Source organism: Saccopteryx bilineata, chromosome 3, assembly GCF_036850765.1.
Source record: "Saccopteryx bilineata isolate mSacBil1 chromosome 3, mSacBil1_pri_phased_curated, whole genome shotgun sequence".
In the NCBI taxonomy this organism is placed as follows: Eukaryota; Metazoa; Chordata; class Mammalia; order Chiroptera; family Emballonuridae; genus Saccopteryx; species Saccopteryx bilineata.
In genome coordinates this window covers 87,013,848-87,264,545 of record NC_089492.1, presented here as the reverse complement: position 1 = coordinate 87,264,545, position 250,698 = coordinate 87,013,848, and the positions used below count along the sequence as shown (strand labels likewise).

The following is a 250,698-nucleotide window of genomic DNA, read 5'->3' as shown; positions in this document are numbered from 1 at the left end:
AATACTTATAAGATAGGGTACTACAATGAATATGGTAGATACCCTTTTCATTACTTAATGGTAACCACCCTTAAAAAAACCACCACACTCTTCAATAAATGGTGCTGGGAAAACTGGAAAGCCACATGCAAAAGAATGAAACTGGACTACAGTTTGTCCCCCTGTACTAAAATTAACTCAAAATGGATCAAAGATCTAAACATAAGACCTGAAACAATTAAGTACATAGAAGAAGACATAGGTACTCAACTCATGGACCTGGGTTTTAAAGAGCATTTTATGAATTTGACTCCAATGGCAAGAGAAGTGAAGGCAAAAATTAATGAATGGGACTACATCAGACTAAGAAGTTTTTGCTCAGCAAGAGAAACTGATAACAAAATAAACAGAAAGCCAACTAAATGGGAAATGATATTTTCAAACAACAGCTCAGATAAGGGCCTAATATCCAAAATATACAAAGAACTCATAAAACTCAACAACAAACAAACAAACAATCCAATAAAAAAATGGGAAGAGGATATGAACAGACACTTCTCCCAGGAAGAAATACAAATGGCCAACAGATATATGAAAAGATGCTCATCTTCTTTAGCTATTAGAGAAATGCAAATCAAAACAGCAATGAGATACCACCTCACACCTGTTCGATTACCTATTATTAGCAAGACAGGTAATAGCAAATGTTGGAGAGGCTGTGGAGAAAAAGGAACCCTCATACACTGTTGGTGGGAATGTAAAGTAGTACAACCATTATGGAAGAAAGTATGGTGGTTCCTCAAAAAACTGCAAATAGAACTACCTTATGACCCAGCAATCCCTCTACTGGGTATATACCCCAAAAACTCAGAAACATTGATACGTAAAGACACATGCAGCCCCATGTTTATTGCAGCATTGTTCACAGTGGCCAGGACATGGAAACAACCAAAAAGCCCGTCAATAGATGACTGGATAAAGAAGATGTGGCACATATACACTATGGAATACTACTCAGCCATAAGAAATGATGACATCGGAACATTTACAGCAAAATGGTGGGATCTAGATAACATGATACGAAGCGAAATAAGTAAATCAGAAAAAACCAGGAACTGCATTATTCCATACGTAGGTGGGACATAAAAGTGAAACTAAGAGACATTGATAAGAGTGTGGTGGTTACGGGGGGGAGGGGGGAATGGGAGAGGGAAAGGGGGAGGGGGAGGGGCACAAAGAAAACAAGATAGAAGGTGACAGAGGACAATCTGACTTTGGGTGACGGGTATGCATCATAATTGAACGACAAGATACCCTGGTCTTGTTATCTTTGAATATATGTATCCTGATTTATTGATGTCATCCCATTAAAAAAATAAAATTATTTAAAAAAAAAAAAAAAAAAACCACCACAAAAACACTTGACTTAAAAAAGGTAGCAACAGAGGAAAGAAGTATGGAACACAAACAAACAAAAACAAATGATAGAAAAACAAAAGAGAAGAATCAAACTAGATACAAAACTAACAGAAAGCAATTTATAAAATGGCAATAGGGAACTCACAAGTATCAATAATTACACTAAATGTAAACGGATTAAACTCACCAATAAAAAGGCACAGAGTAGCAGAATGGATTAAAAAAGAAAATCCAACTGTATGCTGCCTACAAGAAACTCATCTAAGTAACAAGGATAAAAACAAATTCAAAGTGAAAGGCTGGAAAACAATACTCCAAGCAAATAACATCCAAAAAAAAGCAGGTGTAGCAATACTCATATCTAATAATGCTGACTACAAGACAGGAAAAGTACTCAGAGACAAAAATGGTCATTTCATAATGATTAAGGGGAAGTTGAATCAAGAAGACATAACAATTCTTAATATATATGCACCAAACCAAGGAGCACCAAAATATATAAGACAGCTACTTATTGACCTTAAAACAAAAACTAACAAAAATACAATCATACTTGGAGACCTCAATACACTGCTGACGGCTCTAGATCGGTCATCCAAACAGAGAATCAATAAAGATATAGTGGCCTTAAACGAAATACTAGAAAACCTGGATATGATAGACATCTACAGGACATTTCATCCCAAAGTGACTGAGTATACATTTTTCTCCAGTGTACATGGATCATTCTCAAGAATCGACCATATGTTGGGCCACAAAGACAATATCAGCAAATTTAGAAAAATTGAAATTGTACCAAGCATATTTTCTGATCATAAAGCCTTGAAACTAGAATTCAACTGCAAAAAAGAGGGGGAAAAACCCATAAAAATGTGGAAACTAAACAACATACTTCTAAAAAATGAATGGGTCAAAGAAGAAATAAGTGCAGAGATCAAAAGATATATACAGACAAATGAAAATGAAAATACGACATATCAGAATCTCTGGGATACAGCAAAAGCAGTGATAAGAGGGAAGTTCATATCACTTCAGGCATATATGAACAAACAAGAGAGAGCCCAAGTGAACCACTTAACTTCACACCTTAAGGAACTAGAAAAAGAAGAACAAAGACAACCCAAAACCAGCCGAAGAAAGGAGATAATAAAAATCAGAGCAGAAATAAATGAAATAGAGAACAGAAAAACTATAGAAAAAATTAATAGAACAAGGAGCTGGTTCTTTGAAAAGATCAACAAAATTGACAAACCTTTGGCAAGACTTACCAAGGAAAAAAGAGAAAGAACTCATATAAACAAAATCCAAAATGAAAGAGGAGAAATCACCATGGACACCGTAGATATACAAAGAATTATTGTAGAACACTATGAAAAACTTTATGCCACTAAATTCAACAACCTAGAAGAAATGGATAAATTCCTAGAAAAATACAACCTTCCTAGACTGAGTCAAGAAGAAGCAGAAAGCCTAAACAGACCTATCAGTAGAGAAGAAATAGAAAAAACCATTAAAAACCTCCCCAAAAATAAAAGTCCAGGCCCTGACGGCTATACCAGCGAATTTTATCAAACATTCAAAGAAGACTTGGTTCCTATTCTACTCAAAGTCTTCCAAAAAATTGAAGAAGAAGCAATACTTCCAAACACATTTTATGAGGCCAACATAATCCTCATACCAAAACCAGGCAAGGATGGCACAAAAAAAGAAAACTACAGACCAATATCTCTAATGAATACAGATGCTAAAATACTAAACAAAATACTAGCAAATCGAATACAACAACATATTAAAAAAATAATACATCATGATCAAGTGGGATTCATCCCAGAATCTCAAGGATGGTTCAACATACGTAAAACGGTTAATGTAATACACCATATCAACAAAACAAAGAACAAAAACCACATGATCTTATCAATAGACGCAGAAAAGGCTTTCGATAAAATACAACACAATTTTATGTTTAAGACTCTCAACAAAATGGGTATAGAAGGAAAATATCTCAACATGATAAAGGCCATATATGATAAACCATCAGCTAACATCATATTAAATGGCACTAAACTGAAGGCTTTCCCCCTTAAATCAGGAACAAGACAGGGTTGTCCACTGTCTCCACTCTTATTTAATGTGGTACTAGAGGTTCTAGCCAGAGCAATCAGACAAGACAAAGAAATAAAAGGCATCCATATCGGAAAAGAAGAAGTAAAGGTATCACTTTTTGCAGATGATATGATCCTATACATCGAAAACCCCAAAGAATCCACAAAAAGACTACTAGAAACAATAAGCCAATACAGTAAGGTCGCAGGATACAAAATTAACATACAGAAGTCAATAGCCTTTCTATATGCCAACAATGAAACAACTGAGAAGGAACTCAAAAGAATAATCCCCTTCACAATTGCAACAAAAAAAATAAAATACTTAGGAATAAACATAACAAAGAATGTAAAGGACTTATATAATGAAAACTATAAACCATTGTTAAGGGAAATCGAAAAAGATATAATGAGATGGAAGAATATACCTTGTTCTTGGCTAGGAAGAATAAATATAATCAAGATGGCTATATTACCCAAAGCAATATACAAATTTAATGCAATTCCCATCAAACTTCCAATGACATTTTTTAAAGAAATAGAGCAAAAAATCATCAGATTTATATGGAACTATAAAAAACCCTGAATAGCCAAAGCAATCCTAAAGAAAAAGAATGAAGCTGGGGGCATTACAATACCTGACTTCAAACTCTATTATAGCGCCACGACAATCAAAACAGCATGGTATTGGCAGAAAAATAGACACTCAGACCAATGGAACAGAATAGAAAGTCCAGAAATAAAACCACATATATATAGTCAAATAATTTTTGATAAAGGGGCCAACAACACACAATGGAGAAAAGAAAGCCTCTTCAATAAATGGTGCTGGGAAAACTGGAAAGCCACATGCAAAAGAATAAAACTGGACTACAGCCTGTCCCCGTGTACTAAAATTAATTCAAAATGGATCAAAGACCTAAATATAAGACCTGAAACAATAAAGTACATAGAAGAAGACATAGGTACTAAAATCATGGACCTGGGTTTTAAAGAACATTTTATGAATTTGACTCCAATGGCAAGAGAAGTGAAGGCAAAAATTAATGAATGGGACTACATCAGAATTAAAAGTTTTTGCTCAGCAAGAGAAACTGATATCAAAATAAACAGAAAGCCAACTATATGGGAACTGATATTTTCAAACAACAGCTCAGATAAGGGCCTAATATCCAAAATTTACAAAGAACTCATAAAACTCAACAACAAACAAACAAACAATCCAATAAAAAAATGGGAAGAGGATATGAACAGACACTTCTCCCAGGAAGAGATACAAATGGCCAACAGATATATGAAAAGATGCTCAGCTTCATTAGCTATTAGAGAAATGCAAGTCAAAACTGCAATGAGATACCACCTCACTCCTGTTCGATTAGCTGTTATTAGCAAGTCAGGTAATAGCAAATGTTGGAGAGGCTGTGGAGAAAAAGGAACCCTCATACACTGTTGGTGGGACTGTAAAGTAGTACAACCATTATGGAGGAAAGTATGGTGGTTCCTCAAAAAACTGCAAATAGAACTACCTTATGACCCAGCAATCCCTCTACTGGGTATATACCCCAAAACCTCAGAAACATTGATACGTGAAGACACATGTAGCCCCATGTTCATTGCAGCATTGTTCACAGTGGCCAGGACATGGAAACAACCAAAAAGCCCATCAATAGATGACTGGATAAAGAAGATGTGGCACATATACACTATGGAATACTACTCAGCCATAAGAAATGATGACATCAGATCATTTACAGCAAAATGGTGGGATCTTGATAACATGATACGAAGCGAAATAAGTAAATCAGAAAAAAACAAGAACTGTATTATTCCATACGTAGGTGGAACATAAAAATGAGACTAAGAGACATGGACAAGAGTGTGGTGGTTACCAAGGGTGGGGGGGGAAGGAGGACATGGGAGGGAGGGAGGGAGAGAGTTAGGGGGAGGGGGAGGGGCACAGAGAACTAGATAGAGGGTGACAGAGGACAATCTGACTTTGGGTGGTGGGTATGCAACATAATTGAACGACAAGATAACCTGGACTTGTTATCTTTGAATATATGTATCCTGATTTATTGATGTCACCCCATTAAAAAAATAAAATTATTAAAAAAAAAAAGAAACTATTAAACCTAAATCTAGTCAAGCCTTAAGATCTGTGCATTTCCACATCATAGCCACTGAGTTACATGTGGCCCTTTAATGTAAATTAATAAATGAAGATGAAATAAAATTTAAAATTCATTCCCTCAGCCCCACTTACTACATTTTAAGGGCTCAATGCTCATGTATGGCTTGTGACTACCACACTGGACATCACAGAACATTTCCATTATCACAAAATGTTCTGTTGGATAGTACTGTGCTACAACATCTAGGTTATAGAAAATACAGGGCATAGGAGGAATGCATTAAACCTACAAAAGGGAAATGATCAAACCCAGCATGTGTGACACAGGAAAAGGTCACAACTAGCAGCTTTTCCAAATCAAGAATCCCAGTCCGGGTTAAGAAGAAATTTACACAAAGCAAGGCTGGCACCTAGTGGTTGTTTAATTATATTAACACTGTCCTTTTAACCCCAAAAAGTAACAGGAGCATTTGTACAGGCCTGCGAAGGGTGAGTGAAAGTAATGATAATGCCCTGACTCTGCGTGTACCCACTGAGCTCAGCAACTCAGAGCCGGAGCCTGAGCAACACACATGTGTGAGCTGCACTCCACGCACAGAATGACCGGTGAGAGTGAAAGGATTTGGGGACACCTGAGAAAAATGTGCCATAGGCTCTCCATTTATCAAAACACTTTGGTGCGCCCTGGCTGGCTCTCTCAGCGGCTAGAGCATCATCCTGGTGCACCAAGGTCGCAGGTTCAATCCCCGGTAAGGGCACATAGAAGAAGCAAGCAATGAGTGCACAACTAAATGGAATATCTAAGTGGAAGAATGAGTTGATATTTCTCCTGCTCTCTCTCCCACCCTCACCTCACCTCTCGAATCAATAGGAAAAAACCAAAAAAAAATCATTTTGGTGTCTTAAAACTAGATAAGTTTCCCACACTTAACTGAATTAAGGACCTCAGTTCTGAGCGTTTTGAGTTGCAAGTTTCTAGAACACCCCTGTTAAGCATCTATTAGCCACTCACTTTAATTGCCCCTGCTTCCTACAAGGCCCAGTCCAGTATTCTCATGTCCTCAAATCTGATTGCTGGCTGGAAATAAAGCGATCTCCCCTTTCTCGTGGCTTGCACAGCACTTCACTTGTAAAAGTAAATGGCATTTACTTCATCCTACCTTGTATTCTGATTACTTATTTGACTATATCTCCCTCCTCACCTCTATCCCTGTATATGAGTGCCATCGTCTCAATCCTGGGGACACTTCTGTGTCAAATGCAATCAACAGTGTGCAAAGCACTGAGGACCCAGGTGTGAGAAAAAAGCCAAAAAAATATCCCTCCCCATTTAAGAGACTCCCACCTCTACACCCCCAGTCCTGCCCCATCTTATTGAACTCAAATCCTCAATTAACACACAAAACCATTCACTCAGGAGGTAAGAGCTTGCTAAATATTATGTGTCTTACCTACTTTGCCTAAGTGGGTTGTTCAGCTATACACACTATTAAAGGACCGACTAGATCACTACTTCCAGTGTGATTGCCCCAGCTGGAATGGGCAGAAGCAAGAGCCGCTGATTCCCAATTTTAAAAAAATAAATAAATAAAGTCATCATCATATGATATTTCTATCAAATGAGAAAAGTGAATTTTAATGTTATACTAATCCATGATAAAATCAATTCTCTTCATCTATTGGTTTAACTCAAGCTCCATCAAAATTCCCATTGGATTTTCTTTTACCTTGGGGGTTTCCCTGGGGTTTGTGAGTCAGTTGGGGTGGGAACCAGAACCTGTCCCCTACCCAGCTCTCCAGAGGACCCTGACGCAGCTTGAGAGAACTGAGGTAGCTCTACGGTACTGACCCGGAAAGTCCTCCAAGATATAGTGGGTAATAAAAGTAGCAGAATTCTACATTCAGTATGACACCATTTGTGTGAGAAGAAAGAAACTGCTTGTTTTCTAAGAGCACATCTGTATATATACAGATGCACAGAAAGAGATTTACAGACATCCCAACTCTTACACTAACAGTGGCTCCCTTGGCCTGTGACCACTGCAGGGAGGAGGGGTGATCAGAGGAGAGGTGGTGGCCAAAGTTAGCTTAGCCTTATATGTAATGTGTTCATCTTTTTTAAAAAAAAGAATGCATTTCTATATTTACTTGCCTAGTTAAGGTCTATTTTTAAATGGGGTACCTAATGAAATTCACAGGCAGAAAGGAGAACAGAGGTTGCCAGAGGCTGAGGGGAGGGGGAGGGGGAGTTAGCATTTAATGGGGACAGACTTTCGAGTCGAGGAGGTAAAACAGTTATGGAACTGGTGGTGGCTGCACAACAATGTGAATATACTTAATGCCCTGAACCGAAAACTTAAAAAGTGGTTGAAATGGTAAATTTTTATTATTTTTAGTATAATATTTTACCACAATTTTAAAAATTAAAAAAGTTTTTTTGAAATGCTTAAGCTGTCTGTGAGGTCGACTCCAGCTCAGTTCACAATGATCCTGCCCTCTCCACAGGAGTAAACTCGCAGAAGTCACCAGTGCAGCGTAACCCCAGCCCAAGCATGGGCAACTGCACGTAGGGGACACAGTCTCTCCGGGGAATGGGCCATTTGAACAAACTAGGGCTCCCAGCAGGTAACACAGGACCCACTCAGAAAAAGTACCTCTGACGTTTCACAGACTTCTCACAAAGGTGTGAGTGGCATCCAGCAGTCGAGCAGGGGTGTGAGGCCTTCTGGGGCCAATCAGAATAGACAGCAGCCACGGAAGAGCAAACCGGTCTGTGGTTCCTGGACTCCCACTAGAGTTAGGGCAGAGGGAGACAGCAGAGGTCACAAGGGCAATAAACATGCTCATCTACGCCCCTCCCACCCTCCAGTCTCTTGCCGGGACCAGCCATTGGCTGATCCCAACCAGAAGCCAGGCAAGGGGCCCAGGCTGACACACTGTGTAACATTCAATCAAGCTCCTGGAAGGGATGGAGAAGCGTGGAGCACGGGTTGGAGAGGCAGAGAATACAGCCTTCCCACCAGTCAACAAGTGGCTGGACTACAGGACGGGAATGCCACGGGAGGAATGACAGGGAGGACCATGAGGTGGCAGGGGACAGCGACCACACAGAGGCCCTAATGGTTCTTTCTCTCACCTACTTGTAATCCCTTCCTGTTTTCTTCTGTACTGATATTTTTCAAAATTACATTTTGTTTACACTGCCTCTAGTAAGGTGTTGTTTCTTACAATCAAAGAATCTTTACTTAATAATATGGGAGAATAAAGAGGCAAAGGCATATTAGGGAAAATATGTCAGAGTTATAAAGATACCGATGATAAAAATGAACTAGAAAGCTGTAACATTTGAAACTAACGTTGCAGGAAGAGAGATTGGTGGCCTAGAATGGATAGCACCGAAACACACCTCCTGTCTGGCTAAGCAAGCCCGTCTCTGGGGTCACGTGTCTTGGTCTGCTCAGGCTGCTGGAACAAGTGGGGTGGCCTAGACAGCAAACATCTATCTCTCACAGTTGTGAAGGCTGAGAAGTCCAAGATCAAGGTGGCTGCGGATCTTGTGCCTGGGAGAGCCTGCTTCCTGGTTTGCACTGGACGTCTTCTCAGCGCCTCCCACACTGCGGAGCAGAGGGACCAAGCTCTCCTGTCTCTTACAATCGCGACAATCCCGTCATGCGGGCTCCACCCTCAGGATTTACTTACCTCCCAAACACCCCATCTTCAAGCACCATCACATTGGGAATTAGGGTTTTGATGTATGAATTTGGGCAAGACACAAATTCAGTCCACAGCAAACAGCATTTAACAGTGTGGAGGAAACTGGTGGACAGGGGGTGGGGGAGGGGGGGAGAGGAAGCCTAAATTAGAGCCTCACCTCCCTGATAAACGGGAGAATTCCACATGGATTAGAGCAGCAGCTTCAAACGTCCTGCCCACAGACACACCCTTCCACTGTCCTGCCCCTCTGAAACAATTACCCTTAACTACATGCGATGCACTGGCATTTCCCACATTAATTACCTTCTCTTTTATTTCATAATCAATGCATTAATAAATCATAACCAGTTACAGGAGAGGGAAATTTTCTAAAAAATTAAAGATGTAAAATGACTAAAACAAAATACAAGGAATATCTTCCAAGAGGGAAGTTTTTTAAACTTAAAAATATAAAACATATAGCCGTAGCCTGACCAGGCGGTGGCACAGTGGATACAATGTTAGACTGGGATGTGGAGGACCCAGGTTCGAGACCCGAGGTTGCCAGCTTGAGCGTGGGCTCATCTGGTTTGAGTAAAGTTCACCAGCTTGGACCCAGGGTTGCTGGCTTGAGCAAGGGGTTACTCGGTCTGCTGTGGCCCCATGGTCAGGACACATATGAGAAAGCAATCAATGAACAACTAAGGTGTCGAAACAAAAAACTAATGATTGATGCTTCTCATCCCTTTCCGTTCCTGTCTGTCTGTCCCTATCTATCCCTCTTTCTGACTCTTTCTCTCTCTTTCTGTAAAAAATAAAAGTAAGTAAGAAAACTATAAAGAAAAATAGTATCATAAAAAAATGAAAAGACAAATCGGGGGAAATATTTGCTGCATATGTTTGGCATGGGGTGAATACATAAATAGTCTTTACAGGTAAATAGGACAATCCCTTTAAACATGGACAAGGACCTGAACTTGCAATGCTCCAAAGAAATAAAAATGGTGATGAAAAGAACAGGTGAACTGAGACTCATGACGAAATGGAAAACACAAGCACTGTTTGTGGAGCTTAAAATCAATACAATCACCTGACCAGGCGGTGGCGCAGTGGATAGAGCGTCGGACTGGGATGCGGAGGGCCCAGGTTCGAGACCCAGAGCTCATCTGGCTTGAGCAAAAAGCTCACCAGCTTGGGGTTGCTGGCTCAAGCAAGGGGTCACTCGGTCTGCTGTAGCCCTACGGTCAAGGCACATATGAGAAAGCAATCAGTGAACAATTAAGGTGTCGCAAAGAAAAACTGATGATTGATGCTTCTCATCTCTCTGTTTCTTTCTAACTATCCCTATCTATCCCTCTCTCTGACTCTCTCTCCGTCTCTGTAAAAATAAATAAATAAATAAATAAAAAATCTTTCTGGGAAAGAATTTCAGGAAATTTCTTAAATTTGAGAGAATATTCTTATATTTTATTAGGTAACATTACTCCTAGGACTGTGTCATAAGGAAACATTTTTAAAAATATAAATGAAATGTGTCTGACCTGTGGTGGTGCAGTAGATAAAGTGCCGACCTTGAACACTGAGGTCGCTGATTCAAAACCCCAGGTTTGCCTGGTCAAGGCACATGCAGGAAGCAACTACTATGAGTTGATGCTTCCTGCTCCTCCCCTCAACTCTCTCTCTCTCCTCTCTCTAAAATCAATAAATAAAATTTAAATGTGTGTGTATATAAAATGTAAGAATGTTCACTGTAGCATTACTTATAACAAAATAATAGGAGACTGTTTTGTGTAACACAGTGGAATACTAATAGCCACAAACATCATTACTTCAAAGGCTAGTTAACTATAATATAATATGACAAAAGATAAAATATACCATTGCAATTTCATAAGAAAAATGTGTGTGCACTCATGCAAAGAGAAAAAAGATTAAAAGGAGACACATCAAAACATTTTGCAAATGGTTATCTGTTAATATGATTTTATGTCCCTTCTTTATGCTTTTTGGTATTTTCCAAAATTTACTCAATGAACAAACATCTTTACTCTTAAAGCAACAGATTAAAAAATAAAGAAAAGGAAAATGATTTAAGTTATCTTTCACCTGTGGAAAAGGACCATTTACCCATAAGGCTCTGTTTCAATTTCTTCAAGTGTTGCACTTGTTCGCCATTCTCTTTCCGTGCTGAAAAAATGTCTAATAATTAATGGTTCTGTAAACAATCCCTTTGCCTGGTGCTACACATTAGTTGGTGTTCAGTGAACCACATTGTCCCATTTGATTCTTACAGTATTCTTTTGAAAGACATTAGTTATTCTCCTCTTATGAACCAAAAACAAACAAACAAACAAAAAAATCAAGGTGTGGACCGAGAATTGGAGCTTCTGGCCCAAAATTTGGTCTCTCCTCAACTGATGGTATCTATGTTCACCCTCTTGCAGTTCCTGGAACTAATCCTATCACAAAAATAAGAGACTTGGCCAGGCCCTGGCCGGTTGGCTCAGCAGTAGAGCATCGGCCCGGCTTATGGAAGTCCCAGGTTCAATTCCCAGCCAGGGCACACAGAAGAAGCGCCCATCTGCTTCTCTCATTGCAAATAAATATGTCATTTAAATACCCATTTCTCTGGGAAGCCTGGTTAATGATTCTATTTAAAACTGCATCAACTCTAGAAACAAGGACAAAATTATGTTTCTGAACTTGCAGTTTTGGCGCAGTTCATCATGGCCACACAGGCCCAGCTGAGCAGCTGCCACGTTATCTCCTGACTTCAGTGACTGCAGGCCAGGCAACCACACCCTCTCACTTCTTCCAAACTAGAAAAAATCAAATTACAACAGGGCCAAGGGCAAGCCCACAACAAAACGCTCCCTATTTCCATTAGGAAATCCTTGATAACTTTAGCATCCAAGAAGTATAGTACCCCCCACCCCTCCTTTGGGCCATTATTACCTAGAAAGAACATGCCAGGCAATTTTTAAAGTGGTATATTTTCACCTTTTGCATGTTTTTGATATTCCTCACCTCCTAAAGTGTGATTTATAGTAATCCTGCTTTTCCCAGAATTATTTCCTTATTAAAAATTACACAGAAATGGCCTGACCTGTGGTGGCGCAGTGGATAAAGCGTCGACCTGGAAATGCTGAGGTCGCCGGTTCGAAACCCTGGACTTGCCTGGTCAAGGCACATATGGGAGTTGATACTTCTAGCTCCTCCTCCCCTTCTCTCTCTGTCTCTCCTTTCTCTCTCCCTGTCTCTCCCTCTCCTCTCTGAAAAAATGAATAAATAAATAAAAAAATGTAAAAAAAAAAAAATTACACAGAAATGTATGTGAAACCCATTACAGCACTAATGAGTACAGTCAAGTTTTCCCACTCACTGCCAGCCCTCTACAGAAGGGTGGCACCATCTAATCCATGCTTTCTCTGTTTCCTACTTGAATGATGCCTGCTAAGCCATTGTCACTGCTGGGCCTCTCATTTAGCCAGTTCTGTGAACCAGTGTACAATCTAGATGCATGGTTCAGCAGGATGGACAGTGTTGAGATGCCACGAAGGTGAACCCTACACTAGATTCAAACAACAAATTTTACATGGAAGTTGCCCTCAAACAAATGGTCACATGCAGGGCCTCACAAAAACCATTGAAGCTGAGGTGATTCACCAGTTGTCTAAAGTACAGCGGGAAGCAACCTCGGCTGAGGAATGTCATGAATTCAGATTCAATTCCTCCTACCTCTTTCTTCTCCGTGCCGCTTAGGATTTCTCCTTTCACTCCACTGATGGAGCTCAGACCTAGGTGCTCTTCCTGTGCAAACTCTCTCTCTTGGGAAGCTCACTCAGTCTTGTGTTGACTGTCACTTAACAGGACACCACCAAATCCCTCCCAAGAAACTGGGCATGTGTCTGCATTCCTAATAGATAAAACTCAACCTGCCCAAACCTGACCTCCCTTCCCAAACACACTCCAACCGCAGCATCCTGCAGGTGTTGCAGCAAAACAACACTTGGGAGTCATATCCTTGACCCCCTTTTTCTCACACCTCATGGGAAAACCCACTAGCTTTAAATTTGAAACAATCCCAGAAACCACTTGTCACCAACTCCATTACAACCTCCCAGGTCTAAGTCGCCATCACCTCTCAGTCTCCCTTTCTCCCTCTTTATCATATTGGTCTCCTGTTTCAACACATCAGATGTGCTGGCCACAGGGCCTTTGCTCATGCTGTCTCCTGTGCCCAGAACACTTTTCCCCAGATACGAAGCTAACTTCCACATCTCCTCTCCCTCATCTGTACTCAAATCTTGTCTTCTCAGCAAACCCTGCCCTGATCATTTACCCACAATTCTGCCTTCACTTACTCATTCCAACTCTCAGTTTCCCTACAACACCCCCCCCCCGCCCCGCAAACAGTCACCACCTTTTAATATACAATATTAAATTTAATTATTCTTCATACATTGTTTATTGACTATATCTCTCTGGTAGAGTACCAGCTTCTCGGGCCAGTTATATTTTTTGTTGTTGTTCAGTGATGTATATACCAAGCAACTAAATAATTCCTGGCACAGAGCAGGAAGTATTTGTTAAATGAATGAATGTACTGTTAAGAACTCCCACAGGACTATAACATCCTTACCACATATGGCAACAACGGACCCAGTGTCCTCACTGTAAGATGCCACCCATCCTGATGCCAAACATCGCTCTGCATGAAGGCTTCAAGTCCCAAACCTAAAGCCTCAACATCTACTTACATCAAAACATACTACAGAAAACTTATTCTTACAAATTAACCTCAAGTACCACCACCTATTTAGTATTCTTGCCAAAAACATTTTAACCAGAATCTAATAAAACTGACAAATCCAGATAAGACATTCTGCAACACAGCTTAATTTGTTGACTCATTTAAAGATCAAAATCATGCAACACATCACACATGGCAATACCAGTGCAGTATCACAACCAAATACAATGCGTGATCCTTGATGTGCTCATGAATGGTTAATTTTTCAAAATCAAAAGTTGCAAAGAAAAATTAATCTCACAACAGACACCACCACACACACACAACTTTTATCGTCTAGATTAGGAGTGGAACACAGTGAGATGCCTTATAATAAACCTAATTTAACTCTGGATTTGTCTGAACTAAAAAGTGATTAAGCAATAACCACAGCTGTAGTCCTTTGCTTCTTCAGTCAGTCAGGTGCAGGGAAACCTGACGCTCAGACCTCAGAGAGGAACTCCAAGAGCCTATGCGCCCTGGTTAAGATCACCATAGCCTGGGGCCGTGCAGGCGCAACACCAAGTGACTGCTTCCAGGAGCAACCACCAGATTACAGCCCAGTTCTTGGTTCTTTCACTTCAGTACAGAGTGTAGGTTGTCCAAATGGCACCAAAAGCACTCACCTGTCCATGCTAGTGAAGACTACTTTTTATAAACCTTTATACCACGAGCCCAAGCACATGGCCGTTTCTCTACATATACCACAAGACAAGCAATGGATAAAGATATTTATTCACTTTACAAAGAGAATGGTATTAAATTCCCATAAACAGCTCCATTTATAGACAAATATAACTGTACATTATAACAGCAGCTGGCTCAAACTTACTTTCCCAAGATGCTTATATGTGGCTCCTGCTCTATTAGCTGAGCACAGAAACCTGTTCTGCCCCTGGTGTTAAAAGCCCCTCATAGATAACAGTTCTGTGTTGTATATATTCACAGGCGGGAAAATACACCTGTCTCCCCAGCCCTTCCCTAGAGTTGAGCTTCCACCTGCTTGTTCCCTAGAGAGCACTGAACAATACTGGATTGTTCTTTAAAAAAAAAAAAAATTACTGATAATTTGAAAAGGCTTTTGTAGTACACCAAAATACCTCGTTATACATACATAAAAAGTCTTGAGTCAGATTTATTATTTTAAAGGTAAACAAATACCCTAACATTGCCAAGAGTGGGTAATGGAAAGGAAGAAAAACATTAAATTACTGAATTATAAAAATATTTTCTTTGGAAAAAAACTCCAAGAAGGTTATCATTAATATCTAAAACCAAAGAGAAAATAAACAATTGTTCTTTGATCCATTAGTAATTTAAATAAAAACGAAAACCTCTTTAAAAGCAGCTATAACTCAATTTTTTAAAAAGTTGCACTTCTAAATCTATACACTAATGATTCTTTATAGGCAACCTGCAGTCAAGAAAAATCCTTACTATGGTAAACTCTTTAGTTTTTTAATTACCATAATTTTTGGTGTTTTTAAAAAATATTTCACATGACAGCTCAAAAAATAAGTGGTGGTTTTAGGGAATCACTCCAAATATCCAATCTGACTCAATCAGATCACCACAGTTAGACAAGCTAGGGACAACGGTGATTTTATTTTTTAATCACAATCATTTTTATTTTCATTATTCCTTCATTATTTTATAAAAATGTACCAAATTAAAACTTTTTTCCACTAGTGCTGCTTCATATCTGGATTTGATGAAAGCTACCAACCTGAGATAAGAGCTGACTCCTTCACAAAGTCCAGTTCTTGAACCCTATATGGGAAATGTCTCTTCACTGGTGTCAATCCTGGGCATAACCAAGTCATACTAGGATATTATATTATAAAAAATATACCATATATTGGACACTCATGTCAGTACATTGCAGAAAAGGTCTATTTACTGTGTAAAGTTTATTAACATCTGAATGAAACACTTATTTACACAGTGAAGTCTGGGGTGCTCAGGACAGTGAGGTGTCTTGGGAGCCACCATTAGGAATTTAGAAATGTGCAACGGTCCTCGGCACCCTGCACAGAGACAACCGTCCCAGGACAACGCGCGGCACTGGGTGAGATGAGCCAGAGCTGACACAGTTCGATTGGCTTGTTGTTCTGTCTTCATTCTTCTTCGCTTTCGTTCTCAGGATCTAAATCAGAATCTCCATTTAATTCTTTTTCACTTGCCACATCTCTGTCCTCACCAATTTCTTCATCTTTTTCTTCCTCCTCCTCATCTTCCTCTGCATTCTCTTCATCAACATCCTCTTCTTTTTCACTTTCCTTCTCTTCCTCATCTTCATCCCAATTATCCTGGTAGAAATTAAGCAAGGACAGCACTCATGAGTCATTTTCTCACAGAGCACAAGGTTGTAAAAGCAGATTTAAATACCAACACACAAGTTACTCACATCAGAATCTTTATCTATTTCATCATCAGACTCCTCTTCAGAAGATTCTGTAAAGGGAGAAAAACAGTCTTTATTTTTGTAATCAAAGCAGAGGGCAGAGCCATAAAAAAAATAAAATCAGGTACCTGAATTTACTTTCAGAATGTTACATTCAACTATCATCTATGTAAGAAGTAACACTAACATTCTTATCTACATAAAAGTACATTGTGTATTATTCCATCAAGATCTCATTGAGCAGGATGAAGAACCAAAAAATTCTAACAGAATCCTATCTTAAAAAGGAAAGCTGGGCCCTGGCCAGTAGGCTCAGTGGATAGAGTGTAGGCCCAGTGGGCAGACATCCTGGGTTTGATCCCTGGTCAGGGCACACATAAGAAGCAATCATTTGCTTCTCTCTCTCCTCTCCTGCAGCCAGTGGCTCGACTGGTTCAAGCATCGGCCCTGGGCGCTGAGGATAGCTTGGCTGATTTGAACATCAGCCCCAGAAAGGGGTTGCCAGGTGGATCCCGGGCACATGCAGGAGTCTATCTTATGTCCTCTCACTTATGAATAAATGAATGATGAATGAATAACTTTTTAAAAAGCAAAGCCAAGGATATAAAAAGAGAATCCTTGTATACTGTGGATGGGATATAAACTGATGCAGCCACTATAAAAAAGTCTACAGATTAAATTAAAAATAGAACTATATCATATGATTCATCAATTCTACTGAGTATATGCTGAAGGAACCAAAACCAGGATCTCAAAGAGGTATCTACACCCATGTTCACGGCAGCATTATTTATGACAGCCAAAGTACGGAAACAACTCAAGTGTCCACAATAAATAAGAAAATGTGGCATATATATCCAAAGGAACAGCTATATATAGAAAAAGAAAAACAAAAAAACAAATCCTGCCATTTGTGACATCACAGATGGACCTTGAGGGCACTATGCTAAGTGAAGTCAGATTAAAAAAAAAAAAGATAAATTCTGTATGATCTCACTTATATGTGGAATCTAAAATAACCAAACTCACAAAGAACAGACTCTAATGGTTGACAGAAGAGGGGGTGGTGTGTGGAAGAAATGTGTAAAGGTCAAAAGGTACAAATTTCTGCCTGGCCAGACGGTGGCGCAGTGGATAGAGCCTTGAACTGGGACGCAAAAGACCCAGGTTAGTAACCCCAAGGTTGCCGACTTGAGCACAGGCTCATCAGCTTGAGCGCAGGGTTACCAGGTTGGCACTGGATCATAGACATGACCCTATGGTCACTGGCTTGATCCCAAAGGTGGCTGGCTTGAGCAAGTGGTCACTAGTTCTACTGTAGCCCCTTGGTCAAGGACATATGAGAAAGCAATCAATGAACAACTAAGGAGCTGCCATGAAGAACTAACTGATGCTTCTCATCTTTCTCCCTTCTGGTCTGTCTGCTCCATCTATCTTTCTGTTGTCACACACACACAAAGGTACAGATTTCCACTATCAGTCATAGTCTGCTATATACCATAGGCATATATATACCACATGGCACGCATTTATGTCCTTCAGTTATATTTTATAATTCACAAAGGTTTTGTTTCACTTTTTCGATGTTTTTCTAGGCATTTCATACTTCTCTAATTGCTCTGAATGAGGTCTTTTTTCTAATATGTTTTCTGACTGGGACATATTTTAGTGGAGATACAGTATACTGCTGAAGCAAAATAATACTATGATTCCTTTTTTGCTGATCTTGGTATCCAGTAAATCCAACTCTTCACTTATCTCAGTACGTGTGTGACTAGGCTCTGCTGTGACTTCCATGTAAGGAGAATAGTGCAAAGTTCAGCGTCCAGAATTCATTTCTTTCACACAGTACTAGGCAAGACATCAGAAGCAATAAAAGGCACATTATTGTCTTATCATGACTTTCTGAAAATGCTTCTAAACTTTGTTTAATGTACATTAAGGGAGTTCCTTTAAATTCTTAGGTTCCTTATCAAATAATGAGATACATTCAATTTTATTGAATTTCCTTTTAAAATAATACAGTGGTACCTTGACACACGAGCACTTTAAATCACAAGCGATTTGAGACAAGCAGTCACTCGCGGGATTTTTTAAGTCATGAGCAAATATTTGAATCATGAGCTTTCGCCACCCTTCACTAGATTTGGCACACGAGCAAACTGAGTCACGAGCTCAGCCATGAAACGAATTAAACTCGTGTGTCAGGTACCACTATATAGTGTTCCCTGTTAATCTATTAATATGGTCACTATATTAACAGATTTCTTGATAGTAAATCACCTTACAATCTTTAAATAAATTCTATCTGGTAATAACTTAATTACTTAAGCATGTCCATAATTTGCTACTTAGAATATTTGAGCATGGTCTAAAATGTTATTTTCTTCACCATCTTTGTCTGGTTTGAACTCAGAGAAAGACTAACTTGTATATGGCAAAATCAACTTGAAAGATAAAACTCATGCACAAAACCTCTGCATGTGATTTCTTGTCAGGGAATATGATTTTTAAAATATTTTTTTATTGATTTGAGAGAAAGTGAGAGAAACATCAACTTGTTGTTTCACTCATTTACGTCTTCATTGGTTGACTCTTGTATGTGCCCCAATGAGGGGCCAAACCCACAACCCTGGTATATCTGGATGACACTCTAACCAACTGAGCCATCCGGCGAGGGGAGGTAAAGTTTTGAATAAGTCACTTTTAAAGCTATTGGCTTATTCAGAATTTCTATTATTTTTAAGTCCATTTTGGCCATTGATGTTTCCTAACAAATTACCTATATCATCTGGTATTTTAATATACTGGCATCAAATTTGTTCAGTATTCTTCTATTTAAATCTCTTCCACACTAATGCCCTTTTAAATTACTATTATTGTGTTTGTGCCTTTTCCTACTTAATCATACTTTTGCAACAGACTTGGCATTTCTTAGAGAAGATGTGCCAAAGCATGATCTTATTCACACTGATTTTTTTTAATTTATTGCTTTTAGAGAGAGGAAGGGAAAGAAAGAGAGATGGACAGAAACATCAATCTGTTTCTGTATGTGTCCTGACCAGGGATCAAACCCACAACCCTAACGTATCAGGACAATGCCCTAACCAACTGAGCTATCGGCCAGGGCTCATACTGATGATTTTATAAAATAAGATAATAGAACGCAGTCAATGTGAAAAAGTAAACCTTCCAATTGAAGACCCTACCCTAGACACCCCCTCCCCAAGCTTTACCTTCTTCATACACCAATTTTGCCTTCTGTTCAGGGCAAGTCATTCCCTTTGTTTTGTCTGAGGCTGTAACCTGAAAGATAATAAAATGAAGTAGTGTTTAAGTTTACCTCACATGTCACAACCCAACCTTCTGAACAGTAAACTCAACCTCAACTACCATAATGGATGACCTCAATACAACATAGGTCAAATACAGGGCAAAAACCAAATTCATCAACTACACTAGGGAAAGAATTACTCTGTAAAAGCTGAGAAACGTTTTAAAAAGGGAATCAGAATGTCTTCCGGTGCCAAAATTCTTTCACTATTTAAGTTCCCTATAATAATACCACAATCATCCTAACTATATCAACAATGAAATACGAGAACCTCTGAGTAAAGTTGAAATAGGCACAACTAAGTTTACTCTCTGTCAAATACTTAACATTTCCCAGTTCAAGACTGCATCTAGATTTACCAATTTCTCACTGAAGCAGGAAGCTTTCAGTGTTCAGGCAAATGATCCTCATTCCTCTCTCCATTCCTACCACATCCATAGGTTCCAGCACAAAATACCTGAATGTACTCACTTGTGTGACTAGAAGGATAAGCTTTCCATGAAGGTGGGAGAGTTTCTGAAAAGTTTTTACTCTGCTTTCCATTAATTGGTATAGTGTTCCCAGCTGGGGAACCAGATCAGGCAACTAAAGGGAAAAAAACATTAACACTATTACAACACAATGTAGATGACAAACGTACAAAGCAAGCTCGTCTGCGCCTGAGGATTCAGCCGCTGCTCCACAGCCATCTGCTTGAATTCCAGTGGCCATGGCTGCTGGGATGTAGCCTAGCAACACCTCCAACTTTCAGGGGCTTTTAATCCTAATGGCAAAACGTAACACATTTAAAAAAATAATGACACAAGATGAGGAGAAACTGCAAGGTAGGACAAAGTGCAGGGTGAGACAGCTTCATACTCATCACACCAATTCAGAGATGGTCAACAGAAAGGAGACACTAAATAAAAAAAACCCTACCACATCTCTCAGGAATAAAGGGGTAGAGGGCTAAAGGGGGCTTCCCTTTGAAACTCACAGCCTGGTGATGTCATCTACCTCATCCAGAAGGCCCCAGCAGGCTGGAAGAAGCCTTTCACAACTTCCAGAGACCAGGACAGAGTGAGAATTACAAAGCGGACTTAACAGTATTTCAAACATACTGTTAATTTTGTCCCTCCAGGACTACAGAAAAAAATAATTCTCTCTTTGCCCTTAATTAGCTTTACCTGCCCTCCTATCCCTGACACTGTAGCGTAAATAAAAGTTATTTCATTCAAATGTTTAACTTTAAACAGTAAATATACACGCCTGACCAGGCGGTGACGCAGTGGATAGAGCGTCGGACTGGGATGCGAAGGATCCAGGTTCGAGACCCAAGGTCGCCAGCTTGAGCGTGGGCTCATCCGGTTTGAGCAAAAAAAAGCTCACCGGCTTGGACCCAAGGTTGCTGGCTCCAGCAAGGGGTTACTCGGCCTGCTGAAGGCCCGTGGTCAAGGCACATATGAGAAAGCAATCAATGAACAACTAAGAAGTCGCAACGAGAAACTAATGATTGATGCTTCTCATCTCTCTCCGTTCCTGTCTGTCTGTCCCTGTCTATCTCTGCCTCTGTAAAAAAAATTAAAAAAATAAAAAAAAATAAAAACAGTAAATATACACAAAAATGACTAAGTTCCAGGAAGATGAGGATCAGAGTGCCTTGCACATTACCAAAGCCCTGGTGCATAATCGTCCTTGGTTTAGAAAAGGTCCTTAAAGGTATCTAGTTATGAAGGCAGAAATAACAAAAAGGTGAGGGAAAAGCACTATTTTCTGAGGAGAGAAATTGTCTGTCGGGGGCTATCAGTCCTTCCTAGACCAAACTTCTTTTGTTTGCTTTGTTACAACCTTGATGTTACACAACAGCTACTCCAGTTGTTTAGCTATACCTTAAGAGCTGATTCCAGAAGGGATCCTACTACAAGGCCTCCTAGGGCTCTTTTCACTTCTAAGCAAGTAACAGGTCCCCAAATGACTGTTGTCCTGTTTATCAGCCAGAGTTCCAAGACATGATGCTTCCAGACCATCACCAGGCTACTCGCCACTCTTCCTCCCAAGGTTCCTACAGGCAGGGACACCCAGCAGCCATTCTCCCTGTCTCTCGTTTCTTTCCCCTACTCTAACATCCTGGCAGAGTTCTCTGTGGACAAACGAAAAACAAACTGCTGACTTCAAAGCAGCTAACCCACTAGTTTTCCCTATTTCAGACTGCCGAGGGCAGAGGAGCCTGAGACAAAGAACCAGGGTGTGACCAGGCCGAAGTGGGTGAAGCTGTGTTAAAAAAAAAAAAAAAGAAGCGCTGGCCCTGGCCAGTTGGCTCAGTGGTAGAGTGTCAGCCTGGCGTGCAGAAGTCCCGGGTTCGATTCCCCGCCAGGGCACACAGGAGAAGCACCCATCTGCTTCTCTACCCCTCCCCCTCTCCTTCCTCTCTGTCTCTCTCTTCCCCTCCCGCAGCCGAGGCTCCACTGGAACAAAGATGGCCCGGGCGCTGGGGATGGCTCTGTGGCCTCTGCCTCAGGTGCTAGAGTGGCTCTGGCTGCAACAGAGAATCGCCCCCTGGTTGGCGTGCCGGGTGGATCCCGGTCGGGCACATGCAGGAGTCTGTCTGACTGTCTCTCCCCATTTCCAGCTTCAGAAAAATACAAAAAAAAAAAAAAAAAAGAAGTGCTATAATTAAAAGAGCAATTAAAAATTTACTTAAACTATCCACTATACCTTTAAAAAACCTATTGTAGAGTGCCAAATAATCCAATAAAAGAAAAATTCCTCTACCTTAAAATACAACTGATTTGATGCTACGGCAAAAAACCCAACTCATACTGTGACATGCCCCATTCTTTCTGGGCTGCTGTAAGATGTTACGTTCCCTCTCTTCCATCTGTCCAGATAACCAAGAGCAAAAGACAACCCCAGAGAAATGCCACATGCTGAATGCTTAATTTATGTCATTTTAATCACAAGCCACCCTTTATCCTCCTGGGACAAGGTAAGGCTGACATGTCAGCACAAATACAAAACTTTAAAAATGTGCTACGTTTTTAAGAGGAAAGGGCAAAGACAAACAATGTAAAGATAATTTTGCTGAACTGGTTATGATATAGAAAAACGCCTGGCCTGGCCAGGCAGTGGCGCAGTGGATAGAGTGTTGGACTGGGATGCCAAGGACCCCGGTTCGAGACCCCAAGGTCGCCAGCTTGAGCATGGGCTGATCTGGTTTGAGCAAAGCTCACCAGCTTGGACCCAAGGTCACTGGCTTGAGCAAGGGGCTACTCGGTCTGCTGAAGGCCCACAGTCAAGGCACTATGAGAAAGCAATCAATGAACAACTAAGATGTTGCAACGCGCAACGAAAAACTAATGATTGATGCTTCTCATCTCTCCATTCCTGTCTGTCTGTCCCTGTCTATCCCTTTCTCTGACTCACTCTCTATCTCTGTAAAAAAAAAAAAAATCTGAAGGTTAAAATGTCAACATATAACTTTTTCCAAGTTCTCTATAAACATGTTATTTTTAAATCCAGGGGACAAAAAAAAACAAAAAACACCGATTTATAAAGGGCAACAACAGTGACATGATGACCCTGCACTAGGGAAAAATAAAATCTAGAAGCAGCACTGAGGGCAGAAGGAAAGATGGACAGAGGGTGGTTCTGTTAAGCCAGCATTTACAACCCTTATCAAAGCCTGACTCTTCAGCAATGGTAGCTGGAGACTTACTGTGGACAGGTAGGATGCATGGACTGTTAACACGCATTTGAGCCACTGAACCATCAAAACAGCACTGAAATATGAGGGAAAATCCAAGTAAATGAATGCACACTAATTCAAAGTTAAATAGAACTAAGTTATAAAATTAGAAAAACTCAGGCGAAGTAAAGATGTACAAACTGTGCTGAGAAAATGACTATCACAAATAAACCACTGTGAATTTGACAGGCCTTACATACTTTCACTGAACATTTCAATCTGTGTAACACTCATCTGGGGGGGGGGGGGGGAAGTAAGGTAGACTGGAAAACAGGAAAAAACTCCTTTCCTCAAATTTAAGACTAAAACTCGAGCTTTACTTCACAATTAACTGCCACCAGGGCACTAACTTAGGCTCAACTGACTTTGCATTTTATATTCACAATGTTTCAGCCTGTCACCTACTCATCATAGGTACAAACAGCAAATGATTTCCACACCAATATTAGAAGACAAATATAGACCAAAAATGTGGAAGCGGGGCCCAATTAATGAATTCTTTCACTTTCCTTTGTGGAACCTGTCAGGAAATAACGTAGTAAAGAAAAACTATATATTGTCGACACTGATAATACTATGCTAACTAAAGCTAGGGCAGGAGTCCCCAAACTACAACCCGTGGGTCACATGTGGCCCCGAGGCCATTTATCCGGCCCCTGCCGTACTTCTGGAAGGGACACCTCTTTCATTGGTGGTCAGTGAGAGGAGCACAGGATGAGGACACAAAGCGCGGAGTCACTCACATACAGTACTACTTCCGGTGACGCGGAACGCACGCGTCACAGCACTTGTTACGGCTAGCAGTGACAAATATGGAACCGGACATTGACCATCTCATTAGCCAAAGGCAGGCCCATAGTTCCCATTGAAATACTGGTCAGTTTGTTGATTTAAATTTACTTGTTCTTTATTTTAAATATTGTATTTGTTCTCATTTTTTTTACTTTAAAATAAGATATGTGCAGTGTGCATAGGGATTTGTTCATAGTTTTTTTTTATAGTCCGGCCCTCCAACGGTCTGAGGGACAGTGAACTGGCCCCCTGTGTAAAAAGTTTGGGGACTCCTGGCTTAGGGCCTCTGAAATAACAACTTCCTATTTAAATATTTAATCAGCAAATTATTAACAAAAAGACCCAGAAAATTCAATCTTTTGTAACATACTGCCTTACAGTGTCTTAGCTAACAGAGATGGGGCAAATTCCAAATAGCAATTTTACATATGATTAGGACCAAATCCTTAAATAAGACTGATTCATTAAATGGCCAGATAATAAAACTAAACCTACACAGGAGTTTTCTAAAAGAAAGAAGAAAAACTATAATAAAATCCTAGGAATAAAGAATCTTTCAACTTAAAATGTAGAGAGAGCAACAGCTGATACTTTAAAGAGTTTTATTAGTCAGAATTTGGGGCTACTATTACATCATTTCATGTTGTCAGACATTGCTGTTTTTAATAATTATTTTTAAAATAGTTATAAAATCAAAGCAATTTAAGTCACCTAAACATCTTACCTGTTCGGGTGTCCTTGCAATCTCTTTGTAAGCTGAGAAGAAGAAAAACACAGTATTAGCAACAGCCCTTCAGAGACACAGTCCATCTCCATCAATTCCCGTGATACACGCTCCCACAAAAACAAAGGAACAGAGTGACTGTAGAAAATCATTATTCCTAAATTTCCGAATTCCTAAATGTACAACCAATATAACAAAGTCTGGAAATAAATCCCCACAATAAGAATAATTACCTGATAAAGATCTAGGCTAGGAATTACAGGACTGTCCAGAATAGGCAAACCCACAGGGACAGAAAGTCAGTCTGTCAGTCTGAGATATCAGAACAGGGGGTACGGGAGAATAGGGGATGTCCAATGGCACAGGATTTCTTTCTGGTGTGACAACTGTACAACCTATGAATACCCTAAAAACCACTGAACTATATGTTTTTAAAGGGTGAAATTTATGAGTTGTAAATTATATCTCAATAAAAAAATACACAGAAAAAAATCTAGGCCAGGCAAATACTGTCTGAGTAAATCATCTTTTTTTTGTATTTTTTTTTTTCTGAAGCTGGAAACAGGGAGAGACAGACTCCTGCATGCGCCCTACCGGGATCCACCCGGCACGCCCACCAGGGGGCGACGCTCTGCCCACCAGGGGGCGATGCTCTGCCCCTCGGGGGTGATGCTCTGCCTCGACCAGAGCCACTCTAGCGCCTGGGGCAGAGGCCAAGGAGCCATCCCCAGCGCCCGGGCCATCTTTGCTCCAATGGAGCCTCGGCTGCGGGAGGGGAAGAGAAAGACAGAGAGGAAGGGGGGGGTGGAGAAGCAAATGGGCGCTTCTCCTATGTGCCCTGGCCGGGAATCGAACCCGGGTCCCCCGCACGCCAGGCCGACGCTCTACCGCTGAGCCAACCGGCCAGGGCCCTGAGTAGATCTTTTACCTATCATCCTGAGTGAATACCCTGCTTGCCTTTGTTATGCAAACCCATTTCTCTAAATACTGGATTTAGTCTTACACTCCTAGCATGAGAACCTTCAAATGAACACAGCACTCAGTTACCTCTTGCAACAATGGAATAACAGCGTGCAGGGGCATCCTTAACACAGTCCTCCTTATTGTGTTTACATTCCTAGTTTGAAGTACTTTCTGTGAGAAAATAAAACAAATATGAAGATAAGCATATTCAGCAGCTACAAACACTACAGAAAAATCTGTCAGGAAAATAATTTTAAAAGCCAAGCAGTAGACTAACAACTGAATCTTAGCAAATAAAGGTTGAGGGGACTGAATGAAGAATGTGGTTATCTTACAGCTATCAGAAAAGTAGTCTTCGGTTTCAGGACATTTACTTCAATAAACAGGTTTCTTCCCTACAGATTCTAAACTTTTATGAACTAATTTTTTATATAAAACAGAAAAAAACACCTCTGCACATTAAAGTACAGATATATACCACTTTAGAAATGTGCCCAAACCTTTGTTTTATGATATGATAGCTAGCTACATCCACATACAAGTGAGCAAAACATACTAAAATCATACATGGAAAGCAATAAATATTTTAAAAGCGTCAACTTTTTTACAAAATGTTAAGCCACTTGAATGATCATTAGTGAGAGCTGAAGCTAAACCCGGTAAGGGTGCACCAATGAGAGAAACCTGTCCCCACCACAGGGCTCAGAAGCAGCAGGTATGTCTGTCCTGCTCCCGGCAGGACCCTTCCCTCCCATTCTCCCAACCCCAGACGCTTCACCTTTAAGGGAGGTTGAGAAGTCAGTCTTTTCAGGTCTCAAAATCCTGATCCCCTCTTCCTCTTGAATACTTTTAGACTCTTTCTCACAAAAGGCTGACTCCTAAAGCAACTTCCCTAGTGGCTGCTGCATGCTGTGTTTTGGTGGCATGTTGTTATAAAGGTCATGCTCAGGGACTGAACAGCAGAAATACCAAAGGACAAGACACAGAACGTTCATTTTCAACCTTAAAACAGTCCAAACATAGCCTTTCAGAATTCCCTATGGATTTTATTTGCTTATACTAGTATCTTTATATCAAAACCATCAAGTACTATTTAAAACCTATCACTGGCATAATTGGCTCCTTATGAAAAAGAAACTTTTTTGTACACAGTCACTGGGGAACTGAGAGATAGACTGTCCTGATTTAATAGTCCCACTTAACTTATCATTTTCATTTCCAAAAATCAGAATACAAGACTCAAAGCAAAGTATGCTTATCAGAATTTTAACAATAATTCAGAAGGCACCTGATGCCTTCCGAATAATTCAGAAACTAAACATTTCTAAAATCACCTCATTATAAACATCACTTATCACAAAATTCTAATAATGTACAACTATAATAATGTTCCCTGTAACATTCTCTCTAAATTACCTCAAATTACTTTTCAAGATACAATATGCTTGCCTGACCAGGCGGTGGCACAGTGGATAGAGCGTGGACCTGGGACGCAGAGGACCCAGGTTTGAAACCTCAAGGTTGCCGGCTTGAGCATGGGCTCATCAGCCTGCGCACAGGGTCACTGGCTTGAGCAAGGCACATATGAGAAAGTAATCAACAAATAATGAAGAGCCGCAACAAAGAATTGATGCTTCTCATCTCTCTCCCTTCTTGTCTACCTGTCCCTATCTGTCCCTCTCTCTGTATCTCTCACTCTGTATCTGTCACAAAAAATAAACTTTTAAAAATTTTTATTAAAAAAAAGATACAATATGTTTTTGTTAAGCTTAAGCCCTCAAGTTTCATAGGATGTTCACCAAAACACCAGGCATCACAGTCTTAAATAGCCAAGTAGGGTACTAGCACTTCAGGTCAAAACCTATCCTCTTGAACCTTGTTGCTAGCCAAAAACTTGGGTAAAAATGATGCAGGAATGATGGTTTGAAAAATAAGTCTCTGAAATCCTCTACTGTTCTAAATGTAAAGTAATCACAAAAGTCGTTATTCAAACGGGAATGCTTCCGAGAATGAAAGGCGTTACTATACATAGATAATCACATCAACATAAGAGGTGAGAACCACAACTGTCACCGGCAAACAAGAGTACCTGTGGCCTAGAAGTTACTCCAAACTGTGAGGCAGAAGAATTTTTAACAAGCTCTCAGATAATTCTTATGCCCACTAAAGACAGAGGCTCTGCTATCAATTTTTTAATTTGAAATAAGCAAATAAGTTATCTCAAACCAAGCAAAATAATAGTGAACAGAGGAGTTAGCATTAATTTCTGCCAAGAATATATTTAAAGAAACAACTCTATAAACCACAGTCACAACAAGAATATTGACAATGGGTTTCTTCTTTTATAGTTTTACATTATAACTGATGTGTAATAAACAGTATATATTTAAAGTGTACTATTTGGTCAGTCTGATACAAACATTTACACAGGAAATAAACACTAAGGTAAACACTCTATCACCCTCAAGTTTTCTCGGGCCCCTTTATATTTTATCTCTTTCCACCTGCACCCCCAGGCAACCAATAAACCACACATGGCTCTGTAGTTTCTAGAATCAGTGTATAAACAAAACCATATAATATGTACTTTTTTGGTCTGGTTTCTTTCTAACAGCCTAAGTCTGAGATTCATCCATGTCAAAGAATCAATAATTTATTTTTTATACTGCTAAATAAACAACCTGCTTATCCATTCATACGTTGAGGGACATGTCGGTTCTTTCCCATTTCTGGCTATTACAAATAAAGTGTTATGACCATTCACATGCAAATCTTCGTAGGATTCTTCTGGTAAATACCAGAAGTAGAATGGCTGGGTCTTAGGGTGGATGTATCCTTAACTTTTTTTTTTTTTTTTCTGAAGCTGGAAACGGGGAGAGGCAGTCAGACAGACTCCCGCATGCGCCCCACCGGGATCCACCCAGCACGCCCACTAGGGGCGATGCTCTACCCACCAGGGGGCGTCGCTCTGCCACGACCAGAGCCACTCTAGCGCCTGGGGCAGAGGCCAAGGAGCCATCCCCAGCGCCCGGGCCATCTTTGCTCCAATGGAGCCTTGGCTGCGGGAGGGGGAGAGAGAGACAGAGAGGAAGGGGGGGGGGGGGGTGGAGAAGCAAATGGGCGTTTCTCCTATGTGCCCTGGCCGGGAATCGAACCCGGGTCCCCCGCACGCCAGGCCGACGCTCTACCGCTGAGCCAACCGGCCAGGGCCTGTATCTTTAACTTTTAAGAAACTGCCAAACGGTTCTCCACAGTAGTTGTACCATATTACATTCCCACCAGCAAGATGAGTTCTGGCACTCCACATCCTTCGCAACAGATGGTACTGTATTGTCTTTTAAATTCTAATTGATCTGAGGTGGGTAGGTAATGTTATCTATCTCGTGATCTTAATTTGTATGTGAGGATTAATGGTGTATAATAACTTTACATGCACTTACTACCCTCAGGAATTCTTTTGTTAAGTATCTGTTCACATCTTTACCTGTTTCCTGAGTTGAGTCTCATTGAGTTTAGAGTTCTTGACATACTCTAGATATAAATTCCCAGTCAGATAGGAGTTGCATTTTTCCCAGCCTGTGGTTTGCCTTTTCATGCTCTTAACAGTGTCATTTCAAGAGGAAGTATTTAATTTTCTTAAGTCCAAATGACCAATTTTTCCTTTAGCATTTCATGCTTTTTTACAATGAAGCTCTTCTCCACTCAAGTTCGCATACATTTTGTCCTGTTTTCTTCTAGAAGTTTTGTAGGCTTTCGTTTTAGATTTATGTCTAGGAGCTATTTTGCGATGACTTTTGTGTAAGGTATTAGGTAAAAGTTGAGGTGTATTTTTTCCATGTGGATATTCAGTTGGTTCAGCACTAGTTAAGGAAAAAGACTTACTTTCTCCACTGACTCAGCTCAGTGCCTTTGCTACTAACCAGCTGAGCATGCCATGTTAAACTACAATCTACCTTCCAAAATATATACACTCACAAACTATTTCAAAAGTAATTTTACCTTTCTAGACATGCTGGTCTTCCCCTCCCGTTTTGCAAAATCACCTTAGACACAAATATAAGGTATTCCTATTTAAATAAAAATATAAATGAAAAAGAAACTACTCACAGGTTACATATCAGAGCCCCATCTACATGAAGTGGCAATGCAATGTCACTGAGTCTCTAAAAATAAATGCATTTAGCAAATGTACAGTGCTTTAAACTGATGAGGTAGTGCTTAAATCTAATTTTTTACACTTAAATTATCTCTACAGACCAATGTCAAATTCTGGAATTTAAGAAAACCTAATTAAGTAACTTCATACAAGCAGTCACCAACTTACAAACACAGAAATCATAAATGCCTCCCTTTATACAAGGTTTCTAGTGTTTTTACCTCTACATACTTCACAACAGAACCCCCAACCCTCTTGACTTTCCCCCAAACCTCCTACCCATTGCCAAGGTTCCACCTCACTGCCCCCTCTCACGGCCGGGGGGAAATAAGTTTCTGGAATCCAGAGTAAAAACTCAGGAACGCATTTCCCTACAGAAAAAAATATAAATTGTGATCTAGAATGCTGAGTATTATAATTCAGGTACATTATGTTTACAAAGGCTTTTGTGAACTAAAGCCTAAGAATCTAATAATAATTCTGAACAATATTTCTATGAGAAAATGCATTCCAGGTTCAAAATAATACCACCCCTTTGTAGGTTAGTGACTGTCTGTATAATGCTACCAGATGATATACATTTGACTAAACTCACAAAATATTAAATTCAAAATGGTTATATAAAATATTTACTCTTTGAATGTGCTATGTCATTTTTTTTCTAAGAAATATTAAACCATCTTAATTCATTTAAAAACTGCTAGAATACTTACATTTAGCATTTCAAGATCATTACTTTCTAAAGCCTGTGCCAGAAGAACGGGGAAGCTATTAGTCTGTGGGAGGTCAGCCTTTCCTTTGTTTGATTCTATATTCAGTGCTCCTAGGCGTTCTTCAATGCTAACCTGCAGAAGAGAGATGGCCTATTAGTGTTAAACCAAACAAGGCCTAAAGGACTTCGGTTAAATATACTTTGTGCTTATGTCTCAACAGACAAAAAGCACAGACTGATTCACACCTATTCAAGTCCACAGACTCACTACCATAAAGCCAATGTTGGAGACAAGTGTGTATTATCTGTGATTCAAATTTCTAGAGCTTACTGGGGGGGAAAAAAACTGCACAAGAAGCCGTGACTTTAAAACCTAACTCATAAAAATCCCTCTATAATGAAGATTCAAAAAAGGCAATGATCTGGAGTCTGATTGTTGTAACACGGGAAAAGATCTATTTTTACAGAAGCTTCCCCTTCCAAAACTATTCCTTGCCATCACCCTCAAATCTGCAAAAGCAAACAAATACTTTTAAGTACATGAAGACAGTTATGCTTTCAAAACAATTGTTAAATTATCTTCCGATTTTTCTGTCAGTTCCAGAGGGTGATTCATTTTCTGTAAAATGCTACACTAAACCAAATTTCCTTGATAAATATCTAAAGTTTAAATGTAAATAAGCATTATTAAATATGCAATACAAAAACTTAACTGTAGAGAACTGATCCCTTATTAAATCAAGTCTAACTAAATCAAAATATAATGTTCTACAACGACAGCAAAGCGAAGAGATGCTTTGGTAAAGCCTCTTGTTTGGGTTATCTGAACTTATGAAAGACATAATAAAGACAGAAGGAAATTAAAAGGTTGGTTGTAGGCCAAGCTAATGAAAGCTGGCATATTACTCTTAAATACAGATATCACATTATTGGAAATAGCTTTTATGAATAGCAATGTTGTCCCCAAACTCAACTCAACAAAATAAGACATTTATCAAGTAAAGAAACAATCTTACTCTAGTGATAAAAGTTAAAATGCTAGAATGCTGAGATAACAGTGACACATGCAAACAGATGATGAAAAAGAGAATTCCACACAGAAAAGTACAACAACCACAGGCGTGTTTGGGGAGTTGAGAAAAAAATCAAGTTTATGGGCACTTCAAAGAAGTTATAACAACTACCACTTTTAAAGCCAACTAGCACTAAACCAGCCAGGAGTGCTCAGACAGCCAAGAGAAGAGGCATCACGGGAACTCAGCAACATGCGAAACCCAATGAACATCATCATGGCAAGTCCTGGCTTCATCCAGTCAATTGTGCAGTCTAGCTAACTTAGCAGGTGGCCAAAACTGCGCTCTCATTAGTTAATAAGAGTGTTGTCTTCTCTAATAACAGTGGCTTTGAAAATAAGCCACTTACTAACTTTGTAAGTCTTACAAAGGTCCCAGTCTGGAATTTCAGAACCTACACTGCTGGGGATGACAAGGGGAATAGCAGCAGTCGTTTCTGAAGTTTCAACTCCCAAGTAAGTAATCTTACATTTCAAAATCAAAAATGGTCAGAGTGCTTGTATTACCTCATTTCCCCCTAATTTTCTCTTGTTCTCTACTTCTTTAGTCTGTGACGGAGTGGGCTTGATGGCTGCTTGATGACCAGGTATCCCAGGCACCAGAATTTTTGCTTCAGAATTCATCACTGGTGTTCTCACCTGTTAACCAGGAATAGCAGGGGTGACAGGAAGTTATGCCGTGGTCCTGGCTCTGTCCCCAATGAGAAAACTGACAGCTTTTAAAAGGTTTTTATCCTGGAAAACTTAATATAACTAAATATGATATGAATTAAAGATAAATTTTAAATGAATGTTGGCAACTAAGTTTTAAAATCTGTACATTTAATGACTGCCAGTAACTGACCTTTGCCAGAAATGCTCAGACAGCCAAGAGAAGGGTGTCATCTCTGAAACTCAGCCAGAAGCGAAACCATATGGATGTCATCATAGCATGTCTTGCTTTTCCTTTTCTCATTAAACTTTCAAACATGATACCCACATGTAGATACCACATCACATTCAAAATAAAGCATCATGGGCCCTGGCAGGTTGGCTCGGGGATAGAGTGTCACCCATGTATGGATGTCCTGGGTTCAATTCCTGGTCAGGGCACACAGGAGAAGCAACCATCTGCTTCTCTCTCTTACCTCCCTCTTTCCCTCCCACAGCCAGTGGCTCGATTGGCTCAAGCATAGACCCCAGCTGCCGAGGACAGCTCAGCTGGTCCAAGCATTGGCCTAAGGCACTAAGAACAGCTCAGCTGATTCAAGTATTGGCCCCAGACAGGGGTTGCTGGGTGGATCCCAGTTGTGACACCTGAAAGAGTCTATCTCCTTTCCTCTCACTTAAAAAAATAAAGCATCATGATGATGCTCTTATATATGGTATTAAATTCCAGCCCCATACTGATAAGTTTGATATTGATATTTATTCAATGATCATGCATGGGGGGGCAGGAAGAACTCAATCCAAGATCTTCAATGTCTATTCATCTCACTTATTCACTCAACAAATCAAGAGCACAGAAATGAATACTTTTATACTCTTGATATCTAAAACCTAATTCCACACAATTTATTAAGAACACAAAGAGAATGTTAAAAAATCTAAACATAGTATCAATCGTTCAATTCATTCATTCAATTCATTCACTCAAACAATTCAATTCATTCAAATCTTTTCTCCACTCCTAGTATGAAATGCACTCACCTTTGTTATAGCTGTTTCTACTTTTGGAGCCCAGCAGTTTGAAATATCTCTTACTAAACACATATGAGGTTCTTTGGAATTTAAAGCCTGTAAATATAATTTGGGGGTGAGAAAGTATGGTGAGAGGGGAAGAGAGAATAAAGCAATTGGGAATAAGAATAAAAACAAATGCTACTTGTATGTTTTTATGAAAACACAGAAAAATATGAACAGCTTCCACACAGAACTGTGGACCGCTGAGACTACACCCAGACCGACGGCACCGAGGAAATGGGTAAACTCTGGAGATACAGGCATTATGTTTCTTCGGTTATAAACTGCTCCAATTCTTCACATATATAGTTTTTAAAGATCAACAAATTTTTTTACAATGTGACAGATATTAAAAAAAAAAAAGTTTATCACCCTTATAAAGAATTAACCTGTGCTAAAAAAGAATGGTCCTACTCTAAAATTTCCTACTGTGAACCTTTCCACAGTGAGTCAAAGACAGCACTGGTGACTAACAAAATGCGAAGTCGGCTCTCTGGACATGGGATTAAACAAGGGAAAGTCACATGCAGCCAAGTCCCATGTGCCCATAAAGCTTTAAAGTTGTATGTAATTCTTTATGCCCCTATACTCAATCAGTCTCTGAAGGACACAAAACAGGAAACAATGACTGCATCTGGACAGGAAGTTAGCAAGGTCTGCATGTGGCAAGGAAACTTACATTTACAGCTTAACGATTTACTTTTTTAAAACCAAAATCATGCAATAAATTTTTAAAAAGTATTTTTAAATTAATTCAACAAGAGCTTAGTTGAACATGTAATATATCCGTCTCTCTGAAGGCCTTACTGAATCAATGTATCATACATGCCAGCTTTAGAAATAATCTGTTAGACATGCTCATAAGCTTTAGAAATAATCTATTAGACATGCTCATAAGCTTTAGAAATAATCTATTGGACATGCTCATAATACCTCACCAAAAGTCTCCAGAGAAACTTTTGTAGTCAAAGAAATCAAATCATGCACCGACCATTACATTTCCACTCAGAAAGTTGAATGGGTGCTACCACAAAGGGCTCTTTTATACTAAGATTTATCTTTTGAGTGTTGGGCAAAATTCACCCACATCTGTGTTCATCAAAACGGTAGCCACTAGGAATGCGTAGCTACATGTGGCTACTGAGCACTTCAAATGTGCCTAGTCCAAACTGAGATATGCCTTTAAGTGAAAAATATACACCAGATTTCAAAGACATAGTATGCCAAATGAAGAAGGAGCAGGAATCAAACATCTCAAATGTTTCATACGGACTAAGCATGAAAATATTTTGTATATGCTGATTAAGTAAAATTATAGTGTTCTCAGAAATTTAAAAATGAAAACACAGAAAGGTTCGTCAGAGGAAATACATAACTATTTTGGAACTATTTCAATAAGCAGACCAATCATTTTAAAATTATTCTTTTCCAAGACATGCGGACATAGCTTTACTCCAGAGTAGCATCTACGTACCACTCGTTCAATGGTGGGCTGAAACCAATTGCCATATACAAGCAACAAGGACATTTTGTCTGAGCAAAAACCAGCTGCTAGAATAGGGATGGGTTTTGGTGTTGATTTCTTGCCTTTACCAGGTGCCGCTATCTGAATTGTGCAGTTTGAAGTCAAAGGCTTTTTGCAGTATCTAGAAGTTTAAAAAAATAAATAAATATAAATTGTTTGAAATAACAACATCTCATACTAATTCTTTGAAGTTGGCATGAAATGTTACTTTCCTTTGGCCTTCACACCACCATCAGGGTCCCCAAACCACTAATATTCCTGTCAGGACTTTATCTGTCCCCACCATAGTCAACATTCAAGACCTTTGTCCGGCCCCATTTGCCCTCCTGTCCCATGTCGTCAACTCCATAAGAGGCCCCCAAGCTCCCAAGGGCTCTCACACCACCCTGAGCTTCAGTCCTAAATGCCCATACATGCCCTAATCAGCCCCAACTTTAATCGTGCCCAACCACTAAGAGCCTCACCCTGACTTCAGCAACGTAGCTTCAGGCACAAAATACAACCGACAAAATAATGGCAGCAATGTCTAGTCTAAGAGCTCTCTCATCACCTGCTTGCTCGACGCCAGTGCGCTGCAGCCCTCCCAAGTTGTAGCTGTTACCCCCCCCCCAATACCCTCTGTGCCAGGGGCCTAGGACATGACTTAACATGCAGGTTGTCCTTTTAACACTCTGAGACAAAGAGTTGCTCTCCCTCCTTCACCTCTAAAACCTCTGAAAACGTCGTCACCAGATAGCAGCTCCTCTCCTCCCACTGTCACCCAATGCCCGTTGGGTCACTCCCCACACTTCTTAAAAGGCATTAGTGGCTCGCTGTAAACTGTACAGTACTATTCCTGAGGAATTCCCTTCTTTGTGGCTTCCATATCCAGCATGCAGGTCGATGATCCTTCTGACACCCTGTCCTCTCAGTTCCTTAACCTTCCCACCTCCAACAACTCTGCCCTCCACTCTGTCTTAGCCCCTCACTGCACACACCACGGACATCATATCCCCAATAAATGCACACCCTCCCTAATCTCAACTGCAAGCAGCCCACTCTCTCTCTTTCCAGTTCACCCCTCTCCTAGTACCCTGACTGCAAAACCAAAACCATCTCTATCCAGGATTTCTGGCCTCTGCTTTGGCTTTTCCCCTCTATGGTTTATTCTCAACACATCAGACAGAATGACTTAGAAACTTAATGTCTCAAAACTTAGGTCAAACCCCATCTATCCTCTGCTTAAAATCCTTCAATGGCTTGCTTACTATCTATCGCCTTAGTCCTTGCCATGGCCTACAACTTCTAAGCCCTCAATTCTATATTTCGCATACACTATGACTATGTAAATTATGTAAATATAGGTCCTAGTCATTAACAGTTACCTCTAGAAAGCAGAACTCAATGGAGGGAGACTTGGGATTTTTAACTGTCTATGTATCCTGAATGTTTTAAAATAAGTGTATACTGCTTTCACAAATAGTTTATATTTAAATAAATTACCATACTAAGATTATTAAAGGAAAAGATTATCAACTGGCCTTAAAAAGTTCAAACTTTAAATATTTTAGTTTTGGGGGGCCACATATGGTCTCTGTTGGGTTTGGTCTCCAGCCCACAACTTACTGACCCTCACTCTACATACAACTACTATACATCCTACCAGCAACATACTCCTCTGTCCACCAAAACACTAGCATCACCACACTTCACTGATCCACGTATGTGCAAAAGGGTAGTACTATCATGGTTAGAAATGAAGTCTTCACCAAACTCTTCATATAAACCACTTTCTCTTAAAATTTGTCATTAGAACTACCAATGTTTAGTAAGTGTGTATCATAAAAAGCCAGTCTCCTCACCACAAATATGAAGAAATGATCCCTAATGCCAAAATCTTGAGCCTTTACTAGGAATTTATGTAGTTGTATGAATAAAGAGTTAGGAATGCTTTGGGAGAACTGTATGGTATGTGAATTATACCTCATTAAAGCTATTTATAAAAATAGGAATTAAGGATACTTTCAAAACAATCTAAATGAAAATACAATGCAAAGAATATTGAAGTGGTAGTATAAAGAAGTAACAAGGCCCTGGCCGGTTGGGTCAGTGGTAGAGCGTCGGCCTGGCGTGCAGGAATCCCAGGTTCAATTCCCGGCCAGGGCACACAGGAGAAGCGCCCATCTGCTTCTCCACCCTTTCCCTTCTCCTTCCTCTCTGTCTCTCTCTTCCCCTCCCGCAGCCAAGGCTCCAGTGGAGCAAAGTTGACCTGGGTGCTGAGGATGGCTCTGTGGCCTCTGCCTCAGGCACTGGAATGGCTCTGGTTGCGACAGAGCAACACCCCGGAGGGGCAGAGCATCGCCCTCTGGTGGGCGTGCTGGGTGGATCCCAGTCGGGCGCATGTAGGAGTCTGTATGACTGCCTCCCCGGGAAAAAAAAAAAAAAAAAAAAAAAAAAAGGAAGTAACAAATCAGGGAAGGAAAATAAATTTGACTTAAACTTCTAACTTACCCATTTAATATGTGTTCAAAAAGATGAACTTGACCATCTCTGCAAACAACAGCTAACTTGACAGGCTAAAATAAAAACGCAGCTAATTAATGGGCAATACATTTCGTCTACTCTAGTGAACAATTACTTTTATAATATACTTAAGAAACTTCAACTCCTCGCCCCAACCCATTATATAACCAGATAAAAAGTTAGAAAAGCAAGGATGGTCCTGGCCAGATAGCTCAGTTGGTTAGAGCATGGGCTCAAAGCACAGAGGCTGCCGGTTTCATCTCTGTTCGGGGCACATACAGAAACAGATTGATGATCCTCTCTCTCTCTCCTCCCTCTCCTCTCTAGCTAAATTAAATAAATGAAAATTTAAAAAGAAAGAAAGAAAGAAAGAAAGAAAGAAAGAAAGAAAGAAAGAAAGAAAGAAAGAAAGGCAAGGATGCACAGTTGTTGCGTTTAAAAATAATAATGTCTTCAAAACAACAGCTCAAGTTGTTGTCACCAAGCTTCTAAATAAAAGTTTTTAGGCCAAGAAGATAACAGCCAAGGAGACTGCAGCTTGGAGTTAGATAAGCAAAGTCACTACCAGGTGCAGAAGTCTGTGAGAGCACTGAGGATGCTGAAAACACCGCTGCACCCTGTGCCTCCCCCCCCAGAAGAGCTGACCACAGTGACCTAATGGCTATTACTTCGCAGTGTAAGGAGATGTGTGTTCTACTTCACTCTTCTTCCTTTATGTCCCATTTCCCGAACGATTACACCATCAAAACTTCAATTTTAAAAATATTTGTGAAATCCAAAAACAAATTCTCAAAAATTGAGCCATTTACCTCTTCTTTATTTTCTGACAAAGTCAAGTCAATGTAGACAGGTTCATCTGTCACTGTGAAAGACATCACTGCATTTTTTTCTTTGTTTTCTGATCGGACCTGCCTAGATAACAAAACCAACAATACAGATTTAAAAGGTGCTCACAAAATAAATAAATAAATAAATAAATAAATAAATAAATAAATCACAGCATTAGGTTCAAAATAGTTTTTCATCTTTTAAAAGCTATTAAGGTGACTAAAGATCAAAATAAGAGAAACATGTATCTCTTACTATAAAAATGGATGTATGGGAAAAGAGAAATCATTAGTGCATTTCTAACAGATTTAAACAAAGTAACATTCTCTATTCTCTTCCATTAATCTGTTCCACTAGCTTGACTGATGCCAATACCATACTATTCTGATTACTGGAGCTTGACAAGTCCTAAAATCAGACAATGAGTCCTCCTACATTTTTCTTCCTTTTCAAATTTGTTTTGGTATCTACGACCTTTGTATTTCCATTTGAATTTTAAAACCAGATTGTCAATTTCTACAAGAGTCTGCTGGAATTTTGACTAAGTTTGCACTGAATCTGTAGATTAATTTGAGAATTAACATCATAGCAATACCAAGAAAAAAATACAGCCCTGGCCAGATAGCTCAGTTGGTTAGAGCTTTGTCTGGAATCACATAAAGGTTGCATGTTCAATCTCCAGTTAGGGCACACACAAGGAACAGATGGATGGATGTTTCTGTCTCTCCTGCTTCCTCTCTCTCTAAAACTAATAAATATAAATTTTTTAAAAAGAGAAAAATTTGCCTGACCAGGCAGTGGCACAGAGGATAGAGTGTCAGACTGGGATGTGGAGGACCCAGGTTCGAAACCCCAAGGTAGCCAGCTTGAGAGCGGGCTCATCTGGTTTGAGCAAGGCTCACCAGATTGAGCCCAAAGTCTCTGGCTTGAGCAAAAAGGGTCACTCAGTCTGCTGTAGCCTCCCAGTCAAGGAACATATGAGAAAGCAATAAATGAACTAAGGTGCCACAACAAAGAATTGATGCTTCTCATCTCTCTCCCTTCCTGTCTGTCCCTATATGTCCCTCTCTCTGTCACACACACACAAAAAATAAAAATTTCAGAAATGCACATGATCCTCATTTGTTGAGTCCTTATTTGAGACCTCACCTGTTTGCTAAACTTTATTTATAATCCTGAAAATCAGCATTTATGGAACTTCGTTGGTCTTTAACAGGTATGCACACAGGCAATGAAAAAATAGGAGTTACCCAACATTCAAGGTTAAACAAGGCTATGCTCAACCTTCTTATTTCAGCTCTCATACTGTAAGTATCCCTTTTGTGGTCTAGTTAGTGCTATGTTTTTCACATTTACGCTTTTTGTTGGTGATTTTACTGTTTATGGCCCAAGAGTAGTAACGAAGTATTATTGTCTAATGAGCAAAAAATGGTGTGATATGCATTATGGAGAAAATGTCTGTGTTAGGTAAACTCTATTCTGACATGAGGCAATCAACAATAACATTACATACAGGCATTTCTCAGAGACACTGAGAGTTCAGTTCCAGACCACCCCAATAAAGCAAGCTGTATGTCAGGGGTCTCTAAACTACGGCCCGCGGGCCGCATGCGGCCCCCTGAAGCCATTTATCCGGCCCCCACCACACTTCCGGAAGGGGCACCTCTTTCATTGGTGTTCAATATCTACATCCTGTGCTCCTGGAGTACTGTATGTGGCGGCAGCGGCGCCACAAAGTGCGGCGGCGCTTACGTACAGTACTACTTCCGGAGACGCATGCATCACGGCTCCTGAAGCACATCGTATCACTTGTTACGGCTAGCAGTGACAAATATGGAAATGGGCATTGACCATCTCATTAGCCAAAAGCAGGCCCATAGTTCCCATTGAAATACTGGTCAGTTTGTTGATTTAAATTTACATGTTCTTTATTTTAAATATTGTATTTGTTCCTGTTTTGTTTTTTTATTTTAAAATAAGATATGTGCAGTGTGCATAAGGATTTGTTCATAGTTTTTTTTTATAGTCTGGCCCTCCAACGGTCTGAGGGACAGTGAACTTGGCCCCCTGTGTAAAAAGTTTGGGAACCCTTGCTGTATGTAATCTTTTGCTAGTGAAAGTTTCAATTTGTTAAAAATACGCAGCAGTCCTGGCCGGTTGGCTCAGCGGTAGAGCGTCGGCCTGGCGTGCGGGAGACCCGGGTTCGATTCCCGGCCAGGGCACATAGGAGAAGCACCCATTTGCTCTCTGTCTCTCTCTTCCCCTCCCGCAGCCAAGGCTCCATTGGAGCAAAGATGGCCCGGGCGCTGGGGATGGCTCCTTGGCCTCTGCCCCAGGCGCTAGAGTGGCTCTGGTCGCGGCAGAGCATCGCCCCCTGGTGGGCAGAGCGTCGCCCCTGGTGGGTGTGCCGGGTGGATCCCGGTCAGGTGCATGTTGGAGTCTGTCTGACTGTCTCTCCCCGTTTCCAGCTTCAGAAAAATACAAAAACAAAAACAAAAACAAAAAAAACCTCCGCAGCATTTGAAGTTCAATAAAGCACAGCACAATAAAATAAAGTGTGCCTTGTGTGTGTATGTGTGTATAAAATAAGGTATCTTTAAACAGAAACACACATAAAACAAGATTATAGATTGGTCAGGTGACAAAAATGTTGTGACCATAGAGGCTTGCAGAAACTTAAACCTGTATTTCCCCTAACAGTAACCATTCAGTATCACTAAATCAGTGCTCAAGAATTTCATACAATTAAAGTAAATAATCAGAATCAACTATAGTTTTATATACGTGTATACAGTAGTACCTTGATATACGAGCAGACCAACATACAATTTTTTTAAGATATGAGCTGTGACTCATATCTTGTTCGAGATCCAAGCGAAATTCCAAGATACGAGTCGTGATTCAGGAAGCTGCCGCTACTTGGCGCGTTGGCGCACGGGTCCAGTATTGGCAGCACAGCACCAGTATCTCCTTCTTTCTCATTTGTTACCTGCAGAATCAAGTTGAATCTTGTGCGCTGTACTCATTCTTGCATCATTTTTGCATTTTTTACTAACTTTTTTTGTGTGCTATCATGGGGCCGAAGAAAGTGAGTGTAAAGGCTAGTGGTAAGAAGAAGAGAATCATGTCGATAGAAGTAAAGCAAGAAATAACAAAAAAACACGAGCGTGGTGTAGGAGTGATGGAACTGGCAAGGCTGTACGACCGCAATACAACCACAATTTGTACCATCCTTAAAAGGATGCCATCAAAAGCGCAAATCCAGCAAAAGAACTAAAATTCTGTCCCAATTAAGGACAAATATCCATGAAGAAATGGAGAAGCTTCTGCTGGTGTGGGTGAAAGAGAAAGAGCTGGCAGGATATACAGTGACGGAGACTGTAATATGCAAAAAGGCACATATTATTTAGGCAACTTGAAGAAGAACGAAACCATGAACCTCAAAAGAGGCAGCAGAGATACGTTTAAGGCAAGTCACAGCTGGTTTGAAAATTTCAAGAAGAGATCTGGCATCCACTCGGTGGTGAGGCATGGTGAAGCTGCGAGTGCTGATGTTAAGGCAGCTGAGGAGTACATCGCACATTTTGCTGTGCTTATCACAAAGGAAGGCTACATCCCCCAACAAGTGTTCAAACTGTGACGAAACAGGATTGTTTGGGGGAAAAAATGCCCCAGAGGACTTTCATCACCGCAGGCCATAAAGCCATGAAGGACTGTCTGATCCTTGCATTGTGTGCAAATGCTAGCGGTGACTGTAAAGCCACTGCTAGTATATCATTTTGAAAATCCTCAAGCCTTGGCCCTGGCTGGTTGGCTCAGCGGTAGAGCGTCGGCCTAGCGTGCGGAGGACCCGGGTTCGATTCCCGGCCAGGGCACACAGGAGAAGCGCCCATTTGCTTCTCCACCCCTCCGCCGAGCTTTCCTCTCTGTCTCTCTCTTCCCCTCCCGCAGCCAAGGCTCCATTGGAGCAAAGATGGCCCGGGCGCTGGGGATGGCTCCTTGGCCTCTGCCCCAGGCGCTAGAGTGGCTCTGGTCGCAACATGGCGACGCCCAGGATGGGCAGAGCATCGCCCCCTGGTGGGCAGAGCATCGCCCCTGGTGGGCGTGCCGGGTGGATCCCGGTTGGGCGCATGCGGGAGTCTGTCTGACTGTCTCTCCCTGTTTCCAGCTTCAGAAAAAAAAAAAAAAAAAGAAAATCCTCAAGCCTTTAAGACTCACAAGATTCTTAAAAATTGCAGGTTATGTGGCATGCCAATGCTAAGGCATGGGTTATGCGGCAGTTTTTATTGAATGGGTAAGTCTCGTTTTTGGTCCTGCAGTGAAGAAATATCTTCAAGAAAATAAACTCCCGATGAAAGCATTACTAATCCTTGAAAATGCTCCAGCCCACCCACCTGTTCTTGAAGATGACATTCTCGATGAGTTCAAATTCGTGAAAGTCCTCTACCTCCCACCCAACACGGCTTCAATCGTGCAACCTATGGATCAGCAGGTCATTTCCAACTTCAAAAAGCTTTACACAAAGCATTTGTTCCACCACTGCTTTGAGGTGACTGAGAATACAAATCTAACCGTTCGAGAGTTCTGGAAAGATCACTACAACATCATATGTTTACTCATTATTGACTTGGCATGGCAAGAAGTTACAAGAACCTTTAACTCGGCATAAAAAAAGTTATGGCCTGATGTTGTAGACAGGGACTTCAAAGGATTCGAACCAGAGACCAAGACCGAGGTAGAAGCGTTGGAGGAGATTGTGTCTCTCAGAAAGTCGATGGGTCTGGAGATAGATGAGGGTGACATAAATGAGCTCGTCAAGGAACATAAGGAGAAACTCTCAACTGAGTTGAAGGAGCTACAGATGAGGCAACATACGGAGCTTCTGCAAGAGATTAGTAGTGAGGAGGAGGTAGAGTCGGAGGAAGTGATTTCTACAAGTGAAATTAAAGACATGCCGGCAATGTGGGAGAAGCTTTCAAGTTTCACTGAAAAGAAACACCCAGAAAAAGTTTCAACTGGTAGTGCCTCAGCACTTTTTAATGACACTTGTTTGTTACATTTCTGTAACATTTTAAAAGGCAGGCAAAAGCAAACCTCTTTGGATAGATTTTTATTCAAAAGTCCTGCAAGTGAAAGTGCCGACAGTGCAGCCAAAAAGGCAAAAACAGGTGATGATTAAATGAAAAATACGTAATGTTAAGTTTAAAGTTAAGAAAGTGCACTTGTTTTACAATTAAGTTTTTGTGGTTTTATTTTAAGTAAAGAAAGTACAGTTTTATTTTTTTTCAAGTAAAGAAAATGCAGTTTTAGTTTACATTTAGTGTTAATAAAGTGTAGTTTTAGTTTATGTGTCTACAGTGCATGCCTTCCTCCCTCCCTCCTCCTCGGCCATTCACCTCTGTTAGCTGCACTCGTCTGTCTCCAAGGTAAGAATACAGTACTAAATAACACTTTTTTCTTTTATTTCATATATTTTGTTATGCACTGGTAAAGTATACATGTGTGTTTCTTAATTAAAAACATGTCTTTTTTCATAAATTAGAATGGTCTGGGGTTGTTGCACAGGGCTGGAACGAATTAAATCTATTTCAGTTATTTTAAATGGGAGAAATCTGTTTGATATACGAGTTGACTGACTTACAAGCTTGGTTACAGAACTAATTAAACTCGTATCTCAATGTACCACTGTATATGCAAAACTAACTCAATGGAGAGTCTTTTCAACAAGAGGTACGGACCACTGGATATCCATAATGCAAAAACATGAACATCAATCTAGTCCTCACACCATATATACATATTAATTTAAAACCGATCACAAAACAAAATGTAAGACTTAGAACTAAAAAACTGCCAGGAGAAAGTCATTCTGACCTTGGGTTAAGCAAAGATTTTAGCTTTTTGGCATTACTAATTTCTTATGTAAGTGCAGAAATCTATAGAACAAAAATCATTCCAACAGACACTCCTCAACTATCAGACACAGAATTGAAAACCAATGTAATTTGCCTGACCTATGGTGGTGCAGTGGATCAAGGGTTGACCTGGAACACCAAGGTCGCTGGTTTGAAATTCCAAGCTTGGCTGGTCAAGGCACATACAAGAAGCAACTACTACGAGTTGATGCTTCCCGCTCCCTCCCCTTCTCTCTAAAATCAACAAATAATATTTAAAATTTTCTTTTTAATTTGATTTTATAGACGTATAAGAGAGGGGACCGAGGAACAAGAAGTATCAACTCATAGCTGTTTCACTTTAGTTGTTCACTGATTGCTTGTCATATGTGCCTTGACCAGACAAGCTCAAGGGCTTTGAACCAGCAATCTCAGAATTCTAAGTCAACGCTTTATGCACTGTGCCACCACAGGCCAGGCAATAAATAATCTTTTTAAAAAAAGAAAAAGAAAAGAAAGAAAATTGCCTGACCAGGAGGTGGCACAGTGGATAGAGCCTCAGACTGGGATGTGGAGGACCCAGGTTCGAGACACCCAAGGTTGCCAGCTTGAACACGGGCTCATCTGGTTTGAGCAAAGCTCACCAGCTTGGACCCAAGGTCACTGGTTTGAGCAAGGGGTTACTCGGTCTGCTGAAGGCTCGCGGTCAAGGTGTCCCAATGAAAAACTGATGATTGATGCTTCTCATCTCTCTATTCCTGACTGTCCCTACCTAACCCTCTCTCTGACTCTCTGTCTCTGTAAAAATAATAAAATAAAAAAGACTAATGTAATCTGCTTGAGAGACATGAGGACTATAGCTTAGCTGCACTGAAGAAGAACAGAGTGGCCTCCTGAACCCTTCCCCACACAACAACTTAAGTAATACATATTTTGACGAATCCCACTTTATCCGAGTACTTTGGTATAAATTCATAGTAACTCTATATGGTCAAGAGCAAGGGTCCCCAAACTATGGCCCGTGGGCCGCATGTGGCCCCCTGAGGCCATTTATCCGGTCACCACCACACTTCCAGAAGGGGCACCTCTTTCATTGGTGGTGAGAGGAGCATAGTTCCCATTGAAATACTGGTCAGTTTGTTGATTTAAATTTACTTGTTCTTTATTTTAAATATTGTATTTGTTCCCGTTTTGTTTTTTTTACTTTAAAATAAGATATGTGCAATGTGCATAGGGATTTGTTCATAGTTTTTTTTTTTATAGTCCAGCCCTCCAACAGTCTGAGGGACAGTAAACTGGCCCCAGTGTAAAAACAGGAACCCCTGGTCAAGAGAATGCTCACCTAACTGATTACTAGGATGAAAAACTATTTTTTTTAATGTTTATTTTGTCCACAAACAGGTTAAAAGTTAACTTTACCATCAGATAACATCATAAAACCCAAGATATTTCTTAAATTTAAAAACTTTTGATGGTCCTTTAATACAAAATTTTTACTTTTAAAAGTAGCTTCAAAAACACAGATAAGCCCTGGCCAGTTGGCTCAGTGTAGAGCGTCAACCCAGTGTGTGCAAGTACCAGGTTCAATTTCTAGTTGGAGCATACAAGAAAGGTGACCATCTGCTTCTCCACCTCTCTCCCCCCTCCCCCCTCTTCTCGTCCTGCAGCCATGGCTTGGTTGATTTGAGTGCATTGGCCCTGGGCACTGAGGATGGCTCTGTGAAGCCTCCTCCTCAGGTGCTAAAAATAGCTTGGTTGCAAACATCGGCCCCAGATAGGGATTGCTGGGAGGATCCTGGTCAGGACGCATGTGGAAGACTATCTCCCCTCCTCTCATTTAGAAACAAAAATTTTAAAAAAACCCACAGCCAAGTAGTGTGGTTTTATTATAGAATGTTTACGGTCTTACTTATATAATGAAAATGTGTTTAAGATGTGTTAACCAAATAACATGTACAGTGGTACCTTGAGTTATGAATTTAATTCGTTCTGTAACCAAGCTCGTTAAGTGAATCAACTCGTATATCAAACTGCTGATACTTGACCCGTGTGCCACTGTGCCAACTAATGGCAGCTTCTGAATCATGACTTATATCTCGAAATTTCGCTCGGATCTCAGAAAAAAATATGGAACGAGTCACAGCTCATATCTTAAAAAATTCGTATGTTGGTCTGTTCGTATCTCAAGGTACCACTGTGTGTGTGTGTGTATGTGTATGTGTGTGTGAAGTTAAAAGTATGTAAAATTTCAGCCACATTTTAGAACCCTGTTTAACAATATTGCAAACTTTCTTGTAGGCAGAGAGCTTACCACATAGAGTTGACTTTCTTTTCTTTCTTTTTTTTTTGTAGCCTGGGGAGTAAATGAACAGAACAATGCTTTCTATCCAATTACCTTTCCTCGTTTGGGTTTCAGTGTCCCAAAGCTTAATTAACAGAACAGGGAAGCTGCCCTGAACTCAACTCAACATGTTAGAGATGACGACTTGTTTTCTATTTGATTTTAAAAGCCATGTTAATAAACAACATACAAAACCCAAGATTTCCAGTTTTCTGCACTCTTTATTCACTTTTTCAAGTAACCTATTTTTGTTGCATAAGCTGAATGTTAACTATTCATGGAATAGCAAAAATTACTATTCAATAAAGAACTGTGACTGAGACTGTAAATGCCAGTTACATTATTTCCAGTATTGTTAGTTATATTTAAATGTCCTTTATAATAAAGTACACTTTTATATAATTATAATAACAATTTAAAAAACACAGCTAAAGGAATGTAATGTCTCCAGTATGCCATCACCAAGTAGACATTACTATACTAACCCAGCAGTCATCTTTCAACAAAATCAGAGATTTTCCTGAATTCTTTTTTAAAAAGTTATTCCCACAATACCTCTAAACAAGCATGGAGGAAGTTCCATTATACAATGCTCTTAAATTGTTCTGATGTAGATGTGTTTAAGGCAGGCTGAATTCTTCATTATAACTCAATACAAACCTAAGACTAAATAAAATAAAGCAAGTCTGATATCCATCATTTATATTAACCATACAAGCTGTGACAGATTCTTTCAAGGCAAAGTTACGTCCCAAATCCAAAAGATTACATACCAGACATTAAGTAACCGGTCATGTACGGCTCCAGATAAAAAATAAAGACCTGTAATTCCATCAAAGGGTTGGCTCTCATTAGGAGGTCTGATAGTAGTGAACATAAGTGATGAAACTGGCGTTGCATGTCCCGTGAAGTGCTAAAAAAGTTACACCAGATTTAGAAAGATGGATAAAAAGCACTAGAAAAAGTTAAGTGTCTGTATGTATCATAAAATATCTATCCTATGCCTGAAATCAGAGATCCAGATTAAAGGTAACAAATTTAATTCTAAGCAATTTAGTTATTTGTGCTACTGTATTTCCCCCACGGATAAGACGCACCCTTTTCCGAAAAATTTGGGGTCTATAAACTGGGTGTGTCTTATACAGTGGTTGTGGCATTTCAAATGCCCTAGATAGAACTGAGGACAAGGCAATACATGAAGATAGTGATTCGTCATTAGACACAGATGAGGACAAGCTAATGGATGGGAGTTTTGACAGCGAGTTGTATGAATTTTATAATGAATAAAACTTAAGTTCAACAACTATGTAATACACTTTTTTTTTATTTTGGGCCCCAAAATTAAGGTGTGTTTTATACATGGAGAAACGGTATATTCTCCTTAAAAATTCCATCTGAGGGTGAGTGGGGGGAGTTAGAAGATGGTAAAGGGGTGGATAAATGGTGATGGAAGCAGACTTGACTTGGGGTGCTAAACACACAATATACAGATGATGTATTGTAGAATTGTACACCTGAAACCTATATAATTTTATTAACCAATGTCACCCCACTAAATTCAATTTAAAAAAAGTCCATCAGAAAATAATGAAAATTAAGATGTTCCTTTTAACTCCCATGACCATATCTGCACCCCACAATCTACATTCCTTCCATTTCTGAGTTAAAGATTCACATAACGCTACCCATTTACAAAGTGGTGATGGGTGCTCAGACACAGCCAAGGAATTGTAGGTCTTCATTTCACTCTCAGTGAGTTGAAACCACACCTTTAAGGTATCATCACAGCACCAAAGTTCCATAACCCCTACTCTAATACTAAATCACTGTTAAATACTGTAAGTGGACCAAATGCTGGCTGCAAGCTAGAAATCAAAACCACTAAAATCATTACAAAGTAGAGTAAAAGAGTTTTAATGCAAATTCCACTTGTTTTATTCCTTTTTCCAATGCATGTGAAGGGGACATGTATAACCTACTTATTCTATTTAACATCAACAAACCAGATTTGGAAGCAAACTTTTTGTCTATTAATTCTACTATTTGATATGCTTGAAAATAAAGAACCTGTGTTCTTATAACAGCATCCCATGGCTCAGACCTCTGCATTTCTCCATATTTACTCTAGATGACTATTATGCTTAAAACTAATTGGTTGCACTCACTCTGTAGACTTCTTTGGTCTCCAAAACCCATAGTTTGATTGTTCGACCAGCTGAAAGCAACATCTTTCCATCTGGGCTGATACACAGGGAACTGACACTGCTGTTGTCACCTTTCCATTTGCTGTATTGAGAACAGAAACAAAAATATCTGAATAGGGAGAAAACTTTATTCAAATAAAAAACATAACAAAAAACAAATCAGGCATTAAATATACCACTTAAGGTTCTATGCCAAATTGTATTCCCTGAAAACTTGTGTCAGGTAACTAACCTTGAACATATCATTAAGGTAAACCCTCCCGATAGGATAGGTTAAGAGGTAACAGGAAATGGTTAAGAGTTGTAAACTGTATAGTTGTAAGCTGAATAGTAAGCTGCATCCTGTGATCCTCGAGGTGGATTTTGTTGATAGCCAGGAAATTACCATGCTGGCTGGACCTCTACAAGTCTATCCTATTGGCACATGGTACCTACATGCTCTGGAGGGCTGGCTTTTAATTTGCATAATATAAACAAGTCCTCAAACTATAGTCCAAAAATATTTCATCCCAAATCCACACAGATGAACCCCATCTGATAGGGTAAAAAAAATTAGGCGTAGATGATCCCTTTTTAATACTTCAAATACGATTAGCAGCATGAGTCTTTGCAGTTTGTTGCACACAATAATACTATATAGACAACACGGAGCTTAGCTAGTCACTTATAAATCACAAAGTAACAGTAGCAATCTTATTACCAAAAGAGATTAACTCTAAAGTGGAAGAACATGTACTGCTCTGCCAATCACATTTTTCAAATTACTCATTTGAAAAAAAACTTAAGACTCCTAACTGGTACTAAAACACAAAATTACAGATTTAAAATATGTGATAAAAATATACATAGGAAAACAGTTTATATTCCTGGGGTTTGGAAAGGCTTTCCAAAGCAATTACAGACCAGAAACCAGAAAGGAAAAAAAATGACCTGATTTATTAAATAAAATATCTGTACCACAAAATAAGTGATAAAAATAAAAGTAAAAGGCTAGCAAAAAATATCAAAGATAGATACTATAGACAGAAGCTATAGTATAGTATGTATGAGAATGTATTAGAATAGCTCATTACATTCAAGAAATAGCACCTTGAGGTCAAGAAAAAGAACTCAAAATAGACAAATGATATAAACAGGCAATTCACAGAATACAAATTGTCCATAAACATGGAAACATTCAACCTTGCTAGTAATGAAGGAAAAGCGCAACAACCGTACGAGAACTTTTCCTTCACCCTCATCAGTTCTTAACGTTTTTGACAACTTCTCATGAATTCCCACAGCTTCCACACTCACTTATATTCATTAGTCAGCATCTATTCACTGAATTGATACATAAGTAAAAAGACAGACATGATCCTCACCCTGACAAGCTTCCTGATTCAGCACTGAACGTCCCCAATTCAGCACTGAAAATGCCAGCAGACCTACCACCATGGCGATATCCTCTACCACCTCCCCCATTAAAAGTTCTGCAATCAGGCCCTGGCCGGTTGGCTCAGTGGTCGAGCATCGGCCTGGCGTGTGGGGGACCTGGGTTCGATTCCCGGCCAGGGCACATAGGAGAAGCGCCCATTTGCTTCTCCATCCCCCCCCTTCCTCTCTGTCTCTTGCTTCCCCTCCCGCAGCCGAGGCTCCATTGGAGCAAAGATGGCCCGGGCGCTGGGGATGGCTCCTTGGCCTCTGCCCCAGGTGCTAGAGTGGCTCTGGTCGTGGCAGAGCGACGCCCCGGAGGGGCAGAGCATTGCCCCCTGGTGGGCAGAGTGTCGCCCCTGGTGGGCGTGCCGGGTGGATCCCGGTCGGGTGCATGCGGGAGTCTGTCTGTCTCTCCCCGTTTCCAACTTCAGAAAAAAAAAAAAATACAAAAAAAAAAAAAAAAGTTCTGCAATCAAAGTGTAACCCTCCTACAGCAGCATCACCTGACAATTTGTTAGAATTACAGACTTCCTGGCCCCAGCCTAGACCTACACCAAATCAGATCTGCACGTACAAGTACTATACATGCACAGTAGAACTTGAGAAGCGCTAGATCAGAATAGCTGGTGGCGCAGTGGATAGAGCGTCAGACTGGGATGTGGAGGACCCAGGTTCAAGACCCCGAGGTCACCAGCCTGAGCAAGGGGTTACTCAGTCTGCTGTAGCCCCACGGTCAAGGCACATATGAGAAAGCAATTAATGAACAACTAAGGTGTCACAATGAAAAACTAATGATTGATGCTTCTCATCTCTCTCCATTCCTGTCCTATCTATCCCTCTCTCTGACTCTCTCTCTCTGTCTCTGTAAAAAAAAAAAAAAAAAAAAGATTCTACTCTGGGAACCGTGACTGGTTCTATACGAACAGCCCCACACATTCTGACGTCTGAAGACCTTCCAATCACTCTACAAATAAAGCCCAAGCATTAAGCCACACAGTCTTTCCAATCAGATTTTTGTTTCATTTTCAATAGCAACAGGCAGCCAGAGACCAAAATCAAAAAACAATCAAAACATATCCTCAACAGGGAGCTAATGTAAGGAACAAAAGAAATCAACTTTATATCCTATAACTAATGTCTTTAGGGTTAGAATATATATTACTCAAAAAGAAAATGATGCAACAAAAATACACAAGAGAGCAAAAAATAGCTCCATAAGTTAAAACCATGGTAAGAAAAATTGAAAAATTCAATAGAAGATTTCAAAGATTTAAAACAAAATTTTTTTTTAAAAAATCCCCAGGTAATAGAAGAAACAGACAAAAGAGAAAAAAAGGTAAGAGAAAAGCCTGACCAGGCAGTGGCGCAGTAGATGGAGCGTCAACCTGGGACGCTGAGGATGCTGGTTCAAAACCCTGAAGCTGCCAGCTTGAGCACAGTCTCATAGACAATGACCCCACGGTAGCTGGCTTGAAGCCCAAGCTCACTGGGCTACAGGCATGTAAGAGAAGTAATCAATGAACTAAGGTGCCGCAACTATGAGTTGATGCTTCTCACCTCTCTCCCTTCCTCTCTCTCTCAAAAATAAATAAATAAGATTTAAAAAGTACAAAACTTAAAGGATTACTTCAGGAGATGCAACATCTAAACAGTGAGTACTGAAGAAAGATTAAAAGAAAAAAGAGGGGATGAACATAGTATAAGAAAATGAAGAAGCCTGACCAGGCGGTGGCACAGGGGATAGAGTGTCAGACTGGGATGTGGAGGACCCAGGTTCAAGACCCCAAGGTCACCAGCTTGAGTGTGGGCTCATCTGGTTTGAACAAAGCTCACCAGCTTGGACCCAAGGTCGCTGGCTTGAGCAAGGGGTTACTCCGTCTGCTGAAGGCCCACGGTCGAGGCACATATGAGAAAACGATCAATGAACAACTAAGGTGTTGCAACGAAAAACTGATGATTGATGCTTCTCATCTCTCTCCGTTCCTGTCTGTCTGTCCCTATCTATCCCTCTCATTGACTCATCTCTCTCTCTCTGTAAAAAAAAAGAAGAAGAAGAAGAATTTCCAGGCCAAATGTTCCCCTCAAATGCCAATACAATTCCTTGATTACCAAAAAATAATTTTTTTTTAAAAATAAAATTCTCAGGATATTTTAAAGTACTAAGGATACTTAATAATGAAAGCTATAAAACCAATGAATCAATGCTTCAAAATACTGAGGGAAAATGATTTCCAACCCAAAATTATATATATACCCTCAAACTATGAGTCAACTGTGAGGCTAGAATAAAAGACTTTAATGTACAAACAAAACCGTATTAAATTTACCATCCATGCACCCTTTAGCTCAGGAAACTAACATCTGTGTGCTTCACCAAAAGGAAGGAGCAAACCAACAGTGAAAAATGGAATTTAGGAAATAAAAACTACATCTGACCAGAGAATTTTCAAGATGATGGAGAAAGGAAATCCCGGGACAATCACTTGCTCAGCACACCCTGGGAGAAGGCAGAAGTCCTCCAAGAAATAATTGTAATTAGAAGAAAACCTCCAAGAAATAATAAAACTGATGTGTCTAAAAATAACTGAGAATAAAGACTACTAGAGGAGTCAGAATGAAATGAAACATATATAGTATATACAAACCTTAGCAAATGAACACGACCTCTGAACTAGCTCCTTCCCATATATTCTGGACATTGCTGACAGATTACTTTTCCCCAAAGCATTTACTTGTTTACTGTATTTCAAAGATACTGCCCTTGCCTGACCAGGCAGTGGCGCAGTGGATAGAGCGTCAGACTGGGAAGACATGGAGGACCCAGGTTCAAGACCCTGAGGTCGCCAGTTTGAGCGCGGGCTCATCTGATTTGAGCAAAAGCTCACCAGCTTGGACCCAAGATCGCTGGCTTGAGCAAGGGGTTACTCGGTCTGCTGAAGGCCCGCGGTTAAGGCACATATGAGAAAGCAATCAATGAACAACTAAGATGTCACAACGATAAACTAATGATTGATGCTTCTCATTTCTCTCCATTCCTGTCTGTCTGTCCCTATCTATCCTCTCTCTGACTATCTGTGTCTGGGAAAAAGAAAAAAAAAAAAAAAGATTAAAAAAACAAAAGAAAGACACTGTCCTTCACTGGCTCTCTCCTACTTACCAGATAGCTGTGATTTTTAACTCTTACATTTAAGGCCAGACTCCTTAAGATCCTTAGGTCCCCCTATCTTCTACCAACAGTATTCTAGTATGCCCCTACCTCTACACATCACTCCACTCAGTCCTAAGCAAATTTTTTACTTTCCTTTCTCCTAGCCTTTGCCACTTCCCTGCCTTCCTTTCCCCACCTTGGAAAGGATTCTCCCTCCCTCTTCCATCCAAACCTTACCTATCTTCAAAAGCCAACAGAAATCCCTTCCCTTCTATCAGGCCTTCCCAACACTACCTTACTCATGTAACCAGTAATCTATGACATCTCTTGTACCATTATTTAACTTTTATGTATTAAAATCCTGCATGCACAATTTGATTAAAAGTTCCTTGAGAACACTGTCAACATCCTCCAGTATGTCCACTATAAAATTTTACTTATAGCAAGAATAGTCTTGATTTGTCAGATTCTAATGCATTTTTAAACAGTAACCAAGATACCCCTTCAATCCCATACAACCATCAATGTGACTCACCACTTTACTTTGCATATCTGTGTATTCCATTCCACAATATGTTTATCATCTGAACAACTATACAAACAGCCATTGTCTTGATGCCACTGTATGCAATTGACTCTGCTGTCATGTCCACCGCTCTATAGATTAAAAATAAAAAAATTAAAAGGGAAAAAAGAAACACACCACATCGGATATGATAATATGCACCCTGGAATCATTACTTAACAGTTAACTAAAATGGTAGGTTTTATTTACCCTAATTTAAAAAAAGCTACATCGATCCATTTCCAACATCAAAATGAGATAAATCAGCTATAACTTCATCAAATGTTAACGTTCCCTTCTATGCTGGAAAAACCTACTTCTACACACTAAACTAAAGGATACTAATCCTAAATGCCACGAGCTTTTGACAGGAATGCCGGCACAAAGAATAGTATTTCATAAAGCATGACACTCACTGCAGACAATGGCAAAAAGTTTGTGACACTTGAGCGACCTAGTTGAGTCACTTGAGTCATATTCTAAAGAGCTTAAAATCAACATTTAAGGCAAAAATCATGTCCAGTCAAAACTATCACTGAAAATCTTGTGTTATAGATCATACTGTATTGATACTTTAAAGATCCTCAGCATAGCAAGATCATCACTCATTCAGAGGCACAGGATTAAAAACTCAAAAATTTTCACCTATTAAATTAGTGTTTTAATGGGAATATTCAAAGTTGGCAATAACACTACCAAAATACTGGTACCATCCTTCCGTTGCTGATATAAGTAAAACAGGAAAACTCTTCCATTAAGTTTTTTTTTATTATTAAGTGAGAGGCAGGGAGGCAGAGAGAGACTCCAACATGCATCCAGACCAGGATCAACCCAGCAAGCCCTGTACCAGGCAATACTCTGCCCATCTGGGGCCACTGCTCCATTGCTCAGCAACTAAGCTATTTTAGTGCCTGAGGTAAAGCCATCCTCAGCACCCAGGGCCAACTTGCTCAAACCATTTGAGCCATGGCTGTGGGAGTGGAAGGGGGAGGTGGTTGCTTCTCCTATGTGCCCTGACCAGGAATCTAACCTGGGACTTCCACATGCTAGGCTGTCTACTGCTGAGCAAACTGGCCAGGGACCTAATAAGTATTTTTATACTATGTGGAAAACACCTTAACACTCAAGGCCTTTGACTCATTAACTGCAGGTTAGTAATTCTGGGAAACCATGCATGTTTTGAAAAAAAATTCTTTAACAACAACCAAATAAAAACTAGAAACCACCAAAATAGTCAGTAATAGTAAAATCACTAAGGGACTATCCAGTGTAATGGTATTTTAGACAGTCATTAAAAATGTTTGTAGCCCTGGCCGGTTGGCTCAGTGGCAGAGCGTCGGCCTGGCTTGCAGAAGTCCCGGGTTCGATTCCCGGCCAGGGCACATAGGAGAAGCGCCCATCTGCTTCTCTCCCCCTCCCCCTCTCCTTCCTCTCTCTCTCTTCCCCTCCCGCAGCCGAGGCTCCATTGGAGCAAAGATGGCCCAGGCACTGGGGACGGCTCCTTGGCCTCTGCCCCAGGCACTAGAGTGGCTCTGGTAGCAACAGAGTGACGCCCCGGAGGGGCAGAGCATCGCCCCCTAGTGGGCATGCCAGTGGATCCCGGTCAGGCACATGCGGGAGTCTAACTGTCTCTCCCCGTTTCCAGCTTCAGAAAAATACCAAAAAAAAAAAGTTTGTAACTACATCTAGACAAATATAACTTTATATACAGTAACGTAATAGAAAATATCAGAATACAAAACAGATGAACAGACAGAACCCACATGTACTTTTTAAATACAGTGTATCCTTAAAGTCATGGTCCCCTCTGGTCTCCTAAAGATAAAGTCTGTGGTGCCCCAAAGATAGGAAGGCAGTTTTGTCCTTCCTTTGCCTTGTCTATTCCTCCCCTGAGGTAACAGGTTCAGAAGGCCTGGCTGTTGGAAGGGGGAGGGGATATGGCTAGGGAATGAGATACTTGGAAAGAAGAAAAAAACACATCTTGATACACACACACACATATACATATACACACATATACATATACATACACACACACACACACACACACATATGTATATATACAGTGTGTCCGTAAAGTCATGGTGCACTTTTGACCGGTCACAGGAAAGCAACAAAAGATGATAGAAATGTAAAATCTGCACCAAATAAAAGGAAAACCCTCCCAGTTTCTGTAGGGTGATGTGGCAGCATGTGCACATGCGCAGATGATGACGTAACACCATGTATACAGCGGAGCAGCCCACAGCCATGCCAGTCAAGATGTGGACGGTACAGAGGGAAGTTCAGTGTGTTCTGTGGCTCGCTAAATTCAAATCCATGACCAAAGTGCAACGTGAATATTGGCACGTTTATAATGAAGCGCCACCACATAGGAATAACATTACTCGGTGGGATAAGCAGTTGAAGGAAACCGGCAGTTTGGTGGAGAAACCCTGTTCTGGTAGGCCGTCAGTCAGTGACGAGTCTGTAGAGGCTATACGGGATAGCTAGCTACCTAAGGAGCCCTAAAAAATCTGTGCGTGAGCCCACATTGAACTGCACTGAATAGGTATGAAACTGGGAGAGTTTTCCTTTTATTTGGTGCAGATTTCACATTTCTGTCATCTTTTGTTGCTTTCGTGTGACCGGTCAAAAGTGCACCATGACTTTACAGACACACTGTATATACTGAAAACAAAGAAATACACAACTATTAAACAGAGGATCTTTCAGTGATAGATTTAGGAATATATTTTTTTCCTTTTCAACATTATGTAGTTCCAAATTATCTACAGGTAGACAATACTTAAAAGGGAAAATATTGTTTCATTTATATCTACAGAAAGCATTCCTATAAACAGAGAGGAGAAGTTTAGTAAACTTCAAAATACATTACAATATATACCAGGCGTCCCCAAACTACGGCCCCGCAGGCCGCAATTTGGCCCCCTAAGGCCATTTATCCAGCTCCCGCCGCACTTCCAGAAGGGGCAACTCTCTCATTGGTGGTCAGTGAGAGGAACAAATTATGTCAGTTAAGTAACTATCTTGCAGAGCCAAAGCCTCACTACTCTCTGCTCTGCAGTGCTGGAGCTGGGACCTGCTTCCCTCAGCTCTACCAGGAAGGAGTGCCAGAGGGAGACAAGGCTGGAGAAGCAGCAAGGGGCTTACTCCCTTCTATCTCCCAGTTTGCATCATGCCCCTGCTTCTTCACCCTAGCAGTGGCAATCTTTTTAGCAGTGGCTGAACACAATTTTTCCAGCACGTGAAGAACCAGTTTTATCACTTCCTTTCAGACACCACCAGTCAGGTGGAGCTTTCCTCAGAATTCTGGGCCCCAAGCCCATAGGGCCAACTCTTGCTGAAGAGACAGCAGCCCCTGCTCCTCAAAGGTCTGAGTTTCAGCAGTAATTCCAACCACCTTTTCTGTTATCTAGCCCTAGAGAAGGTAGGATCCTTCCTGCAGTTGTTATTGTGACACTTAGATTTCTTTTTACCCTTTCTTATTTTCAATCTGGTCAACAATTCTTCACATTCCAATCTATAATAAGTACTGTTATCTATCAGAGCTATTATCAAATATTACTGTTCAGAATTTTAAATGGGGAAGGGGCAGAGAAGTGGCCCCAAAGTGCAGATCCAATAGCATATCCTGAAGTTTTGTTTTTATTTAATAAATCTCTAATATACCAATTCCCCTGTCATATCTCTTTTATATAAAACACACACATACTTACTGTTAATTTACTGTGTAATTCTCCTTTTACTGTGCTGTATAATAAAATACTGCCAACTGCTGTACCAAGAGCCAACAAGTCAATTTGGTTACTTGTTTCTATATGTTCTGATTTTCTTTTTTTCCTTTGGGGACTTTCCTAAAAATAAAAGAAAAAGTGTTTATTTTGTATTTCAAATACATTGAAACATCATCAAAGCATAAATGCAAGTGCCCAATAGCCCACAAATGAGGCATGACTGCTACTAAGGGATCCTTACTTTAAAAAAAAAAAAAAAAAAGAAAAAAGGAAAGTAGGATTCCCTTTTTCTATTTGGGGGAGGGGGGAATCACTCTAAAAGGAGAGCTCATAACTGTCATCCCCATCTCCTACCTCTCTGGAAGGAAGGCGTCAAATAGGACAACTTGGTATGCTCTTGGGATTCTCTTAACAGACTCAGTGCTCCATTCCCAAGCAAAGAGATGACAGACCCATACACAAGCAGCCAACAGTTCCCCCTTTTCCTGTCATCTTTTCTTTCATTCTAGCTTTGTTTTTAGGAAAAGGGACACAAATGTTTTTATATTTATAAAATGTATTTACTCCAATTTCAGTCAAAAAGTAGCTGTAGCTAACAGTGCGGCACATAGCACATACTAGCTATGTCGCTCTAGTGTCTGATTAAGTGCTAGTCTGAAAGTTCCATGCTGTCTTGGTGATTCCAAGGCCTGAAGAAGCACAAGTTTAAATCTAGTATCAAATGCCACAAGACTTTCATTTATGTTAAAAATGATGATGAGCCTGACCTGTGGTGGCGCAGTGGATAAAGCGTCGACCTGGAAATGCTGAGGTCGCTGGTTCGAAACCCTGGGCTTGCCTGGTCAAGGCACATATGGGAGTTGATGCTTCCAGCTCCTTCCCCCCTTCTCTCTCTCTGTCTCTCCTCTCTCTCTCTCTGTCTCTCCCTCTCTCTCTAAAATGAATAAATAAATAATTTTAAAAAAATCTTTAAAAAAAAAAAATGATGATGACTGCTCTTGTCTGTACATCATAAAGACAATCCATGATCCCAACTTCAGAGACTATGTATCAATTTATAATGCTGAAAAATTATAATTTCAGAATTTACCTTACATGTTTATAATTTTTAAATTAAAGCTTGCTAGCCTATATTTTAGCATAAAGCAGCTCTGAGAAATCTCTTCTTCAAATACCATAGGAAAGGACACATTTTCTTAATAGTGTAAGGTTTGCTCTACAATACAAAAAAGCAGTCCAGGATAATGTACCTACATTCATAAACCCAAAACAGAGTTACAATTAAAAGCAAAGGAAAAAATCTGAAAATCTCTTCAGCAATCTTTGATTTGTTGGCGGCACTGAAACATTAGCACAAGGATTGTCCTAGATCCCAGCTTAGTTAAATGAATTTCTAAAGCCACCTCTGAATGATCCCAGAAAGCAAATGCAAGTTTCTATATAAGGTTATAAACACAAACACCTATTTCAGGGAAGGACAATGGAGAAAAGTACACCAACATATTACTACTTAATCAGGAAACTCTTTGAAAGGTTCTAGAAATTATTTCTTCTGCTTTTGATTTTTCCAAATTAAAAGTATCTGCAGTTCATAACATGTGGAAGACAGGCTGGTCCAAATACGTACAGTATATTTTTCTGCAGATCTGAATTTGCATTTAAGAGCAAAAAAATTTTGAGTCATGGCCGGGTAGCTCAGCTATTTAGAGCATCATCCCTATTATATGCCAACCAAGGTTGCGGGTTCAATCCCTGGTCAGGGCATATATGAGACTCAACCAAAGAATGCATAAATAAGTGAACAAATCAATGCTTTTTTTCCTCCCTCTCTAAAATCAATTAAAAAACAAATAAAAGCAAAGAAATTTTAGAAATTAAACATTAACATATTCAAAGCCCTAGCTTCCCTATCAGCAAACTGTATATTTAGGAGAAGCAGGCATAGTGAACATGTAGGAGGAGTATTCACAGAATCAATGCCCCATGTTGAAGATTACTGATCTAAACCTAAATAATAATCCAACAAATTAATCTCAGAGAACTGCTGGCTCAGGTATGCTTTCTCAGAGCCGGGTGACCTTTTTTAAAAAAATAACTCCCCATTCAGCAGGATGAACATGTCCAAACATGTAACACATCAACTAGTTAAGTTTAAATAGCCAACGTGTATTTTAGTAAACTCTAATATTCTACGTATTACTCCACTATTAATATACTGCTCACAAAAATTAGGGGATATTTCAAAATTAATATGAAGCTATAAAATATCCTCTAATTTTTGTGAGCAGTGTATTTTCTTTTCTTTTCTTTTTTTTTTTTTTTTGTATTTTTCTGAAGTTGGAAACGGGGAGGCAGTCAGACAGACTCCCACATGCGCCCAACCGGGATCCACCCGACACGCTCACCAGGGGGCAATGCTCTGCCCATCTGGGGCACCACTCTGTTGCAACCAGAGCCATTCTAGCGCCTGAGGCAGAGGCCATGGAGCCATCCTCAGCACCCGGGCCAACTTTGCTCCAGTGGAGCCTTGGCTGCAGGAGGGGAAGAGAGAGACAGAGAGGAAGGAGAGGGGGAGGGGTGGAGAAGCAGATGGGCGCTTCTCCTGTGTGCCCAGGCCGGAAATCGAACCCGGGACTCCTGCACGCCAGGCCAACGCTCTACCACTGAGCCAACCAGCCAGGGCCTTGAGCAGTGTATTTCTGAAAACAACAGTTCAGTGCTGATGATTACAGATTATGACAGATCTTTTTTAGCATTTTCTATCTGAACCTGATAGTCCTGTGATGAGAAGCTTCAATGACGCCAGAGAGGAGTAAATCAACATAAAACAACTCTCTGGCATTTAAAAGCACCCACAATTTGCCTCCAAACCACCATTTCCAACCTTAATTTCAATTCTATCCTTACATTACACTCCCTAATCACAAATAACTTTGCCGTTCTGCCTTTGCTTTTCCCTGCACTTGGGAGGGGCCTTTTCCCACTCAACCCCAATTTCCACTTGCTATCCATGCTTCAAGGTCCACCTCAAATATCATCTCTCCACAAAACCCTCTTCCTTCCCTTAAGGCACAAGTCATCCTCTGCTGTACACTGCAGACACAGTATTCCCTGCATTGTCTCTACTTCTTCCTTGACACCTTACTAGTGGTCTGCAAACTCATTAGTCAACAGAGGCAAATAACAACAGTGCAACGACTGAAATTTCTTTTGAGCGCCAAATTTTTAAAACTTAAACTATACAGGTGGGTACATACCTCATTGAGGTAGCACCCACACGTGGTCTTTTGTGGAAGAGCCACACTCAAGGGACCAAAGAACCACATGTGGCTCGCAAACCACGGTTTGCTGACCACTGCCTTGAGTCACACTGTTTTGCTTCCTCCGACGTGCTTAGCACAATGTCATGTACACATAAACTCTACGTGTAAATGTATAAAGTAATGGAAAGGGTAGGCTAAAATTTAGCTCATATATGTATTTGTGACTGGAAAATCTGAGTTCCTGGAGGTACCAGGAGTAAAGACCAAAAGGATATGATTTTTTGGACTGGAGTCTTTCTCATTATGAAGGTGCAACTGAGCTAAGCAATAAACACCAATACAGCACCATCTGAAGAAAGCTTATCAGCATTTGATCCAGAAGACAGTAAGAAGGCTGAGGGAGTCTGCCTGGCACATGTGCATAATTTATAAAAGCCAGGCATAGTACAGATGTGGTGAAGACAGAGAGAAACAGCAAGTCCCAGTAATGAGAAGTCTGAATTTGGAGAGCCAATACATACTCATAAGAACTTCTGTATACATAACTGAAAGAAGTTTCACCAAAAAACTTATTCTTTGCCATGCAAAATACACTGATATTGTCCTATGCCATTACAACCCATAAATCCATTTCATAATCCACTAATCAAAACTTATTTTTGAAAAATACTGACCTCTAGACACTGAAAATTATGCCAGTTTCTAGTTTCATTCTGGAATTAAGACTCCTATGCCATTTTTTGAACTTTGTCACTTACTCTGGCAAATGTTTCATAGATAGCAATCAACAAAATGTGTGCATTTTATATATAACTACACACAGTATTTTTATCAAAAACAAGTTCTAATACACAGGAATGCCTATTTCTGCCAATGTTATCTACTTGGCAAAATTTACCTTCTTCAAAGTTTAAATACTGGAGAGACCTTACGATAGAGCCTTGTCGGTAGTCAAGAACTGGCCCTAGAGCCAGGTGTATCCCTGCCAGGGTGCATGTGGGAGACTGCCTCACTATCTCCCCTCCTCTCACTTAAAAAAAAAAAAAAATATATATATATATATATATATATAGAGAGAGAGAGAGAGAGAGAGAGAGAACGCGCGTGCGCGCGCACTGTACAGAAACACAACTAGATTATACTACATCTCTTAGGGCAGTGGTCCCCAAACCCCGGGGCCACGGATCGTTACCGGTTCGTGGGCCATTTGGTACTGGTCCGCAGAGAAAGAATAAATAACTTACATTATTTCCGTTTTATTTATATTTAAGTCTGAATGATGTTTTATTTTTAAAAAATGACCAGATATCCTCTGTTACATCCATCTAAGACTCACTCTTGACGTTTGTCTCGATCATGTGATACATTTTCAGTCCCACCCTAAAGGCCTGTCTGTGAAAATATTTTGACATTAAATCAGTCCGTGGCCCAAAAAAGGTTGGGGACCACTGTCTTAGGGGAGAGGAGTGGGGATAATCAGCTCAGATTTGTCCCCAGAAGCATCCTTAATGCTACTATGCTTGCCCAGTCCTATGCCTGAAATGTCACGTGTTTCATTCAATGAGAGATAAGCTGTGTGGGTGTGCTGTGAGTGACAGCAAAACAGCAACTGTGATAGCCAATAGTAGAGAAGCTATGCTTCTCCAGGGCTCTACAGCAGTTAGGGAAGAAAAAGGAGAAAAGTTTGAGAGATTTAAAAGTGAAATGACAATAGCAGAGTCAGTTCCTAGGTGGCTCAGCCACTTACTGTGTGGCTTTGGCATCTCATATAACCTCTTAGCCTCAGTTTACACACCTAAACTGAAGGACCTCAAACAGCATCCATCTAATCCACCAATCTGTGTCCCCGTACTTTTCTTGTTATCAGTAGAGGTCCTCTTCACCCAGGCTCTATCAACCGAATGGAAATGCTCAGCTATATAATATGTGCAAAATCCCTTTAAAAACTATTGTGGCATAAATGCAAATTATTAGAATCATTCTGTGACTGAGAACAAGAAGCAACAGTACAGTTTTTCTAAACATTTTATATACTGTTTTAACTCCTGTTACCCAAGAAAAACCGCACCAACTCATCATTTTTTTTCTCCACTGATAATAGCACTAAATACTGTCCTCTGGTGAACTGTCAGTTACTGACACAGAGAATACTCTCACAAACTGATTTACATTGAGGAGTAGCAGTAACCGACAGATGAGCCCATATGAAACACTCAGTGATTCATTCCATAACAACCACCATTTATTGAGCACTTACTACATGCCATGCCATCCTACTCAGTCATAGTATATAGACTCTAGTGGTCACTACTACTTTATTAGTTATTAAGGTTTTCGTGAAGTCATTTAAACTTGCTTAGTTCTGACTGTTTTTTAAAATGTAGTAATTTCAGGGCATTTCAGAGAGTTGTGTGGTTAAAATGAGAGAATACAGGCAAAAAGATACAGAAACCTATAAAAACTTTTTAATATAACCCAACTTTCATTTTTCAATGAGGCCCCCAAAATTAAAGTGACCTGCTCAATGTGACAAAACCAAGTTTGAGTGGAGTCCTGGTTATGAAACCAAATCCAGATATTTTCCTATTGTATCCAAGTGTTATATTCAATCCAAAAGTATGACTTTTAACAGGAAATTTAAGACTAGACAAATGTTTTATTCTTGAGGCATACAATGTGGTTACAAGTCAACAGAAAACCAAAGTGAGCAAAAAAATTTTGCCAGCCTAATATTAACTATTTGTTGCAGATAACAGAGAACTGAGCTTTAAATACCTGAGTTCTAGTCCAGGTTCAGTTTTTGGCATTTGATAAGTCGCTTAATTTTCTAAAGCCTCAGTTTCTTCTTCCCAAACAAGGCAAAAAGTTAGTCTTGACCTTGCAAGACTAACCATACAAATATGAAACATTACTAATGGTAACAAAACTTGTAGCATTTACATACCAAGAACTATTCTAAATGCTTTACACATTACTAAATGTTAACCTTCACAACTACTCTATGAGGTGGATACTGTTATCCCTATTTTACAAATGGGGAAAAAAGAGGCAAAATTACTTCTAAGAAGCCAAGCTTAGATTCAAAGGTAGGCAGTATAGCTTAAGTGCAGGTCCCACGTACGTGTCAGAGCCGATTTAGCCAAGTGGCTCAGCAGGGAATGGCATTTTACCTGATACGGATCCCTAACAGTGAAAAGCCTTCCCAAATTCGGCAGTGTCCTATCTAAAACAAATTTCATCTGGACTCATACTTAAGCTAAACCACTTCACTTTAGTCCATATCCTGACGCAGACTTTAGAATCAGGAGAAAGAGGGTGTTAAAGGGAAGTCGAGCCTATGTTAAAAATAAAAAAGCAAGAGGATTCAAACGTCTGAGAATGGAAACGAGCCTGGAAGAGCTAGGAGAGAGAGTCTTACGTCCAGTATGTGGAAGACAACACGTGGTGAACCGGCACCCAAAAGTGGGGGTGTACCGCAGCAAGGAAATAAGACTTGTTGATTCCAAACGCCCAGGGCAAATCCGATGAGTGGGTAGTAAGTGGATCGTTGATGAGTAGTGTAGCCCTGAGGTGGTACTCTGTCAAAAACCAGAACATTTCTTCTGATCTCATTCTGTTAAGCGAGGCCCTACACTACAGCCTCCGGGTGGCCGGGGCCTCGGCGAACATGGCGGTCTCGGCAACAACGGAGCTAGGGGCAAAGACGGCATGAATAACGCTGGTAGGGCTCCAGCCACCGCCCGTCGGATCGGACCGAGACCTCACTCGCTGCCCTCTGGACAAGCCACGCACCGCACTGACGGGGTGGGCCCACTCCGCGCCGCCGCACTCCGTGCCTCCTAGCCCCGGGCCTCCGAGGGCCATACGGGATGCCGGGCCACGCACCGTCGGGCCGGGGAGCGCCAGAGCCGAGCCGGGCGGGCGCCAACCCCCCCACCGTCCCGCTTGCTTTACCTTGGCCTGCAACCGTGCTGGCGCCCAGGCCAGGCAGGTGCAGGTACCGCTGAGGTGCGCGGAAGGCACGTACTCCTGGTGCAGCCGGTTGCTGCCTGTCTCCCACACTCGCAAGTGACCGTCAGCAGACGCCAAAGCAAAGTAGGCCTGACTCTGCGGGGAGAAGGCGCAGGGAATTCCGGCGGGAGTCAGGGGGTCGGCAACTCCGCCGCCACCCGCCGCCATTGCTGCCCTGGCTCCGCGGACAGCCACGTGTTCGCCCATGCGCAGGCGCACCGGCCAGGGGCGGGGCTTGGAGGGAGGAAGTGGGGCGGAGGGAGTATAGAGAGCCCAGGGAGTGGCTCTTCGGCACGCAAGGATGGTTGGGCGGGCCCAACCTGTAGACGGTGGCCCGCTAAGCCCAATGCGGACTTGTACTGGGAGACCGGACAGGTGGCGTTACTTGGCTGTGCACTGCAGCTTAGGGCCCATTCCTTAAAAAAAAAAAAAGGGAGACAGAGCGAAAAGAAAGAAACAAAAAAGGTGGTTTTGGCTGGCTTTTTTGCTTGTTTGTTTTTCAAACTGGTTATTTTCCGTCAGTCTTATTTCCCTTCTGTTTTAAGAGTTTGTAGAACAGCTTAGGATAACTCAGTAGTTGTCCCTATGTATTCAGTGGCCTGAGCAATGGGGGCTGCAGACCAGTCTTCAGGCTGAACTCTCCAATCTTCAGTGGGAAACTGCTGAATAGACATAGAGGGCACCAGCAGGCCTTCAGGCCAGTCTGTGACCCCAGTATGAACTGCAGTGAACTTGGAAGCTGGAGCAGTCCATTCACCCTGAAATTCCTCCTTTTCCTTTTCAATCTCTTCAGGATCTCTGTAGAAGTAGAGATCAGGCATAACCTCCAATGGTCGTTTACCCTGCCGTGAGAGATGGCATGGGAGATGATGTCATGCATGCACAGAACTTCCCCGGCCAACATCCACCATATCAGACCCACTGAGTGAGTCTCCTTGTTGTTGCAAGGGCTGGCAATGTCCACATAGCGCAGAGGAGAGTCTGTGGTAGGCAGGTTAACACAGAGCAGTGGTAGGCAGGCTGACGGTAAGATGCCTCTGTTAGCTAGCAGACAGCTCTGGGATCGGTAAGCACCAGAAGTCTCACCTCATGGAAAGCTGCCTGGATCTGGTTAGTGAAGGTTACAGAAGCTAAGTGGCCAGCAAAAGGAGTGGCTCCAGTGGCAACAGCAAACTTCAGCACAGCTCACTGGCCAGTTTTCCTGGACTGGACACTGATATCAGCAGGGTTTTCTTTTTTTTTTTTTCCTAGAGGGGTATTGAATGACAACAATGGCACAAGCTGCCAGTAGAAGCTTCTCCCAGGTTCTTTATAGATTTATGATGTAGATTGAGGTAGTCAACCTTTTTATACCTACGGCCCACTTTTGTATCTCTATTAGTAGTAAAATTTTCTAAATGCCCACCGGTTCCAGAGTAATGGTGATCTATAAAGTAGGAAAGTAACTTTGCTTTATAAAATTTATAAAGCAGAGTTACAGCAAGTTAAAGCATATAATAATAATTACTTACCAAGTACTTTATGTTGGATTTTCGCTGTCTGGCAGAATAAATCTTTATAAAACAACTTACTATAGTTAAATCTATCTTTTTATTTATACTTTGATTGCTCCACTACCGCCCACCATGAAAGCTGGAACGCCCACTAGTGGGCGGTAGGGACCAGGTTAACACTACCACTGATGTAGAAGTAGATGCTATCACTTTCTGTTTTGTTGATGTACTATTACATTTGGAAATCAAGGCTGAAGCTACCTAAATGGGTTCCTGCTGCAAGGAATTTGAGGATATTTTCCTCCTTCATTTGCAGGACACTGAAGTCTCCAGACATTGTAAAAGTTGTCCTTTCAGTTATGTGGGAACCAAGAACAACACCATATGGGCCTTTCACAAAGTAGCACAGAAAGCTGTTTTCTTTTTAATAACATAATTGAACAAATGTTTTAAAGAAATATTCACTTAAACTGCATGATTGTAACAATTGTTTCCATTTTTGCCTACCCACTGCCAATCTCTAATCATGTATACACATAACAATTTATTCAATCATAACAGTGTAAAAGTATTCCCTCTTATTTCATCAAGATTTACCCTGTTACTACATCAAGTAGAAAAATTTTAATGTCTCCACAATATTTCACCAAACCTATGCATTCTGATTCAAGAAATGTCAAATACTGTTCAGCCCACGCAGAGCTTATCGCCTAACAAGAAAGACAAAAAAAAGCACCCTTGCCTGACCTGTGGTGGCACAGTGGATAAAGCGTCAACCTGGAAATGCCGAGGTCGCCGGTTCGAAACCCTGGGCTTGCCTGGTCAAGGCACATATGGGAGTTGATGCTTCCAACTCCTCCCCCCTTCTCTCCCTCTCTCTCTTTCTCTCTCTCTCTCTCTCTCTCTCTCTTCTGTCTCTCTCTTTCCCTCTCTCTCTCTCCTCTCTAAAAATGAATAAATAAAATAAAAAAATTAAAAACAAAACACCACCCTCACAGGTATAGGAAGGCTCTGAAGCTTTTAAAATTAGGAAATGGGTTATCCAGCTAGGGTTTAATTTTTATTATCTTTTTTTTTTAGAGAGAAGAGACAGAAAAGGAGAGAGAAAGGGGAGAGGGAAGGGAAATATTTGTTGTTCCACTCAGTCGTGCTTTTTTGGGTTGCTTTCCATGTGTCCCCTCACCAGGGATTGAACTCGCAACCTGTCTTTATCCACTTTCAAGTCATAGTCACGAACTTTATGTGGGACATCAGTGCTGCTATCTTATCAATTAATTATCCCTTAATCCATTCATTCTTCCACTCTCCTAGACATTAATTCATCTCATCTCAAACCTCCTTCAGCCTTGCTCTCAGTGGATGACTGCTTGTTTCCTGAGAAAGCAGAAGCAATCACAAAGAACTTCCGTAAACTCCCAGCACCAGAGACTCTACCCACCTCTGCTCTATCTTTTACGGTACTAAGGATGACTTGTCTATGCTCACCCTGGTGGGTAGCTCAGTTGGTTAGAGTGCCTCCCAATACGACAAGGTTGCAGGGCACGTACAAGAATCAACCTATGAATGCATAAATACTGTCATATTCTGAGGTACAGAGCCTTAGATTTCAACACATGAATGTTGGAGAGATGAAACTAAGCCTTTAATAACCCCCCCTTTTTTTTTTCATTTTTCCGAAGCTGGAAACGGGGAGGCAGTCAAACAGACTCCCGCATGCACTCGACCGGGATCCACCCGGCATGCCCACCAGGGGGCGATGCCCTGCCCCTCTGGGGTGTCGCTCTGTTGCATCCAGAGCCATTCTAGCGCCTGAGGCAGAGGCCACAGAGCCATCCCCAGCGCCCGGGCCATCTTTGCTCCAATGGAGCCTCGCTGCAGGAGGGGAAGAGAGAGACAGAGAGGAAGGAGAGGGGGAGGGCCGGAGAAGCAAATGGGCGCCTCTCCTGTGTGTCCTGGCGGGAATTGAACCTGGGACTCCTGCACACCAGGCTGACGCTCCAGCGCTGAGCCAACCGGCCAGGGCCAATAACCCCCTTTTGAGATACTTTTAGTTTGGGGGAGGGTAAAATACTTAGTTAACTACATGTTGTATTTTAATTATTAAAACCCGTTATGTTGCCTGACCAGGCGGTGGCACAGGGGATAGAGCGTGGGACTGGGACAAGGAAGGACCCAGGTTCGAGACCCCGAGCTCGCCAGCTTGAGCGCGGGTTCATCTGGTGTGAGCAAAAAAAGCTCACCAGCTTGGACCCAAGGTCGCTGACTCAAGCAAGGGCTTACTCAGTCTGCTGAAGGCCCGCAGTCAAGGCACATATGAGAAAGCAATCAATGAACAACTAAGGTGTTGCAATGAAAAACTGATGATTGATGCTTCTCATCTCTTTCTGTTCCTGTCTGTCCCCGTCTATCCCTCTCTCTGACTCTCGCTGTCTCTGAAATAAAATAAAAAAATAAAAAAACACGTTATGATAAGCACAAAATAAATACTATCACTGTAATCTCTGCACTGGGGGCGAGCATCCAGTGGTCAGAGTGGGGTCAAAAGGGACTTGGGCCTGACCAGGCAGTGGCGCAGTGGATAGAGCGTCGGACTGGGATGCGGAAGACCCAGGTTCAAGACCCCGAGGTCACCAGCTTGAGCGTGGGCTCATCTGGTTTGAGCAAAAGCTCACCAGCTTGAACCCAAGGTCGCTGGCTCCAAGGGGTTACTTGGTCTGCTGAAGGCCCGCGGTCAAGGCACATGAGAAAGCAATGAACAACTAAGGTGTTGCAACGCACAGGGAAAAACTAATGATTGATGCTTCTCATCTCTCTCCGTTCCTGCCTGTCCCTGTCTATCCCTATCTCTGACTCACTCTCTGTCTCTGTAAAAAAAAAAAAAAAAAAAAAAAAGGGACTTGGTAGGGCTGGGGGGAATGTCGTGGTCAGGTGGGAAAGCAGCTCAAGTCAGCGGGTAGCCCGTCTAACCACCATCTGTCAAACGCAGCTCTGGGCCAGTTCTACTTATACATCTTGGGAGTGACCTAGAGAAAGAAGTTCCTGTTCTGATTACTACACAGGCTAACCCTGGTACAGGGCTCAATTCACACAACGCTTTCACAGGCTTTGCCTCTCTTAATCCTCCTCGGGCGAGGCTGGTGGAAACTTGTCAATGGTCAATTGTTCAGTCTGTCCATATTCCAAAGAAGAAAATGTACCCTAGGTGGGCTCCGGACACATCCCTGGGACAGTTACCGAGCAGGGGTTTCGTGCCTCCGCGGACCCACTGACCCGGAGCCAGCGTTTCTCCGCTTCCGGACGCAGGCGCAGTTACCGAGCTCTTTTCCGGCAGAAACTCCCGAGCTCCCAAACGGCTGCGTCGGTGCGTCAGACAGCGAGAGGCGGGGCCTCGCCCGGACTTACGTCTCTTGCTTGCGACGGCGCCTGCGCGAGTCAGCATGCTACTAGCAGGCTGCCGTGTTCCGGTCTTGCTACGGTTACGGCATCTCAGGAAGTTGCCGTTCCTGCGCGGCCTTAGACGAGATCCCTTCGAGAGAGCTGGACCACTGTGTTGTAAGCCCTCGCAAAGAGACACACGAGATGGAGAGGGACAGTACAAGGCGGCACCGAAGAAAGTCCCTGGCGCAGAGTCGCCTCCACCATCTGTCCCTCCGAGCGTCGGGGACATTGGGATCAGTTGTCTTTCGTCACTGGAAAGCCTCAGACTGCCGACGCCTCGAGAGGAGTCACCCCCTCGAGAGAGCGAGGACTCGAGTGGAGACCAGGAACAGTCCGATCTTACACATCGGGGATCAGGGGCTCCTTCACTGGCTGCCCTGGTCGAGGAACTTAACATCTCCTCTTCCTGGTCAACTTCCAGAGCGGAGCCCTTTCGGGCTGGGGAGCTGATTTTAGCTGAGACTGGGAAGAGAGAAACACAATTTAAAAAATTATTTAGGTTGAGCAACGCCGGACTCTTAAATAGTAGTTGGGGGGCCGTCCCGTTCAGCGATATCGTGGGGAAGTTCCCTGGCCAGATACTAAGGAGCTCCTCTGGTAAGCACTTCATGCTGAAGAGGCCGGCATTGGAAGACTATGTATTACTGATGAAAAGAGGTCCTGCCATAACATATCCAAAGGTAACGCGATGCGAGTTAGGTGCATATTGGTTCCAGGAAGAGCAAAATAGATGTGAAACTACAGATTTGATTCACATACTTAAAGCGCATCACAAACGTTTCAGATTTTTATCGTTCTTAGCCTTAAAAAAAAAAAAATCAATGGATATGACTTTTACATTAATTTTAGGAGGAAACAGCCAGATTTTTTTTTTTAATTAAATTGACTTTACAGAGAAAGAGAGAGAGAGAGACCGATTTGTTGTTCCACTTCATGCATTCATTGGTTGACTCCTGAATGTTCCCTGACCTGGGATCAACCTACAATCATGGTTAGTTGGGATGCTGCTTTCTAACTAACTAAGCTACCGTACTGTATAGAAATAGCCAGATTTTAATTTTGATTTGAGAGTTTCGATTTTTTTATCTGTACACTGAAGAGACTATTTATTGTAATATAGAGAGTTATGGGGACCCACTAGGCACATAGTAAGTACTAATGTTTGTTCCTCATAACTCTTTAAATTTTTTATTTATTGATTTTAGAGAGAGGGAAGAAGAGAGAGAGAGAGAAACATCAATTTGTTCCACTTATTTATGCATTCATCAGTTGATTCTTGTATATATTCCCTGACCCAGGATGGAACTTCCAACATGGGTGTATAGGAACCATGAGCCAGGGATGTTCCTTATAACTCTTAAGTTTGCAAGTTCCGCACTCAGCATGTTGAACTCTTTTGGGGACATTTTTTAAGTATCATTATGGTGACTTAAAAATATATATATTTAGCCTGACCAGGCTGTGGCGCAGTGGATAGAGTGTCAGACTAGGATGTGGAGGACCCAGATTCGAGACCCGAGGTTGCCAGCTTGAGTGCGGGCTCACCTGGTTTGAACGAGGCTCACCAGCTTGAGCCCAAGGTCACTGGCTCGAGCAAGGGGTCACTCGGTCTGCTGGAGCCCCCCAGTCAAGGCACATATGAGAAATCAATCAATGAACAACTAAGGAGCCGCAACGAAGAATTGATGTTTCTCATCTCTCTCCCTTCCTGTCTGTCTGTCTGTCCCTATCTGTCTGTCTCTCTCTCTCTGCCACAAATAAATAAATAAATAAAGATTGATTGATTGTATTTTAGAGAGAGTGGAAGGGAGAGAAAGAGAGACAGAAACATCAGTCTGTTTATGTGCCCAGACCCTGGATTGAACCCGCACACAAACTTAGTGTATCAAATGATGCTCTAACCAACCGAACTCTCTGACCTGGGCCATTATAGTTATATTTTAATCATATTTAATTTAAGAAGGAATGTTACTAGAGGTATATGTTATCAACAGTGGATATAGTCCTATGGTTTCCCTTTTTTTATTCTGATCAAATAAGATAGTGTATGAAAGCAGTTTGCATACGGTAAAGTTTCAATAATAGCTATTATCCATGATATTCTTGTTAACAAAGCCATTCTTCAATTATAGCATTTAGTAGTTAGGTCTTCCTGTCTTCCTAATTCAAAATAACTGTCATTTCATGCAGACATTATGTAATAATTTCTTATCTGATCATCCTGCCTCTTAAATTTTCTCTGCTCTAGTACATTCTGTATTCCCTTCAGGTTAATTTTCATAAAAAGCTATTTATATTACCTTGGTGCCATGTCCTAGTTACTTAACCAGGTCAAATGCTTTAGCCTGCCTGGCACTTAAGTCTCTCCTTACCTCTTCTCCTGAGATGGGAAAATTGTGTTTACCTCCGTTTTATTCAAAGCTTTTTCTACCTTGTGATTGTTTCCTTAAATTTGCCACTGTGTCTTTAAAATAGGACAGTCTATTGATTTCTCTTTTTTCTGAGTTCCTATGGTGCTTATTGTCTATTATTTCAATATTATACTGCTTTATTTGCTAATTGATTTCCAAATCTTATATTTTATTAAGTAAAATTTAAACTCTTGTTGTCAGGCCAGGTTTTAATTGTTTTTCTTTCACTTTTTTCTTCTCCAAGTCCAACACAGTTTTTGTTAAGAATACTGTAGGTGCTTAGCATGTATTTATTGGTTGCTGTGTTTAAATCATAGGATATAAATATGATGCTGTTGATGATGAATATTCACCCAGGTGATACTGTTTTGGAAGCTGGCTCAGGCTCTGGTGGAATGAGCTTATTTTTGTCCAGAGCAGGTAAGAGATTGGGATAAACAAGCTGAATTTAGATAACAAAGAAAACATTCAATCTGCCCATAACAAAGTTAAATAGATAAAGATGTTTTAGAAAATAGTCACATAACCTTGGGATATAGAGAATTCTCTTTGAAATCAACTATAAGCAACTAAAGTTCCTTTCCACTTTGTACATTTTTCTAATCTCTTTCTAACTTATATTTTCTATGTTTTCTCTTGCTTTCTTCATGATTTTTAATGCTTTTACCTTTAAAAAAATATTAAACTTTTTATTGGAGCATAACATAGCTACAGAAAAGTGCACAGATCAAAGTATATATCTCAATGGATTTTTATATAGTGGTCTTCTTCATGTAGTTATTAACTAGGCCAAAATAAGGAATGTTAATGCAGCACAGAAATCCCCCCATGTCCCCTCCAGTCCTTATCCTACCCAGTGGTAACCATTATTCTGACTTTTGTCATTATTGATAAATTTTGCCTGTTTTAAACCTTATGGAAAAGAATCACACAGTATGTACTCTTTTGAGTCTGGCTACTTTCATTCAACATTCTGTTTGTGAAGTCAGCCTTTGTGTCTTCTAGTACCTTATTTTCCTATGTATAAGACGCTCCAATGTTTTGGCCTGAAATTTGGGGAAAAAAATGTATTATATAAAGTTATTGAACTCAAGTTTTATTCATCATAAATTTCATACAACTCCTCATCACTGTCAAAACTCCCCTCCATTAGTTTGTCCTCATCTATGCCTGATGACGAATCACTGTCTTCAACAATGAGTGCAAATACAAGCATGAAAAAGTGGGAAATGCAAGTAAAAAAATCTACAACCCCTGTATTAAACGCACCCAGTTTTTAGACCCCAAATTTTTCGAAAAATGGTATGTCTTATGCATGGGGGAGTATGGTAGTTCTTTCATTCTAGTTGCTTTATAGTTATTCCATATTATAAATTAATCACAGTTTATCCATTCCATTCTTGATGGGCATTTGAAATGAATATTATGAATAGTACTGCTCTGAACATACTTATACTTGTCTTTTGGTGCATATATGTACATATTTTTATTAATAATAGTGCCAGATATGTTCTCAGTGTGAGAGAGAAGGAGGAGGGCTGTTATACTAGTATGAGTAAAGAAGTATCATTGGTATTATAAATTAATCATCATACTAAGTTAAAACTAGTTCATGAAGAACTTCCCTGTCTTTAAGAAAATCTGTACAAATTATCAGTTGGTAAAAGTACTGTCTGAAGGGAACACCTGATCAAAAAAGAGGTATATGGTAAATATAAATACCTGTTCATGGTCCCACCACTAATTTTGGGTTACTGTTGTCCTAGTTGATTATTTTTCCCTATGACCACTTAATTTCTCTGAGTGTCAGGTTGCTTTCTGGCTGCAACCCTGACAGGAAAAGTGACAGGAAGGGAAAGTGTTTCTCTTCCTCGACTAATAATAGAGTCCTAAACAGTGACAGAACTCTCTCTGGGCAGTTTTATTAAATCACTTATATTGTTCTTTATTAATGCATTCTTTTTTTTCTTTTATTTAGAAATTAAATTTAATGGGGTAACATTGATCAGTAAGAGTACATAGGTTTCAGGTGAACATCTCCGTGGCATTTGAACTGTTGAGTGTGTTGTGTTCCCATCACCCAAAGTCAACTCATTTTCTGTCTCCATATATTTGTAAACACCCCCCTCCCTTTTTTTAAGAGCAAGTGACAAACAGGGACAGACAGAAAGGAAGAGAGATGAGAAGCATCAACTCAGTGGCAGCATCTTAGTTGTTCATTGATTGCTTTTTCATATGTGTCTTTACTGGGGTCTGCAGCTGAGTCAGTGACCCCTTGTCCAAGCTAGCAGCTTTTGGACTCAAGCCAATGACCTCAGGATTTTGAACCTGGGTCCTCAGCATCCTAGGCTGATGCTCTATCCACTGCACCACTGCCTGGTCAGGCTGTCACCCTCACCTTACTTTTTTAAACTAATAAATTTCTAGAGCATTTGTAGGTGTGTATGGGTTAGTTTTAAGATTACTGGTAGAATATGCTACATTAAACTTAAACCTTTGTTCTTGGACCTAATGCCATTATATACAAACAGAATCCAGCTTATACCAGTCAGGAAATTCATTCCTTCTGTTTGAATCTTTCCTATGCATAATTAAAGGTAGTCATTTCTTCACAATCCATGACAGATTCCTAAAATGCATTTGACAAAGTGAATTTATAAAAATTTGTGCCACAAGAGGAGTGCACATATTTCTAATATCTATAGTACTGGCAGAGGGTCATGGCACAAATAATTGTAAAATATGAGTGATTAAAAAATTATTGCTATTTACCTTTGGGATGGATTTTTTTTTCATAATTTTATTTTCCAATTGTTTGTCTTATGCTACTATTAACATTAATTTTTATCCCTTGAGAATATGACTTGCAGCTGGATTTACATTTCAAAAACATCTTGGGGCCTGACCTGTGGTGGCGCAGTGGATAAAGCATCTACCTGGAAATGCTGAGATCGCCAGTTCAAAACCCTGGGCTTGCCTGGTCAAGGCACATATGGGAGTTGATGCTTCCAGCTCCTCCCCCCTCCTCTCTCTCTGTCTCTCTCTCCTCTCTCTCCCTCTGTTTCTCCTCTCTAATAATGAATAAATTAATTAATTAATTAAGAAAAAAACCTTTAAAAAAAAAATCTTGGAATTTAAACTTTTCATTAGTAAACTACAGACTGATTAATCTGGGACAGCCTCCAAATGATAGCAAATCACCTCAGACAGAGGTGGGTGGAAAATTAATCGCCTTGTTAAAATGCAGTAGTCTTCTGTGAAACAGCAGTATTACTTTGCTAAACAATTTGAAAGTTCTTCAGGCACTCACAAAAATACAAATATCTAAAAAATATAAAAGGCCTAACCTCATGCATAACAAAAGAAATACAAATTAAAGCTATAATGATAAACTAGATTTAGTTTTTAGATGGACACAGATAAAATGTTTGAGAGAGAGCATGGAGAAATTGGCACTAATACATTGTTGGTAGAGTATAAATTGGTATCGTTCTTATGAAGGACAATTTGGTAATAATCTTTAAAATAAAAAATTCACATACCCCTTGAGCTAGCAATTTCATGTTTAAGACTTTATTTTATGGATATATTGATATTGGCTCATGTGTACAAAAATTTGGGCATAATAATTTTCATTGCAATATTGTTTGTAATAGCTTCAGACTAAGTGTTTATCAGTAGGTGATTGCTTAAATAAACCATGGCATGGCCATACAACAGAATATAATAGCTGGTAAAAAGAATGTAGTAGATTGTTAATCATTGAAACAGCACTTGTAAATAAAAAGGTACAGGACATAATACATCACAATGCGTGTTGAAAACAAAGAAAGGTACTTGTCCACTTGTATAGGCACCAACTATCTTGAGAAGGGTAAATAACTTGTAATATGGTTAACTGAAAAGGGAGATTGATTGGGCATCTGGGATGGGATGGAGACTTTTGTAACTGAAACATTTGAATTATTTTTTCACATCCTTAAAATATTTTTTCACAATAAATTTTTATATTTTTTTATGAACTGATTAATACTATGAAATATCATAAATTATTTTTTTAAGTTGGATCACAAGGACAAGTCATAAGTTTTGAAATACGAAAAGACCACCATGAATTGGCTAAGAAGAATTACAAACAGTGGTGTGATTCATGGAATATTAGTCATGTAGAAAAGTGGCCAAACAATGTGGATTTTATTCATAAAGATATTTCAGGAGCAACTGAAGACATAAAATCTTTAACATTTGATGCGGTAAGTTTTTAGAGTGGTTCTTATGATATTATCTAATACTGAGTATAAAAAAAACAAAGGATCACACTTGTATGGGATCCTTGTTTTGGGATCTTGTTTTGTATGGAAGAGGGTCCTCATTATTTGCCCCATTTCTGTATCTGGCGTGGGAGATACCTTTTCCTTCAATGTCATGGTGGGATTTAGAGCAGAGAGACTTACTGAACCAGTTGCCAAAGTTGTTAATAAATATGGGGTAGTGACCAAGGAGGAGGAGTTGAGAATCATAAACTTTAGCATTTCTAGGATAAATTGGAAAAAGCATTGAGCATACTGAGCGCAGCACCTGACCCCATGTGAGACTGGGGGAATAAATAGCCTCCATTTGGGAGGAAACAGGCAAGAAGCATCTTCAGACAGTTAAAGTCAGGATGTAGAGGAGTGTTGATTAATGATATTGAGGACAGAGGCAGTTACCATGAACAAAGTTCCAGCAAGTGGAGAAGAGGAATTTGTGAAAAAGAGGAGCAGTGGTAGGCTGAGTGAGGGGAGAAGCTGAATAGTATGAAGATAAAAGGTTAGATGAGGCCTGGCCTGTGGTGGCTCAGTGGAAATAGCATTGACCTGGAAGACTGAGGTTCCCAGTTCGAAACCCTGGGTTTGCCTGGTCAAGGCACATATGGGAGATGATGCTTCCTGCTCCTTCCCCCATTCTCTCTCTCTCTCTCTCTCTCTCTCTCTCTCTCTCTCTCTCTCAAAATAAATAAATAAAAATATTTATAAAAAAAAAAGTTGACCAGAGAATGACATTTTAAGCTGTGACTATTGAGGATGGAGATGTGGGATTAGAGGTATTAGTTGGCTTCAAAGTTTCAGAATTCTAGTATAAATTGCTTTATCCTTGATAATGCCATTATCAACTCACAGCTTGACACTATGGACTGAGATGTAGGTAAAGAGTCTTCTCTGCTTTTTTTAATTGGCTGTTGGAAGGTTGGGTTATTTTAGGACAGGGGTCAGGAACCTTTTTGGCTGAGAGAACCATTAACGCCACATATTTTAAAATGTAATTCTGTGAGAGCCATACAACGACCCATGTACGTTACACATTATCCAATAAAAATTTGGTGTTGTCCCGGAGGACAGCTGTGATTGGCTCCAGCCACCTGCAACCATGAACATGAGCAGTAGGAAATGAATGGATTGTAGTACATGAGAATGTTTTATATTTTTAACTTTTTTTTTTTTTTAAGATTTGTCTGCGAGCCAGATGCAGCCATCAAAAGAGCCACATCTGGCTCACGAGTCATAGATTCCCAATCCCTGTTTTAGGGCCTTTATAAGGGAACCTAGGTGAGAAATGAAGTAAAGTTCAAAGAGGAAAGTAATAATTTTTATCAGTACTGGTTCTTTATCTAAAGCCTGTAGTTTTAGTGGCACAGCTCTCTAGGACAAAGACCACAGTTCTTTTTCTTATCCTTCTTTGGCTTGCATATTATAGCTTAAGGATAAAAATTTAAAAAAAAGGGAATTGATTTACCTTGACCATCCATAGGAATGTCACAGAGACCTGGGAGGTTAATTGGTCATCAGAATTTTGCTTGATGAGCATGAAGCACAACAGGGTTTTAACATCCTTGAAACTTTGTAGACACCTGCTGAACTATCCCTGACCTAAAGGAAAGAATACTCCTCACTAGAGCTGTTCAGTTGACTCTCTCTTGAATAATAGTGCCAGATGAATACTATGAGAGAATATAAGAGTAGAAGAGCTGTCAGCTGCTGGGAAGAACTTATATACTATTAGGGGCAAAGAATTATAGTTGGTGTTCACAAATGAATCATAATACAGAACTATTAAGTTAAAGCTAGATCCTGAGGAATTTTCCTTTCATTAAGAAAACCTATTAATTGTCAGTTGGTACTTGAAAGTAGTACTTGACCAAAAATTAAGAGGTGTAGATTAAACATAAAAGTCATATTCCCATCACTTGAACTTCCTGGGCCGTCACACTTGCAATCCATTCATCTCTAGGTTAATGTAGTTCTGGTACTGTCATTCTCCTGCTGAAAAACCAATTAGGAACTTTTTATTCACAGTCTTATAGCACCCCTCAGAATCTAATCTCAGCCTTCCTTTCTTCCCTATCCCGGTAAATCAATAAAAAATGTGTTAAACCACAAAGACAAAGAGAGCAGAAAAAGAGAAAATGGCTAATAAAAGATTTTTAACAGATTTTAACAAATATTGGAAACACCTGACCATCAGAAGAGGAATGGACACACTGGAATACTAACAATAGTATTATTTAACATAGTGAAGTAACTGTACTGTATCTACATCAATTTCAAAGACATGGTGTTTAGTGAAAAAAGCATTATAAATATGTAGGGAATGGCCACATGTATATAAAATTTTAAACTAAAAACATGTATTTATAGTTACATACACATGTAAAAGTATAACGTTATTTGGGAACATTACCAACTTTGGGACAATGATTATCTCTGAGGAGAGAAAAGGAGAGGCAGAAGAGGGGAATAGTTTTGGAGTCTATTCAACCTGGTTCTCAGGCTCTTAATAGCCAATATGACCTTGGGTAAGTTACTTAATCTTTGTCTGCTTCAGTCACCTTATTTATTAAACAGAAATAATACTAATTATATTAGTACCTATTTCATACAGTTGTTGAGGACTCAATGAGATAATTCATGTAAAGTATGTAGAACAGTATCTAGTATACATTAAACATTAAAATAAATATTAGTGCCTGACCACTGGTGGCACAGTGGATAGAGCATCTGCCTAGGATGCTGAGGTCCTAGGTTTGAAACGCTGAGGTTGCTGGCTTTAGCACAGGCTCGTCAACTTGAGTGCAGGATCACCAGCTTGAGCCCAAGATCACTGGCTTGAGCAAGGGGTTGCTGGCTTGGCTGGAGACCTCCAGTCAAGGCATATATGAGAAGCAATTGATGAACAACTAAAGTGCCACAACTATGAGTTGATACTTATCTCTATCCCTTTCTGTCTCTCTCTTGAAAGTAAATGAATAGATAAATAAATATTAGCTATGATCTTCTTCATTATTTCTCAACTGTTTAAATTCTACTTTTCCTTTAAAGCAGGGGTCCCCAAACTGCGGGCCGCATGCGGCCCCCTGAGGCCATTTATCCAGCCCCTACCGCACTTCCGGAAGGGGCACCTCTTTCATTGGTGGTCAGTGAGAGGAGCACATTGACCATCCCATTAGCCAAAAGCAGGCCCATAGTTCCCACTGAAATACTGGTCAGTTTGTTGATTTAAATTTACTTGTTCTTTATTTTAAACATTGTATTTGTTCCCATTTTGTTTTTTTTACTTTAAAATAAGATATGTGCAGTGTGCATAGGGATTTGTTCATAGTTTTTTTTATAGTCCGGCCCTCCAACAGTCTGAGGGACAGTGAACTGGCCCCCTGTGTTAAAAAGTTTGGGGACCCCTGCTTTAAAGCTTAATAATGGTCATTTCCTCCATGGACTATACCTTAATCATCTAGTTGGAGGTTATCATCTTCTGAATTAGTGAACCACCTTGTTTCTTAATTCAACAAGCATTTATTAAAGACCTATGTGTCATGCACTATGCCAAGAAATAAAGTAAATTATATATTCAAACTAACTTTCACTCTAGAAGATAGACATAGTAACAATTATTAGAAAGACTCAGACGCATGAAACACCATGGCTGTAGAGTTGGGTATAATGAGGTGATGCTGCAGATGCAGTCACAAGGGATTAAAAATGAATGTGTTTATGTATATCAAGTTAGGGTCTGTGGACATTATCTTGTAGATAACGGGAAACTACTAATGAGTTTTGAATCAGTAGTTAGGTAGTAGAATGTTAGATTCTTGATTTAAAATAATTCTGGTGGAAGAATGGCAGATGTGAGTCTATACAGAAAGCTATTATAATGTTTCAACAAGGTATGAGGTCCTGAACTAAGGCATTAACAGTAGATGACTTGGAGAAATACTTAAGAGGTAGATCTGTGGGACTGGATCATTTTAATTCAAACAGAAGCATAAAACTCCACAGATTCTCAAAGGAGAACTCAAGGTTAAGAAAATGACTCCCAAGTTTCTGGTTTGAATTACTGGATGAATAGTTAACAGCTGAGAACAGAACATTCAAGGATGGTAGATTTCTTGGGTATCTGAATTTTGGTCTTTGTCAATAATAGAGTAGAACTATAGTCAGAGAAACCTACTTAGGTTTATCATGTTACTCTGACTCAGTCACTGAGATCTTTACTTGGATATCTAATAGAAAACTTAAACTCATGTCAAAACCTGAATTCTTGATTATTTCTCCCCAAGCTTGCTCCTCCCATAGTCTTCATCATTTTCCTTATTAGTAAATGACACCTCCATTCTTTCACTGGTTTAAGCTAAAAACATTGGATTCATTGTGGCTCCTGTGTTTCTCTCATCTCACAGCCAATCCTATATTTGGCTCTTACACTTTCAAGATTTATATCACTTCTCATCATATCTAGTGCTGTTAGCTATTACAAACCATCATTATCTTTTCTTGCCCTCTGTCTTTTCTACATACAGTTTTTAAAAGTAAGTCATAATGTACTTGATGCCACTAAAATTTACAAATTTTGTTATATTTTACCATGGAAAAACTTTTTAAAAAGGCAGATTATATCATTCTTAAAACTCTCCAGTGTTTTTTTCTCTTCCTGAGTATAGCTAAAGCTCATAAGATTCTACATAATCTGTCCCTTTCCCACTCACACCACACCCCCACCGCTTCAGAACTCAGCTCCTCATGGTCAATTAATATTTGACAAAGGAGGCAAGAATATACAATGGAGTGCCCTGGCCAGATAGCTCGGTTGGTTAGAGCATCATCCCGAAGTGCAAAGGTTTCTGGTTCCATCCCCAGTCAGGGCAAGTACAAAAATAGATTGATGTTCTAGTCTCTCTCACTCTCTCCCTTCCTCTCTCACTAAAATCAATAAATGCAGGAGAATCTCAGATGTCTATCAGAGGAATATTTTTGCTGATTTGTCTCCTCAGCCTAGTGAAATACAGGAAAAATTAAAAATTGGGACTACATCAAAATAGAAAGCTTTTTCACAGCAAAAGACACCATTAACAAAATAAAAAGACAACCCACTGTATGGGAGAACATATTCACCAATACATCTAAGGGGTTAATAACCAAAATTTATAAAGAACTTATAAAACTCAATACTAGAAGACAATCCAATTTAAAAAATGGGCAAAGGGCCTGAAGAGACTCTCCAAAGAGGACATACAGATGGCCAATAGGCATATGAAAAAATGTCACTAATCAGAGAAATGCAAATTAAAACCACAATGACATATCAGCTCACACCTGCCAGAATGGCTTTCATTAATAGTAAATCAACAAGTGCTAGCAAGGGTGTGGAGAAAAGGGAACCCCCCCTGCACTGCTGGTGGGAATGCAGACTGGTGCAGCCACTGTGGAAAACAATACAGAATTTTCTCAAAAAGTTAAAAATAGTACTGCCTTATGAATTAGCTATCCCACTTCTAGGAATATATCCTGAAATTCTGAAAACACTAATTCAGGAGAAGATAAGCACTCCCATGTTCACACTACAAAGATCTAGAAACAGCCCAAGTGTCCATCAGTGGATGGATAAAAAAAAAAAAGCTGTGCCTGACCTGTGGTGGCGCAGTGGATAAAGCGTCGACCTGGAAATGCTGAGGTCGCCGGTTCGAAACCCTAGGCTTGCCTGGTCAAGGCACATATGGGAGTTGATGCTTCCAGCTCCTCCACCCCTTCTCTCTGTCTCTCCTCTCTCTCCCTCTCCTCTCTAAAATGAATAAATAAATAAAAAGATTCTAAAAAAAAATAGTGTTAGAGAAAAATTAAAAAAAAAAGCTGTGATACATTTACACAAGGGAATATTATGCAGCCATAAAAAGGAAGAAAAATCTTACCTTTTGCAACAGCATGGATGGAGCTGGAGATTATTATGCTAAGTGAAATAAGCCAGGCAGGGAAAGACAAATACCATATGATCTCACATATATGTGAAATCTAGTGAACACAATATATTGAGGAACAGAGGCAGGGTCAGGGAACAGATGGACAGCTGTCAGAGGGAAAGGGGAAGAGGGGACTGGATCAAAGAAGGTGAAGGGACTAACCAAAAACATATACATAACATACATACAGACAACAGGGTAGCAATAGCCAGAGTGAAAAGGGGGAAGTAATGGGGGTGGAAAGAGATGTTGCTTGGGGCAGGGGGACATGATAAGGGGTGTAGATGGTGTTATATTGAGTGGGACACTTGAAATCACAATAAATTTAAATAAATAAAAAACTCATTTCTTACCATTTCCCCATCTCTGCAACCACAGTGGTCTTCTGAGACTCACAAGTATCATACAACTTCAGAGCATTTGTATTTTCTGGTCTCTAAAGCACTTTCCCCTTAAATTTCCACAGGGTAAACTTAATCATTTTCTTCAAGTCTCTTCGGTGACCAGCCTACATATAAAATAGCACTTTCTTTTCCTGCCCTGTCACTCTAATCCTTATATTCTGTTTTATATTTCTATAGGTCTTCATGTCACTCACCGTCTGACATATGTTTATTGGATATTTAATGTCTGTCCCTTGGTTAGAATTTAAGTTCCCATGAAACAAAATAGTATGTCAGCTCCTGTATATCCTTACCACTTGGCACATGGAAGGTGCTCAAAAAGAGTTGGTGAATAAATAATGATGTTTCTTGACTCAGTACTATTTTTAAAAAAAACAATAGGATAACATAATTTAGTAAATATATTGATGTGCCAACTACTCTAAGCTGTCTGGAATTATCTTTCAATTAATAGTTGCTGTATTTTCTATTTCGTATTTGTTTTCTTTTTGGAAAATTTTACTCACTGTTTTTATTTGACATAATCTTTCGTTAGTACAGCCTTGTATTCTACAATTGAATGAAGAATAAAGAAATAAAGGGCATGCTCTCCCTCCCAGAAGCATGACCGAGCCTTTCCTTTCCCTTTTTTCTCCCCTACCAAGGTGGTTACCTTTCTTTGCCTCTCTCTCTCTCTTAAACTCCAAGGGCCCTTCTTTTGCTTCTGTAACTTGTTTCCTGAGTCTACACAGCCCAGCTCACTCACTTCTACTACTTCTGTAACTTTTTAAGTAAACTTTCTCATAAAAAAAAATAATAAGGGGCATGATTCTTACATTTCAGAATCTCTAAATATTTGGAACTTTTCTTTTGGATATAAAAAATATTTGAGATGTAAATTCTATTGCCAAAAGCTCAGTTAAAACATTGAAATGTGTGTGTGTGTGTATGTATAATATATAGCTAGAGAAAGATTCCTGGATTACTGGTATTGCCCAGTGCAAGACATGCCATTCCAGTTTTTATGTAGTCAAGTATTCAAGTACTGTGACAAACTGTATAATAATCAATCTTTCAGGGAGCAGTAAAATCACAGTAGTACTATATTCTAAAAAATGAAATACTTTCAGGCATTTGCTTTCCAAAAGTGTATCATTTTACCATGATAAAGAAAACCTATGTTTTGTTTAAACAGAACTCAGTCTGATTCTCTTTTTTCCCCCACAGGTAGCTTTGGATATGTTGAATCCTCAAGTTGCTTTGCCTGTTTTATACCCGAATCTTAAACATGGTGGCATATGTGCTGTATATCTAGCAAAGTGAGTGATGTGGCTATTACTTGTGATTTTAAACATGTCCATTTTGTAACTGAGTTAGATATATACATCATCTCGTAAAACTTAGGAAAACAACATATGTCCCAAATAATTTATATTGCTGTTTAAATCATTGTTACATAAATTGGAATATAAGATGCATATTTTTTCTGGCAATTTAGAAGAAAAGTTTTAAAAGTGTAAAGTGAAAAATAATGTTGAATTATGTTCTCTATATTTTTTACTTAGTATTCTGTGAAATTGCTTATTATGTGCCCTAACTCACATTTTTACTTTTCCCCCTTCATTTAACAATGGCATATATATATATATATGGATAAGATGTATAGTAAACTTAAAGTTGTTTTATTCGAAATTTAAAGTACATTTTTACTTTTCTGAAAGCATCACACAGGTTATTGAACTTTTAGATGGAATTCGCATCTCTGAACTAACTCTGTCATGTGAAAAGATAAGCGAAGTCATTGTCAGAGATTGGTTGGTTTGCCTTGCAAAACAGAAAAATGGAATTTTAGCTCGAAAAGTAGAACCTGAAATCAATGTTGATTTACAATTACATTCTCAAAAGAAAAATAGAATTGAAGGTGAGATTTTTCAAGAGGATGACCATGGTGAGGTTGTTTTATTTTATGCATGTGTTTGCCATAATAAGTGGAGAATGGGTTCCTGAGTGTATTGACCAATACATTATAAAAAATATTTCTCAAGTGATATTTTTTTGTATCTAAATTGAAATGTAGTATTTATGCTATTAACTTAAAATCTGTAAGGGAAAGAATAATGACTTTGCATGCCTTTTGTGTAAAGCTCTGATACCTTTGAAGAACTTAACCTTCTTATAGTATTCATATTTTACTTGTGACAAGAAGATTGGCTTGTGAAATATATATATATATACATACACACACACACACACACTAAAATTTTTTTAAATCTAAATCACTGATTATTACTGAAGGGAAAATTTTTTTTTTTTAACAGAGACAGAGAGAGAGTCAGAGAGAGGGATAGATAGAGACAGACAGACAGGAAGGGAGAGAGATGAGAAGCATCAATCATTAGTTTTTTGTTGCGACACCTTAGTTCATTGATTGCTTTCTCATATGTGTCTTGACTGTGGGGCTGCAGCAGACCAAGTAACCCCTTGCTCGAGCCAGTGACCTTGGGTCCAAGCTGATGAGTTTTGCTCAAACCAGATGAGCCCACACTTAAGCTGGTGACCTCGGGGTCTCAAACCTGGTCCTCCGCATCCCAGTCCGATGCTCTATCCATTGCGCCACCGCCTGGTCAGGCTGAAGGGAAATAATTTCATAGGACCTGCTATGAAAATAACTAACATTGGCTAGTTATGCTGCTAGAATTCTCTAAATTTAGGTTCTTTTTGTATATACACATTATTTAGGCCATGAACAAGTTTTCAGATATCCCCTGATTTATGATATGGTTCTATCTATTTAGTTATAAAAACCAGATTTAAGTTTATCATGTAATCCTTGACAAATTGTTTCTGTAAGATAACTGTCATAGAAGTTCTAAAAAAATGCTAAAAAAACACGTGAAAGAAAAATTTCGAGTGCCTGACCTGTGGTGGAGCAGTGGATAAAGCGTTGACCTGGAATGCTGAGGTTGCTGGTTCAAAACCCTGTGCTTGCCTGGTCCTGGCATATACGAGAAGTAACTACAAGCTGATGCATCCTGCTCTGCCCCCATTCATTGCCCTTTTCTCTCTCTCCTCTCTCTAAAATCAATAAATATTTTTTTAAAAGAAAAAGAAAAACTTACAGTAAAGGGACATTAATTTGTATTTTGACAGTTTGAAATATTTGAACAAGTTACAACATATTTTATGTAGCTTACAATATATATTTTGTTAACAGAAGAATCACATTCTGATTTTCCATATGGATCATTTCCCTACATTGCTAGACCTATACACTGGCAAACAGGTCATACAGGTGAGTATGTTTTCAGGCAATATTAAGTGGTATTTTCTTTTTAATTATTATAATAACCTTACTTTTTCTTCCCTTAAATTAGCTTTTCTTGTCAAGTTGAGGAAGTACAAACTACAGTTTAACTGAGAACTTCAGATAACAACTGATTTGAAGACGGAAAAGTATCAAAATAGAACTTTATATTGCAAATCATTACTTACATAGATTGGTATTTTTAACCATTACTATCATTTGTATAACTTTTACATATCATTTTAAAACATAACAAAAGATAAAGATAAATGTGTAACATTTCAAAACTGCTTAAATGTCCCATTTTGACACTTGTCTTGTAATTAGTTTGGCATATTGTAGTTAATGATTTCAGGTTGGTTTAGTTAAGCCATCTCATTCTTCACTTCCTGTAAACCACTCCATAGACTTGTCTTTCTTCATGTAATTAGTTTTCTTTTCTTTGTTTGGTTGATGGTCATTAGCTACTGAAATAAAATATGCATTTTATGATAAATTTTATGTATCTGTATTTTAAATACGTACATATTTTAATGGCTTGTATTTTAAATTACAGAGTAGTCTGGGTTATAGTAAATAATGGGGAAAACTGATAAGAATGATAAAATCACCTTAAACTTGTAACAAAATATGTAACAATTTCTTGCATCACTTTTATCCTTCACAGAATCATTTTAACCAGCTTGAAATAACATCAGAATTCTTCTGTTATTACCTAAATCAAGTGCTTAAATTTATAAATATACTTTATAAATATGGATTAATTAGGACAAAGCCTTATTATTCATAAGCACCAGTTATTTAGCATTAACCTTGTGTCCTTGCCTGACCAGGAGGTGGTACAGTGGATCGGGGACCCAGGTTCGAGACCCTGAGGTCGCCAGCTTGAGTGTGGGCTCATATGGTTTGAGCAAAAGCTCACTAGCCTGGACCCAAGGTCGCTGGCTTGAGCAAGGGGTTACTTGGTCTGCTGAAGGCCCATGGTCAAGGCACATATGAGAAAGCAATCAATGAATAACTAAGGTGTCGCAATGTGCAATGAAAAACTAATGATTGCTGCTTTTCATCTCTCCGTTCCTGTCTGTCTGTCCCTGTCTATCCCTCTCTCTGACTCTCTCTGTCTCTGTAAAAAAAATAATAATAAAAAAATTAACCATGTGTCCTTAACATTGTTTTAAGTACTTTATAGTTTATTCATTTAGTATGTGTAGCTCTTTTTTTTTTGTATTTTTCCGAAGCCAGAAACAGGAAGGCAGTCAGACAGACTCCCGCATGCACCCGACCGGGATCCACCCGGCACGCCCACCAGGGGGCGATTCTCTGCCCATCTGGGGCATAGTGCTGTTGCAACCAGAGCCATTCTAGCACCTGAGGCAGAGGCCACAGAGCCATCCTCAGCACCCAGGCAAACTTTGCTCCAATGGAGCCTCGGCTGCAGGAGGGGAAGAGAGAGACAGAGAGGAAGGAGAGGGGGAGGGGTGGAGAAGCAGATGGGCGCTTCTCCTGTGTGCCCTGGCCGGGAATTGAACCCAGGACTCCTGCACGCCAGGCCAACACTCTACCACTGTGCCAACTGGCCAGGGCCTGTGTAGCTCATTTTTAAGGTTACCCATCTTTTACAGACAAACAAAGGTTTAGAGTGGTTAGGTTGTTTAAACAGATATTTTAAAGTAGTCATTCTTGGGAGGATTAATGCTATTCCTGGATTTATCCCTTGTGCTGGAACTATATATTTAAAATTATATATATTTTTTAAATAACATTTCACATAGTTTTAACTATGTGGAGAATGTTAACCTAAAATCTCTGCCTTTATAGCCTTTACAGTCTATGGTAGAACTAATTATTAAGCACATAAATATAAAACTAAAATTGTTATATATGCTCCAAAGAAGTATAGGGTACTGTAATAGGAGTTTTGCTCTGGTTAAGTGATTACCTGTGAAGTGACAACTGAACTGAGACCTGAATTAACTACAACAGAGAAAATGAGAAGAAAAAAAAGGCCAGTGATACTGGGGTTGAGTGAAAGGGACTGGAAAGATAGGTAGGGTCAGGCCATACAGGACCTTGTAGACCTGTGAAGGAGTTTGTCTATCCTAAGAATGGGGTGCCATTGAAGGATTTCATGAAGGGATAACATACTTAGATCTGTGTTTTGAAAAATACCACTCTGGCTGCATTTGGAGGACTAATTGAATTGTAAGTAGAGTATTTGGGTATTATATTTCTGTATTATGATAATATTCTAAGTGTATGATTCTGAGTATATTATGATGATATATGAGTATAAATATTCTGAACACTCATATAATAATAATGGCTTTATAGTTTTCATAACATTTCCAGATATATAGAAGCTCTAGCATACATTTTTAAATTCCATCATGAATACTCACTTTTTTGTACTTCTATTTAACTGGCAGTGCAATTCTGTCCATTTATTCTGAGTGCAGGCCTAATTGTACTACTTGGAGAAGGTGCTGGCTTAAGAGTCAAGAAAAGTTGTGCCTTCACTCCCATTTCATATTAAATAGTTTCTGTTCAGTACACTGTGCTCAGTAGAGGCTGAATTGAATAAGACCTAAGTGTCCATTCTAATTTTAAGTTGAACTGAAAACCAAACTACATATGCAAATAAACAATTTATTTATACAGTTACTCAAAGTCCAACTTAAGCCCTTTCTCCATCTCCACATTGAACACTTGACCATGTTTACAGTCTGGCTTATAGGACAGATACCTTCTTCTAAAGTTAGCTTTCTGTGTTCGTGTCTGGCTCTCATTTACCATACTGTGAGCTCCTAGATATTTGTGAATGACATACAACTGTCTTCCCAGTGCCTTCCAGAGGCCCTGTCTTTTCTATCCATTAAATGGTCAATAAAAGTTTGTTGATGGTTTGGTTTGTTTTGGTTTTTTTACAGAGACAGAGAGAGGGATAGACAGGAACGGAGAGAGATGAGAAGCATCAATCATTAGTTTTTCGTTGTGACACCTAGTTGTTCATTGATTGCTTTCTCATATGTGTCTTGACCACAGGCCTTCAGCAGACCGAGTAACCCCTTGCTCGAGCCAGTGACCTTGGGTCCAAGCTGGTGAGCTTTGCTCAAACCAGATGAGCCCGCGCTCAAGCTGGCAACCTCAGGGTCTCGAACCTGGGTCCTCCGCATCCCAGTCCGACGCTCTATCCACTGCACCACCTCCTGGTCAGGCAGTTTGCTGATGGTTTTAGGCCTACAATGCATCATGTATTGTTTCATCTGTTGCCTTGGCTGTTGCCGAGGAAATTTTAAGTGTTCAGCTTTTGGACTGTGGAAGACTTTATGTTTGAACTTTATACTTCAGAGGCAATAGGGAACTTCTGAAGGTTCCATGGTTGTGTAAAAGATAATTATGTTGTGTAAAAGATAATTAGCCTGTTAGTGGTATCTATGAGTATTTAAAAGAAGGAAAAAACTGTTAAATCCAAAAGTTCATAGTAATAGTATATACAACTATGAGATGATTGGTAGTAATAAACAATTATAAGGCAAGGTAAATGAGCAGATGGAAAAAAAAAATTGTGATGGAAGAACCAGATAAGCCAGTAATTTATTGGATATAGTGAGAGAGAAGCTATATATTTTTAAACTTATATCCCCTCTTCAGAAGCCCTTTCCCTTCTCTGGGTAAAACTGGACTCAGTCAATGGCTAGCTCATATACTTCCTCTGAAAAGCCTTTACCAAGTCTCTCACCCCACAGAATTAGTTCTGGAAACTTGTGGTCCTAAATATTGATCATATAATTAGCATTGCCCTTACCACATAATTTATAAGCCTGGTTATGCCTTCATTAGGTGTAAGGATTTTAAACCTGGATGACTAGAATAGTGGTGACAAAAATAAGTAAGTTCAGAGAAGGATTTATTTTTGAGGAAAAATTATTTGGTTTTAGATTATATAACCGTATGTCCCATACCTGCCTTCGGAACCCAGGACTAAGGTTTGGTAATTGCTTTTTTCCCTTGGCTTTACTTTAAAAGCTGAGGAGTCCTTAAGTAATACATAATAATATATGTCCATGTTTCAGATAGACTACCCTAGGTGCCATAGCCTTAAGACAGCATAAGGTAAAGAGAATGTACAGTGAACTCTTGAACAATGTGGGGGCTAGGGGCACCAACCCCCCATGTGGTTAAAAAAAATCTGTGTATTACTTTTGATTTCCCAAAAACTTAACTACAGTTGGCTCTTTGTATCTGTAGGTTTTGCACCCTTAATTCAACTGTGGATTTAAAAGTCTTTTCAGTCTGGGGTTGGGAATCGGTGGATGCAGAGGGCCGACTGTACTAATTGTCTACTGTTGACTGGAAACCTTACCAATAAAGCCAATTAACACATTTTATATATTATAATGTATTATATACTGCATTATTAAAGTAAGCTAAAGGAAAGAAAATGTTTAAGAAAAGCATAAGGAAAATACACTTACTGTATTTGTTCAAAGAAAAAGCCATATATAAATGGACCTGTGCAATTCAAACCTGTGTTGGTTAAGTGTCAACTATAATAGTTTAGTTAGTATAAAAATGGACAGTGTATTCAGATAGAACTGGGTTCCCATCTTGCTGTTTTAGTTGTTGATGTGTTTACCTTGCAACTGTGACTTTTCTGAGTTTGCTTCCTCATCAGGAAAGTGAGTGTCATAATGCCCCTTAAAGATTTGGCGGGGGGTGGGGGGCAGATCAGGTGTTAAATGAGACTACCTTTATAAAATGCCTAGTACATGATTGGGATTGTGATGTATCTAAATTTGTAAAGAATGCCTCATCTATACCCCACCAGCCTTGTCAAAATGAAAAATATTTTGTTCTTAAGACGTATTATAAACATGTTTATGTAAAACTTGGTTTTTGAACATTTTGTTTTGAGGAAATAATTTTAAAGGTAGGAAAATATATTTTACCTGAAAAGTGAGAAGTTGCTTGTGTTTGAAAGAAATATGGAAGCATTGGTAACCATCTATTGCTAAGTTTTAGCATAAAAGCCTGGAGCAGAGCACCAGTTCTTTGTGTCTCTCCTAGAGAATGCTGAATTGAATTTTCTGCAACTGCATATTGTTAGGTGATTCTAACCACCTTCATGTGGATGGGAGGAAGAAAATATTGCTAGCAGAGGTCACTGAGGAGAATCAGCAGCTGCTGAGGCAGTGAGAGGCTTAACACTGCTGCTGATAATACTGTGTCACCCTTAAATCAACCTCCCCTCTCTGCCCTCCCTTCAAATAGCTCCCTCCCCCCAAATAGCTCACCCCCTCATAAAGCCTATTGAGGGAAAATGAATGTAAATGTTTAAGTATATGATCAATCATTTTTCTTTGTATTGCATACCCTCTGTCATCTTAAAACAAAGAGTCTTACATTTCTTACTGAGTTAATACTCTGACTAAAAGAGCTGACGAGTAAATACCCTTCCTGTGTATCCTAACCCGGGGCTTCAGGGCTTTCATCAGGTGAAAGCACAGCTCCATTACAACTCCCCGAAAGGCAAGTGCCACACTTTTCACACACAATCCCTATAAGACCTGTTTTCTACCCACTAAAGCAAGCTGACTGGCAGAACCCTATTCTCTGGGTGCACGCTGATTTCCTGTTGAGATATCAAAGGCTAAAATACAGTGTTACTACTCTTGATTGCTACAGGACCTCATTTGAATAAAATATGCTTCTCTTCTGCTTTCTGTAAATATCTGTTCAAATTGTGGTTGTGATTTTCTCCCAATTTACTTCATATAACCTTTCATCAGGGACTTGGTTTTTAATACTTTTACCGCTTCCTTTGTTGTAAGTAGTCTGCAGAAGACTTGTGTGGCAAGTTATTTTTACCACAAGTCAGGATTTCATCAAAGGGGGCAAGAAAGCGTAATTGTTAGGAATTCAATCTCTAGTCTAGAGTCAGACCTGGATTCAAATGTCGCTCCACCTCGGGCAAATTATTTAACCTCTCTAAGCCTCGGGTTCTTTATCTGCAAAGTGAAGATAACAGTATTTACTTTAGGGTTGGCTGTGAATATTAAATAATATGATGTAAAATGCTTAACACATTCTCTGGAATTTACATTTTAAATATCTAGTAAATCTCACCTATTACAAAGATCAAAGAGTAGGTAAAAGGAGTTTGGAGAGGGGAGGAATACTACAAGGAAATTCTTAATTTTATTTACCCAATGGTAGACCTTATTTACCTTCAAATATGAGTGAAGCAATAAAAATTATGCTTGGAGATGTTCCAAGGAAATAGACTACATATTCTGCCAGCCAAATTTGTGTAGTGATTACTATGGCCAGGAAATGAAACAGTGACTGAGACATGACCCCTACCTTCTTCAAGAGTCTTAAAAGTCTAGTTTCCCTTTAAGTAAAACTTTAGTGGCCACTGTTAATCTTGTAAGGATGTGGTAAAAGTACATAGGTGAAATTCTAAAATAATGTGGGTCTTATAGAGTTAGAAAGACCATAAGAAATCTATCAGTCCTGTTTTCACATGGATGAAAATTTGGAAAAAGGCTTTATGAGAAGTAAAACGGGTAAGGTGGAGGGGGGTAAACAGGGACAAATATATGGTGACAAAAAATGATTTGACTGAGTGATGGGGCATATAATACAATCAACTGTTCAAATGTTATAAAAATGTTTACCCAAAAACTATGTACTCTTATTGATCATTGTCATCCCATTAAATTTAATTTCTAAATAATAAAAAAAGAAGTAACATGGGTTACTGCTAGTAGATTATTTCTGGTTCTGTTTCAAATTGAGAAATATCAGAGAAATACTATACCTTTATAAGTATAATTTAAATAAAAATTGTGATTTGATTAAAAGTACTTCAAGTTTATAATATTATTTTCTAATATAATATACTATTGTTAAACCACTTAAAATCACAACAAAAATGAAGTTTGCATCAACCAATGAATGCATAGATGGTTCCCTCTCCCTCTCTCCCTCTCTCCCTCCCCAAGGTTAATAAGTAAAAAATGATAATAAAGTGAAATATGAAAAAAAATGGTACTTATACCATGTCATGATTTAAAATCAGGTTTTCAGATACTAAATAATGACATGGGGAAATGCTTTATGATAAGTGAAAAAAAAGCAGGCCTACATATAGTATGGTTCTAATTTTTTTTAATAAAAAGTGCATAAAGCTATAGTAATGAAAATGGTATGGCATTAGCATAAAAACAGACGCATAGATAAATACAACAGAATAGAGAGCCCAGAAATAAACCCATATCTATGACCAATTAATTTACAACAAAGGAATCAAGAATATATGTAAAATTGGGAAAGGATAATGGTGTTGGAAACACTGCAAAAGAATAAAATGGACCTCTATCTTACACCATGCACAAAAATCTAGTAAAAGACATAAATGTAAGATCTGAAACCGTAAAACTCAGAAGAAAACAGGAGGTTAACTCCTTGGTTTACGTCTTAGTAATGGTTTTGCACCCAAATCATAAGCAAAAAAAAGTGGTGGGGGAGAGGTGGGCACAAAAATAGACATCAAACTAAAAAGCTTACAGCAAAGGAAACTCAATAGAGTGAAGAGGCAACCTATGGAATGGGAGGAAATACTTAAAATTTTTATAGCTGATAAGGGGTTAGTATTCAAAAAATATATATAAAGAATTCATACTACTCAATAGGAAAAAAATCCAACTTTAAAATGCACAGAGGAAATGAACATTTTTTAAAAGACATGCAGGTGGCCTACAGGTACATGAAAAAGTGTTCAACATCACTAATTAGCAGGGCAATGCAAATCATAACCACAATGAAATTGTTGACACCTTTTAGAATGGTTATTATAAAAAAGACAGGAAATAATAGCAGGCTGACAGCTGTCAGTGGGGAGGTTGGGGAACTGGGTGGTAGAGATTGAGTAGAAAAGAAAAGAGAAAAAACTCACGGACACAGAAAACTGGTGTTTATGGGGGTTGGGGGTAGGTAGAGGAGGGTATAGGGGGGACATAGGGTGATGGAGACTTGGGGTGGTGAACATAATACAGTGTAGAGATGATGTGTTGTAGAACTGTACACTCAAAACCTGTATAATATTTTAACCAGTGTCACCCCAATAAATTTCAATAAAAAGGGGGAAAAACTAACCAGGAAAAAAAAAAGGAAGGAATATGTTGGTGAGGATGTGGTAGTAATGTAAATTGGTACAACCACTATGGAAAGCCGTATGGAGGTTCCCCAAAAAATTAAAAATAGAACTACCATATGATCCAGCAATATCACTTCTGGGTATTTATCTGAAGGAAACAAAATCTTGAAGAGACATCTGCATCCCTATGCTTATTGCTACATTATTTATAATAGACAAGACGTGGAAACAACCTAAGTGCCTATCGACAGATGAACAGATAAAGAAAATGTGGCATATGTATACAATGGAATATCATTCACCCATAAAAAAGGAAATCCTGCCATTTTTGACATGGATGGACCCCAAGGGCATGACACTAAGTGAAATAAGTTAGAGAAAAAATAAACACTGTGATCTCATTTATGTGTGGAATCTAAAAAAAAAAAAAAACCCTAAACAAAACAAATAGAACTTATAGAGTACCTATTGGTGTTTTGGGGGGGGGGTTGGGCAAAAATGGATGAAGGTGGTCAAAAGGTACAAACTTCTAGTTACAAGGTAAGTCTTAGGAATGTAATGTTCAGCATGGTGACTACAGTTAACGATACTGAATTGTATATTTGGAAATTGCTAAAAGAATAGATCTTCAAAGTTCTCATCACAAGAAAAAAAAACTAACTATGTGGTAATGAATGTTAACTTATTGTGATAATCATTCTGCAATAAATATATACATATATCAAATCATGTTGTACACCTAAAACTAATACAATGTTATATCAAGTATATCTTAATTTTTAAAAAGTGTAGAAGAAAAAGAAGGGGAAGACAAAAGATTTATGCATTTCCCTTTCATCCTTATAGCATTGTACTATTAAACTTTTAAAATTAAAAAAAATGTGTAGAAGAAAACAATAGTTAATCACTGATAAAACTAGATGAGATTACAAATAAATTTATTATTTTAAAACTTCTCTTGAATAAAGCAAACATTTCAAATGCTCTTAAAATACTGAGATTCGTGGTGATTAGGTTTTACTTTAGCATAAATTACATTTAAAATATTTTAATTTAGGTAAGCTACCATAAAAACAGTAGTAAGACAAAAAGTAACTAGAAAGGGGAAATTTTTCAATACTAATTTAACTCATATTGTTGTATCTGTTATTATGTTTCTCTGACTATAGGTCAATAACTAACTTGGATTTATTAAGAACTTGCATAAGTCTAATTCTGACATGTCACTAAGTCATACCTTGAGAATAGCTATAAACTTGAGGAGGATCAACTCTTATGCTCCTTGAGGATGAGTCGTGTGATTCCTGAGAATTTTTTTCCATCACCTCTGTTGTATTGCTGGATGAAGATGATGACGAAGACAATCCCAGTCTAACATATCTTCCTTTTTTACCACAGAGTGAACAATCTGCAGGTGTGGCACTAGGTCCCCGGGGCAGTTGAACTTCATCTCTGTTGTAGTTTCTAACAGCTCCACTGTGATGCACAGAGCGTTCTCGTTGCCATATATAATGGGTTGGAGCAATGGCCATAACCTATAGTGGAAAGCTTTCTTTTAGAATTTTAATAAGTTTTTTTTTAATTTAGTAATATTAAGTACAAAAATTATAACTCAAGAACAGCTAATTCTAAAACTAGATTTAAAAATCTAAGTTACTGATGTTGGGGGGGGAGCATCTTCAGGTAATGGCAGTATTAACCTATGTGATTCATTGCTTGGATCCTTAAGACAATAATTGAAAGTAAATTATTTCACATAGAACTGAAGCATACTTTCAGGTTTTTCAGTTCTGAATATTTTAAGTTTAGGAAAGACAATACAGTTATCCCAAAGAATTATTAACTTTGGAATATACTGGGCTGAAAATAGTATGCTTGAGATTCCAACTATGTATGCTGACTAATATTAAAATGTTTGCAGTTATGGTAAGGGATATGGTAAAAACACAGCTAAGTTACTTAACCTTTCTGTTTCTTAGTTTCCTCATCTGTAACATGAAGAGAGCATGTCCATTTTAGAGGGTTGTCACAAGGATTACATAAATTATTTATAAAGCACTTAGGATTCCTCACTATATGTCAGGCATTGTTGTCTAGGGTTAGATAATACTGCCTTTAGAGTCAGCATAGTCTTAGTTTCTTATCCTGGCTCTGCCATTTGCTAGCTGTGTGATACGGTGCAAGTTACTTAACTTTTCCGAGGCTCAGTTTCTTTTTTTTTTTTCTTTTATTATTATTATTATTTTTTTTTTTTTTTGTATTTTTCTGAAGTTGGAAACGGGGAGGCAGTCAGACAGACTCCCGCATGCGCCTGACCAGGATCCACCTGGCACGCCCACCAGGGGGCGATGCTCTGCCCATCTGGGGCATCGCTGTGTTGCAACTAGAGCCATTCTAGCGCCTGAGGCAGAGGCCATAGAGCCATCCTCAGTGCCCGGGCCAACTTTGCTCCACTGGAGCCTTGGCTGCGGGAGGGGAAGAGAGAGAGAGGAAGGAGAGGGCGGAGGGGTGGAGAAGCAGATGGGCGCTTCTCCTGTGTGCCCAGGCCGGGAATCGAACCCAGGACTCCTGCACGCCAGGCCAACGCTCTACCACTGAGCCAACCGGCCAGGGCCTCAATTTCTTTATATCTAAAATGGGGATACTATCTGTCTCATAGGATTGTTCTAAGGGTTAGATATGTGTAAAATCTGTATCACATAATAAGCAATTGGCAAATGATAGCTATTTAAGCAGTCAAGCTAGGGAAGTGTACCTACATGCTGATCTCATGATGTCTAAAACTCCTAAGCAGAATGTTAGAATGTTACTTCTAACCAAAAATGTTTAGTTGTACTTATCAGTGACCCAAAGTAAATGAAAATTGTAGAATTTAAGAGTTAGTGCCCTATTAATTGTCTAGACCAGTGATTTTCAAACTCTTGTGAGGAGCCCTATGGTTTCACAGACTATATTCGAGGGTTGCTAGGAGGTACTAAGGGAAATAGAGCAGGTAGAGAAGCTCAATTTTGGGGATTGTGTGTAAAATTTTATTTGGAAAAAGAAGGCTTGGACTATTAAAAATGAAAACCTTAAAACCCCCAGATTAAGACTAGTAAATACCCTTAGAATGTGGGATTACTGTAGCCTTCCCCAAGATAATGGTATAAAGAATGTTAGCTAGAGATACAATAAAAACAAAGTAAAGACTCTGCCCTCTTGGAATTTATACTGCTCACAAAAATTAGGGGATATTTTATCACTTCATATTTATTCTGAAATATCCCCTAATTTTTTGTGAGCAGTATATATTCAAGTAGGGGGAAATAGACATTAGCAAGCTTAATAAATAAAACAGTATGTTATATGGTGGCTAAATCCTATGAAAAAAAACAGGAAAAGGAATAATAGTGGGAGGTACTATTTGCTATTTGAATGGCTTTATTGAAATATAACTCAAATACCATACAGTTCACCCATTTAAAGTGTAATTTAATGGCTTTTAGTATATTCCTAGTTGCACAACCATTACCATAGCCAATTTTAGAACATCACCATTCCATAAAGAAAGTAGTCACACCTCATTCTTCCCTCAGCTCCTGGCAACCACTAATTTTTATTTTATTATTTTTTAGCAAGAGACAGAGACAGGAAGGGTGAGAGATGAGAAGCATCAACTCATAGTTGAGGCACTTTAATTGTTAATTGATTGCTTTCTCATATGTGCCTTGACTGGGGTGGGGGGCTCTAGCTGAGCCAGTGACCCCTTGCTTAAACCAATAAACTTGGGCTCAAGCCAGTGACCTTGGGCTTCAAGTCAGCAACCTTTGGGCTCAAGCCAGCAAGCATGGGATCACATCAATGTTCCTACACTTGAGCCAGTGACCCTACGCTCACATTGGGTGAGCCCATGCTCAAGCTGTATGAGCCCACACTCAAGCCAGAGACCTCCAAGTTTCAAACCTGGGTCTTCAGCATCCCAGGTTGACACTATCCACTGTGCCACCATCTGGTCAGGCTTTTTCAATTTGTCTATTCCAGACAGTTTACATAAACAGAATAATAAAATGTGTAGTCCTTTGTGACTGGCTTCTTTTACTTAGCATAACATTTTGTTTCATCCATGTTGTAGCATGTATCAGTACCACATTCCTTTTCATTGCCAAGTAATATATCAGTGTATAGATATATCATATTTTGTTTATTAATTAGCTGTTGGACATTTGGATGTTTCTACTTTTGACTATTATAAATAATGCTGTGAACATTCATATACAAGTTTTTTGTGGACACAGTTTTCACTTAACTATATAACTAGGAGTGGAATTGCTGGGTCATTGGAACTATATTCTTACCAACATTTGTAATTATCTGTCTTTTTATGATAGCCATCCTAGTTGGGTATGAAGTGGCATCCTCTGATGGTTTTGATTTTGCATTTTTCTGGTGGCTAATGATGTTGAGCTTTTTTGCCCATCTGTATATCTTCTTTGGAGAACTGCCTGTTCAGATCCTTTGCACATTTTAAAATTGTATTTTCTTTTTATTATTGAATTAAGAGCTCTTTATATAGTCTAGATACAAGTCCCTTATCAGAGAGATGATGTACAAAAAATTTCTCTCTTTTTGTGGGTTGTCTTCACTTTCTTGATGATGTCCTTTGTTGGATTAGTTTTCAACTTTAATGGTGTCCACTTCGTCTATATTTTCTTCATTTTTTTGTCTATACTTTCTTTTGTTGCTTGTGCTTTTGGTATTGTCTCTAAGAAAACTAATCCAAGGTTATGAAGAATTTCCCCTATGTTTTAAGAGTTTTATAGTTTTTAGTTCTTACATTTAAATCTTTGATCCATTTTGAGCCTTGTCAAATTTCAATTGAACATAAATGTAAGAGTTTATTTCTAGACTCTTCTATTTCTTCCATTGAGTGAGATAGTACTCAATATAGGGTGTTAAGGGAATATTTCTCTGAGGTGACATTTAAGCAGTCCTGAATGAAATGAAGAAGTGAAACATACTAATATCTAGGGGGAAAGCATTCCAGCTAATGGGAGTGGCAAATACAAAGACCCTGAAGTGGGAAGGAGGTTGGTGAGGAGTAGGCAAGGATGGGAAATGAAGTCTAAGAAATGAGGAGAGTTGACAGACTATGTAGAGCCAGGAAAAAAAACTTTGCCTTTTACTCTGTGTGAGATGGGAGGCCTTGAGGCTTCTGAGTAGAGGAGTAATGATTTCACTTAACTTCTAAAGATTTTACTCTGGCTGCTGTACGAAGAATAGACTATAGGGAAGAAAGGTTATAAGAAAGACTATTTGAAAGGTTACGGCAATAATCAAGGCAATAGATGATAATCCAAGTAGGTCTTAGTGGTGGAGAAGGTGAGAAATGGCAGGAAGCTGGATTTTATTTTAAGATATGGATTCAAGAAAAAGAAAAATCTAGGCTGACAGTTTTTTGGCCTGAACAACTAGAAGGATGAAGTTACCATTTATTAATGTGGAAGATTGTAGGAGGATCAGGTGTAGATGTGTATGTGGGGGAATCAAAAATTCAATTTATAGCATGTTAAGTTTGAGAAATCTGGAATATAAATAGGAAATGTGATATGGGATCTGAAATTAGTGGAGAGATCTGTTAGTTCTCCATGTTGAATCCTGAGACTAACCTTTACTGTAAATCCCATTATAATACTGAGTTTACAGCTGTCTGAAACTTTTTAGTCTTTTACACACAACCACCATTAAGTCACTCTATTATCTGGTTCTTTAATAATCTCGTGTCAGCAACTGTGGAATTCCAGCTCCACTAGTGTAAATTAACATTGTTGCAATTTAAAAGATACTAGTCCTTGCATTTTAGGAATAGGTGGGTTAGTCTGCCATGAGGTAATTATTGCCTGTCCTGGCCTCTTGCTTCTGCTGCTCCCTCCATAATCTCAGCTGAGTATTCCATGGGGCTTGAAGTGTTTACTTAGAAAAAGTTAGATTGTATGCCCTGGCCGTTTGGCTCAGTGGTAGAGTGTCGGCCTGGCGTGCAGAAGTCCTGGGTTCGATTCCCGGCCAGGGCACACAGGAGAAGCGCCCATCTGCTTCTCCGCCCCTCCCCCTCTCCTTCCTCTCTGTCTCTCTCTTCCCCTCCCGCAGCCAAGGCTCCATTGGAGCAAAGATGGCCCGGGCACTGGGGATGGCTCCTTGGCCTCTGCCCCAGGCGCTAGAGTGGCTCTGGTTGTGACAGAGCGACGCCCCGGAGGGGCAGAGCATCGCCCCCTGGTGGGCAGAGCTTCGCCCCTGGTGGGATCCACCCGGTTGGGTGCATGCGGGAGTCTGTCTGACTGTCTCTCCCCGTTTCCAGCTTCAGAGAAATACAAAAAATAAAAATAAAATAAAATAAAATAAAGGAAAAAGTTAGATTGTCATCTGACTGGTGGTGGTGCAGTGAATAGAGAGAGCATTGACCTGGGACACTGAGGTCTCAGGTTTAAAACCCCAAGGTCGCCAGCTTGAGTGCAGTCTTGCCAGCTTTGAGTGTGGGATTGCCTGCTTGAGCATGGGAAGCATCAACATGATCCCATGGTCACTGGCTTGAAGCCCAAGGTCGCTGGCTTAAGCAAGGGGTCACTGGCTCAGCTGGAGCCTCACCCCCCCTCCCTGGTCCAGGCACATATGAAAAATAATCCATCAACAATTAAAGTGCTGTAACTACAAGTTAATTCTATTCACCTCTCTCCCACCCTGTTGCGCTCACTTTCTCTCTCTCTCTCTCTCTCTCTCTCTCTCAAAAAAAAAAAAAAAAGAGAGATTGTTCAAATAAGGTCTTGCTTGGATTATCACCTCTAAGGGTTGCAACAGGTGCACAAAAAATAGTAATATAGGACTCTTTTAATGCCCTGTGATTGGATTAAATCATTGAAATCCTTTAATTAATGAAAATTCCTTAAATTATGGGAGCCTTATACACCCAATTTTTCATATTTTTCTATAGACTTTAACCTTGTCAAGACTTGGCCCACTGTATAGTTTTCTAAGTTATCTCTGAATCCTTGCATTTTCCCCAACATTCAACAACCCTCCTAATTTAATCTACAAATATGTGCATACTTGCTATACTTTATCTCATTAATAAATATAATTAACATGGTTAGTTCTGGACAGTTTTGTGACACACTCCTGAAGTTCTCCGCAGGTTTGACACTAATCCATCATCTCTTTTGTTTATAGCATTATCTAGCTTGCCTTTATCAAACTTTTCTAAACAAGTACTGGCTTACAATGAGTGATCACTGCCTTAATTTCACTTTCTACCCTAGAATTTTTCTTTAGTTTAAAACATTAATTTTCTTCTTCATTGAAAACCAGAACATTTTAATAACCAATCTTTGTTTGGCCTGTCGTGGCATAGTGGATAGAGTGTTGACCTGGAATGCTGTGGTGAGGTCACCAGTTCAAAACCCTGGGCTTGATCAATCAAGGCATATACAACAATCAGTGAACAACTAAAGTGATGCTACTTCTCGTCTCCCCTCTCTACCTTCTCTGTAAAGTCAATAAATAAAATATTTAAAAAAATAAAATAACCAGTCTTTTAAATTTTAGTGTCTTTCTGCTTTATCTTAAATAAAATCTAGCATCAAGGAAACTTTATGCATTCTATGTGAAAAAAGGTATGGTTTTTAAACATTTAAATTTATATAAATTTTATATTATGTAATTCACATTTCAATCTTGGGGACTTCAGATTTCATAAACTTTATTTAATGAAAATTATTACTCAACTCCAGTGACATTACCATAAGGGTTTTTGAAACATGCACAGTTCTTTTTCAATATATTGATGTCTTTTTAGATAAGAGAAACACACTAAAATAAAAATACTACAGAAGCAGGCTGCTCTGAAAAACTGAAATGACAAGTTAAAATTCTTGTGATATAAAATTAAAACATCCACACTGCAATACTCAAGTTGTATCCAGGTAACAACCAAGGTTAACAGTCTAGTCTTATATATAGAAAAAAATAAAATTTTAGAAGCACATGAAAAAAGAAAAGGAAAATGATATGAACACAAGACAGATTATAAATATAAAGTATTTTAAAATCTTACCTCCTCACAGCATCGCCTGCTTACAATAGCCCGATAGTCAATTCTATCCCAGAGTTGGTCCCTTAACTTTAAGAAATTAGGAAACAATTTTCTCCAGTTTTTCCCTAAAGCCCATGGAAAAATTTCATATTTGGATTCTTCTTCATCTTCTTCAACTGTATTGGCCAAATACCTAACAAAGAAGACAACAACTCAAAAAAAAAAGAAATAGGTAAAGGACAGAAATGGGCAGATAAATAAAATACCAATCACTATAAACACATAAAAAATGTTCAACCTCACTCATATTAAAGAAATAATAGATCAAAAATAGTAATTTTACCTTAATGAGTTCTGAATATCTGTGTATTCCTATAAATCTTGAGTTTTGGTTTTGGGATGCAGTTACTTAGAAACAGTCTGACCCTTTCAGGTCTGGATTTTATGATTTGTTAGGTAGATCTGGAGCAATGTTCAATCTGCGGCTAATTTTTCCCTACTAGTGAGGCAAGACCTTCCTAAATACTGTACTTAATATCCTGTGAATATGAGTTTTTTCAGTCTGGCTGGTGGGAACACACTATTTCCAGCCCTAGGTAAATGTCAGGCACTGTTTCCCCAATCCTTTCTTCTGTTCTCTCACCACTATCAGGTAGTTTACTTATACACAAAAGGAAATCGGTATCCTGCCAAATGCTTGAAAGGGATCAGGCATACACAGAAGCAGGAAAACACAACCCATAATGAGAGTAATCAATCAAAACTGATACACATGGTAGAACAGTCGAGAACATTAAAACAGTTATAACTATTCCAGAGGTTCAAAAAGTTAAGACACACTTCTAGAGATGAAAACTATGTGTACAATGAAAAATACACTTAGTAAAATTAGTAACAGACTAAATGCTGCAGAAAATTTGTATATTGAAGACATAAGCTATCCAAAATTAAACTCGCAGAGAAAATTAAGCAAAAGTAATAAAAAGAGCATCAATGAGCCATGAGACAACTCAAGTAGCCTAATAAAGGTGAAACTGGAGACCCTACAAGGTAGCAGGGGAACAGAAATAAACACTTGAAGACACAAATGGTTAAAAAAAATTTTAATTTGATGAAAATTATAAATCCACAAAGAAGCTCCGTGAAGCCTAGAGCACGAAGATACACCATAATCAGATTATAAAACCAGTAATAAACAGAAAATCTTAAGCAGCCAGAGTAAAAAAGGTAACACAGGAATAAACAACAATTTCCCATTGGAAAAAATACAAGCCCCATATATGACTTTTTAAGAAAAATGGGCAACTTACAACAACAAAAAAATTACAAAAATACATACAGCACCACGAGCAGAAACAGATCCTGAAGTCTTAAGATACTGGAATTAGTAGGGAAGAAGGGAGGGGAGGGAAGAAGGGAGGGGAGGAAGGGAGGAAGGGAGGAAGGGAGGAAGGGAGGAAGGGAGGAAGGGAGGAAGGGAGGAAGGAAGGAAGGAAGCCTGACCAGGCGGTGGTGTAGTGGATAGAGCATCAGACTGAGATGCAGAGGACCCAGGTTCGAGACCCTAAGGTCGCCAGCTTGAGCCCAAGGTCACTGGCTTGAGCAAGGGGTCACTCGGTCGGCTGTAGCCCCTGGGTCAAGGCACATATGATAAATCAATCAATGGACAACTAAGGAGCCCCAACGAAGATTTAATGTTTCTCATCTCTCTTCCTTCCTATCTTTCTATCCCAGGGGTCCCCAAACTACGGCCCCATGGGTTGCATGTGGCCCCCTGAGGCCATTTATCTGGCCCCCACTGCACTTCCGGAAGGGGCACCTCTTTCATTGGTGGTCAGTGAGAGGAGCATAGTTCCCATTGAAATACTGGTCAGTTTGTTGATTTAAATTTACTTGTTCTTTATTTTAAATATTGTATTAGTTCCTTTTTTTTTTTTTTTTTTTTTTGGATTTTTCTGAAGCTGGAAACGGGGAGAGACAGTCAGACAGACTCCCACATATGCCCGACCGGGATCCACCCGGCACGCCCACCAGGGGTGACGCTCTGCCCACCAGGGGGCGATGCTCTGCCCCTCTGAGGCGTCACTCTGCCGCGACCAGAGCCACTCTAGCACCTGGGGCAGAGGCCAAGGAGCCATCCCCAGCGCCCGGGCCATCTTTGCTCCAATGGAGCCTTGGCTGCAGGAGGGGAAGAGAGAGACAGAGAGGAAGGGGGGGGCGGTGGAGAAGCAAATGGGCACCTCTCCTATGTGCCCTGGCCGGGAATCAAACCCGGGTTCCCCACACGCCAGGCCGACGCTCTACCGCTGAGCCAACCGGCCAGGGCCTCCATTTTTTTTAACTTTAAAATAAGAATATGTGCAGTGTGCATAGGTATTTGTTCATAGTTTTTCTTATAATCCGGCCCTCCAATGGTCTGAGGGAGAGTGAACTGGCCCCGTGTAAAAAGTTTGGGGACCCCTGCTTTATCCCTATCTGTCCCTCTTTCTGACTCGCTCTGTCTCTGTCACAAACAAACAAACAAACAAACAAACAAACAAACAAACAAGAGAGGCCTTAAAGCAGTCCAAAAAGAAGATAAATGATCCTAAGTGGAACGTTTGAAATAAAAGAAGGAATAGGAAGCAAAGATATAAATACGTGCAAAAATTTAAATGTTGAATGTATAAAAAAAATAAAACTTTTTGGACATCAGACAGAACTATAGAATAACAAAATAAGAGAATATAAATTGAGGAAGGGGATGATTGGAGTTAAAATGCTCAAAGTTGTATGATTAAAAAATAACTAGAATAAATATAGACTGCATAATTTCTAAATAAGTAGAGGCAAAAAATGATGTCAAAAATAAAAATTTTACGAGAAGACAAGATGGCGCTGGAGTAGGCAGACGTACCAACATCCACCTCCCAGAACCAAAGTGGATTACAAGCTAATTTTAAGAACTATCATCTGGTAAAACCAACTTTGTACTAAACTAAGAGGACTCTTCAACCAAGGAACACTGAAGAAGCCACACTGAGACTGGTAGGAAAAGTGGAAACGCGGAGAGGGCTGCCCAGCTCCCCGGAGCTAACAGCAGCTGGGAGAGACTCGGGTGGCGAGAAGTGAGTTTAGCAGAGAGGGGAGGGTCCTGAATCCCAGGAACAAAGCCCCAGCCTGCAGCCCCAGAGCCCAGAAGAGGCGTAAGGACAGTATTTAGCTGGAAACAGGTCAGGATACTGTTTATGAGAAAGAGACTGATTTCTCAGACCCAGGATTCTTCTTAAAGGGACCGCGCAGAACACCTCTCTCACAACCACTCACCCAGGGCTTCAGGGGACGGGGAGAGAGGAGAATACTGGAGTAGCAGGAAGAGAGTGTAATCTAGGAGGCACAGGGAGAAACACTTTGGGAGACAGCCACCCTAACCCCTGGGATGAGTCACTCCCCAAATCTGAAGTGAATATTTTCCCGGGAAACAGCAATACCAGCAAAGGGAAGCAGGACACCAACCAAACAAGCTCTCCCACGGCACTCAGAGCAGAGTCGCTTAGCAGGAGGAAGCTTTCAGGTCTACAGTAGTGAGTGTTAGGGTATGAGCTGCAGCACCTGCACCCCACACAGCTGAGGACTCGCTGGAGGGCGGGCGGCAGCGGGAGGCAGAGGCGCAGTTCTATCGGCAGGGGTGGAAGCCTGCTGGCCACCACTGGACTCATGTGTGAGCTCAGTCTTGCCTGGCTGGGGAGGAGTAGGTGTGCAAAAGTGGTCAAGCCCAGCCGTGGGCAGCCTGTAATCCAGCCTGCAGGAGAAGGGTGGGAACCCCGGAAGGGGTGGAGACCAGCCCTTGAGCAAGGGCATAGGAGCACAGCCTTGCCCTGCCCGTGGAACCGAGGCTTGTGGCCTGACTTGGTAGCCGACTTCTCCCGTGGGGGTGGAGCCAAAAGCCCAGAACAGACAGAGTTCTGCTACTGAGCTGAGCACGGGCACGCAGTCCTGCCGGCCCGTAGAGCCAAGGCTAGCAGCCGTTCCATGAACAGGCTCTTCCTGCAAGGGTGGGGCGAAAGCCCGGAAACAGGCAGAGACCCACAGCTGAGCAAAGGTGCTCACCACTGCCCTCAAGGCCAAGCATAACGCCACCCACAGAGTGGGGCAAAGGCCAAGGCCACCAAGGCTTGTGCACCTGAGCACGTGATCACAGCCACTCCTGTGAAGGAGAGGTGGAAACCACAGCAACAGCCCCTGTGGGCAGGCAACGGCAATGCTCAAATCCAAAGAAACAGAAGAGGGGGTGGCAGGCCTGCAGACAGACCATACCTAGGGAACAGAGGCCATACCCAGTGGATTCCAGTGGCCAAAACTTTCCTTTACACAGAGAAAATGCGAAGGCAGAGAAATGCAACACAAATGAACCAAGAGAAATCCCCAGAAAAGGACCTAAATGAATCAGATATAACAAAATTACCAGATGTAGAGTTTAAAATAATGATTGTTAGGATGCTCAAAGATATTAGAACAACAATAGACGGTCATTACAAATACCTAAATAAAGAGATAGCAAACATAAAAAAGGACATTGAAGTAATAAAAAAGAATCAGTCAGAAATGACAAATACAATATCTGAAATAAAGAACACAATGAAAGGAATTAAAAGCAGGATGGATGAAGCAGAGAATCGAATCAGTGAGTTAGAGGACATGATAAATAAAGGCATGGAAGCAGAGCAGAAAAAAGAAAAGAGACTCAAAAGGTCTGAGGAAACTCTAAGAGAGCTCTGTGACAACATGAAGAGAAATAACATCTGCATCATAGGGGTTCCTGAAGAAGAGAAAGAACAAGGGATAGAGACTGTTCAAGCATATCATAGCTGAAAATTTCCCTCAATTAAGGCAGGAAAACATCTCACATGTTCAGGAAGCACAGAGGAGAAACCCAAAGAAATCAACACCAAGACACATCATAATTAAAATACCAAAGCTAAGTGATAAAGAGAAAATATTAAAAGCTGCTAGAGAAAAGAAGACTATCACCTACAAAGGAGCCCCCATAAGGATGACTTCTGACTTCTCAACAGAAACACTTGAGGCCAGAAGGGAATGGCAAGAAATATTCAAAGTAATGGAGAAAAAGAATATAGCAAAAGAGGAATACAGTTTTAAAGAATAAAATGGCAATAAACAATTATATATCAATAATAACCTTAAATGTAAATGGATTAAATGATCCAATCAAAAGACATAGGGTAGCTGCGTGGATAAGAAAACAGGACCCATACATATGCTGTCTACAAGAGACACACCTTAGATCAAAAGATGCACATAGACTAAAGATAAAAGGATGGAAAAAAAATATTTCACGCAAATGGAAATGAAAAAAAGCTGGGGTAGCAATACTTATATCAGACAAATTGGACTTTAAAACAAAGACTATAGTTAGAGATAAAGAAGGTCACTACATAATGATAAAGGGAGCAATCCAACAGGAAGATATAACCGTTTTAAATATCTACACACCTAATATAGGAGCACCTAAATATATAAAGCAGACTTTGATGGATTTAAAGGGTGAGATCAACAGCAATACTATAATAGTAGGGGATTTCAATACCCCATTAACATCATTAGATAGATCCTCAAGAGGGAAAACTCACAAAGAAACAGCAGACTTAAAGGACATATTAGATCAACTCGATTGAATAGATATCTTCAGAACCTTTCACCCTAAAACAGCAGAATATACATTCTTTTCAAGTGCTCATGGTACATTCTCTAGAATAGTCCTCATGTTAGGGCACAAAAGTGGTCTCAACAAATTTAAGAAGATTGAAATCATATTGAGCCCTTTCTCTGATCACAATGGCATTAAACTAGAAATCAATCAGAACAGAAAAACTGAAAAATACTCAAACACTTGGAAACTAAATAGCATGTTATTAAATAATGAATGGGTAAACAATGAGATCAAAGAAGAAATTTAAAAATTCCTAGAAACAAATGATAATGAGCATACATCAACTCAAAATTTATGGGACACAGCAAAAGCAGTCCTGAGAGGGAAGTTTATAGCATTACAGGCATACCTCAAGAAGCTAGAAAAAGCTCAAACAAACAACTTGACTCTACATCTAAAAGAACTAGAAAAAGAACAGCAAGTAAAGCCCAGAGCTAGTAGAAGGAAGGAAATAATAAAGATCAGAGCAGAAATAAATGCCATAGAGGCTAAAGAAACAATACAGAGGATCAGTGAAACCAGGAGCTGGTTCTTTGAAAAGGTAAACAAGATCGATGAACCTTTAACCAGACTCACCAAGAAAAAATGAGAGAGGACTTAAATAAATAAAATTAGAAACGAGAGTGGAGAAATAATGACTGACACAACAGAAATACAAAATATTGTAAGAAAATACTATGAAGAACTGTACGCCAAAAAAACTAGACAATCTAGATGAAATGGACAAATTCCTTGAAACATATAATCTTCCAAAAATTAATCTGGAAGAATCAGAAAACCTAAACAGACCAATTACAACAAATGAGATTGAAACAGTTATCAAAAAACTCCCAAAAAAGAAAAGTCCTGGGCCTGATGGTGTCACAAGTGAATTCTACCAAATATTCAAAGAAGAACTAACGCCTATCCTTCTCAAAATATTTCAAAAAATTCAAGAGGAAGGAAGACTTCCAAGCTCCTTTTATGAGGCGAGCATAATTCTGATTCCAAAACCAGGCAAAGGCAACACAAAGAAAGAAAATTATAGGCCAATATCCCTGATGAATTTAGATGCAAAAATCCTCAACAAAATTTTAGCAAACTGGATCCAGCAATATATGAAAAAAATCATACACCATGATCAAGTGGGATTTATTCTGGGGAGGCAAGGCTGGTACAATATTCGCAAATCAATAAATGTGATTCATCACATAAACAAAAGGAAGGAGAAAAACCACATGATCATTTCAATAGATGCAGAAAAAGCATTTGATAAAATCCAGCACCCATTCATGATCAAAACTCTCAGCAAAGTGGGAATACAGGGAACATACCTCAACATGATAAAGGCCATCTATGACAAACCCAGAGCCAATATCATACTCAATGGGCAAAAATTAAAAGCAATCCCCTTAAGATCAGGAACAAGGCAGGGGTGCCCCCTTTCACCACTCTTATTCAACATAGTTCTGGAAGTCCTAGCCACAGCAATCAGACAAGAAAAAGAAATACAAGGCATCCAAATTGGAAAAGAAGAAGTAAAACTATCATTATTTGCAGATGATATGATATTGTATATAGAAAACCCTAAAGTCGCAGTCAAAAAACTACTGGACCTGATAAATGAATTCAGCAAGGTGGCAGGATATAAAATCAATACTCAGAAATCAGAGACATTTTTATACACTAACAATGAACTGTCAGAAAGAGAAATTAAGGAAGCAATCCCCTTTATCATTGCAACCAAAAAAATAAAGTACCTAGGAATAAATTTAACCAGGGAGATTAAAGACTTGTACTCAGAAAATTATAAAACATTGATAAAAGAAATCAGGGAAGATACAAACAAGTGGAGGCATACACCATGCCCATGGTTAGGAAGAATAAACATCATTAAAATGTCTATATTACGCAAAGCAATTTATAAATTCAATGCAATACCGATTAAAATACCAATGACTTACTTCAAAGACAATGACATATTCCAATGACAAATACCAATGACATATTCCAAAAATTTATATGGAACCAAAAAAGAAAACCACAAATAGCCTCAGCAATCTTGAAAAGGAAGAATAAAGTGGGAGGTATCACACTTCCAGATATCAGTTATATTATAAGGCCATTGTACTCAAAACAGCCTGGTACTGGCATAAGAACAGGCATATACATCAATGGAACAGACTGAGAACCCAGAAATAAACCCACACTTTTATGAACAACTGATATTTGACGAAGGAGGTAAGAGCATACATTGGAGTAAAGACAGCCTCTTCAACAAATGGTGTTGGAAAATTGGACAGCTACCTGCAAAAAAATGAAACTAGACCACCAACTTACACCATTCACAAAAATAAACTCAAAATGGATAAAAGACTTAAATGTAAGCCGTAAAACCATAAGCATCTTAGAAGAAAACATAGGCAGTAAGCTCTCTGACATCTCTTGCAGCAATATATTTGCCAATCTGTCTTCACAGGCAAGTGAAATAAAAGACAGGATAAACAAATGGGACTTTATCAAACTAAAAAGCTTCTGCACAGCTAAAGACAATAAGAACAGAATAAAAAGACAAACTACACAATGGGAGAATATATTTGACAATGCGTCTGATAAGGGGTTAATAACCAAAATTTATAAAGAACTTGTAAAACTTAATACCAGGAAGACAAACAATCCAATCCAAAAATGGGCAAAAGAAATGAATAGACACTTCTCCAAAGAGGACATACAGATGGCCAATAGGCATATGAAAAATGCTCAACATCACTAATCATTAGAGAAATGCAAATTAAAACCACAATGAGATATCACCTCACACCAGTCAGAATGGTGCTCATCAATAAAACAACACAGAATAAGTGCTGGCAAGGATGTGGAGAAAAGGGAACCCTCTTGCACTGCTGGTGGGAATGCAGACTGGTGCAGCCACTGTGGAAAACAGTATGGAGATTCCTCAAGAAATTAAAAATCAAACTGCCTTTTGACCCAGCTATACCACTGTTAGGAATACACCCCAAGAACACCATAGCACCGTTTGAAAAGAAGAAATGCACCCCCATGTTTATGACAGCATTGTTCACAACAGCAAAGCTCTGGAAACAGCCCAAGTGTCCGTGAGAGGACAAATGGATTAAAAAGCTGTGGTCTATATATACTATGGAATACTACTCAGCCATAAGAAATGATGACATCGGATCATTTACAATAACATGGATGGACCTTGATAACATTATACTGAGCGAAATAATAAGAAAAAACTAAGAACTATATGATTCCATACATAGGTGGGACATAAAAATGAGACTCAGAGACATGGACAACAGTGTTGGGATTACAGGGTGGGGGGGAGGAGTGGGAGGGGGTTGGGGAAGAGGAGGGGCACAAAGAAAACCACTTAGAAGGTGACAGAAGACAATTTTATCAATGTCACTCCATTAAAATTAATCAAAAAAAAAAAAAGAATTTGTCTCACGGCTAAATCAGGCAGTTAGAAGAATGGTATAAGGATGCTAATTCTGCTTCTCAGGCTGTATCTTGCAAAAGGGGCCCCAAGAAAATTGGTGATTTGGCTCCTCTGATTTTACCAATTGAATTTAAAAAAATAGGTCAGGAATGCCCTGAAATGGAACTAACAATATATGAGCATAAATTTAAAGGACTTTTAGATACTGGAGCTGATGTATCTGTTATTGCTAAGCTACATTGGCCTCCTTCCTGGCCCACTCATGCAGCAGCCACAGAATTACAAGGTATAGGGCAGATAAATCCCCTCAACAGAGTTCTAGTTTTCTGCATTGGGAAGATTAAGAAGGTCATTCTGGACTTTTTAAGCCTTATGTGCTCCCTGGATGGCCAGTTAATTTGTGGGGTAGAGATGTTTTGAAAAATATGGGAGCATTGCTTGTCGGTCCTAATGGTTTAGTCAGTACTCAGATGCTTGATCGGGGATTTTTGCCCACCAAGGGACTAGGGAAAGAACAGTGAGGAATTCTCACTCCCATAGAAGTGGCACCCAATACCAGAAGGTGTGGATTAGGATACCAAAATTTAGCATAGGGACCTTGGTAGCTCCTGCTACCTCAATAATGCATTGTGCAGACCCAATTATTTGGAAATCAGATAATCCTATATGGGTAGACCAATGGCCTTTTTCTCAGGAGAAACTTAGGGCAGTTGCTCAATTGGTACAAGAGCAGCTACAGCTTGGGCACATTGAACCATCTAATAGCCCATGGAATACACTTCCATATTTTGATCTTGTTGCCTCCTGGATTATCAAGGGTCATAGGTGACCCTTACAGCTTATAGGTTTTGAGCCTCAAAATTATTGTTGTTCCTTTTTTCAAAGGATCAATAACAATGGCTCTGGGAAACTTCCACTAAATGGCAAATTGCTCTTGCAAATCAATGGACAACTTTATATTGAAACTGTCAACTTAAAATCAGCTCAAAGTCTAGAATTATATGCCATTATCATGGCTTTTCAGCATTTGCCATATTCCCCCTTTAATCTATATACAGACAGTAAATATTTACTTATGGTGTTTCCACTATAAAGACTGCTGTCTCAAGAACAAATGCTGATGAACTATTTCAGCAGTTCCTCTTTCTTCAAAGACTTGTATGTCAACATAGAGCTCCATGTTTTATAGGACATACTTGAGCTCACTTCATGCTCCCTGGAGCTTTAGCACAAGGGAATGCTCTTGTTGATCAAGCTACCCAAAAGAAAATTATTTGGAGCAACCATGACAGATTGAGCAATTCAGTTTCATACTATTCATCACCAGAACGCTGCAGCCCTGTGTAAACTTTTCAACTTTCTTGGGAACCAGCACGGCAGATTGGGAAATCCTGTCCAAGGGGTCCTATACTACAATCTGTCCCTTCATTTGGAGTTAACCCTCAAGGACCCCTACCAGGACAACTTTGGCAAATGGATGTTACTCATATACCTTCATTTGGTAAACAGTCCTATGTCCACGTTACAGTGGATACATATTCCGGATTTATAATAACCTCTGTCAGAACAGGAGAGGCTGTTAAGCATGTGATAGCTCATTGTCTGTATGCATTGTTCTATTATTGGATTTCCTAAACTGATTAAACTGACAATGCTCCTGCATATGGAGCAAAAGCATTTACTGTATTTTGTCAAACCTTTTGAATTATGTGTATTTCTTACAATCTTTAAAGTCAAGGTATTATTAAAGTGTACCCAGAAACTTTTTTAAGGTCAATTTAAAAAAATTTAAAAGGGGGGAGTCATATCCTGGAACTCCTACGGGTCTACCATATCATGCTTTTTACTTAAAAATTTTTAAATTTCTTTTGAATACTGATGAACAGGAGACACCAAATCTTTTTCTCCTGCAAACTTCTACCTTCTTTTATTTGATCCAGCTAACACTGTTTTGTCTTTTTCCAAATAGCTCCAGATATATGGAAAAGATTTATATAGGTGGATGGGGATCCTCAAACCCCTCAGCGAGATCTTCTGAGCATGGCTTTTAAAATACCAAGAGGCAGAAAAAGCCCAATAGAGATCAGGTGAACTACCAGCTTTTAGGATACGCCCTTAAAGGCTCCAACGCCCCAAAGGAGTCTCATAGGATGCCATCTGGGTCCTGCTTCAATAGTGGAAAGGAAGGTCATTGAGCTAGAGCCTGCCAAGCTTACATGCCTCTGCTGTGAGGAAACAGGGACACTGGAAGGTAGGCTTCCCCCTCGTTCCTCTAAGGGAGGGTTCAGTCTCTTCCAGCCCTGCTCCAGCCACCTATGACCTAACCTTGCCAAGAATGCTGGGGTTTGCCACTGAAGGCTGAAGGTGCCCAGGGCCGTCGGCCCCATCTACGACACTGTGGACAAGCCTAGGGTATTTCTTCCAAGAAGCAGGTAAACTGATCTCATTTGCACAAGGGCCACTTAACTATGTCTTGCCTGAATAGTCCGGTTTTTTATTCTTCCCTCAAAGATCTCTGTTGTGGGTGTTGATAGTCCTATTTTCTGCTGCTTTAATATATAGTGTTTCCTTTATCCCTCCTACCTCAATGTCCCACTCATATTTCAGGCTAGGACCTACTCCTAATTTAGAGCTCTCTTTTCCCCTTTTTCCAACTTCTATTATGAATCTACCTTTGCCACCCTTAGTGTATCCCAAGGTTCTCTTTACCATGCCACAGTCGCAGAGCTCCAGGGAAAAGCAACCTGGTCTCATCTCTCCAGGCAGAGGAGAACAGAAGCTCCATATCCACACATGCTGCAGATGGCTTTTCCAGTCTACCTGAATCATTACCAGCTAGAAGCAGCAGTCATTGGGACTTGGATGTGAGCTGCAAAGTATAGAATTGTGACAACAATTCTAGTGCCATGCGGATTTTTCCTGGATGTGGACTTTTCCTGGACTACTACTCCTTGTGACAGCTCCTAACAGACTGAACTGGGGTTGGGTTGCATTTTTCAGGGATTTGGCATGGTGATGGTGCCAACTTGGACTTGGTGAACATGTTAAGGACACTACTCTTTTATGGATTCTTGCTGTATTGGCCAAGAGTTTGCTTAAAGGCTTTAATCACTGTAAAAAAAAAATAGAAGACTGGATAAAGAAGATGTGGCACATATACACTAGGGTATGATACTCAGCCATAAGAAATGATGACATCGGATCATTTACAACAAAATGGTGGGATCTTGATAACATTATACGGAGTGAAATAAGTAAATCAGAAAAAAACAAGAACTGCAGGATTCTATACATTGGTGGGACATAAAAACGAGACTAAGAGACATAGACAAGAGTGTGGTGGTTATGGGGGGGTGGGGGAGAGGGGCAGGGGGAGGGGCACAAAGAAAACTAGATAAAAGGTGACGGAGGACAATCTGACTTTGGGTGATGGGTATGCAACATAATTGAATGACAAGATAACCTGGACATGTTTTCTTTGAATATATATACCCTGATTTATTGATGTCACCCCATTAAAATTAATAAAAAGTTATTAAAAAATAAAAATAAAAAATTTAAAAATCTCAACAATAATAAAAGATTAAAATGGAAGGAAAAGAAGAAATGAAAAAAAGAGGGAGACATATAGAAAGTACATAACAAGATGGTAGAAAAAAATCCAAATATATAATCAACAATATTATACTGCAGTGAAAATGAACTATAGCTACACAAACCATGTGTTCTTTTGTATGCATTTCAAATTAAAAAAATTTTAAGGTACAGTTCTATTCATGTAATATACACATTGGTTCATGTATAGAAAATTATTTCCAGATAGATACATATGAAACAGTTAATTGTCCTTGAGGAGGGAGGCCAAGGCCTTGAGATAGGAGGAAGACTTACTTTTCTTTTTTTTTTTTTTCATTTTTCTGAAGCTGGAAACAGGGAGAGACAGTCAGACAGACTCCCACATGCGCCCGACCGGGATCCACCCAGCACGCCCACCAGGGGCGACGCTCTGCCCACCAGGGGGCGATGCTCTGCCCATCCTGGGTGTCGCCATGTTGCGACCAGAGCCACTCTAGCGCCTGAGGCAGAGGCCACAGAGCCATCCCCAGCGCCCGGGCCATCTTTGCTCCAATGGAGCCTTGGCTGCGGGAGGGGAAGAGAGAGACAGAGAGGAAAGCGCGGCGGAGGGGTGGAGAAGTAAATGGGTGCTTCTCCTGTGTGCCCTGGCCGGGAATCGAACCCGGGTCCTCCGCACGCTAGGCTGACGCTCTACCGCTGAGCCAACCGGCCAGGGTGGAAGACTTACTTTTAATTATATATTCTCATGTACCTTTTAAAACCATATGCACATTCATATTTAGTTACATTAATAAAAAATGAGTACCAACATTATTTCTTTCCTTAAAATAACTTTACATGTTTTAATATTACCTTATTATAAAGCACCTCATTGCTAAACCCATTCATTATATGAGTCAAGTCCTCTCCTCTATAAAGGCAGCCATGGCTTGATTGACTTGAGCACGCTGGCCCCAGGCACTGAGGATGGCTGTGGAGACTCTGCCTTAGGCACTATTGGTTGTGAGCATGGGCCCCAGATGGGCAAAGCATTGGCTTCAGATGGCGGTTGCTGGGTGGATCCTGGTTGGGATGCATGTGGGAGTCTATCTCCCCTTCTCTCAAATTAGAGAGAGAGAGAGAGAGAGAGAGAGTGTGTGTGTGTGTGTGTGTGTGTGTCTTAATTTACAGTGATTCTAGCAGAATTTTGACCTAGGGATTGGAAAGCCATGTTATTAAAAACATTTACCAGATCACAAAGCTAGTATAAATGGTCTAAAGTCAGTGGAAGAATTGAAAAACAATATGCCTTGGTCAAAGTATTGTGTGTTAAGTAAAACAATGAGTAGATATTATAGGTATCAGATATGATTAACTCCTATATTATGGGCAGAAATCCATACTGAGCATGTCCACATGTGGAACTTTTTCCACAAGCTGTTCAATGTAAAGGGGCAACAAGGATAATGATTTTTATGATATATTAACCGAAAATTTCAAAGAAAATATTCTGGCTTAAAAAGAAACAACTAAGTCCAAAAGAGGAGAATTTGGGACAATTTATATGGAAGATTCTGAAAATGTAAAAGGTACAATCAAATTCAAGTAGAACACTAAATAATAAATCTTAGGCATAAAGCAAGATAAGATCAGTGAAAACATAAAATATCCTAGTGAAATAAAAACTGTATAGCTTTTATAAAGAAAGTCTCTTCAAAGATACCAGGTTTTAAACAGCCTGTTTTAGATAGAAGTACCATATATATTATAAATAACTACCACAAAAAACACTTAGGAGAAAGCATACTTACAGAGCAATAAAGAAATTCATCCTGGTATGCTCATTTATAGTAAATTTAGCCCTCTTGAAATAAACGAAGGTCATAGCCAAAAGATACTATAGGCAAAAAAGTTAAAAGTTAATATTAATGTTTTGCTTAATGCTTTAAAATAGTTACCTTTAAGATGAATAATGAGCTAAAACAATAAAGCATTATATTTACTATAGAATTATCTATTTGAGTCCTTATTTTTTGGTTTCCTATAATCCATGGGAACAGTGAGAAATAATTCTTGACCATTTTTCATGATTAAGATTATATGAACTCCTGAATTTTATTTCCAATACATCTTTTTGAGAGATAGAAGGACAGACAGGGACAGACAGGAAGGGAGAGAGATGAGAAGCATCAACTTGTTGCCGTACTTTAGTTGTTCATTAATTGCTTTTTCATGTGTCTTGATGGGGTGGGAGGGAGGAGCTCCAGCTGAGCCAGTGACCTTCTGCTCAAGCCCGCAACCTTGGGCTTCAAACCAGCAACCTTTGGGTTCAAACCATCAACCCTGTGCTCCAGCTGGTGAGCCCGCACTCAAGCCAGCAAACTTGAGGTTTTGAACCTGGGTCCTCAGCATCCCAGGTCGATGCTCTATCCTGCGCCAATGCCTGGTCAGGCTTGCCAATATTTTTGAACTAAAAACCAAATTTTTGCCCTGGCCGGTTGGCTCAGCGGTAGAGCGTCAGCCTAGCGTGCGGAGGACCCGGGTTCGATTCCCGGCCAGGGCACACAGGAGAAGCGCCCATTTGCTTCTCCACCCCTCTGCCACGCTTTCCTCTCTGTCTCTCTCTTCCCCTCCCGCAGCCGAGGCTCCATTGGAGCAAAGATGGCCCGGGCGCTGGGGATGGCTCTGTGGCCTCTGCCTCAGGCGCTAGAGTGGCTCTGGTCGCAATATGGCGACGCCCAGGATGGGCAGAGCATCACCCCCTGGTGGGCAGAGCGTCGCCCCTGGTGGGCGTGCCGGGTGGATCCCGGTCGGGCGCATGCGGGAGTCTATCTGACTGTCTCTCCCTGTTTCCAGCTTCAGAAAAATGGAAAAAAAAAAAAAAAAACAAAAAAAACAAAACAAATTTTTTCTATCTTAAATTTCAAAACTATAGAGAAGTTGAAATAATCATAAGATGAAGAAACATATATCCTTCACCTAGATTCACTAATTGTTACTAGGTTGCCACAGTGGCTTGATGTATGTATATATACAAATGGTTTCTCCTGAATGCTTTTAGTTACAGACATCCATATTCATTTTTTAACATAGTTTTAAAAAATAACTCCTTATTAAAAATTAGAATATGGGCATGACCAAGCGGTGGCGCAGTGAATAGAATGTCGGACTGGGATGTGGAGGACCCAGGTTTGAAACCCCGAGGTCACCTGCTTGAGTGTGGGCTCATCCAGCTTGAGCGTGAGGTTTCTAGCTTGAGCTCAAAGTCGCTGGCTTGAGCAAGGGGACACTTGCTCTGCTGTAGCCCCCCAGTCAAGGCACATATGAGAAAGCAATCAATGAACTGATGTGCCACAATGAAGAATTGATGCTTCTCATCTCCCTCCATCCCTGCTTGTCTGTCCCTCTCTCTGACTGTCTCTGTCACACACACACAAAAAAGTTAGAATATGGCTTTATCTCCATTAAAAAAAGTTCTAAATTATTAAAAAGATACATGTCTAGCCTGGTATGCGGCACCATGCCAAGTTCTGGCTATTTAACTTAAAAACAAGTTGCTATAATATCGATGAATTAGATTCCCTCTCATAAAATGCCTATTCATCGTACCTTCACAGATTGGCCATAAAGGAGATTCCAAGTCTTAATGTAATTTTTAGTAGAGAACTCTGGAAATCATGTTGAAATATAGTGCTCCCAACTACTTTAATTATTGTAATGCACTTAAAATCATAAAGTTTAAAACTATACCACATAATGCCTGACCTGTGGTAGAGCAGTAAATGGAGTGTCACCCTGGAATGCTGAGGTCACTGGTTCAAGGCCCTGGGATGTGAGAGTTAACTACTGCAAGTTGACATTTCCTGCTCTTCCCCTACTCTCTAAAACTCAATAAAAAATACTTTTTAAAAACTATGCCACATGAACTATATATTTGATATTAAGGCAGTACTGTTTATTAAAGTGTTAGTGACATTGTGATTATGTTTAAAAAGATATCTTTTAGAGATACATCTTGAAATATTTACGGGTAAAATATTAGAATGTCTAGAACTTTATTTTGGGGAGAGGAATTAGAAGAAACAATAATGGCCTATAGCCTGACCAGTGGTAGCACAGTGAATAAAGTGTACATCCGGGATATTGAGGTTCCAGGTTCAAGCCCTGAGGTCGCCAGCTCAAGCACAGGCTCACCAGCTTGAATGTGGGGTCACTGGCTTGAGCATGGGATCACAGACATGATCGTATGGTTGCTGGCTTGAACCCAAAGGTTGCTGGCTTGAAGTCCAAGGTTGCTGGCTTGATCAAGGGGTCATTGGCTCAACTGGAGTCCCCCAGTCAATGCAAGTATGAGAAGCAATCAAGGAACTAAAGTGCTACAATTGTCTGTCTGTCTCTGTCTCTCTTGCTAAAAAAAAGAATGGTCGACAGTTTATTGTTATAATGAGACAGGCACATGGAGGGTCTTTGTTTTCATCTCTACCCTAAGTTGTGTATGGTTGAAATTTTCTGAAATTAAATTTCCAAATTCTGTCGTTTGGTATATTAAATGTGATGTGAAATCATACTAAATTTTCTGATATGATTACCTGGTTGAAGATGGCATTTACAAAGCTGAAATTGTAACTCTTCAGCTAAATCTAATAGAAACATCTTGGAACATTATGGAAGTTAGCATAAATTTTTTAAAAATGAAACTTGATGTTAAAGAACATAAGCTAATTTTACTCTACAAGATTACTGAGATTTGTTTCTATCAAAATTATGAACAAAATATTAAAATATTAACAGACTGCCTTAGTGGAATAAATCTCAGAATATTCTTTCTCCAGTCTGAAAAAAGGTGGTAATTCTGATCAAAATATATTAAATCGATACTGATTCTTGTTTTCAATCAAAGAGATAGTCTTAGGTCTTTTACATCTAACCAATAATACTTTACAATTTCCCAAAATATAGAATGAATCTAGAGTATATACTAATTTCAAAAAAAATTAATGTATAAGGATTCCACTTTGAAGGAGCAATGCAGGTTATTTCTTTTCCTAAACTTAACCAGGAGGATAGAAAATTCTTATAAGATTTCATTAAAGTTCTGATGGTCTGGTAATATAAAGCTGATTAATGATTATACTGTTACCAAATTTACCTTGTCTGCAATTTTACAGCAGCAATCCATCCACAAGAAATCTTGAATTAAATCATCATCTACAACAAAAGATAGCTATGACTTGTCTTTTAAAGGTAGCATATTTCCTTTTGAAGAATTTCTATATAAGGAGATTGGTTTATTTACCATTGCAAGCACTATACAAAAAGTTACTGCTTTATTCTTTGGTTTACCATATGATTTGCCTCAATATATAGTTCAAGCCCTGGCTGGTTGGCTCAGCGGATAGAGCATTGGCCCAGCATACAGATATCCCAGGTTTGATTCCTGGTCAGGGCACACATGAAAAGCAACCACCTGCGTCTCTTGCCCTCTCTCTCCCCTTTCCTCTCTCTCTTCCCCTCTCGCAGCCAGTGGCTTAATTGGTTCGAGCATCAGCCTAGGGAGCTAAGGATAGAGTGGTTGGTTCCAGCATTGGGCCAAGACAGGAGTTACCAGGAGCACATGCAGGAGTCTATCTCCCCTCCTCTCAAAAACAAAAAAGTTTGTTATTGAATATCCCAATAGCTCTTTCAGTCTTTAAAAAATAATGACTTAATGGATACTCTGTTTTCTAAATATTTTATTCAATATTTTTTTCTAAATGCTTTCTCCTTTCTCGTCACAGGGTGTTTTCAGTTTTGGATTCTTCTTTCTTCCTATTTATGTCTGTCCAATTATCTATTATCTAAATACACATGAAAATGTCTATGTAAAGAAGATTCATAATTAATTATTTATAATTAACATTTAATTTTGGAGAAACTAAGTATTAAGACAAAAAAATCAACAAAGAAATGCTGTTAAAAAAAAAAGAATAACATCCAAGAAGGTTAAAAGGACTTATTTCAATTTTATAAGGCTAAAATGTAGAGTTTTTAAAAATATTGGTTTGTTGCAGAATATAATCTGAGAAAAATGTTTTTTCCATTTCCCCCTTTCATTTTAAGTTAAATAACAAAGCATAACTTTTTTATATTAATTTTTACAACCTAGCAATATCTACCATATTTTCCCATGTATAAGACACACAATTTTTCAAAAAATGTGGGGTCTAAAAACTGGGGGTGTCTTATACAGATTTGGAGATTTTTTTACTTGCATTTACTGCTTTTTCACACTTGTTCTTGCGCTCATTGTTGTTGATAAATAAAACAAGTTCAATAACTTTATGTAATACATTTTGTTTCAAATTTCAAGCCCCAAAATTAAGGTACGTCTTATACATAGAAGCATCTTATACATGGGGAAATATGGTATGTAGTCAAATACATAAAAAATTCCAAGAGTAAGTACTGACTTTCTGAGAATAATTCATTTGTCTTGTTAATTCCATTTTTATTTCTTAAATTACCTAAAAGGTAGTCAGGGACTTTCTCTTATATCTCATTATCAGTTATAATTAATAATAATAATAATAGATTTGTGCTCTACTTTTAATAGAGAGGCAAACTTGTATTAACAGCACTGGGAATATCCTGATAGTTCAACATTTTCCTACTTATATTAGTTATATTTTTTTTAACTAATTTTGCTTGTCTTTAACTTTTAACCAGCTTGTTCTCATTGTTTTAAAAAAAATTTCTGTCCTCTAAGCAGAGCATATACTCTTATTCTCAACTCTGTCCTCCTACACACATCTGCCTTTCTCTATAAACAACAAAGCTTATTACCTCTACCTACAGGCTGTGGAATCTACTTGACTTCATTTCTGAAATATTTACTAGACTCTGTCTATCCTATCCTTTCTTCTGTCTACCGTACTACCTCTACTTCATAACAAAACCAAAACTAAACAAAACCCCTTTCTTTGTCGGCCAGTAGAAGTACTCTAAGAAAGTTTCTTTTTGATGATTTTAAAAACATTTATCATCAAAGTAGCACTCACTGTCTTATGATACAAACTATATGAACATGATTAAGTCTAGTTTATTTTTAACAATATTCCCCAGATATAATACTGAAACTTCTCTAAGTTGACTGACTACCTTCCCAGTTTACTCCGTTATAGCACTGAAAGTCTTGGGAAAACCCTGAAACCGGCTCAGTTCGCTTGGCTGAGATTTTATGCAGTTTTTTTTTGTTGTTTTCACTTGAGGTCATAGAAAACTCATGCTATGAATTTGAATTGCCCAGAGTTTACATTTGACACTTAGACTTTAAATTTCTAATCCAAAAGTTTCAAAACAAAACACAATATTTATAAAAAGAAGTAAAATAAAAATAGATTTGGTTGAAAATGAGAAATCTGCTAGGAAATAATAGCATCCTTTTTGATTATTATGAAAATAAAATACCTAGATCTTTACATTCTCTAATTTTTAAGTACTCTCTAATTACCACTATTACAATATTTTAAACCTACCAAATAATTTAAAGAAAGCAGTCATTTCCTGACGCTGTATAACCAGACAGGGTCCTTTGGGGCGTTTAGATTTGTTGCTATTCTGAGCATTTTTTTCAGATGTTGGCCAACTATCTTTAAAAATAGGACGTTTCAGGTTAATAGGTTTTTTATGCTGATATGATCTATTTGACCCAGATTTTACATGAACAGTGACAGTAGGTGGTGTCTGACAACATAGCTGATTATGCCTCATTTTGGCTTCCCAAGATTCCTGTAAAAATAAAACATACAATTATTTATCACATTCTTACTCATTTCTATGTAAAAACCACTAATTGGATGACACCACCAGATGCAGTCATGTGAAATGTTATTGAACTTGCTACTAAAATGTTGTGACAATGACTTACATGTGAAAGCACTTTTAGAAGTCAGTACTAAAAAATGTTGTGTTTTCTTTGGGTATCTGATGTATCTCCTTCTCCCAAGAAATTAGATCCTGTATACCATTTTCCTTTAACTACTGGAGAACTCAAAGCCAAATTTGAAAGTTAACTATAGAAACAATGCTAAGTTTATAATCTATTTGTGATATTCTTTTTTCCTGGTAATTTTTATTCTGCTTGTATTGACATAATTTATCATATGGTTGTTATATGCCACTTTTTTTTACAGAACAAGGTAAACTATTTCTAGAACTAAATTATAATCAATATTAAGCATTATATTAAAAAGCAACCCCCCCAAAAAATGTATTTTCCTTGATATGTAATAAAATTTGCTTATTCAATAGCATTTATTGGAAAGTTGAAAATAATTCCAGCAAAGAGATGTATAGTGTGTGTACTTTGAGGGATTCTCATAAATTGATCCCTTCATATTTAAACTTGAGTGCATGAGCATGCTATTTGAGTGGCTGATTTTAAGTGTACATGAATGTACGTGCTATAATCTAATAAAATTTGAAACAAAGTTAATCCATCCATATTTAACAATATGCATAATCACTACCATGTTTGGTGATAATTAGTTCATATATCACTACAGTTGTTATTACTTTCATGGTCAAAGCATTTATAAGGTAATAAGAAATGGAAGTAAAAATAGACAAAGCAGAAAACTACTCAAGACCCTAATGAGAACCTCTGAATCCATAACTCACAGTGACCCAAAAGCAGCCATACCTCCCTTAGTGTTCAAGGAGTTAGGTACAGATTCTCCTTCCTGATCCTCAGAAACTTCCCTGCTGAAGGAAGGTATGGAAAATAAGATTGGATTTAGTTGGCTAGATCAGCATTCTTCAATATGTGAGCCACTGCCTGACCAGGTGGTGGCTCAGGGGATAAAGCATCGGACTGGGATGCAGAAGACCCAGGTTCAAGACCCCGAGGTCACCAGCTTGAGCGTGGGCTCATCGGGTTTGAGCAAAAAAGCTCACCAGCTTGGACCCAAGGTCACTGGCTTGAGCAAGGGGTTACTGGGTCTGCTGAAGGCCCACGGTCAAGGCACATATGAGAAATCAATCAAAGAACAACTAAGGTGTTGCAACAAAAAACTGATGATTGATGCTTGTCATCTCTCTCCGTTCCTGTCTGTCCCTATCTATCCCTCTCTCTGACTCTCTCTGTTTCTGTAAAAGAAATTAAAAAAATAAAAATATGTGAGCCAAATATATAATTTATATTTTTAATGCCAACTTAAAAAGTACAAATAAACATGTTAATTTAATGTTAGGTACCCTAGTATATAAAAAATGCCATTTTTAACATGTAATCAATATAAAAATTGAGATATTCTGCATTCTTTTTTAAATACTAAGTCTAAAATATGGTATTTATTTATAAATTCAGATATTAAATTTCCAAGTTAAACTGAAATGTAGTCCTACCCAAACAATAAAGTAGTATGTAAGGAAAAAATATTTCCCGCTCCTTCAATATTTAATTTTAAATTAAATAAAAGTAAAAACTCTATTCTTCCATTGCACTAGCCACATTTCAAGAGTTCAATAGCTACATGTGCCTACTGGCTACTATATAGATTATGAAGAACTAGGTTGAGGAAATTATATTCAATTGATTCTATAATTGCTTCTTTCCTCTCTCCCCATCTTTCTTCCTAGATCCCAAGGTCCAATCAAATTGAAGGCAATTATGAAAGCAGGACTGCTACAGACTCCATAGAAAAAGAATGGGTGGTAAATTAAGCCAAGTAGCTCAGCTGGTTAGGGCATCCATCCCAACATGCCAAGGTTTCAGGTTTGATCCCATGATCAGGGCACATACAAGAATCAACCAATGAATGCATAAGTAAGAGGAACAACAAATAGATGTTTCTTTCTCTCCCTTCCTCTCTAAAATCAATCAATAAATAATCAAAAAAGTAATTATAAAAAATTAAGCCTTGATATTTGTGTAAGAACTTTCTGCTCTTTCCTACTCACATCATTTGAGAGACAGCTGGAGGCCTCATCTGCATCTTTTCTTTTTTTTTTTAAGTTTAAGAGCAGCCTTACAATCCAGCTGAACAATACTATACAGTCAGACTTTTCAAACAGGGGCTAAGCTCAGGAATGGAATGTACCAGAATATAGAATAAATGCAGCATATCTCTTAGGAGGCAAGTTTTACTCAGTGTTAAGTAACTTAGTGTTGTTAAAACAACCATGGATTTATCATGCAATAAAATGCAAATTTTCTATCAATCTAAAAGATAAACAATTATCATGCTTACAGTTTTACACTATGCCACTAAATCCTGATGTATGTGTTGGGATACTTTATATAAAATTTGAGAAAATAGAGAGAGAAGGAAATGTCTCAAATTCCCCAAATAGATTAAAAAAAAATTTTTTTTTACATGACAGAGAGTCAGAGAGGGAGATAGATAGGGACCGACAGACAGGAACTGAGAGAGATGAGAAGCATCAATCATCAGTTTTTCGTTGGAACACTTTAGTTGTTCATTGATTGCTTTCTCATATGTGCCTTGACCCAGGGGCTACAGCCTACAGAGTGACCCCTTGCTCAAGCCAGCAACCTTGGCCTCAAGCCGGTGAGCATTACTCAAACCTGATGAGCCCGCGCTCAAGCTGGCAACCTCGGGGTCTTGAACCTGGGTCCTCCACATCCCAGTCCGACGCTCTATCCACTGCACCACCGCCTGGTCAGGCCAAATAGATTTTTACTGAGGTTAATAAGCAAACATTGGCAGGAAAGTTATGAAGAAGCTGCTTAAGGAGAGAAGCTATCAATGCTACATTGTTGGATAAATTTCTAAAAGCTACCTTGAGGTAGCATTTAATTTTGTTCTTCATTTAGATACACTAAGAGAATGAGGTTCTGATAAGCATGCAAGAGGAAAAAAAAATAAATTAAGATACAGGCCACTTCTGGAAAGAAAAAGAGATAGGAAGGAAGAGGAACTAGGAAAAACTATGCTCATACAGCAAAAATAGTGAGTTTTTATATGGACTCCACCAACATGAAAAAAAATCATACCAGAATTCATATTCAAATAGAATGTCTGAGGATTTTTTTATTTGCTGGTGGGGGGAAAAGAGACAACAGCTAACCTATCAGCATCTAAATAATTTTTTTTTAATTTTTTATTTATTTATTCATTTTAGAGAGGAGAGGGAGAGACAGAGGAGAGACAGAGAGAGAGAAGGGGGGGGAGGAGCTGGAAGCATCAACTCCCATATGTGCCTTGACCAGGCAAGCCCAGGGTTTTGAACCGGCGACCTCAGCATTTCCAGGTCGATGCTTTATCCACTGCGCCACCACAGGTCAGGCAGCATCTAAATAATTTACTCTCTCTGCAGATAATATAAAGGGATGGTGTGGCGTTGCACAGAATCATACAATAGACATAGTAGTTTGGAGGTTCATCTGCCTATATGAAAAAAATCTAATAGCAATATCCACTGGCAATTTAGGCAGACAGGTAAGTCTTAACTGTAGGCTTACCATAAGCACTTAATATGTGCCAGACACAATTCTAAAAGTTTTGCATGCATTATCTCATTTAATTCTCAAAAATAATACCCTTATTTTCTAGATTAGAAGTTTGAGGCTTAGAGAAGTTAAGAAATTTGCCCATGGCCACATAATTAGTGAATGATAGAGCTAAGACTTGAATTCAATACTGTCTGACACCAAAGCCCCATATTTTCTAATCATTAAAAAACTGTTTTAAAGACTTAATGAAATCATGTGTAAAACAGCTGACACATAAACAGTCCAATGTTACTTACTGGTCACCATGCCAGAAAAACACAAATCCAGCTATAAGATTACATTTTATAAAAATTTAATTCTAGCATTTGCAGTGTAAATGTACACAAATTACGACTTAGTGGTTAAATAAGCCATTGCTGTCGGGAAGAAAGATGTACTTACCACCTTTTTGCTAAAATAAAATTACTCTTAAAAAGAATCCTTATTGAGCCTTGGCCAGATAACTTGACCTGTTAGAGCAGGGGTCGGGAACCTATGATGAGCCAGATGTGGCTCTTTTGATGGCTGCATCTGGCTCGCAGACAAATCTTTAATAAAAATAATAATGTTAAAAATATAAAACATTCTCATGTATTACAATCCATTCATTTCCTACTGCTCATGTTCATAGTTGTGGGTGGCTGGAGCCAATCACAGCTGTCCTCCGGGACAACACCAAATTTTTATTGGATAATGCATAATGTACACGGGTCGTTGTATGGCTCTCACAGAATTACATTTTAAAATATGTGGCGTTCATGGCTCTCTCAGCCGAACAGGTTCCCGATCCCTGTGTTAGAGCATCACTCCAAAGCACAGAGGTTGACCATTCGATTTCTAGTCAGGGCACACGCAGGAACAGATCAGTGTTCCTGTCTCCCCTCACCCTCCACCTCACCCCCTTCCTCTCTCAAAAAATATCAATAGATTTTTTTAAAAAGAATTCTTATTAAAATAACTATAGCATTTGTCTCTATTATAACCACAGAATCTAATTATTGAAAAACAATATAGCAATTTTAGGAAAAGTACAGTGTTCTGGCAAAATTGCTGGAAGCTTTGCTGAGGCTATTATCAAATCTCCACAATTTTCATGTTTAAACTTTTCTAATATATATATAATCTAATGGTTACAAAATACTTTCAGCCTCAGTGAAGTGCTAGATTTCACAGTGTTTGCAAAATTCCATGGCATAACTGTTTTAATAAGTTCAAATATGATTAGAAATTCAACCCATTAGTGAATAAAGCAATATACTTCAATGAAGTCATGGGTAGGAATAAATGGAAACGGAACTGCACAGAATTAAAGGAGTGATGTGCTAGAAAATGATGTGCAGGAGGCATAATTATGCCTTCCTCCCCTTCTTAAAATGTGGCAATTACCCTGGCCAGATAGTTCAGTTGGTTAAAACATCCTCCCGAAATGCAGAAGTTGCTGGTTCAATCCCTGGTCAGGGCACATACAGGAACAAATCAATGTTCCTGTCCTCTCACACGAAATAAATTAAAGAAGAAAAAGAAAGAGAGAAAAACAAAGCCTGACCTGTGGTGACGCAGTGGACAGAGCATAGACCTGGACTGCCGAGGTCACTGGTTTGAGACCACAGGCTTGCTTGGTCAGGGCACATATGAGAAGCAACTACAAATTGATGTTTCCTGCTCCTTCTTCCCCTTTTCTCTCATTCCCTCTTTTTCTTTCTCCTCTCTAAAATCAATAAAATATTTTTTTAAATTTTATTTATTGATTTTTTTATTTTTTATTATTTTTTAATTTTTTTAGAGAGAGAGAGAGAAAGGAGGGGAGGAGCAGGAAGCATCAACTCCCATATGTGCCTTGACCAGGCAAGCCCAGGGTTTCGAACCGGCGACCTCAGCATTCCCGGTTGACGCTCTATCCAGTGCGCCACCACAGGTCAGGGTCAATAAAATCTTTAAAAAAATAAAATGTGGCAATGATTAGAAGGAAGAAAACACAGCAGCTAGAAGGGACACTAGTCAAATGAGGGGTTTTCTTTTTAAAGACAGGATTCTTCAGTGTGCCCGCAGGCAGAAGGGCGGAGCTGACAGTGTCAACAGTGGAGAACAGACCCGCGTTCAGCCCGAATTCCGTCCCTAGCTCCCCGGCCGCAGGCTCTCTACCTCCTCCCGCGGGCCCCTCACTCCCTGCACTGAGATAGCAAAGGCATCTGTCTGTGCGCGCGCACCTTTTTTTAACCTGGTACATGGTAAGTATTCAATAAAAATGAGCTACCGTCAGGCACTGATACTGCTGTTGAGAATACATATTTCGTCGGGTTCAGGGGGAAGGGAGCGAGGCGTGGACAAGGCCCGACCCGGGGCTGCGCGCTGACCCAAACCTACCCCGAGCAGCACCGGTACCTGCTGTTCAGAAGGGTGTCTTCCCGTCGCCTAGGACAGGCAGCCAGCTCTCACTTCAACTAATGAAAATTAATTTAGATGTTACAAAAGTTTATTGGTAACCAGATTATAGATTATTTTCTCATATTAGAAAGGAAATTTGTGACCAGACAGGATCTCACTCTTAACATAGCACGGGTTTAACAGGTCTTTAGAAGTTTCTGGGTTTTTTTTATTTGAACCTAGCTGGCTCCTAGGGGCACTGAAAACGTAAGGGAAGTATTTTGCAAATTTTGAAAAGTGAGTGAAAGGCGGAGAACTGCCACCCGGCCGGCCAGACGCGGGACTTCCGGGCCCGACACCACGCCCGCCTCAGGGAACGAGGCGGCGGGCGGCGCAGGCCCCTCCCCGCGGGGACCGGCCCACCCCGTCGCCGAGGAGGCCGGCCCCGTCCCGCGGGAGGCGGTGGCTGGGCGCGGCTCTCCCGTCCCCGCCCCCCCTCCCCGCGGGGACCGGCCCGCCCCGTCGCCGAGGAGGCCGGCCCCGTCCCGCGGGAGGCGGTGGCTGGGCGCGGCTCTCCCGTCCCCGCCCCCCCTCCCCGCGGGGACCGGCCCGCCCCGTCGCCGAGGAGGCCGGCCCCGTCCCGCGGGAGGCGGTGGCTGGGCGCGGCTCTCCCATCCCCGCCCCCCCCACCCGCGCGGCGGCCGCGAGCTCCCCGGCCCGCCCGCCGACGCACCGCCCCGGTCCCCTTCGTGACAAGCGGGGCTCGCGGCCGCCGGCTACCCCGCGCCCCAGCTGCCGGCCGCCCGAGCCGGCTGCGCGCCCCGCCCCCGGCTCCCAGGCCCAGGCCGCGGAGCGGGAAGGCCGTGTGGTCGGTGCCGCGAAGCCACCAGGGGTGCTCACAGAGACTCCGCCGCCACCTCGCACAGGTGGACACGGTGAGAGGGGAGGGAGGGAGGAAAGGACCAGGCACAACCGCCGGTGAAGCCCTAAGGTACCTACGAAAACCTGAGGCTGGTGATAGGGGCCGGGCGGACGGGAGGCCTCCCCTACACGCCCCCCAGGCCTGAGACGGTTGTTCGCAGGTCGCTTCTCCTTCGAACTACCCGCTCCGTGCCCTCCCGCCAATTGAGAGCGAGGCCAGCGCGGGCCAATCAGCGGAGATACCGCCGGGGCGGGGGCGGGGCCGGCCGGAGGGTGCACGTGCCGTGCGCCGCGAGTCCCTTCTACCGTTATCCTGCCTCGCTTACCAAACAGGCAAAGGGAAGACGCAACCCTCCTCCTGCCTTATTTACCCCATTTCCCTTGGACTCTTATGAAAGTCTGGCTTATATGCAAGCCATTTATCTTCTTGCCGGCTAGATGGAGAGGCCTTGATAAGTTAATTATATTAACAAACCACTTAAACTACTAAAATGTGTGCATACTGTGGTTCTCTGATAAGGGGATAATGTTTTCCTTTCGCCAAATCCGTTCTAAATTGTCAATTCTTCTTCTATAGAAGCCTTTCCTTTTTGGCCTCTACCCTTAGCCAGGTGCCTAGGATGTAGCAGGTGCTCAGTGTCAAAGGAATACATAAAAGAATTCTTCACAGCTTTTTAATTTTTTTTCTGACATCCTTGCTTTTTGCCTTCTACCTAATACAGCAATTTTCAACCAGTGTGCCACAATACTTTTTAAAATTTGCATTACCTATTTAGTCACGAGCACTGACCTCCTTTCCTGTAGATTGCCAAAAGAAAAAAAAACAAAACAGCCAACACAATAGCTGTCCAACGTGAATCAAAATTATACCTTATCAACTGGCAAAAAAATACATTTCTAGGTGTCATATTATTGTAGTAATTAGTTTACGTGTGCCATGAGATGAAAAAGGTTGAAAATAGCTGACCTAATGGATAACCTGCCCCCCTCTTATCCCTCACTAACATATAGCCTTTTCCACATTGCTACAGTCTTGCTAAATATTTTTTAACTGCAAAATACTCTACAACCGGTGGACCAAATTTAAGGGATCAAAATGTTACACTGTATCTAAATGCCACTTGTTGAATAAACATTATAAGGAGCACAAGAATGAAACTTTACATGGATACTTACATGGAATCAGTTTGTCTTATTTAACTCTTGTTCATTTTGTAAGGTACGCTGTCACTTCAAAATTCTTTTAACCATTTTTTAGAAGTTTAAAGAAATTATGTAACACTGGAATCTAATAAAAAGGGACATATTATTTCTAAGTAAATGCCAATGGAATAGTAAGGCTAACATGTCTTCTGAAGTGCAGCTTCGATTCAGGGTTGGATCCACAAGGAAGAGGAGTGGATTACGTCAGGGTAGCAAAAGCAAAATAAGCTCGACTATCTCTTTTCTCTAGACACTTTTGTTTACTATTTGAGAGGTGGGGAGGCAGAGACAGACTCCCACATGCAGCCAGACCAGGATCCTCCCGGCAAGCCCACTACGAGGTGATGATCGGCCCATCTAGGGCGGCTGCTCAGGAACAGTCATTTTAGTGCCTGATGTTGAAGCCATGGAAATATCTTCAGCACCTGGGGCCAACTTGCTCAAACCGCTTGAGTCATGGTTATGGGAGAGGGAGAGAGGAGGGGGAGGGGAGGAACAGAAGATGGTTGCTTCTTCTGTGTGCCCTGACTGGGAATCAAACCTGGGACTTCCACGCCAGCACTCTACCCCTCAGCCAACAGGCCAGGGCCTTTAAACACATTCTTAACACAAATATGGGAAAGAATGTTGAAGTCAAAAGTTATGGTTGCCAGGGAGATAAAGGAATGTATCTGAACTTATAAATGAAGATACAGTATACTGCAGTTCCTTGGTCCAGTATGATACACTTTTATATTCTTAGGGAACACATCCCACAATGTTCCTGGCTTTCCCTCAGATGAACTCTCGAGAGGTTCATGTATTGCTCACAGAATTTAGGGGATCAGGGAATGTTCAGATATTCCAGTACTTTCAGTGTTTTGTATAGTGCATTTTCACCAATGAAATAGAAGTTGGGTTTTACATCTAATTTGCATAATCAAACAACTTTCTTTGACTTGTTTGCTTTTCTGATGTTCTTGTTTAATAAAAACCAAATGCTTTTTTTTTTAAATTTTTTTTTAAACTTTATTTTATTTAATTTAAAAAAAATTTTTTTTAATTTATTTATTTTAGAGAGGAGCGAGAGAGACAGAGAGAGAGAGAGAGAGAGTAGAGGGGGAGGAGCTGGAAGCATCAACTCCCATATGTGCCTTGACCAGGCAAGCCCAGGGTTTCGAACCGGCGACCTCAGCATTTCCAGGTCGACGCTTTATCCACTGCGCCACCACAGGTCACCAAATGCTTTTTTTAATCGCTTCATATTCATTTTGAAGTATCCTCTAATTTTTGTGAGCAGTATATATATATTTATACACACACACCTTTGAACACTTCCAATTAGCCACCTTTATAAGCTTCAAAATTCTTCTTCCCGGGCCTGACCTGTGGTGGCGCAGTGGATAAAGCGTCGACCTGGAAATGCTGAGGTCGCTGGTTCGAAACCCTGGGCTTGCCTGGTCAAGGCACATATGGGAGTTGAAGCTTCCAGCTCCTCCCCCCTGTCTGTCTCTCCTCTCTCTCTCTCTGACTCTCTCTCTCTCCTCTCTAAAATGAATAAATAATTAAAAAAAAAAATTAAAAAAAAAAATTCTTCTTCCCGGTATTTGATTCCACATTTTGTACAAACATCTTGCTGGTCATGATTAAAATTTGTCCATGGGCAAAATTAAAACAATAAATGTTAAAGCTTCAAATCCAAGGAGTCCACTGTAGTACAGAATTAAAACAAATTGACCCTAATAATCCATGTGATCCATCACATTATCAGTTATCTAGTGTGGTTTAATGATTTTGAATGTCATGACATTTGGACTATAGATAATTTAAATATAGAAAATTATTAAAAATCAGAAAGGAAGGACAATATAAATTAGTGACACTAGAATTACAGGCTATTTGTCTCCTAAGAAATGAATTTTTATTTAAGTAGCACTATTACCATATATTTTTAGTAAACACATTTTATGAAAAGAAGCTGTTAAAAGTGGTTTTAAGACTGCTCGAATATTTAAACATGATAAATTTCCATTATTTAAAATTTAGTGGCCAATATTAATTTGCTTAATTAGTGACTATTTTTATATAATCAGTATTGACCAGGGTAAATTATTGTAAAACTCCAGTAAGTAGGATCTAAATTACTGTTTTGATTAATACTGAAATTAATTTAAAACTGCCCTGTTTCTTGCCAAAGGTTTATTTTCTAGATCTGCTTCACGAAGACTACTAAGTGTACATCTAAAATTCTATTAGAAATTGCTCAATTTATACTCCAGTTAGGAAGGTATTTAGCTTATATTAGATAAAAGCCTGTGTGACTTAACCTATCATATGCAGTACATGAACACCTTCAGAAAAGGATCAATTCAATATACATTCAAGATACTGAAATCTATTTGAATAAAAATGTGTCTAATCTATTGGAATAAAATCTGTCACTGTAAAGGGGAAAAAGGAGAATAAAATAACCAGTCAGTCTTCATATCAATTAGACAACTTTACTAAATGAGAAAACTACATTTAAAATGTGCTTTAAAACAAAATGGAATTAGAAAAAAAAAGACATATGCATTTGAAAGAACGTTGCACTGTGCTGAAAATCAAATCTCTTGCAGTAATACAATACATCAATTCATAAAATTTAAGTTAACAGAATTCTCATTTTAAAAGACAATATTAAGGTCAAGAATTTCACATCTATGGTAGCACACATAGGGCATTATAAATATGATGTCCATCCTTATGAAGCTTACAAATTTGACAATGCTCAATAAAAGCTTTTAGAATCACATCCAAAAGTATTGCATCTAAAATCACAAATCTGTGTCCTCTAAGTTCTCCTTGTAAAATCTTTGTTCACTTTCTATTCTTCCCATTTGTTAGTACTAACCCCTTAAAAAAAGAAGGAACAGAAAAAGAAGTGCTGCAAAAAACGCTTGATCATGTACAGAAATTATTGCTACTATAGCTCACTACAAAGCATGTCTATATATCATATGAACTTTGATCATGAAAAATCAGAATAAAATTCTTCAGTGACATAAGCCTTACAATCGTATACAACATTCACATGGCAATATTAGACAGTTAAGCACCCAATATCTGTAGTTGACAGAATGTCCCGCTGACCAGCATTCATTTAAATACGTCCTTCGTACAGAGGGAGGGAAAAAGAGATAGTGTCAGCTTTCCAAGGCTTGTCAAAAAAAGATTCTCATGTTTTGTGGTACTAAACACAAACAAAAATGACAACAAAAAACCCAAAAACAAAACTGATGCAGGTGAGACTGTTACCAGAAAGTTAAGCATGCCAAAAGGTGTTTCGTGCGAATTAAAACCTAAAACCAAAGTACCACATAACCACATTACCAACTAGGTGGGTAATACTATGAGCCTTATCTTAAAGTTAAATGAAATGCTACTGCACAATAGAGCATCAATAAGTTAAAAATTAGAGTGCGCAAATCCAAATCTGTGGCAATTTCTGCATGAAGCAAAATATTCACTATCAGCTGTAAAGTGTGCCCAAACTGTTTGATTAAATCACTGGATTGGACAGTTTGCATACTTTTAAAATATCAATCTCTAAAATTTCTTTTTACAGTAATGAGGCATAAGTTTTCTTAGTAAGATCAAACAGGTACTTAAGTAAATAAGCAAGAGAAAATAATAGTTGGTGAATGTCTTTAAAGCTCGTCCACATTTCACTTTTAAAAATGTTTAGGGGAAAAGTTTAAACTATTTGCCATTCTAGCAAAAACAAACAAAACATAACAAAACAAGCCCAAAATAATGAAACAACCAAGCAACACTAAGACCACATTACACAGATGGATCATCATGCTTTCATCTGGTTTAACTATCACATCTAGTTTAACTGGGATGCTTTTCAACTTTAAAAACTGTGATAAGTGAAGATGTAACTTTAATGGGTAATTTTGAATTTGGATTTAACTTTGTTGAATATTGTAACAGAGTATATACTTATTACAATACAGTGTAGCACATCTTTCTATTAGAAAAAATTTTAAGTTCCTTTACCCGTCTCCTTAAGTTAAAGGTGTGACATCATAAAGGGTGTCAAATGGCTGGATGGTTTTACAGTGCACACTTATATATTATGAAGTATGTCCTTAACAAATCTGAAGGTTCCGTTGCACAGTTCCGTTCTTCACCTTTTCTTCGGTGGATTAGCTGTTCGAGGTGGAGTGACGGGACGTCCTGAATTCAGTCCACCGTACTGGTACTTAGCTTTCTTTTCAGATGGCTTCAATATCTTAAAGTAAACAATTTATGAACACTGTTATTCTTTCAAGTGTAGTATGATAAAGAAAAAGTATTATTACAGCAGTGGTTTTCTTTTCTTTTAAATAAATGGCATAAACTGTAAAAGTGCAATAAAAATGTAGAAAATTCCACAAACATTTCTCACCTTTAAAGAGTGTACAAACATCTGAGTAAGTGCTACTATTTGTCATTCCACTGATAATTTTGTAACAAAGGCTTGAGTAGGAGAATCCTATCAACTACTCAATCCTTAGATTTAAGCATAAAAAAAAACCCAAAAACTTTTTTCAAATTAGTGTATCTTGGTAGTGAGGAAAAAAACTCTAGTCTTAAGAGTCAAAAAGACCTAGGTTCTCAGCATAATTCTGCCACTAGTTAAGAGGGTAACGAGTCACAAACTAGTCAGACCTTAATTTTTTATGGTAAATAGATTTTTTTTAATTAGAAAAAAAGCAACAGCCTTACTTGAGGAGCCTGAGATCCTGCTCCCCAACACTTGTCATCAATTTGGTTCAAGTAAACTCATAAAAATTCTCAAAGAAAAACAAAACAAAAACCAGCTTTATTTTTATATATTATACATCATAAAATTTGCCCACTTAAAATGTACAAGGTCAATGATCTTTAGTATATATATTACAGAGTTGTACAACCAGTGCTAATAATTTTAGGATATTTTTGTCACCCTAAAAAGACACTTTGTTCCCATCCCCATTTCCACTTTCCATTCCCCTAAACCCTCAGCTCTTGACTGATTTGTCTTTTCTGGCTCTTTCACATAAATGGAGTCATACAATATGTGGTATTCTGTGACTGGCTTGTTTTTGAGGTTCATGCAAGTTGTAGCATGTATCAGTACTTCATTACTTTTAGTTGTGAAACATTATACCATTTTGTGGATATTCCACATTTTGTTAATTCATTCTTTAGTTGGATATTTGGGTTATTTCTATCCTTTAGCTATTAAATAATGTTCCTATAAATATGCATATACATGTAATTGAGTCCCTATTTTTAATTCTTTTGGGTATATACCTAGGATTAGAATTGCTAGATCATACAGAAACTCTCTGTTTTTCAAAGCAGCTGTACCATTTTACATTTCCACCATCAATGTACGTTTCTCCTATAAATGTACGAAGGCTCCAATTTCTCCATATCCTGACCAATACTTGTTACTCTTTTTTAGATTATATTTATGCTGTGGGTATAGAGCTTTAACCTAATTAATTATAAATAGAAAATTTCACATTTACACAAAAACAATGTACATTTATTATTTCTTAGAACTATGCAAAGCATCATAATGCATCACTAAAAAAAATAATTAATTCATCCACCAAGATGAGGCCTGGTTACTATCTTTAAATTTTAAGTGAGAAGTCAAACATTATACAGTTACAAATAGTATAATAAAAAAAGAAAGAGATGGTCTACATTTAAGAAGAGAGTGTGGCCTGACCAGGTGATGGCGCAGTGGATAGAGCGTCGGACTGGGATGTGGAAGGACCCAGGTTCGAGACCCCGAGGTCGCCAGCTTGAGGCGGGCTCATCTGGCTTGAGCAAAGAGCTCACCAGCTTGGACCCAAGGTCACTGGCTCCAGCAGTGGGTTACTAGGTCTGCTGAAGGCCCACGGTCAAGGCACATGTGAGAAAGCAATCAATGAACAACTAAGAGGTCGCAATGCGCAACGAGAAACTGATGATTGATGCTTCTCATCTCTCTCCGTTCCTGTCTGTCTGTCCCTGTCTATCTCTGCCTATGTAAAAAAAAAAAAAAAAAAAAAGAAGAGAGTGTGTGCATTTTAGGGATATAAAATAACCTTTGCAAGAACAAGATACCAAGAATGATTTTTTTTTTTTGGGGGGGTATTTTTCTGAAGCTGGAAACGGGGAGAGACAGTCAGACTCCCCGTATGCGCCCGACCGGGATCTACCCGGCACGCCCACCAGGGGCGACGCTCTGCCCCTCCGGGGCGTCGCTCTGCCGCACCAGAGCCACTCTAGCGCCTGGGGCAGAGGCCAAGGAGCCATCCCCAGCGCCCGGGCCATCTTTGCTCCAATGGAGCCTTGGCTGCGGGAGGGGAAGAGAGAGACAGAGAGGAAGGGGGGGGGGGGGTGGAGAAGCAAATGGGCGCTTCTCCTGTGTGCCCTGGCCGGGAATCAAACCCGGGTCCTCCGCACGCCAGCCGACGCTCTACTGCTGAGCCAACCGGCCAGGGCCTCAAGAATGATTTTAAGCAGCACAACAAAGCCAGAGTTTATAGCTTTTTAAAAATGTACATGTTTCTATACTTATAAATGGGTACTTGAAGATTCACTGGCAAGTTTTTTTCATCTGAGTTTATAATTCTTTCTCCTCAATGTCTCTTCCACCTATTCATCTTGTAAAAGAAAACAAAATCTAAATTACTCATTGAATTCAGATTCCTTTAGTAGGCAAGTCACTATCCAAGGAGTCATACAGGAATTTAACAATTTAAAAATTTGCATTCAGAAGGACTGATTCACCCTGGACGGTTGGCTCAGCGGTAGAGTGTTGACCTGGTGTGTGGAAGTCCTGGGTTCGATTCCCGGTCAGGACACACAGAAGCGCCCATCTGCTTCTCCACCCTTCCCCCTCTCCATCTCTCTCTTCTCCTCCTGCAGCCAAGGCTCCACTGGAGCAAAGTTGGCCCGGGTGCTGAGGATGGCTCCAAGGCCTCTGCCTCAGGTGCTAGAATGGCTCCAGCCACAAGAGAGCAATGCCCCAGATGGGCAGAGCATTACCCCCAAGTGGGGATGCCAGGCGGATCCCGGTTGGATGCATGCAGGAGTCTGTCTGACTGCCTCCCCGCTTCTAACTTCGGAAATAAATTAATTAATTAAAAAAAAAAAAGGGACTGATACAAGCTGATGACTATTGTAGGGAGATACTCTCCTAAGAAGACCTCTAAATTCCCAGTCTCTAAAACCCTCAAGACAAAGGACTCAACACTAGCAGATGAGCCTTTCCCTTCTATAGCCTCTTCCCCACAGGTGGTTACCTCTGCCTTTCAATGCTCCAAGGGCCTTTTGCTTATGGAACTTGTTTCAGGAGCCTGTGCAGCCAAGGGGGCGCACTTCTACCTCTGTAACTTCTAAATAAACTTTCTTATAATTAAAAAAAAATAAAAAATGACTGATATAACTTAGGTTCCCTAAAACTCTAACATCTGACATATACTAAAAAAGCCAAAACCTCTGTAAATGAAAATAGAAATGAGTCTATGCTGACATTCACTTAATAAAATTGATTTTTTTTCTATACTTGCTCAAGGAAACAAATCTAAAAGAAATTTTTCCTGACAATAGTTTTAATCAGACCTTTAGTTGTTATAAATTTATATTATACCTGAAAGGAACACATCAAAGTTTCATCCACACTCATCATTCCACCAGCATTATCAAATTCACCACAGTAATTTGGGGCTGAAAATAGGGTTACCAATTGTCGTTTAGCAAAAAATTCATATCCATCTTCCACCACCTGTCAAAGGAAATGCCAAAAGAAGAAAACATATTTATAGTAATTCTCAACCATCTATACTAACTGAAATTAATATGACAAAGACCTAAAAAACAAAACAAAAGGAAAAACACCAAACCTATTTGTTTAGGAAGCTTTTGATTTTTATTCTTAAATTTGCCTTAGAATACTAAAAATCAGTGTGCCTTTTCTATAATGGTATGAATTTAGCTTAAATGAAAGCATAATAAATTTATGATTTTTAAGAAGTTTAGAAATCATACCATTTCCAAGGCTCTCTATATGCTAATATGTATAGTGTCTATTCTCTGGGGAGCTGGGAGAGTAAGTACTGTACTTCTTAAATGACAGCATTATAATCTCACTATAGGATCCTTAATTCAATGAACAAAATAACTAGACATGAAAAACACGTTATGGCAAAGACGTTTTCCACGCTTCACTTTTAAATTTTATCTTAGTATAATGTAGCTACACATTAAAAATGCTACTAAATTTAGCTTAATTTATACAGATCATGTTCCTAATAAAATTAGCTTTTACTTAGATTAAAATTTGATACATATAATTTTTATTTTTTTTAGAGAGAGAGAGAAAAGGAGATGAGAAGCATCAATTCATAGTGTGTCACTTTAGTTGTTCACTGATTACTTCTCATATGTGTGGGGGGATGCTCAAGCCAAGCCAGTACTACCTTAAGGCTCAAGCCAGATGAACACATGCTCAGCCAGCGACCTTATAGTTTCGAACCTGGGACCTCATCATCCCAGGTCATTATATCCACTGCACCACACCAGTCAGGCATATATATAATTTTTTTTTTTAACAATTTAACACCATTTCTAGAATCCACTGTCAATTCCTGAGTTAAACAATTTATTGTTTCTCAGCTACAATTTGAGAGGTAGACAATAATGCATAAACATTTTATATTTATAATAGGCAAGAATACTTTCTGAAGTCTTTTAGGTATCCTTTGATTACGCAAAAATTATCCTACAGCCTGACTGGTGCTGGCGCAGTGGATAGAGAGCACTGACTTGGGATACTGCAGTCCCAGGTTTAAAACCCTGAGGTCAAGGGCTTGAGCTAAGGCTCACCACCTTGAGTGCAGAGTTGTTGGCTTGAGAAAAGGGTCACTGGTTCGGCTAGAGCCCACCGGTCAAGGCACGTATGAGAAGCAATCAATAAACAACTAAAGTGTCACAACTACAAGTTGATATTGCTCCTCATCTCTTTCCCTTCCTGTCTCTCTTGCAAAACAAAACAAAACAAAAAAATTAAAAACACCTACAATACTTGCTAATATAAGTAAACACCTTCAAAATCATTTATATTTTTCAATAATTCCTACCTTAGCATCAGGTACAGGCTCCTGTTCTAACTATCTCATGGTAGAATTTCAATATTAACCTTTTCTGTTAAGACCTTGGCTACCTCATCTACTCCAGGCTCGGCATGGATACATCCTTTTAGTTGCTAGTTTCCTTGTTCATTCAAAAACACATTTACTGAAAGAACAAGTTTTTTCTATAGGAAATATCTGGAGTTTGTGTTATTCCTTACCATAAGTCTTTTAACTTCAGAGATAATATGTGTTGTGTATTAATTTGGTATAATTTCAAACCTACTTATGACAAAAATGAAAATTTAAGAGTAAAGTTTTGATGTAAGAGTGAAGTAAGTTGTGTCAGGATGTCATGAGCTCATCTGTTGTTACTGATAAGCACTCGGCAGCTCAGCTTATCAAACTGGGAGCTTATTTTTTTAAAAAAGGGAAGAAGTAACTATGGCAAGGGGAGATTTAAACTATAAATACCCAGATTGTGTGAAGATCATAGGAGAGTTTCGGAGACTCTGCTGACCTAAACAGTTTTCTGAAGATCTTTAGGGCACTAGCGCCTGACCTGGTAAAGGCTTACAGCAAGGGTAAAGCTGTGCAGCAGCCCCTACAAAGGAAATCGTCTTACCTGTCAACAATGGCTCCATCACTGCCTAGCAAAATGCACTAGTAACAAGGGACGTTTTACTTGTCAGCTTTCCTTGGCTAAGCCATCTCTCCTAAGCCTGAGTTGGAGCCTGAGTACCAACCAACTCACATAAAGGTATACCTCAATTCAATTAGGACTTTATTCTTTTTTCCCCTTGTCTGGCTCAACAGTGTTAATTTATTACTGCTTTGGAATACATTATTACTTTATTGGCTTATTAAGAGACATAACCCTCTATACTACTGGCTTATAAAAGTATAATTACTGCAGAGAATTTGTGTTAAACAAAGACAATCTTGGTCTCTAAGTAGAATCTGCCACCTAAAACAAAGCAATATGTTTAAAAATAAACAGAAGAGAGTTTTGGAGGTATCTGGATGAAGACCGCACAAATTAAGGTAGTTCAGTAAACTTTTAAAATAATAACCTTTTTAAAAAAAAGACCAGTGAATGGAGATCTATAGCTGAAAAAACTATCAGGTGAGTGTTTTATTAGGAAACTTACCAGCTCTGCCCTCTTATTTGTTGGAAGGCTATCTTAGTTATCTCAGTCATAAACACAGTACTTACTGATTAAAAGACAACTTTGTCAAAAGCAAAGAATTTGGAGACATGACTTTATTTCAACTGAACTAAGATATTCTGCTAGGAATAAGGCATATGATAGACAACGTGGGCAGAAAATGAGAGCTAGACACCTCTGTTTATCACACAGAATCACCAAGAGGTTAGAAGTAGTCAAGTGTCATGGGGTGTAAAGCCTCCCAGAAAAGGGAAGTACTGTGGAATACCATATACTTAATAAATTTTGCTCTAACAAAAATATAACAAGGAATCTTAAAATCTTATATTTACAAATTTCAAATACTTCTCGTAGGTTCAAAACTAGCCAAAAAAAAAATTTTTAATACCACTGAATGTATTTCATACAAGTTATGTTTTAGAGCAGTGGTCCCCGAACCCCGGGCTGCAGACCAGTACTGATCCATGGGCCATTTGGTACCGGTCCACAGAGAAAGAATAAATAACTTACATTATTTCCGTTTTATTTACATTTAAGTCTGAACGATGTTTTATTTTTAAAAAATGATCAGGTTTCCTCTGTTACATCTGTCTAAGACTCACTCTTGACGCTTGTCTCGGTCACGTGATACATTTATTCGTCCCACCCTAAAGGCCAGTCAGTGAAAATATTTTCTGACATTAAACCGGTCAGTGGCCCAAAAAAGGTTGGGGACCACCGTTTTAGAGAACATGAGGACTTGGTATATTGTTAAAGTAAGCTTTTGTTATAGTTTATTTTACTTAACAAACACTAACTAAATGCATACTATGTCAATAAGTTTATAAGGCAGTGGATACTGAAAGATCAACACGTCACAATCCCCTCCTTAAAAAGTATACAATTTAGTGGTGGAGGGCATTAAAAAAACAAACAAATCTAGACTGTATATGCATTTTTATGATGAAAATTCAAATTTGTACAAAAGTAGAGAGTTGAAACTTCCATTTACTAGCCCCCCCATTGTAATAATTATCAGCATATTGCTACATTTCTTTCATTTATCCCCCTTTATTCTCTGTTGACATGTTATTTTATTAATTTACAACATAGGGAATATAGTCAATAACGAGGTTAACAACTATGTATGGTGTCAGATGGATACTTATAATACTGGGGGGACCACTTTGTAAAGTATATGGTTGTGGAACCACTATGCTGTACACCTGAAACAAATACAAAATAACTCTGACTGTAAACTGTAATTGAAAAAAATACATGTCATTAATCAATGTTCTCTCAACAATGTAATTTAAAACTTGGTTTGTTTTTATTATAGTGAAGTTTGAGTGTCTTGTATTTTGGATACAGTCCTTTGTCAGATTTGTAACTTGTAAATTTTTTCTCTGGGTCTGTAGACACTGTTATATTCTAACAGTGTCATGTGCAGAGCAACAGTTTTAAATATCGATGGGGAGTAAATTATTTTCTTTCTTTCAGGGAGGGTTCTTTTGGTGCCATGTCTAAGAACTCTGGTTAGCCTAGGGTCTGAAAATTTTCTCCTATGCTTTTATCTTAAAGGTTGATGGATTTTCATTTTACATTTGGACCCATGATCCATATTGAGTAAGATGTAAGGTTTTATTCTAAATGAATTATTTTTGGCATACGGCACTCCAATTACTAATACCATTAAAATACTATTCTTTGATAAATTGCTTTCGATGTCTTTTGAAAGTAAATTGGCCATATGTATATGTGGATCTTTCTATAGTCTTTATTCTGTTGACCTATGTGCCTGCCGTGTTGTCAAAACTACACTCTTATTAATGTAGATTTACGGCGATTCTTAAAACTAGGTAAAGTGAGTACTCCAACTTTATTCTTTTTCAAAATAGTTTTGACTATGCTTTTCTATATCAATAAATCTTGTTGGTCTCTTAATAGGAATTGCATTAGAATTTCGTATCAATTTGGGATCAACCTGGAAGAGATGTTCCAAGTCACGACCACAGCAGGCTCTCCATTTATTTCTATCATTAGCAGCTCTAGCTTAAACACAGAGTTTACATACATAATACTTCAGATTTACACCCAACTGCTTGCCTTTTGGGAGCTATTAAAATTTTATTTCATTTTTTAATAGAATTTATTGGCCTGACACAGGTTTCTGCTGATTTATTTTAAAGCAAACCCTAGACATATCATCTTACCTTTACATACTTGAGTATGCATTTCTGATATGAACATCGTTCTGACATAACAATAATGACATATCATCACAGCTAAAACAATTAACAATGACTACTGAATATCTAACACCCTGTCTATAATCAAAATTTCCCAACTTTCTTAAGTCTTTTATGTTGGGGACCAAAAAGCCAACAGGGTTTTTGCAGTTTAGATTTTTAGGGGACAGAGGTGTGGAGAATTGGCTATAAACTGACAGACTGCCCAACCGCCCACCTCACTTGTTCTGTGAAGTTACTAAAGGCTGTTAAGTTGTGGTGCTAGATTTTTACTCATCCTACCCCCCATGTCTCCCAGCAAGACTGGAGGCAAATTTCTTCTATCCTTTGTTTTGTGTGAAGTTAAGATGTTATGTATGGTGGGGGTTTTCTGCACTTAGTAAAATTCTTGGGTTGCCTTGGAAACGTGATCAGAGATCTCTGATTTGCTAATGACCTCACTCTGCCCTAAAAATAAAGCAAGAAACGGGTGTGGAGCGCACTCTCTTCTTGCTAGCAACAAATGCAGAGCCCTCCCAACCCCATCCTTTATTTCTTTAAGCCTATTTTCTTAATTCCGCACCATTCCCACTCAGGACCTGGAATTACTAGCTGCGCTGGTTCACAGAATCTTTTTATAGTGTAGTTTGTTATCAAAATCTCCACAATTCATTTGATTATCTACAATATATAAACATATTAAAATGGGATCAAATATATCTAGAAAGCTCTAGACCAACATTGAATAATGTGTTTAAATTGCAGTATACTGCAAAACTATATTCTTTTGAAACATTTCCTCTTAGAGGGTGAGAAAGGGTTAACAAATCATTAGGTAGTTCTTTGTGAGAACAAGGTACAGGCTTCACCCCTCCGTTTCCTCAAAAATAAATGGAATGGACTTGTATGAAGTTAATAAATGTTAAAATATCCAAAAGTTTCATACCTGATGAGCTCGACAAATCAAGTCTAAATCATGACGATTCAAAAATTTACTGACTACATCAGCTCCAAAAGTGAAAGAAACACCACGATCATTTTCTCCCCAGCCTTGCACATCCTTGTCTGGGTCAGACCACAGCAAATCACAGAGCAAACCTTTGAAGAATAAGTTTATAAAGTTTATAAAATAAAGTATACCTTTACCACATTTCTTCTCCTGTCCTCTTACTCTTTAATAAACAGTAACAATCTCTTGCCCCCTGGAATACCAGTTTATCACACTTAGACACTCTTTGTTAAAGCACCACACAAATACAATCTTTCCTAGCTTCATAAGGTATTACTTTCCAACCCTTTCCATATAAAAAATATCTGTATAGTACACTCTAAGCACACAATATATGGAAAAGGCTGTTGTGGGAACTCCTGAATTTGTAGTCAGCCAGACAGAAGTGTGGGTCTACTAGGGACCCACTTGAGGCTGGCATCTGAAGCAGGGACAGTCTTGTGGAATGGTGCCCTTAACCCTGTGGGGTCTTAGCTAACCCCAGAATTGAACTGTTTGACACTCAGTTGCTGTTAGGAGGATAGGTTGTGGTGTGGAAAACCCATACACACTTAGTGTCAGAAAAATGCCACACAGAATGGTATTTATGTTTTAAGCAAAAGCTGAACTGTGAAACAAAACATAACTGCATTCAATTCACAGGTCTTCACACAGCATTTTACAATACAAATATCATAATTAGTACACACACTGGTACTCAAAGATAAGTAATTACCATCTAAAAGCCAACATTAAAGTTAGGGCAAGTGGCAACTATGCCTAGGCATTTATTTGTAACATTGGTTCATTTGTTAATTAATACAGCAATTTATCCTCAACTGGAATGCATTTGCTTTTGTTTTGACTAGCTTCACTTAATTAAGAGTTTTTCTAAATGTTTTAATAGCCAATTTTCATAATTTTTCACATAGAATTTTCACAATATTAATCAAATTCACCACACATCTCTAGAACCTTCTGCTTCAAGATCATTAAGAGCTCCAAAAATTTTAAATATAAATGATGCAGATAAAAAATCCACCAGAAAACTACTAGATAATTTAAGAGGGTAACTATATCCTCAGCTAAGAAAGATTTTAATTTAAAAACTTTTGACTAATTTTTAAGAAGTCTTTGAAGGACATAACCAATGTTGATTATTAATGAGGGAATTTAGAAAGATAGGAGGGTAAGAGAATCAATAGCAAAATCTTTCTTGATAAATTAGTTTGACTGAACCACATTATTGTTATATATATAAATTAGAAGTTCTATAGTTTGGGAAATAGTAGAAAATGAAATACTTTATATTCAAATAATCTGTAGTTAGCTTACTGACTATAAAAAGGCTCTATTATTTATTACATAAACCAATGCTACTTCCACTAAATATAATTAAATTCAAATATACTAATAATTTACATAAAACAATTAAGCAAATTTTTCTATATACGCAACCTGTATCAGGGACATCAGTGGGTCTCATAATCCTCCGAATCTGCTCCATAGATTGCAGGTCTGGTGACAGTCCTATTAATAAAAACATGAATCCTAGTACAGACATCTAAAAAATTTTCCCTCAAATAAAAAACCATTTAACCGAAGTAGATTCACTATATGTATTTAAAGTATTCTTTTAATATATTGAGTTATTAAATAGAATCCTACTTTGATAAAACAGAACATTACAACTAAATCTTCTCCACTTTTTTCTACAAGAATAAAATTCCTTCTCATTTCAAAAGATTGTCCAAGAAAAGAGTCCTACTCCTCCTCCTTTCTTTCCACCCATTCCCTGTCCTTCAGAGGAACATACTCATTTCCAATCTTTCCTGCCACTGTACTACTTGTCACCTACTCTTTTTTTAAGCGATAGAGACAGACAAGAAGGAAAAGAAGAGAGATGAGAATAATCAACTTGTAGTTGTGGCACTTTAGTTGTTCAATGATTGCCTCTCATACTACAGCCAAGCAGTGACCCCTTGCTTAAGCCAGTGACTTTGGGTTTCAAGCCAGCGACCTTGGGGTTTTGAACCTGGATTCTCAGCGTTCCAGATTGACACTCTATCCACTGTGCCACTACCGATCAGGCTTTTACCTACTCTTAAACATGGTTACTTCCAAGTTAAAGCATCTAATTCTGTTCCATTAGACTTTCCTATAATCCACCCCAACATGCTCATTATCTTCATAATAGCATAACTGTTGATCTGGATAAACAAAAAAAGCACAAGAAAATACTTTGCAATCTTTCAGGTAATACATAGATAACAGCCAGTATAGCTTAGATATTCATATTATATACTGCTTGCTACATTTCTATTCTTAGCTATACTAATGTGCAAGAGCTACAATTTCTTAAATGTTTAGTATCTACTGTAAAATGTTTTAATTAATATAGTGAATGATGTACTATTAAAGAATAAACCATTTATTATCTCAGGCCTAGAAAAGTGCATCTACCTTTTTAGCATTTTTTCACTTAATTCTTCCTGCATATTATTAGAAAACCAATTTTCTTACAGTATTTTCATTAAATTACTACCCTGAATAAAAACCCAGTATGGCTATCAAACCATTCAATCAATCCTTTGCTCAGTATTCAAATCTCTACCACCTGATCCCATCACTCCCCAACATGTACTTGACATTCTAGCGAGGCCAGTCCTTACACATTCCTTGAACTAAACATAAAAAAGATTGTCTTATTAAGTTCTCTCACTTCTCCAAGGTCTTTTTATCCTCCAAAACCCACGCCACCAAAGTCACCCAACAATTCTCTCCCTTTTCTTACTTCTCATAATTACTATCTCTATAAGTACTCTGACATAATTAAATTCCTTTCATTACTCAGTATGTTTCCAAGTATACATTTTATCAATAGGTTTTTAAATTCCTCAAGATAGCCATATCAAACACTAGCTATATGTATTTTCATGGCATTTAGCTAAGTGCTAGAAACATGTTCGTTTTTCCAAATGAACTTTCATATATTCAAGCTTATTTAACAAACCATTCAGAATAACTTAATTCTACCAAAAATCATTTTTAGGACTGAAACAGATATAATACATAAAGCCTAGAACTCTTGGAACGTGGAATATTAAATTATGTCTTGATTCTAATGAAAAGCATTTAATATAGGCAGGAAAAACGGTAATACTACTCTTATTTTTTTTAAGACTTTATTCATTTTAGAGAGAGAGAGAGAAAGGGGAGAGGAGCAAGAAGCATCAACTCCCACATGTGCCCTGACCAGGCAAGCCCAGGGTTTTGAACCGGCGACCCTCTCAGTGTTCTAGGTCATTTTTTATCCACTGCACCATTACAGGTCTACTCTTATTTTTATGGATAGCAGGGGTACCTTACTATTAGAACTGAGGCAAAAGGAAGATATTTTTTCAAAACTATAGTTATCCTCCACATATGTAAAAAAATTTAAAGACAAATACTAAATTTTCATTTTAATTATGTAAAAATCATCATAAATTTCTAAGTAGAAGAGATTTTAGCCCTGTTTAAAACAGTTTTAATCTTTTGAGTTTTGACACAAGCACTGCTTTGTTTTCTGATAACATCTTAAATATTGTAGGTCTTTTCTAAATAACAGAAAAAGAGTAAGAAAAACCCATAAGGCAAATTTACTAATCTACCTCCATGACAACAGAAGATCTTCTCATCGACAATGGCGGCTATAGGCAGACAGTTGAAACAATCAGTGAAGGTCTTCCACAATTTAATATTAAACCTTCGTTTGCCTATAAAAAGAAAAAACAAATAAATGAATCTATAATTGTTCTCATTATCTCACAGCTACAGGATTATCAATAATTTCAACTTTTTTTCTTTACGTTGATGTAGCACTGGGTTTTTCTATAATGAATAAGTGTTACCTGTATATTTTTAAAATGGTAATAAATACATATAATAAACCGTCATACCTGCAGTAAAGTTACAAAGACATCAAAGATTGCGACAGGTGTTTTATGAAACAAATACATCAAATATTTGTCTTTTAAGAGCACCATAATATAGTAACTTTGAAATAGTCTAACAGACTATTAGTTTATTTTTTCCATTCAACATGTACACTAGTTAAATACCTAGCCAAATAAGCAGAAGCAAAGGGGGTGCCTCTGGACACTGTCCATTTGAACTCGAATGCATTCAGCAACACAGTATAAACTTACTGCCAAGAAAGAAGAATTTCCAAGTGCTTAACTGGTATTCACTTTTGAGTGAATTACAACTTGGCACCATAGCAAGTATAAATAGAGAGTCAAAGGCTATAATTTTCCTTTAGTGAAGAGCTACAACAAAGACAATCTCAAGTGTATGTTCACCTTTTTAGTGTTATCAACTTTCCTGAGTTTGGCATTAAGTTGTAACAACTAACCCAGGGAAGGGATGAAAGACACACGCATTAATTTCCTATGCTTTTATACCATAACCTGCCTCTCAATGAGTGAAGTATAACTCAAAGCAGTGTTTAGAAGCTGTTCTCTCACACATTTCATTTGATGTAATTCCTATCCCAAAAATATTGAAGCCTGTATTTTATCTTTCAAGAATATACCTCTAGGCCCTGGCTGGGTTGGCCTGGCATGTGGAAGTCCCAGATCTGATTCCTGGCCAGGGCACAGAGGAGTAGCGCCCATCTGCTTCTCCACCCTTCCCCCTCTCCTTTCTCTCTCTCTCTTCCCCTCCTGCAGCCAAGGCTCCATTGCAGCAAAGTTGGCCCAGGCGCTGAGGATGGCTCTATGGCCTCCGCCTCAGGCACTAGAATGGCTCCAGTAGCAACACCCCAGATGGGCATAGAATTGCCCTCTAATGGACATGCTAAGTGGATCCAGGTTGGATGCATGCGGGAGTCTGTCTCTGCCTCCCTGCTTCTCACTTCAGAAAAATACCAAAAAAAAAAAAAAAAAAAAAAAAAAAAAAGAGAGAGAGAGAATATACCTTTATTTCTGATGTATCTTTAGAAAACTGGTTATAGTTTGATATACTACTACATCTCACTGATATGATTAAACAACTGAAAACACATACTATACCTCAGAAATACAAATGCAATATAAAATCAAATCATCATTCCCATTAGTACATAAGCTCCAAGAAAACAGTTATCAGAATATCTTATAATATCCTTGAAGATACAGCAGTACAATAGGAAAAGAAAAGATGGCTATTGACTAGTATAACAGAGTTATCAGTAAAACCACTTTGGAAAGCATTTAGACATTATCTAGTAAAGTTAAAGATATGCTTATACTTGACCTGGCAATTCATTTAAAAAAAAAGGTACCAAATGATGCTGCTGCTGCCGCCAAATCCCAAAACTTTTTTTGAGGCTGGTAGTGATTCTGTAGTGAAATCAGTTGCTTCTTGGCTTTCTTCACTGAGGATTCAGCCTTCTCTAATTTGTAAAATAGGCATTCTTTCCAAGTTTTACTTTTTCTCCTGTTCTTTGTACTTGAAAGATAATGCATTAAAAAAATTCCCTTTCTTGTTGTTTTAGGGGAGTTACAGAACGAGTTAGAATAGGTACCTGCATGTGGTCAATGCACCATTTTCAATTCGGAAGTTCTGTATCTTTTTTTCATTATATATCAAACTCCTAACACATTGTTCAAAATAACTAACCTTTCTCCTATTGTACATCTGTCATTTCTTCTATTGGAGTCCAAGTCATCCAATTTTGATTTTGAAAGATTGAAATATTTATCACAGGATGGTTAAAAATAAAAAGGAATTTGGAATAAAAGTAATTTAAATCCCCCCCCCCCCACTGATTTGAGAGAGAGTGAGTAAATGAGTGAGGGAGGGAGGGAGAGAGAAGGAGACAAAAGGAGGGAGAGGGAAGGAAAGGGAGGGAGAGAGGGAGACAGAAGGAGGGAGAGGGAGGGAGGAGAGAGGAGAAAGAGAGAGGTAGAGAGAGGGACAGAGGGGAGAAAAGGGGAGAGGAAGGAGGAGAGGAAGGGGAGAGGAAGGGGGAGACAGGGAGGGAGAGAGGGAGGGAGAGGGAGAGAGGGAGGAGGGAGAGGGAGGGAGTCAGTTCCACTTAGTTGTACACTGATTGACTGCCTATCATACATGCCCTGAAAAGGGACAGAACCTGCAACATCAGTGCACTGTGACGATGCTTTATCCACTGAGCAACCCGGCCAGGGCAGAATAAGGATAATTTTTGAAGTTTTAGTTTTCTTTCTTATGTCCTAATATACTTGTAGGCTGAATAGTCTCTATGACCATTCAGTGGCTTGTGGGGGAAAGAGAGAGTTAATACACCATTAATTTAATATTCAATGCTCTGTTCATGCTTGATATACCTGTCAGTTTTGGTATGACAAATATGGGTATAGATGATTGAATGAATGGCTGGTACATGCTATATATCTGAGGCCAGTTTTCAACTGGTTAGTTTAGGTGAACTAGTTAAGAATGGTCCTGAAATTTTTATATCATTCTTTCTAGGCCCAAAATACTGATTACACTGACTAAACCTCCAGGGGTCTTCACAATGGCTGTGGGAAGGGGGGATGCTCAGATCCAAGCTGTCTTTAGAATGCAGCACACAGAGAGGCTGACCGACTGGAATTCTACTAAAGCAATTCCAGACTGATCGATTATTAAAGGAATTACCTGAGAAAGCCTGACAAACCAAAAATTCACAACATTAGTATTTCCTTTATGATGCTTAAAAGGCAGTAAAGTTGTGTTAGAGAAAGCATCTGAGCCTTTTAAAAATAATTTATTATTTTAGAAAAGGGAAAAAAATAAGATACAAATTCCTTGATCTTAACATACAATTAAGTAAATGTTGAATCAGTTTATACCCCTACCAGTAGTGGCTAAGAGTACCTCTTTTTCTGTATTTTGGCCAACATCAGGTATTAACAATTTTGTTGAGTTGACAGGTAAAAAACAGTATCAATTTAATTTGCTTATTTACTAGTTAGGCTGAAGATGTTTTCTCTATTTTTTCCCACTCGCATTCCTTCTTTTGTAACATGCCTATTCACTGGTTTTGTTATTTTTTTAAATAATTTTTTAAAGTTTTTTGTATTTATTAAGGGTAGTAACCCTGGGGGAATTTTCCGAGTTTATTTTTTACTTAAGGAATCTTTTCAGTGACCTTTAAAAATGATTTACATTATGTACTATTTGATCTTTCAACTTATCTGTCATATTAATAAGTATAATAATAAACACCTTCAAGTCAAAAAATAAGAAAAAGAAAAAAAAATTATCTGTACTATGAATTGCAGTATTCCCAGTGTATAGAACAGTGCCAGACAGGTAGCAGTTCCTTAAACATTTGTCTCATAGTAAATGATTATGTGAATCAAAGACAGGAGTATAAATAGGACTCTACCATATTTAAGAATAGAGAAAAGTAAAAAAGATTCTAATGGAGAATTCAGCACTAAAAAACCAATTCAATTTGAAAATCATTCTAACTGGTTCTAAACTATCATTAACCAGATATATGTTCACTTCCATATTCTAGCAAAAACAAAAGACCATATCAAACATAAAACAAGGTAATTCAGTAATGACACTTGGAAGCAGTATCACAAAACAGCGTATCAGTAATTTCTTACTGATGAAAAAGTATAGTAAAATAAGGATACCCCAGAATATTTAGGATCTTTATCTCTCTAGGTTAATAGGCATACACTAAAATCCTAACAATAAACTTGAACTTTTAAAATAATTTCATAGAATGAATGTCTCAATATTTCTTTGACATGGAGCCAATAAGAGTTTCTGTTGTATCACAAGAATGTAAAATCAATGGACTCTAGAAAACCAGCGGCAAAAGTCTATAGCGACCTCTGTTCCACTTGGATGTTTTACTATGTAATCTAATTACAAAAGGGCCTTTCAGCTGAATGAGCTGCACTCAACCTGAAAGAACATGACCAGAGATCCTAAGGAACTAATTGAATTAGTAACATCTCCCAATTTCAGGTTCCTCTTCCATGAAAGGCTCTTTTCTTGGGCTTATGTTCAACAGATTATATTTTCAAAAAACGCTGAATTGAAGAAACTCTTTTGAAACAGAACATTAGGGAATTTTTCCATTAATAAAAAAAAATAGGTTTTTATTTTTACTTACACTCATCATAGAATCCATAAATGCGATTGATGCTAGCACATTCATGGTTTCCTCTTAAGAGAAAGAAATTCTCTGGATATTTGATTTTATAAGCCAACAGCAAACAAATGGTTTCCAAAGACTGCTTTCCTCTGTCCACATAATCTCCTAAGAAAAGATAGTTGGCTTCTGGTGGAAAACCTCCATATTCAAATAATCGCAGTAAATCTGTGTACTGTCCATGAATATCTCCTAAAAATACAAAAAGTCAGTTTTAGACTATTTGGTTACGATGATGAAATCACATTCTATGAAATGGTTCCTCATGTTTACTCCCTTGTGTAATCCTTTCCCCTTCAATGTGGGCTCTAGTGACTTGCTTCTAACAAAGAAGATACAGCAAAAGTGAGAGGGGCTGTCACATCTGAGATTACATGACAAAAGATTGTGACTTCCATCTTGCTTGCACTCTATTGCCTTCTCTCACTCTTAAAGATGAAGCCAGCTGCTTTCTGGAGATGCACATGTGGCAAAAAGCTGAAGGAGGCCTGGGGCCAAAGGCTCATTAGGAACTGCGGCCCCTCAGTCCCTCAGCCCATTAGGAACTGAATCCTTTTACAGCTGAACATTGAGATGATTGCAGCCCAGATGACACCTGGACTGCTGGGCCCAAATTCCTGACTCACAAAACCTGTGAAATGATAAATTAATGTTGCTATTTTAAGCCACAAAGTTTTGGGGTAATTTGACAATTTGGGGTATATGACAATAGAGAACCAATAGTTAATCTTATTATCTGGTAGTTTAACTTAGGTCATTTTGTTATACCACATAAAAACACAAAAAGAACTTAGAAATATTTAGCATAATAACTTCTATTACCTTCAAATTCTTTTTTATCGTAAAGCATTTTAAAGAGTAACTTGCTGAGAATTTGAATCATTTTAAGATAACGTGTAAGTTTTGCTGCATTTAAACTCATAGAAGGGATAGATCATTTCCAAAAAAATTCCAAACTACTAACTCTTTAAGGTGATACTATAAGTGATACTATAAGTTTTTCCAACAAATATTACTTAGCTAATCTATTTGCTAGGCACTAAACAAAGAAGTACCAAGCACACAACTTAATAAACCACATGAAGAAAAAGAAAAAAGCATTTAAAGAGCACATTAAGCATGGCAGGTTACAGTGTGCCTGTTGATCACTAAGAAACATGCAGAATAAAAAAACCTTGCATATAGCAAATAATCCTTGATTGAGCAAAAACTGATGGTTAAGTTCATAAAAGCTTTGTCATAAACACTAATAGCCACTCCCAAGAAAACTGCATTATTAATCCAAAAGCCAGTACAATATATTATTTACCATTTCCCGCTGTTATGTGAACTATGGAAAAATGTAGTCACTCCACTTAAGGTCATAAGTTTTTGCTTTTGGCCAAAAGCCACTAAAAAACCTAAAAAAACAAACTTTAAAGTTACATAATTTTCAAAATAAATCAAAATGATCACAACAAAGCTAGAACACCATTAATATTACCATTCTAACCCCCAAAATTCTGTACCTGTTTCTTCTAACCAGTGTACTGACAGCTATTTCTCCATTTCTTTAACACTGGATATCAATTTTTGACATGTTGTTCATTCAGGATTTTTTTTTAAAATTGCAATTGATTATTAGTGAGACTGAGGATCTTACTTTTATTGGCCATTTGAATTTCTTATAAGATCTGCCTCTTTTCATTTTTTTATTATATTGTCTTTTTCTTCTTTACTTGTAAGAACCCTTTATAATGTGAATAGCAATCTTTTTATCTATTCCATGTATAGCAAATATTTTGTAACTTGCCATTCATGAACGTTTCAATTTTCATAGACTTAAAAAAAATATATAAAACCTATCAATCTTCTCTTTTACACAAAAACTTTAAAATGTTTTCTCTAGATTACCTTCATTGTAAATATGTGAGAAAAACCAGGATTCAAAAGAGATTGTTTCCAATTTTTACACATTTACATACCACAAATTTTCAGTGGTGCTTCCAATTCCAAAAGAATAGGCTGGCTGAGAAAGATCTCCCGAGACTTGATACATAAGCCCCGAACTTCTGCTTCAGTCATCTGCACAATCTTTCCTGGACGACATCCTCTTACTGATAAACAATGAATAAAAATGGTCAGTTTCTTAAAATTTCTACGTAAAATAATAAACCTTAAAAGAGAGTCATATCCACATTTTGAAGATCAGAACAGTCAGTCACACAGGCAGCAAACTGCCAGATATCTGTTGGTTCCTATGGCTAACAGTAAGGTTATTCTATATCTTTGGCTTCCCATCTCCATTGTTGCTAGTTCTTGATGATGTTCCACAAGGCTGCTACCATGGAAATGCCATTCAGTGGCCAACTAGAGGCCTCACAGCCCAGAAGATCTAAAATGTTTCAGGGACAGACCTCTGAGTGCCTGGCCTACTCTCTTAACAAAGTCTTGCATTTAGGAGTAAAAGGCCAGGATAGCACCATTAAGAAGTAGAGGCTATGAAGAAAGGAAGATTATGAAAAGTAGCTGTGGCCCAGCATGTGGATGTCCCAAGTTTGATTCCTGGTCAAAGCACACAGGAGAAGTGACCATCTGCTTCTCCACACCCACTTCTCTCCCTCTCTCTTCCTCTCCCAAAGCCATGGTTTGATTGGTTCAAGAGCATCGGCCCTGGCCACTGTGGGTGGCTCCGTGGAGCCTCTGCCTCACGTGCTAAAAATAGCTTGGTTGTGGGCATGGCCCCAAATGGGCAGAGCATCAGCCCCAGATGGGGGTTGCTGGGTGGATCCTGGTCAGGGTGCATGCGGGAGTCTATCTCCCCTCCTCTTACTTGGAAAAAGAAGGAAAAAAAAGTAGCTGTCAGGAGATGCTTTAGCTTCACATGCTTCCTTGGAATATTATCAGCAGTCCTAAGAATTTTAGCAACCACCATTTCTATTTCCTGATCAAAACAAATTTCAAAAAGTGCCAGATATTTAATGAATTTTAATGCATTGTTTACAACAGGACATTATATTAAAAATTCTATAAGCTAGTTAGATGGAGGAAAGCATTTTTCATATGAATGAGTAAATAAAACCCATTAACTAATATGGTTCCCCATAACTTCTGGGATGGGGTGGGGAGAAATGGTGCATGAGGAGTTCCTTCTTTTCCCTGTTGAACTGAACTTGTAATCACTTCCCCTCATTACCTTCTCCATCACTCTTTTTATTTAACCTCTAAATATACTGCTAGATCCCATTCAATCTTAACTAAAAAGACATTTGAACAAAGAAAACAGAAACTGTATCTCTCTATATCCCTACGATTTCCCATTTATAATCAAGTCCACACATTTCTTGCTTAAAAATGGTTATAATTTTTCTGTCAGGGCAAGGCTTAAAAAACAAAAACCATTGCCAAAGCATTCTATGTATATTTTCCATTAATAAAGTAATATGTAAGTAACAGACAAATATTGCTTTAGCAAATATGAGTCAATAAGATCATCCCTGAAATTCAAAACAATATATTAACAAATATGGTTCCCAGTAACTTCTGGGATGGAGTGGGGAGAAATGGTGCACAAGGAGTTCCTTATTTGCTCTATTAAATCACAGAGCTACTCTTATTATAGAAACTCAGAGAGCTTGACTAACTCTCAAACATCAATTACCTACTCCCATGAACACTTGCATTTTTCTAAGACCAAGAAAGACAGAACTTTGTACCTTCCATTAAGTATGTAGAATACCAACTAGCTTAGATTCAATGTCCTGTAATAGGTACAATTCTTAATCTTAGCATTGTTTTAAATGTGGGAAATGATGGTTAAAAATACACTTCCACCATCTGCATAAAATACCAATTTGTTTTAGGTTAAGGGATAAAAATAAGTATTCTCCTTTAAAGAGTAAGGATTGCTGGTTGCTTTCAAAGAACAAATACCTCAAACTTTTTCCAATTTGTGTGCTTCTATATTAATAAAACTCTGCTTAGGTTATCATTATCAGGTTGAGACTAGTGTGGGTCTCTTTGATGTGTCAATTTAAAGTGTCTCTATTACAACAGTGAATATTTTATCTCATATTTGTTTTAATTTCTCTGTAAGTTATATGTCTATTCAATTCTAACCTCTCAACTGAGCAATTTAGGTTACACTCAAGTGAACTTCGAGGGAATAGTTGTCCCTCTCCTGGGACAACTATTTTTAGTTGAAGCTAAAAATGCTTCAACTCTAAGTCATGTCAATCCATAGAAACTAAAAATTTGCTAAAACAAAAATATACTACACAAAACGTCTTTAGTTTCTAATTTTGAGATGCGTGTTTTTTTTCCCTAATTAATGTTTCTGAAGTTGGGATATACTTTGCCATCAATAATTTCTTACAACTGTAATTGGCAGTGGTACCTAACAGTGCATTTCATAATCAATCACATCTAAGAGTTGATGAAATGCAGTTTAGAGAAGCTAAAGGTTCTTCACAAGAGTATTCCTAAATTGACCACATTTTAGGAATAAATCAGCCAAATGTTTGGGAAAATAAGAGTAGATGGCTCAGGGCAATCCCAACTACTTTTCAATTCTAAAATAGTGCTCCCTTATATACAGAAGTCCCCCCTTATCTGCTGGAGAAATCAAATTATTTTTTATTATTCCACTTTTTCCTCTAGTAGCTTTTTAGTTTCATAGTCTTTTTCTTTTGATTGTTACTCTAAAGATGACCTTTTGACTGATTTACCATTCTCCAGTATTATGTACTACAGTCATCATATATAGTAGTAGTATTGCTTCCACATATTTTAAATCCCCAAAGCCAAAATTATTTTTTAACTGTATTTACATTTATGTGCATTAACCCTTGTTGTCCTTCATTTCTTCCTGCAGTTCTGTGCTTTTATCTGGGATCATTTTCTTTCAACACGAACTTACCTCTGCATTTTCCAGCGATGGTCTATTATCAATAAATTTCTTTAAAGTTTAGTTAGTCTTTACTTTGCCTTCACTTGTGAAGGATATGCTCAACTGGATTTAGAATTTGAGGTTAGCATTCTTCTCATCTTCCCTAGCACCTGAAGAGCTCATTCTACTGATAACTGGCTCCTGCAGTTTCAGGTAGTGTTATCAACCACTCTCTTTTTTTTTTTAATTATTTTTATTTATTTATTCATGTTAGAGAAGAGAAGAGAGAGAGAGAGGAGGGGGGAGGAGCAGGAAGCGTCAACTCCCATATGTGCCTTGACCGGGCAAGCCCAGGGTTTTGAACCGGCGATGTTAGCATTCCAGGTTGACGCTTGATCCACTGTGCCACCACAGGTCAGGCCTCAACCACTCTCTTGAAGATAGTAACGTCTTTCCTCAGTCAGCCTTTTTTTTCTACAAAAGGATTTTTTTAAATTTAGATTTTATTTCTTCATTTTTAGATAGGAGAGAGAGAGAAAAAGAGAGAAGAGGGGAGGAGCAGGAAGCACGAAATCCCTTATGTACCTTGACCAAAGAAGCCTGGGGTTTTGAACCAGCGACCTCAGCGTTCCAGGTTGATACTTTATCCACTGCGCCACCACAGGTCAGGCTCTCCTCTGGCAGCTTTTAAGATTTTCTTTTCCTTTTGACTTTTAGCAGTTAAAAGTCAAAAAACAAAAGAGGCTTTATTTATATTTCTCCTACTTGGAATCCAGAGAGCTTCTTTAATCCGTGTTTTGGTATCTTCCTCAGTTTTGGAAAACTTAGTCATTTTTCTACCCCTTATCTCCTCTCCTGGGACTTCTATTTCACGTTAATAAACCTTTCCATTCTCTCTTATACTTCCTTCCTGTATTTCCTCCTTTGGTCTCTCAGCATTGCATACTTTCTGCAACTTTTTTCTAGTTTACTACTCCTCTCTTTTGCTGTTTCTAATTTGCTAGTAAACATAACTATCAAATTCTAAATTTTAGTGTATATTTTTAGTTGTAGAGTTTCCAGATCTGATAAAATTTTTCATCTTTTCCTCTTTATTTTGGGAACATTAAGTCAGTTATTTTAAAGTCTCTGTGTGAAAACTCCAATAGCTAAATTATCTGTGGATTTGTTCCTTATTGTCCTTCTTGATTTTTGGTCATTTAATCCTGTTAGCATGTCCTATAGTATTTCACTGAATGAATGAAATATTTGCAGATAAAAACTGTAGTCCAGTTGTTTCCTTTTAGGTAGCAAAGAGAGTGCCAATGAGAACCATATACTCTTCTTTTTTTTTTTTTTCCTTTTTACAGGAACAGAGAGAGAGTCAGAGAGAGGGATAGATAGGGACAGACAGACAGGAATGTAGAGAAATGAGAAGCATCAATCATCAGTTTCTCATTGCGACACCTCAGCTGTTCATTGATTGCTTTCTCATATGTGCTCTGACCGTGGGCCTTCAGACCGAGTAACCCCTTGCTCGAGCCAGCGACCTTGGGTTCAAGCTGGCGACCTCAGGGTTTCAAACCTGGGTCCTCCGCATCCCAACGCTCTATCCATTGCGCCACCGCCTGGTCAGGCAGAACCACATATTCTTTTTTTTTTTTTTTTTAATTTAATTTAATTTAATTTTTTATTTTATTTATTTATTTATTTATTTATTTTACAGAGGCAGAGATAGACAGAGACAGACAGACAGGAATGGAGAGAGATGAGAAGCATCAATCATCAGTTTCTCCTTGCGCGTTGTGACTTCTTAGTTGTTCATTGATTGCTTTCTCACATGTGCCTTGACCGCGGGCCTTCAGCAGACTGAGTAACCCCTTGCTGGAGCCAGCGACCTTGGGTCTAAGCTGGTGAGCTCTTTGCTCAAGCCAGATGAGCCCGCGCTCAAGCTGGCGACCTCGGGGTCTCGAACCTGGGTCCTTCCGCATCCCAGTCTCTATCCACTCTGCCACCACCTGGTCAGGCAGAACCACATATTCTTGAGGGGTGGTTTATTTGAGTTTTGCCTTCAATGTGACAGAGTGCATGATGGGGGCTCAATGGAAAACTCAAAAGAGTAATATGGCCCCTCTAACTTGGCAGTTTGAATGTCAACTTCACTCCAGCACTAAGCAGATGGTAGAATCTCTGTTCAGATCTTTAGCCTTGCAGCTATTTGTTTTATTAGAATCTTCTCTTGCACACATGTACCTCAGAAGTCAATTAATGACATTGGGGGGAAGCTGACTACAGATTTTGAGGTTTTTGCCTCTTTTGGACTTAAATTTCAACTGTTTTAATAGCCCCAGACTTTCACCTCTCCTCTACTCCAGTTAAGACTGGGCTCTTTTGTTTGGTCCATTACCCTATGCTTTTAGGGAAAAAAAACCAGAGTGACTGATGAGTTCAATGGTGCTTCCCTTCTTTCAAAGATCAAACCCTTAAAACATTTCTGTTGGATGCTGACAATGGAATGGCCACTAAAGTAAAACCAGAAAAGTACACAAACTATTACTGTTGGGTGCATTACGGATGATTACAGAACGAATTCAGAGAAATACTTTGCAAAGGACTAGACACTTTGTGGACTCTAACCTTATAGTTTACCTGACTGAATCAGTCACACAACTTTAGTGGAAACACCAGACTCCTGACAACCTACTCTTTCTGCACAATAATGTTTACATCAGAAAAGGGAGAGAACACTAAGATCTGTGAGGGTCACATCTGGCCCCATGACTGTTTTTGTATAACTTGTAAATTAAGAGTTAAATGGTTGGGCCAAAAAAGAACAATACTTCGTGACAATAAAAATTATATGAAATTTAACTTTCGGTGTCCATAAATTAAGTTTTCCTGGAACACAACCACTCATCTTCATTTATGCATTATCTATTATCTACAGGTACTTTCACAATACAATGGCCGAGTGGAGTAGCCCTGACAGAGACCACATGGCACTGTCATAACTTGGTATTGCTTCTCAGGGTACTTCAGATTGCAGAGATGAAGTTATAACTCAACAGTGCCTTGAGTGTATTGCTCATTGCTGTATCACAACATTTTATTTCCCTTAAATTACCATTGCATATTCATTATGTCAAAGCAATACAACTGGAATGTGAATGTCATGCTTTTAAGGCACAGTGGAGAGTTGATAATTTTGTTACTGAATTAGATGGCTTGGCATTGTATTTGACATTATAGCCATGTTAAAAGAATGTATGTTCATCACAACATTCCCAATTCACAAAAAAGTGAATTAAAAACATTTTTAAAAATTTAAGTGGAATCTCATCACAGGAGAATTTCTTCACAAAATAAACATGAGGCTGCAACCAAAGTAAATTTCAAACTGGTTCATGGGTTAGCATGAGGAAAGCCATTTACTAATGGTGAACTAATCAAATCACGCTTGATTGGAAAAGCCAAATGAAGACGTAAAACAATAATCTTAAGACTATTAGCATTTCTGTAAAAACAGTTCTTGAAGAGTTAAGGACATTGGGAGCAATATCAATAATCAGTATGAACACTAAACAAATGATTTTGAGTAGTTTTCCTAGGCTCTTGATGAGTTCACAGATATTACCAATACTTAGCTGTTGCTTTTTGAGGATTCAATACTGAATCTGAAGCAACAAGTAGAGTTGGCCTCTATAAATAGCTTGTGTAGAACTACAAGCAAGAATATTTTCAAAGAAGCCGAGGGGAAAAAATATACATGGAACAGAAAAAGACTTAGTTGGAATATTTTACAAAGCTTGTGAAAATTTAAGGTGTAAAGTCTGTAGCAATTACTCAGCAGGAAAATATTTTAATGTTATGTATTATTGAAATGGAATCAATGGTGAACTTCATTAGCTCTCATGAACTTAATCACTTTCATTTCCATGAATATTTGTCAGAATAAAAGCTGACTATCTTGACGCCTACCACATAGCAGTTTGATGGCTTAGTAGTAGTAAAGTTTTATTGTGATATTTTTAGTTCAGGGCTGATACTGAAATTTTTCTTATAGAGAAGAATCAATCTAAATCACTATAATCAAACCCTGAGTAGTTTTATAAATTAGATTTTGCTGCAAACTAAATACTATTTTTTAATGATTCCTAAACTTATAAGGCGAAACAACAACAACAAACAAACTTACCAAAACATACGCTGTGGTTAAATCATTTAGACAACTAATGACTATTAGATCACAAGCAAATGTCTAGTTACTTTATACACTTCTGGTTCTGTCAAAGTTTAAACAAGTAAGATCTTCATTCCCTAACAGATTTGTATCAGATGTTTTCTAAGCTCATGTGACAGTTCTAACAGCATTCTTCAGACTTCATGCTAGGACAAAATATATCAAAATCTATTTAACTGTTCAGATGAGAAGCTTCAGCCTAACTCTCTCCTGGAACTGAGTAATCTGAAATGTAATGACATGCTAAAAGGCAAGTATCAAGACAGGACTAATAGAATTCTATAAATGCTTTCCAAGTGATGATTAAATCACTTAACTAAAATCACATGCTTGCACATGTACCAGTATTTGGCAGTATCCATGTTAAAAGACATCTTCCAAGATAAAATGCATAAAATCTGATTACAAATCAACATTAAGAGATAAACACTTGCAATGAATTTTGATGATATACAACATTAACTGAACCTCAGTTAAGCAAAATGTTACCTACCCACAAAGGATTCCCCCTCCTTTCATGATTACATAAAATAACTCTACTCAATCACTGTATTTCAAACTTCATATTTGTGTAGAAACTTTTTCAATGCAGGCTTGTCTTTTAAGTTACAAATGGTACGTGATATATATGTGTCTGTATGAATGTTGTACGCAACTAAATTTTATCTTTCAATAGCCACTTATCTTCTCCAGCAAGTTCTTCTTAATACCTGCTTTCTCTAAAACCGAAAAAATGCGGAGGAAAAAAAACAAATTCCATCATCTGTCATGTCTGCTCCATAAAATCTTAAGTAATCTTCACTAATCTTTAATATGTTAATTTCAACTCAGTCTACCTCATCTCTGCCCCCAATAAAGATTCACTCAAGGTTACATACTAATCAATAGCAAAGTTCACTTATTGTAAATTCAGGCTTCCTACATTTCCTAAATTTTTCTGTAAAATGAAATGTCTGTTTCAACAAATGGTGTACCAAAAGTAGGTTACAGTTGTTCATATGGAAAATAATACAATAATAAATAATAATACAAGAATAACCTATAACCAAGATTACTCTACCCATTAAAGCCAAGAGCTTCCCAGACAAGAAAAAGCTAAAAGGAGTTCACCACCACCAAATCAGTATTACATAAAATGTTAACAGGGTCTTCTTTAATAATAATTAAAAAAAGATAAAAAAATATGAATAGAACAGCAATAAGTATATATCTATCAACAATCATAGAAACCTAAAAAAGAAAATAAACATGCAGAAAAATATTAACACAAGAATAAACATTTGCGTACTCACAAGTATAAACCTACTTTTGCCACACACTGCATTTTGCACATAAGTCTACCTTTAAGACACAAAAAAGGAAAAAAATGTATAATTTTTACAATTCACTAAAATGTGGAATTTTAGTTTTAAGTGAAAGAATCAGGCAGTTGCCATAACTTCAATTTACCTTAAGTCTGTCTGATAGGAATAATTAATATACTTTTAGAGCCTCCAGATGGCCTTCAGGATCCCTGTATAATACCCCAAATGTCTATAATATTGTGTATGTACATGAACATACATATTTTTCTGAGAAGACCTATGACTTTCATAAATTCTCAAAGGAGTCCATGAATCATCTTTAAAAAAATCAATCCAGGTACACTGGTAAACAGATGAGAAAAGAGTAAGAAAGGAATGTAATAGATATAGGTGAGGGCTAGACAATCAGGAGTAGAGGAAGGAATGCCCTAGCAGTGGTCGGCAAATTCATTAGTCAACAGAGCCAAATTGAAATTTCTTTTGAGAGCCAAATTTTTAAAACTTAAACTATATAAGTAGGTACATTCCTTATTGAGGTAGCGCCCGCACGTGGTATTTTGTGGAAGAGTCACACTCAAGGGGCCAAAGAGCCGCATACGGCTCACGAGCCACAGTTTGCCGACCAGGGCAGAACTATGGTTCTCAAAGTGTGATTCCTTTTTTACCTTGTGGACTGACATCTGTACAGTGTAAAAAGCAATGGTTAAGCATTGGCCAGATAGCTCAGATGGTTGGAGCATCATCCAGAAGCACAGAGGTTTCCGATTAGATCTCCAGTCAGGGCACACACAGGAACACCTCTGTGCCACCCCCCCCCCACACACACACAAAAGACAATGGTTGTTGGTAAAAACTTTTGGCACTTTAGCTCAAACCAAGTCAGTGGCACCTAACTGTACTTCTAGTAGTCACCTAGTCACCGATGTGTTGACTGCCATGCACTTACAGTGAAACACAAAAAAGTCCATTTTCACTTAAGAATGCCTTTGAGGAAGCTGTAAAAACAATTTTATTATGTCACCACTAAAGATACATCTTTTTAATACTCCGAATGATGAAAAAGAAAGTATCCATAAAGTATTTCCGCTACATACCAAAGTGCAATGGTTGTCTCCAAGAAAAGCACTCATGTGGCTATTTTAGTTCCAAGCTGATCTAGCAACTTTCTTATCAAAGAACAACATCTTTTTCACTGGAAAGCACAACTGACAAATTATGATTATTCATTCAGATATTTAACAGACACTCTTGAAAACCAATAAAATGTGTCTGTAATTTCAAGGAAAACAATTGACAACATATATTACTAATGATATGTTGCAAGCTTTCAAGAGAAAATTAAAAATTTGCAAACCTTGTATCCAGCACTATGAATAGCTTCTCCATACTTAAAAGTTCTGATAGTATCTTACTGTAATATTAACAAATGTGTTTTTGATACTGTGTAAGGTGTGTCAACATCTTAACATCTGCACAACTCAGCTTAACCAGTATTCTCCAAATGACCAAAGCATGCTACCCACTTGAAGCACAAGCTAGATCAATGAATTTTAATGTAAGAGAATAAAAAATTCATTGATATTTTAGATTCAAATTACAACTAACTTAAGAAATTACTACTTGTCAATTTTTGGTATAATATTAAAGAATGCCCTTAATTATATATTAGATGTCCTAACAGTTCTTTTATTATGAAAACTTTGATTTCTCTAAATCTTGAACGTAGGAGGCAGGATTAGGGGAAAAGTAAAAATAGTGTTAGACAAGAACACAAAGCTAGAAAATGTTTGGGCTCCAGGGGTCCCCAAACTTTTTACACAGGGGGCCAGTTCACTGTCCCACAGACCGTTGGAGGGCCACCACATACAGTGCTCCTCTCACTGACCACCAATGAAAGAGGTGCCCCTTCCAGAAGTCAGCAGGGGGCCGCAGTTTGGGGACACCTGGACCTGTATTTGACTAGCTGGGAACTCTGGTATATTCTGATGAACATTCTAGGGATAAAATCCCTTTATAGTAAAATTAACCATGTCAAAAGCTCCAAATTATAGTATTAGCACAAATGAAGACCCAAAGGCAACGTTCCCAACTAGATTATGCACATAACACAAACACCTCTCGTCCTTGCACAAATGCAGATAACTGAGGTCAGTGATTTTCAGGAAGAGTAAGTATACTCTCAAAAACTACTTTGTTGGCCCTGGCCGGTTGGCTCAGTGGTAGAGCGTCGGCCTGGCGTGCAGAAGTCCCGGGTTCGAGTCCTGGCCAGGGCACACAGGAGAAGCGCCCATCTGATTCTCCACCCCTCCCCCTCTCCTTCCTCTCTCTCTCTTCCCCTCCTGCAGCCGAGGCTCCATTGGAGCAAAGATGGCCCGGGCGCTGGGGATGGCTCCTTGGCCTTTGCCCCAGGCACTAGAGTGGCTCCGGTTGCAACAGAGAGACACCCCGGAGGGGCAGAGCATTGCCCCCTGGTGGGCATGCTGGGTGGATCCCGGTAGGGCGCATGCAGGAGTCTGTCTGACTGTCTCTCCCCGTTTCCAGCTTCAGAAAAATACAAAAAAAAAAAAAAAAAACTACTTTGTTACACATGTGAAGAGTGTAGAGGAAGAATAAAAGTCAAGTGCCACTGCTCTTTTACTACCTTTTCCCCCCACTGTATGACAAGTACCCATGGAGACCAGAAACTTAATTCCTCCATCAAACTAGGAAAGAACTGACTACTGATTATTTATACTTACTTAATCTCAGATTAAGTTTCTGAGCGTTTAGCCTTCTAATTGTGGAATCAAAACTTTATTTCCATTAAAGCATTTTCATTTTATCCAACAGATGGAAAGTCTCTGCTGTATGATATATATCAGGGAGTGAGGTGTAAAAAATTTTACATTTCACCTACTAATAACCAAGACTTCAAAAGTAATCCAGTTCAGTCTGGAGGGAAGTTGAAAGGTGTACAAGAAGGAAGTGCTGTGCCATTAATCTCTTTCTCCCATCTTCTCCGATCTTCTCTTTTTCCAGGAAGAGTAAGCCTTGAAATGGCTATTTACTGCTGCTACAGGCGCTGTGATCACTTCCTGAGGGTACAGATTTGTATCCATGCAAAATTAAATCCTAAAAGATTCAACTGGGAATCTCTATCCACCACATCACTGCTAAGCCTACTGACACAACTCATTTTTCTTCTCATACCGTATGGCATGACTTCCAGGATAACCTTTGTTTCAACAACAGTTAATAACATTTTAGTTATTATTACTACATTATTTTACCTCCGTTATTTAAGAATGCTCCCCACTGGAATGGATAATGTGGAGAATTAGATGTGAGAGAAAAAACCTATCAGATAAAATCTTTACTACCTTCCTCACTAATCCTAAATCTTAATATAATCCTGTCTCTACACTCAAATGCAAATAGATGTCTAAATCCTAATGAATCCTAATCTTGGATTTAGATATTTACCAGGAAAGCTCCAGCTCTCTATTTAAATAAGAAAATAGAAACACTTCTGGGCTCTTCAAACTGCCCAACTTTCCCTTACCAGCTGGAACTAATGGGAAAACAAAGTTAGTTTCTGAATCAGTTAAACAATGCACCATCTTTATGCTTTCTCTGGCTTCTCATCCAAGAAGCAAGAGAAGAGAGAAGGTATCCCTCAGATGACTTCCCTTGCTTCAACCTGCTCTTTTCTAACAGACCTGGCTTTGGATCTAGACACACTTTCCCTGCAGAAGTTGAGGTTGCCAGGAACAACTTAGCACTTCCTTCAAACTGCCTAATAGACTGTTGGGTCATAATTAAACAATTTAATCAAAAAAGAAGCTTTAAACAGTCTGGTAGTTCCTCAAAATGTTAAAGATGGAGTTATCATATGATCCAGCAATTCCACTCCTAGCTATATAGTCAAAGGAACTGAAAACATACCCATATGAAAACTTGCACACAAATATTCACAATAGCCAAAAAGAGAAAACAACTCAAGTGATGAATGAATGAGTTATTTTTATACAATGAAATATTATTCAGCCATAAAAGAAATGAAAGATTGACATACGCTACATGGTTAAACTTTAAAAATATTAAAGGAATCCAATCTCAAACAACCACATATACGATTTCATTTACACCAAAAATCAATAGGCAAAATCCAGATAAAATAGATTTAGTGGCTGCCTGGAGTTCGGGGAGGAGGAAGGAGTGGAAAAAAAAAAGGGAGTGCTGGCTAATGAGAATAGAATTGTGATTGAGGATGGTAGCTGTGAAAACATTCTAAAGTTGGCATGCTGAGGGGTGTACAACTCTGTGAATATACTAAAAATCACTGAATTATACACTTCATATAGGTGAACTTTATGGTATGTGAACTGCATCCAAATAAAACTTATTTTTTAAAAAGGGAGTTTTAATGTGGTTTCATTAATCTATTTTATTTTTCTTTTTTTTTCCTTTTTTTGGTGTATTTTTCTGAAGTTGGAAACGGGGAGGCAGTCAGACTGACTCCCGCATGCGCCCGACCGGGATCCACCCAGCACGCCCACCAGGGGGCGACGCTCTGCCGATCTGGGGCATTGCTCTGTTGCAACCAGGGCCATTCTAGCACCTGAGGCAGAGGCCATAGAGCCATCCTCAGCGCCTGGGCCAACCCTGCTCCAACGGAGCCTTGGCTGTGGGAGGGGAAGAGAGAGACAGAGAGGAAGGAGAGGGAGGAGGGGTGGAGAAGCAGATGGGCGCTTCTCCTGTGTGCCCCAGCTGGGAATCAAACCCGGGACTCCTGCACGCCAGGCAGACGCTCTAACACTGAGCCAACCGGGCCAGGGCTATTTCATTTCTCAAATTCATTCTTTTAACCTTCAAAAGGCCATGTAAGAGGAAAACTTTCTATTTGTTTAGTCTGTCAGTCTAAGTAAATTTTTAATAGTACATGACCCAGAAGAAAGAAAAGGGAGATGTATATTAAATGAGCACAGCAGTTCCACAAATTCAGACATCTGATGGATTAAAACAGTGGAAAACAGATTAAAAAGCAAAACAAGAACCACACAGCTAAGGATTTTCATAAAGCTATTGGGCCAAAAATATCAACACAATCATATTCTGCCACAGAAGTGTATACAGGGTTAACAATCTACATTTCATGTTGTAATATTTAAGCTCAGCTCTGTGGCAAAGACAAGGAAAAAATTGTTAAGTTAACCCATAAAGCTATATAAAAAATGTAATGATGTAAAGTATGTAAACAAAATATATCAAAATTTCAACGAGTTGTCTGAATTGTGGAATTACAGGGGGAGTGTTTTATTTTCATTTATACTTTTTCTGTTTCACAAATTTTCTACAAGAATACTTTTTGTTTTTTTTAGTGAGACACAGAAAGAAAGAGAGCGCGCACACCAGGAAGGGAGAGAGATGAGAAGCATCAATTTGTAGTTGCATCACTTTAACTGTTCATTGATTGCTTCTCATATGTGGGGAGTGGGCGCTCTAGTGGAGCCAGTGACCTTGGATTTGGGTTCATGCCAGTGACCATGTAGATAATCCCACGCTCAAGTCAGTGACTGCACTCAAGCCTGAGCCAGATGAGCCCGCACTCAAGCCAGTGACCTCAAGATCTCGAAACTGGGACCTCAGTGTTCCAGGTTGATGCTTTATCAAACTGCACCACCACCAGTCAGACAATACTCATTTCTATAATCAGAAAAAAAACAAATCCCAGACATGCAGTTTTACACATATATATTCTGTATACAATATATGCTATATAATACACACATGTTCATTATTATCAACTAGTATAGTTGAAATGTTTAAAACATGGGTTTTACATATTTGGATCAAGTCTGTGCTGGAAACAGAGCTAGTACTATTTTAATTGGTGGAAGTTTTCCATACTTATCCTCTTTCCAAAACATTAGATTCTATTAATCCCATTTTACCTCCTCCACAATAAACTCAACATTTACAGTTTAAATAAAATTCCTCTGGTGATTCTGCTATACTCCCACCCTAACTCCTTTAGGGACTACGAATAGCAAAGATTTTCTAAGATACACATTAAGAACTAGTTTCAATTTAGACAATCAGTTCAATTTAAACAATCAGTCTATAAAGCGCTACAGTGAGCCACAAGAATGTAGTAGCAGGGTCAATACTGGGTGGGGGTAGAGTGACTTACAGTTCTAAGTAAAACAACTCAAGAAAACATACGAAGAAATATGTACTATCCAAACAATATCAGTATATTGCTTTGCATTGAATAATAAAATTTTTAAGTGTTATAAGCACTTTGTAAATATGGCATCCGGGATTTGCCTACCTAAGAAACAAAAACACAAAACTCATATAGTTACACTAAAAGTGTTACAGCTGATTAGCAACTTTATATATATATATATATATATATATATATATATATAAAAGAATATTATGGAACTCTACTCAACATTTTAAAATGAGATCAAGTCAGGCTGATTCCTACCCCCCACCATGCTGAGAAATTGTACCAAATTTTAACTTGTATGTTCATGTAATACTTAAAAACAAAAAAATCCTAAATAGCTATTCTGCTAGGCAGCTTTTTACAAATTACCATCACTTAAATTTGAGTTAAATTTAACTAGCATGTAACATCACTGAAAAACAAGGCAAACACAAATTTTTTTATTTGAAGACTTAACAATAATTATATATTAGAAAATCCAAGTCTGTTTTGTATGTCTTTTAATGGGTATAGATTTTGGAAGGGGAAAGGAGAGGAGGAGCCTGGAGAATTTAAGAATCTCAGGGAGGCACTGTCAAACTAAATATACTTCCCTGGATTAAGAAGCAAGTAATGAAACTCTTCACTGACCAGTGTGTTGAACATATGAACAGAGAGGAGGCTAAAAAAGCCCCCAAATCACTTGTTTATATTGGAAGCTCCTGGAGTGAAGAGGTTGTGTCTTATCTTTGTAGTCTTGGTAACTAGCACAAAGTAGGTCAATAAAAGTTTACTCATTTAAAAAAGGAAATGTATGGACTAGAACTCTCACCAATAAAAGGAAAAATGATAGTCCCAAACCAGAACCAAACATTTAATTTGAACTCACAAAAACAAATGAAATCACTCACTTAGCCTATACTCAACACATCTTTTTTCCAAAAAATTTTAAAATAGTTTAAAATTTTAAAATAGTTTTATCTCCCTCTTACAACACACAATTACAAAACACATTTTCTTTCAAAGCAAATGTCTCAAACATTCAGCAAGATGTTCACATCTGTTCAAGTCACAGTCTTAAGTAGTGAACACTAGCTGCAGGCACCAGGGGGCCTCCCAAGAATAACTTGGTAGTGAAGGAAAAGGTAAATAAAGAGTTCCCAGTAAAACTTTGCTTTTTATTCAGGCTTAGTCGGCTGGAAGATTTTCACATCTGGAGAAAATAGACTGTAGTTTGTTACAAAACAGGTACACAGAATTGAGGAGATACAGACAATGGTGTTAAAAAAGAAGGAACTAGCGCCCCCCCCCCCACCCCCGTCATACAATTTCTAGTGATTTTCCAAATGTAAGTACATGTTGCTCCACGGTATCAAACAATACCTTCAGGTAATTTGAAAGCAAATAGTAACAGCTGCCGCATATACAATCCTTCGACGGGTTCTGGCAGAAAGGACTTGATTATTTTTAAAGGCTTAATATTTTTCCTACACATTCTCAAAGCAATTAGTGACGACGCAAATTTTACGGTAAAGGGATTCACAGGGAGAAGACCGCGATTAACTCAGAACAAGATTCTGGCCTCTCCATCGTCACTTTCCCTCAATCCCCCACTCCAACATAAAACTATTCAATAAAAACTGAAGGGTCCAGAAACTTCAAAAGCTGTGAGGACTTGTAAATACCTTTTAAAACACGAGAGTCCGTATAAAAGACCTTTCTAAGTTTGTGCAGAAATTAAATCCTGTTCAAACCTGTTAAATTCTCAAACCCGAAACCTCCAGCAAACGTGTCTACATATTCCATTTTTCTTTCGTACATCTTGGACTCCATCAAAGACTTTTTAAACAAAACGATAAGTGGGAGATAGTCAACTCCCGTTGTTACCCTCTCATTTAATAGAGTTCGTCCTATAGCATCATATAAAAATGCAGAACACATCAAACAACTGTCTCAAGAAGATCTTTAGAAAAATTCATTCCCGGAACAAGAATTGGAAGCAGCCAAGGGCACTGCACAAAGAGAACAGAGAAATACCCGTTCTAAGGACACACACTGCACGGGAGCACGCATCCTGGCACCCTCCTTGGGAAGGGTCACCCAGCACCCTTGGGCTCCTCACACACCCCCAGGCCGGCGCGTCGCCGTGCGGGTCCCCGAAGGTCCGCGGGGACACTGCCCGCCAGGCCTGGCCCGGCCACCCGCGGCGACAGCCCCTCTCCCTCAGCTTCAGCCCCGGCCGCGTTCCCGGAGGCCGCTCCCCCCGGCCGACCAGCCTCTCCGCCCCCCTCCTCGGCGGCCGCCTCAGGGCGGGAAAGGGGGACCCCTCGGGCTTCAGGAGCAGAGGGGGAATGTGGACTCAGGGAGGCGCCCCTCTCCGCGGCCGGCGGGTCCCGCACTTACCCTCCAGCAGTCGGGTGATGAGACTGTCCACGTTCAGCTCCCCGTCCGCCATCTTGTCGGCACCAGACGCTCCTTCCCGGCAGCCGGAACAAGGGCTTCTCGGAGGAGGCTGCGGCGACCGCTCGGCGTTCGCTCACCTACAAGTCACGCGGCGTTTCGACCCCGGTTCCAGCTCCCGCTGCCCCCGGGCCCTCCCCCCACCCCCTCCCCACCGAGCAGTGGAGCGCACGCACTCGGAGGCACACAAGATAAATAAATAAGTGAGCGGCGCCCCCAAGATACGGGCCGCGTCAGACCCAGCCTCCACCTCGCCCTGCTCCTCCACCGCTTCGGCACCGCCCAACGCCGCAGAGCTCACCAGCGCCGCCGATGGCCCCACCCGCAGCGCCACTCATTCCACACCGCCCGGCCCCGCCACCGCGCCACGCAGCCCCGCGCAGGCGCACGGCGCGCTCCTTCGGGCCTCCCTTCGCCTCCCCGGCCTTTGCGCAATCGCACTGGCCTCGGTTCTCCCGCCGCCACCGCGGCCACCACTGTCACCGCCTTCGCACAATCGCGACGCCCGCTCCGGCCACTTCCACTCCACGGAACCGCCGAGGCTTGTCTCTGGGCTTGGCTTCGCGTAGGCAGCGCCGACCTGTCGTCTTCCCAGTTCCCTATGCTCGGACGCTCCGCAGACGTAGTTGTGCCTTTCCCGCCTTGCTTTTCTTTTATTGGCTTCATTCCCTGGTTTTGCTAGTAATTCTTCATGTTTCCGTGAATCGGGAAATACGGACAGCATTGTGTTTGAAACAGCAGCAATAGTGGCAGTTGGAACCACCATAAGGTTCAAGAGTAGGTGGGTATTAGGGAGAGAGAGGGTTCGTTGGGCAGATATTGTGCGGAGCCTCTTGGCCTGAGTGTGAGTAGGGGCGTGTGGGCAGAGTGGAGGTCATCTGTTGAGGAGGCCAGCAGCCTGGAGCCATAGACAGGAGAAGGCTGCCAGTGGTGTAGGAGACAGACGGACCAGGCACCGTGGTGGGCAGCAGCCTTATAGATCACCCAAGCCTGGAGACTAGCAGGCTTTGGAGCAGAAAGCTGGCAGGTAGTGGTTCTGATTGCCTATGGGAAGCTGCCTCCCACTCTTTTTGGACGTGTGGCAAGACTTTGAAAAGTAATCAAGCTAAGATCCTGCTCCTTGTTAGACTAGGATAGTTAACCTACCAGACCAAAAGGCAGACTATTAGCTGGGACTCCCAACTCAGTGGGGCTTTACATAGTGGTGTGCTGTAGCCAACTTATACTGGCTCGTGAGAGCCAATTGTTAAGCTTTAAGGAATTTTGTAAGCCAGTCGTTGAACAGAGCTATTATTTAAAAATTAAATTATATAGCCTTACAAGTAAATTAGACAGTACTAAAAACAAAGGTAATGATTACTCTAAACTCATCACATTCTATTTATGTTACTACATTTTACTATTATGTGTATAGTCTAGAGGTTGTTTACCACTGCTGCATCTGCGTAATGGAAATACTATATAAGGATATGCTGCTATGCATCTCTTTTTCAGCTCCGTGTTCAGTGACTATATTAACCATGATGGGAGTTTTTACAAGGAAATTAGCAAGTGCTATGACAATGTAACTTTTTCCATCAGAGAGCTGGTTGTTAAACATTTACCAGCACACCACTGGGCATAGGGAGACTTGGGTCACATATGTCAGTATCCTTGGGTAATCCCAAAAAAGGTCTGTGGAGGAAAATTGGACTTCCTAGGCCTGACTGGATGGTTCAGTGGGTTGCACCAATGTTGCGAGTTTCAGTCCCCAGTCAGGACACATGCAGAAAGCAACCAATGAATGTACAGGTGTGTGGAGCTACGGATCGACATTTCTCTCTCTCTTTCTCTCTTCCTGTTCCACTCTTTCTAAAATCAATAAATACTGGCCTGTGGTGGTGCAGTGGATAAAGCGTTGACCTGCAATGCTGAGGTTGCCGGTTCAAAACCCTGGGCTTGCCTGGTCAAGGCACATATGGGAGTTGATGCTTCCTGTCCTTCCCCTTCTCTCTCCTCTCTCTCTCTCTCTCTCTCTCTCTCTCTCTCCTCTCTAAAACGATTAAACAAAGATTTAAAAATAATAATAAAATCAATAATTTTTTTAAAAATTGGACTTTGTGATTGCAAGAGGCTTGGGGAATCATGATTTGGTGTCTTAATAAAATCTTGATCTTATTTGTACTTACTAACAGGAAATGCCTGAGACAAATCAGTGCCCTTTAGGTAAAGGCAGAGCAGTGCTCAGAGGAACCCAACCATCATGTACTGAAACAATCCTATGGAGTGTCTCAAAGAAGGCACTTTGGAACACAGTGAATAGCAGCTTCATTTCTTTTAGTAAACATGACACAGGCTTTAATAAGGATATTTTATATGCCTCTCTGGTCATTGGCCAATATAGTGTGAAAATGAGTAGGTTTAGATAGCAAAATGTGGAGGTTGTGACAGTGATATACAGCTCTTTGCTGCCCAGACTAATCCAAGATAGTTTATAAGTGAATGAATGCTGCCCTTCCATAAATGATTCCTCTCAATCAAGTCTTTAATAAGTGTTAAGTGGCAGTAAGTTCTAAATTTTACTAGATATACCTTGAGGGCTGCCATTCTGTATATCAAATGACTTTGGTTTTTGTGGTCAGCTTAATTCAGGGATATTGAGAAGTCAGACAAAGACATGTGCATCAACAGGAGGCCACCCCTCTTAATACAGAGCCAGGCCTGAGTGATATGCCTGGGGAGGGCCAAGGTTTTTCCTTAAATTTAGTTTTGGTTTCATTTCAGTACACACAGGAGAAAGTAATCAAGTACCAAAGTTACTGGCTAAGTCATAAGGCATGTTCTCAGTCATTTTAGTCCAAAAAATTATAAAGCCAGGTATTAATCAAAAGACTTACTTCCCCAGCCCTTGGCCAATAACAGCAACTCCTTTCTCTCCAACTTCTGAACTCCAGACACACACACGCACACACAAACTTTCAGTGGAGCATTGTCTCTTAAGCTAACTCTATCCTTCAAGATAAAATGTTTGCAAAGTAAATGCTTAGTAATTGAAGGAGTTAGCTGGCGATATAGAACTGTTAACTCGTCATTAAAGTTGGATGGGCAGCCACTACAAAGGACGACTATTTAATTTTTGAAGACTTGATCAATGGCCCTTCTTTTTCTTGTAATTAGATTACAGGGCCAGCTGTCTATTTAGGTCAATCCAAGTTTGTTACAATAAAACCATGTCTCCCTGGCCGGTTGGCTCAGCGGTAGAGCGTCGGCCTAGCGTGCGGAGGACCCGGGATCGATTCCCGGCCAGGGCACACAGGAGAAGCGCCCATTTGCTTCTCCACCCCTCCGCCGTGCTTTCCTCTCTGTCTCTCTCTTCCCCTCCTGCAGCCGAGGCTCCATTGGAGCAAAGATGGCCCGGGCGCTGGGGATGGCTCTGTGGCCTCTGCCTCAGGCGCTAGAGTGGCTCTGGTCGCAACATGGCGACGCCCAGGATGGGCAGAGCATCGCCCCCTGGTGGGCAGAGCTTCGCCCCTGGTGGGCATGCGGGGTGGATCCCGGTTGGGCGCATGCGGGAGTCTGTCTGACTGTCTCTCCCTGTTTCCAGCTTCAGAAAACAAACAAACAAACAAACAAACCATGTCATCTACATATATGAGATTGTTTCTCTTTCAGTGTTTTCTCATCCTGCTCATTCAACAGGGTATCAAGAAGTAACAAAATGTATTTGTGAAGAAAAGTATACAAAATTTGAAAATTTGTTTCAAATACAACAATTTAAATATTTTGTTCCTAATGTTTGTTCTCATTGTAAGGCATCCCCCCCCAACACCCCCCCCCCCCCCCCCCCCGCGGAGAAGGAAGGAAGGGGGCTGGAGCCACAAAGCGTAGAATAACAAAAGGCTTTATTGAGTATAGTGCATCTGGGCCCAGGAGGTTCCCTGGCCCCAAGGCCAGGGAAGTCGCAAGTGGTGACCCACGTGGGAGATATTTAAAGGGTCCCTAGGGTGGTCGAGCTAATATGAAGTGGTGAAATCTTACTAGCTGGCAGACAGTTGCTTTTTTCCAAAGGGCTCCTGGGAAGTTTCTTTTCTCACACTTGGTTGTGGGCGGTCCTAGCCAAAGTTCACGGGTCTGACCTTTCCCCATTATCCACTGACCTTACACTCATTAAGTCTGAGGCACTTTTTCATTTAAGAAAGTTTCCTTCCGAATGGTTTCAAAGTCTCTGTTTCAGTTGGTTTTGGAAAATAAGCAAACCATTATTAGTTTTCTAATGTAGTTATAAAATGAGTACAGTAGTTCTCCCCTAAGACCACATTAAAATTAATGGCATGTGTCTCCTAGAACCAAAATCAAATGTGTCTGTGAGTTGTAGAAAATATTTATAGGAATGACATCCAACACTGATAAGTCTTTTTAGGTAGGAAACACTGATTAAATAAAATATTTATGAATTATTACTGAAGTCTTGATTTAAACCAAATTCACTCTATTATAATTATAATTCTTTTTTTTTTTTTTTGTATTTTTCCATAGTGAGAAGCAGGGAGAGGGGGCAGACAGACAGACTCCTGCATGTGCCAGACCAGGATCCACCTGGCATGCTTATCAGCTGGCGATGCTCAGCCCCTCTGGGGAGTGGCTCCGCTGCAATCGGAGCCATTCTAGCGCCTGAGGCAGAGACCATAGAGCCATCCTCAGCACCCAGGCCAACTTTGCTCCAATGGAGCCTTGGCTGTGGGAGGAGAAGAGAGAGATCGAGAGAAAGGAGAGGGGGAAGGGTGGCGAAGCACATGGGCACTTTTCCTATGTGCCCTGAGCGGGAATTGAACCTGGGACTTCCACATGCTAGGCCAACACTCTACCACTGAGCCAACTGGCCAGGGCCTATTATAAATTCTTAATTGAAATGCCCCAATGGTACTTTGTTATTTAAAGAAATGTTACAGTAAATAGACCCAAAAGCAAAGTGATGAATCAATTATTTATGAAACATTTAGTTGTTTGATTCTGTGCTGGGGAAGGCATGATCTATCCAATTTTTAAGACATTTAATGGACAATATGGGAAAATGAGCACAAAATGATTTGTATACTGGGAATAGCACTGGCTTGGAAATAGAAGAGCAAATTAGCTGAATAACTGTAGACAAATCTCTGTCTTTCTGAACCTTAGCTTCATTACATACAAAATTAGTCCATTAGTAAATGATCTCCAAAGTTTCTTCCAGCTCTAACAAGTCTTTGGTTCTGGAACGCACAAATGAAACCCAAAATGTGATGTAATATTGTACAGACTGTCCCCAACTTAGGAACTGGATCAACTCCAAAAGGTCAATTGTTTGGAACACAGAATATATTTTCCCACAGAGACTGTGGTACAAACAGTGGTTAAACTCCCAGACCAATGTGCAAAATCAATTTAATTCGTAATGTAACTGTAGAAGAGTATCCATGGTAATAGGGATTCTAACCACCAATTACAATAGTTTAATGGGAAAAAACCATTGAGGATTCTAATTTGGCATGGCAGAACTCTATCAGTGTTTTCCAACACCCTGAGCAATAGGCACGAATACAATTCTAATTTTAATTCACGGGCAGCCCTGGACCCTAAATGTGAAACAAAGCCTGGGCTGGCATCTTGGAAAGCGAGGGAGGCTCTGATGCCTCTGATGCAATAAGGGGGGTGGACAGTTTATGGTGTCTGGGGGTTTCATTTCCAGGAAGGAGTTGGCTCCAAACCAAAAGATAGGGAATTGTAAGGGCAGAAGAAAAAAAAGGGAGTGAGCATATGTTCTGGGAACTTTTTTAAAAGATACAATTATTTTTAATCTCACTTACTCTGCAGTTGCGGAAGCTGAGATCCAGGAAAATTAAGTTGCACTACTATATGGCAAAATTAGTACTTGAACTTGGAACTTAAGATTTTTAGCCTAGATATCTCTCTCTCTCTCTCTCTCTCTCTCTCTCTCTCTCTCTTTTACTTGAAAGCTATCACACTGTGTAAGAACCTACTTTTTCCCATCCTTCTCCTTCTTGTGCAGGAATCCTTTAGAACCCTGTACCCTCCATGCCCAGCCTTATCCTACTTTTTACCCTCTGGTGAAATATCAGCACAACAGTACCTTCTTGGCTCCAGTGTGTTTTAACAGTGCCAGCAGCTTAAAGAACAATGTTCTAGTTGGGAGGAAAAAAAAAGTTGCTCTGGCCCCTTGTTTTCTAGTCCAGAGAATGAGAGTAAACACCAAACTTTAGTAATATTGGGTTACTTCTAGTAGTGACACTTTTTTTCTTCTCCTTTTCCAAGTGAGAGGAGGGGAGATAGAGAGACAGACTCCTGCATGTGCCCTGACCAGGATCCACCTGACAACCCCAGTCTGGGGCCGATGCTCTGCCCATCTGGGGCCATGTTTGCAACTGAGTTATTTTTAGTGCCTGAGGTGGAGACTCCATGGAGCCATCCTCAGCACCCAGAGCTGATGCACTTGAACCAGTCGAGCCATGGCTGTGAGAGAAGAAGAGAAAGGGAAGAAGGAGGAGGAAGGAGGAGGGAGAGAAGGGGTGGAGAAGCAGATTGTTTTTTCTCCTATGTGCCCTGACCAGGAATCAAACCCAGGATATCCACACGCCTGGACAATGCTCTACCACTGAGCCAACTGGCCAGGGCCATAGTGATGCTTCTGTTGACAGAACCCAAACTGGCTGGGTGAGCCAGAATTTCAATGGCTAGGTGACAGGCATTGCTCCTTTGTCAGAAAGAAGGCTTCTAGCTGAAGCTTCCTAAGTGTACCATATGCTGGGAGTTCTTACTGTCATTATCATACTTAATCCCCCTGAAAATCTTGTGACATAAGGATTTTCCCTTTTATATATATGGGAATGAAGGCTCAGAGACTCTGACTTACCTGTAGTTACCTGTTCAGTCTGATTTCAGTTTCAGCCCTGACTGGACCAACCAGGCAGTGTAAGTTGGAGGTTGGGGCTAGTTGAGTGAACCAGCTCTGGGACACTGTTGTGAGGGGAGGTGAGAAGTGAGTAGAAGGATAGGTTTGGTCAGTGGCTGTAATCTGCTTCCACATCAGAGATAGTTAACTCACAGGGGTAGGTAGAATATGGGTGACTTCTCAGTGGGGCAAGAGTCTTCAGGAAGGATAGGGAAGGAGGGACAGTTTTTCTCTGTAGTCACAGGAAGGTGGATGGTGATACATTAATACAGCAATTCTCAACCTTTTTTTTTTTAAATTTTTATTTCTTCATTTTGGAGAGGAGGGGGAGAGACAGAGAGAGAGAGAGAGAGAGAGAGAGAGAGAGAGAGAGAAGGGGGAGGAGCAGGAAGCATCAACTCCCATATGTGCCTTGACCAGGCAAGCCAGGGTTTTGAACCGGCAACCTCAGTGTTTCCAGGTTGACGCTTTATCCACTGCGCCACCACAGGTCAGGCAATTCTCAATCTTTTTCATCTCATGGCAAACCAATTTTTTTTTTTTGTTTCAGTAGTTTATGGCACACCAAAAAATATATTTTTTGCTGATCTGACAAAAAATAGGTATAATTTGATTTATTCACACTAGATGACTATTGTTGAGTTGGCTGTTGTCATTTTTAAATTTGACAATCTAAGAGAAAAGAGGTTAGTGCCCCTAAGTAGTCAGGTATTACTTGTTTTAAAAATTCTTGCTGCACATCAATGTGCCTCTTGCAGCACACTGGTTGAAAATCACTGCATTAATGTCCTTTGCTTTTGTTTTTAATGAGCTTCTCCACTTTTCCAGTTGGTGATTTACTACATTTATAATGAAATGTGCAAACTTTTGGTTCATTTTTCTTGGTTACTTATGGAATATAATTGAATGATAATCATACATATTTGAATCTATGTATTTGTAATGATTTCTATCAATCTATTTTAGAATAGCAGATCCTATTGTTTATATTTAGCATGTGTATTTTTCTTCATTTTGTGTTTTTATTTAAATACATATTTTATGTTCTGATGTTTATTTGAGTTCATTTATTTTTTCTATACAAATGGCATTCATTAAGTAAAATAGTAGAATGTTAGAACTTGGAGAAACTTTCGTGTCACAGTCTTTTACATTTTTTAGATAAGGAATCTAAGGGTCTAAATGAAGAATCTGACTTAATGCTACAAAATTATCATTTTTCAATAGCTAAATTTTTCCTCCTGTACCTGGGGTAAACAGAATGTTTGTAGTTTTTAAAGATCTCGGAGATTCCTGTATAGAACGGGATTTGCTTGAGCCATGAGACATGTAGATATAATGTTTAAACTATTCAGAGCATGAGAAGAAACATTTTTTACCTTCTGCTGACTATGTATTTTGTGTGTGTGTGTGTGATTTGATTTGATGAGTGTTTGAGAGTGGTAAGATAAAAAGCAAATGTGACTTTCTTAAAAATCTGTCAAATAAGCAGCAGCTGGTTTCTGTGTACCTTGTATCTCTTGATAAGGGATCCCTGGCCCGGCACTAGTAGCAGCTGGCCTGGGTTCACAGCTTGGCCTCTCCTGGGCACCTCTAAGCCCAGCATAAATAGCAACCATCTGCATGCACATTGTTCTGTTGCTCATTTCAGGTGACCCTAGATAGGGCAAAGGTGGGGGGTGACCTTGCACTTCCTGGGAGGCCCCAGAGACCGTGCATCCAGTGGATAGCTTCAGACCACACTGAATTATAGTCTTAGCCTCTCCACGAGTGACACACTAAAGGGGCAGACATGGCGGTGAGCACTAAAGCCCCACTGAAGCAAGCCCATAGGGTCAACTCCTGCACAGCAGCCCCTCTCCTGTAGTCCCAGATGGTCCTCATAGCTGATCACCCCAGGGATCAGTACCTCCCAGTGATTCCAATAGCAATCAAGGCTTCACTACAACAGGACAGTGCACACAATCCACACAGGGATGACCTGGAGCACCCTGCTTTGGTGACTGGAGAATCTGTGCCACTGGACCCTACAAAACACCTACTATACAAGGTCACTTTACCAAATCCGGAAAATGTAGCAGCTCGACAGAATACATAGAAACAAACATAGGGAAGCAGCCAAAATGCAGAGATCAAGAAACCTGTCCAAGATGCAAGAACAGGAGAAATCTCCCGAAGAAGAACTAACAAAATGGAGGCAAGCATATTAGATACAGTTTAAAACAACGGTTTTAAAGATGCTCAAGGGGCTTAGTAAGGACATAGAAACCATAAAAAGAAGTGAAGTATACACTAATTGAAATGAAGAATAATTTGCAGGGAATCAACAGTAGAGTAGATAAGCCAAGAATCAAATCAGCAATTTGGAATATAAGGAAGCAAAACAAAAACAAAAACAAAGACATACAATCAGAACTGCAAAAATAAAAAAGAATAAACCAAAAAAAAAAAATGAAGATAGTGTAAGGAGCCTCTGGGACAACTTCAAGTGTACCAATATTCACACAATAGTTGTGCCATAAGGAGAAGAGTGAAAGCAAAAAATTGAAAACCTATTTGAAAAAATAATGACAGAAAATTGAAGGAAATAGACATACAAGTCCAGGAAGTGCAGAGAGTACCAAACAGACCTACACCAAGATATATAATAATTAAAATGCAAAAGTTTAAAGACAAAGAGAAAATCTTAAAAGCAGCAAGAGAAAAGCAATTAGTTAACTACAAGGGAGCTCCCATAAGACTGTCAACTAATTTTTCAACAAAAACTCTGCAGGCCAGAAGGGAGTGGCAAGAAATATTCAAAGTGATGAAAGGCAAGAACCTACCACCAAGATTATTCCACCCAGCAAAGCTATCATTTAGAATTGAAAGACATATAAAGAGCTTCCCAGACAAGAAAAAAACTAAAGGAATTCATCACCACCAAACCAGTATTAGATGAAATGTTAAAAGGTCTTCTTTAAAAAGAAGAAAAAAAAGATAAAAATATGAACAATAAAATGGCAATAAATACATATCTAGCAACAATTGAATTTATTATTATTTTTGTAGCAGAGACAAAGAGAGTCAGAGAGAGGGACAGACAGGAACGAAGAGAGATGAGAAATGTCAATTCTTCGTTGCAGCTCCTTAGTTGTTCATTGATTGATCTCTCATATGTGCCTTGACTGGGAGGCTACAGCAGACTGAGTGACCCCTTGCTAAAGCCAGCGACCTTGGGCTCAAGCTGGTGAGCTTTTGCTCAAACCAGATGAGCCTGCGCTCAAGCTGGCGACCTCGGGGTCTCGAACCTGGGTCCTCCACATCCCAGTCCAATGCTCTATCCACTGCATCACCACCTGGTCAGACGCAACAATTGAATCTAAAAAGCAAAATAATCGAATAAGCAGAACAGAGACAGACTCATACATGCAAAGAACATTTGGAAGGTTGTAAGATGGAAGGTGGTAAAGGAGATGAGTGGAATAGGTGAAGGGATTAAGAAGTACAAACTATTTGTTATAGAATAGTCATGGGAATGTAACATACAGCATAGAGAGTATAGTCAATAAAACTCCAATAAATATGTATGGTGTCAGATGGGTACAAGATTTATCAGGATGATCATTTAGTAAGTTATATAATGTCTAAGGCCCTGGCCAGTTAGGTCAGTTGGTTAGAACATGGTTCTGAACCACTAAGGTCATGGGTCTGATCCCCAGTCAGGGCACATATGGGGAAACAACCAATGAACACACAACTAAATGGAACAAGAAATAAATTCTTCTCTCTCTCTACCTCTCTCTCTTCCTCGCTCTGCCACTCTAAAATCAATCAAAAATTAAAAAACTTATGTCTAATCACCGGGTTGTACACCTGAAACTATGTAATATAATATTGTATGTCAACTGTAATTTAAAAGTAAAAAATGATTTAAAACAAAGAAAGCAAAAGAGAGACAAATACACACAAAAAGTAAACCATAAAGATTGATAAATTTGACTTTATTAAAATTAAGAAGTTTTGTGAAAGGGCAGGTCACAAACTGAGACCATATATATAAAACAAAGAATTGGACTCCTATAAACCAATAAGAAAAAGGTGAACAATCCAATTGAAAATGAGCAAAGATTTGAACAAGTTTTTCACAAAACAGGATGTCCAATGTTCAGTAATTGTTTGAAAAAGTGCTCAACATCATTAGTCACCAGAGAAATGCAAATGAAAAACACGATGAGATATCAACTCACACTCTACAGAATAGCTAAAATTAAAAAGAAGTGTTGGTGAGGATATATAACAAAGTTGGGCAAATGTAAGTTTACAGTTGTGAGTACGAAAACACAGAATTTATTCTTGTATTATTTATTAATCATTGTATCATTTTCTATACAAACAACTGTAAACCTACTTTTGCTTCACCCTGTAATAGCACTTTCATACGTTGCTGGTAGGAATGTAAAATGATGCAACAAGTATGGAAAACTGGCACATCCCTGAAAGCCAGCTCTGAGATTACCCTATAATTTAGCAGTTCCACTCCTAAGTATATGCCTAACAGAAATGCGTGCATACAACTTCTCAAAGATACAGACAAATGTTCATGGCATTTTTATTTTTAATAACCAAAATTTGGAAACAAGTTAAACATCCCTCAATAGGAAAATTGATAAATTAATTGTAGTGTATTCACGTGATGGAGTTTTACACAGCAAGAACAAACAAAAAGCCCATCTACTGCTACATGTAACAAATGGATGAATCTCACAGACATTATAATGAGTGAAAAAAGGAAGACATAAAAAGTATAAACCATATGATTCCATTTATATAAAATTCAAAAACATATGCCTGACCAGGCGGTGGTGCAGTGGATAGAGCGTCAGACTGAGATGCGGAGGACCCAGGTTCGAGACCCCAGGTTGCCAGCTTGAGCGTGGGCTCATCTGGTTTGAGCAAAAGCTCACCAGCTTGGATCCAAGGTCGCTGGCTCGAGCAAGGGGTTACTCGGCCTGCTGAAGGCCTGCAGTCAAGACACATATGAGAAAGCAATCAATAAACAACTAAGGTGTCGCAACGAAAAACTGATGATTGATGCTTCTCATCTCTCTCCGTTCTTGTCTGTCTGTCCCTATCTATCCCTCTCTCTGACTCTCCCTCTGTCTCTGTAAAAAAAAGAAAAAAACATATGGAAGTAATCAAAAGTGATAAAAGTCAAAATAGAATTTACCTTTGGGGCATAGGGATATTGACTGGGAAGGGCAAGTGAGAACTTTCTATAGTGCTAGAGCAGGGGTCGGGAACCTTTTTGGCTGAGAGAGCCATGAATGCCACATATTTTAAAATGTAATTCTGTTAGAGCCATACAATATGTTTAACACTAAATACAAGTAAATGTGTGCATTTTATGTAAGACCAACACTTTTAAAGTACAATAAGTCTCTGAATTCTTTTTAATAACGTTATTATGCTCTTGCTAACCAATGCTGAATAAAGTACTTCTTACCATTAATGCGACTTCTGGTGCTGCATGGTTTTGCTGATGGCTTTGTAGTCTGGTTGATAAGTGGTGAGGTTAAGCTTCATGCAGGCGTTGAGACTTCCATCCGTTAAACATAATCGTAGGTTGGTCTTAACGTTCTTTAGATGTGAGAAAGACTGCTCACATGCATATATAGAGCCAAACATTGTCAGTACAGCAATATTCACATGCTGTAGTATGTGGTATATGACAGGAAGCACGTTCCAAGTGTTGACAATCAGCTGGTCCGCGGGTTGAAGTTTTTTCATTTCTTCCCACTTGTGTTTGCTCGCCTACTCTGCTTGCTGTTGTGAAAGTCTTTCCAAATCTTCATTCAGTGACTTGAACTTATTCACCCACATGTCTGAGACTTTCAGGTCAGCAGCTTGTAGCTCAAAATCTCTGACGGAGACACCGGGGATGTAACTCAGGTGGATGCTGTCCACTGCACACTTGTGTGAATGGGTGATGAGCTTAAGAAGATGAGTGTACTCACGAAATTCTCCAAAGTGTGCTTTGAATGACTGCAGGAGATTAGATGTGAAGCCCGCTAGCTGCTGGAGATCAAGATGTTGAGCAGGGTCATTTGCTGTGCATGCATCTTTAAACTCTCCCAGTTTTTCAAAGTGTAGTAAATGACCTGTTTCAATGTTGGCGATGAAGAGTTCCAGCTTGTTTTCAAATGCAAACGCTGCTTGTTGAAGAGATAAGACTGTATTTCCAACACCTTGCATTTTCATATTGAGCTAGTTCAGGTGTTCAGTCATGTCCACGAGATAGTAGAACTTCAGGAGCCACTCAGTGTTAGCTAACTCAGGATGCTTGACGTTTTTCATTTCAAGAAAAGTCCAGATTTAGCTCAGACAAGCCAAGAAACGGCTGAGCACCTTCCCTCTTGACAACCAATGCACATTGCTGTGCAGAAGCAGACCAAGATAATTATTCCCAACTTCATCCAGCAGTGTTTTACATTAAATGATTGCTTTAAATGGCGATCATTTAAAGCCCGGGCAACAATAAAGTTGACCACCCGAATGACCAGTGACATCACCTCACCAAGCTGCTCATCACACATCTGAGCACAAAGCGCTTCCTGATGTAGGATGCAGTGAAAACTTAGGATGGGTCTCTTTTCATGTTCACAAAGAAGTGCTACAAATCCTCTGTTTTTCCCCACCATGCACAGAGCACTATCAGTACACACCAAAATAAGTTTATCCATGGGTTGATTTTTTTTTTTAGCGAACTCAGTGAAAGACTTGAATAAATCCTCCCCTCTTGTTGTGTCTTTCATAGGCAAAATAGCAAGACTTTCCTCACTAGTGTGTCAACAACAGCATACCTTGCAATCACGCTGAACTGGGATAAATGGCTTACGTCTGTTGACTCATCCAAAGCAAGAGAAAAGAATGGTGCTGCATTTATGTCCTTCACTTATGTTGCCTCAGTTTGATTTGCCATCATGATGGTACGATTGTGAACAGTTCTTGCCGACAGAGGCATGTCTTTTATTCGTTTGATTATCTTGTCTTTATCCGAAAAGTCATCAAAAAGTTCATTGGCAACATCAAGCATGAATGTTTTGGCATACTCCCCATCTGTGAATGGCTTTCCGTTTCTCACAATTGCTAAAGCACCAGCAAAGCTAGCCGAATTCCAGTCATTTTGTTGGATCCAAACATGGAGTTGCTGACTAGCTTGCACTCTGCATAGTAGCTCTTGACATGCTTTCTTCCTGCTGTCCCCCGCTGGATATTTTGATGCAAATGTAGTATGGCGTTTGTTGAAGTGCCGCTTTATATTTGACTGTTTCATTGATGCAATTTTATCATTGCATATTAGACACACTACAAAACCTGCTCTCTCCACAAAGGCAAATTCCTCTGTCCATTCCTGCTGAAAAGTAGGATACTCCTCATCTTTTTTTTCTTTTAGCCATCTTCTTCATCAAAAGGGTTTCTGCAATTAGCTAGCTGACTACTTGATTAAAAGGAGGGAGGTTTACTTCCTGACCTCACAACGACCCATGTACATTATGTATTATTCAATAAAAATTTGGTGTTGTCCTGGAGGACAGCTGTGATTGGCTCCAGCCACCCGCACCATGAACATGAGCGGTAGGAAATGAATGGATTGTAATACATGACAATGTTTTATATTTTTAATGTTATTTATTTTTATTAAAGATTTGTCTGTAAGCCAGATGCAGCCATCAAAAGAGCCACATCTGGCTCGTGAGCCATAGGTTCCTAACCCCTGTGCTAGAGTGTTCTTTATGTTGATTTAGTTTTTGGTTAAATAAATATACAGTTATGTAATGCAGTGATTTTTCAACCTTTGTTTCTCACACACTCATAAACTAATTACTAAAGAAAAAGGGGCCCTGACATCTTCTTCTTTAGTAACTAATTTATTTGTGCCATGAGATGAAAATGGTTGTATTTAGTCAGGGGCACTGACCTTAGTAATTAGTGTGTGTTTGTGCCATGGGAAAAAGGTTGAAAATCACTGATAATGTATTAAAACATATTTAAGATTAGTAGATTTTACGATATATATTAATACATCAATACAGAGTATTACAGAAAGTTTTAATTATCTTCTTTTTGCTAGGTGTTTTACATGTTTTCACCTTTTTCTCAACTATATTTTCCAAAAAGTCTAAAATGAAGACATGATTAATCATAACAAGAGAAAAGGAAAAGTTATTATTTTTAAAAGCTAGCACTGAGCCTGACCAGGTGGTGGCACAGTGGATAAAGCATCGGACTGGGATGCAGAAGGACCCAAGTTCGAGACCCCAAGGTCGCCAGCTTGAGCGCGGGCTCATCTGGTTTGAGCAAAAGCTCACCAGGTTGGACCCAAGGTCGCTGGCTCAAGCAAGGGGTTACTCAGTCTGCTGAAGGCCCGAGGTCAAGGCACATATGAGAAAGCAATCAATGAACAACTAAGGTATCGCAACAAAAAACTGATGATTGATGCTTCTCATCTCTCTCCATTCCTGTCTGTCTGTCCCTATCTATCCCTCTCTCTGACTCTCTCTCTGTCTCTGTAAAAAAAAAAAAACAAAAAAAAAAAACAAAACAAAAAAAAAAAAAACGCTAGCACTGAATCTCAGCTACCTGTCCAAATTTAGTGCCTTGAGTCCTGGACCTAGCTAAAAATAGTTCAGAGCCTTGCCAGCTGATGATGACCTAGGAGTTGGGCTATATTTATCAGAAACCAGTAGGGAGTGACCAGGGTGGAGTCAGGTGGTCTGGTAGGCATGGCTCTCTCAGCAGGCTGTGTAAACCATACTTGTCATGAGTAACTCAAGCTGTTTCCTACCCTGCCTGTGCAGACTCAGTCTACTGGTAAGTGGAAATGAGATGGAAGAGTAATAATCTGTATTTATTAGAAGGGAGAGAGGTTCAGCACTGGGGAAGTAGATTGGACATAAAGGAAGTCAGAGTAGCTAAACCCTGCCTAAGCCCAGGATATAACTTCCTTTTTATTTCAACAGGCTAGATTCATTTTTTTTTTTTTTTTGCAAAGATGTATTCATTTTCAACAACTCAGTTTTTAGTGTTAAGCTTAAGGGAACCAGTTGCAGAACTATTTATATAACAATGATGAGAAGTTCCCTGAATGGTTTTGCTTCTGATTCAGCCCAATCTGAAGAGTTAACGTCACTTAACCTCTTCCTTCTGTAATATACCCATCTAAAATGCAGGAATGACAAGTGTAATGATGTGTCACAGGGATGTTTGAGGCTTAATTAATGTTTAGAACCCATTTTGAAGAAGTCTGACAAAGAGAGTCGATAGGACGTGCCATTCTAAGTTCTTCTGTATAGACCCTGACAAGTTGCAGAGCATGGTATGTGGTACTACTCTACTTGGAAATGTACCAGCTTGGGACCTCCAAGATCTAATTAGAATCACTGTCACTCAGCCAATACTAAGTTGAAAGGACTCTACATTTTGTTCATTTTTTTAAAGGAAGGGGTAAATATGAGGATAATTTAAAGACAAGTGACAATGTTTAGCAGATTAATTTAAATAAGTTGTACGTTGCTGCTTTCAGTAGACAGAGAACTTTGGGACCCCAGTGTAAGAGGCAACCCAACTTTCAGTACAAGGCAAAGATGCACCAGACACTGAGCTCAAAGGTAAGCTTTAAGTCAAACACTGTGGATGTCATTAGAAACCTTCCTAAAAATAAATCCATCCTGCTGCATGATTTGGAAATGGCTCAGGATCCTACTGTTCCCATCTCTATGAAGCAGAAACCCTGAAATATTATCAATGAAAAACAACCTGGGAAATGCTATTAAGACACTGTTAAGGGTGTGGTCTCCCTTACTACAGTAACCAATAAACTTGGCTTTGCTTCATTAAAAAAAAAAATCTGTGAGCAAACAGGAATGTGGTGGGCTGAATGATGACAATGAGGATGATGAATGCCATTAATAGTGGTAATAACAATAACAGCAAGCATGTATTGAGGGCTTACGAGGTGCCAGACACTGTTCTAAGTGCTTTACATATCTTGACTCATTTGATCCTATTATTATCACCTCTGTTTTACAGACAAATAAACTGAGGCTTGGAGAAATTAAGTAACTAACTTGCCTGAAGTTATATATCTTAGCAGCTATCAGTGGTTTTTCAAAACATTAGTGTGAATACAGTTCCCCAGAAAACTAGGTAAAATTAATATTCCCAGTTGAAGACCAGAGATTTGATTCTGAAGTATGAGATGGGGCTTCGAAAAAATGAATTATCTCTTCAAGGCAAATGTACTGCAATTAGACTTTAGACCACCTTTTGTGGTCTCCTAGTGGCCCAGACCTAGAAATAGGAGAGACTGGAAATAAAAATTTGTCAGTATTTCTCCAGGACTGGCCTACTCTGTCTGGATGAATAAGTAGATCATTTGCCCATTTGGGACTGTATGTCTCGGTAGTAAAAAAAAGACTGTAGCAGGCTGCCATTTCTTAATGGAAATAGCCCTCCAAAACATCCAACTTGATTTGTTCAGCTTCCATATTTAACACTTAACCTTCTGACTTTAATTTGATTTCTTAAGTAGATTTTCTGAGCAGGAAGAGTATGTGCTGACCAACAGACATGAATTTCAGCTGGGAGTTATAACTCTCACCGGTAATGAATAAAATGGCATTGTACTTTATTATTAATCAGTTTACTATATCTTTGATTAATGTGAGTCAGTTACCCAGAGCCAGCTCTCTCTTGAATGAACTGAGAATAATGAGTTTATGAACCTACAGACCTTAGGGCCAACATACATTTTGAGGCCTGATTTATTCTTTCCTTTGAGACCCTGAATCCTGACACCTCCATTCCTTGAAAAGGGTAATTTGTCAAGTTTAAAAAACAGTTTATAAAAAGTCATTCACCTGGGTCCTACCCTTCCATGCCTGGCTTTTAACTATTTGTGGCCTCCGAGCTATTGAGGGGCACAGTGATGAATTTTTAACATCTTTGCCCTCTTGCACTTCTCAAATGTCATTTGTCTAATTTGGAGCATGGTATCACCTGGTAAATCTGGAAAAGACACACAAATGAACTTGGTCAGAGATAATGGTATGGAAATTGAACCAATCCATAGTCACACCCCTCTTTTCTTCGAGATGTTTTAAAAATAGAGCAAAAACATGAGTCAGGGTAAAGCACTTACAGTTTCCATGGTTCCTCCGAATGAGGAAATTATCCAAGTATTTGCCCTTGCATGCATTCCACATCCTATGCTCTGGATGGAAGACTTTTTCTTATCTCTGCTCCTGGCTGCTCCCCCCCTTGGCGGCTTCACTGCATGAGCCTTCTTCCTCTTCACGCACTCACCAAACTTGCTCCTCCTCTGGGCCTTTATCCTGGCCTCCTCTCCCTGCAATTTTCTCCATCCTCTTTTTCTTATGTTTGGCTCTTTCTTATATTGTTCATGGTGCAGGTTAAACATCACCCTTCAGGGAGGACTTCGCTGATGACTCTATTGAAAGTAGTCACTATTACATTATTCAGTTGTATTCTCTGTATTGCACTACAGATTGCTGATAGTTTTCTTGTTTATTTGTTTTCTATAGTCTGTCTCCCTCACCTAGATTGTTAATCCTATCAGGGCAAGAATCTTCTAATATATAATTTTTTTTTTTTTTTTGTATTTTTTCCGAAGCTAGAAACAGGGAGAGACAGTCAGACAGACTCCCTCATGCGCAGGACCGGAATCTACCCGGCACACCCACCAGGGGGCGACGCTCTGCCCACCAGGGGGTGATGCTCTGCCGTGACCAGAGCCACTCTAGCGCCTGAGGCAGAGGCCAAGGAGCCATCCCCAGCGCCCGGGCCATCTTTGCTCCAATGGAGCCTTGGCTGCGGGAGGGGAAGAGAGAGACAGAGAGGAAGGAGAGGGGGAGGGGTGGAGAAGCAGATGGGCGCTTCTCCTGTGTGCCCCGGCCGGGAATCGAACTCGGGACCTCTGCACGCCAGGCCGACGCTCTACCACTGAGCCAACCGGCCAGGGCCTAATATATCATATTTTTTACTGCTGTATCTAACGGTGCCAAAAGCTATGCCTAACAGGAGAGATGTTTGGGGAGGCAGTAAAGGAAGACAGTGAGGAAAGACATTTCTGATCTGAGGCTGAGTCTATTGTTGGAGACATCTAACTGGGTATTTCTTTGCTTAAAAGTAAAATATTTTTATCCACCTCTGCTGGAAATACATCAGAAGTCTTAGAGATGTGTTACGTTTATTACATAAGACTATTAAATAGCAGTTAAAAAACCCAGCTAAGTTAAACTGGGAGTCCTTACTTGAAGTTTGTCTTCATTAGCTCAGTCTCATAAGTTATTACAATGTTAAATCAGGAAAAACTGCTTCAGTGCTTGAATTCAGGTAGTTAAGTTGCAAAGTATGGTACATATTCTTATACTAAAGGTTTTCTTTCTGAAGAGCTCAAAAGTACCTTATTGGCAGTAAATGGGGTAACAGTAAAATGTCTTCCAAAGTAACCTAGAAATAGGAAATGAGGCCTTCTTAGAGTTAAATTTTAACACACAGACACAGAGTAATTGACTGAAGAAGTAAACCGACAGACAACTGAAAACGATAGATAAACATGATAGATAAGACTTTGGAAACACCTATAACTTCAACCAAAGTGACTTGCAGGTAATCTCAGGGTGGCAAGCTCCAGAATGATAATATAACAATTGCAAAACTAATCAATTGTTTGGAGAAAGATTGGATGAACAGAAGAGAGGAGATGGGCAGGGTGCTGTCAGCCTATTGCCAAAGAAGCCAGAAGTTGATAGCATCTTCCAAAATATTGTTCAGAGGAGAAGGGGTCTTGGCTCAAGGATGTGAGCTCTTAGGTCTCTGGCAAATGTATCCTTTGATAAATCATCTACCCACCTCTCTGTACTCAGATTTCACTCTCTAAATATAGACTTTAAATCGTTTTGCTCCTTGTCCACAGGGAACAAATCCCCAGATCTGCTGATGTGAGGGCATATCTGCTAGCTGATTTGCATTTATCATTAAAATGGAATAGATTTGAATTCTGGTTATATAGCAGTCTCTATGAGTTTGGGTTAGTGTGTCTCAACCCCCAAGATAAAGTTCTAGGGCAGAGTGACTTATGTCGGCCCCATGTGGCATGCTAGAGAGTGGACCAGAATTTGTACTGCCTGTGACAGGCTGGCTCTGTGAAGACATGGGCTGATCTAAGATCAGTTTCTTCTCTCAAGTTCTCCAATCATATCTCACATGACTTCCTGAGGGGACATTGAATGAGGGAAAGATGAGCGGCCAGGAGTGTATGCTAGCTGCACACATCCTCAAGAACCCACAAGGTTCCAACAGAGGAGCCATTAGTACTCTCTAGTTCATGGGGTGAGAACAATGTTTTGTAATTTGCTAGATAATAAATACATTATGAGGTTTCGCTAGCAAAGGAGATGGGTAGGCCCAAGAGGGCCCAACAGGTAGGCCTAAGAGACCAACGGGGCCAGACAAAAGCTGTTGTCTCTTAGAACGTTTGGGATAACAAGGGTGGTGGCAGGGCGGTGAGCTGAGACTTTCTGGAAAAATCTAAAGAGAAAATGCCCTTGGCCAGAAATGGGATGAACTCGGGTAATTGGTGGAAAAAACCAAATCCTAGGGCTCTCTGAGACATCTCATAAATTTCTCCAGGCTTCACACTCACTTCTCTGTGGGTTTGTAACCGCCTGGGCTCTGATGGGCCCTGTCAGCTCTCTACCATTCATCTGGGTAAAGGAACCTTCCCCAGGAGTTAGGATAACACACCTAAATTGTACCCCAGTGAATGAATAGGCATCATTTTGAAACTGGATCCTCTAGCTACAATCAAATGTTTGTTTGTTTCCCTGAGAGGGGAACAAGACACACTAAAAGAACCCAGTTTAACAAACTTTGCTGTTTGTTTTTGGGGTAACTATATAGCACAGTCTAGATATATATTTTCTGTGATAGATTTTTCATTATGTATTATATTCTTTGGAATTTAAATCACTTAAATTTTTTATTTATTTTAAACTCAAAATAGGCAATGAACAGATTAGTGTGATTGGCCAGAAGGTGAGCCAGGATCACAGCAGTTAGACAGCTGGTGACAGAAATGTAGGCGGAACTTGGGCTTCAGGTTTTAATCTATTATCCCTCTGCCTGCAGTGATTCTCAAACACTGCAGCGGACAGGGATGGGTGGGAGCACACTGTGCAGTTTGAAAAAGCACTTATCTCTCTTTACCCCCAGTTGAAGTTCACTGATCTACAATTCATCTCATTTTGCTCTGGGTCTTCTTGAAACCTCTTTAACAAAATAAAACAAGCAAGCAAGCAAGCAAACAGAGTCTTTTACACCCAAAGCTGGAGAATGGTTCATCTCATTTAGAAGTGGCCAGCAGTAGAACTATTAAGAATGATCCTGAACTAGCAGACCCCGCGAGTTTGGATGATGCAAACCAAGAGACTGGCATGACGCCATCCAATCAATGTCAAGATACAACCATTTGAAGCCCTTTCTTTTCTAAAATGAAAGAGAAGAGTGTGCTTCGGATTTGTATTCATTTGGAAAGGATCAAAGACAAGCAAATTATTTTAGAATTTGAATCTGTGGCAAGTAACTAATTTGAGAAAGATGACAAAACCATTCTTTACCAAATGGGGCTTGATTAAAGGAGTACTGCATTCTCAAAGCATACTCACACCAATACTCCTCTGCCTAAACAGAGAAAATGTACATGGGGCTTTAGGTAGGTTAAATGACACAGGAAAACATAAAGAGAAGTCTGGAAGATATTGAGATGATTTTCGGCATCTGTATTACAGAACTACTTACTGTAGCTATATCGGAGTAGCTGTAAAATTCCTTATCTGATATAATAAGAAACCTGGAGTCAATAACTAGAATAATATACATTTTAGAGTCTAAATGGACCCTAGAAAAATGATCCAGATGAAGAAAGTGAATCCCTGCTCTGGACTCAAAATCTGTTGGCTGGACCAGACCAGGAGCTTTGTGCAGGTTTTTAGCACACATCACAGAGAATGCTCAATGTCAGAATCCTCCAGACTGACTCCCTGACAACAAAGACTGTGTTCTTTATCTTTGCATTTCTAACATCTAGTACAGTGTCGGACTCTTAGTAAGCGTTCAATGATGTTTTTTAAACCAATCAGATGAAGCAAGAGTATAAATCCTTTGGAAACATGAAAAAAAAAAAAAAATTAGAGGAAAAATCCTCTGATCTCCCCGGGCATGACAGAGCAACATTAACTAAGAAAAGCAAAAATGAGCTTGACCTCATGTATCTTTTTTTAGGTGATCCCCCCAAGTCACAAATAAATACTCGCTAGACTGCCCAGAGCTATCACTTCTATCATCACCATTAACAACATGGTTTGTTAATTTCATCTATTGGAGTATCAGAATGAACTCACTCAGAATTACATCTCCTGCTTTAAATATAGCTGAAATAAAAATTAGGCAGGCAAGTGACTTTCATTGAAGCATTTCAGAAATGCTTGAGTTTTGGAGTCTGAAGTACTGTATTAAGGGTAGATAAAAGCAGAGTACTGCTCGGAGTTAAAAGCGGAGGTTATCGCCTCATGAAGAAAGGTTAAATGTAATTCTATCTGCTTTATAATTGCAATGGTTCATTAGATTTAGTAGCTGTTGGAAAACAATCATATCTTTTCTGTATCTAAATTGTTTTCCTCCCACCCTAAAAAGACTAAAAATACTCAGAACCCTTCATTTCAATGGCACAAAGAATTGTGTATTGCATAGTTATAAGCCAGCTCCAGGACAAAGGGAAATTACCTTCTCTTAAGAAATATTTTCTTTCAGTATCACATAAATAATTCGAGGATTTCCATTTTCTTTTTGAAACTAGTAATCTGATGATATTTCAAAGTACAATAACTACACACACAATTTTTACAAAGAGGCTAGGATGATTTTTTTTTTAGAACCAAGAATAATTAACCATACACGGTATATTATTCATTGTCCTATGACCTTTGTTGCTTAATTTCATGTTCTGAAAATGTTTGCTTCTAAATTTAGTGAGGAAAATGAGAGAACGTCACAGTTGCTTTGCTGGCTATATATTACAGTGGATTATACTTAGAAGGATTTTCAAATGTGGATTTTAAAAATGTAGATGTATTATTTGTCTGCTTTGGTTTATGGAAGGTTTAATAAAGACTAATAATTTAGATTTACAGAGAGACACCCCATTCAAGTTCCTGAACAATTCTAAGTAACTAAAAAGGATATTAAGTGGTAGGATTAAAGCGAGGAGCACTTATTATAGGGACAAAAGCCAGTGGCTATCGATGTCCCTGAAAAGTTCCCCACCCCTGCTGTCCTTTCTTTCCCATTGCCTCCAGAGACCATGATAACATGATAAGGCTGGTCTTGGTCTGGAGTTAAAAAGATAAATTTAACAATTCCTTTTTCCAGACAAAAACGAAACAAAACAAAACAAGAACAAAACTATGCTGCATATCAGGTGATAGGGAACTGCTGTGGTTGATGGGTCATTGGGCATCTTAATGGAATCTAGGGGTGCAATGATTGGAATTTTGGAATCTCTGTTCCCATGTGCCACCAGCAGGCCACCTTTCCTGCTCTTGTGTGGCCGCCACTGCCCAGGCTGCAACTACATACATGGTGGTGATGCAAGTTATACACTCTGCTTGGTGCCCAGCGAAGGGGGGCCCCTGGTTAGAACTCAGATCTGGCTCCTTTTGCCCTGGGCTCCTGCTTCTGCAAGGAGGAAAGGGAACCCTTTCTATTTCATCTGTCTAAAGGGATGTGGTTTTCTTACTGGCATAAAAGACTTAGGAGCTAGCAAGGCCTAGGCACAATGCTCTAGATCAGGGGTCTCAAACTCGCGGCCCGCAGACTAATCCACGAAGTTCAAAATATTTTGGATAAAATTAAGTAAGCCTAGGGGCCTACTTGTATTTTTCATTTCTCTAGCATCCTAGCTAGATATTAGCTTAGTTAACAGCAGTTGTGATGCGAACTACAGTTTCTGGTCGTTTTGTGACATTGAGTAAACTGCATGCACGATTGTGCTTGTTGTACTGATTTTTTTGTTTTTTGTTTTCAACTGCAGGGAGAAAAGTGTTGCGTAACAGTTGCCTTTTGTAGACCTAGTGCGGCCCACCGAACGGCTGTGATCTTGCTCTGCGGCCCACATGCTGAGTTGAGTTTGAGACCCCTGCTCTAGATGTTCCGGAGAGAGCTTCTGACCTTACTACTGTCCCCACTTTCTTGGCCTACATGTCCCCTGGGGCTTGTATTGTTTCAGCCAGGGTGGGGGGTCACCTGGAATTAGCACCGGACAGCAGCATCTCTCTGGGTTGATTCCTGAGGGGGAGGTCAGCCCCCAGCTCTGAAGGGAACTATGTGAGGCGGGCGGGCGGGGGCAGGGGCTGAACTACCCCCTCCACCCCCCTGGCAAGCTTTTCTGCTTTGGTCTGCAGAACTGGGATGAGACTTGGGAACATTGTTGCTTCCCCCTCCCTCGATTCCTTCACTCCAAGGAAAAGATTCGTGAAATGGCTCCATCTTCAAGGTTTTAGGGGCTTGATTTACTTTCCCTCTAAGGTGAATTTTAAGTGTTCTCAGAGAAGTATGGCTGCCCAAAGGATTCCTGGACTTATTATTTTGGGGGAGAAGGCAAAGATTCGGGCTTCCTCCCCAACTCCCTAGCTCATCCCTTAGATTTGCCTGGATAAACTAGGAAGCTAGGCCCCTCCTGAAGCAGGTGAGGCAGGGGCACAGAAGGGCTCTCACGTGCCCTACGTGCTCACATTTAAAAATTGCTAAAAATGTTTAAATAAAATGTTTTCCTTTTTATCTTGACAAATCAATGATAAAATCAAAAAGACATTAATAAAGCTTTGGTCTTTATATGATGAAATATCAAGATGGCTGAATTTAATTGTTTTGCATGTTTGGATAAGCTAGTAGTAACATTTTGTATGAGTAACAAAAGATCAATATTTTAAAAATTATTTTATTTTCTTGATTTTGGCAAAACACTAATTATGTTGTTAAAATAAAGATTTTAATGTAATTTGTGAAAGGTTACAAATAAAATGCAATTGTATTCAAAATGCTTAATATTTGAGTATATTTTTATCAAAATGTAAGTTAAAGCAAATATAAATTTTAAATTATACTTTGTATATTTTCAAAAGTTGTTTTAAAAATATTTATATTATCTATTATAATTTAGAGACAAAATAAAAATAATACATGAATACAGCAACATTTTAAATAAAATTATTTAAATATAGCTGAACCTTTCAATTCAATTCTTAATATTTGATTAAATCTTATTTAATATATTTGTAAAAATTAAATTATTAGTTGACTTTGGGTGATGGCACACAATGCAATTAACAGTTCAAATGCCAAGGAGATGTTCACCTAAAACCTATGTACTCTTATTGATCGATGTCACCCCATTAAATTTAATTTCTAAATGAAATTTAAAAAATCAAATTATTGCAATCCTGTTTAATATCCATACAGTTGTCAGTATAAAGAAGCAGTATTATGGTTCATGCACAATGCAGCTGCATCTATATATTTACATTTTAAGAGTGAGATGAGCCTGACCAGGTGGTGGTGCAGTGGATAGAGCGTCAGACTGGGATACGAAAGGACCCAGGTTCGAGACCCCGAGGTCGCCAGCTTGAGCGTGGGCTTATCTGGCTTGAGCAAAGAGCTCACCAGCTTGGACCCATGGTCGCTGGCTCCAGCAGGGGGTTACTCAGTCTGCTGAAGGCCCACGGTCAAGGCACGTGTGAGAAAGCAATCAATGAACAACTAAGAAGTCGCAAGGCGCAATGAGAAACTGATGATTGATGCTTCTCATCTCTCTCCGTTCCTGTCTGTCTGTCCCTGTCTATCTCTGCCTCTGTTAAAAAAAAAAAAAAAAAAAAAAGAGTGAGATGAACTGTTTGCTATTGCAAAATATTCTCAGTTACTCCGTGCTAGTATTGCAAATACCATCCAATTCTCAAGTACTTCTAGAACTAGGAGATGAAACACAATGAAAAGCCAGAAAAGGGATGCTCAGCACTCCCAGATAATGATACCAGGTTATGCAAGAATCTGTTGCATTCCTACACTTTGAGAGGAAGGATTTGACAACTTAATTAGATTGTCTTTTCTTATCTAGGAGCTTCCACGACTCAAATGTTTTCCAAGTAGTTTTTGTTTTCTAATATTGGCAATAATACAACCCACCAAACCTTTTGTTTTGAGACATAGGGCAAGAGAGGTAGGGAGAGTTTCTGTGAGAACTGGATGATGTTATCTCAAGGAGAAATGTCTAGGGTCATGGGTTGCACTGGGTCAGCACAGAGTGCTGGGTCCCAAGGGCCAGAGCCACCCATCTATGCTTGAATTAGTTTAGTGTGTGTGGGAAACATAGGGGGCAGGACAGGGTTCTCAGCTGCCTGGGTCTCAGGGTAGTACTATCTGAAAGTTTAGGAGAAATCAACCTTTAAAAATCCTCTGGTGTACAAAGATGTGTTGTAGAATTGGGCACCTGAAACCTGTATAATTCTGTTACCCTGTGTCAACCCATTAAATTCAGTTTAAAAAATAATTCCTAGTCAAAGGATAGGAGAAAAATAAAAAATTACTTCTGAAGGTTAGAGCCTAATGTTTAAGGAAACTAGAAATATTCAGGATCCAGTCTTGTTTATTGGTATAATAATAATAATAATTGGAAAGACAATTTAAAAAACCCTCTGGTGTCAGAATTTAGAAGCAGATATTTACATGGTAGAAACCCCACTTTAAATAGCAAACTACAAATAACAGTTATGTTAAAATTTTACTTCCCATTCTGCTCTCGTTCTTTTTTTCATTTTCTTTCCCTCCCACCTCCACCCCCACCACATGTGTTACCAGCACAAATCTAAACTGGTCTGGAGCCTATCAGTCCATTTGCATTCTGAATTTGGTGTCCTAATTTTTCTTTCTTTCTTCCTTTCTTCCTTTCTTTCTCTTTCTTTCTTTCTTTCTTTCTTTCTTTCTTTCTTTCTTTCTTTCTTTCTTTCTTTCTTTCTTTCTTTCTTTCTTTCTTTCTTTCATTCTGGAGCCTATCAGTCCATTTGCATTCTGAATTTGGTGTCCTAATCTTCCTTCCTTCCTCCCTTCCTCCCTCCCTTCCTTCCTTCCTTCCTTCCTTCCTTCCTTCCTTCCTTCCTTCCTTCCTTCCTTTCCTTTCCTCTTCCTTCCTTCCTTCCTTCCTTCCTTCCTTCCTTCCTTCCTTCCTTCCTTCCTTCCTTCCTTCCTTCCCTCCCTCCCTCCCTCCCTCCCTCCCTCCCTCCCTCTTTCTTTCTTTCTTTCTTTCTCTTTCTTTTTTTTTCTTTCTTTTGAAAGAGGGACCCACAGTTCAGGGCAGTCCCCAGATGCACCTGGTCCCAGATTCAGCCTCCCTAGAGCAGGCCAGTTTAGGCCCAGCTTCTTAGAAACAAGGCATTCATGAGCAACAGCAAGAGCTCACCAGGTTTTAGCAAAAGAAGGCCACTGAACTGTGCAACTCCGGTATCTCTGTGCAGTGTTCAGAAGACTTGTCACTATAAGCCGTTTACACTGTTTTGGCCACTGGCACTGTGACAGAACAAGAGCCAAGGGAGTGTGTGTCCTCCCGGAGAGTCCCAGACTTTATCCCTACTGGTCCTGGCTGCAGCACCAGCAACAAGCACCTGCCTTCCGATGCTATCACACAGCCCTGGGGGAGCAGGAGGGGAGGAGGAGAGGAACCCGAAGCTTCCCCTAAATATGTTCCACGTCGACAGTGTTCAGTCATTTGAGTTTCACTCCTTGTGTTCAAGTAAAGTTTCAAGCACCATCAGCACAGGAATGGAGAAGCCACGTTGACCAGGGAGGTGGGGAGCAGGGGATTAGAAAGGAGCAAAAAGAGATTCTAATCTTGAATTATTAGGAAAGTCCCTGTTTCTTCAACTTGAAGAGGGATAATGTCTACTTTAAAAGGCTGTTAGTGGGTTAAATGGGAAAATGTTTGAACAGGGTCTGGCAGAGGAGGAGCTTGATTAACGGGACGCTGTAGTGATTGGCATCTCCCGTGCGCAGCTCGGGCTGAGAGTGTGTTCATGTGTCCTGTTCTCCCTGCCCCCTGCACTGCACTGCCAACTCTGGTTCTCCATACAACCCCAACCCAAGCCTAGAATAAGGTGAGTGACCTTCCGGCAAAGGCTCAGCCTCAGCCTGGTCCCTAAGAGGAAGCCCCTCCTTTGGGTAAAACAACAGTCTTAGCAACCCTGGGTTCCACACTCAGAGGTGACCAGGGCAGTGACAGAACATGTCCCTTCTGAGCATTATTAAATTCAATTTTGAATTGTCTGTCTTTACTGATATCCCAAAAGGCCTATGAGAAAGGCTGATGGTGCAGCCTCCTTACAGGAGCTGTCATCCTGGGTGCATCCTACACATGGAGAGCATTTCAGGGTCCAGGTCACAAGGGAGGGCAGGCTCTCACCACCTAACCCCCAAATCATCTGGGAGCGGCTGTTTTCTCAGCCCACTCTGACAGGGGACTGTTATATAGCAAAGTCTGTTTTCAGGTTAAGCTTATTTCTAAGCTTCATTTTAAAGGTTGAAATGGGCCTGGGATTCACAGTTATAGCTGGAGCAAATTCCCCAAACCGGTACTCCCCACGATGACTTCATGCTAGCCAACATGTAGGACTGGCCCTTCTTTTTGCAAGGTCCAGTGCAAAAGATTAAGACACACGACCCTTCATTGACAAATTATTAAGCATTTTACAACAGTGATAGCAGAGCATTAAACCAAGAGCAGGGCCCTCGTAAACCCCACAGGTCACACACCCATGGAGCTGGCGTGCCTAGACCATTTAGTGCTCTCTGCTCTCAAAAGCCAGCCTGACTGATCCCACATCCCTGTGGGGAGAAGAAAGGACTGATCGAAGGGGGTCAGCACCCCAGCGAGGAAGGTGCCCTGGGCCCTGTGGTGGTGCAGGCCCTAGGAGGCCTGGCTGGAAGGGCAGTCTATAAGGCAGCTTGGTTTTTTCCACTTACTGGAAAAATAGCTCAGAGCATATCTCCTGTGACCAGTAGATCAATGATAATATCATTATATATAGAGGTTCAATTTCGACCTTTCTTTTCTGTTTCTATTTTTGTAACTCATTTTTCCTAGCAGGAGACATGATCGGGATCTCTTTGGGTCTGAAATCCCCTGGGGAGACAAAGAAACGTAAGCAGTTTCCACAACTGCACCTGGGCAGCCTTCCTTCTAGGAGGAGACACAGGTACCTCAATGCATTTAGCTACTGTTAGTGTCATTCAGACAAGCAATACAATCAAATAAGAAAACTGAGGAGCCTTTTGAATTGCTCTGCCAAATGCTTACTCATCTGTTCAGCCTCTTCCACCAACTCAGTATTTATGTTGTTTCTATGACGGACACTTTGACCAATAAGTGTCTTCATTCATTAAGTCCATCGGTCAGCCAATGAGCCTACGGAGCTGAGCCTCATTGTCATATGTCCAGTGAAAGCCACCAGGAAACATAGATGAGGGGGACACAGGTCATCCCCAAAGGTTATCCAGACCTCTGTAGGGATCATCATGCTTTTTTAAAATTAATTTTTATGGGGTGACATTGGTAGATCAGGGTACATATGTTCAGAGAAAACATCTCCAGATTATTTTGATATTTGATTATGTTGCATAGCCCTCACTCAAAGTCAAATTGTCCTCTGTCACCTTCTATTTGGTTTTCTTTGTACCCCTCCCCCTCCTCCGTTACCATCACACTCTTGTCCATGTCTCTAAGTCTCATTTTTATGTCCCATCTATGTATGGAATCATATAGTTCTTAGTGTTTTCTGATTTATTTATTTCACTCAGTATAATGTTATCAAGGTCCATCTATGTTATTGTAAATGATTCGATGTCATCATTTCTTATGGCTGAGTAGTATTGCATAGTATATATGTATCAAAGCTTTTTAATCCACTCGTCCTCTGACACTTGGGCTGTTTCCAGATCTTGCTATTGTGAACAATGTTGCCATAAACATGGGGGTGCATTTCTCCTTTTGGAACAGTGCTATGGTATTCTTAGGGTATATTCCTAAAAGTGGGATAGCTGGGTCAAAGGCAGTTCGATTTTTAACTTTTTGAGGAATCTCTATACATCATGCATTTTTAAATTATGTACTTACATCATGCTTTTTTTTTTAATTATGTACTTACATCAGCAAAAACCTTAAGCATGTAGATCCCAATATAGAGATGTTTATTTATAAATTATATATGTATAACTAGACTAATATATAAATCACAAAAACATTCACAAAAATAGAAGCTGTTAAAGAACAAGATAAAAGCTGAAATGAAGTTTTGTCCTTGTTAAAATAGTAATACTATTCGGGGGGAGAAGAGCATTTTGATTGAATATGTTTCACTACTTTTTAAATCTTGATTTAAAGCTTTTGCATGATAATTGATGGGTCTGCTTCTATGTTAATTTAGTTTGTAAACCTGCTTGCAAAGGTTATCATAGCTATAAAAAAGATTCCTTACAAACATGGGTAGCTCCGAACAGAAGAGGGACCTTATTGGTTGTGTTAACTAAATCATGATTGTTATTCAGTTACACAAAGATTTTGGTTGAACTGTCACTAATAAAAGACCCTTCTCTTTGGTTTCAATCTTTTTAAAAAAATTTTTTTAATAAACTAATGGGAAGATAGCACAATTCTCACAAATGGGTTCACACTCTACTGACATTCTTCCTTTTGAAATTTTAGAAAGAGATTTTAAAATTTACTGCTCAGTGTTTTGTTTTAAATTTATAGATATGATAGTTTTCATATATAAAGCTCATCACTGTCCACTGCAGAATCAATCATAGAACAGTAGCAACCTTCCCAAACATGTTTGCAAAATCAATCCCCTCCCTAACCTTTGTTTTTAAAGAGCACCTTTACACATTGCATTACAAAAGTTACTTTCAAAATGCAATTATTTCTTTTCCATGAAGTGAGGTGTTTTTTTGTTTGTTTGTTTTCTTTTCTTTTTTTTAATTTTATTTTTTTAATGGGGCGACATCAATAAATCAGGTTACATATATTCAAAGATCAACAAGTCCAGGTTATCTTGTCTTTCAATTATGTTGCATACCCATCACCCAAAGTCAGATTGTCCTCTGTCACCTTCTATCTAGTTTTCTTTGTGCCCCTTCCCCTCCCCCTTTCCCTCTCCCTTTTCCCCCTCCCCCCGTAACCACCACACTCTTATCAATGTGTCTTAGTTTCACTTTTATGTCCCACCTACGTATGGAATAATGCAGTTCCTGGTTTTTTCTGATTTACTTATTTCACTTCGTATAATGTTATCAAGATCCCACCATTTTGCTGTAAATGATCCGATGTCATCATTTCTTATGGCTGAGTAGTATTCCATAGTGTATATGTGCCACATCTTCTTTATCCAGTCATCTATTGATGGGCTTTTTGGTTGTTTCCATGTCCTGGCCACTGTGAACAATGCTACAATGAACATGGGGCTGCATGTGTCTTTACGTATCAATGTTTCTGAGTTTTGGGGGTATATACCCAGTAGAAGGATTGCTGGGTCATAAGGTAGTTCTATTTTCAGTTTTTTGAGGAACCACCATACTTTCTTCCATAATGGTTGTACTACTTTACATTCCCACCAACAGTGGATGAGGGTTCCTTTTTCTCCACAGCCTCTCCAACATTTGCTATTACCTGTCTTGTTAATAATAGCTAATCTAACAGGTGTGAGGTGGTATCTCATTGCAGTTTTGATTTGCATTTCTCTAATAACTAAAGAAGATGAGCATCTTTTCATATATCTGTTGGCCATTTGTACTTCCTCCTGGGAGAAGTGTCTGTTCATGTCCTCTTCCCATTTTTTTATTGGATTGTTTGTTTGTTTGTTGTTGAGTTTTATGAGTTCTTTGTATATTTTGGATATTAGGCCCTTATCTGAGCTGTTGTTTGAAAATATCATTTCCCATTTAGTTGGCTGTCTGTTTATTTTGTTATCAGTTTCTCTTGCTGAGCAAAAACTTCTTAGTCTGATGTAGTCCCATTCATTAATTTTTGCCTTCACTTCTCTTGCCATTGGAGTCAAATTCATAAAATGCTCTTTAAAACCCAGGTCCATGATTTTAGTACCTATGTCTTCTTCTATGTACTTAATTGTTTCAGGTCTTATGTTTAGATCTTTGATCCATTTTGAGTTAATTTTAGTACAGGGGGACAAACTGTAGTCTAGTTTCATTCTTTTGCATGTGGCTTTCCAGTTTTCCCAGCACCATTTATTGAAGAGGCTTTCTTTTCTCCATTGTGTGTTCTTGGCCCCTTTATCAAAAATTATTTGACTATATATATGTGGTTTTATTTCTGGACTTTCTATTCTGTTCCATTGGTCTGAGTGTCTATTTTTCTGCCAATACCATGCTGTTTTGATTGTTGTGGCCCTATAATAGAGTTTGAAGTCAGGTATTGTAATGCCCCCAGCTTCATTCTTTTTCTTTAGGATTGCTTTGGCTATTTGGGGTTTTTTATAGTTCCATATAAATCTGATGATTTTTTGCTCTATTTCTTTAAAAAATGTCATTGGAATTTTGATGGGAATTGCATTAAATTTGTATATTGCTTTGGGTAATATAGCCATCTTGATTATATTTATTCTTCCTAACCAAGAACAAGGAATATTCTTCCATCTCATTATATCTTTCTCGATTTCTCTTAACAATGGTTTATAGTTTTCATTATCTAAGTCCTTTACATTCTTTGTTATGTTTATTCCTAAGTATTTTATTTTTTTTGTTGCAATTGTGAAGGGGATTATTCTTTTGAGTTCATTCTCAATTGTTTCATTGTTGGCATATAGAAAGGCTATTGACTTCTGTATGTTAATTTTGTATCCTGCGACCTTACTGTATTGGCTTATTGTTTCTAGTAGTCTTTTTGTGGATTCTTTGGGGTTTTCGATGTATAGGATCATATCATCTGCAAAAAGTGATACCTTTACTTCTTCTTTTCCGATATGGATGCCTTTTATTTCTTTGTCTTGTCTGATTGCTCTGGCTAGAACCTCTAGTACCACATTAAATAAGAGTGGAGAGAGTGGACAACCCTGTCTTGTTCCTGATTTAAGGGGGAAAGCCTTCAGTTTAGTGCCATTTAATATGATGTTAGCTGATGGTTTATCATATATGGCCTTTATCATGTTGAGATATTTTCCTTCTATACCCATTTTGTTGAGAGTCTTAAACATAAAATTGTGTTGTATTTTATCGAAAGCCTTTTCTGCGTCTATTGATAAGATCATGTGGTTTTTGTTCTTTGTTTTGTTGATATGGTGTATTATGTTAACCGTTTTACGTATGTTGAACCATCCTTGAGATTCTGGGATGAATCCCACTTGATCGTGATGTATTATTTTTTTAATATGTTGTTGTATTCGATTTGCTAGTATTTTGTTTAGTATTTTAGCATCTGTATTCATTAGAGATATTGGTCTGTAGTTTTCTTTTTTTGTGCCATCCTTGCCTGGTTTTGGTATGAGGGTTATGTTGGCCTCATAAAATGTGTTTGGAAGTATTGCTTCTTCTTCAATTTTTTGGAAGACTTTGAGTAGAATAGGAACCAAGTCTTCTTTGAATGTTTGATAAAATTCGCTGGTATAGCCGTCAGGGCCTGGACTTTTATTTTTGGGGAGGTTTTTAATGGTTTTTTCTATTTCTTCTCTACTGATAGGTCTGTTTAGGCTTTCTGCTTCTTCTTGACTCAGTCTAGGAAGGTTGTATTTTTCTAGGAATTTATCCATTTCTTCTAGGTTGTTGAATTTAGTGGCATAAAGTTTTTCATAGTATTCTACAATAATTCTTTGTATATCTACGGTGTCCGTGGTGATTTCTCCTCTTTCATTTTGGATTTTGTTTATATGAGTTCTTTCTCTTTTTTCCTTGGTAAGTCTTGCCAAGGGTTTGTCAATTTTGTTGATCTTTTCAAAGAACCAGCTCCTTGTTCTATTAATTTTTTCTATAGTTTTTCTGTTCTCTATTTCATTTATTTCTGCTCTGATTTTTATTATCTCCTTTCTTCGGCTAGTTTTGGGTTGTTTTTGTTCTTCTTTTTCTAGTTCCTTAAGGTGTGAAGTTAAGTGGTTCACTTGGACTGTCTCTTGTTTGTTCATATATGCCTGAAGTGATATGAACTTCCCTCTTATCACTGCTTTTGCTGCATCCCATAGATTCTGATATGTCGTATTGTCATTTTCATTTGTCTGTATATATCTTTTGATCTCTGCACTTATTTCTTCTTTGACCCATTCATTTTTTAAAAGTATCTTGTTTAGTTTCCACATTTTTGTGGGATTTTTTTCCTCCTTTTTGCAGTTGAATTCTAGTTTCAAGGCTTTATGATCAGAAAATATGCTTGGTACAACTTCGATTTTTCTGAATTTGCTGATGTTGTTTTTGTGGCCCAACATATGGTCAATTCTTGAGAATGATCCATGTACACTGGAGAAAAATGTATACTCAGTCACTTTGGGATGAAATGTCCTGTAGATGTCTATCATATCCAGGTGCTCTAGTGTTTTGTTTAAGGCCACTATATCTTTGTTGATTCTCTGTTTGGATGACTGATCTAGAGCCGTCAGCGGTGTATTGAGGTCTCCAAGTATGATTGTATTTTTGTCAGTTTTTGTTTTAAGGTCAATAAGTAGCTGTCTTATATATTTTGGTGCTCCTTGGTTTGGTGCATATATATTAAGAATTGTTATGTCTTCTTGATTCAGTGTCCCCTTAGCCATTATGAAATGGCCATTTTTGTCTCTGAGTACTTTTGTTGTCTTGTAGTCAGCATTATCAGATATGAGTATTGCTACGCCTGCTTTTTTTTGGATGTTATTTGCTTGGAGTATTGTTTTCCAGCCTTTTACTTTGAGTTTGTTTTTATCCTTGTTACTTAGATGAGTTTCCTGTAGGCAGCATACAGTTGGATTTTCTTTTTTAATCCATTCTGCTACTCTGTGTCTTTTTATTGGTGAGTTTAATCCGTTTACATTTAGTATAATTATTGACACTTGTGAGTTCCCTATTGCCATTTTATAGATTGCTTTCTGTTAGTTTTGTGTCTTGTTTGATCCTTCTCTTTCATTTTTTTATCTTTTGTTTTTATTTGGTTGTATTCCATACATCTTTCCACTGTTGCTATCTTTTTTATCTCATGTGCTTCTGTGGTGGTTTTTTCAATGGTGGTTACCTTTAGGTAATGAAAAGGGTTCCTACCCTGTTCATTGTAGCACACTATTTTGTGAGTACTTTTGCACTCCATCGTCCTTTGCTACTGTTAATCTCCATCCTCTTCCCCCCTTCTTTTTGTTGTTGTCACAGTTTAAATTTGGTTTTATTGTGTTCTTATTGGAGCTTTTACTTGTGGCTTTATTTTTTTTTGTTCTTTGTATCTGATTGGAGAACCCCCTTTAGTAATTCCTGGAGTGGGGGTTTTCTGATGGTAAATTCCCTCATCTTTTCTGTATCTGTGAATGTTTTTGTTTCTCCTTCATATTTGAAGGATAGCTTTGATGGGTATAGTATTCGTGGCTGAAAGTTCCTCTCTTTCAGGACTTTAAATATTGGGGTCCACTCTCTTCTAGCTTGTAGAGTTTCTGCTGAGAAATCTGATGATAATCTAATGGGCCTTCCTTTATATGTTGTATTCTTCTTTTCCCTGGCTGCCTTGAGAATTTTTTCTTTGCCATTGGTTTGTGCCAATTTCATTATGATGTGCCTTGGAGTAGGTTTGTTGGGGTTAAGAAAACTCGGAGTTCTGTTTGCTTCATGAATTTGAGGCTTTAGTTCTTTCCACAGGCTTGGGAAGTTCTCATCTATTATTTGTTTGAGTATGTTCTCCATTCCATTTTCTCTCTCTTCTCCCTCTGATATACCTATTATTCTTATGTTATTCTTTCTGATGGAGTCAGATAATTCTTGTAGGGCTATCTCATTTTTTTAAATTTTTTAGTCTCTTTCTTCCTCTCTCTGTTGTGCCTCAAGTTGCTTGTCTTCTATTTCACTAATCCTCTCTTCTATCTGGCCTGTTCTATTAGCCAAGCTTGTTACCTCGTTTTTCAGCTCGTGAATTGAGTTTTTCATCTCTGTTTGATTTGTTTTTATAGTTTCAATTTCCTTGGACATATATTCTTTGTGTTCATTGAGTTGTTTTCTGAGCTCCCTAAATTGCCTTTCTGTGTTTTCTTGTGTATCTCTGAGTATTTTTAGGATTTCTATCTTCAATTCTCTGTCATTTAACTCCAAGGTTTCCAATATATTAAATTTTTTCTCCATAGATTTTTCCTCTTCTATCTGTGTTACCTCTCTTTCTTTTGTATCCATGATATTCGATTTTCTCTTCCTTAATGGCATCTGAGGGTGGTTTTGTTGATAGTATTAATGAGTTTTAATAAAAACTAAAAAGTTAAAAAAATAAAAAATTGAAAAAAGTTGTTTTTTTTAAAAAAAATTAATAATGAAATAAAGACAAATAAAATAAAATAAAAATTTAAAAAAAGGAAATTATTCCCCCCCTCCTTTTTTTCTCTCCTCTCCTCTCCCCTCTTTCTTGAGAAAATCTTGTGGTGAACTGTGAATTATATTGTATTGAATAGAACAAACAATGCCTGTAATGGAGGGCCTGAATTGGGGAAAAGTAAAAAGGGGCAAGAAAAAAAAATAAATTAAAAAAAGGGGTGGGGTTATGGACCCACAAAAAGCAAATAATGAAAAAATTTGGATCAAGAATAAAATGATTTGCGTTTAGGTGTTGGTTGACTAAGAGTTATAATGAGAGGAGTAAGAGGGAAACAGGAAAATGGGGGGACAAATTAAAAAATTACTATTGTATTTAGTGGAACAAGAGCTTGATAAAATGGAGAGCCAGGGATGGGAGCACTGCTAGTGAGTTAAAAAGGTGAAGTAAAAACCCCCCAAAATGCCACAAACATAAGTTTGAGTCCCAGATAAAATAATTTGTTTGTTATTGAGGTTTGAATGAGAGGAGATGTAAAGGAAAAAGGAAGAAACTAATATAGAGGGAGAAAAGAAGAGAGAGAGAGAAAAAAAGAGGGAACCACTAAAAGAAGAAAAAGGAAAAAAGAGGAGAGAGAGAGAGAGAGAGAGTTAAGGGTTTTGGAGTGCAACCCTCATAGAGAGAAAGGAAGAGGAAAGAAAAGATAATGGGAGATGTAACACTTATGGGTAGTGTAGTTCAAGGAGAGGAGAGAGTAAGACCGGTAGGGAGTTAAACGACCAAATTGGAGGAGGAAAAAAAAAAGAAAAAAGAAAAAAAAATCAAGGATGAAGATAAGAGAAACAAACGAACAAATATAATAAAATGGGATAGGTTATAAAGTCTGCGGATTATTCTGATTTTGAGAGGTTATCTTCTTGCTTTTTCTTTTCTCTCCCTCTTCCTGGTCGGCGACTCTGTACCCCGGGTTCTGCCCCTTTGGCACGCTCAGGTAGAGGTTTGCAGTTGATAAGTCTCTATGGCGATGTCATGTATTGTGCTTCAGTCTCGTTGGCAGTCGAGGCTCATTAGCGTTTATAGGCTCCAACAGTGAGAGAGTCCGTGTTCCAGGAGCCTCTCTCCTAGTCTTTCCTTCCTCAACCAGCAGCCTGAGAATCCAGCTATGGGGTTGCTGCTGCCTCTGCCTGGATAGTAAGAGGCTCAAAGAGCAGGCAACTCCCCACTCTTATTTCCACTCAGCACAGGGCTCTGGGTAAGGCTCAGTCAGTCAGAGCTGCTAGCATAATCAGCCGAGGCTTTCACCTACTCAAAGACCTCTGGCTCTGTCACTCTGTCCGGTAACACGGGCGGGTCTGCGCGCGCAGACCAGGATGTTAGACAGGAAGTCTCGCCCTCTGAGTGAAACCCCCCCGCCCGCACTGAAAAGCTCCAATGTTGGAATTGGCTCTCGCTCGTCCCCGTGTGCCGCTCTTTCAAGGCGCTGGGGCAGCCCGTGACTCCGCCCTCGGCCCACACAAAGGCCCCTGACTCTGCCCCTCCGTGGGACAACACGGGCTCCCACTCCGGAGGTGTTGGGAGGAGTCTCCTTCCCACTCTCCGTGCGCGCAGACCAGGATGTGAGGTCGGAGTCTCGCCCTCTGAGTGAAACCTCCCGCCCGCACTGAAAAGTTCCAGTGTTGGAATTAGCTCTCGCTTCCTCCCCGTGTGCGGCTCTCCCCGGGTGCTGGGGCAGCCCGGAGGCTTTCGGCCCACACAAAGGCCTCTGACTCTGCCTCTCTGTGGAGTAACATGGACGCACCCTCCGGGGGCTTTGGAAGGAATCTCTCGCCCACTATGCAACTACCAAGGGATCAGGTAAAATGGCTGCCCCGCTTGTCTTTCTTTGTCTGGGTTTGGCGCGAGTGTTAGCTGTATTGCCCAGGTTGTCACAGGAACAGTTTTTCCTTGGCTTGGATCTCCATGCCACAGCCTGGTTCGGCCGTTTATGCCACGGCCTGGATCTATTCACCCCCTTTGCCCGCCTTAGTTTCTATATTCTCAGTTTCCAGTGAAAATCGCCCTGTTTAGGTTAGTGAGGAAGGTGGAGCATTTCTTACTCCCTATTTCCTTCGGGGTTTGGTTATATATTTAGCCAATTTTTCGCTCGATCATACCTTTGGGTGTATTGCGAAACATCTGGAGGCTCCAAGGATAGGTTTTTCTGTTTCTGGTTGAAGATCTTGTTGAGGTTTGGGGGAGATTTATCGGTATCGCTTCCTACTCCACCATTACTCTGTTTGTTTTCTTTTCTAAAATAGTAACTAGGCCTGGCCTGTGGTGGCACAGTGGATAGAGCATTAACCTGGAAATGCTGATGTTGCTGGTTCGAAATCCTGGGCTCGCCTGGTCAAGGCACATATGACAAGCAATCAATGAACACAATTAAAGTGAAGTAACTATGAGTTGGTAATTCTCGGCCCCATCCCCTCTGTAAAGTCAATAAATAAAATCTTTAAAAAAAATGTTACTAGATGACATATTACTGACAACCAGTTGTCATACTAGAAAAGGTCAATAAATTTAAAACTGTTGTGTTTTTTTTTGTTTTTTTTTTACAGGGACAGAGAGAGAGTTAGATAGAGGGATAGATAGGGACAGACAGACAGGAATGGAGAGAACTGAAAAGCATCAATCATCAGTTTTTCATTGCGACACCTTAGTTGTTCATTGATTGCTTTCTCATATGTGCCTTGACCACGGGTCTTCAGCAGACTGAGTAACCCCTTGCTCGAGCCAGCAACCTTAGGTCCAAGCTGGTGAGCTTTGCTTAAACCAGATGACCCCTGCTCAAGCTGGCGACCTCGGGATCTGGAACCTGGGTTCTCTGCATCCCAGTTTAATGCTCTATCCACTGCGCCACTGCCTGGTCAGGCTAAACTGTTGTCTTTTGATAAAAAAGTGCATAATTCATCTTCAATCTTAATGGTTCATACAAGCACATTGCCAAAATATGGAAACTCTCAATCTCATTAAAAAACATTGCAAGGATTCTATTATACAGTACTTAAAAGTCTTGTTTCTGTAACAATTGCTACACCGATAATATCATATTTTGTTCACTCTTGGTTTGAAGCTATAGCTCGCCAACAAATGACACAGTGAAAGAATCTCATTGACAATGCTAGTCTTGTATTCTTTTTTTTTTTTTTTTTTGTATTTTTTTGAAGCTGGAAATGGGGAGAGACAGTCAGACAGACTCCCGCATGCGCCCGACCGGGATCCACCCGGCATGCCCACCAGGGGCCACGCTCTGCCCACCAGGGGGCGATGCTCTGCCCATCCTGGGCGTCGCCATGTTGCGACCAGAGCCACTCTAGCGCCTAGGGCAGAGGCCACAGAGCCATCCCCAGCGCCTGGGCCATCTTTGCTCCAATGGAGCCTTGGCTGCGGGAGGGGAAGAGAGAGACAGAGAGGAAGGCGCAGCGGAGGGGTGGAGAAACAAATGGGCACTTCTCCTATGTGCCCTGGCTGGGAATCGAACCCGGGTCCTCCGCACGCTAGGCCGACGCTCTACCGCTGAGCCAACCGGCCAGGGCTAGACTTGTATTCTTACCAAGGAATCTTTTGATTCAAGCCCCTATTAATGAGGACATTTCTACAGTCTTTGCAAAGAATTGTTTTATTTTGGTTTTTTGAAAAGATTTTATTTATTGATTTTAGAGAGAGGAGAGAGAAAAAAAAAAAGGGAGGGAGGAGGAAGGAGCAGGAAGCATCAACTTGTAGTAGTTCCTTCTCATATGTGCCTTGACCTGGCCAGCCCTGGGCTTTTTTTTTTTTTTTTAAATAAGGTGACTAGTTGTCCTTCTTTATTTATTTATTTTTAATTTTTTTGTTTAGTTTATTCATTTTAGAGAGAGGAGACAGAGAGAAAGAGAGAAAGAGAGAGAGAGAGAGAAGAGGGGGTGGAATAGGAAGCATCAACTCCCATATGTGCTTCAGTGTTCCAGGTCGACGATTTATCCACAGCGCCACCGCAGGTCAGGCCAGCCCTGGGTTTTGAAACAGCAACCTCAGCATCCCAGGTTGACATTTTATTCACTGTGCCACCACAGATCAGCTGACCAAAGAACCGTTTTTATTAAAGAAAAAATTTCTTTGGAGAATATATCTTCACTGGTTCATTTTTATTTTACTGGTACAGATACACATAGCAACTATCTGTGTTTTATAATGGAAATAATCCAATCAACACCATAGGCTAGCAGGGGCCCCCAAACTATGGCCTGCGGGCCACATGCGGCCCCCTGAGGCCATTTATCTGGCCCCCGCCGCACTTCTGGAAGAGGCACCTCTTTCATTGGTGGTCAGTGAGAGGAGCATAGTTCCCATTGAAATACTGGTCAGTTTGTTGATTTAAATTTACTTGTTCTTTATTTTAAATATTGTATTTGTTCTCGTTTTGTTTTTTTACTTTAAAATAAGATATGTGCAGTGTGCATAGGGATTTGTTCATAGTTTTTTTTTATAGTCTGTCCCTCCAATGGTCTGAAGGACAGTGAACTGGCCCCCTGTGTAAAAAGTTTGGGGACCCCTGGGCTAAAGCATGCTATATCATAGATATAAGAATATCTATGTTATATCTAGCTATTCAGTTCTTCATAATTTGTTCCAAAACTTAGGAATGTTTTCTCGGCATCTTTAGACAAGTACCTATTCTTTTTTACTGTGTGACTTCCCTTGTTTTCTTTTAGTCATTATGGCATGTGATTCTTTGCCTGTGCTAGTAAAACAACTTTAAAAAAGATAGAAAAAGACTTTACACATGTATCATTAAGTTTAGAGAATTTTGTGAGGTGCCAAATTCAGAGCCCTATGATTTCAAATATTGCTTTTAAAAAGCGTGGTTTGTAGACATGTACCGTGTGCCTTGTTCATCCATATAGCGTCATATCATCAGCTTATATCTAAATGTAACACATGCCCTTAGGGAGGGGTGCATATAAATCCATAGTCAATATAGACTTCCTGATAAATTCAATGTTCTGTCTTCTTGTCCAGTCTAATCAGGTCTTCATTGTTTTTATTTCATGATGTGGCTATGAAGAACCTGACTGTCTCAGGACTGTCAGCTCTGCCATTTTTCTTGTTGCTTTAATTTACGTGACAGCTTGTTGTCAGGCAGATTTCAATTCTGGTTCTATTACTCACTAACTCTGTGACCTTGGAAGACAGTCGTCATAGCCTATTGAAAGTAAATGATTGAGCAAAAGGCCACTTCCAACCCTTCTGTGTTGGGTCTACCTGCCACTCTTGGGAAACTGCCCATACGGTATGTGACATGTGACACTTGAGTGAGAGTGCCAGGGTCAATCCACAAATAAAATATCAGGAAGGCTAACTGATCACAGGACCCAGTAATACATTTCTGTATTTGCCAAAAAAGAAACGAAATATACACCTACATGAAGAGTTGTACAAAACTTTTGAGAGCAGTTTTGTTTATAATAGTCCAACAGTGGAAACTACAGAATTTCAACAAGAGGCAAAAGGAATAAACAAATTGCAATATATCCACACAGCAGAATACTCCTCAGTGATAGGACAGAATGAATACTGATCCTCACAACAACATGGATGATCTCAAAAACAACGAAGAAGTCAAATATTAAGGAGTGCATAGTCTATGATTCCACTGAGTAGGTAAAACCACGGGAAAGGTAAAACATACCTATGATGACAGAAAATAGGTAAGTGCATTCCCTGGTCTAGGATGGGAGAACAGAGTGCAAAAGGGCATGAAGGAAGAAATGTTTGGGTGATGGGACTGTTTTATATCTTGATTGTGGTAGGGTTACATTTATCAAAACTCATTAAATTCTACACTGAAAATGGGTAGATTATATCATACGTTATACCTCAATAAAGTGGATTTAAAAAACTTACGCTCTTTCCACCAAACCACACTGCATCTTTCCCTAGCTCTACCCTAAATCACACACTCTACCCACAGGCCAAGTGAGTGGTGGGATGTGTTGTGGCATCTACATGAAGACCTGAAGGACAGCACAGCTGCCCTTGGTAATCCTGCACCAAAATCACACTTGGTCAGGCCAAATTTTATCCCTTATTGGGCTCTGAATGTAATTTAGCCTGGGTTTTCAACCATCAGGGGCTGCCTCTACATTCCCTGACATTTGTGATAAGGGACTAAAAATCAGGGTCCCCTGGAAACTTTATACTAGGCTGGAAGGACAGCCACCTCTGAGAGATATACTACCTTCCCTCTCTTCAGCCCCACCACAGAAACACAAAGGATTGTAAGAGACCATTATGAACAATTACACACCAACAAATTGAACAAGCTAGAAGAAATGGATCACTTCTTCATTTAAGGCTGAATCATAAAGAAACAGAGAATCTGAAAAGACTCATTACCAGTAAGGAGATTGAATCAGCAATCAAAAACCTTCCAACAAACAAGTCCAGGCATTGTCATAGGTGAATTCTATCAAGCATTCAAAGAAGAACAAGTATCAATCCTTTTTAAACTCTCTAAAAAATAGAAGCATGAAGAACACTTCCAAACTCATTTTACCAGGCCAGCATCATCCTGATATCAAAGCCAGACAAAGACACTACAGTAAAAGAAAATTATAGGTCAGTATCCCTAATAAACATAAGTGCAAAAATCCTCAACCACATATTAGCAAACTGAATTCAACAGTACATTAAAAGAATTGTACACTATAATCAAGTGGAATTCATTCTAGGGATGCAAAGATGGTTCAAAACTCCCAAATCAATCAATATGATACACCACATTAACAGATTAAGGATAAAATTCATATGATCATCTCAACAGATTAGAAAAAAGAATTTGACAAAACTCATTATCTTTTTATAATAAAAATTTTCAACAAACTAGGTATACAGAGAACGTGCTTCAACATGACAAAGGTCATGCATGACAAGCCCATAGCTCACATCATCCTCAGCAGCGAAAAGCTGAAAGCTCTTCCTCTAAGACCAGGAACAAGACAAGATGTTCACTCTTGCCCTTTTTATTCACCATAGTCCTGGCAGTCTTAGCCAGAGCAATTAAGCAATTAAGCAAGAAAAAAAAAAAAAAAAGGCATCCAAATTAGAAAGAAAGAAGCAAAATCATCTGTATTTGCAAATGATGTAATATTACATATAGAAAACCCTAAAGATTTCACAAAAAGCACAACAAAACCAAAAAAATCCTATTAGAACTAATGAACAAATTAAGTAAAGTTGCAGTATAGAAAATCAATATACAAAAATCAGTTGCATGTCTATGCACCAACAACAAACTGTCAGAGATATTAAAAATATGATCCTATTCACAATAGCATAAAAAATACTTATGAATAAATTAACCACAGAGGCAAAAGTTCTGTAACTGAAAACTATGAAACATTGATGAAAAAATTAAAGATGACATAAATAAACAAAAAAATATTTCATGCTCATAGATTGGAATAACCAATATTATTAAAATGTGCAAACTACCCAAAGTGATCTACAGATTCAATGTAATTCCTATCAAAATTCCAATGACACTTTTCACAAAATTAGAAAAAAAATTCTACAATTTGCATGGAACCACAAAAAACCCCAAATAGCCAAAGCAATCTTGAGAAAGAAGAACAAAGCTGGAGGCATCACACGTCCTGATTTTAAACTATGTATATCACAAAGTGATAGCAAAACAGTACAGTATTGACATAAAAACAGACACACAGATCAATGAAACAGAATAGGAAGCCTAGAAATTAACCCATGCGAATACAGTCAATTAATTTTGACAAGGAGCCAAGAATATACAATGGGAAAGGATAGTCTCTTAAATAAATGGTGTTTGGAAAACTGGATAGCCATACACAAGATAATACAACTAGACCCCCATCTTACCCCATACACAATAAATCAACTCAAAATGAATTAAGACTTGAATGTAAGACCTGAAACCAGTATGGAAGTTCTCAAGAAAGTCAAGCTAGAACTACCATATGACCCAGCAATTTCACTTCTGGGTATTTATCCAAAGGAAATGAAACCATAATCTCAAAGAGATAACTGTGCTCCCATATCCTATACAGCATTATTTACAATAGCCAAGATATAAAAACAGCCTAGTGTCCATCGACGACATGTGGTATATAAAGATAATAAAATACTATTCAGCCTTAAAAAGGAAGACAATTCTATCATTTGTGACAACAGGAAAGAAGCGGGAGGGCATTGTGCTAAGTGAAATAGGCCAGACAGAAAAACAGAGTGCATGGTATCACTTAAATGTAGAATTTTTTTTTTAAGTTATTTTTTTTAAGTTTAAACTTATACAAATAGACTCGACAAGTAGTTGCCAGAGCCTGGGAGATGAGAGAAACAGGGAGAATTTGGTAAAAGGCTACAAACTTTCAGCTAGAAAGTGGATAAAGTCTGAGGATTTAGGTCTAATATGGTGACTATAATTGATAACCTGTATTGTATAATTGAAATTTGCTAAGCGATTAGAACGTAAATGTTCTCACTGCCCCGGCCACCCAAAAAAGTAAATACATGATGTGATGGAAATGTTAATTAACTCAATGTGGGGAATACTTTCACAATGTGTATGTATGTCAAATCATTCCACTGTACACTTTAAAAAATTTATAATTTTACTTGTCAATTATCTCTCAAAAATTTGAAAAAAATTAAAAATAAAACTCTATAACCATAAACCAACCAACTACTCCCACCAGCAACTTCTCATTTAGCTTCCCATAGAGCAAGTGGTTTACATGTGTATTGTGCTTGCAAGATCTCAAAGGAAATAGCAGGAATTGCAAAACACCTCACCAGGTAGACTAATGTAAGCTTTCCTTTGTTTCTTTCCTGGAACAATCACCAGAATTATATTGACATAAACTGACTGCAGGCTCTTTTTGCCCTTTGTCAATTGAGGATATATTTCTAAGCCCTTTCACCCAGCAACCACTTGAAAATAGCTGAGTGAATCAGAGGCCTGCCCAGTTCCAACCCTGGCAATGAATTTAAGTCCACTCCTGTAACACACGTAATAGGTACAGACAGACAGACGCATGGAGGCTCCGAGTCAGTGTTTCTGCTATGACCCACTTGGGGTCTGGAATGCACTGATGTCTTAAATGCCCTGGGGCTTTGATCTTGGCATGTAGAGTCCTGGTCCTGGCAAGATTGGGTGGGGTACATACCTAGAACAAAGGTAACTTAGAGTAGAAGAGACAATGAGGGTAAGGCTAGAGAAGCTTGACCAACACGACAAGGACAACAGCGAGAGGGTAGGCCAGAGACAGGGGAGGTGAACGGGGCTAAGGAGATGAAGGACAGGGCAGAGAGCTAGGGCATGAGGAGACCCCTTGAAATGGAGGTTTAAGCAAGATGAACACGACTGCTAGACACATGGGTAGAGGAACCCTGAAGGGCCAGTCTTATTCTGCTTCCCATGGAAACTGTCTTCTTAGAGGTTCGGTTAAAACCCTGTCCTTTCTTTAAAAAATGATGGCATGTCAGGAGGGTCTAGAGTTGCTAGATAACATACAGGATGCCCATCCAGTTAAATTTAAATTTCAGGTAAATAAAAAGATAATGTTTTAGTATAAGTATGTTCTATGCAATAGTTGGGACATACTTATACTAAAAGAATTCATTGCTTATCAGAAATTCAAATTTAACTGGTCATCCTGCCATCCTAAACCTGTCAACCTCAGGAGGGACAAATAATCAAATTTCTTCACCCAAAAAATTATTTTGTAAGAATCACACCCAGTGAGATGTGGGTGTAGATATAGTGAAAATAGAAGGAAGTAAGGGAGAGAGAGAGGCTTTGAAGTGAGCAAGCAGGTGCATTAAGATATTGGAGAGAGCAGTAGAGGTGTAAAAAGAAAGAAGTTACAGTAAGAGTCAAGACATAGAACGAGGGCAGGAACGTCCAAGCGATGCCAGCCTCACAGGGTGTTAAGTTACTTGCAGAGGTAAGCAGTAAGCCCGGGCTTAAACTCTAAGTAAGCAGACACTCTCCTAACAAGAAGAGGGAGCCCGCAAAACCAGTGAGGTCAAACAGGACAGCCAGAGATCAGGAAGAGCCGAGTAGCTGTTGTCTGTGTCATCCTGGACAAGCTTTTAACCTTTCTGAGCCAATTTTCTCAATTGCAAAATGGAGATTAAAAGAACAGGGTTTTGGTTCCTAGGTCTTGCACGTGTACCACTATAGGTTGGTTTCACCCTTTCCGGTATATCATATAAATGGAATCATAGAGTATATATTCTTTGCTAACTAGCTTCTTCATTAAAAAAAAAAAATCCATGCTGTCATTCATTTTTACTGTGTTCTTTTTTACTGCAGAGTAGTAGTCCACTGTATGGATATATTGCCATTTATTTATCCCATTAATCTGTTGGGCATTTCAGTAGTTTCCAATTTGGGACTATTCAGTAGTTTCCAGTAAACAAAACTGCTACCAACTTTGCATACACATCTGTGTGTATATCTGTGTTTCCTTTGTATTGGGTAAATACCTAGTGATGAGATGACTGGGTTATGTGAAAAGGGTACACTTATTTAACTTTAGGAGAAACTGCCAAGCTGCTTTTCAAAGTGGTTGTACCACTTTGTATGCCCTTTAGCAGCGGAAGAGAGTTCCGTTTTGTCCACATCCTCACCAACACTTGTTATTGTTAGTGTTTTTCATTTCAAGAACATAGGTTTTAAAAGTCAGACAGACTTCAAATTCTAGTTCTGTCACTTGCTATCCTTATAACCTTGGATAAGTCATCTGATCTTACCGCATTTAGTTTCCTCATTTAAAAGATGAGAATAATAATAGTTACCCAATGGAGTTTTATATGGCAAGTGAAAATGAAAACTGTGTGTTCAATTCAATTGTGTAGCACATCCAATTACATCCACATTATGTTTACTCAGTCTCAATTCTGAAGACTAATTTGTCTAAAATTCTAATTTGAGAGCCACATCAAGATGTCTTTGTATAAAAATTGTTTGAAATCAGATGCAGCCTGATACCCACGGCCTCACTACAATGGTAGCCAGGATCAGGTAGGAGCGTTAGTTCTGCCTGTACTCCTACCCTCAGGGGAAGCAGGAAGGGACTTCCCTGCTAAATCAGGGTGTTTACACTTACCTACAACTTTCTCTCCAGCACTGGATAATGGGAAAATTATGGAACCTGAAGTCATTAGCAAATTTCCTAAACCTTCTGAGCCACAGTGTTTTCTTAGGTAAACTGGGGTTAATGATATTCCATAGATTTACTGTTGAGGATAAACACCTGGGAACTGTCAGTGCTATGCAAGTGATAGTCTGACTTTCACTAGAGGGCTAAAAAAGTATATACCCTGATAGGAACCTTCTTAAAATGAATCAAATGACAAATACAAGCCCTTTTCCTGGCCATGTTAGAAGTGATAGCTTTCTGTAGCAATGGGAAGTTGAGGAAGTTTGCTGCTGGAGGGGCCACCATCCCATTATATAACTTATTTGCCATAGGAGAGAGGAAAACAGGCCATCAGAGGTCAGGCAGGATGAGGCTGACAAGACGCCGACCCTTGGCAATCAGACTCAGTAGGGCTGAGGTGAGTCCGGTAATCTTCATGTAGCCCAACTTCCCAGCTGAATCTGATACACAGGTTTGGGACCCACAGACCGGAAGTTCTCAAAATAGGGTACTCTGACCAACAGCATCAGCACCACAAGGGACTGTAACAGGAACGCAAACTCTCAGGTTCCGTCCCAGACCTATTCGATCAGAAAATCCAGTGGGGGGATTTAGCAATCTGTGTTTTAAAAAGCCCTTCCGGTAGGCCCTGGCCGGTTGGCTCAGTGGTAGAGCGTCGGCATGGCGTGCAGAAGTCCCAGGTTCGATTCCCGGCCAGGGCACACAGGAGAAGCGCCCATTTGTTTCTCCACCCTTCCCCCTCTCCTTCCTCTCTGTCTCTCTCTTCCCCTCCCGCAGCGAGGCTCCATTGGAGCAAAGATGGGCCGGGCGCTGGGGATGGCTCTGTGGCCTCTGCCCCAGGCGCTAGAGTGGCTCTGGTCGCAACAGAGCGATGCCCCGGAGGGGCAGAGCATCGCCCCCTGGTGGGCAGAGCGTCACCCCCTGGTGGGCGTGCTGGGTGGATCCCGGTCGGGTGCATGCGGGAGTCTGTCTGACTGTCTCTCCCCGTTTCCAGCTTCATAAAAATACAAAAAAAAAAAAAAAAAAAAAAAAAGCCCTTCAGGTAATTCTGATGAATATCCATGTTGGGGAACCACTCTAGTAGGCCAATGACCATTAAGGACTTCTCAACACAGAAGGGTTGAGGCCAGAGCTGGGAGAAATAGGAAGGGAGCAGATTCTAGGCAGAAAAAAAAAAAATCAAGTAGTGTTTCCGGGTTCAGCCCAGATGGCTATGGTCACCATGATAGATGTAAGGGGACTATCGGGCCCGGCTGCCCCTACTCCACTCTGTCCCTTGGTTCCTGTTCATTTGGGTGAACAAGGCAAGCAGCTCATACCCGGGTGGTCAGAGAAAAGCAGAGGGCCCCAGACTTTGTTGATTTTTATTCTGAATTTCAGAAGAGTTTGGCTACCAACCCCAGTGTACAAGATCCCAAACACTAGTTTTAAATATATTAGACTATGCTGATAAGCAAATTTTAAAAAGGCATAGAAAAAATAAAAAAAGAATGGAAGGAACCATGCCAACCAAATTAGAGATGAAAAGGTAGGCTAATCTTAAAAACACAATGCTGTTTTGTTCAGGTTTCTAACTGTTCTTCTAGCATGCTCTTGGTGAGGGAGAAGACCAGAGCCCAGGTGTGGAAGCAGAAAGTGTTCTGGGTATGGCTGCTGGCCCAGCGAAGGGAGGGAGGGTTGGACTGAGTTTCCTGGACTGAGTTTCCCAAACTGCGCTTGAGGAGATGTTAATATGTCTGCTGAGGCAAAAAAAAAAAAAAAAAAAAAAAAAGGAAGGAAGGGGGGTTGAAAAGTTTGGAAAACTGCTCTCAATAGCTCTCACTGGAAATTCACATGGCATGTTTGCATATTAAAAGAGCTGAGAACTGCTGAAATAAAGGAACCTGTTTCATTTCATTTGATCCAGTGTTTCTCATCATCTTCTTCGAGAACACGGCCTTCCTTCCTGCCATAGTTGGAAGGATGGTGTGGACCAGTGTTCTGAAGGATGTCAGCTTGGAAAACAGCTGTACAAAGCTTGCCTGCCAGGGGCTCCCTTGCCCTCCACTTCCTGGTTCCCCCACTATGGTCCACTGGCCTGCTTGCCTTCCCCCATGGATTCAGACCAACCTAAACACTTACCCCTAGTTCTATCTCCGACAGGAAGTCTAAAAACAGCCTCCGCTTTATGCAACCTGAGTGAGTGTCAGGCTCCATTCTTGGTATTCTTGGTCTCTTGCCTAGACACCATCTTTTTGCCCAGACTGTTTGCTGCCAGACTTGAATCCTTAACAATTCTCCAGAATTCTGGGTCTGTGTTCTTAAAACCCAGACTCTGGGCCTGACCTGCCTCCGCCCCCTGGCTCTTCCCGACCTGAATTGGCCTGCCAGGGAGAACACCCCTGCCCACTGCTCCCCACATCGGCTTTCTCTGGGTGTGACCTTGGGTCTGCTGGTTTCTAGTACCTGTGCCCTTCCCTGTGAAACACTCTGGCCCCTCCCCTGGGCGTTCCTTGTTCTGTTCTCACTCGGATGCCAGCTCAGCTCTCAGAGCAATTCGCTGGTAAATCTTCAGAGGTTTTTCTAAAGAGTTGCATTCTTCGCTGGCTCCAGCAAGGTGTTACTCGGTCTGCTGAAGGCTCGCAGTCAAGGCACGTATGAGAAAGCAATCAATGAACAACTAAGGTGTTGCAACGTGCAATGAAAAACTAATGATTGATGCTTCTCATCTCTCTCCGCTCCTGTCTGTCTGTCCCTGTCTATCCCTCTCTCTGACTCACTCTCTGTCTCTGTAAAAAAAAAAAAAAAAAAAAAAAAAGAGTTGCATTCTTTTGGTAATAAAATAGAAAATGACAGTTGCTGGTGATAAATGTGCCAGGGCTTGGACAGAGTGGTCCACCTGAAGTCTCCGCTGGATGGTGACACCGTGTGCCCAAGACAGGGGACCATCACAGCAGGTGCATGTGACCAAAGAGACAGTTTGCTTTCTGGCCCTAGATCTGTGACCTTGAGCCTCTCTGAGCCTCAGTTTTCCCATCTATAAAATAATAATAACACCTGTCTTGCCCACCTTAAAAGGAGGCATTAGGAGGATTAAGATGAAATCAAGTACTATGGGCTCTTCGAAAGTGTGCACTGCTGTAACAGTATAAGGCATTATTATCTGTATTTTATGACTTAGCGTCTTTCTGCCCACATCACAGGTTCAGGATGGGGACAGGGTGAGGGGGGTTGTTGCCTTTTTTTTTTTTTTGAGAAACAAATAATTGGCTTTCAAAGGTTGACTCTACAGACAAGTTATGAAGCAGCAGTGAGTCACTGACCACATCCCCCTTCCACCCACTAAATAAAAAGTCGGAGTGAAGTGATCTGTTGCTTTGGTGCAGTGGCATGGTCATAAACCCAATGAGGTTGGCCCCTGGACCCAGGGAGACCCAAGTTCCCTCTCTGTCTGGATAAGCACTGTGCCCAGGGTTGGACACACCCACACCTCTCCGCAGGGCCGGCCCTCCCTCCCAGGGTAAAAACCACAGACCAACTGCTGAGACTAAAGGGGAAGAGACACATGGGGCCCCTGGAAGGAGACACTCGCCAATGGGGGCAACACTTGCTCTGGAATCAGATGACATTTAATCCTGGCCATGCCACTTCCTAACACTGAGACCTCAGACATAGAACTTGGTTTCTCTATCGCCTATAATTCTAAATGGAGATAATGGTGCTTAATCCATAGGTTGATGTGATAACACCACACGGGTGTGAGCTAGAGCTGGCAGAGATGTTGATGTGATAACACCACGAAGAGGCAGCAGCAGGAATGATAGAGGTGCGTTAATTTGGGTGGAGATGGAGGCGATGGTAGGAGGTGCTGGTAGTTTTATGGAGTTGGATTGGATTCCATAGAAGAATAATTGGATCTATCTAAAATCACCAGAAATAATATTCAAGCTAAAAAGAGAACCCCGGTTCGAAACCCTGGGCTTGCCTGGTCAAGGCACATATGGGAGTTGATGCTTCCAGCTTCTTCCCCCTTCTCTCTCTCTCTCTGTCTCTCCTCTCTGACCCTCTCTCTCCTCTCTAAAAATGAATAAATTAAAAAAAAAAGAGAGAGAGAGAGAACCCTGAACCTCAAAGGGCCTAGACCACAGCAAAGGCCCCTAACAAAATGGCCTTTGGCCTCACCAGCCCATGGGATCCTCATGACCACCTTCTAGGCATCTTGGAAGGCTTTGGTTACAAGGGTGCTCAGTGAGAATATGGGACATAGGCCTCTCTGCTGTAGGGATGTCCCAGGGTGCCAGCAGTTTGAGGAAAGGAAATGCTTGCTTTCTCTTTCTGTCTTGTCCTGGGTCACTGGCTGACAGAGCTCAGCGGGCTGCAGACAAGACTGGAAGTGAAATTCTTTCTGAGTTTCAACCTATAGACTTCCAGTTTCTGGTGAAGTAGCTTTCAGGCTTCCTAACAACCATTCAGTGAGGATGCATCACCTCTGACCTTAGAGGGATGTTAAGTCAAGTCAGTAGATGCTGACTGGCCAGCTCTTACGGAAGATGAAGATTCCGCTGCTCCAAGGCTCAGTGTCATCTGGGAGCTTGTAGAAGTGCAGAGTGTCAGGCCTCATCCTAGACCTACTGAATCAGAATCTGCACTTTAAATTGTAACAAATTTCTTGGAGATTAATATGCAGTGTGTGTGTGTGTGTGTGAGAGAGAGAGAGAGAGAGAGAGAGAAAGAGGGAGAGAGAGGGAGAGAGAGAGAGAGAGAGAGAGAGAGAGAGAGAGAGAGAGAGAGATGGAGAAAGGCAGGACTGCATTCTTTCTGGAGGCTCTAGGGGGAAAATCCACTACTCTGGCCTTTTCCAGTTTGTAGCGATTACCTGTATTCCTTGGCTCTAAGCCTCTAGCCTCATCTCCAAAACAGCAACACAACATTCAAAATAAATTTAAGAGGCTCTTGTATAATAAGTTATGTCTGAGCTTACAGTCTTCTGGTGGTGTTTCTCACAGTGTTAAATTACGTATTCATTCCGCTTCACTCAACAGACATTTATTATGCACCTACCTTGTGCCAAGCATTGGGCTAGAGCTAGACCCTGGAGATATGGCAGTAAACAACACTAGCCAGCCCAGTTTAGGGCCTAAAAGAGCTTACAAGTGATGTCTTCCAAAGGAATGGAAAAGGCCACATTCATGGCCAGCCTTCCCAGGCAGATGCCTCCCTGGCTGCGCTTGGGGAGTTGCCCATAGTGCTGGACATCACCTGTGACACCTTTCCCCTATAGACACCTCATCTTGCTGGAGACAGCAGAGCTCAGCGAGCTGTGTGGCTGCAGGTGCTGGAATCAGAACCTGGCATACAGCATACAGTAGGGACACACTGTGTGTACCTGGAACTGAACTGCTCAGCTGTGGCGAACAAACCCTCCTGCCCATCTCCCTCTTCCCTTTTCCTTCTCCCCTCCTCCCTCGTCTTCTCTGGAATCATGCCCAAGAGGCCTCCCTTATTCTCTCCTACCATTTTTTTTCCTTAGGTCTCCCCAAAACTCTCATGTATATCTCACCAGTCTGTGTAGCAAAAACAACTGGAAATTCAACAGCTCTCAAAAGTGTATCTTAATGGTGTTATATGGGGTTCAGGAGTGGGACACTTGAACCAGGTCAATACATTTAAATGTAAATTAAAAAAAGTTTGCCTTAAGCCAGGATGACATGCACACATCACATATCCCTGACGCACAGCACTGAGGAACATGTACAATTTTGTAACGTGACTCTTCCTTTTGAAGACTCTTGAGCTCAAATGCATAGTTGGGGCCAGCCAATCACCCGCCCACAGGCGCCAGGAAGCTGGGAGCCGCCTGCCTCCAGGAAGATTGAATGCAGCTGTAATGCTCTGGTGGGCCAGGCGGCCCTGCAGCTGGATGACATTCTGAAGGGCCAGTGGACCGCCCCTTTTCTGCTAATAGCAAACACAGCTCAAACTCCGGGAATTCTAGAAATCCATTCCTACAGAAAGCACTGGGTTGTTCCAACCTGGTGTCACAGAGCAAATGGTCCAAACGCCCAACCCCACACCCCACCCTTTTTCTCCCCAACATGCAACCAGCTGGACTCCTTGTCCATGATCAGCCTGATGGAAGAGGCCCAGGCCCCAGCCTTCCCTGTAATTGTGATGGATATTGTGTGACTCCTTGCCCGGAGAACTAAACTTGATCTCTAGGATAGAGTATCCAGCATAGATTCTCTCTTACTAAAAGGAAAGAAACAAAATTGCCTCTGGCTTTCCAAGTGAAAGGAATATAGACAAATTCCCTTCTCTCCAAGCCCCTGCTTACAACAAAGCTGACGTAGATAGGCTAATGTGTGTTTACCCAAAGCACTTGAGTTTTCAAAATACAGAGGGACTCAAGTCATCTGTACAGAGTGTGGGCAGGGAGGGGGGAGCGGGAGGACAGAGGAAACTAACATTGACTCAGAGCCTCCCCGTGATGAAGTGGTGCTGGGGGCCTCCTCCATCCTCATGACTGTATAACACTTGTGAAGAAGGCAAGACAAAGCCCGTTGCAGAGACAAGGAAACTGAAGCTCAGCAGAGTGAAGAGAAACTTGAAACGCCCAGAGGCACAGAGCAAAACCAGAACTCAGAACCCCATGGGCCTGTTCCCACAGTTCCTTCCTCTATAGCCCACTGTGTTCAGGAAGCCAACAGAGCTCCAGAAACTGCCATCAGGGAGGGCAGGGGCAGGGCCATACCTGTGGAAGGTAATTAAAGCTTGGAAAATCCATGACCTCCTTGGAAATTGTCTAACTTACCCCTCCCGTTGTTTCCTGGCAGTGGAATTGGGCTCAGGCATTGGCAGCCTAGCCTCCTGCAGGCCCTGACACCGCCCGTCATCTGAGGTAGGTCCTGGCAGGCCTGCAGCCTCTCACCCGCTCGGCCACACAGCTGTTGCAACACACACCCGTGTATCTGCCGGCCGAAGTCAGCCCTAGTTCATAGGCAGCACCTGATTCTAGCCTGAGCCCCTGTTTGTTTGGCTAGTCTTTGATATGGAGACTTGCCCTTGTCTCACCCAGCTCCAAACCTGATGAGGCTCAGTTGGCTACCCGCCTATGCCAAGCGACTCCCCTTTCTCCGTCCCACACCTGGACCCTAGGAAACCCTCATCATTTGTCAAACCTAATTACTGATGTGGACACAGGAAATTTTGGCCACCTCCTTCAGAACCCAACTCCACAAATGGGTCACTCTTCCTCTCCCCAGTCCCTACCTTTCCCCCACCGCCATCTCTGCTAAGATGCTGGTGTGCCTTCCCACTCAGCCCACCTGAGCCACTACTGCTCACGGGGACAGACGCAGCGACGGTGCTGGGCTGTGAGGACGGCTGCATTGTTAGCATCAGTGTAAACATGGGGGATTTACTCACAGCACGGGACAATTCATAGCTTTTCACCAGTACCTTGTCATAAAATGATGTATGCATTCCCAGCGTGACACACCAAACTCAGCTTGCCAGTCCCTGACCACATGACACTATTGACATTCCGTCCATCTTCCCGTCCCTGGAATGACAAGGCATGAAGAGGTAGAGATGGGAAACAAAAGCCTGAGATAGCAATCAGGTTGGCAGTGCCTGCGGCATCACATGCTACTGCACCCCTCTGAGGGAGGGGGGTCCCCACATCACCATGGCAAGAGGCTGGTGGGAGATGGGTAATGAGAAGTACCGTGAAATATGGAGAAGTCCAATTGCTCATGGACAGTGTTTGTGTGTGCAAGGACATTACCATGAAGGGCATCACTGTGAAGGGCATTACAGTGAAGGGCAGAAATCCAGAACTCTCTGACAGCCGGGCAGCCTAAAACCTTTGGCTCGTACATGGGAGCACAAGAGAAAGCCAGCCGAGAGACCAGCACCTGCTCACGTTAGCCATCAGCGTGCCTCAGTGGGCCTGCCCATCCCGGCTGGCTGCTCTAGCCTCCTCCTCAGCTTCCTTACCTGTCTGCCCCTTGCTGGCCCTGGCTCCTCCTGGATGGGCCTCCTTGTCCTCCCAGGGAACAACATGTTCTGGAAAAACGCCTAGTGCCTCCTCAAAGCCAGCACCCCAGACAGGCCAGGACACACCTCACCAGCCTCCCCATGAAGCTCACTGCAGCCCAGAGACTCTGCTAGCTCTTGTTACTACCCTTTTCAACTTTCACCTGGGCATACCTGCTAGAGCCGTGTTCTTCAGAGCCACCTAGAGCAGTGGTTGGCAAACTCATTAGTCAACAGAGCCAAATATCAACAGTACATGATTGAAATTTCTTTTGAGAGCCAGATTTTTTAAACTTAAACTATATAGGTAGGTACATGCCTAATTGAGGTAGTGCCCGACGTGGTATTTTGTGGAAGAGCCACACTCAAGGGGCCAAAGAGCCGCATGTGGCTCTAGTTGTTCATTGATTGCTTTCTCATATGGGTGGGGGGAGGGCTACAGCAGAGTGAGTGACCCTTTGCTCAAGCTAGCAACCTTGGGCTCAAGTCAGCAACCTTGGGCTTCAAGCCAGAGACCTTTGGCTCAAGCCAGTGACCATAGGGTCATGTCCATGATCCCACGTTTAAGCCAGTGACCCCACACTCAAGCTGGTGAGCCCACACTCAAGCCGATGAGCCTGTGCTCAAGCCAGCGACCTCGAGGCTTCAAACCTGGGTCCTCCGTGTCCCAGTTCGAGGCTCTATCCACTGCACCACTGCCTGGTCAGACAAATTTGCATTTATTTTTATTTATTCATTTTAATAGAGAGAAAGAGAGAGAAACATAGATTTGTTGGTCTGCCCATCCATACATTCATTGGTTGATTCACACATGTGCCCTGACTGAAGATCAAACCCATTACCCTGGTACATCAGGACAACACTCCAACCAACTGAGCTACCCAGCCAGGGACAGAATTTGCATTCAAACAATACCCGATGATGTTGATGCTGTGGGTCCCAGGACCTCCTCTGGAGAACCACAGTGCTAGTGATTGCCTGAGAGAGAGCTTTGAATCAGTCTAAGGTCCACCATTCTATAGAACTTGACTTTCTGAGCCTGAGTTGTAACTAGACAGAAAAAATGCATAAACAGCCTGACTGTCTCATTCAGTATAAGACATGGTCCACTCTGGGCAGAGGTTTGGCTTTAATATTGTCCTTGTGTTCCTGTTTTGGGACAGTCAGCAATTAAATGAGACTATGATGGTACTTTAATAACACACCATGTGGGATGGGCCCCAAGACAAAGTTCTTACTGAAATCCAGGCAGCTATAGAGTCCAGGTTCTTGGCCTCCTGTGTATTTACAAGGCTGGCAATCGACAGGGGCCAGAGGGTCAGCCCGATGGGGGCAGCGCCCCCTTGGGGACCTCTTTGGGTCTCTCCTGGAGCTGCTGCTTCCTCTTGGAACAGGACTCCGGGACTTCACTTCACTCGTTTACAAAATGAAGGAAAGGGGCTTCAAGCAGGGGAGGGGAGGTGATTCAGCAATCTGCTTCAGCCTCCCACTTTCTAAGGAAGAGAATCCCGGGCTTGGAGTGAAGGCATGCAGGCTCCAGGCGGCTCAGCACTAGCCGGGTATGTGACCACAAGCAGTGTCTCTACACCACCGAATCTGCTTATTCTTTTGGCGAGGGGGAAAAAAATGTCATGTTTAATTCATAAGGTTATGCCAACAGCATAAAGATGCTATCTGACATTATTGATTTTTATTAGTATTATAATTATGTTTTCTAGAACAGGACAGAGAAGCTTCCCCTTGTGCTGAGACACTTTCCTGAGACCCTCCCTCCTATATTTTTTCAATGGTATCTGTTTATTTATCAAATACTTGTTGAGCCCTTTCTCCCTGCCAAGTACTTCACCAAGCACCATAGTCTGAAAATGAAGCTGACGAGATTCTCAGCCCTAAAGAGCTCTCAGCATGGTGGGAGTGATAACAGCGTCAAAGAATTCCATTCCAGCAGGCGTGTTGAAAGGAGGGATGCCGAGGGCACACTAAGGCTGAGGTGAGACCTGTAGCAGAGATGTCTAGCTTCTATTCAATATCTAATTACTCTTCTTCCCTAGTAACAGAACTCGCAATTTTTAGTTTGATTTAGGGCCACCCAGAATAAAGATGATAATTTCTATCCACCCAGGCAGCTCGATGTGAACATGTGACTAAGTTCTGGCCAATGAAACATAATTAGGAATGGTGTAGGGATAGTTCTAGGAAACCTCCTTACATGGCAATTGGCACGTGCCCTTTCCCCTTACTCCTTTCTCCGTCCTGTTGCCTGGAATGCAGATGTGATGGCTGGAGCTCCAGTTTCTTCTTAAACCATGAGGATAGGCATGTCCTTGAGAAAATAGATAAATAAACTGAAAGGAATGGGTTGGGATCCCTAACAGCTTTGTGCACCAGTCCTCAGAATGCATTAACATGAGAGAAAGTATACATTTATCTCATTTTTAAGCTGCTATTATTTGGGGTTTTGTGACATATGCAACTAAGCCTAACCTCAACTAATTCAAGACCAGATTACAAGTGACTTGAGGACTTTGGAAGTCATTGTACAAGCAATAAAGAACTATAAATTCTTTATAGGCTATGGAGTAACTTGACACGGAGAGATGGAGGAAGAAGGAATAGAAATGATCCAATATGCAAAGAGACTGGGGAAGCTTTTTCTGTTGGTAGAAATGAGGAACCCTGGTTTTGAGGGAAGGGTGAGGAGCATCGTTTTAGACTTGTGGACTTTGATTCCAGGCTAAAGAATCCAAAGGGGAGCTGGAGGTGTAGGAGCGAACCTTGAGAGAGAGGTCAGGACTTGGGGCCACAGATTGAGAATCACTCAAGTGCGAGTAATAGTTGACATGCTACAACACGGATGAATCTTGAGGACATTATGTTGAGATAAGCCAGTCACTAAAAGACAAATACTGTATGATTCCACTTATATAAGGCACACAGAATCGTCAGATTCGCAGGGACAGAAAGTAGAATGCTGGTTGCCAGGGGCTTGGGGAGAGGGAATGGGGCGTTAGTGTTTAATGAGGACAGAGCTGCAGTTTGGGGAAGATGAAAAGAGTTCTGGAAATGGATGCTGGTGATGGCTGTACAATAATGTGGATGCACTTAATACCGCTGAACCGCACACTTAAACATAGTTGAGGTGGTTAAAAATACATACACACATGAGTAAATAAATAAAGGAAATATTTAGTAACTTTTAAAAACTCATAGCTGGAACCTCAAGTAGATGATGTTTTCTGGGAAGAAGAAAAAGTGCGTTGGAAGGATCTGAGCTCTGGGGAACAGAGGAAGCTAATCTAAAGAAAGGGAGGCAGTTGGTCTGAGAGGAAGGAAAGATGTTATGTCAGAAAAGCCAAAGACGAATAGAATTGGTGACATGATTAGGAAACTTTTGGAAAGTAGCAATGAGAGGGGGGGGGGGGGAGGGAGGGAGAGAGGGAGAGACTGTTCAACAAAGTCTAGCCAAATTGTTTTGTTAACAAAGGAGTGTCTGAGTTAGCAGCTCCGAGTCCAAGATTGAAACTGCAGGTGGTGGCCATCTAAATTGGAATTTTCAAAGCTGGTCAAAGAAATTGTCATTACAACAAGACTGGGCCTGCATGAAGAACTGCCCAGGCACCCACGCCATTGTAATCATTGTCAAAGTAAAAAAAAAAAAAAAATTATTTAAATGGAGAATCCATCAAACCAAGTCAGTTTCAGAGCTGTGGTAGCTACTGAGAAACGCAGAATACAAATTACGTGCAGTGTGCTTGGAAATGCAAGGAGGAAGGAGAGAGAAGGGATTCTGGAAAAGACTCTTCACTGTCTTCGTACAGCTCACTCCACTTTGAGTCTATCTGGGGAGGTGACTTTGAACACAACCCATCTGTCTCTAAGAATTAATTGAGGCATGTAAACAACCAACCAAACAAAAAACCTTAACTTAAAATCTTAGGGAGGAGGCCCTGGCCAGTTGGCTCAGTGGTAGAGCATCAGCCTGGCGTGCAGAAGTCCCAGGTTCGATTCCCGGCCAGGGCACACAGGAGAAGCGCCCATGTGCTTCTCCACTCCTCCCCCTCTCCTTCCTCTCTGTCTCTCTCTTCCCCTCCCGCAGCGAGGCTTCATTGGAGCAAAGATGGGCCGGGCGCTGGGGATGGCTCCTTGGCCTCTGCCCCAGGCGCTAGAGTGGCTCTGGTCGCAACAGAGCAATGCCCCGGAGGGGCAGAGCATCGCCCCCTGGTGGGCAGAGCGTCGCCCCTGGTGGGCGTGCCGGGTGGATCCGGTCCGGCGCATGCGGGAGTCTGTCTGACTGTCTCTCCCCGTTTCCAGTTTCAGGAAAAAAAAAAAAAAAAAATCTTAGGGAGGAAACTTTTCCCCTAGGAAAGTACCTTTATAAAATTTAGGAATAGGTTGGCAGGAAAGAAGCTAAGAAAAGAAAGAGTTAAACAGAGAGCAAGGGAGGACTAGAGGGACTGCAGAGACTCCAAAGAACTTGTGAGAACAGCGGGGTCTCATGTCCATTGTTTTTGACTCTGAAATGAAAACACAATCCTTCTGTTTCCTCAGGCTTTCTTAGAGAGGGGAGGTTTATGTAAAAAGTAAGAACCAAAGGGATAAATTCCATGTTGGCAAACACCAGGGCAGGAATGAAGGGAGAGGCCCTAGGCAAGAGCAGAGAACAAGAATTCTTTGGACATGGGAAGCTGGAACTAGAGGTGACCTTGAGAATGAGAGCAGGGAGACCCCGGGGAACATCTGGGGTAGGTTACCATAAAAAAACCCATGCACAGATGGGCTAGGCTGGGGTAGTTGTAATAGCCAGTCAGTCTTTTTAGAGTCTACCACTTGTGTCCTTATTCTGTCTCGGTCTGTTTCCTTCAATCCTTCACAGTGAGGTGTAAGGATGAGGGGGTGGCTCACAGTGTCATGTAAAATGGAGAGATCAAAGAAAAGGAGAACTAAGGAAAGGTCATCAGAGTTGCAAAAAGGCAAGTCATTAATGATGTTGGGAGGGGAATTTTCTGCAGGAACGGGGCCAGGGTCACTGCATATGATGGTGTGGATTGTCCAACGCACAGAAAAGGCCATCGGCAAGGCACTGCTCCCATTCTAGTCATCACAGAGTGAATGTTCAGGACCATTTCCCAGCCAAAGGGAACGTGGAGTCTTGAGGAATGGGTCCCTTTTCTTAACTGGCACAAGGACATCTTATGGGCTAGCAGCAGCCTTGGTGGAGACAGAAGGCAGGAGGCAAAAAAGGAATGAATAAGTAGCTAGTGAAGAAATGAAAGCCATGTATTTGGTGGGAAGAGAGGAGAGGAGGAGAGGGGAGGGGAGGAGAAGAGAGGGGGAGAGTAAAACAGAGGAGAAACAAGTGAATGTCCAAAACAGAAGCCAGTCTTTTCATAAACTGATCAACTACAAACAAGTGTGGCCTGACCTGTGGTGGCGCAGTGGATAAAGCATCAACCTGGAATGCTGAGGTCGCTGGTTTGAAACCCTGGGCTTGCCTGGCCAAGGCACATATGGGAATTCATGCTTCCTGCTCCTGCCCTCTTCTTTCTTTCTCTTTCTCTCTCTCTCTACTCCCCTCTTTAAAATGAATAAACAAAATCTTAAAAAAAAAAAAAAGATTGAAAAAAGTCTTTGTTACAAACAAGTGTGCCGACTGGGAGGTGAGGCTCATTACAGGCCCTCTCAGAGGCTGTTTCACCACAGAAAGGCTCAACCACTCTTTTAGAAGGCAAAATCTTTCTCTCTGCCTCGGGGTGAACTCACAAAGAGACCAACGGAATTTGAGGAAAGTTCTAAGCTCACTTTAAGCGGGGACCAGAGTGTTCTCCACTTAGTGACATGGTGGCTGAGTTGAGCCAGATGTCTGAAACAATTGCCATTGGCTGCCCTTCATCAGGGGCCTGGTCCCCTGCTCACAGGGCTATGGTCCTCAAGCAAGCTGTCTGCATCTACCTTATGTGGGTATGAAGGGAAGTTCATGAGTGCCAACAAAGCTTTCTAATCCAGAGTAACAGCCCATGCAGAAATCTAAGGAGGCATTCAGGGAAAATAAAATGCCTCTCCAGCCAGCTTTGTTCCTGCTCTCCGTGTGGGAACAGCTGCTATGCAGGAGTGTGGAGGGAAGGAAAAACTCACCAGATCAGCCAGTGACAGGCAGCACTTGTTTTCAGCACCTCCACTATCTGGGGTTGTCCAGGCCCTCTAGATGGCTGGGCCTGTAGCTGCCAACGATTCCTAGATACACAAGTTCTGTGTGACAAGTTGCCCCTCGCCTCACCCTGGATCACGCCAACCATGAGACTTGCCATGCTTTCTTCTAAACTTCTGGAGCACAGAGGAACACAGGGAAGGAAGAGGTGTTATCCGTTCTAACTGCATGTTACCACCTATTCTCATCCTATACCATTAGACTACAACCAACACTTCTAGGTTCTTTGAGAGACTCCTGATATTTTTTGACCACTCTGGAGTTGATTCAATTTATAAATATAATATTTATCGAGGGCCTGTTATAATGATGGGTCAGCTCCAGGCCATGGGTTGCGTGAGATAAAGTGGACCAGGAAGGGACAGATCTAGGAGGTGGTCATTCTGGCAGGTGTGGTGGCAAGAAGATGTCATACCAGAGATTATAGTCGGGCGTCAGCTTATCAGGAAGGAGATGGGTAGTTACCATGAACCCAAACGTCATTCAAGGGCAGAGACTGACATGAGATAAAAGAGAAAACACACATAAGACTCAGAATCTGCGTAAGAGAGCCAAGGTTACTGCCCAGCAGTTTTAAGTGAACAAGGAAAACATGCATAGCCCTGGCCAGAGAGTAGAAGCCAGGAGCCAGCTTCCATTCCTGCAAATAGAAGCCATGTCTGACTTGTTTAGCATCCTATCCCTAATATTGGTCACATCAATAAATTCAGTTGCTCAGGCCAGGTACCTGCACGCAGGGATGTGCTCATCCATGTAGACACCATAAGTCAAGGTTTGGGGTCCGAGATGGGTATCAAGAAATAGGTCAGGAATGGTATTCAGACCCAGAGGCTAGAAAAGGCAGCTCAGCATCTAGACCAAGTGGGTGGGGCCCCCAAACAGTCCAACCAAGGAATGAATGCTGGTTCCAGGCCATTCTCAAGATTAATTGTAGAATTGATTGATTCTAGGATTACTCATTTTAAGCAGCCTCTCTGCTCCTGCTAGACCGAGGACTGGAACCATGTTTGCCTTGCTCATTGGGTAGTCCCTGGCCTAAGACTGGTATGAAATGCAGGCTCAAAAAATGTGTGTGGAGGGAGTGACTGTTCCCAGAGAAAAGTGGGAATCTGCAGGGGGTGGGCCACAGGTCTAGGACCCAGAGAGTCCTCACAGGTCAACACAGAAGTGATGTTTTCTTTTCCAAGTTCTAGAGAATCAGATGGAGCTAACAGAGCCCAGATTTCAGTTTAAAAGAAAGCAAGAAAATGTCAACCTTCTCTTCTACATTCCTCATCCTGTTACCCTCCTGGTCTCCTTCAGAATAGGACAGAGGCCTCAAATGACAGCAAGCAGATATCTTTCCCAGGGCTGTCTATCCAGATTGTGGATATGCTTAACTAGAAACCAAGCTAAAAACGTCAACATGTTGCTGTGAAATATTCCCTCTAACTATAACTAGGTGCATGGCCATGAGTAACTCATTTAACCTGTTACAGTCTCAAACTGTTTCCTTACCTGTACTGAGCAGAAAATTTTTAGTTTGATGTAGTCTCACTTGTTTGTTTTTGCTCTTTTTGCCTTTGTTTTTGGTGTCAAGTCCCAAAAATCATTGCCAAGACCAATGTCAATGAGCCTACTCTCTATGTTTTCTTCTAGTTATATGGTTTCAGGTATTACATTCAAGTATTCCATCCATTTTGAGTTGATTTTTCCATATGGTGCAAGACAGGTTCAGTTTCATTCTTTTCAGGTGGCAATCCAGTTTTCCCAGCCCTACTTATTTAAAGGAGTGTCCTTTCCTTATCGTAGATCCTTGGCTCCTTTGTTGAAAATTAATTGATCATACATGTATGGGTTTATTTCTAGCCTCCCTATTCTGTTCCACTGGTCTATGTGCCTGCTTTTATGCCAGGAACATACTGTTTTGATAATTATAGCTTTGTGATATAGTTTAAAATTAGTACCTGGGATGCCTCCAACTTTGTTATTCTTTTTCAAGATTGCTCTGAGTGTTTGGAGTCTTTTATGGTTTTATGCAAATTTTAGGATTGCTTTTCTATTTCTGTGAAAAATGTCATTTAAATTTTGATAAGAATTGCATTGAGTTTATAGATCATTTTGGGTAATATAAAGGAAACCATCAATAAAATGAAAAGGCAACCTATAGAATGAGAGAAATTATTTGCAAAACACATTCCCAATGAGGAGTAAATATCCAAAATATACAAGGAACTGATTCAACTCAATAACAACAACAGATAACTGAATTAAAAATGGGCAAAGATCTGACTAGCCATTTTCCCAAAGAGAAAGAAATGGCAACAAGTACATGAAAAGGTGTTCAACGCCTAATCATCAGGGAAATGCAAATCAAAACCACAATGAGATATCACTTCATACCTGTAAGAAGGCTAGGATCAGAAAGACGAGATAAATGTTGACAGGGATGTGGAGAAAACGGAACCCTTGTGTGGCTGCTATAAAAGACAGTAAGGAGGTCCTTGAAGAAATAAAAATAGAACTACCAAATGGTCCAGCAATTTTACTTCTGGGTATATGTCCAATGGAACCAAAACCATAATCTCAAAGAGATAGCTGCTCTCCCATGTTCAATGCAGCCTTGTTCACAATAGCCAGGGATGGAAACAGCCTAAGTGTCCATCAAGGGATGAATGGATAAAAAAAAAAAAGTGAGATTTCATAATAATAGCGTATCATTCAGTATTTAAAAAGAAGGCAATTATGTCACTTATGACAACATGGATGAACCTAGAGGAATTATACCAAATGAAATTAGCCAGACAGAAAAAGACTAATAATGCATGGTATTATTATATGTGGAATATAAAAAACATTTTTTGAACATCTAATTTATATAAGTAGAGTGGAAAAGTGGTTGCCAGGGGCTGTGAATAAGGGAATAGGCAGAAGTTGATAAAGGGTAAAGACTTTTAGTTATGAGATGAACAAGCCTGAGGATTAATGTATAACATGCTGGCTGAGGTTGATAAGTCTGTATTGCATAACTGAAATTTGCTAAGAGACAAACTTAAAAGTTCTCAGCAAAGAATATTAATAAAGTAATAAACATGAGGTGAAAGATAAGTTAACTCAATGGGAGAAATCCTTTCATAAGTTATACATATAGCAAATCATTATACTGTATTTTTAAAATATCTTACAATTTGCCAATTTTATCTCAAAAAAGCTGGGGGGAAAAAACAAAACAAAACCCTATTTCTTCATCTGTCAAAAGAAGGCATTAGACTAGATAGGAAATTCTGTGGTTCCCTTTCTTTTCTGATAGTCTGAGATATTCAACATTCCTGGTCTCTTTGGAAGACATACAGATTAGAACCGACCCACCATGGAAACAGGCAATGGCTCATCAGCTTCTAATGAGAATCGGAGTGGGCCTAGAAGAAACACTACGTACACACCCTCTCCGTTCTGTTTCCATGGAGTTAGCTTCTCCTGGAACACTGTGTCTGTGGAGGAAGGTGAAGCATATTTCCTGTAGGCAGCTGCTTATGTCTCCTGAGCCCTCTGGGAAAGAGGCAGCATGACAAAGCTGAACGCTTGTTGGGCTTAAAAGCAAGCAGACCTGGACGCTGGTCCCAGACCAGGCGTGTGAACTTGGCAACGCACCCATCCTGGCTGGTTTCCATCCAACAGGAACAAGCAGCCATGGCTGGCCACTCCAGGGTCACTGTGTCCATGTGGATTCTGGTGACTCCTGTGTTCTTTGTTTCTCTTCAGACGAGACATCTCCTTGTCTGAGGCTTGTGAATCCTTCAGGTAGTTTTGGGAACTGGATGTTGGGCACCACAATAAACTTAGATGGTGGAACATATCATCGTGGGAAGGGAAAGAGATTTCCTTTGGGGAGCAGCACAATAGCCAGGGTGTAGCTTCCTATCAACCTTGGCAGTGCAGGCTCATGGCACGGCACGCTCGCCTCTCAGGGGGAGGGCGCGCCTGTGGCCAGGCAGCTCCTCCAGCCTTCTAGACAAGCAGAGGCCACAGAAAAGGGCGCCCTTCAGGTGGAATGAAGGCTCCCTCACAGAATCCATCCCTTCACCTCTGCAGCCTGAGAGACTTATCCATGGAGAGAAGGAAAGGGAAAAAGACAAACCGCACACCCTCCCTGAACCTCCGGTTTGGAAGCATGGAGAATAAAGGGCTACTCATTACAAAAACGTCTTTTGGTCTCGATAAGGGCCTAAAAGGGAACTCTTCAAAGCATTTGTGAGAATTTCTTCAATTTAATGCAAAATTGTCTGAAGGCCAGAGTCAACTCTTTCCAAAACTGGATATTAATTAACACAACAGTGCAGTTGGTTCTCCCAGTCCTCATTTATAGACCCTTCACATTTCCCAGACTACCAGTGTACATTGGGAGATGTTTGAACGTCCACCTTTAGAAAAAAGAAATCCTCAGCCCTGGTGGGTTGCTTAGAGGATAGAGCATCATCCCTGAGTGCTGAGGTCGCGGGTTTGATCCTTGGTCAGACACAGCGGAAGCAACCAAGGAGCGCACAGCTAAAATGAAGAGACTAAGTGGAACAATGAACTGATGCTTCTCTCTTTCTTTCTCCCTCCCTCCTCCTCCTTTCCTCTCTCTTTCTCTCTCTCTCTCTCTCTCTCTCTCTCTCTCTCTTTCAGATCAATGCAAACAATTTAAAAAAAGAAAAAGAAAGAAAGAAAAGAACCACTCGGCCATGATCTTCCGGTCATCCCAGTGATTCTTCATCTTTAACATCAGGGCTCACCTGGGACTTCGAATAAATGCAGGCCATCCCTAGCACATTTGTGCAGCCCAGCGCAATAGTACATTGAGAGCCCCACTTATGTAGGTCTAATATTGAAAGGTTATTGATCAAGCTAACAAATGAATAAAATATGTTACACCATTCTGTCTTGACAAACATACATTCATAATGACTTAGAAGGCCAGGTTCAAGTTTAGAACTCTCACCTTCCTTGGAATTCTGCTACACAGAGAGACCCTCTCCCAAATGCTCAGCCCTGGGCCCACGGACTGCTCTTTCTATCCCCCCCTCTACTAACCCACATGCCTGACCTCCATCCACACACCCCATTAACAGCCACCCCTTTGCCACTCTTTGCTCAGACTGACCACACTGGCGAGACCTCTGCCTTTGATAGGATGAACCTGGGAAACAGGCCTAAAGAAGGCTGGAAGCAGCCTTAGGGACATGCAGGGAGGGAATTCTAGGTACCCTAGTGATTCTCTAGGTACTCAAAGAATGTTCTAGAATTCTCTCATACTCAGAGAATGTTCTGGAAGCGATCCATAGGTTCCAGGAGTCACATCTTCTTGCCCTGCAGACTCCTTACCCACAGGGAGAGGTGTGGCTGGAGGAGGTCAGAGTGGGAATCCTGTAAAGTCCCCAGGTAGCAGAGAGCATCTAAGGGCATTGTTATTAGATAAAATTGGAATCCAGGAACTCAGTGCTTACCCAGCTCACTCCCATAGAGTTTGACTTTGGGCAACCTACTTCAACTCTCTGGGCCCAATTTCTTCAACGGTAAATTGTGGGGTCTGAGCCAAGAATTGGAAAGTGCCTTTAGAGAACTAAAATCCACCCTAAATTAAGTTCCAATAACATGTATGGAGTGCCTGCCGTGGGCCACACACCATGGCAAGTGCTTTTGCATACATAATCTTGTTTAATGTGATCCCAGCCAGGAGAGTTTAGGGTGCTGTGTCCAGGCTCAAGTCCCGAGGGCTTTCAGGGATAGACACTAAAAATCATGCATTGCTAAGAGCAAGGACCTCCAAAAGGGAACATCCAAAATTCAGTGGGCCCCCCAGTCCATCTACAGCAGCAATCAAGAGGGGCTGACAGAGAGGGGGACTTTTCTCTCTTCTGGTCATGACTTACTATTTGACCTTGCACAGGTGTCTTCATTCTCCAGACCTCAGTGTTCTCAACTGTAATATGAACCTTCTGAGGACTCAGAGATAACACCTGTGAAGTGCCTGACACAGAGTAAGAAGTCAGTAATCTCTAGGCGTTAGCAGTATTTTCCTCTCCCATGGGACAGCAAGGATAAGAGAATAGCTAATTTGGAGCTAGCTCAGCCTTGATCTCTTTTTTAAAGGACAATGTGTGACTCCTTCCCTAAGGACATGGATCCTTGGCATGTCACATCAGGTGCAGGAAAGCCTGTGGTTACATAGGAGAGTCGGTCAGCCAACCACACCGCACCCCCCAGCCCTCATGAAATATTGATACAGTGTATAATGTCTTCGGAACACAATACCTTACTTCTCAAACTTGAGCCTGTCCCTCTCTGACCCCAGGGGAGGGAAAGGGTTTTTCATGTCCTTTAAGTGGCTGCACAGCTAGTAAGTCTTGCCCTCAGCGGGGGCAAACCACATGTGCCACCTGTTCCATGGCAGGATGGAAAACCCAGCTGTCTGCTTTTAGATTTTTCCTACTAAGCCTGCTCCTCAGGAGGGACTGGAAGGAGGTGAGACCAATGCTGGCGGTACCTCCTCTGTGTGAGGGCTGGTCAGAGGGCTGTGCGTGCATGCTCTAATTTGATACCCACAGGAACCCCGAAAAGTAGGCAGGGCAGTGCTGCTACAGTTTATAGATGATGGCCCTGAGATGTAAGGGGATTAACTAGGTAACTCAAGCAAGGTCACAACATCCGTCCAGGGTGAAGTTGAAATTTAGATCCACATCTAAAAGCAGCTTGCTGCTGGTGGCGCTACTCAGGAAATGAGAATGGAGGCCTCTGGGCAATGCCCACGACCCGCTGGTTGGTTCCTAGGACTGCTGCCTGGGGTCAGGCCCACCCGGCTGCTCCCTTTCCTTGAAGGCCAGTCACAGAGTTGAGCAAAGTCAAAGCTGTAAATTCTATGCGCAGCAATCCCTACAGCCAAGCAATCCCTGAGCAGATGACTTCTCCTGACCCCTAGAACCAAAACTTGTTTTCAGCTTCTTTGTAAGTCAAATTTACATCGATTTCCTAAGAATCTCTATTAATAGGCCCTGGCTGGGTAGCACAGTTGGTTAGAGTGTTGTTCTGACAAAACAAAACAAAACAAGGCACAGAGAAATAAAGTGGAGTGGCTTGCCTAACTAAGGTCACACGGCTGGCGGGACTTGACCCCAAGCAGTCTGGCTCCAATCTGAGTGTGCGCATGTGTGCGTGTTGGGCAAATGAGTTTGTAAAATATGATTTTTTGAGTTTGCTCACTTTTATTGTTTAAAATGGTGCTGGACAGTGCAAGATATGTGATCTGTAAAACTGCAAATTAACCTTCCTGCTTGGGATGGGCCATTGTCTTGCTAATGTTTGCTGGAGGAGAAAGAAGCCAAGATGGCAAGGAAAGAGAGAGAAGCCAGTTTGTGCAGAGAGCAGAGAGAAGGCAGAGTGCTGAAGGAGAAGCTGGGGAGCCAGAGGTGAGGGGCTTTGGGACTGGTGAGGCCTTTGATTCTAGGAGAAACCAGAGAAGATTCTCCTGGTTGTGGAACTGGAGAATGTGTCAGTGGCTTTGTGAGCCCTGTGTGTTTGTTTGCTCGTTGGCCGGTGTGAGTCTTGAATCAAGGAATGGCCCACCATTTTTTGGCTCCACTATTTCTTTACCATCTGCCTGAATTTAATGGGAACCTGCATGTGAATGGTCACGACAGCTGAGACTGCTGGCCATACAGTGCACGTGCGCACACTTGCACGCTCGTGTGCACACACACACACACACACACACACTCCCTCTGTAGAACTAAATTTTTATGCTAAGTCCCCCTCCATTGGGGGAGCAGAAACCCGAGTTCTATTATTTCATGATTCCTCTTCCCTGAGGTACAAGTTCTGGGGGGCTTGTTATGTGCCAAAGGGCATCTCCTCCTCAGGTCTATCTGGGGTTCATTGACCCATGGAGGCCTCAGTTGTCATGCCCCACAAGGTTACGCTAGTTATTCCCTGTTCCTGTCCTCCAGGAGGGCACTCCATGCTCAGGGCAGGGGATTCAGTCCCCTATTCTGTGCCACGCTGGGCCAAGGAAGTTCTGTGAGGCTGGCCAAGGCTCACCATGTGGCCATCCTCTCTGGAGGTTGGGCCATCAGCCCTGGGCTCTGTGGCAGGAAGCAGAGTGCAGGGACCCTTTCTCTGGGCCAACAGCCTCCCCGCTGTCCTCGCACCACCACGCTCAGTTATCTTGCTCTTGCCCAGGCGTTTCCCCCAAACCTTCTGTCTGTGCCCAGAGTCCCCTCTGGTCTCCTAAAGATAAAGTCTGTGGTGCCCCAAAGATAGGAAGGCAGTTTTGTCCTTCCTTTGCCTTGTCGTATTCCTCCCCTGAGGTAACAGGTTCAGAAGGCCTGGCTGTTGGAAGAGGGGAGGGGATATGGCTAGGGAATGAGATATTTGGAAAGAAGGAAAAAACACATCTTGATATACACACACACACACACACATATATACATATACATATATATATATACACACACACACATATACACACACACACACATATATGTATATATACACAATGTGTCCGTAAAGTCATGGTGCACTTTTGACCGGTCACAGGAAAGCATCAAAAGATGATAGAAATGTGAAATCTACACCAAATAAAAGGAAAACCCTCCCAGTTTCTGTAGGATGATGTGGCAGCATGTGCACATGTGCAGATGATGACGTAACACCGTGTATACAGCGGAGCAGCCCACGGCCATGCCAGTCGAGATGTGGATGGTACAGAGAACAGTTCAGTGTGTTCTGTGGCTCGCTAAATTTGAATCCGTGACCAAAGTGCAACATGAATATTGGCACGTTTATAATGAAGCGCCACCACATAGGAATAACATTACTCGGTGGGATAAGCAGTTGAAGGAAACTGGCAGTTTGGTGGAGAAACCTCGTTCTGGTAGGCCGTCAGTCAGTGACGAGTTTGCAGAGGCTATACGGGATAGCTACCTAAGGAGCCCTAAAAAATTCTGTGTGTGAGCCCACATCGAACTGCACTGAATAGGTATGAAACTGGAAGAGTTTACCTTTTATTTGGTGCAGATTTCACATTTCTATCGTCTTTTGTTGCTTTCCTGTGACCGGTCAAAAGTGCATCATGACTTTATGAACACACTGTGGATGTGTGGATGTGTATATATATATAATATATATTTCCTTATAATATATATAATATATAATATATTTCCTTATAATATATATTAATATATAACATATATAATATATATATTTCCTTATAATTGTCTACATATGCACAAACCTATTGAAGGAGATCCGAGAGTGTGAATTTAGTGAGACTCCACAGAATAAATGTATTTGAGAGAGGTCCTACAGCAAGTAAACACTGATCAACAAAGAGGAGAGAAAGGATCAATATTTCCACCCAATACGCCAAAGGGTAGTGATAGCACTCCTCACAGAACCAGAGAAATTGAGGGCAGATAGCAAGCTGTTTCCTTCAAGTTAAAGGTGAGACAACTAACATCATTCAGTCTTGAGTACCTACTATGTGCCTGGAGGTGGGGATTCAGCCAAGAACAAAACTCAGAGATGTGCAGCAGGTTAGGGACTGGCAAAAGGCCAAGAGGACCAGTGTTCCAGGTGGATGCCCTGAACACGAGTCCTCCAGTGCCACCAGCTTCCAGAGTGAAGAGTGGACATAGTTCTCATATGGAGAACTCTTGGCAGAGGACCTGCTTGCAGTCGCTGCTATAACCATGAGTCTTCCCCACTCAGGAGCCATATCACGGTTTGGACTCACGTGGGTACCTCCACTGTAGGCAGAGGCGGGGCAGAGGAAGCTGGGTGCTCTACATCCATCCAGCTCAGTGGCCCCAGGGGACCTGTGTCTGTCTCCCTGTGTCAGAGGGGCTGTGCAGCCCCAAGACATCAGCCTTGGCTCAGACCTAGAGAGAAACCTGCTTCCCAGCACGACTCCCACATTCCTTCTGGGTGGAATGCCTTTATATGGCCAAGTCCGAGTCCCGTGGGCAGGGACTTAATTAACTCTTTACATACCCTTTACAAGACCCGGCAGGGGAGAACAATTCCCCCTCTATCTGGGAGAGTGCTGATACCACAGGAATGCTTTTATTTGGTTATTGTCCAGTCTCCTCTTTGTGAGATCCTGCAGTGCCAGTTAGCCCAAGGCAGGGAGGGATCTGTCTGAGTACCTCGGGAAGGGACCGAGTCATTCTGAGGGGGAAGGGAGAGAGTTTGTTTAGCTGGGCTTGAGTTTGGCAGGAACATTGCATGCCTGCTATGTGGAAAGCACGGTGTGAGGTGTGCAAAGTTGGAAAAGATGCAATTCTTGTCCCTAATACAAGAAAGAGCATACGCAAATAGTGGTGAATTAAAAGGAACAACAAAGTGAGAGGAAGGTGACCTTAGACCACCAAGGGCTCATAAAAAGCCTGAGTTTTGAAGCAGAGGTCCAACCGGAAAGGGAAGAGGCAGGTGCAGCTATTCGATTCTCTCTCACCCCGACCCCCAAGGGGCTGGATAGGTCAGGGCATGAGAGAGGATCCCTGCTTACCTGTGACACACCCACAGAGCTGTGGTCACCACCAGACTGGCCTGTGTAACCCAGCCGCCTTAACAGGAGCCCTGTCTGGCACAGCGAGTGAGGGTCAGCACAGCAAGAAGGATGGCAAGGTGTTTCCAGGTCCCTATCAGGAAAATGAAAAGGCTCAGGCCACCACTACACTCTAGCAAGTGTCTTTCAGACGGTCCCCCAGTACGAGGCACACCCTACTTCATTTCTATTCTGAACTCTCTAAAAGCCAGTTTGAATCATGTCACTGTCAGTCTGTCCTTGGCCTAGCTTCTCTTTAAACTCCTCAGTCCAGCATCCAGTATCCTCACCACCTGACTGTAGTTTATCCTTCCAGCTTCACTCCCATGCTATGCGGGTCTCCCTCCTGGCAAGCCTGGCTCTATTTCTTGAAATCCTGCCCTCTCTTTCAGAGCAGCCTCAAATGCCCTTTCTCTTGTGGAGGATTCCCTGATCCACCCACAACCTCCCCCTTCCTGCCCCCTCCACCCCATTTCCTGAAACGACCCTGCAATTTATACCTGCCTGGTGTCACTTGTCACACTCCAACTAGGAGTGGGCCTCCCTTACTCCATTAAATTGGAAGTTCCCTCAGGTCATTCTCTGTCTGGTTGCTATCTCCCTTCACCAAATTCCCACACTCTATAAAAGCTGGCTGTGCTTTTGTCCCCCCTGTGCTTCTTGCTGTCCCTGCTCCCCTCCATGATCCATACCTGCTCCCTCTCACAAGGCAGGTGGTCAGGGCCATGTGCTCAGCTGGGGAGATTTATGGTTGTTGTTGAGCTTTGGCATTCATATAGAATTTGGCTATGAAGTCTGGACTCCTCTCTCCCTTCCTTATCTTGAAAGGCTTGGTTTATTATTTGGTATAAAAGGAATTAACCAAGGAGCCTGCGTGCACATCCCTTCAATACCGGCTTTTTACTCAGAACTTTCCAGGGGAGATAGGCTCACGCCTGAATCAAGGAAGCCTGTTTCACAGGGTTTCCTTGAAAGGTGGTTCCTTTGGTTCACCTCCCACCTCTGATGACATCCCATGACTTCTCCCCCAGTGCCTTGTCCCCCAGCGCCTCCTCCCCCAGTCCCTCAGTGCCTCTGATCCTCAGCCCTCTTCCCTCTGATTGTCCCTCCCCAGAGGATGGCTGGATATGGACATGGAAGATGGATAATGACAGCAGGACAGCAAGGGAGAGGGGCATACTGACTGCTGCAGAACATCTAAGAAGGAGTGAGTGACCAGAAGCTGAGGCTTTCTTGTAACTGGCTTCATTCTGATTATGTATCTATCTTCTCATCTAAACCAGGAGTCAGTAAACTTTTTCTATAAAGGTCCAGATAGTAAATATGCTGGACTTTGTAGGTCATACAATCTCTGTTGCAACTACTTGACTCCACTATTGCAACATGTAAAGCAGCCATAGACAATATATAAATAAATGGGTGTGGCTGTGTTCCAATAAAACTTTATTTATAAAAACAGGCAGTAGGTAAGAATTGACCCCCATGCCATAGCTTGCCCACCCCTGCTCTAGACTATCAGCTCCCTAAAGTCCTGACAAGCTCTTCTTCATCTTGACTTGTAGCCTTTGAGGCCAAGCTCAGAGTTTAGTCCCACAAGGTCTTAAATAATTAATAAAGTTATTATTATTTTTTGTGACAGAGACAGAGAGAGACAGATAGGGACAGACAGAGAGGAAGGGAAGAGATGAGAAGCATCAATTCTTTGTCACGACACTTTAGTTGTTCATTGATTGCTTTCTCACATGTGCCTTGACTGCGGGGCTCCAGCAGAGCTAGTGACCCCTTACTCAAGCCAGCAACCTTAGGCTCAAGCCAGTGACCTTTGGGCTCAAGCCAGTGACCATGGAGTCATGCCTATGATCCCACACTCAAGCCAGTGACCACACACTCAAGCTGGTGAGCCTGCACTCAAGCTGAATGAGCTCACACTCAAGCTGGTGACCTCAGGGTTTCAAACCTGGGTCCTCTGCGTCCCAGTCCAACACTCTATCCACTATGCCACCATCTGTGAGGCTAATGCAATATTTTAAAAAGCATTTTTTTATTGAAGTTTTATTGGGTGCAAAATACTTGGAACTCTCTATAGGAAGGGCAGGTATTATTCCATTTTACAAATGAAGAAAATGAGAGATTAAGTAGCTGTACAAAGTAGGGCTCAACTGATGAGGTCTGAGCAGAGATTCACATCCAGGTCTGTTGCAAAGCAAAACCACCACGCACATGCACTTGTAAATGTTAAGTGGATTAAAATTGAGTGGTTGACTTAGGTGTCTCCTAGCTCTTTCAGCAAAAGAATCTTCAAGTCCCAGCCGGCTTCCTGTGCAGTCAGTCACAGGCTGCCCCTCGGGGCTGTTAGAGGACAACCATTTGACAAGCTCATTTGTCTTCTCCTCACTTGCCCAAAGCCAGTCCTCACATCTGCTCTGGCACATGCGGCATGGCAGCAGGCATCATGAGACCTCTCTGAGCATGAGCAAAGCCTGCTTGGGGGCTGGGCTCTTTCGTGCACTGACAGCTGATTCCCTACACATTCTCTCTCTGGAGCCCAGAGACCGATGACCCCTGTGAGACCTTCCGGCGTTGGGTGTGTGGCCACCATCCCAGGCTCTTCAAGAGCCAAATGAATTTATAGGTGGAAGAAGAATAGAAGCTGGAGTCAAGGGCCAGATCTCAATTCAAATTCAGTTACCCAACTACTTGTTCTTCAACCCGTCTCAAATCACAGTAGGACCCCAGACCTTAAGGAGACAAAGATGGAGACTGAGGAGGTGAGTTTAGAGAGCAGGACTGAGGATAAGGATCATGCCTTGTAAGTGAACTGTCCCCCGACATGTTCCAGGAGTGGGAACCATGTGAGGAGTCCAGATTGGAAGTAGGTAGAAGATTAGGCTCACAAGTACCCTGAAGCATTTAATCACTACATGTCTAGGATCCAGAAAGCATTCTGACTCAAGCAACTGAGATTTTGATTTTTGAAAAGTTCCCTACAATATGGTCAGGAAGATGAGGAAACCAGTGAGGAGGCTGTGGTCACAGGTGAGCTATTTGGAAGCCCTGAAGGAAGGGTGACAGCAAAGGCCATGGAGACAAAAGTCCTCTTTGCTGGTACTGCCCACGCTTCCCGCCTCTTCTACTTCCTCTATTCTTTCCTTCATTCAACAGTCATCAGTTGAGCCCAACTTTGTACAGACATATAGTAAACGTGAATACACTCGTTCTACTCTCTCCCCCTTTCCTCTCTCCTTTCCTCCTTTCTTCATGCCTCTCAGTCTCTTTCCTTTCACCAGCTCCTTGCTTCCCTGATACCCTCCTTTATGTTACTTTTCCAACAGGAACTCAGGGGCTGAGGCCCAACCCTCATATTCTCCTGGGGCAGGGAGCAGGGGCTGGGGACAGGGGCCGGGCAAAGTCACTGAAGCCCAGAGGCCATGCTGCCCATACAGAACTCACACAGAGGCCCCCAGAGCAGCAATGTGGTCTGGCCAACCAAACAAACCTATGCACCACAGAATCAACTAGAAAAAGACAAAGAGAAATACACCCCCCCCCCTCCCGTAAGGTAAACACTGGTGACTTTATCTCCCATAGTGAGGCCAATAAACTAAACAGGCATGTTAGTCAGGGTCCAACCACTATGAATATTTACAAGGGGGATTTAATTTGGGGAACTGGTTCCATGAGTGACAGATGATGAGGCAGCTCAGAACTGCTGGAAGCAAGTGTCGCCCCTCCCCATTCCCCAAGGGCCAGAGGACAAGGAGAGGGAGAAGCAGGGTTACCTGAGCCCTGGGGTCAGGGTCACCTGCCAAAAGCTGAATTGTAGCAGGCCTATCGGACAGAAACCAGAAACCCAGGAGGAGTCACTGCCAGAAATGCCACGAGAGGCTGAGAGAGACCAGGAAAAATACCCTCACTCCTCCCCACTCTCACCCTCCAGTTTCCCACCTATACTGCCCATTGGTCAGATGGAGCTGGGAGTCCTAACATGAAGGACGCCTCCAGTGGTCAGCCTCCCAAGCAGAGCAAGAGAGCCTGGCGAGGAACAGAGCTGTGAGCAGACAAGCTCAGGGCGCAGCCGTTTCGGCTTCGCCTTTTCTCTTACCATGCACCTGGTCCAAGTCTCCGGAAGCCCACCTTGCTTTGCCTATGATCCACAAGGCATAGGCCTGAGACCCAATCTGTCCTGGTGGTCAGATGTCATTTTGGACTTCGTTTGCCACCCCCTGGGATGATGGCTTCTGAATGTTCAGACTCACTTGTTTCTATTACATAGTCCTTCCTTTCCTTCCTTCCTTCCTTCCTTCCTTCCTTCCTTCCTTCCTTCCTTCCTTCCTTCCTTCCTTCCTTCCTTCCTTCCTTCCTGTATTCCTCAATTACTCATTTGATCATGTATGGATCGCCCTCTGTGTGTCAGGCACCATGCTGGGCACTAGGGACATGTTGGAGAATGAAACAATTTATGTGACAATCTCGTGACAATACCATCTAAACAGATATTTACACTGCAGGTCCGTATATGACCTACAGAAGTAGAGAAAGGAATGGTCAGTTCTTCTTGGGGGTGGTTAGGAAGGTTCCCAGAGGAGCAGGTGTTTAAGTTAAATCTTGAACATTTATTTAATCACTAAGTCAACAGAAGCAGGGCTTCCTGGGCAGAGAGAGCAGCATATGCAAAGACATGGAGATGACAAAGAGAATTATAATCCAGTGGGGCAGATGGTGTGACAGACAGTGTGACAGTGGTGGTGAAGGACAGGGTGACATTAGATAGGTAAGTCTGGTTGCTAGAGGGCAAGTGACAGTATTTCTCCTGGAACTAAGGGCTTAAGAGAGAAAGCTTATCAGAACTGAGCTTTAGAAAGATCACTCTGGCCACAGCTAAGAGTCAAGACCAGGAGGAAGCTGGTGTCCATGTAGGAGTTCATGCGGAAGTCCACACAAGCACAGGAAGGTGAAGTCAGTGTTCCCCGGAGGGGCTCACGAGGACCTCATTATACAGGCAGACCTCAGAGACATTGCAGGTTCCATTCCAGACCGCTGCAATAAAGCCAGTTGAAATCTTTTTGCTGGTGGAGGGCCTTGCCTTCAATCTATAAAAAGTGCAACATCTGTGAAGCGCAATAAAGCAAAGCACGATAAAGTCAGGTATGCCTGTAGTCAAGGTTTGATTATTTGGAATGAAGGAAGGGAGGGAGGGAGGAAAAGAAAGAAGAGAAGAGAAGAGAAGAGAAAAGAAGGAAAGGAAAGAAGGAGGAAAAAGAAAACCTGTTTAGAGAAAGTCAAGCTTTTTTTCAGTAAGTCAGCCATCAGGGGCCCAGGTTGCTAAGCTACAGGGAAAGTGGGAAAGTGGAACAGCCCAGTGCTAAAAGGAGCTTTGGGAGAGGTGGGTGTAATTGGGCAGGTTGCTACCTCCTCCAGGCCCCAAGCTCCAAGCTTCAACCACCCACCCTTCCAGGGCTGCTGTGGGGAGGTGGGGGAGGGGCTGCTCCACCTCCAGGAAGGCCCATGGGTTTGAAGGGCAGCAGTCCAGCAGAGAAGTCTTCAGGGATTGAAGGCCTCGGCTGTGTCTGAGGTGCCCACCTGGACACCTGGGTGTGCACCTTGGCCATTATTCACCGAGGCACCTGTGTAACACACTCCCAGACCAGGTAGCACAGCGCTTTGCCACTGCATAGGGCCACAAGCTACATCAGGGGTCCCCAAACTATGGCCCGCGGGCCGCATGTGGCCCCCTGAGGCCATTTATCCGGCCCCCTGCCGCACTTCCAGAAGGGGCACCTCTTTCATTGATGGTCAGTGAGAGGAGCATAGTTCCCATTGAAATACTGGTCAGTCTGTTGATTTAAATTTACTTGTTCTTTATTTTAAATATTGTATTTGTTCCCGTTTTGTTTTTCTACTTTAAAATAAGATATGTGCAGTGTGCATAGGGATTTTTTCATAGTTTTTTTTATAATCCAGCCCTCCAATGGTCTGAGGGACAGTGAACTGGCCCCCTGTGTAAAAAGTTTGGGGACCCCTGAGCTACATCCTCCCTTTCACCTGTTTTTAGGCCACAGAAGCATGGACTTTTCTGGATCTCTACTCTT

At 40.3% G+C, this 250,698-nt stretch overlaps 4 protein-coding genes, 1 long non-coding RNA gene, 4 other non-coding genes and 1 pseudogene across 11 annotated transcripts; 2 read left to right on the top strand and 8 right to left on the bottom strand.

Annotated features, from left to right (window-relative positions):
* Positions 1 to 14,833: 14,833 nt before the first annotated feature.
* On the bottom strand, positions 14,834 to 65,362 carry WDR43 (WD repeat domain 43). The gene is made up of 18 exons (XM_066266810.1): positions 65,100 to 65,362; positions 57,865 to 58,002; positions 54,116 to 54,237; positions 48,978 to 49,098; positions 47,586 to 47,725; positions 38,559 to 38,661; positions 37,738 to 37,802; positions 35,197 to 35,368; positions 33,690 to 33,776; positions 32,508 to 32,639; positions 30,930 to 31,061; positions 26,145 to 26,231; positions 25,098 to 25,129; positions 23,552 to 23,615; positions 20,329 to 20,442; positions 19,760 to 19,829; positions 16,527 to 16,573; positions 14,834 to 16,428 (listed from the first exon to the last, which is right to left on the bottom strand). The coding sequence occupies exons 1-18, from the start codon at positions 65,322 to 65,324 to the stop codon at positions 16,237 to 16,239; spliced, it is 2,043 nt and encodes a 680-aa protein (XP_066122907.1). The 5' UTR covers positions 65,325 to 65,362; the 3' UTR covers positions 14,834 to 16,236.
* LOC136332842 (small nucleolar RNA SNORD53/SNORD92) lies at positions 32,149 to 32,224 on the bottom strand. The gene has a single exon (XR_010730972.1). It is a non-coding gene; the product is annotated as a small nucleolar RNA SNORD53/SNORD92 (small nucleolar RNA).
* Positions 32,856 to 32,933, bottom strand: LOC136332841 (small nucleolar RNA SNORD53/SNORD92). Its single transcript, XR_010730971.1, has one exon. It is a non-coding gene; the product is annotated as a small nucleolar RNA SNORD53/SNORD92 (small nucleolar RNA).
* On the bottom strand, positions 46,816 to 46,949 carry LOC136332845 (small nucleolar RNA SNORA36 family). The gene has a single exon (XR_010730975.1). It is a non-coding gene; the product is annotated as a small nucleolar RNA SNORA36 family (small nucleolar RNA).
* On the bottom strand, positions 48,519 to 48,603 carry LOC136332843 (small nucleolar RNA SNORD53/SNORD92). The gene has a single exon (XR_010730973.1). It is a non-coding gene; the product is annotated as a small nucleolar RNA SNORD53/SNORD92 (small nucleolar RNA).
* A 354-nt stretch (positions 65,363 to 65,716) lies between the features above and the next one.
* LOC136328608 (small ribosomal subunit protein uS2-like) lies at positions 65,717 to 66,986 on the bottom strand (annotated as a pseudogene).
* Positions 66,987 to 70,072: 3,086 nt separating this feature from the next.
* On the top strand, positions 70,073 to 91,341 carry TRMT61B (tRNA methyltransferase 61B). Its single transcript, XM_066266807.1, has 7 exons — positions 70,073 to 70,767; positions 72,816 to 72,918; positions 76,561 to 76,751; positions 84,373 to 84,464; positions 84,867 to 85,066; positions 86,360 to 86,437; positions 86,520 to 91,341. Exons 1-7 carry the CDS (start codon positions 70,087 to 70,089, stop codon positions 86,561 to 86,563), a joined length of 1,389 nt encoding a protein of 462 aa, XP_066122904.1. The 5' UTR covers positions 70,073 to 70,086; the 3' UTR covers positions 86,564 to 91,341.
* Positions 86,825 to 123,143, bottom strand: SPDYA (speedy/RINGO cell cycle regulator family member A). 2 transcript variants are annotated; one of them, XM_066266808.1, is made up of 6 exons: positions 122,894 to 123,143; positions 120,529 to 120,587; positions 117,191 to 117,276; positions 102,691 to 102,862; positions 95,848 to 96,145; positions 86,825 to 86,913 (listed from the first exon to the last, which is right to left on the bottom strand). In XM_066266808.1, exons 1-6 carry the CDS (start codon positions 123,126 to 123,128, stop codon positions 86,825 to 86,827), a joined length of 939 nt encoding a protein of 312 aa, XP_066122905.1. In that variant the 5' UTR covers positions 123,129 to 123,143. The 2 variants fall into 2 exon arrangements, with proteins under 2 accessions (XP_066122905.1, XP_066122906.1); XM_066266809.1 differs by having other exon boundaries at positions 86,825 to 86,916; positions 122,894 to 123,128.
* Positions 123,144 to 133,821: 10,678 nt separating this feature from the next.
* On the bottom strand, positions 133,822 to 172,483 carry PPP1CB (protein phosphatase 1 catalytic subunit beta). 2 transcript variants are annotated; one of them, XM_066266806.1, is made up of 9 exons: positions 172,356 to 172,483; positions 171,998 to 172,134; positions 154,973 to 155,104; positions 152,970 to 153,200; positions 148,501 to 148,605; positions 146,306 to 146,377; positions 144,806 to 144,957; positions 139,004 to 139,138; positions 133,822 to 135,619 (listed from the first exon to the last, which is right to left on the bottom strand). In XM_066266806.1, the coding sequence occupies exons 2-9, from the start codon at positions 172,047 to 172,049 to the stop codon at positions 135,515 to 135,517; spliced, it is 984 nt and encodes a 327-aa protein (XP_066122903.1). In that variant the 5' UTR covers positions 172,050 to 172,134; positions 172,356 to 172,483; the 3' UTR covers positions 133,822 to 135,514. The 2 variants fall into 2 exon arrangements, with proteins under 2 accessions (XP_066122903.1, XP_066122901.1); XM_066266804.1 differs by lacking the exon at positions 172,356 to 172,483 and having other exon boundaries at positions 171,998 to 172,196.
* A 15,247-nt stretch (positions 172,484 to 187,730) lies between these two features.
* LOC136330260 (uncharacterized) lies at positions 187,731 to 238,943 on the top strand. Its single transcript, XR_010730263.1, has 3 exons — positions 187,731 to 187,832; positions 188,545 to 188,629; positions 238,696 to 238,943. It is a non-coding gene; the product is annotated as an uncharacterized lncRNA (long non-coding RNA).
* The last annotated feature ends 11,755 nt before the right edge of the window (positions 238,944 to 250,698 follow it).

What these genes read in the sequence shown, in the direction of transcription:
- PPP1CB (XM_066266806.1), bottom strand. Translation starts at nt 172,049, where the DNA reads ATGGCGGACGGGGAGCTGAACGTGGACAGTCTCATCACCCGACTGCTG. An exon ending in CATCACCCGACTGCTGGAGG is followed by an intron (nt 155,105 to 171,997) that starts GTAAGTGCGGGA and finishes ATTGTTTATCAG; the next exon opens with TAAGAGGATGTCGTCCAGGA. An exon ending in CTTTGATGTGTTCCTTTCAG is followed by an intron (nt 135,620 to 139,003) that starts GTATAATATAAA and finishes GTTTACTTTAAG; the next exon opens with ATATTGAAGCCATCTGAAAA.
- TRMT61B (XM_066266807.1), top strand. Translation starts at nt 70,087, where the DNA reads ATGCTACTAGCAGGCTGCCGTGTTCCGGTCTTGCTACGGTTACGGCAT. An exon ending in AATCTTTAACATTTGATGCG is followed by an intron (nt 76,752 to 84,372) that starts GTAAGTTTTTAG and finishes TTTCCCCCACAG; the next exon opens with GTAGCTTTGGATATGTTGAA. An exon ending in AAAGAAAAATAGAATTGAAG is followed by an intron (nt 85,067 to 86,359) that starts GTGAGATTTTTC and finishes TTTTGTTAACAG; the next exon opens with AAGAATCACATTCTGATTTT.
- WDR43 (XM_066266810.1), bottom strand. Translation starts at nt 65,324, where the DNA reads ATGGCGGCGGGTGGCGGCGGAGTTGCCGACCCCCTGACTCCCGCCGGA. An exon ending in TAGAAACAGCTATAACAAAG is followed by an intron (nt 32,640 to 33,689) that starts GTGAGTGCATTT and finishes CCTGGTTAACAG; the next exon opens with GTGAGAACACCAGTGATGAA. An exon ending in ATGATCTTGAAATGCTAAAT is followed by an intron (nt 26,232 to 30,929) that starts GTAAGTATTCTA and finishes ATTTTCTCACAG; the next exon opens with AAAGTACTTCAAACTAGGAA.
- SPDYA (XM_066266809.1), bottom strand. Translation starts at nt 123,128, where the DNA reads ATGAGGCATAATCAGCTATGTTGTCAGACACCACCTACTGTCACTGTT. An exon ending in TGCTTTCTTTAAATTATTTG is followed by an intron (nt 120,588 to 122,893) that starts GTAGGTTTAAAA and finishes CTTTTGTTGTAG; the next exon opens with ATGATGATTTAATTCAAGAT. An exon ending in GCTGTAAAATTGCAGACAAG is followed by an intron (nt 117,277 to 120,528) that starts GTAAATTTGGTA and finishes TTTTGCCTATAG; the next exon opens with TATCTTTTGGCTATGACCTT.